At 35.5% G+C, this 285,682-nt stretch overlaps 9 protein-coding genes across 12 annotated transcripts; 6 read left to right on the forward strand and 3 right to left on the reverse strand.

Moving 5' to 3' along the window:
- Positions 1-11,560: 11,560 nt before the first annotated feature.
- On the forward strand, positions 11,561-15,719 carry LOC123524849 (uncharacterized). Its single transcript, XM_053539934.1, has 4 exons — positions 11,561-11,769; positions 12,267-12,433; positions 12,842-13,060; positions 15,184-15,719. The coding sequence occupies exons 1-4, from the start codon at positions 11,564-11,566 to the stop codon at positions 15,612-15,614; spliced, it is 1,023 nt and encodes a 340-aa protein (XP_053395909.1). The 5' UTR covers positions 11,561-11,563; the 3' UTR covers positions 15,615-15,719.
- Positions 15,720-26,551: 10,832 nt separating this feature from the next.
- Positions 26,552-26,977, forward strand: LOC128555893 (beta-taxilin-like). Its single transcript, XM_053539695.1, has one exon. The coding sequence runs from the start codon at positions 26,552-26,554 to the stop codon at positions 26,975-26,977; it is 426 nt and encodes a 141-aa protein (XP_053395670.1).
- A 332-nt stretch (positions 26,978-27,309) lies between these two features.
- Positions 27,310-27,933, forward strand: LOC128555894 (circumsporozoite protein-like). The gene has a single exon (XM_053539696.1). The coding sequence runs from the start codon at positions 27,310-27,312 to the stop codon at positions 27,931-27,933; it is 624 nt and encodes a 207-aa protein (XP_053395671.1).
- Positions 27,934-56,099: 28,166 nt separating this feature from the next.
- On the forward strand, positions 56,100-65,971 carry LOC123524851 (histone chaperone asf1b-B-like). Its single transcript, XM_045303369.2, has 4 exons — positions 56,100-56,286; positions 59,032-59,147; positions 59,916-60,092; positions 60,899-65,971. The coding sequence occupies exons 1-4, from the start codon at positions 56,178-56,180 to the stop codon at positions 61,145-61,147; spliced, it is 651 nt and encodes a 216-aa protein (XP_045159304.1). The 5' UTR covers positions 56,100-56,177; the 3' UTR covers positions 61,148-65,971.
- A 5,890-nt stretch (positions 65,972-71,861) lies between these two features.
- Positions 71,862-81,064, forward strand: LOC123524853 (uncharacterized). Its single transcript, XM_045303370.2, has 9 exons — positions 71,862-72,044; positions 73,315-73,432; positions 73,675-73,712; positions 74,203-74,320; positions 75,122-75,162; positions 76,346-76,463; positions 76,821-76,864; positions 77,104-77,221; positions 80,929-81,064. The coding sequence occupies exons 1-9, from the start codon at positions 71,972-71,974 to the stop codon at positions 80,939-80,941; spliced, it is 681 nt and encodes a 226-aa protein (XP_045159305.1). The 5' UTR covers positions 71,862-71,971; the 3' UTR covers positions 80,942-81,064.
- LOC123524854 (coiled-coil and C2 domain-containing protein 1-like) lies at positions 80,972-129,377 on the reverse strand. Of its 4 annotated transcripts, none has more exons than XM_045303372.2 (27): positions 129,231-129,377; positions 124,054-124,183; positions 123,206-123,303; positions 122,266-122,463; positions 119,906-120,158; positions 118,182-118,297; positions 117,690-117,771; positions 116,858-116,989; positions 114,674-114,822; positions 104,705-104,777; positions 104,034-104,270; positions 103,686-103,703; positions 102,539-102,681; positions 101,743-101,799; positions 101,023-101,154; positions 100,353-100,411; positions 99,462-99,578; positions 98,739-98,868; positions 98,114-98,165; positions 97,552-97,651; positions 96,301-96,391; positions 95,013-95,159; positions 94,386-94,408; positions 88,425-88,488; positions 87,532-87,661; positions 84,560-84,684; positions 80,972-83,954 (listed from the first exon to the last, which is right to left on the reverse strand). In XM_045303372.2, exons 1-27 carry the CDS (start codon positions 129,297-129,299, stop codon positions 83,919-83,921), a joined length of 2,961 nt encoding a protein of 986 aa, XP_045159307.2. In that variant the 5' UTR covers positions 129,300-129,377; the 3' UTR covers positions 80,972-83,918. The 4 variants fall into 4 exon arrangements, with proteins under 4 accessions (XP_045159307.2, XP_045159306.2, XP_045159308.2 ...); XM_045303371.2 differs by having other exon boundaries at positions 118,182-118,300; XM_045303373.2 differs by lacking the exon at positions 103,686-103,703 and having other exon boundaries at positions 118,182-118,300.
- A 12,038-nt stretch (positions 129,378-141,415) lies between these two features.
- Positions 141,416-143,318, forward strand: LOC123524855 (histone H1-delta-like). The gene is made up of 2 exons (XM_045303377.2): positions 141,416-141,897; positions 142,495-143,318. The coding sequence occupies exons 1-2, from the start codon at positions 141,510-141,512 to the stop codon at positions 142,851-142,853; spliced, it is 747 nt and encodes a 248-aa protein (XP_045159312.2). The 5' UTR covers positions 141,416-141,509; the 3' UTR covers positions 142,854-143,318.
- Positions 143,319-145,233: 1,915 nt separating this feature from the next.
- On the reverse strand, positions 145,234-185,056 carry LOC123524856 (uncharacterized). Its single transcript, XM_045303378.2, has 31 exons — positions 184,943-185,056; positions 183,690-183,777; positions 183,103-183,297; positions 181,551-181,681; positions 179,518-179,626; positions 178,910-179,067; positions 177,880-177,999; positions 176,171-176,282; positions 174,746-174,927; positions 171,258-171,350; positions 170,765-170,845; positions 169,977-170,100; positions 168,871-169,035; positions 168,148-168,384; positions 167,543-167,664; positions 166,827-166,863; positions 162,054-162,151; positions 161,370-161,454; positions 160,440-160,618; positions 156,919-157,020; positions 155,873-155,953; positions 154,570-154,693; positions 153,038-153,211; positions 152,401-152,625; positions 151,905-152,020; positions 151,646-151,712; positions 150,568-150,819; positions 149,446-149,688; positions 148,792-149,025; positions 148,543-148,626; positions 145,234-147,699 (listed from the first exon to the last, which is right to left on the reverse strand). The coding sequence occupies exons 1-31, from the start codon at positions 184,952-184,954 to the stop codon at positions 147,542-147,544; spliced, it is 4,188 nt and encodes a 1,395-aa protein (XP_045159313.2). The 5' UTR covers positions 184,955-185,056; the 3' UTR covers positions 145,234-147,541.
- Positions 185,057-214,579: 29,523 nt separating this feature from the next.
- LOC123524859 (acyl-protein thioesterase 1-like) lies at positions 214,580-273,349 on the reverse strand. Its single transcript, XM_053538442.1, has 8 exons — positions 273,126-273,349; positions 253,802-253,833; positions 239,455-239,520; positions 238,808-238,855; positions 231,995-232,065; positions 223,401-223,576; positions 220,379-220,540; positions 214,580-217,281 (listed from the first exon to the last, which is right to left on the reverse strand). Exons 1-8 carry the CDS (start codon positions 273,285-273,287, stop codon positions 217,234-217,236), a joined length of 765 nt encoding a protein of 254 aa, XP_053394417.1. The 5' UTR covers positions 273,288-273,349; the 3' UTR covers positions 214,580-217,233.
- Positions 273,350-285,682: the final 12,333 nt, after the last annotated feature.

Here is a 285,682-nt window from a genome sequence, read left to right on the forward strand (position 1 = left end):
CGATATATTTAGTACAAAAATGGCAACATAAATAGGGGGCAATCTGGCCCCATTTTCGACATGAGTAGTTGTATGGCCACAGTAAAAAGGGGTCATAAACCCAAGTTCCAAATTTAGACCAGTTAAAGGCCACGTAAATGGGTGAAAAATAACACCAAAGTTCCAATATCAAGGTTCAAATGGCCACAGAAAAAGAAGGGGCAATATAAAACCAGTTTCCAAATGACTAGTTAAAAGGGCCCAGAAAAGAAGGTGAAATGCACCAATTCCGATAGACATTGAATAGGCCACAGTAAATAAAGGGAATAAACCCAATTTCCAATAGAACAATTGAATATGGCCACAGAAATGAAGGCAATATAACACAAGTCCGATATGACGGGTTGAATAGGCCACAGTAAATAAGGTAAATATAGCACCAATTCGAAATGCTATTAAATAGGCCCGTAAATGAAGGGAAATAAAACAAAAGTTCCGAAGACATTAATAGGGCAACGAAATGAATTTTAAAAAAGCACACGTTCCGAATGACGGGTTTTGATATGGCCCATAATGAAGGTCAAAAAACACCACTTTCCGAATGACTATTAAAGGGCCACAGTAAAAGGGGTTAAAAAAAAGCACCAAGTTCCGTATGAAGTTGAATAGGCCCAGTAAAAAAGGCAATATAGCCCCAATTTCCAATGACTATTTGAATAGGGGCCCCCATAAATGAAGGTGAATATAGCACTAATCCGAATGACGGGGTTGAATAGGACAGTAAATAAAAGGGAATATACACCGTTCCTTTAGGCAGTTAATATGGCCACAGTAAATAAAGGCAATATAAAAACCAAATCCGATATGATTACTACGTAAGGCCACAAAAATAGAGGTCAATATAGCACGACGTTCCATAGACTAGTTGAAATGGCCACAGTAAATCAGGAATATAGCCGCAATTCCATAGGACTATAAATAGGCCACAGAAAAGGGATTTAAAAATACACCAAGTTCCAAGGGGACAAAATTTGGGAATACCCCACATAAATAAAGTCAATATAACACCAGGTTCCGTTTGGACTAGTTGAATGGGGCCACGAAAAATAAAGGCGAATATAGCACCAAGTTCCTATATAGGGGGTTGAAAAGGCCACAGAAAAGAAGGTGAATTAGCACAAGTTCCGATAGGACAGTTGAATAGGCCACAGTAAATAAAGGTAAAATATAACACCAATTTCCAAAGATAACAATGGCCACAGTAAATAAGGTCAATAACCCCCCCCCCACGTTCCGAAATGACAGTTGAATATGGCCGCATAAATCAAGAGAATATCACTAGTTCCGAAGACTGGTTGAATATCCCCACGTAAATAAAGGGTCAATATAACCCCAAGTTCCGATAGACATTAAATAGGGCCACGTAAATGAAGGTAATTAACCGCAATTCCGTATGATTTTAAAAATAGGCCCCACAGTAAAAAGGCAATAAACCCCAAATTTCCGACATGTCAGTGAATAGGGCCCACAGTAAATGAAGGTCAAATAACACAAAGTTCCAAGGGACTGGTTGAAAGGGCCACAGTAAATGAAGGTCAATATAGCCCCAAGTTCCGAAGACTTTAATATGCCACATAAATGAAGGTCAATTAAACCAAGTTCACTTTTCAGTGAAAAGGCCACAGAAAGAAGGAAATAAACACAAATCCAAAACGACGGTTAAATAGGGTCACGTAAATGAAGGTCAATAAGCCCCAATTTTCCGAATACATTTGAATAGGGCCACAAAAATAAGGTCAATATAAAAACCAAATTTCCGATGGGACAGTTGAATAGGCTACGTAAATGAGGTCAGTAAGCGCACGTTCCGATATCGGGTTGAATAGGGGCCCAGTAAATAAAGGTGAAATAAACCAATTTTCCGAAATGACTAGTCAAATTTGCCAAGTAAATGAAGCAATATAACACACGTTCCGAATACATTAATAGCCACAGAAAAAAAGGGGTTTAATAACACCAACTTCCGAATACTTGTTGAATATGGCCACAGTATTTGAAGGTCAATAAAACACCATTTCCAAAAGGCTATTGAATATGGCCACAGTAAAAAGGGAAATATAGCCCAAGTTCCGATATGACTGGTTAATATGGCCACAAATGAAGGTAAATAAGCACCATTCCGATGGGACTAGGAATATGGCCACAGAAAAAAAAGGTCAATATAACCCCAAATTTCCGAATGATTAGTACAGTATGGCCACAGAAATGAAGGCGAATAACCCAGTTCCTATAACGGGTTAAATTTGGGCCACAAAAATGAATAATAAAGCACCAATTCCGATGGGACTGTTAATTTGGCCAAGTAAATAAGTCAATATAACACCAATTCCAATTGTTATAACAGATGGCCACAGTAAAGAGGTCAAAAAGCCCCACGTTCCGAAAAAGGACTAGTTGAATAGGCCACAGTAAATCATGAAAAAAAGCCGCTATTTCCGAATACGGGTTGAATAGGCCAAGTAAAAAAGGTAAATATAACACCAAGTTCCAAAATTATGATTATACAGTATGCCACATAAATAAAGGCAATATGCACCAAGTTCCTAAAGACGGGTTAAATAGGCCCAGTAAATGAAGGTGAAAATGCCCAAGTTCCGATAGATATTGAATATGGCCACAGTAAATGAAGGTCAAAAAAACCCAGTTCCAAAGATTAGTAAGTAGGCCACATAAATAGAGGTAAATATAGCACCACGCCCCCCGATATACTAGTTAAAATAGGCCGAAAATCAAGATAATAAACCGCTATTTTCCGATATGACTGGTTGAATATGGCCTAAATAAGGGTCAAAAACACCAAGCCCCAAAAATGACTATTAAATATGGCCACATAAATGGGGTAAATTAACCGAAATTTTCCGATTGACTATTGATATGGCCACAGAAAATGAAGGTAAATAAACCCAATTTCCGACAGTCATTTTTAATAGGCCCATAAATGAAGGTCAAAAAACCCCAAAAAAGTTCCGATAGGACGGTAATAGGCCACAGAAAAAGAAGGCAATAAGCACCAAGTTCCGATAGACAAGTTGAATATCCACAGAAGAGGTGAATATCACCAATTTCCGAATGATTAGTACATTTGGGCCCAGTAAATAGAGGTCAATATAGCACCACTTTCCCGATATGCTATTGAAAGGCCACGTAAATCAAGGTGAATATACCGCAAGCCGAAGACTTTTTTGAATAGGCCCAAAATGAAGGAAATATAACACCAAAATCCGACTTTTCTAGTTGAATATGGCCACAGAAAATGAAGGTCAATATAACACAAATTTTCCGAAACTGGGAATAGGCCACTAAAAAAAGGGAAAAATATAGCACCAAGTTCCGATAGACGGTTTAAATATGGCCACAGTAAATAAAGGTAAAATATACCCCAACCATAAATTATACAGTAGGCCACAGAAAAAAGAGGTAATATAACCACTTCCGAATGACAGTTGAATAGGCCACTTAAATAAAGGTGAATATAGCCGAAAGTTCCGAATGACTAGTTGAATAGGCCACGTAATGAAGGCAATAACACCTTTCCATATGATTAGACAGAGGCCACAGTAAAAAAAGGTGTTTACACCAAAGTTCCGAATGACAATTAATAGGCCACATAAATGGAGGTAATAAGAAACCAAGTTCCGTAACAATTGAATAGGCCCACAAAAATAAAGGGGTCAATAAAAATCAGGTTCCATAGGCTAGTTGAAATGGCCACGAAAATAAAGGGGAATTTGACCAAGTTCCGATTGTTGGTTAAAAAAAGGCCACAGTAATAAAGGTGAATATCCCCCCAATTTCCAATAGGACTTTTGAAAGGGTCACAGTAAATAAAGGTCAATTAACCCCAAAATTCCAAATATTAGTACATAGGGCCACAGAAAAAAAGGTCAAAATGCACCCCGTTCCGAATGACTGTTAAATTTGGCCGCAGAAAAAACCAGAGAATTACCGCAGTTCCGATATGACAGTTGAAAAGGCCAAGAAAAATGAAGGCAATAAAAACCCCAAATTTCCGAAAATGACTAGTTAAATTTTTGGCCCAAAAATGAAGGTAATATAGCCGAAAGTTCCGATAGCTGGTGAAAGGCCACTAAATAATTCAAAAACCCCAAAGTTCCGATAGCATTTGAAAAAGGGCCACGTAAATGAAGGCAAAAAAACACAAAGTTCCGATATGACATTAAAATATGGCCCAAAAAATAAGTCAATATAACACCTTTCCGGTATAAAAGTAAAAGTAGGCCCATAAAAGAGGGGGGGTCAATATAGCACCATTTTCCGATATGACAGTTAATATGGCCACAGAAATGAGGGTGAAATACCCAAAGTTCCGATATGACTTTTTAATAGGCCAAGTAAATAAGGTGAATCTCCCCCAAAAGTTCCATATGACTAGTTGAATATGGCCCAGAAAATAAAAGGTCAAAAACACCAAGTTCCGATATGAGTAGTTGAATAGGGCCACATAAAGAAGGTCAATAAAACCATTTTCCGATAATTAGACAGAGCCACAAAAAGAAGGTGAATATAGCACCAATTTCCGATAGACTAGTTAAAAGGGCCACATAAAGGAGGTTAATATAGCACCCTTTTTCCATAGGCTATTGAATATGGCCACAGAAAATAAAGGTAAATAAAACACCATTCCGAAGGACATTGAATAGGCCCACAGTAAATGAAGGTAAATATCACCAATTTTCCGATATACGGGTTGAAATGGCCACAGTAAATGAAGGTGAATATAGCACCAATTCCGAACAACAGTTAAAAAAGGCCACAGTAAATGACGTGAATAAGCCGAAAGTTCCGAAGCTGGTTAAATTTTGGCCCACAGAAATGAAGGTAATCGGCCAAGGCCCCGAGGGACTATTTAAATTTGGGCCACAGAAATAAAAGGTCAATAAAACCCCAATTCCGATAGGACTGGGTTGAAATATGGCCACAGAAAGAAGGTCTAAAAACACCAAGCCGAATGATAGTTGAATATGCCACAGTAAATGAAGGTAAATATACCGAAAAGTTTTGATAGATATTGAATATGGCCACAGAAAATGAAGGGAAAATAACACCAATTCCGATAGCTAGTTGAATATGGCCCAGTAAATAAAGGTCAATGTAACACAAATTCCGATATACGGTTAAATTTGGCCATAAAATGAAGGTCAATTACACCAGGTTCCGAAGGACTATTAAAATAGGGCCACAGTAAATAAAGGTCAATATAACACCAAGTTCCGAAGGACTGGTTGAAAGGCCACAGTAAATAAAAGGACAATTACCCGCACGTTCCGATAGACGGTTGAAATGGCCACAGTAAAAAAGGGGAAAACAAACCTTTTTCCGATTACATTTGATATGGCCACAGTAAAGAAGGGAATATAACACCAAGCCGATATACAGTGAATATGGCAACAGTAAATAAAGGGAATATAGCACCAATTTCCAATATGACTATTGAATCTCGCCACAGAAAATAAAGGGTCAATATAACACCAAGTTCCAATCAAAAGTACAGTAGGCCACAGTAAAAAAGGCAAAAAGACCCAAGTTCCGTTGACTAGTTAAAGGCCACAGTAAATAAAGGGTGAATATACCCAAGATCCGATATCACGGTTCAATAGGGCCCACATAAATGAAGGGGAAACTAAACACAAGTTCCGAATGACTTTTTCAATATGGCCACAGTAAATGAAGGCAATATAACACCAATTCCGATATGACAGTTAAAATTGGCCACAGTAAATAAAGGTGAAAAACCCAATTTCCCATCTGATATTTCATATGGCCGCGAAATACTGTAAAATAGCCCATACCAATTGGACTAGTTTAAAGGGCCCGCAGAAAAAAGGGAGGTCAATTTGCACAAGTACCCATATGACTATTCTATAGGGCCACAGTAAAAACACGAAAATATTTAAAAAAACCCTTTTCTGACTAATGACTATTTTTATTAGTTCCTCTGGCCAATGTGCAAATTTTAAAAAATTAAATTTTACTGTAGCCAATGTTACTTTTGATGAAAGTAAGATTGTTATATTAAAGTTTTTTTCATTTTGGCCCAAAGGGGACACAAATAAAATAGCATCTAGTCAAAAAGGGGATTTTTGAACTGTTTTACGTGTATTTACTGTGCCTTAATGACTAGTCAGTATTTTTGTTTTTAAAGACTCTATTCACTGTATCAAAAGGGCATCGAAAATAGTTCCTCTATACAAATGTTTTCACTGCGGGCCCTAGGAACTATCAAGGCATATTTCACTATTTGGGGGCTTCACCCCCTGGGCCCTTTTCCGTCAGGAAGTATTTGATCCTATTAATAAGTGTACTTTCTGCGGCCAAAAAGGGATAGTCAGAAGCGTATTGGCTATATTGACGTCTATTTTACTGTGGCCCAAAGATGAACCCAATCTGAAGGGTATTTTTGGGATATTAATTTTAAAAAATTTTCAAAAACCCTTCAGATTGGGCATCTTGGCCACAGAAAAAAGACGTCAATATAGCACCAATACGCTTCTGAAATACTGCCCTTTTGGGGCCCAGAAAATACACTTGTTTTAAATTAAAAGGCAATACTTCCCAGACGCGCCTAAAAGGGAAAGTAAAAAGCCCCAAAACTGTAAATATGCCTCGACTATTAAACCCATGGGCCCCAGTGAAAAAAATTTGATAAGCAAAACTATTTTTTTGACTAGTCACCTATGACACAGTGAATAACTCTATTAAAAAACAAATACTGCTAGTCAAATGCCCCAGTAATACAAAAAATAGTTTAACAAAACCTCTTCTGACTAATGACAATTCTTTTTAAAAATGTCCTCTGCCAAAGGAAAACACTTAAATATAACAAAACTTTCTTCCATCACTATAACATAGGGGACAGTAAATAAATTTAATATAGCACTTTGGCCAAGGGCACTAATAAGAAAGTCAAACTACAAAGAGGGTTTTTTGAAAAATTTACGTGAAATTTTCTGTGCCATAAAGAACTAGTCAAGGGGGCTTTGTTCCCTATTTCTTCCTTTTATTTGCCATAAGAACAGTCAAATTGGTACTGGTGCTATTTTTCAGTATTTCTGCGGCCTAAAACAAACAAAGGAACTTGGGCATATTACCACATTTACCCGGGCCATATTTAACTATCATACGGAATTTGGGGGTTTATACCGGGCCATATAGAACAGTCAGATAGGAACTTGGGCTAATTCACCTTTATTTTACTGTGGCCATATTTAACTGTCAATCGGGAAATTGTGTTTTTTTCACCTTTATTTTCTGTGGGCCCAATTTAACTATCAATCGGAATTTTGGGGCTAATTTTCCTCTATTTACTTTGGGGCCCTACTGAAATCATATCGGAACTTGGGTTAAGTTTTACCCTTTAATTAAAGGGGCCATATTCAACTAGCATATCGAAAATTGGGGCTATATTTTACCTACTTTCGTGGGCCCAAAGACTAATCATAACGGAACTTGGGTTTATTGACCCTTTTTTACTGTGGCCATTGCAACTAGTCAACGGAACTTTGTGCATATTGACCTCATTTTCGGGCCAACGTACTAACATATGGAACTTGGGGTTATATTGACCCTTTTTTACGTGGCCATACGTACAAAAAATTTGGAACTTGCGTATATTGACCTTCATTCTTCGCCATATGAACTAGTCAATCGAACTTGGTGTTAAAATTCACCTTTATTTCTGTGGGCCCTATTCAAATAGTCATAACGGAACTTGGTGCTTATTGACCCAATTTCTGTGGCCTTTCAACTAATCATACGGAAATGGGACAAATTACCCATTTTTCTGGGTCTCTAACAAATCATACGGAACTTGGGATATGACCTTTATTTCGTGGCCATAAAACGCAATTTCAACTTTGGGTTAATGACCCCATTTACTGGGCCAATGAAAATACAAGGACGGGCTATTTGCCTCTAACTGGGCCAAACGAACACAACGGAACTTGGGTTTTAGTTGACCTTTATTTTTGTGGCATATTGAACTATTCAATCGGAACTTGGTGCAATGAACTTCATTTTCTGTGGCCATAAGAACTACAGAAAAGGGACTTGTGCATATTTACCTCTATTACGTGGCCGATTGAAAACTACGAACTTGGTGTTAATTTCCCCCATTTACTGGGCCAATTGAACAGTGATATCGGGAAATTGGGGGTTAATTTTACCTTCATTTACTGGGCCATATTGAACATGAAATCGGAACTTGGGTTTTTAAGACCTTTTATTTACTTGGGCCCATAAATTTTCCCCCCCAAACGGAACTTGGTTAATTGACCTTCAATTAAAGGGCCATATTGCACTATCTATCGGAACTTGATGCTATAAACCCTATTTACTGGGCCCAAAGTACAATCATATCGGAACTGGTGTTTATTAAACCCTTCATTTTCTGTGGCCATATTGAAAATAGTCAATCGGAACTTGCTGTTTAATTTACTTTTCTTTACTGTTTGGGCCATATAAACTAGTCATATCGGAACTTGATGCATATTGACCTTTTTTACTGTGGCCTATTCAACTAGCATATCGGAACTTTATGCATTTACCTCTATTTACTGTGGCCATATTTAACAGTCTATCGAACTTATTCTAAATTTACCCTAATTTTCTGTCCATTTCAACTAGTCATATCGGAACTTGGGGCTATACGTTCGTTTTAGGGGGCCAACTTTCTACCAAAATCGGAAATTTGGGGTTTAATTCACCTTTATTTACTGTGGCCAATTCACACAAACGGGGAACTTTTGGTGTTTTTTTGACCTCCCTTTACTGTGGGCCCAATTTAACAATCATACGGGAAATTGGGGCTATAACCTCATTTACTGTGGCCATACGACTAATCTATCGGAACTTGTGAATATGACCTGTATTTCTGTGGGCCTACGACAACATACGACCTTGGGTTATATTTTACCTTCATTTTCTTTTGGGCCCAATTCACTGCTATCGGAACTTGGGGCTATATTGACCTCTTTACTGTGGGCCCTACGTACTAACATACGGAACTTGGGGTTTTATTACCTCGTTTACTGTGGCCAAATTTTTCCTAGTCCCATTCGAAATTGATGCTAACTGACCCTATTTACGTGGGCCCAAAGTACAATCAATCGGAAATTGTGTTAATTGACCTTATTACTGTGGGCCCCAAAATGTACTAATCAATTGGAAATTGCTGTTTTAAATTTACCTTATTTTCTGTGGGCCCTAAAAGAACAGTCATATCGGAACTTTTTGTTATATTCACCTTCATTTACTTGGCCAATTTTAACAGCCATACGGAACTTGGTGCTAATTACCTCTATTTACTTGGGCCCTATTTAACAGCAATCGGAACTTGGGGACATAATGCCTTTATTTACTGGCAAAACTGTACTAACATTCGGAACTGGTGTTTTGACCTTCTTTACTGTGGCCAAAGAACTAGTAATATTGGGAAATTGGTGTTTATTTACCTCCATTTACTGTGGGGCCCTAAAACTATCTGATAGGTACTTGGGCTATATTGACCCTATTACTGGGCCATATTTCACTAGTCATATCGGGAAATTTGGTTTTATTTGACCTTCATTTACTGTGCCATATTGAAATATTTATTTCGGAAATTGGTTTTATATTAACTTCATTACTGTGGGCCATATAGAACTAGCAGATAGGGACTTGGTGCTATAAATTTACCTTTATTTACGTGGCCAACCCCCTCGTCAATCGGGAAATTGGGTTATATAAAATTTTATTTTCTGTGGCCAATTAACAGTCATATCGGAACTTGGTGTTATTTACCTTCATTTACTGTGGCCAAATTTAACAGCCAATCGGAACTTTTGGGGTTAATTTACCTTTATTTACGGGCCATATTCAACTAGTCATATCGGGAAATTGGGGCTAAAAATTGACCTCTATTTACTGGGGCAAAAAGTACTAATAACATCGAACTGGGGTTAAAATTGACCTTCATTTACTTTTGGGCCCTATTCAACAGTCAAAACGTAACTTGGGGAAAATTGACCTCATTACTGTGGCCATATTGAACTATCATATCGGAACTTGGTCATATTGACCTCTATTTAAATGTGGCCATACTGTACAATCATATCGGGGAAATATGTTATTTGACCTTCCTTACTGTGGCCATATTTTAAAATCCCAACGGAACTTCTGTTTAAATTTACTTTTTTCGTGGGCCATAAGAACTATCAATCGGGAAATTGAGCATATTGCCCCCTTTTCGGGGCCATATTCACTATCATATCGGAACTTGATGCTATATTGACTCTATTTACTGTGGGGGCCCAATTTAACAGCAAACGGAACTTGATGCAAAATTTACCCTATTTCTGTGGCCAATTCAACAGTCAAACGGGAAATTGGTGCTATATTTACCCTTTTTACTGTGGGCCCTGCGTACAATCATATCGGGAACTTGGTGTTAATTTGACCTTTATTTACTGGGCCAATAAAGACATATTGGAACTTGGGGTTTTATTACCTTTTTTACTGGGCCCTAAAACAAGTGAGATAGGTATTGGGCTATATTGACATCTATTTAGAACTATCCCCCTCTCCTCTTTAAAATTAAACTTCCATTAAAAATTCACCAATTCCCAAAAGGGGTTTTGAAAAAATCTTACTAAGTATATTTCTGTTAAATAACGAAAAAAAGGGAATAACACTAAAAATTTACCAACCTGAACCTAAACATAAAACCCTTGATACGAAAATTCTAAAAAGACTTTTAAAACCAACCAGGATTGGGAGGAAAATTTCTCCTAACAAGAACGTACATAGTAAACTTTGTGGGAAAACTGAAGGGGGGTAATTCGAAAAACATCAAACCGCAACTGAAATAAAAAACTGGCCTCCCTTTATAGTGAAGCTTCCAACAATTTTCACTAAACCCCCATGGTTGCTGAAAATACCAAAACAAGATTGTACTATATAACTATTGTTATTAATTAAAGGGGGAATAACCAAACATTTTAACCGGACACAAAAAAAAAAAGTTTAACACATTTTCCCCTTTATAGTAAAACTTTCCCATGAAAAGCGGCTAAAATTTCCCAAAATTTTTTGCTTGCTGAGAAAACTCTCAACGATAACATAATTTCTGTATGTACGTTTTAAAAGTCAAAGGGCAATAACTCCGTGAAAAATCATCTGACCGGAACAACAAGTCTGTGAAGTTTCGCTATAGATTACAATCATCAGTGGGTACGTAGAAATACTCCGGACAAGGAAGAATACGGGACGGACGGACGTAGTACCGGTCTTTTAGTGGTGTATAACCTTCAGTATGGAATCTTCCGTATGGAAAAGAGTGTTTCCCTAAAACAAATGTTTCACAACAGTTTTTTGTATTTTCTTTTATATTTAGATATGACAGTGGCAGTCAGAGGCAATTTTTAATAGTTTTAAATGAAATCTGTCTCACGTTAATCAAAAAATTATTATTGTCTATCCAAATCGTGAAGAAACCAAACACAGGTGATTGCAAAACTGCAAAACAAGCATGAATACTAAGGAGAATGGTAAAACATGTTGCTTTAAAAAGTGTGATGTTAAAGGATTTCTTGATGATCGTATAGAGGTTAAAACTGTTCTTCCAAAATCTGGATTTGGAAAAAATATAAAGAAGCAGTTTTTAGTGAATTGGCATCCAAATGGAGAAGCAGAATTCCATGTAGACTGTTGGGAGAAATTGTACTCATTATCAAGGTTGGTTTCTTTGTATTCAAATTGTCTGGGATACCAATTTTGGCTTATTCATTGAAATTACATATGTTTGCTAGTCAAAATAATATGACGTTTAGATTGTTTTATATTTGTGATGGGCAATCTAAACGTCAAAACTTCGAAGGACCAAAATAATGGAGGTAAATTATGCAGATTACAGTCATGTAAAGTTACTGGTTTTATATCGCTTGCGCATATAGTGTGTAGACACGGTAAACGTTAATCGTGTACTGTAAAATTCGTATTTTTGGAAATTATTTGATCATTTTTACATAAATTAATGAGGATTGAATCCCCTTTTGATACATGTAAACATATACTATTATATTTTCCTTGTTGTGTAGCATTTGACTACTTTCAGTAACATGAGACAACCAAATAAATGAATAATAATTGTAAGTGTTGGTCAACAAAATTATTTATATTATAAGCCAGTATCATCTTTATATATGCAGTCAAATTATTTTATATTTTGGAAGGTCAAAGTCCAGGAAAGAGTCACCATGTATGACAAAGGAAGAGAAGACACTGGTAAAAACTGCTGATGATGCATCTGAACAGTTTGACAATAAAAGTAAAATCTTAGAGGAGGCAAAGAAAGCTGCTGAATGGATAAAGTCTGCCAGTCACTGTGTAGCATTTACTGGTATACCATGTTATGATTTATATTAACATTCTCCTCATGTATATTTTAATACATGATCATATTTATTTGGCATTCTGAGTGCAACTTAGCATCAAGATGTAGAAAACTAACAGAGGTTGGAAAGAAATTTTGCAGCTTCAATGAAAAATATTATACCTCTCAATGTCCATCAGACTTAATGCATTCTGTGTTCATGTACATAGACATTTAATATCAATAAAAAAAATTAATGGATAGTTTCCTCTTAAGCCAGTCTTGACATCATTTGTTTATGCATTACTTTATATATTTAAAATTTTACTTGAAGTGAAAAAAACCTTTTTGAACAAAAATCAAACTATGTGTCTAAGCCCTTTTGAAGAAGTTTTAATATTGAGAGTTAAGAATTATTTTATATTGATAAACTAGGCGCAGGAATATCAACATCGGCTGGTATTGGTGATTACCGAGGAAAGGCTGGAAAATGGACAGAAGAAGACCAAAACAGAGTAATTATCAAGGCAACAGATTTAGCTGGTTCCCAGACTTGTGATGATGAGCCACCTACCAAGAAGAGGAAGCAGGAATCAAGTCAGGACACCAGTGATGATGATGTGAAGGATGGTGATGAGGATGAAGAAGATGACGGTACTTGTTTTTTCTTTCTTTTATTGTCTTATCTTTCAGTTTATATTTTAAATTCCTTTTAATGTCTGGCATATTGTTTTTAATCCCCCGCCATGGCGGAGGGATTAAAGGAATGGTCTGCGTCCGTCCTTCCGTCCGTGTGTCCGTGCCCGCGAAATGATGGTTAAGTGACTGCATAACGGTACTTTCTCTTTGATGTCATTCATTCCGTTCTGTTTATGTGACTATTTTTCTTTTTATGTGACTGTTAGAACAATAGAGAGAACAATGGGGGAGTCACATAAAGACCGTTTCGTTAGAACGTCCATCCTTCCGTCCGTCCTTCCGTCCGTAACAAAATCGTGTCCGGTCCATATCTTCTAAACCCCTTGAAGGATTTTCATGAAACTTGGGTCAAATGATCACCTCATCAAGACGATGTGCAGAACCCATGAGTCAGCCTTGTCGGTTCAAGGTCAAGGTCACAACTCAAGGTCAAAGGTTTGAGCCTGCCATTTTGTGTCCGCTCTATATCTCCTAAACCCCTTGAAGGAATTTTATAAAACTTGGGTCAAATGATCACCTCATCAAGACGATGTGCAGAACCCATGAGTCAGCCATGCCGGCTCAAGGTCAAGGTCACAACTCAAGGTCAAAGGTTTGAGCCTTCCATTTTGTGTCCGCTCTATATCTCTTAAACCCCTTGAAGGAATTTTATAAAACTTGGGTCAAATGATCACCTCATCAAGACGATGTGCAGAACCCATGAGTCAGTCATACCGGCTCAAGGTCAAGGTCACAGCTTAGGGTCAAAGGTTTGAACCTTCCATTTTGTGTCCGCTCTATATCTCCTAAACCCCTTGAAGGATTTTCATCAAACTTGGGTCAAACGATCACCTCATCAAGGCGATGTTCAGAACTTATGAGTCAGCCATGTCGGCTCAAGGTCAAGGTCACAACTGAAGGTCAAAGGTTTGAGCCTTCCATTTCGTGTCCGCTCTATATCTCCTAAACCCCTTTAAGGAATTTTATAAAACTTGGGTCAAATGATTACCTCATCAGAACGCTGTGCAGAAATTATGAGTCAACCATGCCAGCTCAAGGTCAAGGTCACAACTAAGGGTCGAAGGTTTGAGCCTTCCATTTGGTGTCTACTCTGTATCTCCTTAACCCCTTGAAGGATTTTCATCAAACTTGGGTCAAATGATCACCTTTTCAAGAACTCATGAGTCAGCCATGTCAACTCAAGGTCAAGGTCACAACTGAAGGTCAAAGGTTTCAGCTCTGTATCTCCTAAACCCCTTGAAGGATTTTCATGAAACTTTTGTCAAATGATCACTTCATCAAGACGTTTTGCAGAATTCATGAGTCAGCCATGTCAGTTCAAGGTCAAGGTCACAGCTAAAATCAAAGGTTTTACCCTTTCACTATCCATAGCAGTGGCGGGGGATTTAGCTGTCTTTCAGACTGCCTTGTCAATTATATGTTTGGAAAGTAACTTATTTGAAATTCTTTTTATTGTCCGTCTTTTTGTTCTGAGTTATATCTTTATTGTTCCTTAGTTTGTTTTAATTAAATTACATTTCAGTAAGCCTATGAAAAGTATGAAATGTAATATTGAAATCAGTGATGCGGGTATTTCTTTAGTCAAACTAATTTGACGTGATCCTAGGAAATATTGAGATAATTTTTTCATATGGGCAATATCTCCACTTGTATCAACACTTGAAAGACCTAAATAGTGGAGGAAATTTCCGGTGAAATTTTCAGCATTGCCGACGCTTTACATGCTACAGGTTTAAATGCAGATTATTTCACAAATTGGCCATAAATCAATATAAAACTTTCATGTATCAAAAGGGGATTCAATTCCTCATTGATTTATGTAAAAATTATCAAATAATTTCCAAACTTACGAATTTTCTGGTGATTTAAACCGATGTATGTACTGTACACGATTAACGTTTACCGCGTCTACACAGCATAATGTGCAAGTGATAAAACCAAAATCTTTAAATGACTGTGTACTGTGATTTATCCTCCATTACTTTGGTCCTTCGAAGTTTTGACGTTTAGATTGCCCCGTCACAAATATAAAACAATCTGAACGTCGAATTATTTTGACTAGGTATTTTTTATTACAGGTGTCCCATATGAAAAATTAAGACCAACTTACACCCATGAAGCATTGTACAAACTGATGAAAAGTGGTTATCTGAAAAGTATAATTAGCCAAAATGGTGATGGTCTACACAGCTTATCGGGAATACTAGACGATAAAATATGTGAACTTCATGGGAATGTGTTTGTGGAAGTTTGTGAAAAGTGTGAACAGCGATATCATCGCAAGTTTTATGTTCTGGATGATATAGGTAGTCAGTACTTTGAAGAGATTGAAGATTTTGGAGAATCCAGTGTTAAGAAGCCAAAATTTGCTGTAAAATGTGACCTCTGTGGTTTGAGTCACAGGACAGGACGTAAATGCGAAGTCAAGGTACAAGTTTTTTTCTTTTTATATCTCTGCCATAATCATTTAATACTTTTTACAGCAGAACATATTCATTTAACTTTCTAATAGTGGCAAGCCTTAGACTTTTTAATCCTATATAAAAAATAAACAGATAAAGCTTAGCTGCTATAATTACCAGTTCTGAAGTTTATTTTGTAAGAACTGCTTCCAGCTGTCTGCTTTCAGCTTGTCTGATTTTAAATCAGTAAGGTATTGCCACCATGTGATCAGCATTAGAACTAGTTAGCTCACCTGTAGTAGCCTTGAAACTTGTGTTTGTTTACTAAAATAGCATCATTAATATTTATGGGGGACTAACTGTCATAAACTTTGTGGTTGCATCAACCAACAATTTCATATATTGTTTACGAAAATAAAAAAATTTGTCAAAAGTTAAAATCTATGATTTCTTATCCCACAACTAATTTGTTTTGGCTGAAACCATGAAATTTCATGTCCAAGAAGTTAAATAACTTTGCAGTGTTGTTGATACATGACTGGATACAAATGTACTCAGATAAAGGCAAAAGTATTTTGTTAGGATTATGACCCTTTCTGTTTAAAACTGGTATATCATGGATAAAGTTTTTATTAGATTCATCTTTATGTGAAAATTTTGATCAAGAGCCTTGAAAATTTATAACACATTTTCATCATAAGTGAGTGTAGTCAAAGAACAGTAACTTTTGCATTTTTGACAGAATTACTACTGTTTGCAGATTAAATTGCCCTTTCGCCTTTTCCTAAATTGATAGACTTGTACCTTTACGTCACAAAAGCATCAATGCTGAAGCTATTTTTGGATCCCGTCTCCACCTTTCCTATACGAGTAAAAAAAAACTGAATGAACTTGTTTACATTGGCTGTATGACCAAGAAATGATGATTTAAATACTGTTCGAACGGGTGTTTAACCGGAATGTAACAGATGTACTAGATCTAATCTTCATTTAAAATTTAAATGAATCTTGCCACAATGCACACTTTACATTTACATAGATTTAGGTAGCGTGGATGTGAAAAAAAGACACTAGATCTACATTACAGGCCATTTTCTGCCTAAATTTCAGTACCTTTTGCTGCAGACTTTTCTTTTAAATATGTATCTCGTGTTTAGTTTTCACAATAATTATAAAACGTGACTGACTCGAGCTGTTGGATTCGCTCATCATTGAAGTTTGATTCCAGGAACCGACCATGCCTCTTTAGTTGAATAAAGTCGGCAATTTCCTACGGAATATGTGAGTCTTAGTCTAACTAATTTGGCGCGATCCTGGGAAACAGATAAATTCAGATAAAACTTACATGTATCAAACGGTAGTCCAAATAGTTGTACTCAAGAGTTGAATATCGTTATACTAGTATTTTTTGACTGGTCGATATCCCCTTTAGGTAGACAACACAAAATTTCAAAATGCAAAAATGTAAAATCGGTCTACCTGAGGTCTCATTATTTAGACTAATCAAAAGTGGGATTCAATTCCTCATAATTCCCCTTGACACGATTAACGAACGGCTACACATAAAGTGCAAGACTTAAAAACCAATAACTTTACATGACGGTGTGCTGTTATTTAACCTCATTTATTTTGGTCTTTTTAGAGTGACCGTCACAAATATATTAAAATAGAGAAAAGTGGAAACTTCACAGATCGCTCAACAAACTTAACGAATTATTTTGACTTATGTGAGTCTATAAATGGTTCTTTCCATGAACGAAGACAAGGCTTATCAACTGCCTGTATGTGAATAACTGCAATAGTGTTTAAACGACTTCAAATAAATAGTAGATAAATTCACATGTATGTAAACCCACTTAAAAGATAAAAAAAACTGGATCTATAATGGAGTTAGATTTGCGATAGTTAAGCTACGGAAGACTCTGCAAAATTTCTAATATCAAATAAATCAGTTTTTATTGGTATGACAATTAGATCTACAAGTATTATGTTGCTTGAAGGTTCAATGATACCTTTCTGTAAAACCTTGTATACCTTGCGTAGTTGGGAATTTCATCGATAATAATTGTTATAACAAACAAGAAACGCTGTTTTCATTTGAACGTAACTGAAACATTCTATAATCTACTTTTAAAAATATCCATTATCGCCTCATTGCAATTTACAATGTATGCAAGTAGGCCTACGGCAATACTTCAAAGATAGAGTCAGAGCGCGCGCTTTGTGTGATGTCAAGATCACACTGGCCATAGCTTTATCAGATCAAGTGGTTCCAACGTTGTTTGAGCGGTGAATTTTACGCCGATCAGATGGAGAAATATGGCCGATACTACAAATTTCCGGCATTGTAAGTATGATTTAAAGGAATTTCTACCCGTTAAATAACGAATCAAATGAAAACGATGGGTGCACCTGGAGCGCAAATGTGTATATGTTTTAGCACATATGTCCATTTAGCTGAGATTTGCACCGTTTATTCAAACACTTATGTACAGTCCGGCGGGGGAAGGATATTTTTGACAGTTTTTGACAATGTCGCATCAAATTTAGCGTTAATCGGGAACAAGTAACTGTTTAAAACACTTTTTTATGTAAAGGGCTACCTCTTAAAACAATGTGTGTGAATTTTCATAGAATGACTCATGGTTATTTGTGAAATATCAGCCAAAAACCTAATGCAACGCCGTTTCGAGTGGGTCGCTATGCAACGAAATCAAGTGGATACCGTTCTCTGTCTTACTTGCGAAGTCTTATCCGTCTTAAAAAAACACAGTCATTGAAGCCTAACAATGAATAAAGTTAGAGAGTTTTATATTATTATAATGATTCCGCCAATTCTAATATATTATACTTTTACATTTTTATGCTTAACATTTAACATATTTTTGCGGACATTGTCAAAAACATCAACGCAAAAACATAAAAAAAATCTCTTTAAATCAGTATAGTTACAGTTGGTTACTTTTTTAGTCCCTTAAAACCAATACATTGCGATTTCATTTCTGATTTGTTGTGCACTTGAGCTGTTCATACAAAATAAATAAAATTTGGCCCATGATAAAAGTATTGATCAGTTGTTTGTACATATTTTCGTTCGTATTCCTGTGGTAGCGTTCATTTATTTTCAGACAGATATATATCAGAGGATGTTAAAATTGGCCACTGAGGGAAAATACAAAATTTCATTTGTCCTCCATAAAACAGAAACGACGTAATAAACCTCTATGGTCGCCGTTTAAAAATGAAAATACAAATGAAATACAGACACCAAAAAACGGACCAGCAATACTAATAGAGATGTGCCACAGTTGTACTATTTAACTGTCTCTTACCAAAGAAGAAAAGCGATGTTTGCCAACGGGTACTTATTCTACTTATTCGAATTGATAAGAGTTAAAATATTGTAAAATAATGTATCTTTTGCTTCAGAAAGTTGTCTCAGGATAGCCTTGTCGCTTGCATTGTCTAAAAATCTGTCTCTTCCTCTATTAATTCTTCAAACATTTCATCACATAAAACTCTCTCTTTTAATACCTTATTGTGAACAGGTTTTTTTCTTGATATTTTGGTGCTTGAAGTTGGAATTAGCAGTATTTTCGGTTGATTTTTTAAAATTTTTATTCACTTTGAGGATATGGAGAAAACGCTCTTAATCGTTTGTTTAATGACACATCTCTATTAGCAGTGCTGGTCCCGTTTTATTTTCTTTCATTGGTGTCTGTATTTCATTTGTATTTTCATATTTGAACGGCAGCCATAGAGTTTTATTACGTCGTTTCTGTTTTATGGAGGACAAATAAAATATTGTCTTTTCCCTGGCCAATTTTAACGTTCTCTGTGATTTATCTCTCTGAAAATAAATGAACGCTACCACAGGAATATGAATGAAAATATGTACAAACAACTGATCAATACTTTTATCATGGGCCAAATTTTATTTATTTTGTATGAACAGCTTAAATGCACAATAAATCAGTAATGAACTCGAAATGTATTGGTTTTAAGGGACTTAAAAGTAACCAACTGTAACTATACTGATTTAAAGAGTCAACCCGATTTTGGTATGCTGTTTAATAACATTCGTGGAGGAGATAAATATCCGTGAACTGGTTCTAATTTTTACGAACTATTACTTTTATTTACTTGGTGATATTGTTCGATGTTCATCCTTGCTTTATGTTTTTGTGTTGATGTTTTTTGACAATGTCCGCAAAAATATGTTAAATGTTAAGCGAGCATAAAAATGTAAAAGTACAATATATTAGAAATGGCGGAATCATTATAATGATATAAAACTCTCTAAATTTATTTATTGTTAGGCTTTAATGACGGTTTTTAAGACGGATAAGACTTCGCAAGTAAGACAGAGAACGGTATCCACTTGATTGCGTTGCATTGCGACCCACTCGAAACGGCGTTGCATTAGGTTTTCGGCGATTTTTCAGAAACAACGCTGAATAATTTTATTGAAATACACACGCTTTGTTTAAAGAAGTAGCCCTTTACATAAAAAGTGTTTTAACAGTTACTTGTTCCCGATAAACACATATATTTGAGGCGATATTGTCAGAAACTGTCAAAAATCCCCTTCCCCCGCCGGAATGTACATAAGTGTTTGAATAAACGGCACAGATCTCAGCTAAATGGACATATGTACTAAAACATCGACACATTTGCCCTCCAGGTGCACCCATCGTTTTCATTTGATTCGTTATTTAACGGGTAGAAATTCCTTTAAGTCATACTTACAGTACCTGAAATTTGTAGTATCGGCCATATTTCTCCATCTGATCGGCGTAAAATTCACCGCTCAAACAACGTTGGAACCACTTGATCTGATAAAGCTATGGCCAGTGTGAAGATCATTAAAGAAAAAAAAACTTTCATGACAAGGTGAATGAATAGGCGGGGTTAACCTGTCAGGATTACTCCAAAAATAGCTTCGGCTTCAGTTTTTGTGACGTAAACGTGCAACTCTATCGATTTGAAAAAATTTAAAGGGGGGAAATTTTGATCTGAAAAAACAGTAGTAAAAACCCAATAATGAAAAGTGAAATAAAGAATGAATTAAATCATATATTTTGTTTTTTTTTTGCTGGGGTTAAAAAGGGTTTAAACTAAATGATCCCTTTTTAAAAATTTTTCCGAATTTGTTGAGGGAGGTTTTTGGAGAGAGCTCGTCCTCATTCGGCGGGTGCCCTTATGCTGTGCCTTGGTACCCCCTGCAAGTCACACCGGCACCCCAATTTAGCGGGAAGAGGAAAGATAGACGTAGACTTATCCTTTGTAATAGGTAAATATTTTCTATAAAGCATCTATATGTATGATCCGAATTTTCTTTGCTTTTGGACCAAAATGATTAAAATCCTTTGGGAAAAGGCCCCCCCTTGCCCACTCGGGCCCAAATTTGAAGCCTTTCCCTTTAAATTACCCCCCCGCCCCCGGTTTCCCTCATTTAAAAGGCAAAAAAATAAAAAAAAAAAAAAAGGGGGTTTTTCGTGTTTTTTTTAAATTGGTTGGTTTCAGGGATAATCCCCCCCCCCCTTTCTAACTTTTTTTTCCATCATTCAGCCCCGATTTTTCCCTTTTACCTGCAGACGGGAAAAAAAAAACCCCCACTGGATAATCCCCCTAAGGAAAACCCCGGAGTGTAAATAATAGATGGATTTTGGGGGGGGGACTGTGAGTATCATGAAGGAAGTTATGCAAAATATCACCCGCTAAGGATTGGGTTTTGGGAGGCGGGACAGGTAGCCGGAAGAAGTATGTATTGAAAAAAGCCTGGGTTTTTTTTGACCCTTTCATTTTTTGCCCCGGGAGCTTCTGGGGACCCTGTTAAAATGATCTCCTGTGTTTTATCCTGGGCCAAAATTCATATTTAATTTTTTATAAATTCATATTTTGTCTTTAAATTTTCTATTTTCTTTTGCTGAAAAAAACAATAATTGGGATAAAAAAGGGAAGGGTGATATATGATTTTTATTCAGACCCCTTCCCAAAAAAATTTTGCCATTTCTTATTTTTGTGATTTTTTGCCCCAGTCTTTTTTGACCTTTTTTATATTCATCATAGTTTTTTCGGGGTTTAATTAAAAAATTTTAAAAAATGTGAAATTTTTTTTCGGGTTTCTTTTGATAAACATTTACTGGATTTTTTTTCAGCCCAAACGCAAAACTACTTCCCCTTGACCCATTGTCCCCTTGGGAAAAATTAGTTTGACTTTTGACCTCAGCCCTTTTTCAGTGGGGGGTTATTATAATATTCACATCCTTGTTTGTGCTTTTTAGGGGTTTTTTTAAACTCCAAAAATTGTATAATCTCAGTTTTTTTAATATCTCAGGGGAAATTTTAATTTTTTGGGTTTTTTCGGTCCCTAAAACTTGTTACCATATTTCCATGAATTTAAATCAATGTTCAAATAGTTTTTTTTGGGGTTTTTTTTACTTGACCGTTTTTCTATCACCCTAGGAAAGGTAACTGTTGTTATTTTTTGGGATTGAGTAATCAAATTTACTTTAATGCTTATCAATTAAAAATTATAAAATGTTTTTTCTAATCCCATAACAAATTTTTCCCCCCCCCCCCCAAAAAAAAAAAACAAAAAAAAAAGGGTTTGCAGAAACGTGATATTTAAACAGATTTTTTTCACCATTAGCCCTACAAATATTTTTAAAATATAAAAAAAATAAATTTTGGGAATTCCTGGGAGGGGGATGGGAAAATGTTCACCCTTTCGAAATCAGGAATGAAATATTTATATTACTCAAATCCTATTAAAAACCCAAATCCCAGGTTTTCGGGCGTTAAAAAGGCAAGGGGGCTGCTAAATTTAAATTTTAGGACAAAGTTCTTTTGGGGAAAAAAAGTTGGGCTGGTTTTCTTAAGCCAAAGGGCTGATAAATTTACAGGCGCCGCAAAGGGGCCGGCTCAGTTTTTTAAATAGATAAACTAAAATCTGGGGGGGTGAGATAAAGATTTTATTTAAAGGGATAAAAAAAATTTGGAAATCAGATTATTATAGATTTTAACCCATGTTTTGGTATTTATCTCCCCGGGACACTGAAATTGCCACAGTCTTTTTTGATAATTTACAGCCGCCCTGAATACCAAATAAAATTAAAATTCACCACACTAGGGGTCTTTTGGGACATAGAATTTAGGAATGTCGCAAGAAATGAAAATTATTAGATTCATATTTTTGTTCACATAATGATTTATTTTAACATTTGGACACATGGAATTGTTCTATTCCAAATTTATAAGTATGTACCACAATTTATAAAAAAATATGTACAAAAAGATATTTCATATATTATTACAGAAATTATATAAAAATGAGTGCAAGTGCAATTATGTTTACACAGGTAAATATTATTTTCTAGGAGCTTTCCATAAAAAATACATAGAACATCAAAGGCGACATTTTTCTATCAAGCAAGAAGAACATTTCTTCAATAAACAGAACAAAAACAGAGACAGTCGCCAATTTACCTCAAAATAACTTCTGTAATCATGTGAAATTGTATTGACGTGAAGTTAATCTTTAGCAATGAACTGTGAAGACTGTATTGGCATCCTCGCAGGCTGAAGTTTGCTATGTTGTGCTAAGGTTTATACAAATCAAACACCATTACCATGCTTTATGTAAATGTCAATACCTGTATAGGTAACCAATGATTTCTTAATATTTTTAGAAAATTTTGCAAGTAAATCAGGGTATTTGTGCAGGTATTTTTGTTGTACCTATTCAATACACCACACATGCCACTTGTATGATGTACTTTCTGACACACATTTTAATAAACTGTTAAGTTTAATTTTTTAGGGTTTTTTAAGGTAAAGAACAGATTTGGGAGTGATTACTTGTAATTAAAACTACTGAAAATTGGCCTGCTGTGACCAGGAATCATGTATCTATTTATGTCCCTGGCTATGACACAGCATTGTTGCAAGTTTAAGGGGAGGTCATAAATATTCTACTCCATCATCTAGTAGCAAAAAAGCCCAGCCCAAACAATTTTAAAGATATGTGTGAATACTGAAATTTTTGTAAGTTTAACTTCATTGTGAAGCATTTGTTTTCAGGGAATCTTTATTATCAGGGATTATTGTACATTGTTAGCCTTTTATTTATTGTTTATTTTAAATCTGTTATTAATCATCCACCTTGTCATATCACCAAATGAAAAAAAGCATTTTGGGTTAATTTAACTTAAAATTACAGTAGCGACCATTTTTTCATGAATATGTGTGCAAGGAAATTTTCAGTATCACTGGAAAGGCTACTCTTTTGTTTATTATTTATATTAATATTTAGGTTTATCAAAGCTATGCTTGAACAGTTCATGTTTAAACTAACATTCGTTAATGTTGACACAGATGTTAAAATTACTGTAATATGTTTTATGTTAGAAAAATTATAAGGTATCTTATTAACAAACTTTTTAATAATACCAGAATTGTATACAAAATGTACTCACTGATTGGGACAATTTGATAGGAAATTATTGTTATGTTTAACGTTATTTAAGCAGGCCAGTTACTACCAGGTTGTTTGTAGTGTCAACATTAGTGTTGATTTTGATCTTTTTGATTTTATATGTGATAAATCAAATATAATTTAAATTATTATGCTAGTAATGAATATATTGAATAAAACAGTAGGACTACATCCCTTGATTTAACTTGTGCAATAAAGTCAAGAACTCAGTTGATGTCCTTCTTATATCCCCGCCCAATTATATATTTTAGAAGTCATTTTTATTGTTTAATATTTTTCAATAAATATCATTCACTTAACATGGGTATGTGTGATGCTTTATGACAAAGAAATGGAATGTTTGATTTGCATATTCGTAATCTTCTTTTGACTAACTTGTATGATAGAATAATTTTGTTTTAGTCCTGTTTATACACTTACATTTATATAGATATTTTTACAAGCATGTTTTAAGCACTTTTGTTTATAATAAATTGTCTGTACTTGAAATTGTTATCTTCCTCTGGCCTGACAAACTTTAGTTATATGTTCTAGCTATCAGGGGGCCTTCATGGCTGAGTGGTTAAGGTCGCTGACTTAAAATCACTTGCACCTCACCAATGTGGGTTTGAGCCTCACAAAGGGCGTTGAATTCTTCATGTTTAGAAGCCATCCAGCTGGCTTGCAGGTCGGTGGTTCTATACCCAGGTGCCGTCAAAGCTTGAAAGTCGCCATATGACATATAATTGTGTTGATACGATGTTAAACCAAACAAAAAAAAATCTCCTAGCTATTAACATTTGTAATGACATCTGCAGTCTGTTCTGATGCTGAAAAGTTTTCTACCATCTTTTCTTGTGGCAGCGAGATCTGACCATCTGTTTCCCTGATGACAAGATACCAACCATCTTTCTGTTGATAGCAAGTTACCAACCATCTTACTGCTGATAGCAAGTTACCAACCATCTTGTTTTGCAGGTGCTAAGTTTCAAACCATCTGGGTTTTTTTAGGAAAAATTACTGACCATCTGCTTATTTGCAATTAAGCTACCAGCCACTTGACAAAAAGTTGCACAATGAAGGCAGTTCCTCAATATTACTACATGCCGTGGCAGACCAAAGTAATTGAAAAATATATTCCTATAAGGTGTTGTTCTTGGTAAATTGCAGTTTGAACGGGAGAAAATTACAGTACTAAAACTAAAATAATCTCTTGTCCAAACTTTGGTATGCATAATGATAAAGCTGTTATATACATAAAGATGTAAATAAAAGAAAAAAGAAGAATTACAAGTTTTATTTAATTGAAGCTCCCTTTGATAAGTTGTGTCCACCATATGGGCAAAAAAGATTGTTTATATTAAAAATATCTTCCAGATAGAATGATATATGGCTTAATGCAGCAATAATGTCTGTCTGCGTATACAGAGAAAGGCTCAACATAAAATCTCTGTCATAACAATATACAAATATATAAAAACAAATTTGCCACAAGGTGTAAACTTATTTTTATAGAATACCTATTATTTGTCTGGGAAAATTTCTTTCTCAAACCTGAAGTAAATCTTGTTCAATGAAAATGGGAGTGTTTACAAACTCTGTCACAGGTCCACATGGTATGTTTTTTTCATAAAGCTACTAGTGAATACTTTATTGAAATTTTGTGTGGACAGAGAATTTGTTGTGTGTAACTTTGAATTAGATGTGCTACAGTTTAAAAACGTTTTCTTTGAATAACGAACTTGTCCACTTTCTATTCTTAGGTTTTTGAGAGACTGGACATGTAGAGGTGAAAGTAGAAAACATAAAGTGTCTACCAAGTCTAAGAATTAAACTGAAGTCTACTACAAATATATTCATGTTAGATTTACGTTTTTCATTACCAGTTTGTCTAATTCCATGAGACCTAGATTGACGTTAATATTTCCTTACTGACAAAAATTGCCAAATGATCAAAAAGAATGGCCATATTTACGAAAAGTTCACCTTGCTTCGAATTGGCTGAATATTAGAAAGGCACTTGACAATTTGTAGATCTTAAGTGAAACACATGCAATGATAATAACATACCACTACCAACTGACAACGTACCACTACCGACTGTATCAACGTACCACTGCCGTTTGACAACATACCACTGCCGAATTACAACATACCACAGCTGAATGACAACGTACCACTGCCGAATGACAATGTACTACTACCGAATGTACCACTTACCACTTCCGAATGACAACGTACCACTGCCTAGTGACAACGTACCACTGCTGAATGACAACGTACCAATGCCTAGTGACAACGTACCACTGCTGAATGACAACGTACCACTGCCTAGTGACAACATACCACTACCGAATGACAACGTACCACTGCCTAGTGACAACATACCACTACCGAATGACAACGTACCACTGCCTAGTGACAACGTATCACTGCTGAATGACAACGTACCACTGCCGAATGACAACCTACCACTTCCGAATGACAACGAACTACTACCAAATGACAACGTACCACTGCCTAGTGACAACGTACCACTGATGAATGACAACATACCACTGCCAAATGACAATGTACTACTACCCAATGTACCACTTACCACTTCCGAATGACAATGTACCACTGCCTAGTGACAACGTACCACTGCTGAATGACAACGTACCACTGCCTAGTGACAACGTACCACTGCTGAATGACAACGTACCACTGCCTAGTGACAACATACCACTACCGAATGACAACGTACCACTGCCTAGTGACAACATACCACTACCGAAAGACAACGTACCACTGCCTAGTGACAACGTACCACTGCTGAATGACAACGTACCACTGCCGAATGACAACGTACCACTTCCGAATGACAACGAACTACTACTAAATGACAACGTACCACTGCCTAGTGACAACGTACCACTGCTGAATGACAACATACCACTGCCAAATGACAATGTACTACTACCGAATGTACCACTTACCACTTCCGAATGACAACGTACCACTGCCTAGTGACAACGTACCACTGCTGAATGACAACGTACCACTGCCTAGTGACAACGTACCACTGCTGAATGACAACGTACCACTGCCTAGTGACAACATACCACTACCGAATGACAACGTACCACTGCCTAGTGACAACATACCACTACAGAATGACAACGTACCACTGCCTAGTGACAACGTACCACTGCTGAATGACAACGTACCACTGCCGAATGACAACGTACCACTTCCGAATGACAACGAACTACTACCAAATGACAACGTACCACTGCCTAGTGACCACGTACCACTGCTGAATGACAACATACCACTGCCAAATGACAATGTACTACTACCCAATGTACCACTTACCACTTCCGAATGACAACGTACCACTGCCTAGTGACAACGTACCACTGCTGAATGACAACGTACCACTGCCTAGTGACAACGTACCACTGCTGAATGACAACGTACCACTGCCTAGTGACAACATACCACTACCGAATGACAACGTACCACTGCCTAGTGACAACATACCACTACCGAATGACAACGTACCACTGCCTAGTGACAACGTACCACTGCTGAATGACAACGTACCACTGCCGAATGACAACGTACCACTTCCGAATGACAACGAACTACTACCAAATGACAACGTACCACTGCCTAGTGACAACGTACCACTGCTGAATGACAACATACCACTGCCTAGTGACAACATACCACTACCGAATGACAACGTACCACTGCCTAGTGACAACGTACCACTGCCGAATGACAACGTACCACTGCCGAATGACAACGTACCACTTCCGAATGACAACGAACTACTACCAAATGACAACGTACCACTGCCTAGTGACAACGTACCACTGCTGAATGACAACATACCACTGCCGAGTGACAACATACCACTACCGAATGTACCACGTACCACTTCCGAATGGCTATCATGAAAGTATTAAAGTCCTGTTTGGCGTTTCATAACACAAAAAATTATTTTGTGTACTTAACGGTTTTTCCAGAGCGCGTGTTATCAAACATCTTTGTAGGGATAACGCATGTTTTTTCGTGTTATAACATCTGCAGAAATCCGAGGGATGCGATTGGTTGGTACCTGAGCCCGTAATCCCACGGGATTCTGAAGATGTTATAACACGAAAGGAATATGCGCTAACGCTATTCTAGCATAAAACCCGTTAAAATGAATATATTGTTCCTCAACGTCATTGAATTTCCATGAAATGCGCGGTAAAGTCTACGTTGTTTTGTCACGTTGACATCATTTCATTTTGAATTATCCGTTTTCAGGCTTTAATCAGGTAATGCGTTTACGCTCTGCCATGGAACGTGCATATAGAAAAAGGTGTTATAACAGCACGTGAGCGCGAGAATCTCTCTGTTAACACACGTTTTCTCTCCTGTTAAAACACCCCCGAAAAGTGACAATAACAGCAGTTGTATGCTAGAATAAACGTTAAAACTCTGATATATGTTTGAAGTAAAATTTATGAAAAAAGTTATTTCCAATCTCCTTCAGTTGTGTTGAAGTGGTTTTTTTTTTATCTTGATGCATAAACAACGTTTTTCATAAACACGCAATTGAATCAGTGTCCCTAAGGTAGTTTTAAAGGGCAGTATTTGTGACAATATACTAGTAGTGTAGTGCATAGATCGTAGCCTTGGATGCTGCTCCATTGTAAATTCCACTGCTCACCTAGTTCGTGGTTAGTTGCAGCTAAAATGGTATTTATTGTAGCTTTGCGCTATACGTTTGAAACAACACAAATTACTACTACTACAGGGTTGTAGTTCAAACCACTTTTCAAGCATAAAGAAAGGGCTTCAATCCCTCGAACGAAAGTAAAGTACCTGCGGTACTACATGTAAAAAGCTGCTATTAAATTCATACCACACACATAACACATGGAGTCATTTCATCAGAGTCGCTAACCTTTTTAAGAAATAATATATCTCATCCAGTGATTTGTCGCTGAATAAATCATTGTTTGCAATTCAGATGCAAAGGAATTATATCACGAGGGCGCAGTCTTGTTAGAATGAATGTAGCGCGTCTATCGCTAAAAGTACAGCCAAATAATTTTAAAGAAACACTTAATCAATTACATTTCTTGATAATTAAAATTTCAGTTTGTGATTTTAGAAGAGTTCGTCCAAGGTCTGTTGTGAGATAATATCTGTCATAGCTTTTGTTTTTTGTGTTGGTTTTGTAAGCGCCTACATTCATTCTAACAAGACCATTGCAGAAAATAAGGCTCCAAAGAAATTATCAAACAAATTAAGAATAAAATTGTTTGTAATGAAGTGGGTGAACTGTCCAAGGAACTTCTCTTAAAATTATCTAACAGACATAATTTTACCAATATTTTGATTGTCTTCTACTTTGTTAGTGATAAAGGACGCTCCATTATATTTATCTACTGTGACCTGCCTCCTTGGGCGAGTGGTTAAGGTCGCTGACTTCAAACCACTGTAACCTCTCATTGATAGAGGACCGTAGGTTCGAGCCCCAGCTACCGACTATGTCTCATTGTGTGAGAAAGTATGCAGTTGCTTACGGAGGATGGGAGTCTAGTATACTGGTACTTCCCAGGAACGATGGTTAGGTGAACTGCCCGCCTCATATGACTCCGACTGTTGAAAAAGGGCGTTGAAATCAAACGAACAAACAAACAAACTTACTGCATCACAACATACATGTCAATCCTAATATTAGTTATATTCACAGACGATATTTTGAACATCGTTTATATACAAAATATTTTCAATAGTAAAATGGGTAAGTCAGGCAAGTAAACTCTCCATGCAATATGATTCACCTTGTTGTTTGGCACGGAAGAGTTCACCATATTGTCTTACCTTTTTACTGTTTCTGTATATAAACTTTTGTCAAAATATCATTCTTAACTATGTGTTTATATTTTCGTGTGAACAGTTAAGACGCAATACTGACGTACAGTGAGTTAATAACGACTCTGATGAAATGACTCTATGCGTTATGTGTGTGGTATTAATTTAATAACAGTTTTTTTTTACATGCACTATCGAAGGTACTTTACTTTCGTTGGAGGGATTGAAGCCCTTTCTTTATGCTTAAAAAATGTGTTTGAGCTACAACCCTGTAATAGTAGTAATTTGTGTTGTTTCAAACGTATAGCGCAAAGCTACAATAAATACGATTTTAGCTGCAACTAACCACGAACTAGGTGAGCAGTGGAATTTACAATGGAGCAGCATCCAAGGCTACGATCTATGCTCTACACTATATTGTCACAAATACTACCCTTTAAAACTACCTTAGGACACTTCAATTGCGTGTTTATGAAAAACGTTGTTTATGCATCAAGATAAAAAAAACAGCACTTTAATACAACTGAAGGAGATTGGAAATAATGTTTTCATAAATTTTATTTCAAACATATAACCGAGTGTTAACGTTTAAATAATTATGTTTGATAACACGCGCTCGTAATCAGTAATAACAATGAATCTGACGCGCTATTCTCTATAACACAGCGACTTTCTAAAAAAAAAAAAAAAAAAAGATCAGTTATGCTAGATGGATACGCATTTCTATGAACGTAACACGAGTAAGTTAAAACTCACTTAGTGCAAGTATCTCAAGCAACGGTATCATTTTTATGAGTTTACTCCCACACATAGCATAAATTTAGCGGCACCCACACATAGCATGTTTTTATTTATTTAAAAAAACGAGAGGAATACGCTATATTTCTTAACGATCATTTTGCAACTGTCAAACAAGGTAACATTACATTCTCGGTTCCATTTGCACTGTCGCTGAACGCATTTTAAAGAGTTTTATAAACGATTTTAACAGAATGCACCCACACATAGCACGTCGGCAATCTGACTGAAAAATTTGCGGTTGCACTTTTCGACAAAAATACGAATTTATTCTTCTCAAACTGATGGGCCGTGATTGTATCTTTCTTATGGCCGGATCCTCGTCTTCATTTGAATAAAATTGGTGCAGGATGAAGAAAGTTATCATGAAAAATGTTCCTTGAATCGACGGCTGTTTATGTTTTTATACCCACACATAGCCATAAAAGTCACGTGGGATAGGCACCGTGCGTATGTTTAATATGGGACTGTTGAACCGTTCAAATACAGAAAATACAGGATTTTTTGTACGCGCGTGCGTCCAAATACAGGATTTTGTACGTACGTGAATCCAAATACCGTAATATATTGTACGTTCACGTGTTGTAAATGAACGTTCCCGATTGGATAGATAAAATAGATACAGAATAAATTCATAATATATCTTTGTCAACTTTGACGATAAAAAGGAGAAAAATGTTACCAGACTGTATCCGAGACATTGACCCTTAATATGCTGTATGTTTATGTTAATAACTAATTTGCAATCTCAGGAATATTAGCAAGAAAGTTACAAAATGACGTTTTTCACAATGTTACAAGTAGCATTCATCAGAAATGCAATCATTATTTGAAAATCAAAAATGGTTCAGCACCCTTCCACTTGCCATAATTACGTCGCTATATGTACGACGTCAACGTCAGAACATGCAGACATTGTAGTCAGCCCCAGGACCATTATGATTATGGTGCTAGAGGCACACTGCGTCATTATGGATCCGTCATCGGCGGCCATGATAACCTTTTTTCAACGACCATGTTTTTTTACTATTTATAGTAAGGTATATTCTAATTATAATTGCTCAGAAAAAATTAGGGTTATCAACTTTCCCTAGGCAAGTCTGACCACTATAGTTTTTGATGAAATCAAATGGTCTATCAACAGACAGACAGATCGACCAACACTGAAGAAAACAACATACCCACTCTTCTATGAAAGGTGGATGGGAGGGAGGGAGTATAATAATAAAAGATACATATCTAAATATTTTCTATTTTATTTTTCCATGCATATAAACTTAAAAATAAACCTTTGATAAAATAAACAAACAAGAGGGCCAAGATGGCCCTAGGTCGCTCACCTGAGAAACACACCATAACAGTGTAAACATATTTGACCTAGTGATTTCATGGACAAAATTATTCTGACCACTTATCATTAAACTTGCAGCAAAAAATCTTGAGTATAAATAACTATTTTCTTTGATTTGACCTAGTGACCTAGTTTTTGACCCCAGATGACCCTTATTCGAACTTAACCTAGATTTCATTCTGACCAAATTTCATGAAGATCAGTTGAAAAATACAGCCTCTATCGCAAACACAAGGTTTTTCTTTGATTTGACCTAGCGATCTACTTTTTGACCCAAGATGACCCATTTTCGAACTCGGCCTAAATTTCATCAAGGTAATCATTCTGACCAAAATTCATGAAGATTAATTGGAAAATACAGCCTCTATCGCATACACAAGGTTTCTCTTTGATTTGACTTAGTGACCTAGTTTTTGACCCCAGATGACCCATTTTCGAACTCGGCCTAGATTTCATCAAGATAATCATTCTGACCAAAATTCATGAAGATTAACTGAAAAATACAGCCTCTATTGCAAACACAAGGTTTTTCTTTGATTTGACCTAGTGACCTAGTTTTTGACCCCAGATGACCCATTTTCAAAATCGGCCTAGATTTTATCAAGGTAATCATTCTGACTAAAATTCATGAAGATCAATTGAAAAATACAGCCTCTATCACATACACAAGGTTTTTCTTTGGTCTGACCTAGTGACCTAGTTTTTGACCCCAGATGACCCATTTTCGAACTCTGCCTAGATTTTATCAAGGTAATCATTCTGACCAAATTTCATGAAGATCAGTTGAAAAATACGGCCTCTATCGCATACACAAGCTAAATGTTGACAGACGACAGACGACAGACAGACAGACGACAGACATCGAGCGATCAGAAAACTCAATGCTCAGGTGAGCTAAAAAACATTTAGCAAAAGCTGGGTCTAAAAGAGAAATAACATTTTGATATTTGTGGATAAAACAAATGTGTCTCCCCATACCACTTTGTTTAAAAGACAGAATGAATGTATTAGCAGTATCTGGCCACAGTACAAAACACTTGTTGGGAGTTAAACAGAAATTAAAAAGGACATTGGCTATGATACAAGTTAATTTGGTTTGGGGAATAAAATGATATAGAAGATTTGGTATATCTTATATTTAATTTAATTTAACCCTTACCCTGCTAAATTTCTATAATGAACTTGTCCATCTTTCAATTTGGACAGTACCATTAGCTGTTAAAAGAGGTGTTTACCAAAAAAATACTGACTGAATGGGGAACACTGCAGATCTTGATCAGACTGCACAGATGTTACATGACTGAAATACTGTTGAAAAACGGCGTTAAACCCAAAACAAACAAACAAACAAACCAGAAATCATTCAACTGAAAAACTCAATGCCAAACTAACCTAAGTACTTACACTTCTTACAAAGTCTGGTTTAAATCTCAACTGAAAGTTTAGAGAAAAAGCGCAGACAAACTTTTGTGACAGGGGAACAAACAGACTGACAAACAAGACAAATTCAATGTATCTCCCGGTGCATGTGGGGGAGACATGATTATAGAACTCAATGATTAAAAGAAACAAAACCTTATTGCATAGCTAATTAATTCTTGTGTACAATCTATACATATTATGTTGAATTAGTTTTTCATATTATAAGTTATGCATTAACAAGTATAAAGCAACAGCTAGACCTCAACCCTTCAACAAAGCCAAAACTAAACTAGAGGACAGTGATAGCCCTATACAGCTCACCTTATATAATTGGGTACATGATTTCTTCTTAGAGGACCTCCACACAATGCTATATGCCAAATATCTAAGCTCTAGGCCTTGTGAGATATGTAAAACAAATAACCCCCACAAACAAGACAAGGGTGCCCCCAGGGACATGTCTTTAAAACATTTGGTTGAGGACCTCTATGCAATGCTACTTGTCAAATATCCAAGCTCAGGGTATTACAGTTTTAGATAAGAAGACTTAAATTTTTTCTTATGTATGTCTATGTATAACAACTGAACCCCAGGGTGGAGCTTGTTTTGACTCCAGAGGCATGATTTTAAAAATATCGGCAGAGGGCCACTACGCAATGATGCAAAACAAATATCTAAGCTCTGGCCATCTTAGAGAAGACGATTTTAAAAGATTTTCTTTTTGGTTGCCATGGCAACCAGAATTCTGCATGGAATGGAATTCTTTGAATAAATTTGTTAAATGACAATCCAAGGAACATCCAGATCAAGTTTCATAAACTTCCATCAACCGGTTTCAGAGAAGATGTGGATTGGAGAAAAGTGTAGACAGATGACGGACGGCAAGCGATCCCAACATTTCGTGCTGCGGTCAGCAAAAAAGCTGACATGATATATAAGATGTGTGCAAATATTGGTAAATAAGACCTAATTTATTATGAATAACCAAGAATCAAAGCAAGGAGCTGTAACTTGGTAATAACTGTAGTTATAGTTAATGTATATAAATATGTAACAGCCTATAATTTCAGATCTTTATACAAATTAACTTATTCACAAAATTATGCAAAAAGAAAACCCACTAAAATTGATACATACTAAGTCTTATGCACAAAACTGGTGCAAAATAAAATGATTGATATTCAAGACAGACTTGCATGGTTCCACTCTTTGCACTCAACATATCAATTTTAAGAAATATCTATTAAGCAAATACAAAGAAACAAGAGGGTCATGGTGGCCTAGACTGCTCATCTGACTTATTAACAATTTTGGTAGAGCCTGGAAACATTTCTGCAAAATTACAAATGCTTTGGTAATTTGCCTGCACATTCAGTGAAGATTTTCATAATTTTCCATAAAACAATTTAGGGAAACTAGCCCAAACTCTGAAATTATTTTGGAATCAGGGTAGCAGTTCCTGACAAGAAGATTTGTTAAGCTCCCCTAATTTTCATTTATTAAAGGCAAAGACTCCCTAGCTAGTAGTAACCTTGCCATTTTCAAACAATTTGAACAGTTTGAACAATCTTGGTTGAGGATCCAAACCTTGGAATATTCTGTGAAAATTATTTCATAATCTGACATGCTGTTTAGGGGTGCTGCTATTTGAAGATTTTCTATTTTACCTCACTTCAGTAATATTTGAATGAATCTTGTTTGGTTCATTCATTCAAAAGTTTCCTCCTTCTGTATGAATAATTTGAAATTTCATGTTTAATACTATTGGAGAAAAAACAAGCACCCCGAATCTATCAATATTACCTACATAGGGCATGTGTAGAACCCATGTTACTACATATACAGGCCAACTTAAATATTTCTACACATTCCTCTGGCAAGACTGTGGCCTTGACCTTTGAGATAGGAGCTCGAGTTAAGCGGTAAATGTCTCTGCTAATAATTTGCAAGACCGCTCCTTGCACATCAAATTTTCAAAAGAGGAAAAAATAAGACATCACATCTGACCTGTCAGTAACAATAACAAGAGGGTCATAATGACCCTGGATCGCTCACCTGAGTAATATGAGCTACATGTATCAAATGTCAAACTAATGCTAAAATATTAAGAAAGTAGGTCAGTAGGTCAAGTTCATGCTCACTGAAAGTCAGTTTTAAGATCAGTGTGCAAAACTGTACAAGTCACCCAAATTTCAAGGTTGTATCTTAAAAAACAAGAGCACCGCCTTGCGGGTGCTGACGCTCATCTGATTTTTTTTGTGTGATAGAAATATTGTCCTACCCATGATTTTCTAAGTCTAAAAAGGGCCATCATTCTTGCAAAAAGCAGGATAGAGTTATGTTTCTTGATGTTCAGTGTCCACTTATGATGGTGAAAAACTGTTGCAAGTTTTAAAGCAATAGCTTTGATAGTTTATGAGAAAGGTTGACTTAAACATAATACTCAACCAAGAAAATGATTTTCTAAGTCCAAAAGGGGCAATAATTATTGCAAAAAGCAGGATGGAGTTATGTTGCTTGCTGTACAGGGTCAGCTTATGATGGTCAACAAGTGTTGCAAGTTTCAAAGCAATAGCTTTGATAGTTTAAGAGAAAAAGTTGACCTAAACATAAAACTTAACCAAGAAATCTGATATTTTCTAAGTCTAAAAGGGGCCAAAAATCTTGCAAAAAGCAGGATGGAGTTATGTTTCTTGCTGTACAGGGTCAACTTATGATGGTGAACAAGTGTTGCAAGTTTTAAAGCAATAGCTTTGATAGTTTAGGATAAAAGCTGACCTAAACATAAAACTTAACCAAGAAAACTGATTTTCTAAGTCCAAAAGGGGCAATAAATCTTGCAAAAAGCAAGATGGAGTTATGTTTCTTGATGTACAGGGTCTGCTTATGATGGTGAACAAGTATTCCAAGTTTCAAAGCAATAGCTTTGATAGTTTAGGAGAAAAGTTGACCTAAACATAAAACTTAACCAAGAAATCTGATATTTTCTAAGTACAAAGGGGCCATAAATCTTGCAAAAAGCAAGATGGAGTTATGTTTCTTGCTATACAGGGTCAGCTTATGATGGTGAACAAGTATTCCAAGTTTCAAAGCAATAGCTTTGATAGTTTAGAAGAAAAGCTGACCTAAACATAAAACTTAACCAGGCAACGCCGACGCAGACGCCGACAACCGCTCAAGTGATGACAATAACTCATCATTTTTTTTCAAAAAATCAGATGAGCTAACAAGAAAGTTGGTCAGTATGTCACATTCATGGTCACTGAAAGTCAGTTTTAAGATCGGTGTGCAAAACTGTACATGTCATCCAAATTTCAAGGCTGTATCTTAAAAAACAAAAAAGTAGGTCAGTAGGTTAATGCCACAGTCAAGTGACCCCTAATCACTTGGGATCATCAGGTAATTATAATTAAACAGTCTAGGAAATATGATCTGATAATTTTTGAAGTATTTTTTCCTATATTACTTATATAACAAGTGACCCCCGGGGTGGGTCCTCTTTTCACCCCACGGGCATAATTCGAACATTCTTGTTAGAAATCAACTAGGCAATGATACATACCAAATATCAAAGGCCTAGGCCTAGAACTTCCAGCCAAGAAGATTTTTTGATTTTTTCCTATTTAAGTCTATGTGAAACTTGGGACCCCCTGGGTGGGGCCTCTTTTCAACTAACGGGCATAATTTGAATATTCTTGGTAGAGGACCACTAGGCAATGCAACACACTAAATATCAAAAGCCTAGGCCTTCCAGTTTCAGACAAGAAGATTTTTAAAGTTTTTCCTATATAAGTACATGTATATGTAAAACTATGGACCCCCAGGGCAGGGCCTCTTTTCACCCCAGGGTAATAATTTGAACAATCTTGGTAGAGGACCATAAGGCAATGCTACATACAACATATCAAAGGCCTAGGTCTTGTGATTTCAGACAAGAATACTTTTAAAGTTTTTTCCTATACAAGTCTATATAAACCATGTGACCCGGGCCTGGGCGGGGCAATATTTGACCCTAGGGGGATAAATTGAACAAACTTGGTAAAGGACCAATAGATGATGCTACATACCAAATATCAAAGCCCTAGGCCCTGCGGTTTTGGGCAAGAAAATTTTCAAAGTTTTTCCTTATATAAGTCTATATTAACAATGTGAACCCTGGGGTGGGGCCATATCTGACCCTAGGGCAATAATTTGAACAAACTTGGTAGAGGACTATTTGATGATGCTACATACCAAATATGAAAGCCCTAGGCCCAGTGGTTTTGGACAAGAAGATTTTCAAAGTTTTTCCCTATATAAGTCTATATAAACCATGTGAGCCCCGGGGCGGGGCCATATTTAACCCTAGGGGGATAATTTGAACAATCTTAGTAGAGGACCACTAGATGATGTTACATACAAAATATCAAAGCCCTAAGTCCTGTGGTTTTGGACAAGAAGATTTTCAAAGTTTTTCCTATATAAGTCTATGTAAACCATATGACCCCCAGGGCGGGGCCATATTTGACCCTAGGGGAATATTTGAACTAACTTGGTAGAGGACCATTAGATGATGCTACATACCAAATATCAAAGCCCTAGCTACTGTGGTTTTGGATAAGAAGATTTTTTTAAAGTTTTTCAGTTCTGCATGGATTTCAATTCTTTGGGTAATTTTGATAGGAGGCCACCCAAGGATCATTTCTGTGAAGTTTAGTGTAAATCTGCTCAGATGTTTTGAAGAAGATTTTTGAAATTTACAATATAGCCAAAAAAATAAGGGAAAATAAGCCCCATTCCCTGGCTGCCATGTTTTTTTACCAATGAATGGCTTTGGCAATTCTGGTAGAGGGTCACCAAGAGATCATTTCTACAAAATATTTTTGAAATCCGGCTAACAGTTTTTGACAAGAAGATTTTTAAAGATTTTCGTTTCGGTTGCCATGGTAACCAGAGTTCTGCATGGATTTCAATTCTTTGGGCAATTTTGAAGGGGGCCACCCAAGGATCATTCCTGAGAAGTTTGGTGTAAATCTGCCCAGTGGTTTTGAGGAAGATTTTACAAACTTTTGACACACGATGGACATCGAGCAGTCACAGAAGCTCACCTTGAGCCTTTGGCTCATGTGAGCTAAAACACACAAACAATGCTCCATGCTAGTCAAAAAAGCTGCAATCTAGACAAGATCACATAAATAAATTATGACCTTGACCCCTCAAATTTAACCTTGACCTTTGAGATAGGGGTCTGGGTCTTGTGTTTATACAATCTCATTCAACAAACATTTCAACCCATTTCTTCCAAAAATACAGTTTCAGTCTTAGCAATATAAGACACACAGATAACTAAAACATAACTGTTCAAGTTTTTTTAAATTTAAAAATCTAGTTTATCTCAGAATTTCAATATTTTGTAATTACATGCATGCAGATAGATGCTTTCATTTTTTTTTTAAATATGAATTGGAGACCTTTCTCATAAGTGTCAAACTTAAAACAAGAGCACTGCTGTGGAAAGCATAATACCCAAAGCATACATAAAATATATTGTGCTAAAATGTTCAAAAATGTAAAACAGGTATAAATGCATAAATGCCCAATAGCTGATTGTAAACATCTCAAATGGCATTATGTATAATTGTAAGATGGAATGTCTTTTATATATGTAATGGTTTTGAACAATGATAAAGAAATATTCTTTCTTCCTGGTTTTATAAATAACACTTTCAAATATCACAACAAGAGGACCATGATGGTCCTGAATCACTCACCTGTCCCCACCTTACCCAGTTTTGAACTGAGTATGACATCGTTTTTTTCTATTATTTGACATAGTGACCTAGTTTTTGAGCTCATGTGATCCAGTTTTGAACTTGACCTAGATATCATCAAGACAAAAATTCTGACCAATTTTCATGAAGATCCATTGAAAAATATGGCCTCTAGAGAGGTCACAATGTTTTTCTATTATTTGACCTAATGACCTAGTTTTTGAAAGCACGTGACCCAGTTTTGAACTTGACCTAGATATCATCAAGGTGAAAATTCTCACCAATTTTCATGAAGATCTCATGAAAAATATGGCCTATAGAGAGGGCACAAAGTTTTTCTATTATTTGACCTAATGACCTTGTTTTTGACCGCACGTGACCCAGTTTCAAACTTTATCTAGATATCATGAAGGTGAACATTCAGACCAATTTTCATGAAGATCCATTGAAAAATATGGCCTCTAGAGAGGTCAAAAGGTTTTTCTATTTTTAGACCTACTGACCTAGTTTTTGACCGCAGTTGACCCAGTTTTAAACTTCACCTAGATATCATCAAGATGAACATTCAGACCAACTTTCATACAGATCCCACGAAAAATATGGCCTCTAGAGGGGTCACAAGGTTTTGTTATTATTTAACGTACTGACCTAGTTTTTGAAGGCACATGACCCAGTTTCGAATTTTGACCTAGATATCATCAAGTTGAACATTCTGACCAATTTTCATGAAGATCCATGCAAAAGTATGGCCTCTAGAGAGGTCACAAGGTTTTTCTATTTTTAGACCTACTGACCTAGTTTTGGACCGCAGTTGACCCAGTTTCAAACCTGACCTAGATATCATCAAGATGGACATTCAGACCAACTTTCATACAGATCCCATGAAAAATATGGCCTCTAGTGAGGTCACAAGGTTTTTTATTATTTGACCTACTGACCTAGTTTTTTATGGCACGTGACCCAGTTTCGATCTTGACCTAGATATCAACAAGGTGAACATTCTGACTAACTTTCATGAAGATCCATTGAAAAGTATGGCCTCTAGAGAGGTCACAAGGTTTTTTTATTATTTGACCTACTGACCTAGTTTTTGATGGCACGTGACCCAGTTTCAAACTTGACCTAGATATCATCAAGTTGAACATTCTAACTTTCATGAAGATCCATTGAAAAGTATGGCCTCTTGGGAGGTCACAAGGTTTTTCTATTTTTAGACCTACTGACCTAGTTTTGGACCGCACGTGACCCAGTTTCGAACTTGACCTAGATATCATCAAGATGAACATTCTGACCAACTGTCATAAAGATCCCATGAAAAATGTGACCTCTAGAGTGGTCACAAGCAAAAGTTTACGCACAGACGGACGCCGCGTGATCACAAAAGCTCACCTTGTCACAAAGTGACATGTGAGCTAAAAACAATTAATTAGAGACAATCAATAAGATTAGTGAGAAAAAAAAATCAATGAAAACAAATCCCAACAAGAAAAGTACCGGTATGCCTAGTTACAATTAGTTAAGAATATAAGATTCTTTCACTGGTTGTAGGTGCAGATGGGAATTTCCGGCCTCGAGGGTAACTGTTTAGGCGGTAACGAGGTTCCTACCGAGTTACCGCCAAACAGTTACCCGAGAGCCGGATATTCCCATCTGCACCTATAACCAGTGACAGAATCTTTTTTTTGCATACCGATATCAAGATATAATAATAAAAATAAAATCAGTTGAACGGCTTTCTTTTTAGAACTATTTCTTATAGCAGCGTATTTAAACAAAGCGCGGGAAAGCAACGTCCGTAAACAGGAAAGACGTCATGACGTTTCAAAGACAAATAACAATGTTTAGTTCTGGTTTTGTTTGATCAGTTGCAGAGTAACGTTATGGATTTTTGATAAAATAACGTATTTTGAATCGAGAAATATACTATCAGGAATAAACAGGAACTGTCAAGGTACTGGATTTTTATTCCGTTTTTCGAAATAAGATATAAATAACTACATAAATCTTCTACATATATGTAGTTCGTAATACGTCATTTAAAGCACGAGAGTCATCTTACACCCCGGGGTGTAAGATGGATTTTTCCAGCACCGGTAAAAATACCGGAAATCCCCGTCTGGTATGCAAGAAAACTTAAATGTCACTGCTATAGAATATATACTGATGTAGAATATATGAAGATTTGTAGGTAACAAGCTCTCCTTATAACCCATTCAGGGAATTTCATCATTATATTAATAGAGCAAGTGAGAAGACATCTGTTGTGATGTGTTTGCTAGCAGCTAGTATATAAACCATTCAATAAAATAAAGTAGATTTGGTACTTAAACGGGTCAAACTTACATTTTTCAACTGAAGGGAAATAACTCTTGCACAAGTGTGCAAAGTTAAATTAGATTTTGCTGTAAAGCATCCTCCAGTTAATTAATATAAACATTAACAAATAATATTCACTAAAGCTTATATACCATGGCAAAGGTATCAGTAAATAATATGTTTTACCCAAATCAGGGATAAAAACTGTTGATTTCTACAAATTTTAACAAAATCAACTTGCAGAGAGAAAAAATGAGAGAAAATGCGCTACCATGGAAACACAAGCCCCGCGACATATATATTTTAAGCTTATATTAGAAAGCTAACACGCATACTAGTAAAATTATCAAGATTTCAAGATAGCTAAGTTTATCTACTTAGCGACTATCAAACGTGAATCATTAATTAATTAGTATAGATACTATTTATAAAATGTTGTAAATAACGTTGTAAATGATTACAGTAGGCAGTATGCTAGTGTGTTTGTTTGTCTGTTAAAATATGTGTTTCTTAGTCTCAGTGTGAATGGAATTAAATATTACTATATGTCAATTTTATATATGTCTCTCACACATTTGTAGTAACATACTTTTCTCATATTTTGTATATATAACCGCCATCGATTGTAGTATGGCGATAGACATTGTAAAATGTCTGAGCCAATAAAAATCTTGAAATCTTGAAAAAAGTAAATTATCAACTATACAGACTTCTACAGATAACAGTGAATCCATAATACACCGAAGTATCAAATATTCGTATTTTCTTCTACTTTCAATATAAAGTACCTTCGAAGGGTCATGTACTTCAAACCAGGATAATAATTTTACTTGAAGGGACAGAGATAGACGAACTTGAGACTGTAGCAGCTAAAACATTAAATTACATGAAATACAATTAATTGCTACGGTTCAACTAATAAGAATTTACCCTGGTAACAAGGTATACTACCTCCTTAATCAAATGGCAATGACTTTTCTGGTATTAAATTGTTAATTCTGAATGTGTATGATGAATATTGTATTTCATTTAATAAAAACAGTAAATAAAATATAAACTAATGTATATATAACAAACATTTGCATAACCTGCAAAAAGAACAACTCTTTAAAGAAAAAGTCAGGTGCAGTAACTGCAGTCATAATTTTGATTTTCAAAATAAGTAGAGAAGTTGATATGAGTATATACAAACACTCGCATCAAATATCAACTAAACACCAATAAATGGTTGCAGGGTGACTAAAGCTGCAGTTTTTAATTGTTAAAAGGGCAATTACCCTTGTTTTACTGATTATATTTTTTTAAATGCAGGGTAGCAGCTTTGACTTATTACAAATACCCATGCCGGGTAACAATTTGATGTGGCAAACAATTACTCAGATATGGCTGCAGAATCACTAATAAACATTCTTTTTTAATTAATAAGCATGACAGTCCACAATGATCTTAGATGGATGATAAAACTAAACAGAAGAAAATAAGTCCTTCTTTATTTAAATGCACTTAATATCCACTTTGTGACATATACTGAGCCAGATCTTTGCTTTTACTTTATTTTTCTCTACAGAGCTTATTACTTAACACGGAATGGAAAAAGCTTATGGCAGAAGTTTTCTTTATCACAATGCACATTTCAACAGTCATGCCAGGTTTCCCACAACCCCACCCCTCTTAAAAATACACTTCAGTCTTTCAGCTGCTTTTCAAGCTTTTGCAAAAATAGCTTGACACCTTTTTGATAACCATTTTTCAAAAAGAAATCCCCAAGTTGTAGTAAATGTGCATATTAGCCAAAACAAAATAAAACCATTTTCTAACTGCCAAATCTGCAGCATAGTTTTCAAGCATATCAGAAATAATGTTCTTTTGTTGTACTGCTACTTCTACTGATGTTCATTTCACCTTCTTCCAAATCATCCTCTGTCACTGAAAACTTTTTAGTTCCTTCTAACTGCACAAAACTTCTTGCCATCTCACCAACACTTGTTGTTCCTTCTGTGAAGTTTTCATAAACATCTGCACTTACTTTTGCGTAACTTGTCACATCACCTCCATCAGTATTATCACCCTCGTCTGATAGACTTGGACTTTCAGTTACTTCTACATAACCTTCATCTATTTCTCTAACTTTTACAGCTATAGCATCAACCCTTGAACAGTATGACTTTAAGTCTGGAATAAGATTCATTAGATCATTTAGTGCTTTACTCTTTTGCTTCAGAACAGCAACTTGTGCATCTTTAGCATTTAATTCTTTCCTAAGAGCATCAATCATTTCGTTGCTTTTACTAAGGTCTTTGTCCCTATCTTCGGCTTTATTTTTCAAGTCTTTAATAATGAGATCCTGTTGAGATAGTTCCCTGATTTTTGTTTGTATAAACGAGTCTTTGGCCGACAATGCATTCTGTTGTTCTTGCACTATGTCTTCAAGCTCGCTGACACGACTGTACAGTGCCTGTAAATGTTTGTTAGCTTCTTCTATATTTGATCTATTCAGCATCTTATAATTCCAAAGAAAAACAGGTATTTCTTCAAGCTAAATGCTGGTTAGTTAGCAGCGGTCTTTCTTTTTGCGTAACAGATCTTTTGATTAAACATCTGAAAATAATAAAATGCAAATAATGTAAACCCTTTTAAGCTGTAATGGCAATTTATTTATTTATTTTGTTGGGTTTAATGTCGCACCGACACAATTTGAGGTCATATGGTGACTTTCCAGCTTTTGATGGTGGAGGAAGTCCCTAGGTGCCCCCCGTGCATTATTTCATCACGAGCGGGCACCTGGGTAGAACCACCGACCTTCCGTAAGCCAGCTGGATTGCTTCCTCACATGAAGAATTCAACGCTCTGAGTGAGGCTCGAACCCACATCGGTGAGGGGCAAGTGATTTGAAGTCAGCGACCTTAACCACTCGGCCACGGAGGCCCCCTAGCTGTAATGGCAAATAGACTACTAAATTTTTCTGTAAATTTTCTATCTCCAAGAGGTCTGAATTAACCTGGAAACGCTAACTGGTATTTATATTACAAATATCAAATCTACTTCCAGCCCTTTTAAAACTAAGACAGATTCACCTCATCACAAACACAATTAATTTTTTTTGCACAATCAGAATAAAAATCTTTCAATCATTCAATTATTTCACAAATTTATATGATAAAGAAAATAAAAAGAAATAGAGACAAAAGTAAGCATCTCCTTCTAGTGGACCCCTAAAATACTAAGTAAGTTATGCTAAAGACTACAATATGATATGAAATTCTTAGTAAAGAGGGGACATAATTCATTAAAAAAATGGTGCAAGAGTGATGGTCCTTGTGTCATATGATGCAGGTGATGATGCAGAACAACTTTTTCATGTTTGGATCATATCCATTTCATAACAACAGAGATAGAGAGAAAGTGTATCAAAACTTTACTAAACAAGAAATGTGAAAATTCCACGAAAACCAGGTTTTCAATCGCAACATTTATTTATTATTTATTTATTTGGGTTTTATGGTGCACCAACACAGTATAGGTTACATGGCGCCAAACAGGACTACAAATTTTGGTTCCACATCTCATTTACATCGAAATAAAAACATGAAGTATGGAATCAAAATTTGCATACCTGCTGGAATCACAGAGTTACAGCAAAACCAAGTGTTAAGACCCTATTAGTCGCCTCTTACGATCATGCAAGGGTAAGGCAGTGGTTCCAATTCTTTTCATACACAGATTGTCCCAGAACCACATGGGGCCAACAGGTTCTTTAAAAAAATGGTCATATTCTATTAAACATAAATTTTTTTATTATAACTATGACCATATTTTTCTATTTTTAGTTACCCATTGGCATTAAAATGACCTTTCTATCACAAAAAAAAAACAAGAGGGTCATTTGACCCTAAAGCGCTCACCTGTGTACAAGCTTTCATGTGTGTTTGTATAAGTACAGAGTTAGGTTTCTTCTGTTAGCCTATATTATATACATGTCACACAGACTTTTCAACCTAGTGCAATAATTTGAACAATTATGGTAGACATTACAAATCTGATATCACACGCCAAATATCAAGGCTCTAGCTATTATTGATCCAGAGAAGAAATGTGACCACACCCCCTGGCAGCTACATTTTTTGACGAATCGGAAAAATTTGAACAATCTTGGTAGAGGGTCACACAAGAACCATTTGTGCAAAATTATTTTAAAATCGAGCCAGCAGTTTCACACAAAAAAAAGATTTTTAAAGTTTTCACTATATACATAATATTATAGGGAAAAGTGACCCTCTGGCGGCCATGTTTTTTGACAATCTTGGTAGAGGGTCACACAAGGACCATTTGTGTAAAATTATTTTAAAATCAGACAAGCAGTTTCATACTAGAAGATTTTTAAAGTTTCCTCTATATACATATAGGGAAAAGTGACCACGCCCTCTGGCAGCCATGTTTTTGACAAGTTGGTATAATTTAAACAATCTTGGTAGACGGTAGCATAAGGACAATTTGTGTGAAATTATTTCAAAATCGGACCATCGGTTTTGGAGGAGATGTCGTTTGAAGTTTTTTCTATTTTTACCTCTGGCAGCCCCTATGTGCAACCAAGCGGAACCGTTTGAACAACTTTTGAAGAGGACCACCTAAGGAACATCATGGCCAAGTTTCATTAAAATCCATTCATTGGTTTTGGAGGAGATGCCGTTTAAACACAAATGTTGACGAAGGACGACTTGACGCAAACACGCGCAGATGGACACAGCGTGATCACAATACCTCACCATGAGCACTTTGTGCTCAGGTGAGCTAAAAAAAAAAAAAAAAAAAAAAAAAAAAATTTGGATCTCAGTGAGATTTGAATAGACACCCTTCCATTCCAAAGCACCCCATTTTTCTACTTTTAGCTACATTGACCTTGACCCTGATCCGAGCGACCTCAAATACATTCCCAAACTTTTGTGTTTGATAAAAGCTATCTATACACCAAGTAAACTGACAATAAGTGTACACAAACTAAAGATATTGAGTGGAAACCATTATTCTATTTTTAGTAACAGTGATCCCAAATATATTCAAAGCTAATTTTTCAGATAAGCTTGCTGTACACAAAGTTTGGTGGCAGTAACTAAGTCCAAACTAAAATTATAAAGCAGAAACCACATTTTTGATGATCACACTGAGAAAAAAATCTATTTAAGTGAAAAAATCTATTTTCAGTAACTGTGACCTTGACCAAATAAAAAAAAAAAAAAAAAACACTTTTTTTTTGTTATCTCAGAAGGATCTGAACCCACGCCCTTCCATCCCATTGACTAAAAAGTAGCTTTTGGCCCAACGCTATAGACCACTGCGCCACCGTGGAATTTTCTAAGTGTGAAGGTTAAATAAGTTGTTCTAACCTTGAACTTGACCCCATATTATACAATCTCAACCTTGGTTTTTCTATAAGCTACCTATAGGCCCAGTTTAATTTCAATACATCAATGAAAACTAAAGTTATTGTGCGGAAACCAGTTTTTCTATTTTTAGCAACAGTGACCTTGACCCTAATGCAATCCCAAGCTTTGTCTCCTTATCATCTATCTACAGGCCAAGTTTGGTGTCTATAGCTTGTTTCAAACTAAGTTATTGTGCGGAAACCAAGTTTGACGCCCGCCCAACGACATACCCCAATCTAATAACTGGTTTTCTATGAAAACCTGGTTAAAAAGGGAAGACATTTCATGAAATACTGGTGCAAGAGTTATGGACTTAGTGTGATATGATGTAGGTAATGTTGAGGAACAACTAATTTGAATTTAAACAGAGATAATTTTTTTAACTTAGTGTCTGTGCATCAAAACTTTTCTAAAGGTGTGGACACAGAATGGATACCGATGCAGGGTTGAGAAGGGTAGCTCTCCATTTACTATGATAGTCAAGCTAAAACATATAAAATCTAATTTCCTTGTTTTTAAGACTTTGCCCTTTTTCATATTAAACAGGTTTGAGACTTCACACCTGGATTGGGAGACATACTTTCCATCAAAACAGTGTCTCTCATTCAAAAGAAAAAATGTCTTTTCAAGGGAAAGACTCAAATAGGCTCCAATGTTAGAAAAACATAAAATCTTTACCAAAACAATCACTTCAATCCAATTATATTATTTCTTCATTCAAACAACTTGTTATTTCAAGTTCGTCAAGACACAGACTTCGACAAATTTTTATCACGATGGCTTGTATTTGTAATATATATGTGATATGGTATTATGCTGTATGAAATATTGTAAGGTATGGAGGGGGATGCATGGTTCCCCGACCCTCACATATCAGTTTGAAGGGGAGAATAATGTTCATGTGAACCAAAAAAAAAAAAAAAAAAAAAAAAATGAAAAAAAAAACTTTTTATTTCGAATTAACTTTAGAAAAAAAAATCATAAAAGTTTGCTATTAGTTTTAACAAAATTCCCCAATAATTTGGATTTTAAAAGTTTTATAAAAGACAGATAATTTTCTATACTGGTTGGCAAGACAACCTCGCCAATTAGTAATTAAACTAATAAAACATTTTATCTCTTAAAATCAAGGTCACAATCAGTTAGAACTTTTTGAACTCTACAACTACTGAAAATGTTGTAAAATCGGTAAGTATGTATTAATAAATGTAATTACAATGACTACTTAAGTATCATTTTGTTGTTGCTGTTTCTGTTCTGTTGTTTGAAGCTACATTAAATGAGAAAGGTAATTTTATTTGATATTTTTTAAAGAAATTACGATAAAAAGCAAGATGTAAGATATTTTAAACATCTGTGTTAATATGGTTACTTTAAACGTTAAGATAAATCAATAGGGCACCATGTAAAGTGTTTGGTATTCTGCTAATAATATTACCCTAATATTTCGTGTTGGTCATAAACAGAATGTCACTGATGCCGTCAAAAAACACATTATCATACATTGTTAAGATATTGTTTGGCGTGCTGAATAATGGCAAACATTTATTAGTTGAATCCACACCCAGTAGTTATTATGACTGGGCATTCTCACCAGATATACAATGTCCGGTTTATTCTATTTTGGTCCTTTTGCATGTTTTGTACTTTCCAATATGTTTGTAAGCATAACGTCTTTTGCTTTTGCCAGCATTGTGTTCATGAAATTTAGGAATAAAGCAGAATCTTCAAAATATGTGAGCCATGCCATGAGAAAATCAACATAGTGGGTTTGCGACCAGCATGGATCCAGACCAGCCTGCGCATCCACGCAGTCTGATCAGGCTCCATGCTGTTCGCTTTTAAAGCCTATTGGAATTGGAGAAACTGTTAGCGAACAGCATGGATCCTGACCAGACTGCGCGGATGCGCAGGCTGGTCTGGATCCATGCTGGTCGCAAAGCCACTATGTTGGTTTTCTCATGGCACGGCTCAATTGTCTTGATTTTTCACTTATGTCATTGTAGCACTAGAATTATAATGTAAAATGTTTTAATCTAGTGTTCACGAGTAAAAGATAATTTTGATTTCTTTATTTCTAAAACATCAACTTCAAATATTTATGCAGCATTTATTGTTAATTTAACACATTTAAATGCACAGCAACCAAAAATTGCTTTCATAAAACATTCACCAAAACACACTATGTACAGTAAGATGTGCATAATGAAGATTAATTCCTCTAATTAAACAGGATGTTTAAAAATGTATTCCTCGTAATTTGTCGAGATCATAAAGGATGTGATAATGCTTTGCTCAGTTGATTTTGATTGGTTAGCAAAGATTTGTCACGAAACATTGCTAATGGACTATACATTTTACCTGTAATGTTACCAAACTGAAAATATCGGTGAAATGTGTCAGAGGCTCAACTGCGAAACCATGGTTAAACTGGGTTTACGACCATTCGTCGAAAGATAAATAATAGAATAAGACAATTAGTCGAATGGACAAACTAAAGAATGGAAGAACTGTCGAATACGAGAAATGGTCAAAACATATTTTAACGTACGACACTTCGCCGAATAATTGTTTGTGATATTTTCGACGTTGTGTCGCACTGCATCCTGATCTTTGGTCTATTTGATTACCTAAAACACATTCAAGAATATGTTACGTGTGATTTGACCAATTAACTAGGTGTTGCTTACAACTTTCCGTTATTTAAAAGTGATACATGTAGCACTATCAATTGTGCGCTGATAGACATTCCACGGTGTAACGGAATATACTACTGTCTAACCTCTTTTGACAAGTTGGACTGACTTATGTATTTATACTGATAATAAATCAAATACAGTCTATTTTGTTCTCTTACTTTTGTTCTTGACCATTCTTCGCATTTGATGTTTTGGACAAGTAATTTCGACAAGTTTTCAAAAACTTTCCGATGAAATTCAACACGTGTATCATTTCTATCAAATATCCATTCTATCACTTGTTGTATTCGATCACATGTCCATTATACCAATTGTCTTATTCCATCATTTGTCTTTCGACGTAATGTCATGCACCGGGTTAAACTCTGGTATGCAAGAGTGCTTGCGAACTATTCAAAATGAACAATAAGTTTGTGCATTCCAAAAAAAAAGATTCAAGTTTTTCAATTATCTTCCATTCAGTCAAACCCTTTGCGAGAAAATAGACTTTGACATGCATCAACTGACAAAGAGAGAAAAGAATAAAAGCATAAAAGAATGAGATCATACAGATTGTATTAAAATGCTTTAATGTTACGTCGGAGAAATCCTAGTGTTTGATTTGACTTTGATTCTAATTTCTTAAGTCAATTTGATTTTGATTGAAAGGAATGTTTTGTTTTTTTTTTTAAAAAGACATTGCTTAATTGAATGAACGTCTCATTATCCAGGTGAATGGTCTGACCTGTTCAAAAAGGCACAACTAATATTCTATTAAAGCCATAATTTTGAAGTTTCGCATAGAAACAGCTAGTATAAATAGATAGTTCAGTTGTTGTACTGGTTTGTGTAATTTAATGTAAAATTAGCCAATTCTGAATCTGCAAAACATGTGCTGTTGTTATAAAACATGTACTTTTATTTACATTTCATATAAAGAATGGAAATTGCACATCATGTGTCGAAAAAATCATGCTATTCTTTCAAACATCGAATTTGTAATCATAATTTTATCAACCCCACTAAAAGTGTGCTTCAAAACCTTTTGAAATGAAAATTTAGCTTGAAATTTTGAGGGCAGGGAGAGAAAAATGCATTTATTAGTGAACTGTGACAATCTGCAGTGTTTCTGACTGTTCGAAATGATGAAATAGTCATCCAACTACATCAAATCAGATGCTGTGTTGAAAATTTTTGGAAAAATCGCTAATTTTTGGTAACATTGCTTAATATCAGTTGATTACAACACATTGTTTTAAATGCAGCATTCATTTTCTAGCACCTCAAATATAGGTTTCTTCTCAAAACAGCAAAGAAATACGATGTATAAATGTAAACAGCATCAATAATTACCGTTTTCTATATAAAAACCCATATTTAATTCGTACACCACCCACATTTTTATAATTACTAGAAAGCATATCTTTGACATATTTTTAATCTTTTCGTTTTTTTTTTATTAAATTATTGTTCTAAACAATGATACATACATATACCTACAATATTTAAGCCTGGCAAGAAATGCAATGTTCTATATAGTCCAACGGGTTGTACTTTTGGATAATTTTACTAAGTTTGGTCTGGAACAACTGATACGGGGACTGGAAACCGGCATTTATCTTATCTTATGCTGTCGTCCAATCGAAGCGTATGCTGTAGGTTATTCTGCTATTACTCAAACACTTACGCCTTACAGTTTAACTCGTCCTTTCAGTGAAAATCTGGGAAAGCATTTGTTAAATTTTTTGTTGAAAACAAAAGTTCTGCCATGAAATTATTGCCTGCATCTGTTTTTAAATGGACAATATCTACATTAATGTTACTTTTCGCCCTGTGAAAATGGCTAAATCTAGACTTGTCTTACCCAGAGAGAAAGATGTCGTTTTTACATGATATTTGCCTTGTTGATTCAGAGTATTTAGAACAAAAAAATTAGGACATATTTTAATGAAAATAGCAAGTCAAAACTGTAAACTGTTGCCTGAAAATATTTGTTTATGATATTGCTCTGTTCTTCACCATTTAAATACGTGTTAAACCTAGATGATTTTCTGCAGTTTTATCTAAAAGTTTGGAATACTAAATGTAACTTCGTTGTCGGCCTTTTTAAAAAAATATTGTTATTTTAATTTAAATACATTGTATTTTTCACACATCAGTTTTAAGATTAAATTTATTAAACTAATTTTTGGAGTTTAAACATCAATTTCGTTTGAAACATTCCCTACGTTCAAGAAGAACGTTTGTTTCTGTATGTAGAAATTTGACATTATAAACAATAATTATAATTATGGCTCTACAAGATTAAGAAAAGTGTCAGCTTTCTGTTATTTTCCATTTTTTTTTATTCAAATCCAACAAAAATCGGCCCTTTGATAAAGGTTTGAAGTTACGTGATAAAATATTTCTTCAGGGAAGTGAGCTCGAGTTAATTCATAATAATTAAGCATTTCACCACAAGCAGTCGCATGCTGTTTTTGCTTCAGAATCCCTTTAGATCAATCTCTGATCATCTGATTATCGCCACTTAACATGTGACTGGTAAACCCTTTGAACAATTTAAGTGTTATATAATATAGCTCCATGATTAACATGAGGTAATATGCTAATTACACGCTAATCGATAGTGGCGAAAACAAAATATCGATCGCTAACGACTGGTCGATATTTACAGGTATGGACGACAGCATAATACAGATAAATGTATTGATTTATACAGAGTTTCTACTCCCCGTATTAGACCTTCCAGGTTTGGTGCATTTTCAGTAATATATTTTCTATATAGTGAAAAGCTTGAAGAGTGGGATAGTAGAGTAACAGATTTCACAAATGTTGATGATGACTATTCAAGCTTGATAGAAATAATTCATGAGACAGCTGATAATTGTGTACCAAAGAAAAAGATTTGTGAACACAGTAAGGGTTGGTGGAACAAAAGCTTAACAGAGTTATCTAAAGCATTCAAGAAGGCTAAAAGGAGATTTAAACAGAGAAGTGATCAGGCAAATGATAAAAAATTAGCAGATATACTACAACAGTTCAAGTTTGAAGAAGGTAAAGCAAGATCTGATTATATGAATACTTTGGTAGAGAAACTTGATATCAAAAAGCCAGAAGATTTTTGGAAAACTTTGAAAAAAGTAAGAAATAGTGGGAGTAAGGTGGCTGTCCAGCCAATATTACGTGCTGATGGAAGTGTAGCAGCAACAGATGAAGAAATATGCATTGAAATGAAAAAGAGATATGCAACAGATATATTAGATGTGAATTCTCATGATAGTGATAGGTTTAATACTGTTGAAAAAATGGTTGATGTGATTGAGCAAAATGAGAGACAGAAAATGAACACGAAGGACTGGGAGGAGGAAGGGCATGAAAATCAAGACATTCAATCAGTGAAGTGGAGCTGGCAATATCAGCAGCAGATGCAAACAGTGCACCAAGTCCAGTTGAAAATATATCAGCTATTTTATTGAAGAGAGGTGGAGCTAATTTAGCTAAGTCTTTACATATACTTCTTCAAAAATGTTGGCAAAATGGTGTGCTACCAAAGGCTTTCAAGACTGATCCTAAAATTATGTTACCGAAACCAGATAAAGATGATTACAACTCTGTAAGATCATATAGACCTATAACTTTAGAAAGTGTGATAGGTAAAGTTTTTGAAAGGATTGTTAAAGAAAGGTTAGTTTGGAAAGTAGAAATAGAGGGTGGGGTTACATTGTCTCAGAATGCTTATCGTAAACAGAAGTCATGTACTCAGTCCCTCCTCAGAATGGCTAACAGTATTACACAATCTAGGAAAGAAGGTGAACATGTTGCTCTTGTAGTTATGGATTATGAATCATGCTATGAAAAGGTCTGGAGAGCTGGGTTTTTGAAGAAGGCACATGGACTAGGAATTAATAATAGGTTATGGATGTACATCAGGAACTTTTTGGACAACAGAGTTTTCAACATCAAGGTAAATGACTTCTCATCAGAATGGATCACTTCACATGTTGGAATTCCTCAAGGATCAGTGATTAGTCCTGTCCTGTGTAATATTTATACCAGTGATGCAATGACAGGTGTATGTAGTCAGCATGCAGACTTTGCAGATGATGTAAGCTTATGGAAGGGTAGTAAAGCATCTAATGATATTGAGGTAATCATTAATAAGGACTTAGAATTGATCAGTGACTGGTGCAAAAAGTGGAACATGAGTATTGCGCCTGAAAAAACGAATCTGCTTGTATTTCATTCACAAAACCAGATTGAAGACATCAATGTACAAATGAATGGATCAAAATTGATGCCAGTTAAATCAAAAAGAGTTCTGGGTGTAACAATTGATGAAAATCTCAACTTCTTTGAACATATTGAAAGGAAAAGACAGTCAGGTCTATCAGCATTGAGAGCTATAGACATGTTGGTTGAATCAGGTAAAGGTTGTAGCCAATCAGTGTATATGAGTCTCTACAAAACAATTTCATTGCCAATTATGGAGTATGCTAGCCCAGTGTTAATAACAGCCCATGATAAATGTGTAAAAGAGTTTGGCAAGGTTCAGAGGTATGCCATGTTACAAGCCACAGGATGGATGAAGTCTACTAGTAATAGCATGCTTGAAATACTGACAAACACTACTCCAATAGATATTCATTTAAGATTGAGACAGGCGCAAGAAGTGGTAAGCATAGCTGGGAAACATGAAAATGATCCACTGTATGATGACTTTACACAATTTTTAGGAAATACTAGAGTAGCTGGAAAATTACATACACCCTTTGAACTTTTAATGTCCAGATTTAACGAGTTCAGAACAAATTTTGATTTAGAAAATATTGAAAAGGAATTCAAATATACAAGAGACCTTATTGGCTTATGCAGAACACCTGGAAAACTCAATTTAGAAGAACTGAAGAATACCAAGGAAACACAGGAGAAGAACATTAAGGAACAGTTGAACACCTATAAAGGAGACACACTTGTATTTACAGATGGATCAGCAATGGGAAATCCAGGACCAACAGGTGCAGGGGCAGTCATTTTCTTTGATGGACCAAACTGTGATCCAATTATGTTAAAAAAACCTGTTAGTAAGGCCAGCAATAACTTTCATGGAGAGCTGATGGGCTTGCAGTTAGCACTTGAATTCATCTAGAATGTAAATACATTGGAAAGAAAGCCAATCCATATATTCACAGATTGTCAAGCAGCACTTACATCAGTTTTTGGTGCAGTTATTCCAACATGCAAGATTGCTCTTACACTAAGTATAAGGGAAACAGCTTCAAACATTAGAGAGAGAGGTTATGAGCTCATTGCACACTGGATTCCTGGACATATGGGTATCAAGGGGAATGAATTGGCAGACAAAATGGCAAAAGAAGCTGCTATAGATACACAGGTGTTGGAGGAAGAAATTGGTGGGCTTATTGACAAGAATGAGGCAATTAACAACATGAAGGAAAGAGCTAAAGAGAAATGGCAGAGACAGCATGATATGGATTTAGATACCATCAGAACAAGTGACCTCTTTGAAAGAGTAGGAATGAGGAATTGTACATCAGATGTGGACAGACAGACATTCACTGCTTTTAATAGTTTGATCAGTGGTCACTGCAGGCTGAATGCTCACTTGGCTAAATTTGATGAGAAGATATCAGAAGAGTGTGATAATTGTAAATGTAGGGAAGACATTGATCACTACCTGTTCCACTGCAAGCGTTATGACTCGCAAAGAAAGATTATGGAGAAAGTTATTGAAGACTCTCTCAGATCTGAAAGCAACATAGGCGTCATAGATCAAAGTTTATTGCTAGGGGACCGAGAAGTGAGCAAAAGTGTGCGATCAGTAATAACTACAGCAGTTTTAGACTACATAAGAGACACGGGGAGATTTCAGTAGTTTGTTATACACGATCCACACCACACAATTGTCTTTAATGAACTATGAGTACAAGTGTTTTACGTACAGAAGAGTACCGTACAATGACGGAAATTAGTCAATACAGCACAGGAAGTTAATAGGCAGCAGTATAATGCCAATGACGAAACAACAACAACAATTCTATAAGCAAAATTATTACAAAATTTCGCTATTTTACAAACATTCAAAATGACATATCTCAAAAAGTATAAAAGTCAAATGAATGATCTTTACACCATTTTGTTGCTAAAGATGTGGGCTTTTACCCCAATTCAAATTCAAGAGAAAAGGAATTGAAATAAATATTCACCTGAACCCACTAGTATAAACGTTTTCTGTTAAGACTGCTGGATTGTCATGTCAGATTATCAATGCCAAAGTATCAAATAAACATATTTTCATTAATATATACCCAAAGTAACAACGAGTTTCCCGTTACATTTGAAGAATCCTTGTTAAAATATTGTACTATTTTGATAATGTGCAGCTGTCAAAATCCGGAACCGGAAATACCTCTGTACGTCGCCAATATAAACCAATCGGAGGTCATGTAAAGAACTCAATACGGAGTACTAGCCAATCATTTATCTTGTAACAAATGTAAGTTGTCGCCATTCATTCGCGCCATTCTGTTCCACAAAGCATAATATTTTTGTTAAAAAAATCCATTTTTCGAAGTTATGGCAAAAGTTAATATAGTCAATGTCGTTGTGCTCGATAATCCTTCTCCTTTTCTCAATCCCTTTCAGTTTGAAATTACATTTGAAGCACTGGAGGATCTTAGCGAAGGTAAAATAAAATTTTGAGATGTGATGCTGTTTCTTTCATAAATATATATATTGTGCAATTATCAGCTTTAAAGGGGGTACCATTATAACAATAAGCCAATAATTATTTTATGAATAGTCAGAAAGCAACAAACCTTTGGTAGCAATAAACAAACTTTGTCAGTTTGTGAGGTCTTCGCAGATAATTTAGTAACAAATTGTAGCCTGGTTTCTCATGATACCGGGGTACTTAACGTGCGCAAAACAAACGAAACTAAAGAAAACAATTCACCTCAATTTTTAGCTCGACTATTCATAGGATAGTAGAGCTATTGGACTCGTCCATAACTCTGTTTTGCTTTTTTACAGAATTATGCCCCTTTTTTGACTAAGAAATTTTTGGTTAAGATTTTGTATGTAAATCTCAGTAACCACTTGTGGGAATGGATTGAAACTTCACACACTTATTTACTGTGATAATCTGACTTACATTGCACAGGTTCCATAACTCTATTTTGCTTTTTTACAAAATTATGCCCCCTTCGACTTAGAATTTTTTGGTTAAGGTTTTGTATGTAAGCTGGTATCTCAGTACTCACTAATGGGAATGGATTGAAACTTCACACACTTGTTCACTGTCATTATCTGACATGCACAAAGCAGGTCCCATAACTTTATTTTGCTTTTTTACAAAATTATGTCCCTTTTTCAACATAGAAATTTTTGGTTAAGTTTTTGTATGTAAGCTAGTATCTCAGTACCCACTAATGGGAAAGGATTGAAACTTCACACACTAGTTCACTGTCATGATATGACATGCAGTGCAAAGGGTCAATAACTCAACTTCGCATTTTACAAAATTATGCCCCTTTTTCAACTTCGGAGTTTTTGGGTTAAATTCTTATATGTAAGCTGGTATCTCTGTACCCACTAATGGGAATGGATTGAAACTTCATACACTTGTCCACTGTCATGAGCTGATAAGCACTATGCAGGTTCCATAAACCTATTTTACTTTTTTACTAAATTATGCCCCTTTTTGACTTTCTTATTCATTCAAGCGACAAGGCTGTTAAATAGTCGAGCGTTGCTGTCCTCCGACAGCTCTTGTTTATTTCTTTGCTGCTTCCTACATCCTTCCTCAATATTATAATGAATTGAAAACTTTAATTATCTTGTTATAGTTTATTAATTCCCGATGAGTATGATGCCATGTTGAAATCTGATAAGTCAAAGTTGTTTCCCATGATACCGGTGCAGTAATCATAAAAAGGTGTAAACTATGGAAAGCCTGATATACAATGATATTAATATTTCTCAATACTTCAGGTAAGTTTACAGTCTAAGATTTCAGACAAATTTCAAAAGTTTTTTTTAAACACAAAAAGAACACGGAACAATCCTACATTTAGGTGCATATTACCAAAGACATACTTTTTCCAAGTGATATCTAGATCTATATCTTATCTTTTAGACCTAGATCTATCAAAATTTTTGGCAAGAATTTCACCAGATACCATATTATAGAGTAGCAAAGATATCTTGTGAGAATATACATTAAAATCTTTTTTAAATAACAGACCCATATATATATCAGCTTAATTGGGTATCATTATATTTTGCATATTGCTGTAATTCCATTAATTTTGCCTTAATGGCTTGCCATACTTTCATTTCTAAGAAATGGCCTAAATATAGAAACAACATGGCTTCCGGTTTTGTGACGTCATCAGCATTCTGTCAGACGATATTTTCGCTAAAAATTCCAGATGATAAACATTGTTTACACGAAATACAGATGTTTTTTGACACATGGGGTGGGGACCAAAGGTGAAAAAATCATGTTTTAGATGTTTTTTCTTAAAAGGTAAATAAAGCATCAGTAATCCTGACATTTTCACAAAAAAATGTGCGATACTGAAGAGTGGCTTCTGGTTTACTCTGCTAAGTAGGTCAACATCCAGTAGGCGGGGCTAACATAAAAGTCTCGCGAGAAAACTGTTTACACCGGTATCATGGAAGCCCCGGTACCATGAGAAAGGAGTATACACACTAGGTAGTAGGTGTGTGCGATTGTACAGTGATTATTTTTAATTAAGGCACTGCCTAGCATGGGGATCTATCTTTTATATGTCCACTTACAAAAAAATATTCAGCACTCGAAAAGAAAGTGAAACTACGCTATAACACTAACAGTGATAAATTACATTTAGTGTCATCATACCTCTTACAGCGAATATCATACTTTGCAAAATTTACGGGAAGCCGTGATGATGACATGATTCACCGCGTTCTCGCACTGGCTTTAGGATTTTTTATTTGTTTGCACTCCACGCAGAAACTTGACGGCGCAAACACTTCCTTACTGTTTTACAAGTGTTTTTCAATTGCATGTACAGTTTTCATTGCGAAAAAGAAGTAAAAGAATCATGTTGGCGCGGATTACAAATTTGTGTGACTGTTTTGGGGTGCTCGGATGTTCATGCAGACAACCAGTCTGCGACGTGTACATAAACCGGAACCGGAAAACATCGAAAAAATTGCCTCAGTATATGCAAACAGCGAAGACGAATAACTATATACGGACGTTGTCGTCGCGGGGATTTTCATCCCCGGCGCTTTGCCCCGTGGATAAATCCCCTATAAATGCCCAATTTGCGCTTCTCTGAATTAGTGTTAAACCCCAAAACAAGCGCTTCTAGATTAGGGTTTTCTTTTAAATTCTTTTTTAAAGTAGTACCTATTTGAATTTTCTGCTAATTTTCAGATCTGGAGTGGAAAATAATCTATGTTGGAGCTGCAGAAAGTGAGGAATTTGACCAGACTTTAGAAACTATACTTGTTGGCCCAGTACCTGGTGGCAGACACAAATTCGTTTTTCAGGTAATGTTAAGTATTATCAGTTCCATGTGTAATGTACAATGTGAAAAAAAATCATTGATATATTTCTATTTAAGGGGTGAAAAGTGTGATGGAAAATTAACATTGGTCGGGTTAACAGCATGTATTAGTAACAGTGTCACTATGGAATATTATATATTCACTTATCAGCTGAATATTAGAACAACAGAAAACAGAGAGTACTTTAGTTATCATATTCATAAGATACCATATGAAACAGCTGAAATATAATTATGACAGATGATTATTCACAACAGTGTTTGGTTACGATGGAAATATGTTAAGGGGGAGATGTACAATTTTATACCAAACTTATAATTTTCTTTTATTGGGACAATTCCCTTTAATCTAAGTAGTTATTTTATTAAATGTAATTGAATATATTCCTTACTGAGGAATAAGTTTAACATTCGTCCATTATTAAATAATTGCTAGATATCATTCAAATTTTTCATGAAATGGAGTTGTGTGGAGGATTTTTGTTTTATTTCTGATAATTGATAGTATCCTGTATGAAAACACAAAAAATTGACAAGCTTGGATTTACTAAAAACAAATTATACGGTAGAGTTTACGTCAGTTAAAGTTGACAAAATATGAAAAAAACGTGAAAGATCAGAGGTAGGCTGGGATGATACCAAACAATTATTATGGCCTTAGGACATGTATACCCTTAGTACAAAATTTGTAAAGATATATAATGGTAGTGAGTAAGTCAAAGTTGTTTAATTATCAACTTATTTATTGCAGGCAACTCCTCCTGATACAAGTAAAATACCACTACAGGATGCTGTAGGTGTGACAGTTGTGTTATTAACATGTTCCTATAGAAATAAGGAGTTTATACGTGTTGGTTATTACGTAAATAATGAGTATGATGAGCCAGAGATGAAGGAAGAACCTCCAACTGTACCACAATATGACAAGGTTAGTAAAAGAGAGGATACCAGTAAGTAAGTCGTGTTACCAATGTGGGCACATTACAGAACCAGACTGTCTATTCGCAAAGGAAACTTGGCTGGACAAGGCTGTATCTGAAAGATTTCTCTATGCTCTTGGGGCTTTTTCTCACTCTATCCATCTGATCAGATCCCTCTGTGCCTTTATTGGTAGAGGATGAATTTAGTGTCCTGAGTGGCTGCCACCATTGTATGTTGTACCTTTGAGCGCGTTTATCATGAAAGTGTGCTGTATAAGTCTGGTATTGTGTAATATAAAAATAGAAACACTGAAAAATCTGGTATTCATTAAAGAGTATCGAAAAAACTTTGAGAATAATAAGATTATATCATTTTTATGCCCCCGAAGGTGGGCTTATTAAAATCGCACTGTGTGTCCATGTCAGTGTAAATATTTGTCTGGACTGTAGCTTCAATTTTCATAGAGGGGTTTGAAAATAATTTGACACGAAAGTTAACCATATTGAGAATGTGTGTCGCGCTGACCCGGGTCTCTTAGGTCAAGGTCATAAAATGGTGTGATTTTTATTTCGTGTCCGGTCCATATCTTTTGGCACATGAAAGAATTTTGAAATAAGTTTGCACAAATGTTCATCTAATCCCAAGGGTGTGTCGTGTCAATGACCTGGATCTCTTAGGTCAAGGTCAAGGTCACAATTTGGCAGACAGCAGTAGCATTCTTGGGCACACTTTGGGGGCATTTGTCACTACTAGCGACAGCTTTTGTTTATATCTAAATTAATACTTTCATTAATATGAGTAACTATTTTACAGTTGATGAGAAACATACTTGCAACAAATCCTCGTGTAACAAGATTTAAAATAGACTGGGACGATAACCAGAGCACACCAGTGGAGAATGGTGAAAATATACCTCCAGCACATAATCTCGAATCAGAATCAAATCAAATGGTACCTTCAGGATCTCATGGTCTTGATGAGATCAAATCTCAACAAGTTGTACCAGAAATAAATGCAGGAGCGGGAATGGACGTAGATGAGACGAGTGTTAGTATGTCTTGAGAATATATTAACAGCAGTGTGTCTGGTTTTAAAATGAGACAGCAAGGGATAATTTATAATAAAGTTGTGTCGGCGGGGAACTTTGTGTCTTTGCTGCTGGGTTATTCAGTTCGTGCAGTTAATGGAAAGGACAGATCTCAGTGTGTTTGTCAGTGTTTGGTTTCAGAAAGACGTAACAGCTATGGAAACGGGATGGTATACATGTAGAGAAATTATTTTAATTGCAAAATAATTAGATAACAGAGATTGGTATTAAAAATGTAAAATAGATCTTGTTAAGATGGTGTTTGTTTCATTTGCATTTGATAGACTCTACCTGGAAGTATGTTGTCACATTTCTTTTGTCTGTACCAAGATTTCTGCAAAGGGTTTCAGTCAAATTAATTTGCAAGAAGTACCTTAACAAGTTAATAATTTTCAAACTTCCATTCATATTAATAAATGTTTTCATAATTTTACAGTTTTCAGTTAGGGAGTACAAGGAGTCTGATATCATCCAAGGGTTAAAGTATTTAGCATTTACTTGTATAACATCTCAGATATTTGCAAGGTAGACTTTATTCGTTGTTGTGAGGAATAACTATAAACTAGTGTAAAGTTGTACACATTTATTCTGGCGCTAAAGATATGGAAGGGGCCTCCATGGCAGAGTGGTTAAGGTCACTAATTTTGAATTACTTGCCCCTTACCGATGTTGGTTTGAGCTTCACTTGGAGCATTGAATTCTTCATGTGAGGAAGCCATCCAGCAGGCTTACGGAAGGTTAGTGGTTCTACCCAAGTGCCCGTCCGTGCTGAAATAATGCACGAAGGGTTACTTAGGGATCTTCCTCAACCATCAAAGCTGGAAAGTCGCCATATGACCTGTGATTGTGTTAAACCCAACAAAAACAAAATTAAGAGAAACTGTTGAGTGGAAGTTATGCATTCTGGGATTGGTCTCCAAATACAGTTTGTACTCTAGAAACTATGATGAGCAGCTGCAATATTATTCAATACTCTGTGGCTCCTGTTGAGTGATCTGTGTTCAGCTAAATATTTTTTTTTTGGTAGAATGTTACAAATAAAATGTTAGTTACATGTAAGAAGGTACTATCATGGGTTCTTCCAGTATGTATGTTACCTTTTGTAGGTAGCATAAGATTGATGTCTTGTATTTTAATATGTACTGTTTTCATGAACTTGCTGTTTATAACATAGCCAATACAAGGTTGCTTGTAACTATCTGTATGCATGTTTTTCAGTGGTATTTCTGGCTACCGAGACTTGGCCAAAGCTTGTTTTATTTTATGATGTTCGCTGTCAGATTAATTTATAACCATATTTGTTTACCTAACTAGTGCTGAACTGCAACATTTCACACAAATTCTTTTGAGAAACTGATGACAACACAAAGTTGGCTAGAATGTATTTCTAAATTCCAAATTTGATATCAGTTTTATTAATATTTAGGAATTATAATAAGTCATATATAAAACATTAACATTTTCAATAAAGTTGATAAAAACGTGGCATAGAAAGTCTAATATCACAGATAAAAAAATTAGTTTTATATTGCCCATTTGATTTCCGTGTGAAGAATACCTGTCACATGACAGTTGCCATGGTGGGCAAAATGTTTAAGACAGTGATACCGACATGAAATTATGTAGAATTTGTCTTCAAATCATGTTGTATGGTTTAATTAATGTTTTTCTTGTTGCTTTTTTTGTTGTTTTTTCACACAAAAAATTATTAGAAATATGTTGAAGTAAAAGATGAGTCCATAGCATTTGAATTTATGAAATTGTAGCATGACAGATTTTTGGCATTGTTCAGGTTAGGTTTCAGTATGGGGTTCAGTTTAAGCATGGAGATCTGTAACAGTTACTGTATATAAACATCTCCGAGGCTGAAATTTTTTTTAGTTTTGTAATGAATGTCACATACTTCAACTGATTAAATGTGCTCAAATTCTTCTGAGCCTGTATATAATGTAGATTTCCATATTGAGAAAGGGTCTAAAAATTTGTTGGTTTTGGGTAACACCTGAAAATTTTTAGGTAGGGTAGAAACAGAACATCAGAAATGTCATTGCTGCATAAGTCAGATTTCATTTGCATTTTTTTCCCCATTTAAAATACCTCGTCCCACTGGGGCTTTTGCTAAGTTGGGTAGGTAAACCTGAAAAAAAATTTTTTGTCCCAGTGAATAATTTATTATGGATCGAGTATTGAGTAACTTGATCTATCTCATTTGTTTAAATTTTGATGGACAGTGTCTGGATGTGCTTAAATTTATCTTGGTCCATATCATGCAAAGGTATTGGTAAAGGCATTTTTTGTCATTTGGAATAAGTTTGTTGTTGAAAAGATCATTGTTTGATTTAAGAATTACTGGTAATCTGTTTGTGCTGGATAAGTGTTACAGTTGAACAATTAATAAGAAAACAACCTTGTGTGATAAATCCTTTTTGATACATTACCGGTAATGATTACATATTTATAAAATTATAGTTCATAGCCATTTTATTAGCTCACCTGTCACATAGTGACAAGGTGAGCTTTTGTGATCACCCTTCGTCCGTCATCAGTTCGTGCGTCCGTCCAACAATTTCTTGTCTGCACGATAGTGGTTTCATTTATGATTTTATTTTAACCAAACTTGCACACAACTTGTATCACCATAAGATCACGATTCCATTGTTGAACTGGCCAGATCCCATTATGAGTTCCAGAGTTATGGCCCCTGAAAGGGCCAAAATTAGCTATTTTGACCTTGTCTGCACAATAGCAGCTTTATTTATGATTTGAATTTTACCAAACTAGCACACAACTTGAATCACCATAAGATCTTGGTTCCTTTCTTGAACTGGCCAGATTCCATTATGGGTTCCAGAGTTATGGCCCCTGAAAGGGCCAGAATTAGCTGTTTTGACCTTGTCTGCACAATAGCAGCTTCATTTATGATTTTATTTTAACCCAACTTGCATACAACTTGTATCACCATAAGATCTTGGTTCCTTTCTTGAACTGGCGAGATTCCATTGTGGGTTCCAGAGTGATGGTCCCTGAAAGGGCCAAAATTAGCTTTTTTGTCCTTGTCTGCACAATAGCAGCATCATTTATGATTTGAATTTAACCAAACTTGCACACAACTTGTATCACCACAAGATCTTGCTTCCTTTCTTCAACTGGCCAGATTCCGTCTTGGGTTCCTGAGTTATGGCCCCTTAAAGGTCCTAAATTAGCTATTTTGGCTTTTGCAGCCATATAGAGACTTCATTTATGGTTTTATTTGATACAAACTTCCAAAATATCTTCAACAACAATAAATCTTGGATTCCATGACAAATCAGATCCAATCATATGTTCCAGAGTTATTTTATATTTGATTACTTCCCCTGATTGTAATCAAAATGGATTTATATCAGTAAGTACTTAAGGACTTATTTGAAATTTCATTATTGTTATTAGTTGGACTGACACAATCAGGGTAGATAACTATGGACTGATTTTATGTCAAATTACCTCCCTTTATTTCAAATTAAATTTGTTATATCTCCATAACTAATGAAGATACTGATCTGAAATTTCATTTATGTCAACAGATTTATTTGGCAGATCCTTCTTTTGTCCACTTACAATATTTTTTTTTTTAATTACTTCCCTTTTACGTTACTATAAATAGCTTATTTTAGTAACATTTTTATTATTGGCCGTAGGGAAAACACAAGACCAGTTTTCTGTGGTACAACATGGATGGTACCTCCAATTTTTAGGTGTATTTTAACATATCTATACCTTGTAAGATTTTTTTTTCTTTTTGGTTAAATTCCTTCCCTTTGTTGTTCCTGTCCTTTGTACTTAGATATTTTTTCTGTGGACTTTCTTGTCCTCAAGTGCAGTGATAACAGGTGAGCGATATAGGGCCATCATGGCCCTCTTGTATGATAGTGTAGTTAGTAGCCGTCACTTCCCTGGTTATATGCATACTGTATCTGTGTATCTGACTCGTGTCACCAGCATTGGAGAACAGTACAAATACTGAGATACTATGAAATCTAGACTCCAATTGCATCAACATTCATTGTTTGGGCTAGAACGGGTATTGCACATCTGAAATTGTGGATTGAAAGGTTAAATGGTAGGATGAATGGGAATTATGTCTACAACACCACTGTGGTGGGAGACATATTGATTTACTCCTGTCTGTGTGTCTGTCACAAATCTTTACCGCACTCTTTAAGTTGAACATCTCTCATGCAATCTTCACCAAACTTGAACAAAATGTGTTTGCTAATTAGGCCTCGGCCAAGTTCGATAACTAGCCAAATCGGCCCAGGCACTTCAGAATTATGGCCCCTGAATTACCGATAGGCTGTTTACTCCAAAACTTATCCGATAGGCCGCTTACTTCAAAACTTACTCCAAAACTGTCAAAGGTATATTTTCTGTGAGTAAACAGTATATAAAAGACTTACTATTCAGATGATTAGGCAGTTGCGGGAGACATGCACTTTTCTCAAAAGCAGCTCTAGTTTTATTTGTGTAAGCAAACTAAAATTTATGAGCTCAAGTTGCCCTGAGTCCCCCTGACAGATCAGGATGGCCCAGACAGATAAGAGTAGAGACGTCCTGGTAGGTGTTTTGATACATTTTACCAATAATTTGATGGTTTATAAGATGCTATTTATCTTATATTTGTTTATTTTATGTCTAGTGCTAATTTTATTGTTGTAAAGTTGATGTGTCATTGAAAATTACACCGAAAAGGACTGTATTTATGAAACAAAATTTATATTTTGAATTTACTTTAGAAAATGAAGTAAATAAAGTAAATCATATTTGATGTTGTTATCATTTGCAGTGCAGGTTGAATTTCATTCTTATTCATTGTCCTGTTAAATTATCATAAAGATTGCTTTGTGTCTTGGTGCATTATTTGTCCTTATAGCACTATTTGTCACAATTTTGGTCCAATCTTGGTGCAGCTTGGTTAGATTGTTTGCCTCCTTTTAGAAAAATCCATAAAATGGGTTTAGTAGCGGGTCATCTTGGGTCAAAAATGGTTGTTAAATAAGTTACTAGATGTTAACACTCCACATTTGGGTTGATGAAAAACAGGTCAAATTTGAAACTAGGTCATCTGAGGTAAAAAAAGTAGGTCACTTGATCTTTGAAAATTCTTGTTAACTCTAAGGGCCATATTTCTTTACTTGCTCTTCATGAAACTTGAGCAGTTTTATAAGATGTAGGTCAAGTTTGTTAATGGGTCTTCTTGGCTTTAAAATTGGGGACAATAACTTGATTTAAACTGTAGAGACCCCATTTTCTAGTTTTGAAACCTAGTCACCTATTAAAATAATAATGACAATACTTCTAAATACAATTTATTAACTCATCTGAATCAAAGGTGAAGGTGAGCTGTTTTGATGGGGCTTTGTCGTCTGGCTTAAGGTGGATGATCCTTTGTCCATTGTCGATAATTCTACTTGAAACGTCTTCTCTTCTGATACTATCAGTCAGGATTACACCAGTCTTGGTCTGTAGCATGCTGGTAAGGTCTCTCTCAAGTTTGTTCCAGTAGAGGCACTTAGCCTCTTTTTAGGGGCTGCAAGAGTTAAGAAAGAAAATCCTTTCTACAACTTTTTAGCTCACCTGAGCACTTCATGCTCAGTGTGAGCTTTTGTGATCGCCCTGTGTCCGTCGTCGTCCGTCTATTGTCAACAATTTGACTGTTAACACTCTAGAGGTCACATTATTGGCCTAATTTTAATGAAACTTGGTCAGAATGTTACCCTCAATAAAATCTTGGAACAGTTCAATATTGGGTCATCTTTGGTCAAAAACTAGGTCACCAGGTCAAACCTAAGGAAAAGCTTGTTAACAGTCTAGAGGTCACATTTATGACTGTATCTTCATGAAACTTGGTCAGTGGGTTAATCTTGATGATCTTTAGGCCAAATTGGAATCTGGGTCATATGGGGTCAAAAACTAGGTCACCAGGTCAAATCAAAAGAATAGCTAGTGAACACTATGAAAGTTAATCTTAAAGATCATAAGGTTAAGTCTCAATCTGGGTCAGGTGCGGTCAAAAACTAGGTCACCAGGTCAAATCAAAAGTAAAGCTTGTTAACAATCTAGAAGCCACATTTATGACTATCTGCCCCCATGTGGTTTTGGGACGATCTGTGTATGAAAAGTAGTTGGAACCACTGCCTTACCCTTGCATGATCGTAAGAGGTGACTAATAGGTTCTTAACACTTGGTTTTGTTGTAACTCTATGATTCCAGCAGGTATGCAAATTTTGATTCCATACCTCGGGTTTTTATTTCGATGTAAATGAGATATGAAACCAAAATGTGTAGTCCTGTTTGGCGCCATATAACTTATATTGTGTTGGTGTGCCGTTAAACCCAAATAAGATTAAATAGATTATGACTGTATCTTCATCAAACTTGGTCAGAATGTTAATCTTGATGATCTTGGTCTGTAGCATCAGTGTAAGGGCATTCTCTCAATTTTACTCAAATGAGGGCACTTGAATCCTTCTAGGGGCCGCTAGAGCTAAAAATAGAAATACCTTTAAACCATTTACTTACATGAATTGCTTGATAAATCTTTATCAAACTTGGTATGTAGCATTATTTTAAGGTCTGCTTGATAAATCTTTAACAAACTTGGTCTGTAGCATTATTTTAAGGTCTTTTTTCAAATTCGTTCAAATGGGGACACTTGGCCCCTTTTTGGGGCTGCTAGAGCAAAAAGTAGAAATACCTTTTAACAACTTATTGATGGATCTTCATCAAACTTAGTCTGTAATATCAGTGTAAGGTCTTCTTTCAATTTTTTTTCAAATGGGCCTTCTTGGCCACTTTCAGAGGCAGCTAGGGCTAAAAATGTGATTACCTGCCCTGTCTCAAATTTGTTTGAATAGGGGCCACTAGAGCTAAAGCTAGAAATAAATTCAAACAACTTCTCACGAAAAGCATGATGGATTTTCATCAAACTTGTTCTGTCGCATCATTATAAGGTAGTCTCTCGTGTTTCTTCAATGGGGACACTTGACCCATGTTAGCGACGCTACTGCTAAAAAAAGAAATACCTTTAAACATCTCATGGACCACTTGATGGATCTTCATCAGACTTGGTTTGTTGCATCAGTTTAAGGTCCTCTCTCACTTTTACTCAAATGGGGACACTTTGTCCATTTTAGGGGCCACTAGAGCAAAAGAATTGGAATACCTTTAAATGACTTCTCTTGATGGACTACTACGTTGATCTTAAACTATTGTGGATAATCATTATTTTGGTTAAATGGGGACACTTTTCTCCTTTTAAGGGCTATTTTGACCTCACGAACTACTTGATGGATCATCACTAAACTGGATCTGTAGCATCTTAGTAAGCTCCTTTCAATTTTATTCAAATTGTTCCACTTGACTGACTTGGTGAGGAGTATTCTAATTAGGTTCTCTCTCACATATATTAAGCGGTTTGATCAGTTTGAGGTAAAGATAGAGAAACCCTTCAACGATTTCTTCTCACGATTTGTTTGATGGATCATCACCAAACTTGGTCTGTTGCATCGTGACATGGACCTCTCTTAGATTTGTTCTAATGGTTCTGGTCACTTTTAGAGGCTGCCATAGAAAAAAAAAGAACCCTTTCAATAACTTTTAATGAACTGCTTAATTGATCAGAAGGAATGTATAAAAGATCACGATCCTCCTCAGGTGTGGTCACAAACATTTCCCGCAGGCTTCTGTGGACGTTAAACACACAAAAAAGGTGTATTGTCCCTATACATGTATATACATGTATAAGTTAGATAATACATAAAAGTGTGTTACCGGCTGGTATCATGCGCGGGGGAATCTCAGGGAACGTAATCTGGGTAGCAAACGAACCTCGCAGAGGCGAGTTTGCTATCAAATTACGTTCCCTGAGATTCACCCAAGCATGATGATACTCGCCGGTAACACACGCGTATGTATTGTCTAACTGATTTATTGCATGATTAAAAACAGTAAACTGAACACGTTTTAAATATCTTAAATTTAAAATATTTAAAGATATTTCCCCTCTTGAGCCTCCCTTAGAAAATTTTCATGATAAACCCCTAACTGCCATATAAAAGCTAGAAGATGGAAAATTATGCATGCTTCACATCAGAGATCCCTTTTTTCAAAATTTTAAATAAACTAGGCCTACTGAAAAAAAGGTAATAAAATAAATGCATAAATACAAATTGAAACATTCTTTATCAATTGGTGTAATTATTTTTAAAACAAAAATTTGTGAAATAGAGTTTCAAAAATAATTTAAACTAACTGCTAAAATTTGAATTTGCCAGTGGGGTGGGGGGGGGGGGGCGCTAACGAGGTCACGAACCCTGGAGAAATAGATAATGTAAACAATTCCCACGTGGCTAATTTTATCAACAAACCTGATAAGCAGAAGGTTTCACGTATCAATGAAATTAACACCTAGAGCATAATTGTAAAGCTTTGTCAGAAACGTAATTTAAATTTTTAAACTGAATAGAATATCATAATCATTTTTGCAGTTATATTTTTATGTTATTTATAAAATCAAGTTTTAAATCAAGATGTAGAGAACTAAATTACAGAATTACAGTAATAAATTATTTCAAATAGCTTATCATTCTCAATACCTTATCACAGCAACACTTGCTACTAGTAATTTATGTGCATCCCAGACAGAGAAAACTGTGAGCGATACCTGTGTGCAACGGAATTTAGAGCACGGCTAACCGTGGCGATACCAGAATTTAGAAAACACAAAACTTCAAAGGAAAATGCCGCAGTCATGCAATAATTAGCAGTAAACAAATGACCAAAGACCGAGCCGATTTCTTTTTTAGTTGGAGGGGATATGACATTATGTTCTTCCCTGAAATGATTCGAACCCCACATGTACCACTGAGGGAAGCGGTCAGTTTTTATATAAAATTTGAAAATAAAAGCTGTAAAAGTATTTTTGTTGGAAATCTGAGCTGATACAGAAAAAAAGAACAATATTCAATATTCTAATATACTTTTCTCTGTTAAAACACTCTTACGCTAGAATGACGTCAAGTTACGTGCGGTGACGTCAATGTTTTTGTTGCGACCGCTACTATATTTTATCTACTGTTTTAGATTAAACTCTGGCTGCGCCCTCGTGAAATTATTGAAAACACTTTTGCTATAAATTATTTCTTAAATCATGTTAAGAACCAAAGTGGAATTCCATTAACGTTACTTAGTCATCAGATCATGTCAAAGTTGTATATAGATGAACTGTATCACGAATGATAACCCGCTTTTAAAAGCATTTATCCTGGCACTTTCGGCAGAACATTTGATACTCGCTTGATGAACCAAAGTTCAGAAAATATAGAATGTCTCGCATTGATTGAAGTTTAGTGCAAGATATGGAACGCGCAAGGTTACTGGATTTTCGCTTAGTTTCTAGTACTAACCTTCAACGCCCTTTTATCTGTTTCTGAAAACTAGAGGTTCCTCGGGGTGATCAAAGAGCTATAAAAATATACTTCTTTGGGGTGATGTAAAAATTGTAGATCTAACGTTTTTGATATTTTGGTGTGCAGTTGTACGATATTGTGATAGATCTACAAATGTTACAAAGAACCTTGGGGTCGTACGTTATTCTGACAGATCTATACACATTTCAGCGAAACTTTGGGTGCAGTAGTAGCTCTACATTATTCTGACAGATGTACACAATTTAGCTAAACTTGGGGTGCAGAAGTAAACTTTGGATGCAGAAGTACATTGTTCTGACATTTGTCATGAAGTATTTCCTGTTTCCGGACATTGGTTTCCCGCGCTTTGTTTAATACGCTGCCATAAGAAATAGTTCTAAATAGAATGCCGTTCGATTGATTTTATTCTTATTATTATTTCTTGAATATGGTATGCAAGAAAAAGATTCTATCACTGGTTGTAGCTGCAGCCCTCGGGTAACTGTTTACGCGGTAACTCGGTAGAGCCTCTTTACCGCCTAAACAGTTACCCACAAGGCCAACAATTCCCATCTGCACCACCAACCTGTGAAAGAATCTAACAGTATGTTATAACTCTATTTTCCACCTCTACTTGAGATGCATTCCTAGAATTTATTCTTTATAATATCAATCAACTTTGCATGCAGTAAACATAGCAAGTTCAACTTGTTTCACTATAACTGTGATACTTAATCAAAATTGTGTGCAAGATTGCAATGACATAACTGCTAGCGTAAAAAGAAAACCAAGTTTTTACAGTTTGCTGGTCTGGTGCTGACCCAGTGTTATATGCGCAGGTTTATTCATGACAGTTATTGGTGGTATATAACTGGGCATAGCAAGTGCCCACAACATTGGCGTCCAACTGTTTTAAATATTGGAGTATTTTTGCCTGCTCCGAGACAAAATCGTATTGCTCTGTTCTTTACAGCCTTTATGCAAGACCATGTTTGTCCCCATACTACAGCCCCATATGACTAGCCAAACCATTACGGCCTCTTCGCCTGTTCATTTAAACCTTACTTATAAATAGAGCCGTTAACTCTTTTCGTCCAAAATGTGTTTCAACAATTTTATAACTTCTTGTATGTAAATGAACAGATTCCGGGCCTCTATAATCAGGAAGAAATTTGTTTAGATTAAGGTCAAGCGACCATGCCGATAATGGCGTGACTTTAAAACAGGGATCAGTTACGACACCGACCTAATTTTCATCACGTTGAACACCACGAGGACTTCCTGAATAAAAGAGGAGCGACTGATTTAACTTAACCTTTTCAAATCGAAAGCTCTTGAACAAAACACAACATTATGTATGCGATTCTAGTCAGTGCTCTTATTGTCTGCGCCTGCGCGGCTCCATCTGTTGACTTCAAAGCTAAAGGTATGACATATTTATCACCTTTGTCTATTATTTTCGGTTTGTAGTGGAATGCTGTGAAGCCAATTTATTCTAACACGCCCCGATTTGTAAGACGACTGAATATGTGACATTATCAAACAGCAAATTCACTGTTTGTACGTCCTTATTGTCACAACGCAAAGATTGTAGCGGCGCGCTGGAAAAGAAAAACACAGAAAACAGGCATGTCGTCATTGATGCAATTATCATTCCTTAATTTCAATTCAGAATTGACCCCGAACAGTGATTTTCTCTTTGACTGAACCATTGTCGCTCAGATGCATATTATTACATCACTCTTGCTGTGTCGTGATATATTTCCTTCATTTATTCAACAAAGTCACTGTGTAGAACGTATCATTTCTTCGTCGTCAGCTTTATAGTAATTCATATTAACCGAATTCTTCCCAGCTGCAAACTTGAAAAAACTATTTCTTTCACACCTAAGGTCTTCCTCCACCACCAAAGCTAGAAAGTCGCCATATGACCTATAACTTTGTCGGTGCGACGCTGAACCCAACAATTCTTTTTCAACAAGAGCTCTTTGAACACGAAATGCCCCCTTGATGCATTCAGTAACTGCACAAGGAACAGAACTTTAGTTATTTGGCAAATAAAGTTCTACTGTTCTAGGTCAATGTGACCTTGTCCATCCTATTAAGTTTCGTGATCCTAGGCCCAAGCGTTCTCAACTTATCGTCCGGAAACAGTTTAACTGTTCCGGGTCTCTGTGACCTTGACCTTTGACCTACTGATCTCAAACTCAAAGGGGGTCATCTGCTGGTCATGATCAACCTCTCTGTAAAGTTTCGTGATCCTAGGCCCAAGCGTTCTTAAGTTATCATCCGGAAACGGATTAACTTTTCCGGGTCATTTGCTGGTCATGATCAACCTCCCTTTTAAGTTTCGTGATCCTAGGCTCAAGCGTTCTCAAGTTATCGTCCGGAAACGGTTTAATGTTCCGGGTCACCGTGACCTTGGCCTTTAACCTACTGATCTCAAAATCAATAGGGGTCATCTGCTGGTCATGACAAACCTCCCTATAAACTTTTATGATCCTAGGTCCAAGCGTTCTTTAGTTATCATCCGGAAACCGATTGGTCTACCGACCGGCCAACCGACCAGCAAAACAATATACCCGGGGTGGGGGAAGGGGGGAGAGGGGCTTAAAAATTATACACGCAGACACAATATGTCTATGGGCATTAACAAATGCAAAACAAATGTGAAAAATATTACTTTCGTGTTCCAGGGCCATGCAGGTTTGACGGACACACGTATGTGGCAGGTGAAACAATCTTAATTGCCAAGTGTCTGGCTACAATGGAGTGTCTTGGAGACAATAACTATGGAAACATGACATCACTTGGGTAAATTATGACTCCCCCATAATGTTAAGATGCAACTGTCTACACAATTATTTATTTTGGTATTTTGGCTATAATGTGATTTTTATCATTAAATGAAAACAGTTTTGCTTTTACAATTTATTAACAATCTAAGATAAAAATATTTTCAAAATGTTTGCAGGACATCATTGTCTCTGTTGTAGCATGTCCGTGTTATAGTATTGTTTCTCTTGTGGAACCAACGATATACAATTTCATTTCAGTGGTATATGCCAACAGAAAAGGGAAACTGACGGACAAAGTACGTAAAGTTATTTTTGCAATAACATTTGTATAAGATATTTATGCGATTTGTCAAATACTAGTGGTTGAAGCCAGTTGAATATAACGCGATTATAGACAAATGATCACGGTGGTGACTGAGTATTAGAAATCTTATTATTTAACATGAACCTTTGAAAAACTCGATTGTACATAATGTCTCATGATTCCGTAAGCTCAGCGGGTAGAACAAAAGCCTATGATCGCGAGTTCGAACCCCGGACCAGGCGAATATTGTCTGTCAAGATTTGACAGATGAAAGTTTGTTTCATAACATTTGTCAAGCCTAAGGCCAATGTCGGGAAGCTGTTAGTTACTTGTAGAAAACAAGTCAAGCACCGAATCCAGGACCATGATGTCTACTATAAAATTCAAATACAGTTGAATATGAACGAAACAACGCAAATCAATTAAACTTGCTGGCAATGTTGCAAAGAAACCTTTTACCATTTGTTTTTCGTGTATCACAGAAGGGTGTCTGTTCGATGGTCGTGTGTATGGAAAGGGAGACAAAATCACTATTAAGCCATGTCTTGCCCAGATGACATGTGATGGCTTCAACATATACAAAGACATGAAATCTCTAGGGTAGGTGCATTTCCTGGTCCCTTTTTCAAAGAAATTCACCAGTTTTCAGTGGTCTCAGACTAAACAGAGTTGTCATCATCGTCATTAGTATCGTGAACAGGTCCATTCTGCCTGCCCGCGAACGGGTCCATTCTACCTGCCCGCAAACGGGTCCATTCTGCCTGCCCGCGAAAGGGTCCATTCTACCTGCCCGCGAACGGGTCCATTCAGCCTTCCCGCGAACGGGTCCATTCTGCCTGCCCGCGAACGGGTCAATGCTGCCTGCCCGCGAACGGATCCATTCTGCCTGCCCGCAAACTGTTCCATTCTACCTGCCCGAGAACGGGTCCATTTTGTCTGCCTGCGAACAGGTCCATGCTGCCTGCCCGCGAACGGGTCCATTCTGCCTGCCCGCGAACCGGTCCATTCTGCCTGCCCGCGAACTGTTCCATTATGTATGCCTGCGAACGGGTCCATTCTGCCTGCCTGCAAACTGTTCCATTCTGCCTGCCTTAATTCGAACGGGTACATTCTGCCTGCCCGCGAACGGGTCCATTCTGCCTGCCCGCAAACTGTTCCATTCCGTACCTGACGCGAATGGGTCAGTTTTACGGGACAAATTTATTGACTTACGTTTTTATAAACGGTTATACCGATAGTCATGTTTATTCTGATGAATCAAGTACACTGTTACGGCTTTGTTTCATGTAATTAAATTGTAAGTGGATCTGCATTGGTTTGTAACATACTAGTATGTTTTTATGCCCTGTGTACAATATGAGACATAAATAAATAAATAACCAACTGTCACTTCCCTTGCAGAGGAGTTTGCCCATCAAAGAAACGGGAATTAAACGGACAGAGTAAGTAAGGTTCTATTATCACTGATTTTATCCACAGTTTATAGCCACTGGCTATAGCTCTAAATCAACTATCAAGTTTCAACCTCGCGTCGTTTGAGTTTTCTTTCTATTTCTATGTGACCGCTTCACACAAATATTCTGGACGTGTAAAAAAGTAAACTTATATTTATTTTTTATAACCTTGGTATTGTGTGAGTGTGTGAGCAACTGAGGACTAATGTTTAAAACAACAAAAACAAGCAGCAACGGATTCTAGAATAATTATGAACTTTATATTCACACGAAATATTCGGAATCACTCCGCTCTAAGGTTAGGGTTTAGGTTGGCCCATAGAATGTATATGGAAAACCTTTTAAAATCTTGTCTTTAACCACAATGTACAGAGCTTAGATACTTGGCATGTAGCATTGTCTATTGGACCTCTACCAACATTGTTCAAATCATAACCGGTCTATGCACAATGAAATGTTGATTCTTCAGGTCTATCGGTTGAAATATCACTCAATAAGCACTGGCTATCAGTCCTTTCAGGGCTTTGATTATTTTTTTAAAGTGTGTCACAAGTTACTCGTAAATGTTCGCAGCAGCGGCGGTTTATATTTTCGGAAGCCTGTCTTTTTTCTCTTCTTTTTAGAAAATATGGAATTTAGTTATCAATTTTTTATATCGATGAATGAACAGGGAACTTTCATCTCTGAATAGTTTCAGACGTGATCGTTGTATACATGCCCCAAAATGAAACCAAGTCTGCTATCGTACACTGATGGCCGAATTGCATAGCACTTGCGATACATTCAAAATCAATGGAAAAGGGTTTTTATGGAATGGTCTGGTGTTACCTAGATTTGCTTGTTTAATGGCTAGAAAAGTTCTTTTTAACAACGATGAAAGATTTATGGTCTTTGTTCGTTCAAAGCTTCCATGGATCTTGCCGAAGACGACGGTATGGACCCAGATTAAATCATGAAACCCTGGTAAATGGACTGGTCTATCATTCAATTTGGGCAGTACCATTTATTATTCAAAGGGGTGTTCACTGAACATTCACTGACTGAATAGCGAACAGATGCAGACCAAGACGAGCCTGCATGCACTGGTCGCAATTAAAGGCTTAATCACTTGCCACCAGAAGGCTACAGGTTAAATAGCCTTAGTCATTAAAGTATGATTGAATAATTACAGAGGATTGCCTGTTTGATGGGCGTGTGTACGCTACAGGAGAGACTATTATGATACCAAGCTGTCTAGGAGAGATGACATGTCTTGGCCGCAACAAATACTCTCCAATCACAGAGTTTGGGTAAGTATAGTAATATCAGGCGATGCTTTGTGATGAACCAGTTTGCTTTCATTGAACTTAGAAAGATCTTTAGTTGTTTCAGCAATGTTTTCATTTAAAAAACGATAAAAGGTATAACTATTGTGGTTAAATTTTGTAAGTGTTATTATTCATTTTTGTGTTTAAGTACTTAACATATTTTAGCTGAAGAGGTTTGAAATGAAGGCCGTTGTAAGATGGAGTGAATTCCTCCTTTCCTTCCTTTATTAAAAAAATCTGCTTATTAGTGCATATGTGATTCTAGAGAATATTCCTTGCTTTTAAATTATATCGATGTTAGTACAGTTTGTACATACCATTTTTGTTTAATATTATCAGTGGTGTTTGTCCAGAGAAACAGACAAGAGAAGTCGACGGACAAAGTAAGTCTAGATTTAAGTCGTAAGACAATCTGATTTCCTAGTATCATGAAATTGCAGTATCTGTGTGGAACTTATACTCGGTTATTTTTCAACCGCGTAACTACATCCAACACTGCTGTTGACTGTCATTTTCTTCCTATTTCCATACTATAAATATCAAGTGTCATCTTCCCTATCCGTGATTAGCGGAATGATTAAAATTCCCGAAGTCGACTCATTTGCCATCTGTTTTCTTGTAGCTGGATGCTTATTTGATGGCCACGTGTATGCTGCTGGTCAGACCATTACAGTACAAGAATGCCTATCAAAATTCACGTGTCTGGGTTACAACAAGCTTTCACAGATCACAATGCTAGGGTAGGTACAATAATCGAGCAGGCAAGGACTTAGCCATCTAGTTTTCTTTATAAAGTTCGATGCAATACCTCAGATTTTTGTTTTATAGGTAGGGTAGAGCTCCTGAAACAATTTAAAAACGTACCAAGTATAGGTTCACTCCACACTTTTAACTAGATTTGCCGTTTTCTTAAGCTTAAAGGGGCATGCCTGCAAGTGGGATTCGCCTAAAACTTCTTAAAAACAGCTATGTCATAATTAATCAAATACTATAAGTTAGAATTATTTCACACGGTGGGGAAACCAAGAATGCAACGTCATCAAAAAGCAGCGCAAATGAGCTGGCCACACACAAATTTACGTCGATTCAGGTAAGAAAAGTCTTGTAACTTTTTTATTACTGCAGCTTTCGACTCGAGATAAAGAGCACCGTACCCGGCCTGGAGTATACTATTCTGCGGTAGTGTTCCATGGTGTACGTATAGCTTGGTTTTTGCTCGAAAACGCGAACAGTTGGCAAAGAGGGTATGAGCTGTACCACACTTTTGTCTAAGAAAGTGAGTTTTGACCGTATTTTCGTGAAATGAGGACAGATTTGACGCTCATTTAATATCAGTGACTAGCATAATAGTGAACCGTTGTTTTATTTTGCTATTTACAAGGATATCTGATGATATTTGATTCAAAACAAACAACATTATTAAAATGAGAACATCCACACTGACGACTTTGTTGGAGAACATCCACACTCTTAATTACCATTATTGCAGTTATGCTTCTTAAAGCTCTGTCTTAGGCAGTCAAGCTACGTTGTTCAACAACAAATGTCGTCTATACATACAATTAGCAGTTTCAAAACCATTTACCGCGAGGCTATAGACCAGTTAAAATAGATCTGCCAAATCATATAGCAATGGCTGAGCACATGTTAGGCTAACATTAATCTCTGTGTATAGTGTGGCATAAGGACACTGTGTTCAGATTGATTGCATCTTAGGAAAAACATTATTTTAAGATAACAAGACAAATTTGCATAAAAGTCCTGCACACAAAGTTTAAAAGCAAATAAAGGATTGGAATAATTATTGTATTGTTATTTTGTTTATAACTATATCCATCCCAAAGTGCATAAAACACGGATAGTTAGTACTTTAACTAAATATTATAACTGTAAGATATTTTAAATCTTATTTCAGCAAATGGAAGCCTCTTTCAAATGTTAAATACAATCCAACCTTATACATAAAAAGGGCATTATCACTCAAGGTGATTATGCCCATTTGATAAACCGGCAGAAAGGCATACAATGTATTATCATTACGTAGACTAAAGCCTGGGTTCTGCATACGGAACCGAAATTCATTTATTGAATGGCAATCCCATGATAACAATATTACATTTCTAAAGATAAAACCTGATATTAAAATTGTTCGAACATTAAATAGTTCTAAATAGTGTCTTTAAATCAGCTTGAAATGCGCTGATCTCTTAAAATAAAGGCAACGTCTATAGCCTAGTGGTAGAGCGTCCGCTTCGAGTGCGCAAGGTCGTGGGTTCGATCCCCGGCCGCGTCATACCAAAGACGTGAAAAATGGTATCAGTAGCTCCCTTGCTTGGCGCTCAGCATTAAAAGGGAAACTGGCCTCTTCTCTCATACCCTTGTGGCGGTTGGCCCAATCAGGAATGAGGGGTCGAGAGTGGATAATATAAGTTGTAGAACTTCCTTCACAATCGACCTAAAATGAATTCTGTATAAACTTAAATAAAGGCACACGTAAGACCGTAGCTTATATTTCCGACTGAGAAGATTCATTAAAAGCTTCATTGGGGGGCAATTTACTTTTGAAAAGATGATTTCCTATAGGCACATATTACAAAAAGTTACTTAAGGTCAAAACATTTTGGTTAGCAGAAAAATCACATGACACTATCAAATTACATTTGCCAAAAGTTGCATGTTTATTCTATAACTTGGAAAAAAATCGGAGTTTAATCAAATTTCAAATCAGTGAAGAAAAAAATGGATCCGAACTTGTAGAACTACCCTAGGCATCGTACGGGAAAGATTTTCATGTAACGCCTTGAACTTTAGTCAGTATTTATACACATTTCCACACTCATCACATCCTTAGTTTTCTCCCTCCGCTGTGACTGTCTAAGTGTTCCCGCAGAGCAGGTTTTCCGGCTGAAACTTAGCCCCTAATATCGCACTTCAATCAAATGCTGATTTATTAAAATAAATTTCCCATAATTTGAAATGTACTGCAATGCCATTGGACAAAAAATATATTCAGACACTAAATACTGTTACAACTGTATTAATAAGTTTACTAGTTGCGGACACCTATTCACATTAGCAGATCTTAATAATTTCAAACTGTTTTATAGAGCTTGAGCCGTATTGTTCGTTAAAAGTAGTTCAGCCAGGAAAATTGTAAGGGTGTATAGGTTTGTGGTTTGGCAAAAATTTGTTATCTCGCATATGTAATTGTTGCCAAAATAATTTAAATGGAATGAGTTTTATTTTTCTAATTATTGACTAACCTGTTTAGTGTTTAAAATTATTTTTTGTTAACAAATTTAAGCTCCGCATACAGTATGTGACTTACCGGGTTAATAAATGACTGGAAGTAAATGTTGATTTACCAAAATTAATTTCCCCATAATTCCAAAAAAAAACTGCAATGACATTGGAGAAAAATAATTTCAAACACTAAAAAGGTGGAAAAAAGATTTATGTTTTCTTTTTCATTTTTATATTATATATTATATTATATATAACACGATCTTAGTCATGTAGAATCTACTCTACTAAATATTTATATAGATCAAACGCCCTACGGACTGCAACAATATTTTCAAATTGACATTATTAAATTTATGTCATAAAAAGAAACAAATACTGTCATCCGAAACAAAATAACGAATGACGCGCAGATTGAATGCTGTGAAGCTTATCACTTTAACTTTACTTTTTCACATGTCAGATTTTAAAACAAAACGGTTTTGTCTTAGATTTTTCTAAATAGTGCATTATAATAGTGTGGATGTTCTCCAACAAAGTCGTGAGTGTGGATGTTCTCATTTTAATAATGTTGTTTGTTTTGAATCAAATATCGTCAATATCCTTGAAAATAGCAAAAAAAAAACAAAAAAACAATGATTGACTATTATGCTAGTCACTGGTATTAAATGAGCGTCAAATCTGTCCTCATTTCACGAAAATACGGTCAAAACTCACTTTCTTAGACAAAAGTGCGGTACAGCTCATGCCCTCTTTGCCAACTGTTCGCGTTTTCGAGCAAAAACCAAACTATACGTACAAAATGGAACACTACCGCAGAATAGTATACTCCAGGCCGGGTACGGTGCTCTTTATCTCGAGTCGAAAGCTGCAGTAATAAAAAAAGTTACAAGACTTTTCTGACCTGAATCGACGTAAATTTTTGTGTGGTCAGCTCATTTGCGCTGGGTTTTGATGACGTTGCATTCTTGGTTTCCCCACCGTGTTTTTATTTGTCTAAATTTGTCGAAAAAAAGAAACGTACATCTGGAGATGTGCCCTTTTAAAGTTTTTCATGAATATAGTGTAAATGACACCGTGAGGACCCACTGTTATTAGTCAATCTTTACTGTAGCTGAAGCATGGTTTTACTGTCACCACTTTCCATGTAATTTGAAAATTTTGTTTTTCTCTAAATAATCAAACGGTTTGTTCTATTTTACAGGGACCAGTGTTAAAGGACAGACTAATGGAAAACCAACATACTGTTCATCTTTAAATTTTATTATTATTCATTAATTGTAATCCTATTGTAATAAATAACGCATTTTTGTACAGAAATAAAAACATACGTGCTATTTTTTCAGAGTTTTTTTTTCACAACAATATAATGTACTAATTCAGAATATAAAACAAAACAAATAGAATAATATAACAATATGGCAATATTTTCAGTGTTACTCTGGCCAAATTTATATAATTTATACAATAACAACAAAATATAGAAGTGTATGTAATTAACAGATTATTAGCTTTGTATGGAGAAATATGTACTAACTCTTTCGTGGAATAATATTGCATTCCTACAGTCAGGCAATATCTCCACTACAGAACTTGTGTACATTTCTTAGTACAAATCAAATAACCTAGCATTGTTCACATTAAGCACATGGTATACTAGAAAAAAAAAACACTTAACAAATAATTAAAATTAGCCTTTACTTCTTTTATTTTTCACCATCAGATATAATTGTTTGATCAAATTCTGTTAATGAAGATATCCAACTTTTAAAGCCCACTGCAGCAGTGAATGTTAGATTTACATACCATTATGTGTAGTTTATAACAGTCTATCTGGGTGACTAAGATTCCAACAAGTACCTACATATCTGTGTTCTCAAAGTTAGGACACTGCAAATTTAACTGAATCTAAAAGTATACAGTCATAAAACACTTGTCATAATTATTTTGCAATTCAAAACTGTCTTCATTTACCTACTGTTGTACAACCAATAAGTGACAGTGTTGCCGAATGTAAGTCAGAAAATCATGAAGTAAAAGCAAAGCATCTTTCTCTAACATTTTACAACATTTAAACTTACGATCAACAAACATTTTGCATTTTACACAATTTTGTAAACTAAATGGAATTATTTCACACTCTCAATTCGAGATAAAGTACACTTTTCTCATTATTACATGGAAAAATAACATATTCTGGAATCGCTACATGTTTTATGAACAAACAGTACAGGACATTTGAGTTTAAATCTGAACATACCCTGAATAAGGTAATAAAGTCACACTTGGTATCTAGCTTCCATTAAGTAAAATACAAGTCTAAATAAAAAAAAAAAAGCTATAGGTATATCTAGCAAGATGAATGACACTAGACTTTACTAATAGCCAGGGCTGTGGAAATTTTGAAAACTCGATCTCTCCGGAAAGAAATCATGTCCTAACACACTTCAATGCATTTATACAGTGTATTAAACTATTCTTGTAAAACATGACAGAGTAAAAAATAAGCATGTCATACATTAACAAGAGGGCCATGGTTGCCCTATATCACTCACCTGAGTACCACTGGTTTAACCAAAAACAAAAAGAAAAAATTCTTACAAGGTACAGATATGTCAAAATACGCCTAAAAACTGGAGGTACCATCCATGTTGTATGACAGAAAAGTAGTCTCAGTTTTTCCCTACGGCCAATAATGAAAAAGTTACTAAATAAGCTATTCATAGTAACATAAAAGGGAAGTAATAAAAAAAAAATATTGTAAGCGAACAAAAGAAGGATCTGCCAAATAAAAACAAGAGCACTGCAATGCAAAGCAAATGCAGAACAATATTCACATAAAACAAAGTCATATGACCTTTGACCCCTAAGTGTGACCTTGACATTGAATTCAGCCATCCGAAACATGCGCTCTGCACATCCTTTCAATGAGTGAATATTTGTGTCAGGTTTCTCTGAAATCCATCAAGGGGTTCAAGAGTTACAGAGCTGAAAGGAAATTGCTAACCAACACACAGACAGACAGACGGACACCGAGGCAATAACATAATACGTCCCTGCGGGCGTATAAAAAAGAATCGAGATCTTATGGTGATACAAGTTGTGTGCAAGTTTGGTTAAAATCAAATCATAAATGAAGCTGCTATTGTGCAGAAAAGGTCAAAATAGCCAATTTTGGCCCTTACAGGGGCCATAACTCTGGAACCCATTCTGGGATCTGGCCGGTTCAAGAATGGAACCAAGATCTTTTGGTGACACAAGTTTTGTGCAAGTCTGATTAAATTCAAATCATAAATGAAGCTGCTATTGTGCAGACAAGGTCAAAATAGCTAATTTTGACCCCTTCAGGGGCCATAACTCTGGAACCCATCATGGGATCTGGCCGGTTCAAGAAAGGAACCAAGATCTTATGGTGACACAAGTTGTGTGCAAGTTTGATAAAAATAAAATCATAAATGAAGCTGCTATTGTGCAGACAAGGTCAAAATAGCTAATTTTGACCCCTTCAGGAGCCATAACTCTGGAACCCATAATGGAAGCTTGCCAGTTCCAGAAAGGAACCAAGATCTTATGGTGATACAAGTTGTGTGCAAGTTTGGTAAAAATCAAATCATAAATAAAGCTGCTATTGTGCAGACAAGGTCAAAATAGCTAATTTTCGGCCTTTCAGGGGCCATAACTGGAACACATAATGGAATCTGGCCAGTTTCAGGAAGGAACCAAGATCTTATGGTAATACAAGTTGTGTGCAAGTTTGGTAAAAATCAAATCATAAATAAAGCTGCTATTGTGCAGACAAGCTCAAAATAGCAAATTTTGGCCCTTTCAGGGGTCATAACTCTGGAACCCATAACGGGATCTGGCCAGTTCAAGAAAGGAACCGAGATCTTATGGTGATACAAGTTGTGTGCAAGTTTGGTTAAAATAAAATCATAAATGAAACCACTATCGTGCAGACAAGAAACTGTTGACGGACGGACGGACGGACGGATGGACTGACGATGGATGAAGGGTGATCACAAAAGCTCACCTTGTCACTATGTGACAGGTGAGCTAAAAATGATTTGAAATAGCAAAGCACTGTAGCCACTATTGTATTCAACAGTTGTCCGTATAATTTGTGTACAGACAGGCACATTGTCAGAAGACACTTCTCCGTCCTTGCTCCTAACAATACGTCAAGTTTTTGTCCACTCATATATTTGGTATTTTTGTTCTAATTGCTGCTACCTGAAATGTACAGAAATACACATGTACTTCAAACTAGGATTATTCATGCCAAGGAAAATGTTTTATATATAATTTGATAAACCAAAACTTTTTATGGACTATGATGTTGTTACATGTCTTTCAGTAAATTACTGAAATATCAAGAGTGAAATGCATCTCGTACATGAAAAATACCCGGTAATATTAACCACTAAATGGTAAAATTTTATTAATACCATTGAAAACACAAAAAATATAAAGAAAATTCTTTAACATTGCAAGTCAAAATATCTTTCCCTCAAAAACACCAGACTATACCATTTCATTTGTAATTTTTTTCTCGTAAAATTTAATATCTGGTGTTTACTTGGTGAAAGTTATTTCCATCTAACACAAAAACAAACACATACCCCATTCATATTTTATGTGAAATCATTCAACTTGATACACAATTTTCTGGTTCTGCCGAAATGGCTAGCAGCAACAAGACTTTGTTGATTGAAAGTTGAGATATTTTTCATTATCACTGGATTACAAATAACAATAAATTCACAAAGTATTTACTTCTACTGCGGAAAGAACTTGAGTGCTTATTGACACTGAAGATTCTATTTCATTTTATTTACCTCTTTTTCTGCCAGTTTTTTCTTAGTGAGCATAAGTTGTGCTTTCTGCATGTCTCCCTGTTGAGCAAACTGTTTACCTTCGTCAGTGTATGCTAAAATATCTTCTTCCACAACTTTCACATACTCTGTAATCATCAAACATAATGCCATAAACAGGTTTTAAAAGTAGATTTTTTTTTCAGTTAATGTAAAACCTGATACTTTTGTGTAACTAAAAATCGCTGTATTTGATCTAGAAATTGGTTTTCATGATAGAATATTTGTGAAATATAGCAATCTTGTTAACCCTTACCCTGCTAAATTTCTATAATGAACTTGTCCATCTTTCAATTTGGACAGTACCATTAACTATTAAAATTGGTGTTAACCAAAAAGATACTGACTGAATGGCGATCAGTGTAGATCTTGATCAGACTGCATGAATGTGCAGGCTATTCATGATCCACACTGGTCGCAAAGGCAGAATCAATCCTGGACAGCATGATAAGGGTTAAAATTATTTATAATGAAAATTTCATTTTCAGTAGACCACAATTTCGCAGTCAGATGCTGAGTGAATATAAATCCCTGATGATCATGAAAATTTATGATTTTACAGCACATAACTGTGCAAGTAAACCAAAGACTATCCCCCTTCTTTCAAAGTTAAAGAAAGAAATATTGCATCTGACTTGTTTAAAGGCACAAAGACAGCCAAGGCCATTTAGTGATAGCTTTCAAGCTTTACTGGCAAGACGACATCAGAAGTGCCCTTCCAGGTAATATTTAAACTACCATCCATAAGAAACTGGACGGGACCATCTACCTGTCTATCAAAAAGAGATGAATTTCTCACAGGAGGAAATAAATCCTGGTGAAGCTCAAACAAGAGGACCATGATGGTCCTGAATCACTCACCTCTTCCCACATGACCCAGTTTTGAGTATGACGTCGTTTTTTCTATTATTTGACATAGTGACCTAGTTTTGAACTTGACCTAGGTATTATCAAGATAAAAATTCTGACCAATTTTCATGAAGATCCATTGAAAAATATGGTCTCTAGAGAGGTAACAAGGTTTTTCTATTATTTGACCTATTGACCTAGTTTTCGAAGGTACGTGACCCTGTTTTGAACTTTATCTAGATATCATCAAGGTGAACATTCTCACTAATTTTCATGAAGATCTCATGAAAAATATGGCCTCTAGAGAGGTCATAAGGTTTTTCTATTTTTATACCTACTGGCCTAGTTTTTGACCGCACGTGACCCGGTTTCGAAACTGACCTAGATATCATCAAGGTGAACATTCTCACCAATTTTCATGAAGATCCATTGAAAAATATGGCCTCTAGAGAGGTCAAAAGATTTTAATAATTTTAGACCTACTGACCTAGTTTTTTACCGCAGTTGACAAAGTTTCAAACTTGACCTAGATATCATCAAGATGAACATTCAGACCAACTTTCATACAGATCCCATGAAAAGTATGGCCTCTACAGAGGTCACAATTTTTTTTTTATTATTTGATCTACTGACCTAGTTTTTTAAGGCAAGTGACCCAGTTTCAAACTTGACCTAGACATCATCAAGGTGAACATTCTGACCAATTTTCATGAAGATCCATTCTCAAGTATGGCCTCTAGAGAGGTCACAAAGTTTTTCTATTTTTAGACCTACTAACCTAGTTTTTGATCACAGTTGACCCAGTTTCGAACTTGACCTAGATATCATTAAGATGAACATTCAGACCAATTTTCATACAGATCCCATGAAAAATATGGCCTTTAGAGAGGTCACAAGGTTTTTCTATTATTTGACCTACTGACCTAGTTTTTAAAGGCACGTGACCCACTTTTGAACTTGACCTAGATATTATCAAGATAAACATTCTGACCAATTTTCATGAAGATCTCTTGAAATATTTGGCCTTTAGAGAGGTCACAAGGTTTTTCTATTTTTAGACCTACTGACCTAGTTTTTGATCGCACGTGACCCAGTTTCGAATCTGATCTAGATATCATCAAGATGAACACTCAGACCAACTTTCATACAGATCCCATGAAAAATATGGCCTTTAGAGAGGTCACAAGGTTTTTCTATTATCTGACTTACTGACCTAGTTTTTGATGGCACGTGACCCAGTTTCGAACTTGATCTAGATATCATCAAGATGAACACTCAGACCAACTTTCATACAGATCCCATGAAAAATATGGCCTTTAGAGAGGTCACAAGGTTTTTCTATTATCTGATTTACTGACCTAGTTTTTGATGGCACGTGACCCAGTTTCGAACTTGATCTAGATATCATCAAGGTTAACGTTCTGACCAATTTTCATGAAGATCTTGTGAAATATATGGCCTCTAGAGAGGTCACAAGGTTTTTCTATTTTTAGACCTACTGACCTAGTTTTTGATGACACGTGACCCAGTTTCAAACTTGACCTATATATCATCAAGGTGAACATTCTGACCAATTTTCATGAAGATCTTGTGAAATATATGGCCTCTAGAGAGGTCACAAGGTTTTTCTATTTTTAGACCTACTGACCTAGTTTTTGATGGCACGTGACCCAGTTTCGAACTTGACCTAGATATCATCAAGAGGAACATTCTGACAAACTTTCATAAAGATCGCATGAAAAATGTGACCTCTAGAGTGGTCACAAGCAAAAGTTTACGGACGGACGCATGGACGGACGCACTGACGGACGACGGATACTGCGCGATCACAAAAGCTCACCTTGTCACTTTGTGACAGGTGAGCTACAAAATATAGCAGGCAATGGAAACTGATTTTGAGTCAGTAGTCTCAACTGCTGTCTCTGAAATTAAAACAAATATATGGGGAATAACAATGTAATAAACAAGGTGAACCTAGGTTGAAATGTTTATTAATTTAACATAGGTGTAAGGCAAGTCCTACTTTTGACTTTTTTGTCAAAAATCACGCAGCCATTATTGAACTAATGTATAAAGTACAAGAATACCTTTCCATGCCTCTACTCCACCAGCTTTAAGTGATGCTGCTTGTTGTTCTATCTTCTGCTGCAGTAGTTTACTTTTAGCATTAAGGGCATTCAACTGGGTGGCACTTAAACTGTCTCGTAATCCAGATATCTGTAAAGCAGACCAAGAAAATCTGTCATATTAACAATTTCTAAACTAAACAGACACAATTGAATAGCGACACCTTTTATTTTTCACCTACATAATTATAGGTCATATGGCGACTTTCCAGTTTTTGATGGTACAGGCAGACCCCAGGTGCCCCTCGCATTATTTCATCAACGGTGCACACCCAAGTAGTACCACAAACTTCAGTAAGCCACCTGGATGGCTTCCTCACATGAAGAATTTAATGCCTCAAGCAAGGCTAGAACGCACATTGGTGAAGGGCAAGTGATTTGAAGTCAGCGACTTTGTAAAGTTTATGTATGCTTGGGATATAGTGTCACGAGTGCAGAAGATGCGAGCAAATGTGAAAAGTCAAAAAATGTTCTAATGAAACTATTCCATTAAACCATTGTGTGGATAAAATGTAAATTGAGTATGGAAGCAGGTTTAATGTGTGGCAAATTTTCACAGACTTGGCCAAAGTATTCTATTTCGTTTAGGCTCAAATTCACGGATTTCAGAATAATTGGGATGTTTCCTAATTTATCTGGATTTAATTTAGTGGTTTGACCCAACTACAGACTCATCTAAAGTTGTCCCTCCACCAGTATTATCGACGATAATGATTTCATGACACATGAAACACATTTTATGTTATCTGAATATGCCACTTTAAAAGTGTTGACATCATTAATTATACAAATAGTTATTTCATATGAGATACAACTTTATTTGCATATCATATAAATGATATTTTTACACTTACCTGTTTATCCAGCTGTTGTCTCTCATATTTCAATACTTCCATACAAGTTGATCCTGCTGCTGGTCTGTGGGGAAACAAGCAAGACAAACACTTTTAATTTCAATTTAGATCATCTGAATTATCTGTTGCATGGGCATATGTTTGTTTGTTTGTTCATTAAAAAAAAGTATTATGACATTTTACAACAGTATTTCCAACATATAATGAAAGTAAGTTAATCTAACCAGAGCTCCTGGATTTTCAACCAGTACTACTGTGAAATCATTTAATTACGTGGGCATGAAATTTCGTGGTTTTGGTCAAAACTGTAATTTCGTGGGGATATGAATTGGTGGATTTCAACTTTTGAACACAAAATGAATGGGAATTTTACTTGTCCGTTGGGATTAAATTTCGTGGATTAACTGAACCACGAAATCCACGAAAATTAGTCCCCCACGAATATTAATGATTTCACAGTAACTTGTTTTCTCTTCAAGTGATATACAACTTCCCAACACAAATCACAGTGGGACAAAATGATTTCAGACATACTGTGTACAGTGAAATAAACATTGTGAATGTTCAACTCACATGGAGATTGAGCCTGCAACCTTTGGATTCAAGATCATTAGCTCTACTTTAAACATACATAATGTAAAATCAACAATAGTAAAATAACCCTTTAGCCCATTCTCTGACATGACCTGGTCCAGTTTTTGAAGCTTTAAAAAAGCTTCATGCACATAATCTTTGAAATGTGTGCAACTCTAGAAAATACTCACAGATGATGGTAAAGTTCCACAAGGCAGTTGTACAATAGTGTAAAGCCAAATTTAAGCTTACACAGCAATTTTACCCATAGACTTAAACATAATTTTCCATATTTTTATGAACTGTACTTTACTATTTATATTTAATCAGCATTATTAAGAAACATAATACTATGTTAATATACACATGTTTTCATCCTGATCATGAAGCAGAACCAAGCCATTAAGAAAAAAAAATAGTGACAATTTTACAACAGGATCACTTCTAAATTAAACCACTTTTTGTCTGATGCTACTGCAAATCTCCTGTCAGTAGTGGGAAACTGACTTGCAGCCCTTAATTTCATATGTAATTTACATATAAATTGTAAATTTATTTCCAATGAGTAACTGATAAAAGTCTCATCAAAGAAACAATAAACATCAGATCAGAAACTTGGCATCTTCTTGTGAAATTAAGCATCAAAGTGATCATAAAATCAAATGCCTAGATGCTTGTAAAGAATACATGAAGCATCTATATTGGTAAACAAGATCTTATTTGGCTGTCACAAGATTTAAAGGTTGTTTAATTCTATATATTTCTGTGAGAATTTCAGCTCTTTTTTTTATTTTCATACATCTCTGGTCTCTTCAACTGTTAAGAAACAGACTCAAAATAATTTTCTTTGATTTCCATTTTATTTATATGAAATGGAATAAAAATCAACATGTAAATTTAATCACTGTTGTATATCATATAACATGTATAATTTACTAACAGATAAATTAAAAACAAAATTAGGCAAATAAGGCACAGAAAAAATTACATGAGTAAAAAATCTTGACAATATTAAATATGGAATTCTTTGAACACACTAGAACAGAAATGTGAGATAATATTTAGTGTTAACAAATAACTTTCAAAATTATGAATATCTTAAAATACCTTTGTTTGTTTTGGGTTTAATGCCATTTTTCAACAGTATTTTATTTACGTAACAGTGAGCAGTGAACCTAACCAGTGTTCCTGTACCAGTACAAACCCCTACTGCCACACATCTGCGTGTGGCGGTGAACAATATTGAAATTCACAGAGATTTTGATTGACAAGGGGCAGAACATTCGAACTTGAGAAAGTAACTGCCAACTTGCCCACATGAATCAGAGGTGGAGGACAAATGATTAGAAACACAATGCCTTCTATCAAATCATCATGGACAACATACGCGCCCCCTGGAAATCGTACTCGCGACCATGTGATCCGAAGATCTGTGCTCTCCCTATTGAGCTAAGTGAGCCGGCTTGAAATACATGTACCTTTATTATCTGGAACTCTGACCAGTCTACAAAATGTATCAAATCTATGCTTTGTCTATATATAACATGTCACATGCATTGATGTCAAATCTTACAAAATTTAATCAGAATCAATTGGCAATGATAGAGCTTCTGATATCATACTAAACTGCCAAGAGGAAAGACTTGGACTGACTGAACCTTAGACTACTGTTGTACTTGTGATACTTTTTTGCAGTTTTCAGTTATGTTAAACCAAAATGATGCTTAGCAAATAAATGGAAATGTATTAATACTTAAATCTATTTCTCCAAAATTAAAAGAATCCCAAAAATATCTGGACAAAATTACATCTTTGACTGAAATTAAGAGTGAGTGAGTTGGGTTTTACGGCGAATTGACAGAAAATGGTCATATATCGCCAAATGGAGCTGTCACTATTAGTGACAAATGCCTCCAAAGCATGCCCAAGAATGCTACAGTTGTCTGCGCAAAATATGCCTGAAAAGTTTAGGTATGAATCATTTTGTGACCTTGACCCGAGACACCCAGGTCATAAGTGTGACACATCTCAATATGGTTAACATTTGTGTCAAATTATTTTCAAATCCCTTGATAAATGGCGTGGTCATGGACCAGACAAGAAACAGACCATGTTAACCTTTGACTTCTAAGTGTGACCTTGACCTTGGAGCTAGGGGGCTGGGTCTTTTCATGACATATCGTCTCATTATGGGGAACATTTATGCTAAGTTATTTCAAAATTCATTGATGACTGGCAGAGTTATAGACTGGACAAGAAACAGACCATGTTAACCTTTAACCTCTAAGTGTGACCTTGACTGTTGAGCTAGAGGTCTGGGCCTTGTGCAAGACATGCCGTCTTATTGTGGTAAACATTTATGCCAAGTTATTTCAAAATCCCTTCATGGATGGCAGAGTTATAGACCGGACACAAAACAGACCATGTTAACTTTTGTCCTCTAAGTGTTTCCTTGACCTTGGAGCTAGGGGTCTGAGTCTTGTTCATGACACGTCGTCTCATTATGGTTAACATTTATGCCAAGTTATTTCAAAATCCCTTTATGGATGGCAGAGTTATAGCCCGGAAGAGAATTTACATGGACGCACACATGGACGGACGGATGGTGCAATTTTAATATGCCCGGCTTCGAAAAAACAAAGAAGAAAAACTGAAAGATTCTAAACATTATCAAAATGACAAATTATTCATTTTTGTAAACAAAAATTGAAAAAGAAGAAGATATTCAGGTTGCATTATCATAGGTTTCCCAATATCAAAAGGTACAGAGTATGTAAATATCAATACAATTTTACTTAATACTTACACTGAATGATATGTATGTATTTCAACATTATGACAGATAACATATAAAAATATCATTCTTTAATTGCAAAATTAAATGAGCCGTGCTATGGGAAAACCAACATAGTGGGTGTGCGACCAGCATGGATCCAGACCAGCCTGCGCATCCGGGCAGTCTGGTCAGGATCCATGCTGTTCGCTAACAGTTTCTCCAATTCCAATAGGCTTTTAAAGCGAACAGCATGGAGCCTGACCAGACTGCGCAGATGCGCAGGCTGGTCTGGATCCATGCTGGTCGCACACCCACTATGTTGGTTTTCTCATGGCATGGCTCAAATGTAAAACAATCAGTTTAAAATTTCAGCAATGAACTATAAAATGGATAAAAACTTTAAATGTAAACACTAATAAATACTGTTCTACATGTAAATATATAAACTGGGTAGTTGAAGAACAAACTTCACTGAACAGAATCAAGTTAAGGACGGAATACATAAAATACATAGACTAAAAATTTCATCACATGAAAAGTCCTATTCAAAATATACTGTTTTTATTGTAATTATTTTATAAATAACAAAAAATATACAGAGAGAGAATTCATACCAAAAAATAACAGCTACAAATGCACTATGACTAGAAAAGAAAAGTTTTACCATTTCACACAAAGAAGAAAGAATAAATTTTACAGTACATTTATAACTTGTTTTCGTATGTGTGCAATTTTTGAAATTATCAACAAAATATTTTTCAATTGCAGCCAAAAGATCAGTTTTTGATGCTTATGATACTTTTTTTATCTTAGAGTTAATTTCAACTGACACTGTCACACTCTGATTTTTACCTTTCACAGACAAAAACCAATGCACATTTATGCATACCACTTTAATAAGACACATTTGTTGAGGATTCTTGTTTATGGTAATATAAGAAAATATACTGGTATCAATTGCAGGAGAATACCCTGTCTGAAATAACTTTCTTCTTATCACCACAGATCTATCATAGACCTACCACAGACAATACTTCATCATTTTCTTTTATTCATGTTATAGTTAGACTATTTTGATATTTTATTAACACATTTATCACAGTTTGAAATTCTTGTAAAATTGTTGAATACACCAATGTCAATACATAAAGTAGAAACATGAGCAAGTTAATTTCCCTGTCTTCTTGGTAATGATTGTTTACATGTCCTTTAGCCTGTCTGTATGTACATGTAGAACTGCTTGTCACATGAGTGTGCACGCACGAGACTTCTGGTTCCTGTGAATGACACAGAAAGAAACAGTTAGCACGTGTCTGCACACTTACAATAACAACCAGTCCAACACATAAAAGTCTGTCAACAAATGAGCCGTGCCATGAGAAAACCAACATAGTGGGTTTGCGACCAGCATGGATCCAGACCAGCCTGCGCATCCGCGCAGTCTGGTCAGGATCCATGCTGTTTGCTAACAGTTTCTCCAATTCCAATAGGCTTTAAAAGCGAACAGCATGGAGCCTGACCAGACTGCGCGGATGCGCAGGCTGGTCTGGATCCATGCTGGTCGCACATCCACTATGTTGGTTTTCCCATGGCATGGCTCAAATTATGATTTTATAATAAAAGTGATGATTCTGGCTGAATCTGTTATAGTCTCTCCTTTAATGAAATACAACTTATAGGCACTTTACATAGACATAAACTTCTGGTAACTCTGATAAAACATTTGAAACAATATGTATTCATTTAACTTTATGGGAATGAAATTCCATGGCTTGTACCAAAAAAGACAATTTTGTGGGAATATGAATTCATGGATTTCAATTTTTGAAGATCAAGTGGAGTTTTATCATTTCTTTCATGTGTTTGTTTGGATATAATGTCATGGATTGATGCAACCGTGGTATTAGAGAACATTAGTTACTTACAAATATTAATGATTTCACAGTATATCTATGTCAGTTATTTTGATTTAAGAAACGTAGTATTTTCTTTTCAAGAAAGTCTAACAATAATCATAACTTAAAGTCTGTACCCATACCAGTTACTATTCATTGGTATTAATGAAACTACATGTACTAAAACTTTTCCACCATACACATACTGTTATTACGTATCATGTCTTCATTCTCATGTCAGTTGTAACCAAATTCCAACAGCCTTACTGTTAAGCTAACTCTTACGTGACATACATGTAGTTCTTCCACATACAGACACATACTGTCTTCTGCTAAACTGCCAAGGAGAACACTTGCTTCATTGAGGATCAAACTCAAGACCGCTGGACTCATAGCCTCATGTTCTACCTAAATAGCTCATAATCATATCCCATTTAACTTGTAACCACAGTACACTAAAATACAACTTCTTTCAACACTAGACATGGTTCTATATATCACAACCATTTCTATTCTATGTTCTCTACCAAGTACTCTTTTAACATCACCTTTTTTCTATCTTATATCCAGTGTACTTCATTTTTGACTTGTAGCAACCAAAGGACTAAAATATTCTGTTTGCTACCAAGTTTTAACATCAATAATACTAGTAACTAAATCTGTATTCATCACACAATTAGGGGGATGAAAAGGTTAAATAAGCAAAATATTACTCACCCCTTTCTGCCTCCACCTTGAACCTTTAAATATAATAAACAAAATTTATAAGCAAACCATACATGCAGTTTTACCTCGTATACCTGTTTAATCTCAAACTTAGTTAACCTAACCTTTAGCAGTCAGTCAGTTTACTTCTAAAATTGACTTTTTGTTCTAATTTCAACTTGTCTTAAGCAGACACCTGCCTTAACCAGCCAGATAAAGTTGTTCCTTTGGCTAGTTGCATAATACAGGTTTGTCTGTATTCTTGATTTTGTATCTGCATGATAACTTATTTTATGAATTATTATCATGTTTTGAAATATTTGTAAGTAAAACAACGAAAGAATAACTGTCACACAACGTCACTAATGGTGACAAATGCCCCCACAGCACCTTGACCTTTGACCTGGTGACCCCAAAATCAGTTGGGGTCGTATACTCAGTAAGTACTATCAGCATGTGAAGTTTGAAGGTCCTGGGTGCAGTGGTTTGCCAGTAAAGTGCCTTCATGCAAAAAGTTAACGTTGTGACGAACGAACGAACAAAATAACAAATGGACGGACAGTTGAAAACTAATATGCCTCCCTTCGGGGGCATAAAAATAGTCAGTCTGATTTCAAAAGTAAAAAAATTAGTATTTACAGGTTGTGGTGTATCAAGGGTTTTGATAAACTGGTCAATCACGAGCCATTTCTCCTTTACTTCTTCTACTTGTTTGCTTTTGAAAGGGTCCCTGATACGAACTTTGACCTCTAATTTCCCGCCTACAGATTTACGTCCATCTGTTAACTGAAAATAGGTAGAAAAATACATATATAGTTATATACATGTATATAGTACATAAATATGTAAGTACCTGCTAGGTAAAATCAAAGGGGCTACAAACATTAATTATATTACCTTTCATTTCTTATCTTTAATTTAATGTGTAATCATTTATTTTCAGGAGTATGAAAGTTTATGGCTTTGGACAAAACCTCCATTTTGTGGGGATATTAATTTTTGGACTTTGACGTTTGAACACAAAATAAAAAGGAATTTTACTGCTTCATCAGGATTAAGTTTTGCTGAATGACTAAATCAAGAAAATTATTAATAATTCCCTGTACTTCGGACAACTTTAAACACTTCTATATATTTCCCAACTTGATGGACATTAAGAGATAATCCTGTTGTCAAGAATTAGCACATTAGACATGGTTGTACCTTGATTATAACGTGTGTTTATTCACAAGTGTTTTTAATTAGCATTTCACTCCGTTGGAAACTGTTAACAAAATTATAACCGTCACGATACTTCCCAGTCTACTGACTGATTTCATCTCATACAGATGAAAATTTTTGATCTTCCTGGAACAAACTACGGTAGTACAGGTGTGTGTCATTTTAGGAAGAAAATGATGACTCTAGTCAAATTCAAACCTGCATTCTCCGATACAAATGTCAGGAATGTAACACCATAATTAAGAATGCCATCCTGTTTCCTACCTTGGTAACGATTATTTGTGAAACTGAAGACTGTTCAGTTTATAAAAATTTATTTAAGCACCACTGTGACTATAGTTTGAAGCTTACTAGAATCACTCTCTACTTCCTGGAATAACCTGTACTTGTATCACATGAACAGTGACCACAGCAAGGCTTAGAACCACAACTACCAAGTGACACCATCTGACACAGACATTAAAATTATTATACAGTGCATTCATTGTATTCCTTGTTATTACCTCCCTTAGCATTAACAGTTTTGATAGTATTTCAAACATTTTCTCAGGATGTGAAATCTGACACTCTCCTATCATCCTTCACTAAAATTTGCAAGAATGTACTGTAGTTCTTGACAGGTTGAAAACAAACCAGTATTAGAAGTGCACCTTTCAAACAGAGTTACTGTGTAAATGAATTATATACTTTGAGTTGTTAAACTTACATCATAGCTGTCATGTACTGTGCACTGTGTTTCTAGTGGTAGTAACTTCACATTTACTGTACCTAATGGCTTATCACTCTTTAAAAACCCTCTGAAAAACAAAATACATGTGAAATAAGTAGCCCTACTTGATACTAAAAGAGAACAATAGTCTACTTCATATGTGTATGAACACACAAAAATATTAAAGCATTTCAATAAATGTTTTTAAAATATTTTGTATAAGATTCCTTAAATACATACATAGGATTTTGTCATTTATTCTCATATACCATGAACAACCAGTGTTTTTCTTTTATTTCAAGATAGAAGCTGTGATCTACACTTGGACTGCTCAATAATCAATCATTTGGTAATGCAAGCAACTTAAAGTTCTGAGCATTACGGAGTATACCCGCAGAACATATGTCTTAACATTGTGTAGCACAACTATTTGTGCAAATCACTGATGTGTTGGATCACGTGATCAGTGATTTGTCAGTTGGTACGTGGTGGGAATTTGTATGGGTAACGCAGTTGTTAAGTCAGTTCTACGCTCGGCTTCGATTGTTTTACATCCACTTTATTCAAATTCGAATTTTTGTTAGGTTATAATAAAAAATTTGGTTTTGTAAGCTCCATTAGTTTATAAACTGTTTAGGCAAAGTTGATATATACTTGTTGTATTACAATGCAGAACACACTTAAGACAATATAAGTCCTTTGTCTAGCTTTACGAAAGGCTATCACTTTTTGTTATTTTAATAATACCAAGATACAGTAGGTACAGCTTTCTAGAGTTTTTTTTACATTCCAAAGTCGGGAATGACTTTTTAATATCTGTTTTTTAATCTGGCCTATTGTATCTAGGTTGACGACTGTACAGTACAGTCACTGTGTGTATGATGTGTTTTTCATAAAAGATAATTATCTGATAATGTTATTTGTATGAAGTTGATATGCGTAGTGTATGCTAATTAGTAATTGTTTACCAGTATAAAGAATTTGACTATATATTCATGTACTTGTACATAAAATGCTCAAAATAAAACATTGCCCATTGCAAAACAGAGTTTGTGTTTTGTGCGTAGTTATGTTAAGACCTGGTGTTTCAATGCATGTTTTTGTCCATGAAAACAAAATTTCTTAAACTCTTATTTAATCATCTTTGTTTTTGATCATCACCTTAAAATGCATGAGCAAAATGTCAGAAAAAGATACTAATGGTTGTTATATGTAAAATTTCAAAATTATATAAATAAATGTATGTACCTTTTATAATAAACTTCTAACTTAAGTGTTTTTCTTTCTATAACTCGCACTAAGGCTCTAGATTTTCTATTCATGTTGAACTTGACAGGTTCCTGATATTCTGTAAAGAGAAAGTTAGCAAAAATGCAAAAAGGAATTCTTCTATTATTATCAGATTCTTAATCCAATAAGATCTGACAGCTTGAAGGTACTGAGGCTATTGCAAGTTGAAAAGAACTACGGAAAATTCTGTTTGCTTTTTTGTTTAATATCAATTAACACCATTTGCAAAGCAAATGTACTATAAGTAATTATTTATGTTTCATCACTTCTAACCTACTCAAAAAAGTTTTTTTTTTTTTGGGAAAATGTAAACCTTACACACAAGAAGTGGTAAAATATGACACTTGTCATATCACCATGTTAGCACAGGCATTTAATAAGGATTTAACTGTCTTCTCCAAAATTTAAATAGCAAAGGTATTCTAACAGAACATACAAACTGCATAGGACATGTTGACAATTTGTGAAATTCAACAATGCAGATATTCGGTCCAGACTAGACTCTGAGTATTCTACATACCTGGATTTAATGAACTTTTAACTGTTTCGGTTTGTCCAGTCTGTGGATCATCCTAAAATATGTAACACCTTAGATGAGTTGTCTAATATGCAAATCAATACACTTTAATTATCTTATATAACATCCAATTTGTCAACAGTTTTTAATCTTACATGGAATGTTAGTTTAATGTTATAAAATAACTTCCCTCCTTTTTTACAACTTTACAAGAACAACTTGAATTTACATCATGTCACGTCTCTTACTTTGAATCAATTCTATTTCTGTCTTAATGCAGTTGAAAGTTACTATTATAAACTGACGTCCCTTTCAAGGCTTTGATCAGGAATTTAATTTTGCTATACTGTGTGGCGAGATAACTTGACACTTAATCATTCTTTTCTGTCAATGTTTTACTCATCTGTGTAAATATTCCACAGTTCAGCACATCAAAACAAACTTCAGTCAGTCACTTTTCCATTGATACCCTTAAACTAAGAAAAAGGATATGAAGTACTAATAGGCCCTGAAATTCATACTTCTGAGTAATGTTGGGGTTACCTATGCAGCGAGGTCATGTTGCCAACCTACAGGAATCAGTGACCTTAAGCAAGAAAAAATGATTATAAAAAAGGCTAATACATACTGTAGGAAAAGGGAACTCATATTTGATATATGTGTCTAAATCTTTCTCTGCATATCCTGATGGAGGGTTATATTGCACACCACGAACTACTGTCATCTCTAAATCATTGTCCCCTAAATCTGTGTTACATCTGAAACAGTAATGACGTTGTTAAGTACAAAAATAGAATATTACATATTCATTTTTTGGCTTTTAAGTTATGTAAGTCATTTGGCAACTTTCTACTTTTAAAAGTTGCAGAAGACCTAAGGGCATTTAAGCACAAACTTTCCACAAACCAGCTGGACAGCTTTCTCATATGGTTTATTTCTACAGAAGAAGCTGGTTTTATCCTACATCGAGGCTGATTTGATTCTACACAAGCTGATTTAGTTCTATATAAGAAGTTGGTTTACCTCTACATCAGCCGGTTTAATTCTACGTAATTATGAAGCTGGTCTAAAATCTACATTATGGAATTGGTTTTGAGATAATTTAATTCTACATAAGTTGGTTCAATTCTACAAATGAAGCTGGTTTAAGCTGGTTTAAACTAATAGCAATGACAAGTCTATCTGCCTAATTCCTCAACCATGATGGTGCCTTTAAAATATTAATAATTTAAATGTTAATAAAAATATCATCAATCTGAATTTGCAAGTACTAGAACACATATAAACATACTCGGGCTACCGGTAACAGTTTACTATTACTGAAACATAGATACTTCATAAGGAAACTTACTGCACCATAGAAAATGTTCTATTTTCATAATGAAATTTTGGTACTGGATCTTTATGCCGTAAAGCATTCTTTAAAGCATCTAAGTCTTTCCGTAAACCACTTTCCATTTTCTGGAATCTAAACAAAACAAGCAGTAAGTTATGTGGATATAATATACTTTAAGACTCATCCCTAAGTATCATGCACATTTTTAGATGAAACAAAACCTTTAATAAAGAAACTTAATTACAGATACAGTTTATACACTGTGCTTTATTGACTAATCTAACATTTATAGCTGCAAAACATAGCATTCTCATGCACTATACTTTTGAATGACTAATAAAATCTGATTTTCTAAGTGTTGAGAAAGAACTGTGAAAAGCATTGCTTATTTAATGAACCATGCCTCATGTGCCAAAGATATATATTTTTTGTTGGCTTTAGAGTCACACTGCCACAATTTAGGTCATATGGAGACTTTTCCAAGTTTTCCTGGTGGAGGAAGCCTCCAGAAATTGTTTCAGGTATAGGCTAGGACCTTGGCTGAACCAGTGATCTTCCATAAGTCAGCTGAATGGCTCCCTATCATGAAGAATGCTGTGCCCCAAGTGAGGTTCCTAACCCATACTATTACATGGCTACAGAGGCCCCTACATGTCAAGGTATCTCTTTTTTTAAGATAGTTTAAAAACATTGAAAGAAAAAGAAGAAAGTTTTGTTGGGCTACAATATGTCTAGCCTTTTGCAAGCAAATTATTTCAGTTTGGTATCAACTTTATCCTGTTTCTCCTCTAAGCAAGTTTAAATCCTGACCTATAAACAGCCCTATGAGCACTGATTAAGCAAAGGGGCATGTGAATAGTGAATTCATTCGCCAAAAGAATGTAAAATAAAGTTTAAAATCCTTACTTGTTAGCACTCATAATATCTCCTAATTTCGAAAAGTGTGTATTATTTGCTGTGCAAGTCTGAAAGAAAACAATTACATCTTTGTAATAAACTACAAACTGCAGAGAAAGAACACAAATAAAGATGGAAGCATATCTTTTTCTGATGCTGTATCTTGCAGAAAAACACAACCAGTCAGCTCTTTTGAGACAGCAAAAGACTACCACTGTAGAAGATGCAAGTTCAATTCCTGGTGAGGGGAAATCATCTGATGATTTGACAGATGACATTGAGTCATTCATTCTTCAGCTCTGATTTCTCTGGGGAAGTTGTCAGGTACTTGCAAGGAAGAAGTAAGAATAAGAATGGAATCCAGAGACACTGGGTAGGCTGACTGACAACAAAGAATAACTGAAATAATTCTGTATGAAACTAAGAAATTATGTAAGAAAAGAACACAAAATCACAGATTTAATTGGTTTAAAAAATACTGAAGATGATATTATCCAGACAAAACATGTTATTTATCAATACAAGCAAAACTTACTTAACAAAAGGTATCAACCAGAACTGACTGAAAAGGCATAAGATATGGACCTATACCAGACATGACTTGAAAGATATAAACTTAGATTTATTTTTTTATCCATTTACTTTCTATCACAGACTAAGCTATATTGTCAACATTTACCCTAATTTGTGCTATCAGATCCTGCTTCAGTTTTTCAAAGACTTCCTCTCTGTCCCCAGACAGTTCACATTCTTCTTTGGAAACCATAACAAAACTAGGGTTGTCTTCTTCAGTATCTAATGATGGTGGTACCTGTATATAGATATCATGTGATCAAATAACAGTGTTTTCATCATCTATGATTGACTTAATCATAAAGATTTGTTTGTTTTGGGTTTAACGCCGTTTTTCAACAGTATTTCAGTCATGTAACGACGGGAAGTTAACCTAACCAGGATTCTGTACCAGTACAAACATGTTCTCCACAAGTAACTGCCAACTTCCCCACATGAATCAGAGTTGGAGGACTAATGATTTCAGACACAATGTTGTTTATCAAATAGTCACGGAGAACATACACCTGGCCCGAGGACCGAACTCACGACCCCGTGATCCATAGACCGACGCTCTACCTACTGAGCTAAGCGGGCAGGTTTAGTCATAAAGAAATCTGTACAGAATTATCTATAATACAAAATTAAGCATTAATCATCTCAAAAAGTTTAAAATGTATGTTCTTTAATAAGAAATTTTACAGTACACTATCTCGTATAAAGAAATAAGATCAAGATCAAGTGGCAAATAAGCTGTCAGATGAAACTGATGTGACACATATTGTCCTTTACTAAATAACACAGATGATGTGTGTTAATGGTAACAACACACAGTAAAATAACTAACCTGTGTTAGATCTACAGGTAGACCACTTTCTGAGGCATCTATCATTGGTTCAAAGCCCTGAAAGTTAAAAATACAATATACAAAAAATTAATCAAAGGATTGTTTGCACTGCAAAAGTTACTTGTTCACAGCTTTGCTGAAACTTCTGAACATCATTATTTACAAAAAATAATGATATAATAAATTGTTTGTACACATGACCTTTAAAAATAAAAATGATGCCGACATTGTTTGACATGTGCCCTCTGAAACTGCTTGATAGAATAAATTATTAAGTCAAAATAAAGGGCGAACTTTTAATAAAAACGTATCTGAAATGGAAGTCCCAATAATATGTGCATCTCCACTTCATGTTAATGATGTTTACAAATTTTTATTTACATTGGATGGAAACTGTAAGAGAAGTTGAGTTTACAAGGTACATATGTAGTTGTAATATGTTGAAGACCAAAAAGGGATGTAACTTTAGAAAAAAACTTTGAATTGGATGTAAACTGTACAAGAAGTTGAGCACACAAGATACAGATTTAGTCGTAATATGGCAAAGTAAAAAGTCTGAAATAACATAATAATAATCTCACATTAAAGTCCTGAAAATATGTGCACCTTCGATTTTTGCTTTTGATGTACATCAAATTTCATTTAATTTGGATGAAAGCTGATGTTGAGTACACAAGACAGTGTGAAGAACAGAATCATGGTTGAATGGACAGTTCAAACACTATGTCTCCTGGCTGTTCAACATCGGAAGCATAAACAGAAGGGCATTATTGTTGATTTATATGAACAGACAAACCTTTGCCATTCTGAGATATTGTTTAGCTAGTGCTATATCATTGTTCTTCTTCGCATTAATGGCCGCATTTTTGTATTCCTGCATCCTCTCTTTCAAAAACTGCGTCTGCTGATCTGCTCTCAATGACATTGTTCTTTTCATAACTGAAATGATTGTACAAGTACTATAAGGGAGCAACACAATCTGGCTGCTGAAAGCAGGTGGTTTCTTAAGACAAGTTGAATATTGAACAAAAAGTCAATTTTGGAAGCTGACTGACTGGCTGCATAAGACCAGTGGATGTTAATTAAAGGTGGCTGCTAAGCCAAGTTCAACTGTATTTTTTAAATTTCTGAGTTGCTTAAAACTCTGGAAAACCCCATATTTTGCTCATGCCCTTGTGACCTCGCGTGATCAGTGTTTTACAGATCAGAAAAACTTTACAGATTTGCACTGAGTATGGTATCAAAACACTGACAAGCTTACAACTGTGTTTACTAACAAAACATGTTAAGAAAATGCAACAACTATTATCATACATGTAGGATTTTTAAAAGTAAAACAGCCCTGTTGGTTGTTGCTTATCATAAAGTCCAGGTAACTACACAAATGGTCAACATGACAGAAACTTCAATGAAAATCTTTTAACAAATTTGAACTTGTAAAATAAAGAATGACATGTGAAAGAGAAGTGATCTATGCATTTATTCTTTTATTAGTTTTTCTTCATGGATTTAATGAGGAAGACCTATGGTGCCCCTCCAGGCGTCACTTTAGGTATGGCAGGCACCTGGGTAGAACCAACAACCTTCTGTAAGCCAACTGGATGGTTTCCCTACATGAAAGAATTCTACATCCTAAATGAAGTTTTTAGCCCCCAGTTGTAAGAAGCAAGTGATTAAATACCAGCCATCTATGGAGGTCCCTGATCCCAATGTTTAAAACACTAACTTTCCCCAATGAGTGATCTGTTTATCAGATCAAACCATGAGTGAGCTATCTTATGCTTTTAATTATCCATAACCAGGTATGGAGTAAAATATCTTTAAATTTGTAACTGCGACATTAGCCTGAATAATGAATTCAGATTCTGATTAGGTGCACATACAGAAACAATTCACACACAACACGTAGAGACTGTTACATACAGTTTGTGTTTTATACTTACACCTTTGCTTCTGTGAGGCTACATCACAGAAAAAATTCATGTTTAACCATTTACAAATGAACGTACATGAAGTTGTCATAGTTAAAAGAAATCATACTACATTATTCCGGTAGATTAGCATGCTATGATTTGACATGCGTTTTCTCTAATGCTTTGAGACCTTAAAGCCTTTTTAATTGTTCATCACGTTTTTAATGACAAAATGTTAGTATGAAGGATTTTCAAAATAAGTTAATCCCTACAAATTTAAATTAGTGTGAAATGAATTAAAATTCTGAAAGATACTACAACAGTAAGATTTTTATAAAAAAAATACTACTTCTCTAACCATCTCAACCAACAGCATACCTTTTTGGCTCCCGTGAGCTTGTTTCCCTGGTGATTCTTGATTATGAGCTGGCCCAGGTGACCTCTGTGGTTGAGGTGACCTCTGTGGCTGTGGCAATCTCTGACTTGCTTGTGGTGAAGCCTGCTGACCCCTGCCTGCAGGAGCCTGTAGGGAGTTGCTACTGGAGCTGGGACTAGGAGCAGGTCTAGCTTGTGGAGATGGGGCAGGAGCTGGCCCAGTTGGGATTGGTGCATATCCTGAAAAGTATATTATCAAGTGCCAGTGAACAGTTTCCTTACACAAGAATCAAACAACCAAATTTGTTGTATGGAACTCTCCTGTTCAGGAAGTCAAGGCTGAAGTTAAAATAATGAGTTTTAGACCCGCCTAAAATCTCAAAAATTTGATTGGCTGTGTCTGAGCTCAAAACTAAAATTGACCAATGGCTACGCTGCATGCTGAAACTAGTCTCCAACCAGAGGTTCAATATCTGAGCCAATATTTCACCAAAATAGAACAGAAGTGCGGAACAATTCACTATTACAATGATATATTCAGTCCAATAGTCACCGAGAGCTCTTTCTGTGCTCAGTGATCAAACATAAAATCTCTAAATTGATAAATAGTCCTACGCTCTTCCTACTCAGATATTATGTGGAAGTGACAATGTATGTGATAACAATCAACTAACCTGGAGGGGTAGGTAACTCATCAAAATCTACAGGTTTCCCAGCTTTATATAACTTAATGGCCTCTTGGTATTGCTGAAATAAAACAAATACCTTTTTGTAACTTGCTATTAAAAGACAGTTTTAATATTTGATTCAATAATCTTACCATAATATGGGTATGAAATAGGAATTTTATAATTTCATTCATACATGAAATATTAAACAAGTTTGTCACTTTTTAAAACTGTCCTTATGCACGTAAAAAATCTAACAAACACAAGAAGGATTTGACATTGGAACATACTACTGTCAAATCATATATCAATTTTCCATTAGGGACTAATTTTCACAGATTTCAGGGTGGTGTCAAAACTCAAAAGTAAATCATAAGGCCTAAAAAAAAAAATTCTTTGGTTCTTGTAACACGCTAAAAATAAATTAGGGTAGGTAGGTCGGAAAAACTTTTTTTTTGGATTTTTTTTTTAGTAAGGGAGACTTTTCAGAAATTATTTTTGTGTCAAAAATTGAATACAAACAAGGGGGTTATGCCTTTAGAGCATCAGTAAGTTTATTTCTAACATCATTGAGCATGTTTAAAGCATAAAAAGTGCAGTTTTGCAACTTTCTGTCAAAAAGTTGAAAAAAAATTTCTCCAAGGCCATAAAAACATTTAGGGTCGGGCCAAAAATTTAGGGTAGGTCGGGATACCGTAAACGAACAATTTTTTTTTTACGCCTAAGGAACAAATGAATTTCCCATTCATTTTATTTTCAAAAATTGAAATCCAAATATTCATCACCTTCGCGCTAGGAGTCTGAGTTTTGTAGGCAGTGCTAGCCCTGGCCATCATAAATTAATAGCCACATTTTTTTCCGGGAAAAAATTAACAGACTAATTTGGCACGAGCGTAATTCGCATGCGCTTTCGCATTTCAATAAAGCTAGGCTAAGATTCTCCCTCAGCTAATATTAGGGAGAAGTGACAAGATTTTAGGGAAAATGTAAAATAGTTTAATGCCATGACATGCAAGTTGAAAAAGGAACTAAATATGCTTAATATAATGTTACTATTTTTATTATTTTCTGTCTTTGTTTAAGTCTATTGATTTAAAGTAAATAACAAATTCACTCAAAATGTCAGTGGTTCTGTTTGTTTTCTTATCCTTGTTAACCTTGTGAATTTAATGTGATTAAACTGCAAATTAAAGTGTTTTTTTTTTTCACTCTTGCAATGATTGCCCAAACCAAGAAAACCCTTGGAATACAAATACAATTTAAGAAAAGTTAATTCCATATCAGCAAAAAAAAAATCAACTCCCAGTGCTTAATGCACTCAAAGTCACAGTCACTTTAAATAACAGGTGTTATGCTGGTTCTGAACTAAATTAAACATGTCAATAGCAGTGACATCACTATGACATCACATGGAATACATGTCTTCTTTGATCTGCTGGTGTCTTCTTTGATCTGTTGATGTCGGCACACATTAAAAGAAACAGTTGTCAAACAAGTTAAACCCAGTTTCTGATGGCAGGTGTCAAAAATTTTGGCAAATTTAAGTTACGTTATTTAAGTCACAGAAAGTGTCAGTGATAATATTATGTTTTTAAAGTCTTGGTTTTGAAAACTACAAGTTAAATTAAGTGGATTTAAGGAAATTACTGAGGCAGTCAAGGTAAGATCTTTCTTAAGGTCAAAAAAGAATGTGTAAGCTAAAATCCCTACTGTTAATTTGGGCTTGCCCGTGGAAAAACGGAATGCAAAAACGCACTTGTCCGCCGTCTGAAAGTCTCCAGTCGGACATAGGAATTTCACATCTGAAGGAATTATGTTTGATTAATTTGTTTGTTTGGTAATTAATGGCGTTTAAATGATCAAGGATAAAGTGATGATAATTGTTGCTTTAAACTTCCATACATGCGGATCAATTAGTGAAGTATACCTCGTTGGCGATAAACGAATGTGTCACCGTTTAGAAGGGGTAATTATGCCTCTGGGCAAATACACTTCTTGCTACCGACTTCGCACGTTTTTGTCGATAAAACTACGTATGTTCCAACAGTTTACCATGTTTACGGACATATTTTTGCAATATTTTTTTTGTAGTATTTTTATAAATTAATCGCCATTTTCTATCGCCAAGAATTGCGTTTTAATCGACACTTTTATAAAATAATAAAGATTAATTTTACATATTAATCTCATTTATTATGGCTAAATTGAACTGGTCAACTATTTATTATTAAGCTTGTCCTAATTTGTCGTCTGCTGTTCATAAACCTTGACGATGCATGCAAGTCACGTGACATATAGGTATAAATGTAAGCAACACCGTCTTCTGTCCTCTTTCAATACCGGTAAATCGAAGTGGATAAACATTGTATTAGTTATGTCTGCACATGGTCGAGGATCACGGAGAGGAAGGCGGAGAAGGGACGACCCCTCAGCAGGAGAGAAACAAAGGCCAGAGATAGTTATTTGACAAATATAATTCGGCCGATGATAGAGGTATGAACGCTTCGATTATTGATTTTGACGAAATTTTACGGGTGTTCGATATAATGCCACGTAGTGCTCACGTGGTTGGTCACGAATATATGTCGTGCTGGAAACATGGAAAGTGTAGATAGCGTCTAGGATAATAGACACAAATAACGAAAATGTAGATGGCGGGTTGAATCTGGCGACTTCTGTAGCTAATTCTACTAGCAATAGCAATAATTTTAGCGAAAACGAGTTGATTTTTACCATATATTGATAATCTGCTTAGGCAGACAAGTTATGACATAACCATGCATGTACCATTCTCTTTAAAGCAACGGATTTGTACAGTTTTGTTGTAAAAGGGTGCGGTGGAACTGACCGATTATGATAACGGTAGTGTTTTGTCCCTGTTTAGTAACAGTAAAAATGAGTGCCGTCGAAGTGTGTAAAGATGATATAGGCTCTACAGAAAAATGGTCTAATGCTTTTATAATATGTCGAACTTCACGAACTACGGAATTATCTTTTTTATTATTAGAAAGGATGCAGTAATTCACGGGGGTACATTTCGGAAAAATTATGACCAACAATTTAGGTGAAAGCAAGCTTAATTCCCTCGTCGTGGTCGGCAATCAATCAGGATTGGTGGCTACGTTGCATGCCTTTGCGTTATGAATACATTTACAAGCGTGTCAAAACCAAAAAAATGTCTGTATTGACTTTAACAAAGGCTAATTTTTAGTTTATCGTGCCATCGCAAAGTTTAGGCGTCACATAAAAAAGAGGTAGTGCATTTATTATTTAATATTATTACCCCAAACTTCCAGCACCGCTAGACAATACATATAACCTGATATCTATACCAATCCTAGTAAGATACTGGAAGAATGTTAAGCAAAATTATACAAAAATAGCCGCTTGTTTTATAAATTACCTGTAAATTTTTATACAGCGCGATCATAAATAGCTATTTCGTTTTTATCATAAATACATTTAAAACACTACAGGCACAAAATTCAGACTTTCGGCCAGAAAATACAAAAAACATAATAGAAAAATATATATTAATAAAAAGACGGCAGCAATTTAAAAATATAAAGTTAAATTACTGTCAGGAAATTCTTAGTGACCTGTCTGGTTTATAAATAGAATGTGTGTATTGATAATGGAATGGTCCGTTATTTGGGTAGAAGTGTTATTCAGTTTAATGCGGTTTTTACATTAAAAGGGCAAGGTAAATCATGCTGTTTTCCCTAATCGGTGGACCAGTCTATATATTGGAAATCAAACTACACGTGGCATACGCACGTACATGGTTTATGCGGATTTTAAAAATAAACATGTTGTTGCGATGTTTTAGTAAGTTTTAAAGGATTCTTTGTTCTAAATTTTTATTAATATGTTACTGAATTTATTAACAAAGATAGGTACAGTACACTGGCAGTTCTTGACTTTTTGGATGATTTTGGTTAGAAATAACTTCGGTCAACAACTGTTACATCAAACATTTTGTAATATTTACTTCATTTAAACTTTCGGAACTTTCGACAAATTTGATAGGAAAGCAACAAAAACAAAATAATAATATGCCTCCACCCAGACATATTCTAAAATGTATCTTTCGCCAGTTTCGGGCTTTGAAATTAAAATGAATTAAAGACCTGCTCCTGTCCTACCTTTTAACCTTAAATTGTCACTGAAAAAAGCATAAAAATCCTAAGTATGAACATTGAAGCCTGTCAAATAGAGTCTGTTTTATATAAAATTCTATATAAAATACATGCGTTTTTGCGTGCTAAAGTGTGGCGCGTGGCCGTTAAAGAGGCACCACAAAATAACTGTATTTTGTATTTCCATGATGGTAATTATACATGCTTTGCATGAAGCAAAATGAGAAATAACAAGTCTCTAGTTACAAATTGACAGTGACATAATATAAGGCCAAGACAATGTGTGTGATGGCTTAACATTTTATTGAATTACTGTAGCAATATGTACAGAAATCAGTGTATTTAAATTTCAATCACATTTTGTTTCTACAAAGTAAGATAGCAATTCATCTATAGTTTTGAAACTATGCCGAAAAGAGATTGACCGAATAAGTTTGCAGATGAAGTTGTCAGTATACATTTGTTCAGGAAAGGCCTAAATTGTCCACCTGAAAACTTGTAGTATAGTTATATACATGTATTACCTGTATTCTAAGAATGACTTTCATAAAGTTTTTGTGGTGGAAAAAAGTATGTTACCAGGTCGTGGTTGGTCTTTATCTGTTACCTGTTGTGCTCTTGGGTTGCGTGCATACAATAGAATTCGAATAGTTGCGGAGCAGGGCTTTAAGGTTCCCTTTTATATATAGTATACCACATACAATTCGTTTTCGTAAACATTAAAGATTGCGTTTTGTTACCTTAACTCAGAGTTCCATATTTTAGTGAGTCTTGTATAAGAAAAACGTGAACTCGGACTCAAACAAAACATAATAAAAAAGTAGAAAGGTCATTTTGCAAGTAGAGAAATTTCGGTTTGAAAACGTGTAAACAGGTATGACCTAGTAATCGAACTGTACGATTTGGAAATATCCATGCACTGGCCCGTTCCGCTGGACCTACTACGATTGATTAACGGCACAATTATTATAGTAACGTAATCAAATAAGAATGAATAAAATAAAAACAACCCCTATCATTATTAAAATGCCATGTGAAAATAACACGTATGTGTCCAGAGTTACCCCCGCTGTCGCCAAAACGTCGGTGGGCAGCTTCTTTATCCATTTTTAAAAAATACAGTTTGCTGCGTGACAGTTAGCTATGATGGTTGGTCCGATTTGGATATCATGATTATTTGAAAATAGACAGGTTGAAATCTATAGTCTTTACTTCATAGACACAAGTTGCTCAAATTCCCGTGGTTTCTTTAATGGCATGGTGTACACCTCTTTAGTTTCAACATATTTATTTCATAATGCACATTTATGCATGACTACTGACAAGACTACACACATAAGGAAAGGGATTGGAAAGATAGAATTAACTAAAATAGTTCCGCTTCTTAGAGATGATTTACATACAATAATGGCAGGCATTGAATATATTATCGTAAAATACATTACATTGAAATAAGCTGTTTTATTAAACTTTGAAGTTTTAGAAAATGGCGAACAAGGAAATTTGAAAAGTTGCGAGACGAGAACGTAAAAAATTATCAAGCAATAATCTTAGATTTGCTTTTAATAGCTTCATTTTGAGCAGTAGTAATTCAAAATAGTAACTGTGTTTGGTTAAAATGTCGCTAGTTGTTTCACCTATGCAACTACGTAATGGAGTATGATTGCTAACTACCAGAAGATAATAATAAATATTGAAAATTGGCGCATATGTTTAGTATTAAAGAGCGGTGATTTTGAAAAAGTAGAGAAGATCTGACGCAGAACTTGGAATGCTCTTCGCGATATATGCTTTTGAATATCTTAAAATCATAAGAATTTTGGGGAAATAAAAATTTTTAAAGAAAAGAAGTGCATTAAAAATTTATATTTTGTGGCGGAAAATTCTTACGCATAGGGCGGCCAGGATTTCACATAATAGATACATTTGTTTTACCCCCTATAAATCTAATTTGCCTAGAGTGTCGTCTGTAGGTGGATAACAGTTTATAGGGTTCAAAAAATTATTTTCTGGGTTCTAAAATTATCTTTGGGTTAAATGAGCTGTAAAGTACTTGCTAGATTAGCTTTGACTAAAGCGGTCTTTAATAGCTCCTATTTTGTTAGGCCATTCTGTAGCAAAGCAGTATAGTTTCATGTTGCACTGGTGATTCGATTAATAGGTTGGCCCTACTGCGGTGTACCTTGCGGTTATATCAATCGCCGAGCGGCGGCGAAAGTAGCATTAGTAATGCTTTGCGGTTCTATCTAGCGCCATGTCAATGAGTAGCAAAGCAGTATAGCAGCATGATTGCACTGGTTGTTGGATAAACAGGGTTATATCAGCGAGAGTAGCATAGTAATGCTTTGTATCTGGCGGTGCCTATGCGGTGCAGATTTATTACAGATCTATATGACGCCGAGCGGCGTTATTGGTGCAACAGGGGTGGGGGCTTCCCAGGGTTTCTTGTAAAGTCCGCTCTTGGTCGCTCCTATGCGTATGTCTTTCCATAGCTATAATCTATGGATCGAACAAACTTCATTAGTGTCGTCTGATGAGGTTTATTTCACGTCCGTCATGACCATATCCGCCATTCATATTTTCAATTATATTCTTGGAAATACTTTTAAAAAGTAAACTTGATGGAATTATTTATATGTGGCAATGCAATAATCGTCAATAAAAATATGAACTATCACATGTCGTTGTGTTATTGGTATTTATCAATTGAGTCCTAGAATAATAAAGATTAATTTTACATATTAATCTCATTTATTATGGCTAAATTGAACTGGTCAACTATTTATTATTAAGCTTGTCCTAATTTGTCGTCTGCTGTTCATAAACCTTGACGATGCATGCAAGTCACGTGACATATAGGTATAAATGTAAGCAACACCGTCTTCTGTCCTCTTTCAATACCGGTAAATCGAAGCCCACCCACCGCACCCAAAATCTTTTATGTTATTAGTCATACTAGTTTGTAACTGTATAAGGGAAATGAAGTTCAATTTTTCTGCCGTTGAGTTTTGTATATTTCAGTTTTGTTTTCTTCACAATGTATGGCAAACCCGGCATCGCTTGGCACTGTCGTTGGTATACAAAAAGACGGATGAGTTGATTTTGCTGGACCTCACTGAGAACATAACCTACATGCCGAGCCGACCATAGTTGAGCAGTAAGACTCGTGGAATTAAGATAGCCGAATGTTCAAGTGAAAAAGGAATTGTAATATATTTAAATACTTAACAGTCGTTTTGTTCAGAGTTCGGAGGAACCGAGTCAACGGGACACTAATATACCATTCTTATTCTAGGAGAGTAGGTTTAACAGTTGCTGAACTGAAGCGGAAACATTTTATAATTTAAGTTTGTGACGTGTTTGATAACAGAGTGACTTTAATATTCATAAAGTTCCAATTATGAGGAGATGATGACTATAAACGAAGCATGAAAGAAGTTTAAATAGTGCTGGGATATTTACAAATAAATGTTACTTTGTATTTTAACGCGTACTATATACAATGTCGTTATTTCTTTTAACTATAAGAGTATATTGCTAATGATTCATGTTTCATTCAGATGTCTATATATTTAACAACGTGCGATTAACATAGATATACATTATATAAAATATTTTCTGTCATGACGGCGGAAAATTCTTACGCATAGGGGCGGCCAGGATTTCACATAATAGATACATTTGTTTTACCCCCTATAAATCTAATTTGCCTAGAGTGTCGTCTGTAGGTGGATAACAGTTTATAGGGTTCAAAAAATTATTTTCTGGGTTCTAAAATTATCTTTGGGTTAAATGAGCTGTAAAGTACTTGCTAGATTAGCTTTGACTAAAGCGTCTTTAATAGCTCCTATTTTGTTAGGCCATTCTGTAGCAAAGCAGTATAGTTTCATGTTGCACTGGTGATTCGATTAATAGGTTGGCCCTACTGCGGTGTACCTTGCGGTTATATCAATCGCCGAGCGGCGGCGAAAGTAGCATTAGTAATGCTTTGCGGTTCTATCTAGCGCCATGTCAATGAGTAGCAAAGCAGTATAGCAGCATGATTGCACTGGTTGTTGGATAAACAGGGTTATATCAGCGAGAGTAGCATTAGTAATGCTTTGTATCTGGCGGTGCCTATGCGGTGCAGATTTATTACAGATCTATATGACGCCGAGCGGCGTTATTGGTGCAACAGGGGTGGGGGCTTCCCAGGGTTTCTTGTAAAGTCCGCTCTTGGTCGCTCCTATGCGTATGTCTTTCCATAGCTATAATCTATGGATCGAACAAACTTCATTAGTGTCGTCTGATGAGGTTTATTTCACGTCCGTCATGACCATATCCGCCATTCATATTTTCAATTATATTCTTGGAAATACTTTTAAAAAGTAAACTTGATGGAATTATTTATATGTGGCAATGCAATAATCGTCAATAAAAATATGAACTATCACATGTCGTTGTGTTATTGGTATTTATCAATTGAGTCCTAGAATAATCGCCATTTGGCGATAATGTCGATTGGCAGCGCGAGCACTGTTGTAGGCAACCTATTGTCTGATTACAGGGAACATCTGTGCCAATTAAATTCAACTGGACAACAGGGTTATGAACCAGACATGGTGTGACCAATGGACGGACAAACATAATTATATTATGTACAGATGTAGATGCAGCCCATTTCTTTGTCCACCCTTTTTTTCTCCAAGAAAGGTGGGGAACCATAAACAAGAGGGCCATGATGGCCCTAAATCGCTCACCTGTTATCATTGCACTTGAGGACAAGAAGGTCCTCAGAAAAAATATCTAAGTCCAAAGGACAGGAACAACAAAGGAAAGAAATTTAACCAAAAAGAAAAAAAAAATCTTACAAGGTACAGATATGTCAAAATACTCCTAAAAATTGGAGGTACCATCCATGTTGTACAACAGAAAATCGCTAATTTTGGCCCTTTCAGGGTCCATAACTCTGGAACCCATTATGGGATCTGGCCGGTTCAACAAAGGAACTGAGATCTTATGGCAGCACAAGTTTTGTGCAAGTTTGATTAAATTCAAATCATAAATGAAGCTGTTCTTGTGCAGACAAGGTCGAAATAGCTAATTCTGGCCCTTTCAGGGGCCATAACTCTGGAACCCATAATGGAATCTAGCCAGTTCAATAAAGAAACCAAGATCTTATAGTGATACAAGTTGTACACAAGTTTGGTTAAAATCAAATCATAAATGAAGCTGCTATTGTGCAGACAAGTTCAAAAAAGCTAATTCTGGTCCTTTCAGGGGCCATAACTCTGGAACCCATAATGGGATCTGGCCAGTTCAAGAAAGGAATCGAGATCTTATGGTGATACAAGTTGTGTGCAAGTTTGATTAAATTTAAATCATAAATGAAGCTGCTATTGTTCAGACAAGGTCAAAATAGCTAATTTTGGCCCTTTCAGGGGGCATAACTCTGGAACCCAAAATGGAATCTGGCCAGTTCAAGAAAGGAACCAAGATCTTATAGTGATACAAATTGTGTGCAAGTTTGGTAAATATCAAATCATAAATAAAGTTGCTATTGTGCAGACAAGGTCAAAATAGCTAATTTTGGCCCTTTCAGGGGCCATAACTCTGGAACCCATGATGGGATCTGGCCAGTTCAAGAAAGGAACCGAGATCTTATGGTGATACAAGTTGTGTGCAAGTTTGGTTAAAATAAAATCATAAATGAAACCACTATCGTGCAGACAAGAAACTGAGGACAGACAACGGATGAAGGGCGATCACTGTGACACAAAAGCTCACCCTGTCACTATGTGACAGGTGAGCTAAAAATACAAAATAAGCGTCAAACGTGACAGTAATAATAACTTACTTTAGTAATTCTACCCATTCTCCTGGATTTACTGTTATTTCCCTCTTCCTTCGCTTGTTGTTCAGCATTCTTATATTTATCCAATCTCTGTGTTAGTGCCTCCATTGTTGTCTTAGGTGCATTGGGGGCTTGAAATATTGCCCTCTCATCTGTAATAATAATTCAGTCAAAGTTTATTTTTACAACACATTCTTAACAAATATGAACTATCTACTTGGAATCATTCAGGATTTAATCATTCAAATGTAACTAGAAAATGCTTTTGTAAAAAAGCGCATGTCTCCCCCAATGCAAAGTCCTATAGGCAAGAAGTCAATAGGGGTCAGGAGCGAAAGTCAAAGAGACACTGATGGTTGGCTGCAATAGGGATCATCTACTTGGCATGTCCAGTCATCCAGCTAAATTTCAACACTCTTGGCCTAGTGGTTCTCAAGTCACTGTTCAGGCTCCTGTGACCTTGACCTTTGATCAAGTGACCTCAAAATAAATAGGGGTCATCTACCCTGCATGTGCAATCATCCTATTAAGTTTCAACATTGTAGGTCAAGTGGTTCTCAAGTTATTTCCAAAAAATGATTTTACATGAACAGGCCACTGTGACCTTGACCTTTAATTGACTGACTCCAAAATCAATAGGGGTCATCTACTCTGCATGTTCAATCATCCTATGAAGTTTCAACATTCTTGGTCAAGTGGTTCTCAAGTCAATGATCGGAACTGGTTATCAATGTTCAGGCCCCTGTGACCTTGACCTTTAATGGATTGACCCCAAAAACAATAGGGGTCATTTACTCTGTATGAACAATCATCCTATGAAGTTTCAACATTCTGGGTCGAGAGGTTCTCAAGTTATTGATTGGAAATGGTTTCCATGTTCAGGCCCCTGTGGCCTTGACCTTTAACAGAGTGACCCCAGAATGGTAGGGGTCATCTACTCTGCATGACCAATCATCCTATGAAGTTTCAACATTCTGGGTCAAGTGGTTCTCAAGTTACTGACCGGAAATCGTTTTCAATGTTCAGGCCCCTGTGACCTTGACCTTTAATGGAGTGACCCAAAAATCGATAGGGGTCATCTACTTTGCATGTACAATCATCCTATGAAGTTTCAACATTCTGGGTGAAGTGGTTCTCCAGTTATTGATCGGAAATGGTTTTCCATGTTCAGGCCCCTGTGACCTTGACCTTTGATGGAGTGACCCCAAAATCAATAAGGGCCAGCTACTCTTCATGATCAATCATCCTATGAAGTTTCAACATTCTGGGTCAAGTGGTTCTCTAGTTATTGATCGGAAATGGTTTTCCATGTTCAGGCCCCTGTGACCTTGACCTTTGACGGAGTGACCCCAAAATCAATAGGGGTCATCTACTCTTCATGAACAATCATCCTATGAAGTTTCAACATTCTGGGTCAAGTGGTTCTCTAGTTATTGATCGGAAATGGTTTTCAATGTTCAGGCCCCTGTGACCTTGACCTTTGACAGAGTGACCCCAAAATCAATAGGGGTCATCTACTCTTCATGATCAATCATCCTATGAAGTTTCAACATTCTGGGTCAAGTGGTTCTCTAGTTATTGATCGGAAATGGTTTTCAATGTTCAGGCCCCTGTGACCTTGACCTTTGACAGAGTGACCCCAAAAACAATAGGGGTCGTCTACTCCAGCAGTCCTACAACCCTATAAAGGTTGAAGGTTCTAGGTCAAATGGTTCTCCAGTTATTGCTCGGAAATGAAGTGTGACGTACGGACGGACGGACGGACGGACGGACAGGGCAAAAACAATATGTCTCCTGGGGAGACATAATTATTACATCATATACTGTATGGTGTTTTCAAAGACATATTAAAGTTGTTTTCAAATGAAGCATACAGTTCAAAGAGCATTCTTCTACCAGATACAGTAGAAACAGTTTACAGTCAGTCTAACTGCTTAAATGATAAGATTACAAACAACAAATGACAAGCCTACAAACTTTAATAAGGGAGAGAAAGACCCATGGCTGCTCTAAAGCTATGCATAATTTCAGATACAAGTCTGGATAGAACCAGTTCAATTACTTTCTCTCCTGTAAGAGTTCAATCCCAGCAAGTCCAGAACAGTCAGCAGTGAGCAGCAAACTACTGAAAGTCAGCTATATCACATGGTAGGCAATACTGTTGGTCTTACATGCACAACTTCCTACCTTCTTCTGATGGAGGTGGCGGTACATGTACTGGTTCTGCTGGTCCATCTCTTCCTCGTTGAAGGGACTCCTGCTGGACTCTCGACCCAGATGGACCTGCTACTGCCTCAGCATGGGACTTTGGTATTGAACCTAGTGAAAGATTTTTGTAGAATTTATTAAATTTATTATATAAAAGCAATGTTTTTGAACTATATGCCAAAAATCTGTTTTAATCAGCACAATTTTCTCCTGACTCTAAAATACAATGTTGAGATTAGTGGTGTTGAGAACTGACAGAAAATATCGAACATGAGAATAACTGTAACTTCTGTTCCAATAGGAGGTACTGAGCATACAAAAGATATTTCAGTGACATTTTAAGTAAACATACAGTTTCCTATCAATTCATTTCACTGAAAATTGTCCCAAGAGGCAAATTTACCAGAGACCCCTGTATAAGCTCATTGACCTCAGAAAGAAGGAAAATTTATATGAAGAAATACTAGTTTATTACATTCGATTCCAAGAGAAGGCAGCAAATGAACTACTACTGTGTATAATACCTGTCTATCTCGGTGGTTGTGGCATATGAAGAATAACTAGTGTGTATACTACCTGCTTGTCCCAGATGTGGTGTATGAACAACTAATAGTGTGTATACTACCTACCTGTCCTAGAGGTGGAAGCATCTGAAGAAATATTAGTTAGTAAATTACCTGCTTGTCCCAGAGGTAGTGGCATATGAAGAAATATTAGTTATTCACCTAACGATCCCGGAGCTACCAATGTCTATATCACCTGCCTGTGTGGGAGGTGGGATTATATCAAGAACTACCAATGTGAATATTACCTGCCTGTCCTGGGGGTGGGGGCATCTGTGTTAGATCTACAGGCTGACCAGCGTCCAGTGCATGTATCACATTATCAAATTGCTGAAATTAACAGATGAAAACTATTCACTTCTTTCATATAAAAAAAGCATATATGCTACACAACATGATAATCACTTGTAACTAAAATGTCTATTAATGTAAGAGTGTCAATTTTGATGCAAGTGTTAATACCTGACCCAAAACAATGTAGACTAAATCCATTACACATGCCCATAAATTCTTGGGAAGATGGAAACAATGTTAGTTATAATTGTTTCAGCAATAGCTGTTTAAATAGTAAACTACTGAGTAAAGCATTCCTCTTTGTTCTGAGAATTATCTGAAATTTTCATTTTTCCTTTAAATGTGAATCAATACTTGGTACCTCAGAATTCCATTTATTAACCGATACAGCAGTATCAGGCCAGATCAGTGACATTCTTTTAATAAATCTAGAGCTTAACTCTTACCTTTGATATTTTGACAAAGTTCCTGGCTGTGGCCATATCACCACTGTGTTTCGCTGCCAACGCTGCCTTCTTATACTGATCACGTCTTTCTACCAACATCCTGTGGTCTGACGATTCTGCTACAAGAAGTCATATATGTTTTACATGAAAGCTTGAGAATTCTTTCATTAATACATCCATCAAGATAAGCATTTTTTACCAGTCTTTATTCAATATTTGGGCTTAAAAGGAATAGTCCATGAAGAAATAAAAACTGCCATAAGAAAGAGCATAATTCTATTTAATGCATCAGATTTCTATTCACTTTTGCAAAATTTGATCTTTTTGTGAAGTCTCAAATTGGCAATATATTTTAAAAGTGGATTTGAAGTGTTTTCGTATTTATTTTTAACAACTGATTTTTTTTATCTTTATAACATGCAAAATCTAGAAAAGAACCTATGTCCATACAAAACATCCTTGGATAAAATGTGTTTTAACATTAAACATCAGTTGGTTTCATGACTGTAAAAAAAACAAGACCTGTCCGTAAGACATCATGCTGGACATTTGTCTGTGCTTGACTCTGAATTAGAGCTTTGCCAGTAAAACCTTTATAAAACTTCAACAAAAACATTCGAAGTTAAAAAAGGGCATAACTCTGTTAAAAGTTCAAATCAGAGTTATGGGGATTGTTTCTCCTGGTGTAGACTTTGATAGTTAATAACTATTTTAAGTTTCCAGAGCTCCAGATAAGCTGCGTATTTGCGTATTTACGCAATTAAAATTGCAGAAAACCCAATTGAATTCATACAGTGTGCGTAATGAAACGCAATTAAAATTCCTAATACCCAATTCGTAAAAAATAGCTTGCGTATCGCATTTTCCTTATAACTAGAACAGGTACGAGACTTTAACGCTAGATTTGACTGACTGGTTATATGTTACTGCAGAACAGGTTGCAATTATCGGAAAAATAACAGGACCATTCAGTCGGCTGATCGGTGTTATTTGGACGCTTTGTAAACAATTTTACGCCAATAAAATGTAAAGAGGTTGCAGGAAAAAACATTGCTGCAGCACAAACAAACAAATTAGTGGGATATTTTGCTGTTCAACAATGACAGTTATCTGTTTGTGACGATGTAGTGTCACCAATACTGGATGATATCTTTTGGGAGAATGCATATTGCGGTGACCACATCGTTCGGGATATTGTGGATGAACTGATCTCAGACTGCATTAAAAGTGAAAAAGAAAACAACAGTATGAAACATTCATTACAATTTTAAATACATTTTTGTATTAAACATTGAAGGGCGCCATTAAAATACTTAGTCAGTCCTGTTTAATGATATATACCATGTATACTGTAAGCAAAAAAATACTCAATTGTTTGTGCGAGATTGGTAAAATACCCAATTGGTTTTAGCAAATACCCAATTACTTCTGAAACGGCTGGGTAATGATATTATTTTTACCCAATTCAAATTTCCAATACCCAATTCGGACAAAAAGTGATGGGTAAATACCCAATTGCACCAAAAGCTTATCTGGAGCTCTGAGTTTCAAGTCAAAATCTTTGATAGAAACAGAGATATTTGACTTTATCAAAAACTTTAACCAACACTGACGCCGGGGCAAGTGCAATAGCTCTACTTTTCTTCATAAAGTCAAGCTAAAAATTCTATGTTTTTTACATTTCTAACAGTATTTTTCAAAAGGCATTTTAGACAAAATTTTACCTTGTGAAGACGCTCCTGAAGTACTGGGCTCCTGTACTTGCACTGGAGGGGGTGGTGCTGCTTTTCTTGGGGCAGGTGTTGGTTTGGGCGCCTCGTCTGGTATAGTTGGCCTGAACATGGGTACGGGTGTTGGATCTGTAGCCGGGGGTGGAGGTTGGGCACGTTTCGCCACTGAGACAGCTACCTGCGGAGGAATATCATCCTCATCTACAGGTTTACCCTGCTTGGCTTTCTTCAGTAAATCTTGTATAGTCTGAAACACGGTCAAGTGGCAATTTATAAACAAGAGGACCATGATGGTCCTGAATCGCTCACCTCTTCCCACATGACCAAGTTTTGAGTATGACGTCGTTTTTTCTATTATTTGACATAGTGACCTAGTTTTTGAGCTCATGTGACCCAGTTTTGACCTAGATATTATCAAGATAAAAGCTCTGACCAATTTTCAAGAAGATCCATTGAAAAATATGGTCTCTAGAGAGGTCACAAGGTTTTTCTATCATTTGACCTATTGACCTAGTTTTCGAAGGTACGTGACCCTGTTTTGAATTTTACCTAGATATCATCAAGGTGAACATTCTCACTAATTTTCATGAAGATCTCATGAAAAATATGGCCTCTAGAGAGGTCACAATGTTTTTCTATTTTTATACCTACTGGCCTAGTTTTTGACCGCATGTGACCCTGTTTCGAAACTGACCTAGATATCTTCAAGGTGAACATTCAGATCAATTTTCATGAAGATCCATTGAAAAATATGGCCTCTAGAGAGGTCAAAGATTTTAATAATTTTAGACCTACTGACCTAGTTTTTGACCGCAGTTGACCCAGTTTCAAAACTTGACCTAGATATCATCAAGATGAACATTCAGACCAACTTTCATACAGATCCCATGAAAAGTATAGCCTCTAGAGAGGTCACAAGGTTTTTTTATTATTTGACCTACTGACCTAGTTGTTTAAGGTACGTGACCCAGTTTCAAACTTGACCTAGATATCATCAAGGTGAACATTCTGACCAATTTTTATGGAGTTCCATTCACAAGTATGGCCTCTAGAGTGGTCACATGGTTTTTCTATTTTTAGACCTACTGACCTAGTTTTTGACCGCACTTGACCCAGTTTCGAACTTGACCTAGATATCATCAAGATAAACATTCAGACCAACTTTCATACAGATCCCATGAAAAATATGGCCTTTAGAGAGGTCACAAGGTTTTTCTATTATTTGACCTACTGACCTAGTTTTTGATGGCACGTGACCCACTTTCGAAACTGACCTAGATATCATCAAGATGAACATTCAGACCAACTTTCATACAGATCCCATGAAAAATATGGCCTCTAGAGAGGTCACAAGGTTTTTCTATTATTTGACCTACTGACCTAGTTTTTGACGGCACGTGACCCACTTTCAAATTTGACCTAGATATCATCAAGGTGAACATTCTGACCAATTTTCATGAAGATCTCATGAAATATATGGCCTCTAGAGAGGTCACAAGGTTTTTCTATTTTTAGACCTACTGACCTAGTTTTTGACCGCATGGGCCCAGTTTCGAACTTGACCTAGATATCATCAAGATGAACATTCAGACCAACTTTCATACAGATCCCATGAAAAATGTGGCCTTTAGAGAGGTCACAAGGTTTTTCTATTATTTGACCTACTGACCTAGTTTTTGATGGCACGTGACCCACTTTCAAACCTGACCTAGATATCATCAAGATGAACGTTCTGACCAATTTTCATGAAGATCTCATGAAATATATGGCCTCTAGAGAGGTCACAAGGTTTTTCTATTTTTAGACCTACTGACCTAGTTTTTGAAGGCACGTGACCCAGTTTCAAACTTGACCTAGATATCATCAAGATGAACACTCTGACCAACTTTCATAAAGATCCCATGAAAAAAATGTGACCTCTAGAGTGGTCACAAGCAAAAGTTTACGGACGGACGGACGGACGCACGGACGGACACCGCACGATCACAAAAGCTCACCTTGTCACTTTGTGACAGGTGAGCTAATAAAACATGACATATATAAGTAATGTAAATGCACTTGATAAATACATAGCAATAATTTTCACACTAACACTTCTTCTAGAGTTGTTTGCAATGACACCAGTAAGGGTATGATGGTACTTAACATATGTCTATAATATCTGTTAATACATTTTGACATCTTATCTACTTTAGACACAACACATTAAACATTCTGAACTTCATTTAAAGCACTTTCTTTAGGTAACATCTGAAAAAGAGCTTTAGGGTTACAAATTTAATGGAAATATTGTTATTGTGGAAGACTTCTGAAGTATTTTGCATACTGTCATATCATTTTATTCCAGAAATTACCTTAATTCCTCTATCAGTTCTCCTCTGTTTTGAAGTATCTCCCACAGATTTAGCTGCTTCTACAGCATCCTTGTAGTTCTGTAATCTGTCCTCTAGCAAGGCTACCATACCCGTACCACTACCTGACGAGGTCGGAGCACTGGCTGGCTCTGGAATATCTTCATCTGCTCCGCCACCTTCAAGCTCTTGCAATTCACTCTGATAGACAGGGAAATAGTCTTTATGTTTAAGCTGCAGTTCTTAACCAACTAAAATTGCAGGCTATGTGGCATTTTATGCTAGACTTTCAGAAAAATTTGAGAAAATACAATTATAGTTAATTTACAGCAAGTCAAAAACTTAACTCTGATAAATGGTGTAATTGATTTCTGATTTCCACTTGATATTTGAAATATTTAACTTTGCTATAAATCTTTTTCTACCATACCATTCCTCAAACTTTGCGGGTAGGTTAACAACAGCTCTTACCAAGTTTCAGCAGAAACCATGAAATCTAAGTGAAAAAATTGCTAACTGAAAAGTCTACAGCTTTAATAACAAGAGCTGTCCGTAAGACGGCACGCTCGACTTTTCTCAGTGCTTGACTCTGAATTAGAGCTTTGCAAGTTAAAACTTGATAAAACTTTAACCAAAAAATTCCAAGTTAAAAAGAGGCATAACTCTGTCAAAATTGAAATAAGAGTTATGGGGATTGTTTCTCCTTGTGCAGACTTTGATGGTAAATAACTATTTTAAGTTTCAAGTCAATACCGGTAGCTTTGATAGTAACAGAGATATTTGACTTGATCAAAAACTTTAACAATGGCGACGGCAACGCTGGGGTGAGTGCAATGGTTCTACTTTTTCTTTGAAAAGTCGAGCTACAAACCACTTCAAATACTGATAATTACTGGGTTATAATTTGCAGACTACCAAAAAAGGAAGACATATTATGGAATACCAGCAGTTCAGGATCTTCAGTATCTGACAATTCTTCATCATCAAGATCTTTCATACTGGCTGCAATCATCTGATCAAAGTCTGCAGCACCCACTGGACCTATTAAACAGTTCCATGTTATGTTAACCTAATTTGTAAGTGATACTTTTAATAATTTTATGAAAAATCTTTTGGTAAGCAGGTAGGTATGGTATAAAACAGTTACATTTAAGTTCAGTACAATCTTATGATTAAAACCTAAATAAACTGTCCTACCCTTACAATTTAATACGAAATCCAATCCAGATTAATCACTGCCTGAAAGAAAAGTAGTGCCTTGAGCTGTACAAATATATTCATACATCTTGGCCCCTGTGACAGGATGAAGAAACAGAAAATCATGACTTGTCTGTGGAGAAGCTTTAATATCTGAAACTTACTTTAAGGTACAGCTTACAAGTATCTTTTTAATCTAGTTACCCAGTTATGTAATTGTTCAGAGATCTGATTCCTTGTTGTAAAATGAAATCCTCCAAAAACTTGTTACTTTTGAACAGGCATGAAATAACTAATATATGAATTTTTGCAAAATATATATGAAAAGTATAAAAGCAGTGATTTAAAAGGAGTTAAACATTCTGAGCAATGTTTAGAAATGAAAAAGAAATTACCATCCTACAGTGGACTCGACAAAAATGTAAAAGGTACCAGTTTCCTTCTCTTATTTCTCCCTTTCAATTTAAATATGCATTTTTACCTCAAATTCAGGGAAACAAGAAAAGCAGACTCAGCTCAACTACAGACTTGATTGCTTTTTTTTTTTTATGTTCCTCATCAAGATTAAAGAAAACATGAACATCTGTCCCTTACCTCTTGGTCTAGCTTTCTTTGCTGGCTGTGGTTTTCCCTGTAAAGCCATTAACTCTGCCTCTAGATCTTCATCATTATCTATGTCCCCATACAGTTGAGCTTCAAAATCTCCTAAACCACCCATTCCCATCTACAAATACAGAGCATCAGTTTCTGCAGTATGTGGAAAGGGGATTTCGTTTTTTTTTTCAAGCAAATGAGCATTTAAATTTGCAAAATTTTAATCTAAAAACAGAAGGTAGGGAGATATAGAAACCTCTATCGGTTGAATAATTTATCTCCCCACAGCAAACGATACTGTTTGTTTGGTGTTGTGTTGAATTTCTAAATGCATAATTAACATTTTCTTGAGAAATCTGGAAAATGGGTTCATACAGGAATACCAAAGATCAATTAAGTTTTAAATTTATCTGTAAGGTCACAGTATGAGTCATATATATGCACATACATATGAGTATGAGTAACATATAAGGGACGGATCATACCCCATGTACCCCAAGACACTTCCTCCTAGAATACCCAAAGTCGCATAGCTTTGCTTCCGGTTATCATTAACAAAAAACTGTTGATAACAGCATTTTAGTCTGACAAATTTGACGCGATCCTAGGAAACATTGAATTATTTTTCTTATAAATGGGCAATATCTCCACTCGCGTCAAATACTCAAATTCTGTAGTGGAGGAAATTGTCAGCATTGCCGATTTGGGTTTAAATGCTGATTTTGTTGAGAATATGAGATAAATTAAAATAAAACTTACGTGTCAAAAGGGGATTAAATTCCTCATTGATTTATGTAAAAATTATGGAATTGTCTACGGATCTGATTCTAGAGGTATGGGTCTGTACCTCTAGACAATCCTATTAGGGGTTGTCTAAGGGTATGGACCTCCATTTCCAACATGTTTAGGATTATGTATATTTTAAATTTTGTTGAGAATAAAATATCTGATATGATTTAACAAATATTCACCTAAAACAAATCTAAATGGTTCACGGATACCAGCATCCACCCAATTGTTAACATTTTCTTTCGAAACGTAAATAACCGAGGAATACCAAACTTTGATAAATCACAAGGAATCAAACTGGCACAAAATAAGGTTAAGTTACGTTTTGACCAATCTTTTTTTTTAAAAAGATAATAATGTATTCATTTTTTTCCGCATATTAATTTGATAACCATTAGAAGATACACTGAAAATTTTCCTTCACTTGTGAAACAAATTGTCTGTGCCAATTATTTATTGTGAAATAATAACAAAAATAGCAGGGCTTTCGGTAGGTTCTGAAACTCAAGAGTCATTGACTCTTCAGCCTAAATTTTCAAGGGTCAAAATCAGATTTTCAAGGGTCAAGATCAGCTTTCCAGGCTATATGTATTCTGTTATTAATGCAGCTCCCACAGACTTTATCTAAAGGTATGATGGTAGTAATGCGCCAGTATTCCTCCGTGGTCCACTCGAATGTAGTCCCTGACACTATTATACATGTACTACAGTTCAAAAATTTTTGGGGATAAAAAAGGCATTTTTATGCTAGGTATTGCTTTAATTTTCAATTTAATCAGTAATAATATCCTTCTAGAGTATTTTAGAAGAGGTCAGATATATGGAAGATAGTTATATGTAGTTTTGTGATTTTGCTTAGCGACAGCTGAGGATGCTGGGAAAGTTTGCGGAAGAATACATTGTTTACAATAGTGATGTCATTCGAAGTTAGCCGGTGCTCTTGCATTATGGTCGACATATTGTTTTTTCTGTGCTTTCAATAGGATTTGGATTATTTTAAACAAGGAACATGGTCTGGCAACAAGTGAAAGAAAGGAAAAGTAAAATAAAACACTGTAGACTTTGACAATTTAATATGACTCAAAGAACTTCTTAGAGTCATATTAAATTGTCAAAGTCTACAGTGTAGAAATGTTTTTAATACCGTCATACCTAAAACAAGTACATTAGTCAGACTCATAACAGATTTTCTTAAGCAATTCATATTTTAGTTGTCTTATTTTGCACATTGCCTAAAAGTGGGTGGGGTTTGGTGCTTTGCATGATTTTTATTCTCGGCAAATTCTTCTAAATAAGAGCTGCTTTGGCAAAAGTAATCATATTTTTTTTAAATGCAGACTTTTTATTAGCTTTTTATTCAGATTGTACTAGAAAAATCTTGTAAGAAATAATAAAAATGTCCAAAAATGGCGGTCACGAAAACGAGTGACAAATATGGAAAACGAAAGTAAACATTTAAAATTCTTGAAAAAATAACTGTTTTAAATTTCATTTTTTCATCATACCATGTATAATTTCTGCTTATTTAAAGCATTTAATTTGTTTTGGTCTAAACAAAGCCTCGTCAATGATAATAAATTTGCTATAGACCGTGATGGTCGATCGGCTCATATAATCGTATCAAGCACACAAAATAATTAACAAGTGGTACAAACACAATAATCTAAGGCTGCATTGATTATCAATTAACTTTTACACATTGATCAATAAACATCTTTGATAATGACAAGGCATTATTGTACTAAATACAAACCGCAAGATGATCAACGTGTCAGTCGGCGCGTGGCGTGACTGAAGTGTCAGTCGGCGCATGGCGTGACTGACATCTGTCAGTAGCTAATTAATATACGACGCTCTGCCTACTGCCATATTTCCGCTTGTGCCGGCGAACAATATTGAAATTTTGATTGACAAGGGACAGAACTTTCGAACATGAGACGCATCAAAGTAAATTTCCGCGAGTCAAGCCGACGCACAAGGCATATTTTATGCGGGTCAAATACGAGTTTTTCTCGATTTTCGCGGGTCAAAACCTGGGACCTCAGGTCAACCGAACGCCCTGAATAGGTTCATATGCCTTGTCATGTCATAAAGTTTTTTTAACAGTTTTTTCTTTCTGCTGAATGTCCAATATAAGTCATTTACATTTGTTAATCTGTTATCAACAGTTTATTTTGATATAAATTAATCGGCAAGTAACATACTTATTTTCATTTGGAGTTCCTCAGTCATTTACATTCGGAAGAAAATGTAAACAATAGGGTATCTGTATAGGGTTTTTTTTTTACTAAGAAAGTGACACCAATAGTCGGCGTCTTCCCCTTTGGAAAATTTTTCCACAAAAGATCAATTTTCCCCAAAAAAATCAATTTTCCCCAATCTCCAATTCTTATGTTTCAGGGATCGAATTAAGCGGTCACTAACTCTTGAAATTCGAGTGAGAATAAAAAAATCCGAGTAGGAAATCATGGCACTTGAATATTTTCGCAATCATGTTTGATAATCGGCGAATTCGCTCAAACTGTCCTTTGCTCTTTGAAAGCTCCTTTGGGGTAGTTATTTTACCAATAAACATGTGACCGCTTGAAGACGCCTGTCGCTATTAAAAATGAAATTATCGGATATCTAAGTAAGCGTCTAGACGAAATTTAGTTTCGTTTTGGTCGGTGATTCGAAAACGCGAAAATGGAGAGGAAAATCACAGGTTTATTTAGGCGAAAAAGGACAAGGGATACTTAAAATTCTAGCGACACCATGGGCAGTGACCTGAAAGAACTTAAAACTTCTGTGTCCAGCCAAAAGTCCAAAGAATCATCGAGCACTTTGGTTTGTTCTTCTGAAACTAGAAAGTCCTGGCCTGCCTGAACCGTGAAAACGTTGGAAACGGAGCTGAACATTAATTATGAAACCAGATAACCAAGTGGAACCAACCATGTTGCTAGTGGAAAAAATGGCACTGCATTGTTAGTGGGAGAAAAATTAAATTTGATCCCTGAAATAGGATAACTTAAAATCTGAATTGCTGTAAAAAATCTAATGACTAATGTAAGTGTCTAGACGAAATTTAGTTTCGTTTTGGTCGGTGATTTGAAAACGCGAAAATGGAGAGGAAAATCACAGGTTTCTTTACACTGTATATACACTGTAAAAGCAGTATCACATGATGGATATAATATTGTGAGTTTTCCCCAATTTGGCCTCTTTCGCGTGATTTTTCACCATTTGACCAGCACCCAGCGTCTTCCCCAACTCCTTAAAAAAAGCCCTGCTGTATACCATTTAGATTTAAGTTGAAGGTGACTAATCAGAATACTGATTACATCTTATTTGATATTTCATTTTCAACAAAATGTAGTATGTAAACAATCCCACATATCAGAGATAATGAGGTCCGTACCTCTAGTAGTCAGCCCCTAACAGTCTTGTCTAGAGGTATGGATCAGAATGTGATTCTAGAGGTACAGATCCATACTCCCGACTTCCAGTTATGATCAGAAATTGATTGTTGGGAGTATCTCCGTAGATGTAAATGTACTCCTAGACACTTCCAAAATAATAAAAATTTAAAATAAACAAAAATAACAATTTCCAAAATTACGAATTTTCTGGGGATTTAAACTTATGTATATACTGTACAAGAGTAACGTTTAAAAAGGTCTACATGCAATATGCGCAAGCGATAAAACCAGTAAGTTTACATGACTGTGTACTGTGGTTCATCCTCCATTATTTTGGTCCTTCGAAGTTTTGATAGTAAGATTGCCTGTCACGGATGCGACACCTTATTTACCAGTCACTTTATGTACCAGACACTTTATGTACCACTTTGACACTTAGTGTACCACCTATATATTATAATTATAGTAATTGTATCTCATTGTGTAGCACTGTCAATATGTGATAATTACCTGTGAAAACAACTTTGATTTAATCAGCTTAAGACCATAGAATGTTGTTAACATTTTTACTGTATGTGCATATAATTTTACCTTATTAATTATGACAATTAACATTTATATTTAGTAAAAAACATTTCAAGTAACATAAAATAAAACATTTTCATCAAATCAAAACAAAAATGATCATCCAATATATATCGTATATGTGGTACATAAAGTGTCTGGTAGTGGTACATAAAGTGACACATTCGCCTGTCACAAATATTAAAACAATCTGACCATCAAATTATTTTGACTAACAGCATTTATGCCAAACATGTTCGAACAGGAAACACCTAACACGTATTATTCAACGATCTGAAGAATTTAATTCCAAGATTTTCATTCATTTTTGGAAAATCCCAGACTGCTACCTACCCCACCCAACTCAGTCAAATTAGCCACATGAAAATGAGTCAGCGCAGGACATATGTAGAAAATGACAGTTACCTGAGACATTAGTTCAGCACCTTTTCTTCTGGGTGGAGGAGGTGCTTCTCCTTTTTTCTTTCCAAACATTATTGAAAGCTATCAAACAATAATTTTGTTTTATTTATTTTTTCTCTCAGAAAGTCGCCATCTTGAGAAAAGATGGTACCCAACGCAATTTAAACACCGCAAAGTAAGTCTGGAAAGCACACGGAGCGTTTCTTAATAGATCGCAGGAAAAGTGTTATATTTTCTTATGATGCTTTCCTGATTTACCTAAATAGTTTAAGAATGTAAGATAATCAAAACTTTACTTCTCATTCATTCCAAACATAGTTCAGAACGTTACTGAACAGGGGGTATCCTGACGTCATGTGTTCTCGACATACATATATTCTCGAGCTATTATCATATAAGAAAATATGTTCACTTTTTAGTTACCACGGAAAATTGCTATTAAGTGGTGTTCCCTATAAACAAACGCCAATGAGATTTAAAATGATCAATCTTATATTTATTGTGTTCAGTGATTTAAAATTTGACATATTAATAATAATATTAATAATAGTATTGTAGTGCGGATTTCATCTGGTACTCACATTTATATGAATTTTATTAGATAATATAAAGTCCTTACAATTAACGATCAAAATGCTAAAAAATAGACATGTACATAAATAGCTTCAGCACATTACAACATGTTTTTATATCTTCAGTACTTATTCTACATATATGTTTGTGCACATTGACGTCATATTCTTTTCATGTATCTTTATAGCCATTACCATTTATTGTTAAATTGCAATAAATGTAATTGCATGTGGACCTTTCATTCAATGTATACACTTTATCATTGCCACATTGATAATTATACCATGGCCTACCAAAAGATAATTATCCTGTAGTTGTTACAATCTGGCAATGTCCATATAAGGGAAGAACAATATATAAAGTCGCTGTGACAAAATAAATGCTGTTTATTTATATTTAGTACAAAAAAGAACAAGGACAAGATCCCAACAGGAGAAGTCGAAGCCACCATCAAGTTTATCTGATGATATTTTAATGCTCAGGAATCAATAAATGCGTTTCAATAATATTATAACTTGTTGTGTATATTTAAGAATGTCTTAGCCATCTTTTAAATTGGGTATGAATGTAGAAATTCTTAATATTTACAGTTCGATTTGGAATAAATAACTATATTTAAGGCCATTGCAAACTGATTAATAATCCATTGGAAAATATTCAAAAAGATGAAGCAATGAGAGGGCTTTTTCACAGTTTTGACTTTTTGAGAGGCGGGTGCATTCTTCACGAAGCGAGTGGGATATTTTCTTTTCATTTTATTCGTTTAAAAATCTTTAAACACTTCATTTTGTAATAACATATTCATTCGTAAAGATTTCCTTACTAATTTTCAACCATTTATTAATTTTCTTATTTTACATATATTTATCTTTAGGTCACCATGTATACTGTGTGACCCTATACATGTTTGGAAACGTGTATTGTGCTCGAGCAAATCGTGCATGTTTCAGTTAGTCAGCAAGTTTATACCAGGTAAGAATTTATATCAGAAAAATACAACTTGGCTACACTTTCTGTTAAAAAGGGCGCATTTTGGAATTGCCGGGGCAGTATGTCATTTTGGTAGGTACGGTCTGGTTCTCATCTTATTTATTTATTTATTTATTTATTTATTTATTGAAACAATATTAGTTAAAATAAGGAAAAGGTATTTAGCAGCCAGCTTCAAGTAAAGCATTTTTCACTAAAATCATCCTTTCTATCTCGCTGAGGACAAACCTTAATATCAGGCAAAAAGCTTGCAAACAGACAATAAAAGTCTGCAACTGACGCATGATGGAACACTGTAAGTATCCGCTGTCAAGCCATATTATTTTCGCGGCTAAGCTGTAAATACTAAATATAAACATGAACATTGCCATTATAATTGATTTTATTGCGTTTGGTAGAATAACGATTTTTTTCTGTTTTTGTTAAGATTTTTTATTCTTGCTTTGCAATTCGCTCGTTTAAAAAGTGCGATAAATGAGTGTCTACTTCAAACGAATGGAGATCGTGAATTGCTTATAATTAAATAATTGCGAGTTTTGATTTTACAAAATTTTGACATGTCAGTAACAGCACATTTTTTTCTAAACGTATGCTAAATATTTTAATTAGTTTTTATCACTCCTTTTAAAGATTATCGCAATGTATCAAGTGTTGCATTAGGACATTTGTTAAGTGTAGTTATTTTCCTTATTTCATATTGTGTTTCAAAATAATACCATTGTGGATCATATTATGGCATGTCAATGTTACAATAATCAATATAACTTATTCATTCAGTCTTTGATAAAGTTATTAAAAAGCCGAAACATGTTTATCCATAATTTAGAATATTTTTCTTTCTATTTGAAACATATCTTATTATGTAGATGTTATGTTTTATATATACCATAGTAACCATTATATATTCATCGGATATTTATTCAATATTTTTTTTTTGTAAAATATAATTGATATTGTTAGGTTTGAGTTATAGTTTGTTGTAAGAAGAAAAAATAGACTGTGAGTAGTTAGCATCAATAGATACTTGTTTCATGCAACATGAATATGACTGCTCCTTTTCCGAGGCTATACACACGGAAATATGCCTGACTCTGAAATCTGCCTTGACAGGGATGATTGACCGATGTCTAAGTTTGTACCTTTTATGTAAAAATACCTTATCGCCTCACAGGCCTTAATCGTATTAATATACCACTAGCGTGCAAACCAATCACTTCTTTATAAGCACTCCGACCTCTTCTATTATGCGTAACCCTTTACGTGGGAATTTAAGCTTACTAAATGGAACAATGGCGGATCATAAATTACACAAGGAAACTGTACCTGTCGAAAAAGATCGGATGCGTCAGTCAATGCAAGGGGATGTCAAGAGTTAATTCATTAAGCTTCCTGAATTATTTTGAACCAAAAGAGACAAAGTTCGGTGTCTGCGGCCAATATATACTAAGAACTGGTCGAGGGCTGCTGCGTTTCGCCAGTATGGCATTCTCCATGAACTAAGATAAGATGGCGGACAAGGAGGGAACATTCAAGGGAATTCAGCATTTATTTATTAATATTAGAATCAAGAATAGTTATTTAGATTGCATATAATTTCTAGCATAGACAAAAGGAGAAAGAATTAGGGTAAAATTTTAATGGTAATTTCCTAGACTTTAAGTTTATGGGCTCAGACATGGCCGTTTCAATATAACTGGCAATAGTTATTTAGACTTGTTTTAAAATTAAATGGTACTTTAAAGACACTTCTGTGAGAAGGTATGTCAAAACCTTATTTCTATGGAGATGCTGTTTACAAAACTGTGTAAAATTCCAGGTCATGGCAATTTGGTAGAATAACAATACGCTTTGTTTAAAAGAGGTTATGACCAGAAAAATCGGAGACACATGTTTGGTTGTAGCCATTTAACAATTAAACGCTACGCTTTCTCTGATTGTGTCTAACGGATAGGCTGCTCTTAAAGCACATTAGGACTGAGTGCCTTCTGGCCTGCTTGTGAAAATTTCAATTATTAACAGATGCTTTCATATACCGCTGCATGGTTTATGGTTTCAAGGAGAGGCCTAACTATTCTTACTGATCTTTGGCATTGTTTTCGTTTTTTACTGGACATTCCTATACAGTTTTATTCAAAGCTAGCAAGTAGTATAGGAGTAAAGCAAAAGTCCTGTCCTAAGTAACATTATGCAAAAACGACTTTTAAGGGATCTTAGCTCATGCTTGTATCACCATTTTCACTACTTTGACAGCAAACTCTTATTTGTTTTTGTTGGTCTCATGCGGTATCAGTTCGATTCACGCATGTATTACAGATAATACATCCAAAGTAGCCAGAACGTATATGTTTTCAGTGAGACAGAAGAAACATAGTTAACTTAAAGACGACTGCCTTTAGAATTACTGAGTTCTTCTTCCATTTGATTTATCAACTTCTGATCAGTCTACCCTTTTTGGTATTCTTAAAACGTTAAGATATTAGTAGAATGTACAGCTTGCATATAGCATGCACATTTCTAACAGAAAAACATGGATTTCTTGCTAAACGTTGTACTTGCTGTTTAAATTTGGTAACGAGAAAACTAAACCATCATGGCGGCATTTACTATGACTTTTCCTGCAGCTCAAGGGATGTTTCTGATGGTATAATAATTAATTTTTTATTATATACTATAATTACTAATAGAAATGACAGAAAATGAACTTTTTTCTACATATTCAATGTGCTTAAAAGTGACAGGAGTATCTCCAAGACGAAGAGGAACTGAAAGTAGACACACATTAACTGTGCATTAAGTTTTGGATATATCAACCTAAACTGCCGTATGCAAGTTACTCGTATAAACAGAAATCGGAACTTATGTGGAAAAACTAGAAAAGTATGTTAAAAGTTTGAATTATTGCAAATTTTAAATAGAAAGAAAATTACATGTTTTTTTTCTAAGACATTTTTCTCCCAATGCATTTGTGTTGTCTGCAACAGAAATATGTAAAGTTTATTTGAATACTTTGTTGAAAATATTAGAAAATGGAAGAGCTTTCTTCAAGAAAAAAAATAGAAAAGGTAAGAAGTCAGCCAACCATATATATTCATGAACATGGGCAATGTACGATGTAGATGGGTAGTTTTGGTATCGTGACTCAAGAGACCCACTGTGAGTTTAGCTCCGAACTTGTGGTGTACAACGTATGACCCTTATCATAGCAACGAGACATATTGATCACGGCTTCAAGTAAGTCAGAAAGTTGTGGGTGAATGTAGTACATATGAACTTTGACAACAGTTATACGAAATGTTACAGGAGATTCATTTTGATAGGGATGAATGCAGAGGACAACTAGATACAGCTAAATTGCCTTGTTTTTTTTAAATTAACTTGAGTGTTTGGGCTTGTATTGACTACTTGTATGTATTACAACATTTACGTGTGGCTTTATCTTTTGTGACCGTCGTCCGTCGTGTGTCGTATGTCCGTCAACATTTTCTAAAAAATCGTCTTCTTGAAAACCACTGGGCAGAATTATACCAAACTTCACAGGAATGATCCTTGGGTGGTCCCCTTTCAAAATTGTTCAACCGAAAGGAAAAACTTTAAAAATCTTGTCCAAAACCGCAAGACTTAGAGCCTTGATATTTGGCATGTGACATCACCTTATGGTCCTCTATCAAGATTGTTCAAATTTTGCCCCTTGGTTGAAAAGAAGCCCTGTCCCGGGGGCCACAAGTTTTACATAGACTTAAATAGGAAAAAACCCTTTAAAATCTTATTGTCTAAAACCACAAGACCTAGACCTTTGATATTTGGTATGTAGCATTGCTTTGTTGTCCTGCATTGCTTTGTGGTCCTCTATCAAAATTGTTCAAATTATTACCCTGGTTGAAAAGAGGCTCCGCCCCGGGGGCCTCAAGTTTTACATAGACTTATATAGGAAAAAACTTTAAAAATCTTCCTGTCTGAAACAACAAGACCTAGGTTTTTGATATTTTGTATGTAGCATTGCCTTGTGGTCCTCTATGAAGACTGTTCAAATTGTGCCCCTGGGGTGAAAAGAGGCCCAGCCTCGGGGGTCCCAAGTTTTACAAAGACTTATGTAGGGAAAAAAATAAAAATCTTCTTGTCTGAAAGTTCAAGGCCTAGGCCTTTGATATTTGGTATGTATCGTTGCCTAGTGGACCTCTAACAGGATTGTTCAAATTATGCCCCTGGGGTGAAAAGAGGCCCCGCTCTGGTGGTCACTTGTTATATGAGTTATATAGGAAAAATACTTCAAAAATTATCAGATCATATTTCCTAGACTGTTTAATTATATTTACCTGATTTACCAAGTGATTACGTGTCACCTTAGTGTGACCTTGACCTACTGACCCACTTTCTTGTTTCTTTTAGATACAACCTTGAAATTTGGATGACATGTACAGTTTTGCATACCGATCTTAAAAATGACTTTCAGTGACCATGAATGTGACCTACTGACCTACTTTCTAATATTTTAGCATCAGTTTGCCATTTGAAACATGTGGCTCATATTACTCAGATGAGCGATTTATATTATAATTAGGGTCATCATGACCCTCTTGTTTATATTAGGATAGGGACAATTTCGGTAGTTTTATTTACTGTGTTTTTTTTTTTAATTTCGGATCAGAACCCTGGAGTTGGGGACTCTTTCTGCAACTGATAAGCAACTTGTTCTGATTTTTATTATATACATTATGTTTCGGATAACACCAAGCCGTCATTATTAGCACTGCTTTGCACTAGACAGAGCTATTCTTTTCTTGCGAAGTAGTGTTTTGGTGGCCGGACCTTTAGCGGCGATTTTTGAGCTATGTCAAAGCATCTGCAGTACTTGAGCTACATATGAATGCATGCTGTCGTCTAGGATTCTCATTTTGTAGTCTGGCTTTTGGACTTGTTTTTTTTTCTACAAATCAAGCACTTTTCATTTGAAGAACAACTTCATATATATATATTTGTCTTTATCATCAATTTATAGGTACCTCAGTCTTGATAGACTTTGGACTTCGTACCTATACCTCCAGCACCCAACACCATCATCGGAACAGACCAGAAACTCTGGGCAGAAACTCGTAGTAGCATTCTATGTCAGATATTAGGTATCTTGTAAAGCTTTTTTGTTAGATCTATAAGCTATACGAGACAATTTTTGTAACATATTTGAACTGTTTAGCGAAGCTTGTAAATACTTTTCACATTCCGTTCGTCAATGTTAAATACGTCTCAATAGCTCCTAGTGCGAATGTCGAAGGAGTACAAGTACAATCAGTTAATACAACCAAATACTGTTCCGGAGGTATAAAGCACCAATAACTTGCGCAAGAAAGGTTGTCAGATGTTATCTTAATATTTGATAAAAGACAATTTATTAAAACGTTGTGTATTTTCCACTATTTAGACATCCTGCAATACACTTTCTATTACATGTTTTTCAGTGAATTGTCGAAATATATATGAGTGGACTGTATTTTCAAATAATATATTTTTAACTGGTAAGAAACTATAAAATGGTTAAATTTAGTCAAACGTGAAATAAGGCCTTAAAAACTCTTTGTTTCCAGTAACATGCTAAAACAAATAAGGGTAGTTAGGTCGGAATTATTTTTTGAATTTTCTTTTATTAAGAGAAACTTTTCGGAAATTATTTTTGTGTCAAAAAAATAATACAAATAATGGGGTTATGCCTTTAGAGCATCAGTAAGTTGATTTATAACATCACTGACCATGTTTAAAGCATAGAAAGTGCAGTTTTGCAACTTCTTGTTAAAAAGTTGATAAAGATATTCTCCAAGGCCATAAAACATTTAGGGTCGGGCGAAAATTTTGGGTAGGTCGGGATACCGGAAACAAACAATATTTTTACGCCTAAGAAGAAAATTTGTTTGCATTACATACAAGAGCAAACTATGATAATCTTTCACCCATGAACACCATAGCTTTCATTTTCACTCGTGGCTACGCCAGTCATGAGAATATTACATCTGGTGTTCAGTCGTTAAATATATTTCATTTCTACGCTGAAACAAACAAAGCATTATTCTCTATATATTTCTCGTTTTGTTTTTAAAGCTCTGTGCACCCCTTTAAGGATGCGAACTTACAATACCTGCTTTATTTTAGGTAATGAAAAATATATTTTAACAGAAATGACCACAACTATATCACAGGTCTACAAAAGTGTATAAAAGTTCTGAAAAGAAAAACAAATAGTGTGACTACTTACATTTCATACATTTATTTCTGTTTCCTGACTTATATCATTTTGTGAAAAAATCAGATTTATTCTCATTTAACTTCCTGATACCTATTACTGTAAAACTGTTGTCTACAGATCTGATATTCATTTTCAAATATTTTCATATCATTTTACTGTTGTCTATCTACTTTCTTTGTCGTTAAAATTTAGAATTGCAGCTCAAAATACCATTTCAACTCTAAAGGCAACACCTGCAACAGAAACTGCGAACTATAGTTCGGTAAAGATTTATTTTTTTACACTTGTTTTATAAAATACTTTTTATCAAATTAACAAACGGTGTGAATTCATTTTTTTCTCTCTCTCAATATTTTCGAGGAACACGTATTTGCAGTATGAATCTATGTTAATAACATTTTAGTTTTAACTCTGCGACACTTTTAAATTATGGCACTTAAATACAATTGAATAATTTGATCTTCATAACAATCGTGTATATCAACGGTTGAAATGTGATACTAAACATTTGTAGGATCATTTACCATCTTTCTGACATGTTAGACACTACAAATTCAATACATTTCCCCTAAATTATTGTATATTCAGCTGATATAATTATAATGTTATCTGGTGGTCTTGATTTTGGTGTCAGTTATGGCCTTGTAACATTCCGCACCTTTCTCTGCTGTAGTAAAACCAATTCACGTTTGTCATTAATAAAGTTCCCTTTCTGAGTATCTAAGACAAACCATTACAGTACGTTTCCTTTCTGTGTATCTAAGACAAACCATTGACAAACGATTACAAAGTATTTCTGAAACATTATTAACAGCCAAATTTTGTATGAGGCGATATTCGTCGTTAAAGAAAATACGGTTCCATTATTTTGTAGCTTCTTTGTATTTCTGTTGTTCTCTGATCCATGTCATCAGGCACAACATGGTTTTTCTCTTGTTAATCTGCCCTTTAAAAAGGCAATGCGTACACGCATAAAATCCGCTAGGTTAACTTTTTTATAAATACACTTGAATTGTTTGTATTTTACATTTCATGTCCTTTGTTAACAGTCCTTATTACACAATAGGAAGCAGCTGACATCAGTCTAGTAACAAGGAAACAAATTATTCCTCCAGCTGCTGCATACCGCGTAACGACAGGTGCAGATGTTAACTTAGCTATATTCCATCCCAATATTCATTGTCATGCAGCATGTTCAATGTCGAATGAATTCCCTTACCAACAATACACATACTGACGGCTTTATCAAATAAATCGTAAAAATGTAAAGCTTGTTCCGCACATTTTAATACAGATAATCTGAGCATAGACGGACAATTAAAAGCAGATCAAGATGAAATTATCATAGATTCAGAACACAACTGAAGATTTACAACAGTGGCAGTGTCAACAAAAAAGATAAAAACTGAGTAATTTTGTTGTGCATCGTCAGATTTCATAATACATGTAGTTTGACACAAATAACGACCATATTAACATTTACAACATCCAGATCACCAGCTTAAAGATCAAGATCACATTTAGACTGGCTCCCGTCCCTATATTTGTTCTGTCATATTTCTCATATATAGGTTTCCTTCAGTAACAGTGGAAGAAACTCCCGCAGGTTCTTTCTATATTGACATTTTTTATTTCTCCTCGCTCCTAACATAGGTATGGTTTAGCCATCAGATAAAAATGTAGTATCTTAGACATTTAAAATTTACTTATAAAATCTTAGCAGTATTTATAAAAAAAATACCGTGCCAGGGAGCCAGGCTAGGTCACACTTAAAGGTAAAAGATTTAAAGTTTATTTTTTCTTGTTCGTTTAGTAATGCATGGGTATTCAAATAATTTGACACAAACATTAACCAGAACAAGACCGTTCCCGTTTGGAAATCATACCTCTACCTTAAGGTCACACTTGAGAGTAAACGACATTACATCATGTTTCTTACGTTGTCTATAACTTTTGTATGAATTGATGGATATCAACGTAACTAGACACAAACACTCAACAAGACAATGAGATTGTGTTGTTTGCAAGACCTACCGGTAGACCCCAAACAAAAAGGTCAATATAAGACCCAGACCTCTAGCTCAAAGGTCAAGGTCACATTTAGAGGTCAAATATTTGATCTAATTTCTCTTGTTTGATCTATACCTTTTGTATTGTTTGTACACATAGATAAATACCCAAAGAATTTAGACCCCTAAATCAAAGGCAAAGATCACACAAGGCAATTATTCACAGAACTTTCACATAGCTGAGGTAACCGTGTCCTATGGACACATTTCTAGTCTACAGTAATCATGGAACGTTACAATTACTATGGTCTGTTTTTTCCACTGTGAAAAAAATTGTCAATTTGCCAAATTATTCTGAGAAATAACTGATACAAGTTGGCGTTTCGTCTCAAACGTTACAGCAGTAAGTGTAACCGCATCGATCCGTCTGCTCTAATAGAACAAATAGATCTTATATTTGTAGGTACATACAAATCATGCACATGATATAAATTGATTCATTAATCATATTCGATCTGTTTTTATTCTGTGAAATTGTAGCGAACTTGAAATTGGTCGTAAACTAAATATACTTGTTTGCAATAATCAGGGGAAGTTAAATAAATTTGTGTGGACAGGGGAAGCTATATATATTTGTACAAACATGAGAAAACCAGAAATGTAGATGTACCATCTATATATCTTACTTTAACTGCGTGTAAATTCTTGATAGTAAATAACGTTTTAATGATTGTAAAACAAGGACATCACAATGTAGACAGGATAAAAACTGTAAGATTGGAAGCAATTTAAAGAATGCAACCAAAGCAAAGTAAAAGCAGACTTGGTTTGACTCAGTCTGTTCATGAGATAGTAATGTAATGTGCCACACCCCTCACACCCTCTAGCACCGGTGTGTGTGTGTGTTTGGGTTTAACGTCTTTTTCAACAATTTTTCAGTCATATAAACGACGGTGTCTACTTGTAGCAGTGAGCACAATGCCCAACTTTATAGTGCTGCCTCACTGGAATATCCCGCTGTAGACACGTGGCATGATACCCCACCCAGTCACATTATACTGACACCGGGCTGACCAGTCCTAGCACTATCCTCTTAATGCTGAGCGCCAAGCGAGGAAGCTACTAGTACTTTTTACGATTTTTACTACGTCCAAATTGTGTATGAACGCGAGCTCAGAATCGAACCCACGACTCTGCAATATCGAACGCGTGCATTCTATTCCCACTAGGTACGAAAAGTCGCGGGACGCTCACCCACTGGCTGACGCTGGAAATTATATTATAGTAAAGTTGATTGGAAACCATGGTCCTAACGGACCAAAAATAACAATACCGAGACAAGTTTAAGTTTAACAATATAATTATGATAGCATATTTTATAATGAAATGAACAGCTTTTGGAACATTTCATAAACGTTGTTTTATGTCATAAAGTTAAGAACTTAAGATAGAGGTGTATCTATTAAGCTTTAATTTACATAACACTGCTCACTATTTACAGTAATTAAGATGCTAGGAAATAGTCTTGTTAAAATAGATGTTGTTTTGTAATTACCATTGAGTCACTCTTTAGTTAAAAAATATATGCTAGGCCAAATCAACATGCAATCTCCCATCAAAACATCATGGTTTATCCCCTTAATAATAAATTTTGATAAATCGAAAGTTTAATATAAAAGAAATCACAAACTGATAAAATAAAATCATTGCATCAACTCGTACATAATTTTGAGTGGTGATCATAATCTTATAGTCTTACTCCGCCCAAGCTTCATAGTACAACAAAATAATGTTCGATGTAGAGTTAACTAGCTTCTAAGACACATATCTCGTTAAAAGTGAACGGTTTTATCAATGGTGTGCATCTTAATGCATGCTACTGCGCACTACCGACATGTACACAATTGTACATGCAAAAAACATACTGTGCTATGGGTCGTCATTCTAAACTGATATTTCTGCAGGAAAATGCAGATAAAAGCAATGTTTGACAATTGAAACCTTTTGCTCAAAGGTATGTCTACATTCAGACAAGACTAAACAACGCGACATTTTGTACTTAATTGTAAATTTACATTTAATTGCCAAATCTGGACAGATTTTAACAAGAGAGTGTGTTACTTTAACTGGTCTAAATGCAGAAAATAAACTATGTCATGTTGTAAAATCTATGGCTTGAGGTAGACAAGGCATTGGGTAATCAATGTGCATCAAAAGAATTTTGTTAACGTAACACGCAGGTAAAGTATTTTGAATAATATGTTATTTTGAAAGCACACTTACAAGAAAATTTGTACCGATTTATCAGCGAGCGACCTTCCTGGTATAATGATCTCTATCACGTTCGCGCGCTGAGCTATAAATAACTAAAGCGGTTTAAACTGAAAGTAACTTATCGTAGCTCTATATAACCAGACGTGATTTTCTCATAGGCATAATATTCATTGTGTTTATTCTGAAGTCAGACCGGATTTAGATATGGCTGATACCGCTGTGGAAAGTCCAGTTGTAGCGGACAACACTGATAATGCAAAACCTGAGGAGGTAAAATCTCCGGCGAAGAAGACAAGTAAAGCGAAAACACCGAAAACGAAGGCGACTCCCAAGGCAAAAGCTGGGAGTCAGAACAAAAAACAGAAGAAAACAGTGTCGGACTTGCATCCAAAATATAGTCAGATGATCAATGAAGCTATCGCCTCACTGAAAGAAAGAAATGGGTCATCAAGACAAGCAATTCTTAAATACATTATGGCGAATTACAACGTGCTTCCGGATGAAAAACTTGTAAACAACCATATTAAAATGTCTCTCAGAGCTGGAATTAAAAGTGGAAAACTGAAACAAATGAAAGGATCCGGCGCATGTGGTAAGTAGGATGTGTTAATTTTTTTTTTGGGAGGGTGGGGTGGGGGGAGGGAACTTGAACGTACTTAGTTTAAATATTATATGGAAATACATTATGCTCAAGTAATTTGAACATGAAATTTAACGTCATGTCAATAAATTCAAAGAATTTATGTATACATTGAATGTATATTAAATGGCAATGTTTGTTAGGTTTGAATTATAACACATTAATAAATGTATAGATAAACACAATATGGCTATGTAATGTCACAAAAACAGTTGTTAACTAGAAGTGTTATTAACAAATGTTACTAGGTATGACATGTAATTTTGATTTAACTCATCATAAACATACTTTGTTTTTCATGTATCCTCAGTAGCGTTGCTCCTAAAGTACTTTGTTTAGACCTCAAAGATGATGTTACTGTTACTGCAATTGTTAAGATTAAACTTTTAGTGGGATATTAAAGAAAAGAAATTGCATGTTAAAAGTAAAAAATAAATACCGTTACAGAATTCAAAAAGGCAAAACTACTTTTCTTTCTTTGTAATCTAAAATGTAGCTAATTTCATTATAGTAACTATATATTCATAATCAAATACATTTTCGTTTCAGGATCATACAAGCTTGGGGAAAAGGTTACTGAGAAACAGTCAAAGCCTAAAGCAGTAAAGTCGGCCTCCCCGGCCAAGAAAGCCAGTTTGACAAAAGTAAAGAAACCAAAAGCGGCGTCGAAGAAAACGAAATCTCCGGCCAAAAAGTCGTCTGGTGGAAAAGCTAGTCCAAAAACAACACCACAAAAAGCCAAATCTTCACCAAAAAAGACCACAAAGAAAACAAAGAGCCCCAAAAAGACAAAAGCGAAGAAAGAGAAAGCGGCGAAATCTCCAAAGAAATCAAAGAAAACAGCTGAACCCGAAGCAGAAGCTGTCACCGAAGCACCTGCTGCAGAGACGAGTGAAAGTGATCAGTGAATGGGAGGAGTATGGGCTCATGAACATAAACTCTAGTCGGTACAGCACGTGATGTAAAATTGCTGGAATATTTGGCAGTATTTACGTCTGTAAGGAGCAGACTTTAATTTGGGAACATTTCTGTAAATTTCTTTCATTAACGTACTTTCATTATTCATTTCATTCTGTTTCATTCAACTTCGTGTTAAGATTAATATTGAAAATGACTTTACTTCATATAGTAATGAGCATATTCACCCCATTTAAAACCTACACATAATTTCATTCTTTCATTTTCATGCAGCATTTTTATTTGTATACTTTTTATAAAACATTTCTTTGCTTCTTCTGAAGATTTCAATGTACATATTCATGGTTTAGATGCATTTTTGCATATTAGTGTATTTTCTCAGTTGTGTTCCTTTTCCCAATTGTTAATATTATTTTATTATAAAAATGGTAGCTACATTAAATGTGGATAAAAGATATTCTGTTATGTTTCCAATAATGGTATTTTCTCCCAGACGGAAGTTATTTTACCCGCTGACATCAGAAAAATACCCAGACGGAAAATGAGCTTTTCCGTTAATCCCTATTGGTCATATGACTCTAAACTATACTGGTGTGACTTCATTTCAAAATAGGCTGCTTGAAAAACGAAAACAATTACTCCTGTGCACCAGATTAGCGTTTCCGGTAAATGGCATCCCCATGTCAGGTGACGCTCGTGCTGTTAATACATTGCTTATGTATTATTATGTCAAATATCTTGATAGTTGCTCTTCCATTTTATAGTATATAACTTGAAAAAAAAGAAAAACAAAAAAAACTTTACGTTACAGATGATGAAACTTAACTGTAACTTTATAGTTTGGCGTCTTTGAAACAGCGTGTCATCATTTCTGTTCACGGACGTTAATTTAATGCGCTTCGTTTAAATTTCGTTTAAATACAGCGGAGTGCAAAGAGAGTGTTTCGTTTTGCTTTCCTTATTCTACAGTCTGTAAAATCTCAGGAAAATAATCTACCACTGGTTTGAAGAGCCTCCTTACCACCGAAACAGTTACTTTCAAAACGGTTATTCCCATCTACATATACAAACAGTAAACGATTATAATATTCCTTTATTTTTAGCTCACCTGTCACAAAGTGACAAGGTGAGCTTTTGTGATCGCGCAGCGTCCGTCGTCCGTCCGTCTGTGCGTCCGTGCGTACACTTTTGCTTGTGACCACTCTAGAGGTCACATTTTTCATGGGGTCTTTATGAAAATTGGTCAGAATGTTTACCTTGATGATATCTAGGTCAAGTTCGAAACTGGGTCACGTGCCGTCTAAAACTAGGTCTGTAGGTCAAATAATAGAAAAACCTTGTGACCACTCTAGAGGTCACATTTTTCATGGGGTCTTTATGAAAATTGGTCAGAATATTCACCATAATCAAATCTAGGTCAAGCTCGAAACTGGGTCACATGCCGTCAAAAACTAGGTCAGTAGGTCAAATAATAAAAAAACCTTGTGACCTCTCTAGAGGCCATATTTTTCAAGGGATCTGTATGAAAGTTGGTCTGAATGTTTATCTTGATGATATATAGGTCAAGTTTGAAACTGGGTCAACTGCGATTAAAAACTAGGTCAGTAGGTCTTAAAATAGAAAAACCTTGTGACCTCTCTAGAGGCCATACCATTGAATGGATCTTCATGAAAATTGGTCAGAATGTTCACCTTGATGATATCTAGGTCAAGTTTGAAACTGTGTCACGTGCCTTCAAAATCTAGGTCAGTAGGTCAAATAATAAAAAACCTTGTGACCTTTCATTGGATCTGTATGAAAGTTGGTCTGAATGTTCATCTTGATGATATCTAGGTCAAGTTTGAAACTGAGTCAACTGCGGTCAAAAACTAGGTCAGTAGGTCTTAAATTAGAACCTAAATTAAAACCTTGTGACCTCTCTAGAGGCCCTTTTTTCAATGGATCTTCATGAAAATTGGTCAGAATTTTTATCTTGATGATATCTAGGTCAAGTTCAAAACTGGGTCACATGAGCTCAAAAACTAGGTCACTATGTCAAATAATAGAAAAAACGACGTCATACTCAAAACTGGGTCATGTGGGAACAGGTGAGCGATTCAGGACCATCATGGTCCTCTTGTATTTATTAGATACAACATTCGCAACACGCCATGAATGGATCACATATATCTCTCGCTTTGCATTACATGACTGCTACAGGTTTTAGACACGACAAAGACGCACTTCTGCGAGACGAAGGAAATAATATACAAGCGCACTTCTTAAATTTACTGACATATAGGGTTAGGACAATGCTCACATTATTCTAAGATAGTATTATTTTAATAATGACTATAGTCTGGGAATATCAACACCTGAGAAAACAGAACAGAACAGAACATAATTTTATTTCAGTAACTTATACAGTTATAGTATCTCATTACATACATACAATTTTATTTATAATTAGTTCATGGTCACATGATAAACTCAAACAATGTTTAAGTAGAAAGGAAACATATAGACAATTGTAATCACATTTTGTGAATGGAGAATAGACGTTATACAACCACCATTCGCAGTTACAAACGCGAAGATTTTCTTTATACATAAAAGGGAGAAGCCACATTCAAGAACGCAGCTTTCTGAAACAGAAAGCTTATGACAGCGTGTGTATGGATGTGTACATACTTGTACACAAAATACACTGATGAAATAAATATATAGACAAAGAGGACAAAACGAACAAGTAAAGTACCGCCCCGAAACAGTGGCAAAACACGACTTAAAACTTCAAACCGGTTTATGGATTGTTATACATTCACTCTTAATCCCCGCTATTTTCCGCTAAGGAAAGTGTAATTACAAGTTATCCTCAGTTGGCGAATCCCTTACACACGTAATGGTAAAGGAAATAATTGCACGTAAAACACAAATATATAAGAAACAAGCCTGCAAAGCCATAATTACATATAAAACTGTCTTAAAAGCAGATGCAGTCAGCAAGATATAGCTATAGGTCACTTGGAAGACACAAACTCCTTTCAAAGTAAGACATTTAATCGTATGGTCGCACGGTCGCCGACGTGGAAATAGCATATCCGTCGAATCGAAAGCTCATTTCGAATATTTAATTCGAGTATATAATGCAACAACCATACTTAAAAACGAGGATAAATATAAAACAGGGATCTTGTACGCAGCACATGACACCGTTTTCATGTGAACATATTTCAAATACTCAAACTGTGACACTCGTATATAGACCTCTCTGATATACAAATAGATTATATTTCTGTTAAGTACATTAAATATTTCGACAGGACTGAGGTTTTGAAAAGATTGATAAAACCAAAATTATGCACGGGATGTACAGATTTGTAATTATTTAAGACAATTTAAGACAATAACATATTTTGTAATTTCTCAAGATAGGTTTATATCAAACTCTGCTAAAATGAAGATATTTCTTTGTAAAATATCAAAAATGATGAAGTGTAAACGTTTTTGTACAAGTCTGGTCACATTTGTAACAGCCAGTCAGTCAATACACACATGTTACCCGTAGAGTAATTATTTATACAATACAAGGATAATGGTAATCCCCATAGATATTTGGGAAAATATTTTTAGGATGTGTTTTGCAGTATGATTGCTTATTTGAAAACTTTTTTGGAGGATTTCTCCGTGTTTGTCTAATGGGAAAAAGTAGTGCCAAGCGGACTGTAACGGAATGAAAGAAAGACCTGTCTTAGTAACATTTTCTAATGAGCAAATATATTTATGCAGAGTACGGTTATGTTTGTATTATTTTTGTTTAGTAGAATTCGTTGAATTGAGACACCCCAGTCTTTACGAAATTGTTAGAATACCATTTCGTTTAAGTTTCTTCTTACACATTGATCATCCCACAGTCTGTATATGAATGTAGTACATCATGATGCGCCCTTTGAAACGATACGACGTCATTTCTGTTTACGGACATTTTCTAGCGATTTTTTTCTTATTTTCTCCTGTGCATAACTGAACGAGTTGCATTTTATATTGATCGACAAAACCTATGTAATAACCTAACACTAACCTCTAAATATTGCCCACCTACACTTTGATATTGAAAGTATGGCAGTGCATAATTTCTAAAAATAAGCATTTAATTTGACAAATGGGTGAGTATGACGCTGAAAGTTACTGAAAACCCGAACAAAATAATGATATTGCACAGCTACCAAACCACCACATCAAACTTGCCATTTACAATTGATATAAATATCTTTACTTCGTATGGTTTTATCAACTGTAATCTGCACCAGGAAAACATACATCCAATTCGACCAATATTAATTTTCCTAGTGTATAAGTCATAATTATAAATATTTAAAAATCATAATTGCATTAAAATACTTTTTTTTCCAAAACTATCACTGCGTTCAAAACCATATAAAAATTTTAGGCTATATATTCTTCAAGTCGTCAAAAAAGACTCATAAAGACACCAATATTGATTGTCCAATAGTTCCTTACATATTGTAGATACACAATTGACATTGAACAGAAACGATTATATAACCTATATCCACAAATTTCAATCTGAAAGTAAAAATTTAGTATATGGTCATTTATATGCGTCGATTCTCCATGAATTTATTCACGTTTTGATTTGACGAATGTAGATCTTTATAAATATTTCAAAAGAGGTTTTCTAGGTATCTTCACCGATTGGTTGTTCATTTTCAACTATTTTCATTTCATGTTCATGTTGTCTATCTACTAATTTCTTTGTCTTTGTAAAGTACAATATTGCCGCTCCTAAAACCATCCCGGGAATCAAAGTTCCAAACGCAACAGCTGCCATTGAACCTGCAATAAAACTTGATTGAAAAGTGTTTTGACAGCACAGTTAATAATCTTTCAAAATAGCAGTTCATTGAGATAAGTTACAATAATTTGATTTAGGTCGTTTGGGAAACATGTTGCACAGCTTACAAATTAATCAATTTCGAAACCTCATTCCTAGTGGCATTCACCGTTGCCAGGATTGGGAGCAGCGAAGCCGGGAAAGGAGCTACTTGTACTGTTTTAGGTCCTTGGTCCTTCCGTCTAGAAAGCAAACCCACGACCTCATTGTGATGTAAATCTTTATTAAGTATCTTCTAATAGTAAGTATCAATAATTTTATTGGCTCGAAAGCTTTGTGATGCTTTAAATTATGAACAGAACTACCATTATGTATGTTTTGTTCACAAGCACTTAATACTGGTTTCATTGATTTCGTTATTTCTCTATATTAAATAGATTATGTATTCAAAACTTTTTTTCTGAGATTTAATCTACAAACATCATAAAAACATACCATGTAAACGCAATGATAAGTTTAATGTTATTTGCACGGCAACAGTCATGTACGATAATTTCTCTATTCTTTCATATATTAGATACTCTTCAGAATTCTTGTACATTTTGTTAATTCGAGTGACATTTAAGTATAACCAATGGATATATTGCCGGTGTGTGTGTGTGTGTGTGTGTGTGTGTGTGTGTGTGTGTGAGAGAGAGAGAAAATCAGACAATACTTATTTTTGAACAAAATGGGTTACATGTTTTTGACAGAAAGATAAGTCACCTAATTTTCAGAAGACCTCATATTTAATTTATGTCTCATGGTCTGACAGATATAGAAACAAAAGAAACGATCAAACATACCTGCGCTATATCCATTCTTTGATGGTAGTGTTGTTAAAGAGTCTGTATGTGACTGTAGAAACATATCTGTAGCCGACAAATGTCCTATGAAATAGTTAATTGTAGTTACTTTACTGAGTTACATTCTAATTTAAGTTCTTGTTTCTGAATTAATATCAAACGAACAGTGCTTAGGACAACTCTACACAATTTCATTTAAATTTAATGCTTTTGGAAACAAAATGTCGGAATGCTAAACAATTTACTTACTTGTGTATAAATCACAAACAGCAGCGGAGCCTATCTGAGATTTCACATTTCTGGTGTTAACAGAGAATATATTGCACGTTGTATGCCCACAAAACATGAATGATTTACAAGTAAATCCATAGTTCTCTACACAAAGTTGTGCACAATTTTCTACAGTGGAGTTAGTAAAGGAAACGCTTAGTCCACTAGATAAATGTTTATCAGGTGTCATTGTAAAATCAAACAAATACTTTCCTGGAAATATAAAAAATACATTAGTGAAATTATTACAGAAGCACAAGTAACATTTATACGTGAATTTAATGAACAGCAAAACAAAAAAAAAAAAAAAAGAGAAAAAGCGGTTACGCATCCGATCACGTCCAAGTATGGGAATACTTCTTACAGCTGCCATACGGCACTTAAAGACTACTGTTGTGATAGTTAATAACTCGGTTTGATTGAGTCTGTTCATAAGAGGTAAATGAAATGTACGACATCCCAAACGCCCAATGATCAGATAGGACCAGATAATACTACAACACTGAGTCCGAAGGCCATCGAAGTTAACAAAACATACGTTACAAACTACAACAAATTAATTAACAAACCATTCAAGACTGAAACTGCTTAGTTAAAAAGGGGGTTATGTTCGTCGTTACAAAAGATACTCACGTGAATAGTGCAAGCAAACAGAATTGTCTGAAGGTGGGCTAGAAGAAAGATTTAACGCTCGTCCCTGAGATAAATAACATGTTTTAGTATTTGCGCAGAAATCAAATGATTTGCAGGTCTTATTTAGACTATTGTAACACTGTTTAGCGCAGGTATCCACGGTTCCAACATTCGTCAGTTTCTGGGCGTTCCCGTGCTTTTCGAATGTGCCTTGTTGTAAGTTATACCTGTCGGAGTACTTTCCTGAAATGTATTGTATTGAACTAGTGTGCTTATTTCAGTTTTTAAGTCAGTGGTCGGCGGGGATCTTTAAGACTTTATAACAGTGTTCTATTCAATACGTTACGATTTGGCTGCATGTGAGATCGGCTAAGAATATATTGATTTTATTTCCTTCATGGTCTCCGTATTGTCCATCTCCCTCCCTATATTTAACGGATAAATTGTACATATTGCGCCGCTATTTGTGAACCTCATAAATGTTGCTTAGTTTTGCTTTTTAATAACAAAACTGATATAACATTTACAGCGCTGAAGGGTAGACCGAAAACCTCTTTGTTGTCTATGGTCGATGAGTCATTTGCCAGACTCGAAATCTTGCTTTGGGATGCTGAATTGCTTTTAATTACTTGTGAGGAAGGTATAAAGCTGGTTTGTTGGCGGTCATTAGATTCTATTAGATGCCCATACCATGTCCAAAATATATCCAACTGGGCATATAGGATCTAGTTTGGCAACTAAAGCTTACGTGTTGCTACCTGACCTATAGCATGCCTTTATAACGTGCCGATGTGATAAACAAGTATCGAAACTTCAATACGGTATATCTGGTGACATTTGCTTGAGAGGCATCTAGGTCCTACGTGGATTCGTCATTGAAGGCGAAAAAATCGCCATATTATCTAAAATGTTTTTGTTTGACTAAAACCCTAATACTTTTACGAAATGTCATCGTAAAACCTCTGTTATTAAAAATGTATTGTCTGACCAAAACTATATATTCATATAAGACTGAATAAAGTTTTCTCAAGAATAACTCTTCTCAGCACGGAATTTATCACATCAATCATTAAACGTAATGAAACACTCTTTTGAGTATATATAGTAAAACAGAATACTCACTAGAATAAAGGTTACATATAGGACTGTCTTCAAAAGCAGATGCATTCTCAGCTGGATATATATCACTAATTAGACACAGACCCATTTCAGAACAATACGAGAATGATTCACATTCGTACGCGGCATGCGTGAGGCATTTCGTCGCACAGTCGTCCACACTGACCGGTAAATATCGTATCCATCGAGCCGAAGGATTATTTCGAATATGAAGAGCTCTTTTGCTGATGCGATTAAAATGTGCAGGAGTATCACCTAGAAAATTGAAAAATAATCACTAGCAAGAATCACACGTGGTCAAAGTAAATGATTTCGGAAAATTATCATGCCTTTTAAAGCTTGATATCAGTTTTTACACACCATTATAATAAAATACTTAAAGGTGACAAATGTTTATGAAACATGAAACAATTATAAGATAAACAAATCGATTGCAAATACAATGACTGAATTTAAAATAAAGAACATCTATTCTCGAGATATTCCCGAAAAGTACAACATGATAAGAACACAAAACATACATTAAACTGAAGTGAAACAACTATACCTCAGAAGGTAATTATCATAACTTTCATAGTATTCAGTTTAAATCAGTTAGTCAAATCATGTTTTACATTTCTTACACTTAACGTGTGTCTGTTCTACCTTCTCCAACGTTTTCAGTTGTATTGAAAAACGCCATCTCATAATATGTAGCAGTCCTTTATTATTATAATGATTATTATGTTGTTTGTACAGAATGTAAGAACAAGGAATATGATAAGTTCACTTGACAACAACTACTAAACGGTATATAGCCTGGATTTACATAAATCAGTTTGTTAAGCTGAAAGACGTCACTTAAACTTAACCCTGCTAAATTTCTAATATGGACTGGTCCATCTTTCAATTTTGGCGGTACCACTTATGATTCAAAGGGGTGTTCACTGGAAAGTTACTGACTGAATGGTCTGCACTGTCTGCAAAAGCAAATATCACTTGCCGCAAGCAGGCTAAAGGTTAAACATCACACAGAGTTTACTAGGATAAGTAAAATTCGATTTTGAATTTATTTCACATAATATGAAAGTTTTTCACTTACTGCTTTCTTTTCCGTCGTCGTAACGTAAAATATTTCTTGAGAAATACAGTGCCGGGTATGTTACCGTCTAAAAAGAAATACACACATCTTTGTCCGTCATAAAAAGTGGAAAATAATAAATTGATAAAATACGTTCTCTCCATGTCTCATCTTTACGTTAAAATGTATTTATTCAGACTATTTTCTGACAACAAAACATTGCCAGGCATACCTTTGATAAGGAATGACTCAACGTATAAATATATATGGGTATTTTTACCGTATGTGCATTAACTTGAATGTTGACAACAATATCTCCATGTGCAATCCTGTCCTGTAGCATTGTTATAGCTTGGTCTGTTGTGGGCTCGGGGCGTGATGTTGTTTGTACGGTCTCTGCAAATTACAAAAGAATACCTTACATTTAGGCTGTAACTAATAAATACGACACCTGACCTATGATAATGTTTCTCTTTAAATAACTAAATAACGTACATGCAGTTTCAAAAGTGTGTGCGTTTTTACCAGGTGTATCTACCTGCAGTGATGGCGCGTCTATGTCAGGTTCGAGTCTTATTTTCATTATGTTACTGCGTAAACCATAACACATAAATATAAAGCCCATCGTTCAATATTGTTTGAACCATAATAAACGATGAAGTGCAGAACAGTTTAATATAAAACACATTACCTTCATAAAGATATCGACATGGCAATGACGTTTTCATTTTGTTTTAGTATGACATAAAGAGAAATATCTTGTAAAATACGCTTACTAGAATAGTGATCACAGTTGATGTTTCTCTTTAGCAGACGTCCATCTGGAGTGTGCCGCTTGCTCAGCTGACAAGCTTTCGTGGAAGGACAGTAATCAAAACTCAGACAGATGATCCCGGTAATGTTTCTACACATATCAGCACATTCATAATCGCTCTTTACATCCACATAAGTAGCATCCATACTATATACACCAACAGTCTGACTTATCTTTGTGAAGTCCACTAAAACAAACATAAGGTAATTTATTACACCTGTAAACATACGTAAGTCACAAATGTTAGCACAGCTGTAGAGAGCTTCAGGAAACAATTCGTTTTCCAAGTTATTAATGAACTGCTGAGTAGGGACATTTTGGGGTTATTGTCTGAACTGTTTAAAGAATTTAACTATTAAAAGTAATAATTACTGACAGTTTCACAGTATCAAAAGGTATTTGATATACCGACTAGTAATACATTCTCCGTTGAACGATATTTTCTAAAAATAATTGATCATATTTTTTTAAAAACTAGCTTATATCGAAACCAAATATATAAATCTACCTTGCTTTTATTCTACAAAGTATTAAATCACATTAAGGTCTCACAAGTGCCGTAAACAAAGTAACTGACAAAACTGTAGACATAAACTCACACAAAGATGGTGACTGCTCAACCATTGTTGCGATATAGAAAGTATTTGGACCATCATAGGAAACCTGTGGATTCTGGAACCTCAGTGGTGAGATACCGGTCAGCACTGACAGCTGCATTTGTACATCCTTGATAAACATGGCAAGATGTGTGTCCAGTGTTGGATGGTAAGTTTCTAAAAGATTCCATGAAGTATTGTTTTATATTATTATTATTATTATACCAGATTTATTAAAGGTTTATTTTCTTGTATGTTTAACGACCACGCACGCACTTTATATATTGTATAAGGTGGTAACGGATGCTACAATAGTTTAGAGAACTACCCTAAAAGTGCTAAGATATGAAAGGCTGTCATGTATATACCACCTTACGATTTACATTTGTGCAGGACTACCTCTTCGAAGTCCATTGAAACTGTTTTAGTCATTGAGAGCTATTAAATTGTTTTCAAACATTTTTTTATCAATTAATTATTTTAAAAATGATATATGTCTATATCATTATATGAATTCTTATTTTGTTTTAATGTGTTGACCATTCTGACATTATAATAATACTCATTTCTTCGGGACCTTGTACGGACTTCTTTTAAATATAATTAGTATGCCTATGTACATAACGAAACAGCTTAATGTGCGTTTCAACAATTTTGTTTCGTATGATCAAATGTGCATAATGTTGGAAAAAAGGTAACAATTGCGACCACATTTGAAAGGTCGTTTGACTGAGAGAAGGGTCTGTTGTCGCAAACGTTCGTAAGAACCGGTTTTGACGTGTTCCCGTTGCCTTTAACAAGAATTAAACATCACTGGAAACAGATTCAATCACCGGGTGTTGTGGTCCACCGTTTTAAGACTGTTTAACACAGAAGATTTAAATACATATTTCTCAACATCTGCGACGTAGGTACTCAAAAATATATTTGTTTAAAACTATCTACATTTTATATAAACATATTACTAACATTTATGTTTTAGAGACAAATATTAATCTGTCCACCTGTAATCTTGTAAGAAGTTGGAACCATTTTCAATATAGCCTATAGTGCCGTTGGTCGTCAATGTTGAACAATTGGAAACTTTGGTTTTACGTAAATTTTAGACATAGCCATCATTATGTATATATAAATGATTATATCGAACCTTTCAAATTTTATACATTTAGATCAGTTGTTGTATAATACCTAAAACAATACACAAGCTCATTAAAATTGTAACATTAAATGACATATTATTTTTATCTTAGCAATCGTGCAGATGACATATGCAGTGTGTTACAATGACGATACTGAAATATTATAATAAATGTTGTTCATATGGATCTATCTGGAATAACGTTATTTACAGTTTACAAAATAACAGACCTATGTAGAATATCCTTGGCCTCTTTAAAGAATATATGCCGGTCGGTTGTTAAATACGCGTTGACCGTTTTGCACATTTAACCGTAGTGTAATTATTTTTAAACAATACCATATACGGATAGACTAATAGTGATAGGTCAACATGATTGATTGAGAGAATTACTTACGGTTGAACTCGAGAAGAACGTGTCTTTGTTGGTCTGATGAGAAACAAGGTCGAATGTTGAAATTTGTCAAGTCTGGATGTTGTTCATTAAAGTCAATAATGTCATAATGAATTGTTGACTTAGACTGCAAGTGTTGGATAAACAAAAAGATTAAAGATTTATTTTTGGGGGGTAATTACGTTTCGAATATAAAATCATATATCTTCTTTGTATGCATCACAATAAAAACAAGAGCTGTCTCCATAGGATGACACATGCCCCCGGTGGCACGTTGAATGAATAGTTATGGCCGATGTTAGAATTTAGGACCTTTGACCTACGGAGCTGGGTCTTGCGCGCGACACGTCGTCTTACTGTGTCACACATTCATGCTTAGTTATTTTAAAATCCATGCATGAATGACAAAGATATGGACCGGACATGCCCACCAATGCACTATCATGAAAAATGACCTTTAACGTCTAAGTGTGACCTTGACCTTTGAGCTACGGACCTGGGTCTTGCGCGTGACACGTCGTCTTGCTGTGGTACACATTCATGCCAAGTTATTTGAAAATCCATCCATGGATGACAAAGATATGGACCGGACAAGCCCATCAATGCACTATCCTTTAAAGTCTAAGTGTGACCTTGACCTTTGAGTTACGGACCTGGGTCTTGCGCGCGACACGTCGTCTTACTGTGGTACACATCCATGCCAAGTTATTTGAAAATCCATCCATCGATGACAAAGATATGGACCGGACAGGCCCATCAATGCAGTATCCTTTAATGTCTAAGTGTGACCTTGACCTTTGAGCTACGAACCTGGGTCTTGCGCGCGACACGTCGTCTTACTGTGGTACACATTCATGCCAAGTAATTTGAAAATCCATCCATCGATGACAAAGATATGGACCGGACACGCCCATCAATGCACTATCCTTTAATGTCTAAGTGTGACCTTGACCTTTTAGCTACGGACCTAGGTCTTGCGCGCGACACGTCGTCTTACTGTGGTACACATTAATACCGAGTTATTTGAAAATCCATCCATCGATGACAAAGATATGGACCGGACACGAAAATTGCGGACAGACTGACAGACCGACAGACCGACAGACGGTTCAAAAACTATATGCCTCCCTTCGGGGGCATAAAAATTGTCTTGAGTACTCATACAATAATGTTATCGTGTTGCTAGTATTTGAATAAAAACAAAACAAAAAAAAAACACCTATTAAAAGAGAACAAATGTTACCAAAACGCTCAAACATTAAATCATACATGTAAAACAAAATAGCACGTGCTGACTTGCACTTACGTCGGCTGATGTAACCACGAGACCAACAGGTTGCGTAGAGACAACCTGACCTGAATTTTCAGACTGTTCCTTCCAGGTTTGCTGAAAGAACGTTAAACAAGATAGAACGGTACGACCAAAACATAACTTACTCAGATACTAACTAAAATGAAAGGTTGGGAGTTCTGCACTAAAATGGCGTACTGTATGGAACCAGGAACTGTGTGATACTGAAGTTATTAGTATCTGAATGTCTCTCCAAATGAAAAGAAAATCTACTGGAAGTTTATTAGTCGTGAACAAACGTTGTTTACAAGCCATTTAAATGCTCTAGGATAGACTGGTCACAGTCCTTACATTTGCCAGTCATAGTCTCTTCTTCTATTTTGTGTTAAAATTCTTCCCTTCATAGTTATAACATGGTTACCTTTTCCTGCTGCCGAATGTAAGATATTCAACAGGGAGCAATCTATAAATGAAAGATCTCTGACTACGAAATACGAGTATATAAAAAATAAACTTATTACCAGACTAGTAGCTAGTCTAGCTCGAGGAGTAATGTTAAAAGAGTCTTGATTTTGTCCATATACACGTCTATGTTTACAGTGATGTGAAACGGAAACATGAATAATTCATCAGGCGTGCGGAACTTATCGAACTTCCGTGTAAATGTCATTGGGGAGCACTAAGTCTCTTGTAAAAAGAAGTAAAAAACAGTTTAATTTAGTGAACAATTAAAGACACTTGCTGCAGTTTCTTGTATGAGAGATGGGGCAAAAATTTCCCAATACTAGACTTCGTTCAAACTTTGTTTATGAACACAGTTTCATGTTAGAAACAGAAAAATGCAAAAACAACCATAGGTCATCGTGCTTGTTTCGGAGTTATCTGTCCTTAAAACTGGATTTTTCTTCAAATTTGCATATTCAAGGGCAGATAACTCATGAACAAGCATGGTGACCTAATTCTGTTTCTAACATGACACTGTGTTCATATACAAAGTTTGAACAAATTCTATTATTGAGAATTTTTTTTACCCAAAACTGCAGCATACGTCCTTAACTTACCGCCATGAAGTAGAACTGGAGAACAGCTTGTTTCTTGCCGTTCCCGAAGTTGAACTGCCCAACGTTTTCATACGCATCACACAGAATACCTCTAACTGTTTTCTAAGAAAATATAAGTGCTATTTATGGACATATAAAATATGACTGCTGTTAGTGGACAAATAGTATATTAGCGCTATTCATGGACATGTAATCTATTTTAAACTTCGGCTATCAATCAGGAATTTTTCAATCAATTATAAATTTTCAAAATATACAAATATGTTGTCAAAAAGCTCAACAATGTTACAGATTGCATGCTGTAATTCATGTATAAAAACGGTGAATATAAAAAGGAAATTTTAGGTCAAAGTCTTGTTCAAAAATTAAATCCTTTTCACTATAAAAGAATTGTTAGACATCAGCTTTGCTTACATACATAGATAAAAATATTACTTCTTACTGCGACCATAGTTTCCTTCTACTTGAAATTTTTTACACCAGTCATATTGTGTTCAATTAAACACTTTCTTTATACGTTAATTAGCTGAATATGGTAGTACCACGGGGGAGGAACAGTTACACGAGACTCGGTTGTGGAGGATATCATGTTACAGATTTAGGATGCTTCTGTTACAGTATTCCTGGATAACGTTACAGCATTCGGAGGATAATAATAGCTGTCGGTATTTTGTTTGCCAAAGATGTGGTAAAGATTTATCTCTTTTTTCCAAAAATAAAAATTGTGTTTCTAGATCAGTGATATGCACGTCTGTTGAGACATGGCTTAACCTGCGAAACGCAGTATATTGATGTCAATCAAGCGTTTTATGAAAAAAATGAAATTTTGACAGAAAAATATCTAAAGAAATTGATTAAAAGATATTCCAACCGTATTTCATGCTAATTTGCATTGATTAAAACCCTCTTCAGGCATGGACTTATAAAACGAGGTAGAAAAATTATGGTTGATCTAATATTTCGTGGTTTTATAGAATGTTGCAGTTTAGCCAGATATGTTACAGTTGTGGGGTGCTGCTTTTGAATGTGTTACAGATTTAGGATGATACCTTTTCCTTCTTCAGGATTCTGTTGTTAGATGTAAATACTGCTAAACAGATATGTCAGTCAGATATGTATCAGAGTGGCGTTGCTGTAACGACGTTTAAAAACACAGGAAAATCCACCTAACGGGAGAAGATGTCGGTTGCGATATGTCAAGAATCACATATGATGAAAAGTTGATGATACAAGTTATGCAGAGCAAATCTCCCATCCATTTTCCATGCAAATTGACCGATCGTTTGAACAATCTCTAAATACATCGGTTGTTAAATGTTTTTCCATAACCTCTAAATAAATCACCAAAGATATCGCGGAGCGAAATCGAAAAATGTTTTAAGTGTGTATTTAGATTAATTACTTTCGTTCAAATCTAAAAAGAGAGTGAGTTGCTATGTTTATAAGGTAACTCCTTATTTTTGAACAACCCGAATTTAATGTGCTCGTGCTCGCGTTTACGCAATGCCTACAGTCCTGAGACCTGCCTTCTAATGACGCACAGTCCTGAAAAGCCCTTGTCACCGTCATACACACAAAGACAAAGACGCATATACCTTTAGATGAAAATCCTGAAACAATATTCATTTTAGCTATGAATTGCGTATAAAATCCTCTGTTAAATGATTCAATGCTTCAGATTAGCATATTTGATTGTGCATGCTTGCCAAATCTTCATTGCGCAGATGCTACGCGCCTGCAAGCATACTATGATTCAATGGTTGTTCCAACAGTAAACACGTATACATGTTTAACAAAAAAGAATCTTTTGTTATTTGAAATGAAGTTTTATTGCACATGTGCGAGTTGTCGTGAGAAAAGCCAATTAATTTCTTAAGTTCACTATTACCGATTCCGAGAGGATATTTTCTTTCAAGCTTATTAGTAATTGAAATCGTTGATAAAGACACGCATTGCCAAACTCTTCCGAAGCTAGGACACATCGTTTGCTAGCTTAATACATGTAGCATAAACAGGTACTATTTATGAAAGCTTATTAAAGTGCAAACGACGATTCAATGCGAATTGGTGATTATGGTATCATATACATTAGATATAGAACACTAGCTTTCCATTGAAAATGTTTATATATCATTTTATTATATATAGCTGTTGAATCAGATTTAGAATTTCGAAATTAGAAAAAATGGACTTGGTATAATATATTTGTTACATCTTACAAAAAAATCCCGCATAATTCATGATATCTAAATTTTATTTGCTATCCTGGTATTGTATATTGTCAAAATGTATTCTAAAAAGTATCATCCTAAATCTGTAACACATCCAGAAGAAACACCCCACAACTGTAACATTCTATAAAACCATGGAAAATTAGACCCACGTTGATTTTTCTACCTCGTATTATAACTGCATGCCTAAAGAGGGTCTTTATCGATGCAAATGAGCATAAAATATGGTTGAAACATATTTTAATCAACTTCTTTTAGATAATTTTCTATCAAAATTCCGGATTTTGTCATTAAACGCTTGATAGACATCAATATACTGTGTTTCACGTGTTAAACCATGTCTCAGCAGACGTACATACCATTGATCTAGAGAAACAATTTTTACTTTTGCAAAAAAGAGATAAATATTTACTATTTTTTTGGCAAACAAAACACCGACAGTGATTTTTATCCTCCGAATGCTGTAACGTTATCCAGGAATACTGTAACAGTAGCATCCTAAATCTGTAACATGATATCCTCCACAACCGAGTCTCGTGTAACAGTTCCTCCCCCGTGAGTACAATTTTCATGAGTTTTCGTGATAAATTACTAGACTAAGTTACCTTTTAAGTAAATGACTGACCTTGTCAAATATTATTATTTTTATATGTTTTTAACTCTTTTTTTTCATTTTAAACGTTATTTTTCACAAGAAAGATGGAATAGGTAAAAATCTGGCTCTTAGATTAATTTCTAGGAGTAGAAAATGTTACACATTTCGAAAATATATGTAAGTATACTAAAAATTAATTCTTAAGGAAAACAGAGCGCCGAAGAATCTTGCGATTGACCATGCTCTTCAAGATCTCCCACAACTTAGTGGACATCCCAGAGGCAGCACAGATTGTCAGAGGCAGCGACAGCAGAACCAGGGGTTCCAGGAGGCTATTTCTTCCATACATGAACGTCACTGTGTATAAGCAGTCCTTCTTTCCCAGGATGATACAGGACTGGAACCGCTTGCCAACCACGGTCACGGACATCACAGATATCGAGGCCTTCAAGGCTACTCTTCACGCCTCGGTAGCAGCCCCGCCTCTGTACTCAGTGTAGACAGCTCACGTATGTACCATAGTTTTAATTGTATTTAGAGATGTATTGACTGTCTTGCCCCAACCCGACCGTGGACAAAGTACAGTCCAGTTCTTGGAGTCCTGTCCTGTACACGGAAGAAGAAGAAGAAGAAGAAGAAGAACATTATATAATATGTCCACTTATTGATAATTGAACAGAAAATCTAATTAATACCTGTCCCGTGTAAACGAAGTTCTGAGAAAGATCGAACAACTGAAGAGGGTTTTTAATCTGTAGAACATATCCAGTACGATTCAGTTGTGTAGATGTTGGTGCCTGAACGTCAAATGAGCTGTTGGTGATCGGAGACAATTGACACTTGAGCGTGTTCCGGTTTATGATGTAGGCTAAACCTGAAAGAAATATGTTCATTCTATTCAAATTTTATCCCTTATCATAGTAACATTTCGATTTTGGACATTTATCAAATTCAATACCCATGCTTAGTCCGAACATGTCTTCATTTCAGATCTTTTAGAATTCCAAAAATGGTACATTTTCGTACTCCTGACATCCTGTACACTTCTGCAGTGTCTTTTTATTGCGCTATCACAAACTGACAATATCATGTTGGATGACTGATTTTTGGTTTTACAGTGACTTTTTAAACACATAACATTTAAATAACTAAATTCATAGCACCATTCTTTTTCTTGGATGTTATCCCGAAATATTTTTACCAAAAATATTCTTATTGGCCCACTGAAAAAACAACAGAATGGCATTTCTTTTAAATTGTTGGTAATAGAGTCGTTTTCATACCAACAGCAAAATGTGATTTTACAAGAAAATATTCTGCAAGAAAGTTCTAAATGGGATTTTTCTATTTTTATATTAATCTCTTACTTTTATGCTAGTTCATATGTCTAAAAATTGCCTGAAATATATAATGAATTGTTTTATTATTGATTCGTGTATATAAAAAAATACCAAAAAAACGTTTTAGGAATAACTGAATTTAGCGTTATTGCTCAAATTTATCTAGGTACGACCAGTCTGAACCTAAGCATATTAAACCAGTTGAATTCATATATCATATAAGAAGGACATACTTAAAGAAATATTAAAGAAAAGTAAAATTGCAAAAAAAGAGAGTAAATTTACCTGAATTATAATCATGTATTTTTGAAACTGGTCCATTGTCCAAAACATCATACCGGACTAGTTTATATTCGTAGTCATACCATATCTGAAATAATGTATTATATATTTGTTGTTTAACTGAGCTTTATATGGACTAAACTTGAATAATTACTTGCATACATAAATCGGTAAAAACAATCATAAAACAGTCCTGATTTTGAGCTGTCATTTTCTTACATATTCCTGTAAATTATTAATAGACAGGCAGGCTTAAAATCTTACAAAGACGGTTGAATTGTTATATAATGTAATTAATCAAATGATTTCACACTGACCTTGATATTCAGCTACGCCAAAACGATTGTCAGGGAACAAAGAACGCCAATATGAAATCATTCAATTAATGGCAATTTTATCATCCAACTCCGTATTGCTCACTCAATTTGATCAGTCAAAATGCTTGAATATCAATATCAGAATTGATCGAGCTTTTCGCATACGCCTTGATTTTCTCTGAACGTCTCACCATATTTTGGATCTAGCTCAATCTGTGTCATTTCATATGTACAATTTGTCTAATATCGTGTGCACTTTCACATGGATGAATCTAATAACGATTATTGTTTGTACCAAACCGTTTTACAGTTGTGTTTCATTAGCTTTTCTGGCCTCTTTTCGCAAATACACGTTTGTTAAAACTCTTACATGCGAATTGAAAACTGTTTGCGATGCAGATATTGTAGATTCCAGGTGATAGGAAAACTGGCCTGTAAACTGTGGAACACCCTGATAGTATAACCGCCCTGTTGTAATAATAACGAAACAGATTAAATTTAATTGGGTTTGTACGAGCACATGACACACATATTTTAGGTTCTGTGAGATTTAAGCCTTGCTTTAAGGTAGTGGACAACTAATGGCTGTCGTTATTTTCCGTGTGATTACGTATTCTTGTAAAGTGTTTTCGGTATTCTTCGCTCATACCTGGTTTTCCATGCATACCAGAGAATATCAAAATCGCACAGGGAATACGTAATGAAACGGAAATTGCCGATTGTTATCGCGGGTCCACTACCTTAAGTGTAAAAATATATACCTTGACATGTAATCCTACCTTAAATTATATAAAAATATTTGACAACGACAATGTCAGTTAAGGTGGGTCGATACCTTATTCGTCAAATATGACATTCCTTCCGATTTTGATGAAACTTGGTCCAACTATAGCACTATGGTTCCTTTTCTGTTTTTCAGTCATCTAGGCAACAATAAATAATCAGTGATGACGTCACGAACGTCGCAACGTAGGGCGCCAAAAATGCCCAAAATCCGCCGTAATAGGTCTTCTAAAATATCTAATCAAGATTTAAAATAAGCGAAACTTCACAATATGATACTTTATTTAATTCACATATGGACTAATGTGTTTTTAAGTGGTATAGCACCACATTACAACGGACATCTAAAATTTTATTGAGCAACCCATTTCCTTCTGATATAAAAATTTTGACAAAAAATCGGCAAATATATGCAAAAATTACATCTTTAAAAAACTTCAAGCCCATTAAAAGTCTGATTTTCAGCACAAGCGATCAATTTGCAAATGAAATGTCAAATAAAAAAGGGAACTTTACGTTTTCAGGTTTTCACAATATTGTGTTTAAGACAAACTGTCCTTCCGATTTTTGGACGTAAAACGCAACGTTTTATCGACGTTGCTTATTGTTTACATCGTTGCGCATTATATCTTAGGTCCATTTCAACTGTATTCATGAGACAACAACTTTTATAAATTATTATGCATCAGTCTTTCTAATACTGACGCACTACCAGCTATCTGGGTTTCACGCAAGGACATTTTCCTTCCTTTTAACTACAATTCGCTACTTAACTGACCGCGATACACGGAACGTAGTTTTGACATCACCGATCTAAGAAATATGATCTTTCCTTTTATTTATGTTCATTTAATATTTTGTTGTTTTTTTTTTGTTTGTTTTTTTTTTGTCTCGTTCCCGCTGAATATGCAGTCAGCGTCCTTAATCCCGCCCTTCATTCGCACGTGTATTCTGTCTGGCACGTTGCGCGTATGAGTATCTTAGTAATGGCTGTTTCGCATACGCACCAAAAACTGAACCGGGGAAAAAGAAATAGAATGTAGCTAAATGACATCAAGGCAGGCCGAAACGAAAACATGTGTGAATTGAGTATTTTTTTTTCTTGCATGTAAATCACTTTTCCCTAATATTAGTCGAATTTTTACATGCTGCACGACTACTTAAAACAGGCGTACAGATTCATCGTGCAATTCCACACAAAATCATATGTTGATAAATCAATGCTACCGATTTCATTATCCAATGCCGACGGCATTGTTATATCGTCATCATCCATATTAAGGACATATCTGCCTCAGGTATTTTGATATATTTGTGAAGCATTAGCCGATTCGGAAACCTTTTTTCCACAGCAAAATGTGTAAATCTCTAAGAAAACCAACAGTATAATATTCCCAGTAGTCATTCTCGTCTACAATTATGTGAAGTCACTAATGTTGCATACAATTATATTTACTACAGAGTTACGCAAATGTTTTCTATTCTAATACGTGGCTTAACATGTATTTGAACTATATTTTTTCAGTTAAATCGCTTATGCATCACTGCAAAGTTAAACTGTAAAAAATCGCGAACATCGGTTTCTTTAAAATACCTGCATGCGTATCTGATTTGCAAGATGAACTTATCTTCTGTTAGTTTCCAATCATATGTTGCCCCCCTCCCCCCACCCAGATTAATGTAAATAATAGACAGACCTATCATAAATAAGTGCATTTTTGCAGTTAGAAGTATTAATGACAAAGTCATCATCGTAAAAAGAAAACTTTTTAAAAACCTATATTACGCTGAAGTAAAACAAAAATGTGACATGCGAAATATTTCATATCTTTTCCTAAATATGACCAGTCTTACATTATTTCTATTATAGGTTAAACAGTATGTAGACAAAAATCACAAGATTCTTTCACGTTTAGCCATTTAAAGGCACTGGCCTCCAGATTTTCACTTGAAGTTCATTCATGTTTTGACCATTAGAACACGATTTTTTGTTTCTAATCTGTCTTAAACTAACAAATCAAGAGAGTAGTTTTAAAACCTTAAGAAACATAGCAATAATTTTTGATATCTATGTTGTTTTCTTTTTTGTTGTCGTAAGATCTAGAGGTCAATGCCTTTAAAAGAAGTTAACTAAAACATGTACTGCGTGAAATCATTAAAAAAAGTTAAAGTTTCTTATTTAACGTGGGTAGCCGACGAAAGTCCCCATCTGGAATGGATGGAACAACTTATTTCCAGCCGAGCCCACGGCAGGTGTCATATTTACCTCCCCAGCATCCATTCTAGGCCGATACTGCTGGAAACAGTACCAATTTAAGCATATCACCCAGCACTGAACACTAGTCGGGATATCAGCCGCGACCGGGAATCGAAACCGGACCGCTGGCGTTGTAGTCCAACCTGCTAACCACTGCGCCACTGACTCTATTATTTGAAAAAACGGATGACTGAATTTCCATAAATAATGACTGTTTAAATAAATCACAAGTCTTGTCGGCGTCAGGGCATGAAGACATGATACATGTATGTTTTAATGACACAACATGATTCTTCCGATACATGTACCATATTTCAGTAGAAACTGTGCTAGATCACTATATACATTTTCGTACATTGTTAATTGAAATTCGGCTTGAATATGCGTAAATATCGGGTCTTCTTAACAGATCGGGAAGCAGACGTTTCTTTTTTGTATTTTGGCGGGAAAACAGCATGTGCGTTCCAGGATGTTCCTTCGGTAATGACCGAATGCTTATAGAAATTTACGTTTTGGTGTTATATTTCTGCGTCAACTTTTATGTTATTGTTAACAAAATGCTCTACAACCAAATAAAAATGCATGCTTAAGAGCTTGAATTTATATCGTGTCTGTTTGTCCGTCACAGGCTCTTATGATTTTTTTTTATTCGAGTATTTAATATTATATTCATGGTTTCAAAAATAAGAAAGGATGTTAACGTTTAAACACTAACAGGTATGTAATGACAATTGTTTCACTTGTTCTGGTGACTCACTTCTTGAAGTGCTGAGTTGGAAGCTGTAAACGAACATGTTTTACGGGTGAGCTTATAATAAATCGGATGGGTGGGGTTTAGACATTTTTCCATTCTAACGGCAAATTTTCAAAGCGGAATGAAGCAGTTTGGGACTCTTAGACGTTTTTGAGATGTAGAAAGGGAAAACGGTAAATTCCACAGACTCTCTCCATGTTTCGATTTTTGTACATTTAGTAGTTGTAGGTAGTGGGAGTTAGTAGAAAATTCATAATTATAGGTAGTGGGGGTGGAGGAAAATAGAAAAATCATGGGAAGTGGGGTTGGAGGATAATAAAAAAGTATGGGTGGTGTTTTTTCTTCTTCTTTTCTTCAAAAAGTGCCTTCCGACCCTCCCATACAATTAATTCTGGAACTGTCCTTATAGCATTCACTTACTTTTATCAACTACGCACGATATGATATCAAAGTTTACAATTAATTTACCCTTAGTTCTATTTGCTTATTATGTAATATCCTTGTAGAACAAAGAACAAACACGTGTATAGATATCAAATTGCTACGGCGCGCTTTACGTACATGGCATCTAACGTCAAAACGTTGAGTTGTACGTCCAAAAATCGGAAGGACAGTTTGTCTTCAACAAAGTATTGCGAAAAACTGAAAACGTAAAGTTCCCTTTTTTATTTGACATTTTACTTGCAAATTGTTCACTTGTGCCGAAATTCAGACTTTTAATGGGTCTGTAGATTTTTAAAGATGTAATTTTTGCATATATTTGCCGATTTTTTGTCAAAATTTTATTTCAGAAGGAACATGGTTTGCTTTATCAAATGATAAATGTTCGTTGTAATATGGTGCGATACCACTTCCACACACGCTAGTCCTAATATAAATTAAAGAAAGTGTCAAAATGTACAGTTTCGCTGATTTTAAATCATAATTAGGCATTTTAGAGGACTCAAAACGGCAGTATTTAGACATTTTGGCACCCTTAATTGTGACGTTCGTGACGTCATCACTGATAACGCATTGTTGCCAAGACGACGGAAAAATAGTTTAGAACCATAGTGCTACAGCTGGACAAAGTTTCATAAAAGTCGGAGGGAATGCCATATTTGACGAATAAGGTATCGACTCACCTTAAGAATGACGACATCAACGTGCCGAACGTTTCATTAAACTAATATTATTAGAATGGATTTGTTTTCATATTCAATTGTAGTCAGATTTTCATTTTTAAAAGATGCCAGTAAGCTGTATCTATGTAATATTGCATGATTATTCCCTTTTTAGGGTTGAGCAATATTCTAGGTTAACATTTTAAAAGCAAATGGTATTTACCAGACATAATTAGAAAGACTTACCGTAGGAAATTGTTAAATCAACTGCACTGAAGAAAACCTGAAAAGGTAGCAAAGTTATATGAAATTAATGTACGTAATTAACCTCACCACAATGGTTACAAATGTATTCTCGTACAAGGATTGTGTGCAGGAATGCAATCATTTTCTTTATCCGTTTTTAATGTATAAAATTCTTGAAATATTGCATTTGTTTCATTCTTACAATCTATTAAGATATTCGGTCTAACTGGCTTTCACAGTACATGACTTGTTTAAATAAAATGTTGTAGACGTGTCCATATCTATACGTATATTAAAATAAAGTCGGCGATATATGACTTCTTGTGTCTGCGTGAACACCGAAATATTTTTATCAATAGCGTGAATATAACAAAGTATATTATTTATCATTTTCGTTAGAAGGGAGCCTCCGTGGCCGAGTGGTTACGTGGTTACGATCGCTGACTCCAAATCACTTGCCACTCACCGATGTGGTTACAAGCCTCACTCGGGGCGTTGAATTCTTCGTGAGGAAGCCATCCAGTTGGTTTACGGAAGATCTGTGGTTCTACCCAGGTGCCCGCCCGTGATGAAATAATGCACGGAGGGGCACTCATAGGGTCTTCTCCACCATCAAAAGCTGCAAAGTCGCCATATGACCTATCAAAAACAAATGGTCATTTGAAAGGAAAAATATATCAGAAGCATTTACATATGTGGTAGCAAGCATTACTTACAGGAGTGGGCATGTACGGCAGAAATGTCTGTAACTGTAACTGACCACTGTATACAGCAGCTTTCAAACTTCCATAGGCTGCTTCAAAATTTACCTCTGAATTATTCTTACCATCAATTGTTCCTATGAAAACGAATATTATAAAATAGTAAAATCCTCACAAGCACCAGTATATTGTCCAAACATTTTGTTATCTTTTACAAATAAATCTTTAATCGATTAACTTCTTATCTACCTACTACATAATAAAGAGTGATTTCAATACTTATGTCATATATGCTCCCTGGAAATGCTTGACAAAATGACATTAAAAGCCCAAACAGGCTGTAGTTCCCGACAACAGGAGGATATTCAATTCATGTTAATGATGTATACTTGGAGTGAATGGAAATTGTAGAAGGATCTAAAGGCGGTTCATCAGATTCTGACAAAGTAATGGATTTGTCCCAAACCATTACGAACTGATCATTTACACATGGCTGCGTTCACCGAGTGCTTGATACATGTTAGATTTTCACTGGAGGTATATTAAAAATTTGGTTTTTCTATCCAGGACGAATATATACGTAAGAAATTTCCAAGTTAAATTTATCACAAAGAGCGTACTTGAATAACGACTACATGAAACACCCTGTGTTTCGGTTCTTTTTCCTACAGTATGCGTTTTACTCAGTCGGCAAGTGTGTGTCGGATCAGCACAAAAATCAAAACTGTTACACGCGAAATTCGTGTTTGAAAGACAATATGCAGCACACAAAGTCGGAGACGACACTGTAGTGGAGGCGTAGGTTAGGTCGTTCAATGTATATGAAGTGTAGTTCTTCTTATATAGTGTAAACTGTTCTGAAATATGAATATTTGGATTGGATACATACTATATAAAAACCTTGGAGATTTCATATATACAGTTATATTATTTACGTGCTTTAAAATAGAACTAAAATCGAAATCTTCATGTTGCAATAAAACAACAAATACTATTAAACGTAAGATTGGGTTTATAAACATTTACAGTGGCTTTAGTCAGTCTAAGAATATGTCTCGTCAACTTTTTAATAGCATTTCACTAACATTATTATATCCAAAAGGAGATATGATCTATGCATTTTAAAAATATCCTTACTGTGACTAGAAAAAGAGTGTATTGTAGCCCTTGGTTCATATTTTAGTAAAATGTTTTGAAAACCTTGACAAGATATATTTTGGAAACAGATCATCTTGACTCACAAAACGTGACCCAAAGCGTCAGTGGTGGGTGAAATTGTTATTCGCTTACATACTTAGACTAAGTCGTTTGCATTTACAGTTAATGACTTATCTAAATCTTACTCAGAACTGGAGCAACGTCCATTAATTTAGCCGAGATGTAAACAAACGAATTATCATAGTTGATAAGCACATTCTGAACTCTTAGTGGTGATACGTTCATTACAGCCGCCATCTTGCTGTGGGCTTCTCGTATAATCTCGTCTCGCAGTCCCGTCTTGTAATCTCCTGTTACAATTCAGTATATTCGTTTAATAAAATTTTGGAAGCATAGAATGCAAGCATGCAACCAAGCAAAATAATAGCAGGATTGGTTTGACTGAGTCTATTCATGAGTATGAGAAGTAGTGAAAATTGCAACACCCCTCACGCACCCCTAGCACCGACTTTCGATTACCCATGAACACTGAGTGCCCTCAGTAATCCCAAAAGGACCTGACTGTGCCTTGAACGATTCACCTAAAAATTGTTGTAGATGTTCTTTATGTTTTCTTATGTGATTTTACAATTTCAAGATTCTCTTGCAAGTGTTTATTACACATTCTTGTGTAGATGTTTATCACTAAACTAACTGTACGACATAATATCTTACAAGTGTTAATCATCAAACCAAACAATATTACAGATTCTTCAAGAGGTGTTTATCATTAATTGAACCTATTCATGTTACAGATTGTGAAACAAATGTTAATCATCAGTTTAAACATTAGTATATTATAGACTCCGAGACTTGCGAACACTCGAAATTAAATCAAACTACGTCAACTATGTTCTATTCAAGATACTTGGTTACTGGTTATAAAAAATAAATGGTAAAGAATTCAATTGATTGATTACACCATAGCGACATTGAATGGTGAAAACAGCAAAGCAACATTAGGTTGTAAATTAGGCATTTTATTTTTGAGTGAGCCGCATTATTGTTGAGATATGCAGCTGATATAAGGATGTGCTGATAATGAAGTGCGAGAATCAAAGCCTCGTATAATTATAAGCTGTGGGATGACAGTAATTGCTCGATTTTATCCTATTATAATATTCTATTTTTTGTAGGGAGAGTTTTAAAGCATAGCATGGTGGCACTATATGCTTCAAACGTGCACCACAATGCAATGAAAATAATTACGATTTGTTTACAAAACCGTGAGCGTTATATAGAACTAGTTTACCCTGAAATTTCACGCTGAACGAAACACTTGCATTCTCCGGATAGCATGAGCTGATATCAAACAGTGACAGATCAGGGTGAGCCTCACTGAATGTTGTGATGGTCTGGGTAATGTGTATTCCTAGCTGTAACGAGATTTCTTACTGTTCAGATGCTACACAATGTGAGTAAATTTTGATACTTTATACACCTCATTGTCCATCCTCAAGAGGTTTTCTTCATTTTCATGTGATATTACCATGATTATTTGACTTTTTTTCTCTCATGAGGTGTTAACTTGTCAAAACAGTCTTATTATGTTAAAAAATCTATGTTATCACGTTAAAGTGTGATGTTAACCTGTCCAATAGTGTCTTAATATGCTAACTGGCCAATTTATCAAGTCAGTAATCTACAAGTGTAATCTTGTCTACAAAGCCTATTAATATTATGACCCGGTGGTCTAGTGATAATACGTTTGACTGTTACTCCAGGCGTCCGGGGTTCGAATCCCAATTCAGGCAATATTTTGTATTGTATCTTACGACTATTTCATCAGAGTATTAACAAGTTTCTTCACTCATAGTAGATAACATAGAATTCAAATTTATGTTTATTATCCAAAGTCCAAATCGTATGACCAAAATATTTACTATCAGCTATTTTTATACTAACATCTGTTCAAATATTAATATTTTGTAATGTATTTAATGATTATTTTATCAGAGTATTAAGATATTTCTTTACTCATAGTAGATAACATAGAATTCAAATTTATGTTTATGACAACCATTCGACCATGGTACTTACCGTGTCGTTTGAGATGGTCAGCTGTACTGGTACATTCTGAGAAACATCCGGATCGTCGTCTGGATAAACATTGTAACCATCCTGTTAAAGTTTCCAAAAATCGGCTTGCAAATTAATTTATTCAACATGTCGAATACATAGGCAAAGCTTATGTAGCTTTCCAGGGTTGACAACATGCTTACAAATATTTCGCAATCTAAATGTTCATATTTACTTATCAAATTTTCATTGTCTCTGAACGTTTTGTAAAACAAGGAAAAAGAAAAAAAATATTTATTTTGACATCAGTTGTTGTCATATCTGGGTATGTTACAGAAAATTACACATGGCTTTAACCCATTTCAACCAATAATCTATTTTTCCTTGTTGAAGTCCGAAGAAATTGCGGGAAGGAAATACTCGTAGTCACGGCCAAATTAACTATTTCAGTTTGTAAGTAAAGAAAATGGACTTAGAAGTATTTATGTGTTTACTGTTTTCAAATGAAACTTACGGCAAGGACGAAGTATTCATATGTTGCAAATGTACCAGCGCCCATTGGTCTGATGCCTGTAAACACGTTACAAGACAGCCCTCGCACAGTTCTCTGCACAATGAAGACAATTATTAAACACTGACAGTGTAACAACAGAGCCCTTGCACAGTTCTCTGCACAAAGAAAAAGATATAATAAACACTGACAATGTTACAAGAGAGCCCTCGCACAGTTCATACATATATTAAACACTAAAAATGCAAGAATGCATTGATCTGATGTATGTAAACAAGTTACAAGCGAGCCCTCGCACAGTTCTCTGCACAATGAAAAAACCTATATTAAACACTGACAATGTAACAAGAGAGCCCTCGCACAATGAAAGACGTATCGTCGTGTCATTATTACGATGCTCTAACTCCATTTTGGTAATTTGTGGGAAATTGACTTTGAAAATTTGGTCTCTTATTTTCTGTGATAAAAATGGAAAAATATCTAATATTCTGGCTGGACATTGCTTTGGTAACAATTTCAGGTGCCCCATTTTCATGATATCTACCGGTATCTCGATTTTTTTGAAAATTAAACTTTTCATTTGGAGATAGAACTTTTTCCAAATTCCAGCATTTCAAACGTTCAGTATTATATTGCTTTTGAATATAGGACATTTTAAGATGACAAATGATGCAACAGGACTTAGCACTATGTAAGAGAGAAAACTAAGTGGATAATGTTACAGTATTTTTCAAGAATATTGTAAAAGATTTTAACGTGATCTCCACTGAAATGCAATATTTCTTATTATAACACTGCTCTATCTCCACTATAATTTAACATTTCTTAGCATTACATTGGTCTATGTCCATGTAATAATAGACATAAGACATTGTAATACTAAGTTCAACTTCAATTTTAGAAAACAAAGAAGGAATTCCATGCTATTATGTCAAGTAGAATTGTCAGATCAATGAATGGAATAGAGCTGGAGATAGAACTTGAAATCCCTAATCCAGCGGTATATCATACTCAATTTTCATAAAAATGGAGTTAGCGCATTGTAATAATGACACGACGATATACTGAACAGTAACAATGTTCCAAGACGGCCCTCGCACGCACAGTTCTTTGCACAATGAAAGACATATATTAAACACTGACAATGTCAGAAGAGAGCCCTCGCACAGTTCCCTGCACAATGAAAAACATATACAAAACATTAAAAATGCAAGAATCCATTAAACTGATACCCTCGCACAGTTCTCTGCACAATCTTAGACATATATTAAACATTATTCCAAGATGGATGGCTTTCGCACAGTTCTCTGCACAATGAAAAACATATTTTAAACCCTGACAATATTACAAGAGAGCCCTCGTACAGTTCAAAATCTGAACACTGACAATACCAAAGAAAATTCTAGCCAGGAACTCTTTCTGTAAAAATATTGATCGAGTTGAGAATGCAACAATGTTGAGAATATTAATTTTGTTTACATACTTTAGATGTTATCTTTGACAAACTCCCAGAAACTATAAATACCCAAAAGCGTACAACTGGGTATTTAAAACCGTGGCATTAATTAATTGGAATTATCAGCCACACACACCCTTTTATAAAACAGCTGATAATGACTCAGTTATTGTGTGTCTAGGTTTGAAATGGAACATACTGTTTTCACACACACTATCAGTTAATGGCTTATCATAAATATGCTCATACACGTATGAGCAGACCTATTGAACACATACATTTTTACATAGCTTGATATAAAAACAATCTCTTATGTGTGAATTGCGAGAGAACAAAACGTGTGAAAAACAGCATCAACTTAATGGAGTGTGAATTAAACAGCGGTTCATTTCAATGTATCAATTCAGTTGGTACTTGACAAACTAGAACTGTCACAGGAGTGACTCATACCCCCACCATACGGTCTTGTCACAGAAGAATGGCAACCATAAGGAATCTTAAAAATACTTTGGAGTACTTCATCCTGGGCTTCCACATATAAGTAATACTAGTATAATACTAGTATAGTAATACTAGTAAATATATTAAATCTCTAATATTAGAGATACACTAAAAGTGAATACAAAAAAGAGTCTTACCGACCCATGTTACCACGGAAAAATGTTTTTACTTTTTACATAGGACTTATAATAAAAAAGTTAGAAAAATACCTAAAATATTGAAAATCTAAAAATAGGATTTCTAAAAATAGACTAATTCCTGGAAATTAAGGGGAAGAAACTCAGTACAAAGGTTAAAAAAAGGTTACTTCCCTTTGGCTCTAAGCCAATCAGAATGAGATATAGTGAAAATACATCAAAATTAACCTTAAATTCTAGGTAAAAGGGGACACAATTCAAGAAAAATAGTGTCAGAGTTATGCACCTTGTGTCACATGATGTGAGTGATGAGGTGGAACATCTATTTTAAGTCTGAATCAAATCCATTCAGTAGTAATTGAGATATAGTGAAAATACATCATAAATAACCTTAAATTCAAAGTAAAAAGGGACATAATTCATGAAAAATTGGTGTCAGAGTTATGCACCTTGTGTCACATGATGTGGGTGATGAGGTGGAACATCTATTTTAAGTTTGAATCAAAACCATTTTGTAATAATTGAGATATAGTGAAAATACATCAAAATCAACCTTAAATTTAAAGTAAAAGGGGACATAATTCATAAAAAATTTATGTCAGAGTTAAGCACCTTATGTCACATCATCTGAGTGAAGAGGTGGAACAACTATTTTAAGTTTGAATCAAATCCATTTAGTAATAACTGAGATATAGTGAAAATACAACAAAATTAACCTTAAATTCTAAGTAAAAGGGGACATAATTCATGAAAACTTGGTGTCAGAGTTATGCACCTTGTGTCACATGATGTGGGCACATGATGTGGGTGATGAGGTGGAACATCTATTTTAAGTTTGAATCAAATCCATTCAGTAGCAACTGAGATAAAGTGAAAATACATCAAAATCAACCTTAAATTCTAAGTAAAAGGGGCATAATTCATAAAAACAAATGGTGTCAGAGTTATGCACCTTATGTCACATGATGTGGGTGATGAGGTGGAACATCTGTTTTAAGTTTGAATCAAATCCATTTAGTAATAACTGAGATATAGTGAAAATACAACAAAATTAACCTTAAATTCTAAGTAAAAGGGGACATAATTCATGAAAACTTGGTGTCAAGAGTTATGCACCTTGTGTCACATGATGTGGGTGATAAGGTGGAACATGTATTTTAAGTTTGAATCAAATCCATTTGGTAATAACTGAGATAATAGATTCGGGACGCGACGGGACGGGACGCGACGGGACGCGACAAAACTGACTCCTATATACCCCCCTCAAACATGTGTGGTGGGGGTATAAAAATCACATAACAGCTGAGTGATTCCAAATGTTATTATAAAATGTTTTTGAAGGACTTTTCCTCCCAAAGTGTAAACAAATCATTTTAAGACAGAGAGTAGCTACCCACCTTTCCAGTGTAAGTAAAGTTACCATCTAAATCAAGAAGTTCTCTTGGTCCTTTTATTGTTAACTTATACCAAAGGTAGTCTATACTAGAAGCGGTTTGGTTGATATTAGCCGTCATATCTGTCTCAGGTATAGGCATCATTTGACAATTGCCAGTCACCTTGTCCTGTATGTATAATATTCCTGCAAAAATATAACAATCCATATCAAAATTCACTTTACGCATATACGAGATTTTTCATAACATATGTAAACGTCTGTGTTATATATAAGAATGGTCAAGTGATATCGAGTCTGTTAGAAGATCCCTTGAAAGCATGAAAGGAAACGAGTCTTATAGATTTTATTGATTTAATCTGTCCATGTGACGTAATGACGAGTGAAACAACTCCAAAGGAAATAAAAGAATCTATCTGCCCATAGCACCCAAATAAGCAGAAAAGATCGGATGGACTCCATGATCCCAAAGGGTCAGCTGAGTCCAGGCTCGTGGAAATACTTTTACAACTGCCACTTGACATTAAGGATCATGTAAAGTTTCTGAGACCACCCCTCGGGTAAATTTTCATTTTGGAAATTATACCTGATAGACCCGTAATATTCATACCATAGATATATATATCGAATTGTTCAGAAGAAGTTGAAATACGTATTTTGTCTTACAACACATGTACTTCGACTTTCCACGTTTTATTTTTAGGAAATATCAAACTTCTTTTTCAAACATATTTTTCTCTAAATTTGTTTTGTTGTGTGTTGAACATACTTATCTGGGTACTCCGGGAAACGAAAAATAGTTAACTTTAATATGTTTTTAAACATCGCAGTTTTTTGTCATTTTGACAGCTCTACTTTCACTTTCATTTTGCAATTTTTGCATTTGTTTGAAATGTACATGGTTTGTCACACTTTCAACTCCCAGAGTACCTGGAGAAATATGCTAGACACACAATAATTATAAAAGTAATGACAAGATACGTTTGAAAAAAAGAAGCTTGATATCTTCTACAAAATAGAACGTGAATAGTCCAAGAACATGTAATATAGGACAAAATGTATTGTTTAAAACTTTCTCCTACTTATTATGAACAATTTGATATATTCTTTATAATAAACCAAGGCCTATGAGGCGTAGAAAACTAAAACAAAATTCACCCAAGGGGAGGTTTCAAAAGGCTTTACAAGAACCTTAAAAGACTGTTGCGAAAGTTAAAATAACTTAGAATGTCATTTGCAAAGAAAATCTAGATTATATTATTATCGACAATGACAGGAAAAATGCCAGGAATGCAAGCTAAAAAAAGCTTATGATTTCGAACAGATTAAGTCTGAATCATGAAAGCCTGCAATATGTCTTCTCTGAAACTCTAAAGAAGAGGTTTACAGACATCATGTACGATTAATCAAAACTGTACACATGCCTTACCATAGTTGTAGTCGTCTATAAGAGTAACAAGTGTGTCTTTTGCTATACCAGCTACTTGTGCTGGGAGTCTAACATCACGTCGAGCAATGTTCTTTGTTCTGTCGTACCAAAACTATACATTTCAATGATTTGTTGATATGAAAATAAAAGAAAGAAAGACGATTTGCAGCTATCTACTGAAGGAATACAGATCAAAATGATTTTTCGAAATAAAGACATATACAGTATTGCATTAGAGGACTTTAAGACCTAGTTGATATTGCGTCACTGATTTTCGATATTGATTAAATTCATTATACTCGTATTTTTGTCCATTTTAGCATTGTAACACACGTAAAACACCCAAAACCATCTCACATCCGAATAAAATGGTTGGCTAGAGCTTCCGAATGAAAACTTCGATATATCTGTTCCCATGTTCACAAAACAGTCTCAGCTGAATTTGAAAATGAAAATTTAGTTGTCGTATATACATATATATATCAAACGTGCACTGTTAAAAATATGTGTTAAATTAATGATTATTGTCAAGTGACTCTCCAGTAGTGATGATAGTCTCATCTGGAATTTAATCTTGAAGTCCTTGTAAAATTTGCAAACCAATTTTCAATCTCAAACTCAGCCGAGACTGAAAACTGCCTTGTGAAGATAGGGCCAGGTCATAATTAGATGTAACATTAGAAGAACATTCTGAGTTTCAGAACTTTGAGTGTATTACCCTATTTATCATCTGGCGTGTACGTACAAATAGATATCAGATAGTCAAGATTATCACTGTGTACAATAGAGACATAATTTACATAACATATAGTCTATAACATTTTTCATGGTGTACCTTATAGATCTACATCCTCAAAGCGTATAACATAATATATATTTTTGATAAACAGTCATCGATTTTACTTTAGTTTTTGCTTGGGTTTAACGTCGCACCGACACAATTAAAGGTCATATGGCGACTTTCCAGCTGTGATGGTGTAGGAAGACCCTAGGTGCCCCTCCTTGCATTATTTCACTCACGGGCGGGCACCTTGGTAGAACCACCGACCTTCCGTAAGCCAGCTGGATGGCTTCCCCACATGAAGAATTCATCGCCTCAAGTGAGGCTCAAACCCACATCGATGAGGGGCGTGTGATTTGAAGTTAGTGACCTTAACCACTCTCGGCCACGGAGGCCCCTCATCGATTTGGTGACTATGAAAAAAAAACCGCATCTAACATTTTATAACAGAATATGAAACATTCACAAAAAATGAAAGACGAAAAAATTAAAACAATGACATATGAAAAACAAAGATAAAAGTGATTAAAATTAAAGAAAATACAAAAAAAGTTTTGAAAAATCCTTTCTTTTGCAAAAGGAAAAAGCATTCTTTTTATTTTTCATAATTCGAGAAAATAAGCAAATATCTTAAACTGTCCGTTTTACTGAAAACACATCTTTCGTAAAAAATACTTTTTTTTTCTTTCAGCAAATCTATGATAATGGTAACATTTGCAACATATTCTTTAGGCCTGTTCATACAGATCATACAAAGAGATTTCGTATGTTTGACTATTTCAGCACAAGCAACGCAAGTTCGAAAAGTGAAAGAAATCTTATATCGAAGCAATATACGCTATGGATATACCTGACTTGTATTTTCTTACATTTTCTTATTCTTCATGTTACCTTTTCTAAATATGATTCATTATGTCGTGTAACTCACATCGGTTTCGTATATAGTAGTGGTTGCAGCATCAACTGTTTCTATTTTTGCATGAAAATAGTTCTTTACTTCCGGTGTTGGTTTATTTACGCGTCCTGGACACACTACTCCAAGGGGCGGCTGAAAGAGTAAACATACTTTGTTAGTGTTTACAAGTCATTGTCATTATATCCATGTGTATTCAATGTATTTCGTTCCGCATGTCGCATACTTGCAAACTTTAAATTTTAAAGAAATATCCGAATGACAGGGAAAGACACGAGTGCTAAACAACTTAAATACAAACACAGTCTTTTACATATTCAAAGCTTTGTACGCTTATTCTTAACCTTTACCCTGCTAAATTTCTAAAATGGACTGGTCCATCATTCAATTTGGCCAATACCAATTCTTATTCAAAGGGGTGTTCACTGAAAATTTACTGACTGAATAGCGAACAGTGCAGACCATGATCAGCCTGCACGGACGTGCAGGCTGATCTTGGTCTGCACTAGTCGCAAAGGCAAAACTACTTGCCGCCAGCAGGCTAAAGGTTAAAAATAGTTTAGAAAAAACTGGAACAAAATACCGTACATCTTATTACAAAAACAATAAGGAATTTTATAAAACACTTGTACTTAGTTACATAATTATAAATGATTTGAATTCAGTATTATTTTAGTGGCTATTTCTTGAGTATGATGTAAAGTACAGATATACTCCATCTGTTATATGTCACATTTCTACTGCTTGACAAACGATTTCAGAAGAACAGAACAGAACAGACCAGAACTGAACAGAACATATATTTTATTAACGTATACAATACATGTATCTTGTTAAAACAACATGAGATTATATATCTGATACAATTTTAGCTATGAAAGGACTACATATGACGCCAGTCAATTAACACGTTAATCAAGAACGGTTGCTACATATATATCACAGTTTGTAGGAAAAAAATTGCGAGGCAAGAGACTGATTTAAAATTTAGTTATATAACACAAAATGAATAATTCGACTTATCTATATGGTATGTTTGCTTTACCTCAAACACTGTCGGATCATCAACACTTGTTCTAAAGTCAATGTAATCATAGTAATGTTCAACATTTGACACGACTCCTGTGAAATCAGTCTGTACTCCTTTAACATATGCTCGGACGGGAATCCTCGGATAAGCCACCGGATCTTTCCAGTTTTCCACTAAAAGACAAAAATATATTAGAATGCAGAATTAATTATATTTTGAAAAAATCTGAACTTGTCGGCAAAGACTGTTTCGCATATACACCGAAACCAAACTAAATAAAAGCATCCATTAAAGTTAGCGTGTGTTTTAACATATACACTGAAATCGAAACGGGCACAAAAATAAAACTTCACATCACATGACAAAATGTGGTCTGATAAATCGTCCTTGCTCACACCAAAATAGGCATAGAAATCTTCCGTGAAACGGCTGTATTATATTCGGTTGAAACTCCTATTTCAAGTCGCATGAAACCGATTTTGTTCGGTTTGAATTTTGATATTTTTACTACTTCTTATAAATTTCATTTACATGTATTTGTAATAAACAAAATGTAAATAATATAGTATTCAGCGAATTGATATCGCTTCAGAAATTTTCCTTTAAATCAAGAAATGACTAACCAGAAAAGTAGTAGTCAAGAGTAAAGTTTGCTCGAAGTTGCGGCCAGTACAGACAAGATTGCCAGTGGTCAACCGTAATGCCCCGAACCTTATCTCTTCCATGATATTGCTGAAATACAAGGAATTATGAAATAACAATATAGCCAAGATGTTCCATTTTGTTTTATCATTAAGTTTTCTTAAGACGGCTACAGCTGATCATACATTATTTCTACTGAACTTCTATGAATTAGGGCATTCCAAAAATATTTACACATATCTCTCTCTCTGATGCCTCAGAGTGGTTAAAGTCGCAGACTTCGAATCACTTACTCCTCACCACTGCGGGTTCGAAACCTGTAGATTTCTTTCATGTGAGGAACTGGCTTACGGAATGTCTGTAATTCTACGAATGTCCGGATAGGCCACCATCAAAAGCTAAAAAGTCACGACATGTCCTGTAATTGTGTCGGTGTGACGTTAAGCCCAGCAAATTCTATTATTTAAAGTCACTCAATGTTTAAAGGCATTGATACAAAAGGTCGGCATTGAGTGTACGCTCACATTGAATGCACACTATTAAACCTACTAATGTAATTATATCAATAAAATACTGTTTAAACCAAAAAGGCAAAAAGCATATGAAGAGGGACGTGACTACGCCTTTAAGTCGCTTATTTAAATAAGCTAAGACCTTCTCCGCGTGAGAAAGCGAACTAGTGAGGAAAACACAGGATGTTTCGACACCATGTTTTGTACTTTCTCTGGCTTGTTTAAATATAAATTTCAATACTCAATAGCTGTATGACGTGTAACTTGTATCTGCATATATATTATGTGAATGCCTAGTTGCAGCGTTTAGTATATAGTAACTTTATATGTTTCTACTGTTCGATACTGTTGTGATGTATGCCACTATGGGCTTATCAGCCTAAATGGAACGAAATACAATGTCTTTATAGCTTTGCATCGACACTATTCCAATCTCTGACTCTAGCAACAATGTATTCAATGCCCTTTGTTACACTTAAATAATTTTCCTCCGGGTACCTTGCCTGCGAGCTCAAAACAATTTAGGGATCAGACAAATTACGGATAGACCAAACTATTTGATGTTCAGACAGAAAACTTATATCTCTTGTACATATTACACAAATATGTCTGTTCTATATTATGTCTCTCTCAGGACAAACTTCACTCGAAAGACTCAGAGCACATGCACTTCCAAGTATCAATTAAGTTTCTGCGGTTATATACAAACCCACATCAGGAATAAATTCTGGTAAGAAGTTACTATGCATCGATATAGAGACATATTGTGTTGTTTTTAAGTATGCGGAGACTGAAGGCTTTCCCATGAACTGTGTATTTTATCCATATAGTATATGCATATGGTCACAATTTATTCCTTATACTTGTGTTTCAGTTGTTACGTCTTATCGTAATTTTTTTTTTTTTTTACTTAAAATACTTTAGATAAGAGAAAAAACAAACCAGCAACTAGTACAACAGCAAAAACTATTATAAAAAGTAACAAATGAAATACCTTAAAAATGTTAATTAGCCATAAAATCCAATCTAATATGCAAGAATAGTCCAGATTCTACCCCGGTCAAATTTAAATCCAATCAGCATAAATTCCAAAGTATTTCACAACCGGAGTTCAAACTGAATTTAATATTTCCAAATAATATGAATCCTCTCTTCAAGGATAAATTTTTAATGTAAATCCTTCAAATGTTAAATGTTCAAACCGATAATATTTCACTATTAAGAAATACGGGAAAGTTTTTAAAAAGAAAATTCTGGAAAAACCAAGAACAATCCAGACTTCGAAAATAACTGTAACGTCCTGTTTATCAGTATTGTGGTAGAACATTCTGGTACACCATATAATATAAACAACATATTAACATACCAGGCCAGTATACAATGAGTTATCAACAAAGCCTAAGGGGAAATGACATGTACATAACATAGTGTTGATTACAGATCGCTGAAACGACAAAATAGTCCCAAACGGCGGCTCTTGGTTCAGCAAAAATTTATTTTACCTGCCCGGATGATTTCAAAATATGTAGCGCGCCTTGTGTGTTTAGGATGTGAGGAATACCATTCTTGGAGAGGTTTCCGAAAAATACATCCGTCTGGTCCTTCGTGAGAATCTTCACTTTGCATGTTTTACCTGCAGATAGAGATCAAACGTCACGTGAACAACGTGCTTCGACTAAATGGCATTGTTTTTGCATGGTAGTGAAATTTTAAGAAATGTTTGTACCATCTTGGTAGATTGTGTTTCCATGATAGTCGGAAAAGAACGGATCACGTTTATAGGAAAATACGATGTTGTTCTAATGTACATTCTGTCTGCTAGGTCTTCTAAAATTATTTCAGACAGTGAAGGAATTTTCAAAGTCAGTTTTAAAATGAGAACTCTGTGACCATTCCATTTTGATAGTTTGATCAAAATGACAGCCCAAGGTAGAATTACATTTATTAATTTTTTTTTAACTGCATTTAATTAATTAGGAGAAAAAATATCTCCCTTTTCAACAATAACGAAAGAAATTATCGTGCTTTATATCTTCAGTCAAGAAGCTATAGAAACTCTTTATGGACCAAACATTGACGCTGGCATTTTCCTATAAAAGTAAAGTACTTTGCCTTTAAAATTAAAATATGTCAATTTATTATATACCTATATAAATTCTGTAAATAATCGGCTTGTATTTCACAAGTAAATATGAACAGGCAGAAGAAATTCCGTATTGTACCTTTTGTATTGTATGTTACCGGACTACTTTCATTAATATGCATGATCTGACACAGTTCTGTAAATAGCGCACATAAAAACTTCACTTATTCTATTTTAACATCGATAACATCGATAACATTGAAGATTTCGTTCAAAAACAAATCAACAAACAAAAAATTGGAGGTATATTATAAAAGGGTCATTATTACAGTAGCTAGATCTGGGATTTTGTATTCGGCTCTTGCGCGCCTCGTGAGATACGATCTGGCGAAATCCACACGAGCCGAACGCAGATCGAGCTACTATTATAATAACCCTATTATATTAACAAATTGTTCTAAATACAACTTCTGGAAACTGTATGATAATATATATCTGGTTCAGAATAAAAGAAAGTAAAAAACTCGGACTTGATGGATCAAACGGTAATCGTTAACTTACGGAGAGGTAGGCTTTTGCATTGCTGTATTAATGGAATTAATTTTATCAACCCTTAGCCTGCTGGCCCTTTGCTACCAGTGCTGACCAAGATCAGTTTTCACGTCCGTGATCTCACCGTTCGCAATTTAGCCAGTATAACAGTGGTATTGTCCAAATTGAAAGATGGGCAAGTTCATTATAGAAATTTAGCAGGGTAAGGGTTAAAGCAAAACGCTTAACAGCAATGACCTAATTGTTTAGATTATAAGATGTAAGCATCTGTTTAATTGGATATATACGAGTGTTGTTTTTGTTGTTTTTAATCCGGCATTAAAAATGTGCTATGTTAATACGACAAAGACATGTTTTTCTTTCCTTTTTCCATGCTATTATTTATGGCAGAAAGAACATTTAAATTAGTAACAGCTTACCATATATATAGGTAACTTGGTTGTTTGTGTAATCGAAAAGTGAAATATTGTCTGTGTTGTTTTTCTTTGCTCGTATTGCTGCACGGTTTCCGGGGTTGTCAAAATATTCATACGCTGTAATGGTGTAGTTTTTGTTGACAAAATTTGCCTCTATTGTTGCTTGAAACTGGTCCGGTAGATCTGGCAGTGTAGGATCTAGAAATTAGAAAAAAATGGTGAAAAAACATTACGTGTAAATTAATACAAATGAATTTGAAGTGAAAACGTCTTTCAGAATTACAAGATAGTTTGTATTGCAAGAATTTCTGTAAAATAACCATGCAAGAATCGTAAGCTCAACCATACAGCTCAACAATAATGATGAAGGGTTTTCGTTTTTCGCTGGACAAGTAGTTGAAATAATTTGAGCTTCAAAATTACAGTATACTTAACCCTGTATGAAAGGCAAATCAGAATTTGTAACAATCCTGCACGAGTTATGTCATGCACAACACATACTTTTTTTATAAATACAAAGGATTGCATTTTAAATTTAAAGTATAAAATTGAGATGCTTTGGTGCTGTAACATGAAAATGAATCACTTACCGTTTGGACTTGCTGTGCCCGTAAATTTCGTGCAGTAGGGAGTCTTTCCTTGCACCGAACAAATTAGGTAGAAAATTATTCCGCACCACTGAAATAAGTAAAATATGTGCTATAGACAACTTTATCTACATATCTAAAAGCTGGTGAAGTTGGATGTTAGCACAAGAGAAAGAGCTGCACGTGTAGTTGGTTTATCAGTACTTCGGCTGTAAATTGACATCGATCTACATTTGCCTCGCTAGGAGCGGACGCAGTGGTTCAGTGATAACACTGTCTGACAATTAAATCAGGGGTCGCAAGTTCGAATGATAAGAGTCCCGTGTTTACGTGCTTTACACGTGGCGCGCTAACAGACTAGGAAAGCTTCCAGAATTGGAGCGTCTTCTTTATCTTGCACTATTCTTCAACTGAAAAATATATAACAGTTAAATAAATTCTGAAGGAGCCGCCCATATGGTCTACTGGTGGCGACTATAAATAAGCTTTATATCAGTCTTTATTCGTTAGTCAATTTGTGATGAGAAAACGAATGATATACGTCTAAAAAAATTTAAATTCAACAAATTTAAAGCACATAACATAAAATTACTTCGAGAAAATCAACGTCTAACCGACTTTTCGTCCTAAAATAAATTTGAATGACTGTTTTGAAAATAGAAGAGAAACAATAGACAGGTATATGAAAGAAATGTAAGACATGGACGTGCACAAAAGGGAGAAAAGAGTTTGCTAAAACATGTTTTAGCTATTTATCGAACAGAATTAATGTAAACAAAAGTAATATATACACTTTATCTAGTGTTAAAACGTTTGAGATCTACATAAAAATTAAAATTGTATTATGTTGAGATACGTACATGTAGATAAAATGTATACATCTGTCCATGCACGTACGGAATAGCAATTACAATTTCATGTTTTATACCACATCTACTGGTAAGGCAGTACAGAAGTAAGTGTGGATCAATAGGCCGCGAGGTCGATCCAGGCCGAGTTAATTGCTAATAATGACGATTTGTCAAACAACAGTACACTGGTGTCCTTAGTCTCCCATGTCTAACTAATGCTTTTATTTGTTTTATTTAATTCATTTACTTGTGGAGAAAATGTTATGTTTTAGCACAGAATCCATGAACATGAACATGACTGAAGCCACTAAACCTATATCGCGCAAACTTCGTAACATCAGAACTGAATTGTGTACAAGTGACTTGCGAAAATACATGTATATGTATAAAACAAAAGTATCTTACAAATGGAAACATTCTTGATCCTTATATCCTGTAGAAATATTATAATTCCAGAAAATTGAATCCCAAATTGCAATATTAACCTAAAATATGTTACACGTGATGGATACAGTCATATATCATGATACTGTTCGTGTATACTGCTTGCAATTCTTTGCGCTTCATCTTTTTACTTTAAAATGATTGCGATCGATCATCCTCAAATGCTTAACAGCACTGGTTCGAATCAAAGACCCACCACAACCTAGCTACTTACTTCTTCCTCCCGCATGAAATTTGTGAAAATCCTTCAAGGCATACAGCTATTCTACAAGATAACAGGTGGACAATTTATGTCCTCCCTGAATACATATGTCTACAAACTTATTCAGTCAATCTCTTTTAAGTATAGTTTCAAAAACATATAGTCTAAACGCCTCAACTTAATGCATTAAGTACCGCACATAATGCTACATTTATCCAAAAAATGTTTAGACATTAAAGACTTTGTCTTGGCCTTATATATGTCACTGTCTGTGTGCAACCAGATACATGTACGTGTATTTCCAGTTGTTTCTACACAAATCATGTATAATCACCGTTCATAGAAATACAAAACAATACATTCATTCTGTGGCGCGTCTTTAAGACGGGGGACATAAGTATATCAGTATCTGATTGGCTTTTTAAAGAGACTAGCCCATGCATTTTAGGCGAAAAATTATTTTCTCTCTAAACAACCAAAAAGTAAGTACTTTGAAAGTGACTAGTGTTACAAACTTATTGACATAAGATTTTTGCAAGATATTCGTATAAATAATCAAAAATATTGTGCAGAAGGTAGTAAACCGTTGCAACGCTTTTGAAATAATGCAGAAAAATTTAGATTCTTCTCGCATTTTTACCAACATCTAACTTTAATTTTAATCAACTTTATCATTTTTCAGTGCAATATATAATGCTATGCCAAACTTAGTGGAAATGAACACGTTGAAAAATTTCACCCAATCTGTGGGCGAGTAGCTTTAAGTGCAATTTTGAAATCTTCCAAAGGCAGGGCTGTAGTCTAACCAGCCACGCTTCAATGTGTTTGTCGTTTTTTTTCGACAATTAAAGAAATAACATGCTTTTATTATTAAGTGGAAATAAAAGTTAGGCCACTGAAAATGGTTCAATGAAATCCAAGTTTTATCTCTTTTAGAAACTGTGGGCAAAGTCTCTAATTTGTAAGTTTAAAGGAATTAAGCTGATTATATAAATATATATATTAAAAAAGTCAGTAAAATCCTTGTGCAGATATAATAAAATTATTCAAATAATTGAAAAAAACACAGAAGTCTACTGCTGTTAATTCCTTGCAAATTGAACTTATATATATATATAAACTTTAGTAATTTTATCTTTTTGGTAAAATTCGTTAGTTTTGTTCAGCAGTATACATCACATCTCTATCAATTTAATCAGTGTATGCGACACTCGAGCTTGGTATCTTTATCAGTTGTGAGGTATGACAACATCAATATTGAAACATATCTATTGAACAGTGTTTATTTTAATTTATCATTTTCATACCTTTTTATAAGAAGCAGAGCCGGTGAATCAAGGTGCAGTCCCCCCCCCCCCCCCCCCCCCCCCCCCCCCCCCTCGCAGTTGTTTCCCACCACCTTCATTATTGTACAAAAAGGGAGAAAAATACAACCAGTCGGTATTTTCTCCCCATCTGCTTACTCCCCGGCCCCAGTTAATATTTCCCTCACAAAAATTAGAAAAAATGGCCGTTATGATTTTTTCTCTCTCTGCCCCCCCCCCCCCCCCCCCCCCGGTTTATTCCTCCCACCCCCTCGTTAGTGTTTCTCCTTTCTTTTTTGTACACGAAAAGGGAGGAAAAACTAACTGGTTGTTGTTTTTCTCCCCTCTGGTTATTTTTTCCCATCTAGTTAAAGGGAGAAAAAACCGTTGATTCTCTCTCTCTCTCCCTCTCTCTCCCCCCCCCCCCCCACACACACGCACACGCAAAATAGCCCCACCCCACGCAAGATAACTTTTCACCTGTACCTTTCTGTGCACAAAAAAGCAAAAAAAAAGGAGAAAAATAGAAGAATAGTTTTTTTTCTCTCCACCCTTTTATCCCACCCCCTCAACAGGTAAAGAGAGAAAAAGACTTACGAGTTGGTTTTTTCTCGCCAAACCCACGCAGTTCGAAAAATGAAGAAAAAACAACCAGTTCTTTTTTTCTCCCCCCTGGTTATTTGTCTTCCTTACTTTTTGTACACAAAAACAAAGGAATGTTAGCTGTAACAATGTCACCAGACAGACCAGTCAACAGTGTCATCCCTCTTCACTGTGTATCATTCAGACATGCAGATACATATGTACTGTGAGTTTTTACCGTCGTGATTTCGACATCGTGTTTTCGACTTACATAATCTTAGTTTCGCGATTTCGACTTTCGAAACCTGGTGTTTCAGAAATAAAAAATATCGATGGTCCAAACGGAACATCGTACTTAAGAGATTCTGAGTCATTTCCAAGCTTTACTGTGATCACCTCGGTCTTTAAGCAGAGGATTCGGAAAATTTATTTTTTGTTTCACGATTGTCAATGTCTATGTGTAGATGGATCAACATGACACTTTCTAAGCATTGAAACATCGTCTATAAGATGTTTTGAGTCCTCAGCACTTAATACAGGGAATTTGCTATGAAACTTTCATTTTTCCTGAAATGGTTAGTTTAAACATATTTATTTCATAATGTACATCTACGCATGATTAATAGTTGATAAATTTATATTCGGACACCCATTCCTGATGGAATCCATCGCCAAGAGAGTATGACAGAAGAGAACCCAGTTTTCCTTTAATGCTGATCGCCAAGCAAGGGAGCTACTGGTACCATTTTTCACGTCTTTGATACGACTCGGTCGGTTAGTATCAAACCTAGACCTCCCACATTTGAAGCGAACGCTCTGCCACTAGGCTATCGAGGCAGTACCAGGAAAATGATTGGAACGGTGAACTAACTAAAATAGCTCCCCTCCTTGCAGAAAATTATATACAATAATGGCAAGCATTGAATATACGACCATGGATAGAAATAGATAAATATATTATATAAATAATAAATATATCACATTGAAAAAAAGCTGTTGTGAACAAAATAATTTTGAAATGTTGCAATAACGGATGACCCCATGAATGTCTGATTTTTTCAGACGCTGAACTGATTCAAAATTCATCTGTATTCATTCGGTATCATTTATTGTAATGTTGGGAAATGTGTTCGTCAAATGTCCGTTTGATAAGTTGTTATAATTTACGTTCACAAGCATCAAACATGACTGACAAAAATCATTCGAAATATAAAAACGCAGTATGTCATATTAGGAAAATCGCTTGAAAATGTCAAATGACAAGCTGCGTTATAGAACTAACATGTGTATTATGTTTGTTCTGGAACTGAGAAAAAAACAGTGCAATTTTCATGAAGAACGGCTGTTGGTTATTCAAATATTAAAAATTAAGCAAGTTGTAGGGAAAAGTAATTTTACTTGCATTTTGTTCTGATCCTAGTCGTGTCCCTTCTGTGCCACCGTAATCGTGGTTTACACAGGAAAACGAGTTTGTTGAGAATACCGTTATCAAAAGGGTTTGCATTTCATAATATATTATTATCTGCTACGCGAAATATAAAATGATTGTGCGTCTGCATTCAAGCAAAACATTACCCTATTTCTTGTTATACATGTTTTGCTGTTTAATATCATATGACATATATTAAGACGATATTGATATATTAGGGGAGGTACTGATTCGAGGACTTTAGCTGCTTGCCCAGACAAAATCAGACTAATTGTTCAAACACTCAGGCTTTCAATTGAACTATGTGCTATTCTGAAAATTCTCGTCCAAAAAGAACTCGACACTGTAGATGCAAATCATTAATGTGTCTCCAGTCTACAAGAAAGGTGATCGGCCAAACCATACAAATTACAGATCAATACTGCTGGAATAAGTCGTTGTTTCTATTATTAAACTTTTTTTTTATTAGAACATCTTCTGTGAAGAACAATTAATATACTTTATATAAGCGACAGCGCGCCTAAACTGGTCCATCTCAGGGCAGTGCCAATTAAATTAATAGTTCATATGGCTTAGCAATCAGTGCAGATCTTGATCTGACTGCATAGTGGACTGGTATCAATTATTAGTATCAGTACATTTCTGACAGACTCTCTGGAAGAATTTTCACAAAAAATTGGTACATATCTCGTACTGTGTGAGTCTCACAAAATAGGAATATTATTCTGTAATGGTGATGCATGAATATAACTGGTGAAAATGTTCAATATCAACATACTTTTAAATATGTAACGGCTGGTGTTCATATGCAATGGTTTCAAAAGTGGAAATATTTGGCTCCAGCATCATGAGGGTTGAATTATAATTTTTAATATTGTACCACACCATGTATAAGACAAAAAGTTTAAACATAGTTTTTTCTTGCCAACCCAGGCCCCAGTAGAAAATGAGGCAGCATCTGTTTGTAGGAAGGGGTTTCATGCCATAAATATGCAAGCTGTTGTTGACAGTAATACGAAGTATTTGTATTATATTTGTTTCATTTACATTTCATTTCCTGTAAACGAATGTTAAAATCCTCCTGTGTTGATTGTTTGTTCCACCTTTCCCACTTTTTATAGAACATTTCATTTTGTTAAGTTACATTCAAAGATGTTTCTATTAACAATGATTAATACCCTTTTCAAAGTTACAACAATTTCTATTAAATGCTGTAACTGTTTGATTGGTTGGGTATATTAAATGTATTAATAGTAATATTCAGTCGCTCTATGCATAAGAAGCCCCTTCTCCCAGTTTTGTTAGACATATTGACATATCACTATCATTGCATGGTATATAAAGTCAAATGTGCTTTGTTACCTGCAACCACCGTTACATGTATCATTTTCAGATTTCTGGATATTGTTGCAAGGTGGCATGGATCCCAACATGACTCTTTCATCTTCAACAATTGTGTATTGAAGGTATTTTCAAAGTCATCCTTATTTGTCAGTAAGGCAAATTATACCTTTTTGTATGGGTATATAAGCAATTGAATTCTCCACAAGACTGTTGTACCCAGGCAGTCATTACCACAAATGGATCAGTTGGTCCATTTATAAAGTTAAATTTTTGAGAGAATAGATATCTATGACGTGTCAAATATATTGTATATTACTTTTTATAGACTTTCATTTGTTTTTAAATATACACAACTCATCAATACATTTAGTAACATAACAATCACTTTATTTAACTCTGGTTGCATGTTACAGTAACATAAGAGAATACATATACAAGTTCGGATGAAATGACATGGTACTTTATTACAAGTAAATAAGTAACAGCATTTTGTTTTGTAATAGTGGCATTAAATCAGATACAGAACTTTTTCTAGCAAGTTTTTATGAAAAAAGATTATTAATTTCATGTGTGCATCCTGAATGCTTGTGCGATACTAAACCTCAGAAAAATGGATTGTTAATACGAAACTTTGTGTTTTGCCAGATGAAAACTGTCAACTTGAATGGAGCCCTGAAGTGATTTGATCACGAGATGAACTATGCAGCTGTTTGTTGTATGTTTGATCTTATGCGTCACGGGCAGAAAATTTAAAACTAGGTTATTTCAGGATTGGGTGCGTAATCTCCTGCAGAAATGTAATTCATAGTGAATAATTAAATTTATTCGTATCAGTGCAAGATGTATATTAAATAGTTTTGTCAAATTATACCATTTTTACCCAAACAACGTCACGCGCTAAAGTGCAATTAACGTGGGATGCATAATAACGTTATAATGTTAATATTGCAAAAAAGGGTTAAATATAGCTTTGAGATTTTAAGATTTCTTTTTTTTTCACTAGTGCGTAACTTGAAGGTATTTATATTCTTTCTGTATATTTTTCGGAAAGAATTTCCGTTTATTTTAATGGTTATTATTATTTCGCGTCAAAGTGAAGTTGATTATAAACTGTTGGAAACAGCGAAAGCTAAAAACACAATCCACTTGTATATATTAATAACTGAAAACATGGACAAATCACGTATTTACAGAAACAGAATCTGAGTGGCATGGATATGTGTTCAGCTTTGTACAATGGCAAATGTAATCAATTTAAGCGTATGTAATTCATTAAGACAGCTGTAAAAATTGATGTGTAAAGTTAACAAAATATATGAGAACAATGATGTGACAATTTCATGTAATTTCTTGGTTGTGATGAGAAGGAAGCAATCCTATGACTTCACATGTTTATATATTTCATACGTGCGGAACAAGTTTATTCTGTTTCATTTTCATTTGATTGCTCTTCCAATATGAATGCAAATGCGAAGACCCGCTAATACTAGAAGATCAGGGTTCGGATTTGTAACTTTTTTTTAGAACTGCATAATGAAATATGCATCACTCTGCATCAGCTGTTTATGGGTATACTGTGTCTCGGTTTAATATTGCAGTCCTTGCCTAGCAGATAACGAATAGTGTTAAAAAATTTTGCAGCGGGCGTCGCTGGTGCGAGAAAGTGTAAATCACGTGACACAGCTTTTTCACGACTACTGTTAAGTCAAAACACAACAGTTCATGGACAAAGAAGGTAACAGGGACAAAGAAGGAAAACAAAGAAGGAAGGTAACAAAATTGATAAAATTAAAGTTTATTTAAACGTTTGTTTTTTAAGATTGAATTTGATGTTTAATTTTCTAAAGTGAATATGAATAGATAACTAAGGTAAATTTGAAGAAGTTGAGGAAATGCTGCGATTTTCAAGACTTGACCTCCCGAACTATTTTCCGATGGTAATTTGGCAACAAGTACGTATTTATTTTTACTGTGACCAAACATTTGTCATGAATTGCTGGGCTCCCAAGCAGTTTCCTGTAGAATTCATGTGAACCTCACTATCCCTAGAATATTACTGTTTTGGTTGGGGCCAGATGCTATTGTTAGGTCTGACCCATTATTGATTGTTAGGAATGGTCAAATCATTACCTTGATTTTGGAACCTACAACTAGGTATGATAACAGTATCATTTAAAAAAAACTGTTGTCTTGATAACACCCTAATTTTTCAATAAAATATTATTGTGTTGATCCAGGGAATGATAATATAAGTACCATCAAAAATCAATTGTCTTGGTTAAAATAGCAATATTATTGAAAATCCATAGTCTTTATTGTGAACATAATGTAATTTCTGATCCAGTATCCCTATAAATCCTTTGAAAATGTTAGTTCTGATCCAATATTCCATTAAATCCTTTGAAAATGTTAGGCCTGATAAAGTATCCCCTTAAATTCTTTGAAAATGTTAGGCCAGGTCCAGTATCCCCTTAAATTCTTTGAAAATGTAAGGCTTCAACTTCAACTTCAACGACGTACTCTCCAACGCTTCTGTGGACATCGCCAGATCCAGTGTCCCCTTAAATCCTTTGATGATATTAGATCTCATCCAGTGTCTCCTTAAATCCTTTGAAAATGTTAGGTCTGATTCAGTATCACCTAAAATCCATTTTTATTGGGAACATAATGTTAGGTATGATACAGTATCCCATTAAATCTATTTATAATGTTAGCCTTGATCCAGTATTTAATAAAATCGTTTGATAATGTCTTGGCTGGGAACATTTTGTATGCTAAGTATCCCCTTATACCTATTGATCGCAATCGTAGTGTTTGGTCTGAACTTGTTTTTTATACACCCGAAGGGACGTATTATGCTATACTCCAGGTGTTCGTCTATCTGTCTGTCTGTCTGTCCGTCTGTCCGTCCGTTAGCAATTTCGTGTCCGCTTTGTAACTCTTGAACCCCTTGAAGGATTTCAAAGAAATTTGACACAAATGTTCACCAAACGGAGACGACGTGCAGAGCGCTTGTTTTGGATGACTAGCTTCAAGGTCAAGGTCACACTTAGGGGTCAAATGTCATATAAGTGTGTTTCGTGTCCGCTCTGTCACTCTTGAATTGCTTGAAGGATTTTAAAGAAACTTGGCACAAATGTTCACCACCCTGAGGCAAGGTGCAGAGCACATGTTTTGGATGACTCGCTTCAAGGTCAAGGTCACACTTAGGGGTTAAAGGTCATATATGACTTTGCTTTGTGTATATTGCTCTGCATTGCAGTGCTCTTATTTTTATTTGGCAGATCCCTTTTTCGTTCTCTTACAATAACTTTTTTGTATTACTTCCCTTTTTATTACTATAAATAGCTTATTTTGACACTTTTTTATTATTGGCCGTAGGGAAAAACCGAGACCACTTTTCTGTGGTACAACATGGATGGTACATCCAAATTTTAGATGTATTTTGACATAACTTTACCTGGTAAGAATTATTTTGTGGACTCAAATTTTTTTTGGGAATTTCTTCTTTTTGTTGTTCCTGTCCTTTGGGCTTCAACAGTCACGTTCTTTAGCTCCCATCCTGTGATGTACCCCTTAGGGCGTATATTGCCCGCTTGGCGGCGCTCTTGTTTTATGGCTGCATCCATTGATATTCTCGTGTATAATAATTACAAAATTATATTTTTGTTTATTTATACAAGCTGTATTGGATAGAAACATGATTCTTTGGCAGTGTTGGCCATTTATTTCTTAGGTTACAAAGTCAAGCTTGCTAATTTTAAGTTAAAGATGATGTATCGAAATATCAGTGCCATTAAAATATACTTTTTAAGATATTTGCAGTGTTTTATTAATGCATTTTCAAATGAGTTAAAGCTGAATAAATTGTGTTTTGGAATATTTTAGTAATGTCTCTTGAATGATTTATCTAAAACAACCCTAGTTGCAATGTCTGTTTAAGGAAATATTTTTTTAAATATATAGTGGCAAGGTTTTATGATAAAGTTAGCAGCAGTAATTGAATTAAAGGTCTAAAAGGAAATATAATTGCAAAGCTTAAGTAGCAGTTACAAATTAACCTTCTTATTCCTGGAACCTCTTCTTTTGTTGTTACCTTTACCTGATTTATAGAACGTATGTATCGCCCTTATAATTCAGGCCAATTTCAATGTAAAGTTCACTATTCCTTGAGGTTAAGTCAGTTTTTGACCACTATTTCTACAGTTCAATATTAAGTCGATTCAGAGCACTGTTTATAGATTTCAATATTAAGCAAGTTAGGACCACTGTTTATAGATTTCAATGTTAAGCCAGTTAAGACCACTGTTTATAGATTTCAGTATTAAGCAAGTTAAGACCACTGTTTACAGATTTCAATATTAAGCAAGTTAGGACCACTGTTTATAGATTTCAATGTTAAGCCAGTTAAGACCACTGTTTATAGATTTCAGTATTAAGCAAGTTAAGGCCACTGTTTATAGAATTCAGTAATAAGCCAGTTATTACCACTATCCCTAAAGTTTTGGTTCAAAGTGGTAAAAATATTGGCTGATATCTGGCAGGAGCGGAGAGGGGAGGAGGCTTGACCTCCCAAGTGTCTGTGTTGTTACTTTGGACATTGGTCAAAACATAGAAAAGTCTTGTTAACTTTTCAGAGGCTATATTTTCAACATTAATACAAAAATGTATGGCGAAATTGATAGACTTTTATCTAACTCGGGAAAAATTAACAACCTTGTCATATTGGATTCATATTAAGGTTTCTATGTCAAATTATATGAACATTGTTAACCATATAGAGGAGACATTTACTTATTTATTTATGTTTCTTATATAAAACCTGACCAGAATGTCCTGTTTTTATGAAATCACGGGTCAAGAAAGAAACTGGATCATCTTAGGTCAAAAAACTAGGTCACATGTGTTAAATAATAGAAAAAGGTCAAATGGTTTACCTAACCTTAACAAAATGTTAGGATCTCTATGACAATAAGGTGAAGTCTAAGACTGGATCGCCTGAGAACTGTTGTTGCTAGGTCAAACAATAGAAAAAACTTGTAAATGCTCCAGGTTTATTCAGATCTCCTGGCAAGTTTCTTTCCAATTTCGGAACAAAAAAAAAGGCATTTTTGTTTTGCAAGTTCACTTCAGCTAACATGATTTTACCCTGCCTGTTGCCAAGCATTTTTAGAAATTATTTTAATTGTCAAGAAGCCGGAGTGCAAGTATTTCCATTTTAAGTTAAAAAGTATATAAGATAGTTCTTATTAGGACCACACTTAATTATCATGTTGCCAGTACAGTCAAGATTTTTTGCAAGTATTAAGCAATCTGCAGTGCATTTTGCTACATTTTATGTATAGGGTTAACTTTTCATTTGATTAAGTCAGTGTAGGGTTTTCTATTATTGTAGTTATTGTTAAGCTACAAATTAACTGCGTATTAAAGTTTAGGTTGGTAAATTTGAAGTAAGACTCGATGTCATAACTATTTTTTAATCCTTTTTTCTTTTTTTTGAGGCCCCAGCTGGATAACATTATGGTGGCTGATTTCTGCCATTTCGCGTTTTCGCCCCGCGACCCCGCCGAGCGAAAATACGAGAATTTACAAGTTAAAATGGCGGGGGCGCGGGGCGAAAACTCGCTATTTAGCGGGGGCACGGAGCGAAAACACGATAATTAGCGGGGTCGCGGGGCGAGAGTTAGTAACTGGTATGTCGGGGGCGCGTGGCAAAAACACGATAATTAGCGCTGCTTAAACGCCGAGTTTTCGCACCGCGCCCTAGACATTCCAGTTCCTAAATCTCGCCCCTCGACCCCGCTAATTATCGTGTTTTCGCTTCGCGCCCCTACTAAATAGCGAGTTTTCGCCCCGCGACCCCGCCGAGCGAAAACACGAAAATTAACAAGATAAAATGGCGGGGGCGCCAGGCGAAAACTCGCTATTTAGCGGGGGCGCGAAGCGAAAACACGATAATTAGCGGGGGCGCGGGGCGAGATTTAGTAACTAGTATGTCGGGGCGCGGTGCGAAAACTCGACGTTTAAGCAGCGCTATTTATCGTGTTTTCGTCTCGCGCCCCCGACATACCAGTTACTAAATCTCGCCCTGCGACCCCGCTAAACAGTGAGTTTTCGCTCTGCGCCCACGCTAAATAGCGAGTTTTCGCCCTGCGCCCCCGCCATTTTAACTTGTTAATTCTCGTGTTTTCGCTCGGCGGGGTCGCGGGGCGAAAAAGCGAAATGGCAGAAATCAGCCACCATATACAATTTTATATACAATGTCAATGATATATATAGTCAAAAACAAAACATGAACTTAACATGTTTCGAATCAAAATCACGTCAGATTCAATACGAATATTATGCAAAGGGTTTTGGAAGGTAAGAAAAAAGGAAGGAAGGAAGGAGAAGGAAGTAGAGAAGAAAGAAAAGAGCTATGTCGCTTGGGAGTTCTAACTTTTGATTAATGAAAAAGTATATCAAAAATGAGGAATAAGGGATGATCGTTTCCTGGTTTCAGTAGTAAGTACTCAATACTAATTTGTGTACGAGAGTTTTAGGGGTTGTAAAGTTTTTAATACTATTAATTACAGCTTTACAGCATTAAAATAACTAGGTTAGATACCTTTTTTTCATACGGATATGAGTTTGAGTGAGCAATTGTTTTTTCAGCCAATCTTTCAGGTTGCTAAGGAGAAGATGCTGCTTCAAAAGATTGGCAGAGTTGCATTTTGTTTCAGCTGTCAAGGCCTGACAGATCCCTTAACTGTTGATCAAGATTACCATCGGTACCATCAAAGATTCCGGTGTCAATATATCCGCAAGATAGAGTCGTTTTGGAGTAACTGATCTACAATTCTGCGCCGGCAGTATTGAGAAGAAGGTTGCTCCTTAGTTAAGAGATATGGGAATCAGGGATTGTGAGGATTTTTTTCATTTCAGGTCCACACCCTGTCAGTGACAACTGATTGTATGTCCCGCCCATACATACAGTCGGCAGGATTTTCTTTCAGCTTCAGGACCTGTTTATGACAACCTCTGTTTGAGGTAGGCAGGATTTCTTCTATTTCAGTTTCAAGGTCTACCTAAGACAGCAACGGTATGTTCACATCCAACTGAACATACAAATGGCAGAATCTTTCTTGCAGGTTTCAAGGCCTGTCAGATCCCTTTACTGTTGATCAAGACTGAATCGTGACCATCGAGGGCTCCTGTGAGAATATGTCCGCAAAATGGAATCGTGTGGGGGTAATAACTGTTCTACAATTCTGCGCCGGCGGGTTGCTAGATGATAGTTGTTCCTTTGTTGCGAGAGATGAGAATCAGGGATTTTGAGGATTTTTTCTTTTCTTCAGGTTCATGTCCTGCCTGTCAACTAATGTGTATTTAATGTGTATTTAATGTTAGGGCGGAATATACATTGGGCAGGATTTGCATTTCTTTCAGATTCAAGACCTGCCGGGAATAACCAAATGCTGGAGTTTTCTTTTTATCAGATTTCCTGTGAATGTTTGCCTCCGTTACCAGGACAGGCAAAGTTGGTAGACTTTTTTTATACCCCCATGAAACGAAGTTTGGTGGGGGTGTATATAGGTTGGTCGGTCGGTCCGTTGGTTTTGCATGGTTTCCGGATGATAACTCATGAAAGGCGTGTCCAATTTAAATAATTTTTGGTACACAGGTGTAACATCATGAAATGCAGGTCAAGTTCGACTTTGAGGTCTGTAGGTCAAAGGTCAAAGTCACAGTGACTCGGAACAGTTAAATGGTTTCCAGATGATAACTTGAGAACGCTTGGGCCTAGGATCATAAATTTTGGTACACATGTGTAACATCATGAAATACAGGTCATGTTCGACTTTGAGGTCTGTAGATCAAAGGTCAAAGTCACAGTGACTCGGAACAGTTAAACGGTTTCCAGATGATAACTTGAGAACGCTTGGGCCTAGGATCATAAATTTTGGTACACAGGTGTAACAATCATGAAATACAGGATCATGAAAATTGATAGGGAGGTTGGTTATGACTAGCAGATGACCCCTAATGATTTTGAGGTCAGTAGGTCACAGGTCAAGGTCACAGTGATCCGGAACATTTAAACTGTTTTCGGACAATAACTTGAGAATGCTTGAGACTAGGATCAGGAAACTTAATCTGGAGGTTGGTCATGTCAAGCAGATGACCCATATTGATTTTGAGTTCCAAATGTCAAAGGTCATTTAAACCTTTTACGGACAATAACTTGAGAACGCTTGGGCGGATGGTCGTGAATCTTCATAGGGAGGTTGATCATGAGTAGCAGATGACCTCTATTGATTTTGTGGTCAGTAGGTCAAAGGTCAAGCAAGTTCGGCTTTGACATTGGCTTAGTTCTGTGACAAATTCTAGCTTTAAAGATATCTGATGCTCATCTTTCACTAAAAATATTTCGATGTTTACTTCGAATTTAGAAATATTTATCTTTAGTAAATGTATAAATTGTGTATGTAGAGCTAAATGCATAACTAAATGTTGTTCAAAACCTTTCAGACTTTTAGTGGAAGTACACATTTTTAAACTCTGTACTATTTTGAACTACGGTTAATACATTGTACACAGAAACGTTAATTTAATTGATGTTTACATAAACTATTTAAAGTAACTGCTCATATTTACAAATCTAATATACATTTGATATTTAAAGCAAACTTTATTAGCATAAAAAATTCCCTTTTTTGGCTCTTTTTTTCAGGCTTGGGAACTTACAGACTTCAAGACCCATGGAAGTGTGAACTGGTGCCCACCATTACGTATTACCTGCAGTCAATTACCTGTATCTTACATTAGTAAGTTTTTCATACATTATGTCCTCTTTTCATATTCAATGTAAAGCTTAATTCAATTATATGTCAATTAAGTTAAAGTTCACAAAACAAGTTTATGCATTTAAACTATTCTAAAGTAGTCAAATGTAAGTTTGTCTGTTGTTTTTTTTTGGGTTTAACGACGTTTTCAACAGTATTTCAGTCATGTAACGGCGGACAGTTAACCTAACCAGTGTTCCTGGATTCTGTACCAGTACAAACCTGTTCTCCGCAAGTAACTGCCAACTTCCCCACATGATTTCAGACACAATGTCGTTTATCAAATAGTCACAGAGAACATACGCCCCGCCCGAGGATCGAACACACGACCCCACGATCCGTAGAACAACGCTCTACCTACTGAGCTTAGCGGGCTTTGTCAAATGTAAGAGCATTGTGATATCTATGTCTGGAAACTGTACACTGTTAATTTCTAACATATGCTAAAAATGATAAAAACTTGAAATATACCTCCGAAGTTTGCATTAAAGCTTCATATAAGCTTACAATCTGCATTTAAACATATCAAAATTTTCCTCCGGTTTTAGAACATTAGAAATTTCAAAATTTGTTTCGTTTTTATCTTGTAAGATTTTTGAAAAAAAAATCTTCAAGGTATCACTTGACTGTCCGCGTCTGCGTCGGCATTATTGAAAATATTTGTTTAGGTCCACCTTTTCTCAAAAACTATAATAACTACAGCTTTGAAATTTGGCAAACTTGTTTATCAACATTAGGTGACCATCTAGACCAAAAACTAGAACTCTAGCCTGCATTTTGGCAGAATATTGGCCCTTTTTGTACTTAGAAAATCTGTACTATTGACTCTGTTCATACAAATTGTCCAACACTTGCAGACAAGTGATGGTATCCTTGTTACAGAATTACAGAATTAAAGTCATTTACCTATTATTGTGCAACATATTAAAGCATGTATGTAGGTTATTGTAATAACTATTATCCTTATTTTGGCTTAATTTTATGAAAGCTGGTCGAATAAAGAATTTGAAGTAGTGTTTTAAAAAGTATGAAATTTTGTTGGAAATATTGTTTTGTAAACTGTGATTTGGCAGGTAACTTAACCTCCACCCACTAAATTTTTAAAATGGACTGGACTATCATTCAATTTGGGCAGTACCATTTATTATTTGAAGGGGTGTTAAATAAAAATTTACTGACTGAATAGCGAACAGTGCAGACCATGATCAGACTGCAAGGTCACAAACGCAGAATCACTTGCCGCAAGCAGGCTAAAGATTGATATATGGTTTAGACAGAAATGTTTTAAATGTAGTATATCCTTTATGCAGAAATGTTGTCAAGTGTTGTAAAATTTCTGGTTTTATTTCAGCGATTATGAAACATGACATTGGCAGACTTACATGAAGATGTGAAAACGGTGCTGACTTGATACCATTTTGGGATGAAAGAAGAGAACCTATAAAATGCTGAAATTTCTTGATATACAGGAAACTTAAAACAAGTTTCTAAATCTGTGGATAAAAAAGAATAAACATACTAGTTGAGATTGAAGAAAAGAAGTGAACATGAACAAAAGAGCTGAAATTCCTAGATGTCTAGGGAATCTTAAACTCATTTTACCCAGGAGTCGAGGCTTTGGGGCTTGTTATGATAAATTAAACAAGCATACATGAGAGAAGACAATAACCAAGAAGTATGACAGAGTATCTGATAGTGTTTCAAGAGCATCAAACAGTGAATTTTTCAAGAAATCAGGAGCTTCCCCTTCTAGCATGTATAAATCAAGCACAAGTTGCTTAAAATATGAAGGACACTAATCCAAAACAGTAAAAGCATGAATGGATCAGCTGATAAGTCAGTTGATATGTCATTTGAAGAGAATTCAGAAACAGTACCTCAGCTGATTAAAGGTGCCAATTTCCTCCACATTCAAACAACTCTTTAAGATTGCAGTAGTTCAAAATGTTAGCTTCTATTGAAGAAATTTGGACACCAGTGACACTACAAATTTTGAAGATCTATATTTTGTTTTCTTTGCCATATTTGTTGGCAAAACAAAAAATATTAAGTATGTCCAATAACATATTTATAGCATTGTTATATTACAGAGAAGGGACACTTTTATTTGTTATTTCATTCTTTGCTGTGTTAATTGTATCAATAAGTTACATTTTAATAAAAACTTGATTTAAATATTTTTATTCCGCTTCCATTTTTAGCTTGGCTGTACAAAGTATAAGAAGAGCTACCCAACTCATTCATGTGGCAACCATTAGAGTCCAAGATTTGATAAATTCACTGTATCTGTGTTATATGATTTGATTTAAATGTAAAAGTAGTTGTTCTTCATCATCACCCACATATTATGACACAAGGGCATAACTCTGGTACCACTATTTTATAAATGTTACCGCTTTTACATAGAATTTCAAGCACTTTCACTTTATCTCTGTTTTCACTTAATGGAGATGATTCAGGTTTGAAAAAGTTGTTTCACAGCTTCACTCCTATTAAATATGAGCCGTGCCATGAGAAAACCAACATAGTGGGTTTGCGACCAGCATGGATCCAGACCAGCCTGCGCATCCGCGCAGTCTGGTCAGGCTCCATGCTGTTCGCTAACAGTTTCTCCAATTCCAATAGGCTTTAAAAGCGAACAGCATGGAGCCTGACCAGACTGCGCGGATGCGCAGGCTGGTCTGGATCCATGCTGGTCGCAAACCCACTATGTTGGTTTTCTCATGGCGCGGCTCATATAATACATGCTCTGTGAAGAGTGAATGGTCTTGTCATTTTATCTCAGGACGATTAACCTACTTCATATTTTTTTAAAAAAAGATCACTTATTTAAATTAGAAACTTCATACATGGAAGTTTGTCCCTCTAACGAAGAAGTATACCAGGGTATTGATCAATCTCTACGGAGAATCTAATTTCCTCACATACATTTTTAGCTCACCAGAGCACAAAGTGCTCAAGGTGAGCTATTGTGAACGGTCATTGTCCGGCGTTCGTCGTGCGTCATGCGTCAACATTTGCCTTGTGAACACTCTAGAGGCCACATTTGTGACCCAATCTTTATGAATCTTGGTCCAAATGTTAGTTTTGATGATCTCTAGGTCAAGTTTGAAATTGGGTCATGTATGATCAAAAACTAGGTCAGTAGGTCAGATCGAAGGAAAAGCTTGTGAACACTCTAGAGGCCACATTTGTGACCAAATCTTTATGAAACGTGGTCATGATAATTAGTCTTGATGATCTGTAGATCAAGTTCGAAACTGGGTCATGTGGGGGCAAAACCTAGGTCAGTAGGTCAGATCAAAGGAAAAGCTTGTGAACACTCTAGAGACCACAATTTGTTTGAAACTCATGAGAATTAGTCAGAATGTTTGTTTTGATAATCCATAGGTCAAGTTCGAATCTGGGTCATGTGGGGTCAAAAACTAGGTCTCCCGGTCAAATCAAAGGAAAAGCTTGTGAACAGTCTATAGGCCACAGTTGTAACCAGATCTTTATGAAATTTAGTAAGAATGTTTGTCTTGATGATCTTTAGGTCAAGTTCAACTCTTGGTCATGTGGGGTCAAAAACTAGGTCAGTAGGCCAGATCAACTCTGGTGAGAGATAAATAGGGCAATCATGGCCCTCTTGTTAGAATGATATTGCTTTAAGAAATGAAGAAATATTTTGAAAAATAGGAAATGTTTTTTTAGTTCACCTGTCACGTGGTGACAAGGTGAGCTTTTGTGATCGCCCGTCGTCCGTTCACAATTTCTTGTAAACACGATAGAGACCACAGTTTGCAATCAATTTTAATCAAACTTGTACACAACTTGTATTGACAAAATATCTCGGTTCTTTTCGAAAACCGGCCAGATCCCATCATGGATTCCTTAAAGGTTAAAGGGCCAAAATTTACTATTTTTGGCTTGTGAACCAATAGAGACCACATTTTGCAATCAACCTTAATCAAAATTGCACACAAGTTGTATTGGCATAATATCTCGGTTCCTTTCGAAAACTGGCCAGATCCCATCATGGGTTCAAGAGTAATGGCCCCTTAAAAGACCAAAACTTGCTATGTTTTGGCTTGTGAACACGATAGATACAACATTTTGCAATCAACTTTAATCAAACTTGCACACAACTTGTATAGGCATAATATCTCGGTTCCTTTCGAAAACTGGCCTGATCCCATTATGGGTGTCAGAGTTATGGCCCCTTAAAGGGCCAAAATTTGCTATTTTTTGCTTGTGAACACGGTAGGAACAACATTTTGCAATCAACCTTAATCAAACTTGCACACAACTTGTATTGGCATAATATCTCTGTTCTTTTCGGAAACTGGCCAGATCCCATCATGGGTTCCAGAGTTATGGCCCCATAAATGTCCAAAATTTGCTATTTTGGCTTTTGCAACCATATAGAGACTTCATTTATGGTTTGATTTGAAACAAACTTGCAAAATATCTTCAACAACAATAAATCTTGGATTCCATGATGAATCTGTCAGATTCAGTCATAGGTTCTGGAGTTATTTTATATCTGATTACCTCCCCTGATTGTAATGAAAATGGATTTATATTAGTAAGTACTTATAGGACTCATCTGCATTATTGTCATTAGTCAGACTGAGACAATCAGGGCAGATGACTATGGACTGATTTTATGTCAATTTTACAATTTTATGTCACCCCCCCCCCCACTTGTTTCAAATTAAAATGGGAATATCTTTGTAACTAATGAAGATGCTGATCTGAAATTTCATTTATGCCATCATATCAGTTTAGATACATATTGACTGAATTTATGACAAATTACCTCCCTTTATTTTTTATGTAAATGAATATACATTAGCAGCTTCTAATGAGATTGGTTTTAAATGTTATTTAAGCCTTCCAGGGTAAGGAATAGTCATTCTAGTACAAAAATACAGCATTTGAGCCTAGGACCCTCAAACTTGGTATGGAGATTGGCCCTGACTAGTGCGTGACCAATAGGTCAAAAGGGACTGCTAGAAGAAAATATTTATCCTGATGATATTTAATGTGTATGCCTATGTGATCTATGTCAAATGTTGATCTTATCATTAAGAGCAATGGTATTCAGGTGAGCGATATAGGGCCATCATGGGCCTCTTGTTTTCACTATCCAGCATAAAAAAATAAGCTAACTGTTATTATATAAAGAGTGAGAACTATAGAGTCTTTTGTTATTATATAATATTTTGTCAATGCACACATAAATTTATGTGAACCATAAAGCAGCAAATTTCACTATAACATTAATTTCTTTTTAAGTCAACACATTATGCTATAGCTATATTATATTTACAAAGGTAATAGTGCTGTGTTAGAATATTTCTTAAAAGTGTACTTACAGTATTAGAGATCCTTACAGCATAATATTGTACCAACATATTCATTTTAAACCCACCACCAACTAATAAATGATTATGATGCATCAGACAGCAGCAATATTGTTCTTGACCGATTTTTAGATGAACCATGGAAACCCCAGAACTGGATTTCATGCCTTTGATATATTTCATACAAAGTTGAGAGAAAAAAGAAAATTGGTTTATTATAAACAGTATCTTGCTCTGCAATGCTGTATTTGGTTTGAGTGGATTTAGCGCTGATTGTGATCCGGGTTGGCAAAATCCACAAGAACTGAATGTATCATTGTAGATCAAGGTACTGCTTTAACCCTTACCGTGCTAAATTTCTGTTATGAACTAGTCAATCTTTCAAATTGGACAGTACCATTAACTGTTAAAAGGGGCACTTAACAAAAAGATACTGACTGAATAGTGAACAGTTCCGATCTTGATCAGACTGCATGGATGTGCATGCTGATCATGATCTACACTGCTCGCAAAGGCAGAATCAATCATGTCCAGCATGATAAGGGTTAACAACAATATAATTTTTGAAACTTCTGAGAATTTTTACTAAGAATATTTTCATATTCAGTATGTAATGCTAACATCATTTCCTTCTTTAAGCAGAGATAATCCTCTTGAAAAGGTTGGCTATTCTTTTTAGAATTCTGTCTGTTTTGTTAAAATATCTTCAACCCTTACCCTGCTAAATTTCTATTATGAACTTGTCCAATTTGGACAGTACCTTTTTATCATATATATATTAGGACTGACCTCCATATTGTACCAAAACAATAAAAAAAATTTTTTCTAAATATATATCAGGAAATTATTGCTATATTTCTTAAAACAGGGTACCAAAGGAAAACTCCTAAATAATAAAACTTTATATTTAACGGTCATTAGTAACATTTCCTCCATGGCGTAGGAAAGCTTTTATTGCTGAGGTGGCATTGGTTCTATTCCCTACTCGGGCATATTTGTTTTCTCGAGTTCACATTTTTAATATAGCTTAGAAACAAAAACTCCTGTTTAAATGTTCATAATAGGACCAACCTTCAACTTTAAAAACAGATCATTTTAGCTAAACAATCCCTTTAAAAACATTTTAGTATTTGTTCATAAAAGTATAACTCCTGAAAGAGTGAAAATACTCAGTGTATATAAAAAAATGCCTTGTGCTTTCTGATAAATAAAAATATTGCCAGCCTTCATCATACCTTTTAATGTATTAGTAACAGAATTTCACATTTTATAGAAAATCCAAAATAGTCACTGGAAGAGATAGAATAAAGGGGGCATGTGAATATAATAACTGGATATATTTAGTGTGTGTGTAAGATTTTAATTTGGTGATTCACAAATTGTGATATTTCAGTATTGCTCTGTCCATCCATCCTTCTGATGAATATAAACAGGACTGCATGCATCCTGCCACACTTTATGTACTGAATCAAAATATGAATGTCTAAGTATTTTGTACACAACTGCTGTTGCTACTCTGGGCTGTATCTCGATTTTTTCTAAGTCTTAAGCCGTAGTGGAATAAAAAAGAACAGCAGTATATGACAAGTTTCCTTATTTTTATTACTTCCTATTTATTTAACATAAACCTTGAGTTACCTACAAAGCTACTATTACTACACTTCTACGGAGCTGACTAGCCCTCTGGAATGAATGTCTGTCAAAAATCCTCACCACCATTAAAGTGAACCTGGAGAAAAAACTATCAAAGTCAATTCCAGCTAGGAGTCAAACTTGGATACTCACATTATGTTGCTATAGGGTTAACCCATCAGCACAACTGTTCCCCATAGAAAGTTTCTTTCCAGCATGCAGTTTTCCCCTAAAACTAACATCAGATACCACGCTATTGTTTCTCTAGGTAACTTTCTCTTCAGTATAAAAACCCTGGACATACTGATAAAAAGGCACCCTTGATATACTGAAAAAGGAAACAGGAGATAAATATATGGTTTAAGCATATATCCTGAAAAACTGACTAAATTATTTTGACAAAAAACCAAAACAGATGGAATAAATCCTACAGAAAACAAGAGGGCCCATGGCCCTATATCGCTCCCAATAGTTGATCTGGGCTACTGACCTAATTTTTGATCCCACATGACCCAGTTCTGAATTTCACCTAGAGATCATAAAGACAAACATTCTGACCAAGTTTCATAAAGATTGGGTCACAATTGCAACCTCTAGAGTGTTCACAAGCTTTTCCTTTGATTTGACCAGTGACCTAGTTTTTGACCCCACATGACCCAGTTTCAAACTTGACCTAGAAATCATCAAGACAAACATTCTAATTAAATTTCATAAAGATAGAGTCACAACTGTTGCCTTTACAGTGTTCAAAAACTTTTCCTTTGATTTGATCATGTGACCTAGTTTTTGACCTCACATGACCCAGTTTCAAACTTTATCTGGATATCATCAAGACAAACATTCTGACCAAGTTTTTATAAAGATTGAGTCACAACTGTGGCCTGTAGAGTGTTCACAAGCTTTTCCTTTGATCTGGCATACTGACCTAGTTTTCATCCCAACATCACCTAGTTTCAAACGTGACCTAGACATTATCATGACAAACATTCTGACCAAGTTTCATAAATTTTGAGTCACAACTGTGGCCAGTAGAGTGTTCACAAGCTTTTCCTTTGATCTGGCCTACTGACCTAGTTTTTGACCCCAAATGACCCAGTTTCAAAATTGACCTAAAGATCATTCTGTCCAAGTTTCATAAAGATTGGGTCACAACTGTGGCCTCTAGAGTGTTCATAAGCTTTTCCTTTGATCTGGCGTAGTGACCTACTTTTTGACCCCACATGACCCAGTTTCCAATCTGACCTAGAAAGCATCAGGATAAACATTCTGACCAAGTTTTATAAGGATTGGGTCACAACTGTGGCCTCTAGAGTGTTCACAAGATTTCCTTTGATTTGACCGGGTGACCTAGTTTTTGACCCCACATGACCAAGATTCAAACTTATCACCTATAGATTATCCAGACAAACGTTCTGACTAATTCTCATGAGTTTCAAACTTAAATTGTGGTCTCTAGAGTGTTGATAATATTTTCCTTTGATCTAGCCTAGTGAACAAGTTTTTGACCCCACATGACCCAGTTTTAAATTTGACCTAGAAATCATCAAGACAAACATTCTGACCAAGTTTCATAAAGATTGAGTCACAACTGTGGCCTCCAAAGTGTTCACAAGCTTTTCCTTTGATTTTACCGGGTGACCTAATTTTTGACCCCACATGACCCAGATTCAAACTTGCCCTAGAAATCATCAAGACAAACATTCTGACCAAGTTTCATAAATATTGGGTCACAACTAACTGTGGCCTCTTAGAGTGTTCACAAGTTTTTCCTTTGATCTGGCCTATAACCTACTTTTTGACTCTACATGACCCAGTTTCAAACTTGAACTAGAGATCATCAAGACTAACATTCTGACTAAGTTTCATAAAGATTGGGTCACAAATGTGGCCTCTAGAGTGTTCAATATTGATGGACAACACACGACCGACAATGACCGGTCACAATAGCTCACCTTTAGCACTTCGTGCTCTGGTGAGCTAAAAAATACAAACATTTTCTTACAGTAAATGTATACTCATAAAGGAGGTAATAAGAGATTCTGTCCCCATTTTAATGTTATGGTACGAAGGTACTAATTCGCCGGATATGGCTCCGTAGTCCACTCGCTGGAATGTAGTCCGTATCAATATATAGTGCTATCATTCTGCCTGGTAAAGGCCATTTTCATGCCGGATATAAGCTTTATTGCTGCTTGATTGTAAAGAAGAATGTCTGTAGATGATTTTTAAGCTACGTTATATGCTTCAAAAGTTATGTCAAAGCTGTTTGGTAAAATGAAAGTGAAGGTAGGTGTTTATTTATGTCTACCTACGCAATAACTAGCGTTTTCATCACGTCACGTGACCATGGTTTCATTGCATTATGGTCAACCCCATATTGTTTTGGTATATTTTGATTGCCTAAAGACGGACCTTCAAGACAAAGGTAGTCTCGCAAGTAGTGAAAGGCTAAAAATGCTGAGTAAAACATGTTATAATTTGTTATTTTTACATAGAAAACAGGCGTGGAGGCATTTGATACCTTCTAACCTTACTAATACATGAGAGCAAAGGTCATGTGCTAATCAGTTATTTGAGGTTTGGTGATTCTAATTAAAATACTCTTTGAATTGCAAGCATTTTCACCTTTTTTGCAAAATCAAGGGCAAGAACTCTGCTTTTACTGGGTAAAGGGAGATAATACTATGTGTGCACAAGGGTCATGTGCTAATTATGTCACATGTTCTTGTGAACCAAGACAGTATTAAACATATCTTGAAATCTGATGATTATGTGAGGTTTGGTGATTCTAGCTGAAATACTTTTTGAATTATTATAGCATTTTCAATTTGTTTGAACAAATCACGGAGAAAAACTGCTTTTACTGGGTCAAGAGGGACAATACTATGTGTGAGCACAGGTCATCTGCTAATCAACAATTCTGTGAGAGTTGGTGATTCTAGCTTAATTTGTTTTTTTGAATTATAAGCATTCTCAATTTCAAACTATACGGACAGATGACGCCAGAACAATATCCCCGAGTGGGGACGGGATAACTTAAGTGGGGGCATAAATCACCTTTTCTATAAGCTTTAGTTAAGGTATGCTCTGGGCAAGCAAAATGGGATCGATGGACACACTGAATAAACTAGAAGATGCTTTTGTAGAAAAGCGCAGGTCTCCCCCAATGCATAGTCATCTAGGCAAGAAGTCCATAGGGGACAGGAGCAAAAGTCAAAGAGACAATGATGGTTGGCTGCAATAGGCATCATCTACTTGGCATGCCCAATCATCCAACTAAGTTTCAACATTCTGGGCCTAGAGGTTCTCAAGTTATGAACTGGAAATTGTTTTCCATATTCAGGCCCTTGTGACCTTGTTTTGTTTGTTTGTTTGTTTTGGGTTTAACGCCGTTTTTCAACAGTATTTCAGTCATGTAACGGCGGGCAGTTAACCTAACCAGTGTTCCTGGATTCTGTACCAGTACAAACCTGTTCTCCGCAAGTAACTGCCAACTTCCCCACATGAATCAGAGGTGGAGGACTAATGATTTCAGACACAATGTCGTTTATCAAATAGTCACGGAGAACATACGCCCCGCCCGAGGATCGAACTCGCGACCCCGCGATCCGTAGACCAACGCTCTTACCTACTGAGCTAAGCGGGCGGGCCTGTGACCTTGACCTTTGATCGAGTGACCCAAAAGTAAGTAGGGGTCATCTACTCTGCATGTCTAATCATCCTACAAAGTATCAACATTCAGGGTCAAGTGGTTCTCAAGATACTGACCGGAAATGGTTTTCCATGTTTAGGCCCCTGTGACCTTGACCTTTGTTAGAGTGACGCCAAAATCAATAGGGGTAATCTACTCTGCATGTCCAATCATCCTATGAAGTTTCAACATTCTTGGTAAAGTGGTTCTCAAGGTACTGACCGGAAATGGTTTTCCATGTTCAAGCCCCTTGACCTTTGTTAGAGTGACCCAAAAATCAATAGGAGTCATCTACTCTGCATGTCCAATCATCCTATGAAGTTTCAACATTCTGGGTCAAGTGGTTCTCAAATTATTGATCGGAAATGGCTTTCCGTGTTCAGGCCCCTGTGACCTTGACCTTTAATAGAGTGACCCAAAAATCAATTGGGGTCATCTACTCTGCATGATAAATCATCCTATGAAGTTTCAACATTCTGGGTCAAGTGGTTCTCAAGTTATTGATTGGAAATGGTTTTCATGTTCAGGCCCCTGTGACCTTGACCTTTGATGGAGTGACCTAAAAAACTCTAGGGGTCATCCACTCCATAAGCTCTGTCACCCTATGAAGTTTCTAGGTCGAATGGTTCTCCAGTTATTGATCGGTAATATAGTGTGACGGAAGGATGGACGGACGGGCAGGGCAAAAACAGTATGTCTCCAACATAGTTAATAACTATAAGCTGCCCTTTGTGAGCATTAATGACACAGAGCAATCAATTTTGTTATATTTTTTATTCATACATGACCATCTATTGTAAATGGTTAGAATCGTACAAACAATAAGCATTCAATCTGTATAAAACAAAATGACTAAATGTACTCTTAAATGGCAATCAAGAAAGACGAAAATCAATTACTAAAAGATCTGCCAGAGTATGGTGCAATGGTAATCAACTATACATATCTAATTAAAGCTGAAACAGATAACTCGAGTTTGCTTGGTTTTAGTAATACTGGCAGCTAAAGTCAAACGGAGATTTTTCAGATTTAATTGTGGTTGAAATCATTTTGTTTTACAGATACACTACAGCAAATACACACACGAAACGTATGAAATTTTGAATAAAACAACAACAAAAAAGCAATTCTTCTCTTGAATGAGTACTTCTAATAACTGTAATTAAACAAGCTGACTTAACAAAAAGTCTAACATTTGATTTAGAATGAAATTTTGAATTTTATTTTTCATATAAAACTTTAAATTCTGTGCCCATAACCCTATGCTTTACTGATGCTTACTTTGTATTCAAATGTTAAACAGGAAACAATTTAAACAACTAGCGTAGCAGAATTAGTACAGACCTGATAATATTTCTATCAGAAAGATGCTATGGCAAGTACGCAAGCCTTATTTGAAAATAGTCCAAAATAATGTTTCTCACCAAATATACTCTTAAAAGGCCTATGCTCATGTTACATAACTAAAATACTGTTGAAAAACAACAATAAACCCAAAACAAACAAAACTTAAAGACCTATCAAACAAATATCATTACCTTCACACAAAAAGATCTCACATGGAAGTGTCCTGGTGTACCTTAAATTCATATCACCAGTAAATTTCAGTCATCAATAACATTTCAATTAACACTTACACTATTTTATAGCAAGAAACTGCCAGAGTGGAAAAAAAACAACAGAACTCTATACTTTGTGGATAGTGCAGAATACAAGCTTTGAGACAACATCAAAGATATGTAATGTGATACAGAAATTGTGGTAAAAGTTTATATGATTAGAAGCAAATACTATAACATAAAACTGGAACTGTAGATGCTTATTACCATCCTCTCTCTTACATTTACATATGAGCCGTGTCATAAGAAAACCAACATAATGGGTTTGTGACCAGCATGGATCCAGACCAGCCTGCGCATCCGCGCAGTCTGGTCAGGATCCATGCTGTTCGCTAACAGTTTCCCTAATTCCAATAGGCTTTGATAGCGAACAGCATGGATCCTGACCAGACTGCGCGGATGCGCAGGCTGGTCTGGATCCATGCTGGTCGCAAACCCATTATGTTGGTTTTCTCATGGCATGGCTCATATACACTTTTACATATATGCACATAGCACATTCATTGTTTTCAAATTTACAGGTAGATATTCCCTAAAATTAACTTTTTTTTCAACGAGGCATCAGTGAAATGCCCATCTTCATCATCTAATACACCTCTCAAATCTTTAACACAGTATCACTATTTATAGCTTTATAAATTTCACTGTCAAAATACAGTTAGTATGTTTTGAGCTAACCTTGAAGAAAGAAAAGACTTTCAGTTTGAAAGATCATTATTCAGAGGTATATGTATCCAAGGTGATACTTGCATATAAACAAGAGGACCATGATGGTCCTGAATCGCTCACCTCTTCCCAAATGATCCAGTTTTGAGTATGACGTCATTTTTTCTATTATTTGACATAGTGACCTAGTTTTTGAGCTCATGTGACCCAGTTTTGAACTTGCATAGATATTAGAAAGATAAAAATTCTGACCAATTTTCATGAAGATCCATAGAAAAATATGGTCTCTAGAGAGGTCACAAGGTTTTCCTATTATTTGACCTACTGACCTAGTTTTTTAAGGCACGTGACCCAGTTTCAAACTTGACCTAGATATCATCAAGCTGAACATTCTGACCAATTTTCATGAAGATCCATTCAAGGGTATGGCCTCTAGAGAGGTCACAAGGTTTTTCTATTTCAAGACCTACTGACCTAGTTTTTGATCGCAGTTGACCCAGTTTCAAACTTGACCTAGATATCATCAAGATAAACATTCAGACCAACTTTCATACAGATCCCATGAAAAATATGGCCTTTAGAGAGGTCACAACGTTTTTTCATTATTTGACCTACTGACCTACTTTTTGAAGGCACGTGACCCACTTTCGAACTTGACTTAGATATCATCAAGGTGAACATTCTGACCAATTTTTATGAATATCCATTCACAAGTATGGCCTCTAGAGAGGTCACAAGGTTTTTCTTTTTTTAGACCTACTGACCTAGTTTTTGACCGCACATGACCCTGTTTCGAATTTGACCTAGATATCATCAAGATGAACATTCAGACCAACTTTCATGAAGATCCATTGAAAAATATGGCCTTTAGAGAGGTCACAAGGTTTTTCTATTATTTGACCTACTGACCTAGTTTTTAAAGGCATGTGACCCACTTTCAAATTTGACCTAGATATCATCAAGGTGAACATTCTGACAAATTTTCATGAAATATATGGCCTCTAGAGAGGTCACAAGGTTTTTCTATTTTTAGACCTACTGACCTAGTTTTTGACGGCACGTGACCCAGTTTCGAACTTGACCTAGATATCATCAAGATGACCATTCAGACCAACTTTCACACAGATCCCATGGAAAATATGGCCTTTAGAGAGGTCACAAGGTTTTTCTATTATTTGACCTACTGACCTAGTTTTTGATGGCATGCGACCCAGTTTCGAACCTGACCTAGATATCATCAAGGTGAACGTTCTGACCAATTTTCATGAAGATCTTGTGAAATATATGGCCTCTAGAAAGGTCACAAGGTTTTTCTATTTTTAGACCTACTGACCTAGTTTTTGACGGCACGTGACCCAGTTTCGAACTTGACCTAGAAATCATCAAGATGAACATTCAGACCAACTTTCATACAGATCCCATGAAAAATATGGCCTTTAGAGATTTCACAAGGTTTTTCTATTATTTGACCTACTGACCTAGTTTTTGAAGGCACGTGACCCAGTTTCGAACTTGACCTAGATATCATCAAGGTGAACGTTCTGACCAACTTTCATGAAGATCTTGTGAAATATATGGCCTCTAGAGAGGTCACAAGGTTTTTCTATTTTTAGACCTACTGACCTAGTTTTTGACCGCACGTGGCCCAGTTTCGAACTTGACCTAGATATCATCAAGATGAACATTCTGACCAATTTTCATGAAGATCCATTGAAAATTATGGCCTCTAGAGAGGTCACAAGGTTTTTCTATTTTTAGACCTACTGACCTAGTTTTTGACGGCACGTGACCCAGTTTCGAACTTGACCTAGATATCATCAAGATGAATATTCTGACCAACTTCCATAAAGATCCCATGAAAAATGTGACCTCTAGAGTGGTCACAAGCGAAAGTTTACGGACGAACGGACGGACGACGGACACCGCGCGATCACAAAAGCTCACCTTGTCACTTTGTGACAGGTGAGCTAAAAAGTAATTCGAAATAAGTGAAAAAAACCAACAAAAAAAAGAAACAAGTTTTAAACAGAGGTATGCCAAGTAGCTATCCAATCAAGACTAATAAAAACTCCCTTGTGCAAAATATACAACATAAAATACAGCCACCTGAAGATTCAAATCTTAAAAATTATTTAATTTATGATTTAAATTTTGTATTAAAAGTAAATGTGAATTAATCCCAAAACCAAAGTGTGGGACAAGTTTCTAGGCAGTATTTATTAATCAAAATGCTCTCCCAGTCTCACAATATGAAGAAAAGCTATTGTGTTAATCACACAGCAAAAACAACAAGAGCTGTCGGAGGACAGCAACGCTCGACTATTCAACAGCCTTGTCAATTGGTATTGAACCTCTGTACTGCATGTCATATCATGACAGTGAGCAAGTGTGTGAAGTTTCAATCCTTTCCAATGTGTGGATACTGAAATACCAGCTTATAGAGACCGTACCATAGCTCTTCGCATACTTTGATTTTTCAAACTAAAGTGATTTTTACAAGTGCACCGGTTACGATAAAAATGTAAACAACAGACTCTGTCTATGAAACTTTGAAATGAATGAATGACAGTCGATCTTAGTCATAATACTGATTGACAGTGAATGCTAATGACTCCATGTGTTGCAGAAAGGTATTTAGTTTGTAACTGTAATTTCCCATTAACTGAAATTCTCTCAAAACTGGTAAAATAATTATTTATATTTGGACAAATCTTATCGTCTTTGCCGTTCGGCAGCTGCAAAAAGGGTAAATATAAAATATTCAGTGTAAGTAATATTTCACTGGTACTGCCAGTTAGTAAGTTCATACTCTGAACAACACGTCAGAGAAATTTGGGCAGATTTGACCAATTATTACGTTGGCAGCATTAGATTATATTTTTTCTTTACACAAAAAATGCCGTTAGGTAACAAAGCGAATACGCCGATAATCCGGAGTTCACCGATTATTTTCCAGTTCACGCAATGTAATCCAGCAATTAAACTGCATAGCTATTAGCTACTGCTGTTATAGGGAAGTGGTAGAGTGTCTGCCCTAGGTGTGAGAGGTCCTGGGTTCGAGTCCCAGTTAGAGCTTAACTATTTAGATTCTGCTAAAGCATAGTTTTTCTGTTAATAGACTGTTCCAGATGTTCTAAATTTTTAGCACACAATATCATGGATCAGTATTTAGCAATCCAGATCAAAGTTGAATGTTAAATCAAATGCACCCAATTAGAAAATATTGACTATATTATGTCCCTTTGATGTTTATGCTCTCCATGTTCAAGAAGAGTTACATGTCCTTGATCACAAAATTTTCGTTATCATGAAAATATTAAATGCTCATAACTCCGCACTTCTGGTTAAAATATTGTCTATATTTCTGTTTTTGAGAAATATATGGACATTTGTCTTCATTTCAAAGCTTTTTAACTTCAAACCTATGATTTGAAAAACTTAGGTACTATCTCTACAGCTTACATACAAAATCTTAACAAAAAACTGCTAAGTCAAAGGGGCATAATTTTGTAAAAATGCCAAGTAGAGTTATGGGATCTTCACAGTGCATGTTAGATCATGACAGTGAACAAGTGTGTGAAGTTTCAATCCATTCCAATTAGTGGATACTGAGATATCAGATTACATACAAAAATTTAACCAAAAACTGCTTAGTCGAAAAAGGGGCATAATTTTGAAAAAAAAAGAGAGTAGAGTTATGGGACTTGCTTAGTGCATGTCAGATCATGATAGTGAACAAGTATGTGAAGTTTCAATCCATTCCCATTAGTAAGTACTGAGATACCAGCTTACATACAAAACCTTAACCAAAATTTCTAAGTCGAAAAAGGGGCATAATTTTGTAAAAAAGCAAAATAGAGTTATGGAACCTGTGCAATGTAGATCAGTTCATCACAGTGAATAAGTGTGTGAAGTTTCAATCCATTCCCACAAGTGGTTACTGAGTTACCAGCTTACATACAAAACCTTAACCAAAAATTTCTAAATCGAAAAAGGGGCATAATTTTGTAAAAAAGCAAAATAGAGTTATGGAACCTGTGCAATGTAAGTCAGTTTGTCACAGTGAATAAGTGTGTGAAGTTTCAATCCATTCCCACAAGTGGTTACTGAGATACCAGCTTACATACAAAACCTTAACCAAAATCGGGACGCGGACGCCGGCGCCGACGCCAACGCATGGGCGAGTGCAATAGCTCACTATTCTATGAATAGTCGAGCTAAAAATGTCTACAGTATTCCTCATACAGTAAAAATTCATATCATAGTCCAAACAATTTCAACTGTTATAATACTGATATACGATTTATGATAAAAGATTATATTAGATGTTCAAAAGGTGACAAGCCCCTTTAATGGGAAACAAAATCACAAGTAGAAAAAATGACAGTTTCATCAGAATCTAAGCAATCTAAAAGTTTCGTCTTTCTGTCTTTAGTCAAAGCTATTGCTAAAACGCAACATGTAACACAATAATACAGCTCAAAACAGCAGGTCCAAGGTAATCGTAGAAGTATCAAATTTTCCAATCATACACTTTTCATTACAAAAGAGGAATGCTAAAAAATAGCACAGAACATGTTTGAACAGATCCAGATCTGTAATTGTTTCAATATGGTAGAAAGTATAGCGACACTATAAATCAAAGTAAAATTTTGTACAAGGCTCATTTTCTCCATCAATTTAAGTACTTTAAAAAAAATTCTTTTGTTCAAATTCCAACATTAACAAATGGTTGCCATAACAACTTACTGCTTTAAAAATAAATTAGGTTTGTCATTTTTCAATATGATTAATTCTTTGTTCAAACTGGGTTTTTAATAAAGTGAAAATTTTATTTTATACTACACTGCTTCCTGAATACAACATATAACAATTATTGGTTATAAAATTGCTATCAGATTGTTAAAAACAGTATTGTATGAGCAGAATGATCCAGCTAATCTTACCTGCAGAGTTAACTGCTCTTACCAGAGTAAATTGTCTCCCTTGGTGCATAAAGTGATTATTTGCTTGTGTATGTAAATGCAAACCTCTTTTTGCACTATGGTGACAAAACCATCACATCCCTATCCTGTTACGTGAATACATTATTACAGAGATACTAACAGACAGTTTCTCCTACTCATGCTCAGAGCTCTTGTGTGACATATCATAGCAGAAAAAATCTCTATCTTGTTTCATGCAGTTCGATATTTTAACTAAATTCACTGTGACATATCAATTAAATCCTGTTACATATAAAAAACATTAACTAAATGTCTTTCAGAATTGCAGTAATTCACTTTCGGACTTCAAGGTCATATGAATACATTTATTTCTCTTTTTTTTCCAAACAAAACATCGCAAACCCCAAACTACAGTAGTAAATGACAGTGAATTATGATTTAACAATGACCACATCAGACCTCTTGTATATAATAATAACAAAAGTAAATCTAGACCCACTCTTGCAAAAGTAACAAGTGTAAAACATATCATTTCCTCAGTGTGAAATTACGTTATCTGTCCCTTTATTTATATACAGTTTGGTGTTCAGCTGACAATTTTCTTATTTCTGTGCGTATTGTTTCCTTCATGCTAAAAACTATCTATCTATAACTTGGCAAAGGGTCAATCCTTTGCCAGTGAGTTAAGAAAATTTCTCACCTCCTCCATCTCCTGAAAGTATAAAGTGGAACAATAAATTTTCATAACTCTAGCTAAATGAAAATTATTATACTCAGTTATGTTAACTCCAATCAAAATGTAGTTCTAAAACCATTTCACTTCCTTGTGAGGCTTTTTTAAACCTGTATGTAAATTTTTTATCACCTGTTACCTGGACATGTTTGCAACAAGTGTAAAAGGTCATGGAGGCAGACACTAGAGTAGTTCAAATAAATTCAAGCTTTCATCACAATTGAGCTAAATTAGAATAAACTAAACATTTTGGAGTGGAATTCAGAGGTATACATTCGTTTTTTTGTTTTTTTTTTGTCAGATTGGTATGAACAGCACTAGATCTATATGGTTTTGTTTGTTTGTTTTGGGTTTAACACCGCTTTTTCAACAGTATTTCAGTTATCTAACGGCGGGTAGTTGACCTAACCAGTGTTCCTGGATTCTCTGCCAGTACAAACCTGTTCTCCGCAAGTAGCTGCCAACTTCCCCACATGAATCTGAGGTGGAGGACGAATGATTTCAGACCCGATGTCTTTTATCAAATCGTCACGGGGAACATACGAACCGCCTGAGGATTGAACTCGCCATCTGCGCCCTCCCTAATGAGCTAAGCGGGCGGACGTAGATCTATATGGTATACTAGATGCTAAACCTCTGTTTTAAGTCTTGAAGTTCCTGTTTCATAGTTCCTATTGCAACAAGGCAACTTTCCAATTTGGATCTTCCCCAATTTCAACTTCTTTTACAAAGACACTGTGTCTACCATCTATGCTGCATATATGGCTACTATGCCCATACACAAAACAGAATCTGAGAAACTGGAACTGAATGCGCATCTTCAAATTCTAGGATGCCTTATTTAATTAAATATAATACTTTCTACTACAATGTACACTGTTTAAGACAATACAACAGAGCTGGAAGTATAAACTTCTACTAAATATAACATGGTAATAAACCAGTCTGTTCAAGAACACTAATTGCAGGTCTTGTCATTTCCAGCCATTTAAATCAACAGAAGATCTGTCAGTCTCTAACGACAATCTGCGGACAATTAAGGTAAAACTTAATGTATTTGTCTTAGTACCATATTACGACAGTCTTTTATTTAAATACTGGCAGTCAATTAACCTAACTAGTGTTCCTGGATTGTCAAACAGTCCTGACTTACCCTCTGCAAGTAAATGATTGGAAAGATATTCAGGACTTCAGATACACTGCGTCAAGGGATCAAGCTTGCAACCTGTTTTTAGGAGCAGTATTTGACAAGAAATATATAGCAGCAAAAAATATAATTATCGAACTAGAAAATGCTTTTGTAAAAAAGCGCATGTCTCCCCCAAAGCAAAGTCCTATAGGCAAGAAGTCAATAGGGGTCAGGAGCGAAAGTCAAAGAGACACTGATGGTTGGCTGCAATAGGGATCATCTACTTGGCATGTCCAGTCATCCCGCTAAATTTCAACACTCTTGGCTTAGTGGTTCTCAAGTCACTGTTCAGGCTCCTGTGACCTTGACCTTTGATCAAGTGACATCAAAATAAAAAGGGGTCATCTACTCTGCATGTCCAATCATCCTATTAAGTTTCAAAATTGTAGGTCAAGTGGTTCTCAAGTTATTTCCAAAAAATGATTTTACATGAACAGGCCACGTGACCTTGACCTTTAATAGACTGACCCCAAAATCAATAGGGGTCATCTACTCTGCATGTTCAATCATCCTATGAAGTTTCAACATTCTGGGTCAAGTGGTTCTCAAGTTATTGATCGGAAATGGTTTTCAATGTTTTAGGCCCCTGTGACCTTGACCTTTAACGGAGTGACCCCAAAAAAAATAGGGGTCATTTACTCTGCATGAACAAAACATCCTATGAAGTTTCAACATTCTGGGTCGAGAGGTTCTCAAGTTATTGATTGGAAATGGTTTTCCATTTTTCAGGCCCTGCGGCCTTGACCTTTAACAGAGTGACCCTAAAATCGTTAGGGGTCATCTACTCTGCATGACCAATCATCCTATGAAGTTTCATCATTCTGGGTCAAGTGGTTCTCAAGTTACTGACCGGAAATGGTTTTCAATGTTCGGGCCCCTGTGACCTTGACCTTTCACAGAGTGACCCCAAAATCGTTAGGGGTCATCTACTCTGCATGATCAATCATCCTCTAAGTTTCAACATTCTGGGTCAAGTGGTTCTCAAGTTATTGACCGGAAATGGTTTTCAACGTTCAGGCCCCTGTGACCTTGACCTTTAATGGATAAAACCCCAAAATCGATAGGGGTCATCTACTTTGCATGTACAATCATCCTATGAAGTTTCAACATTCTGGGTCAAGTGGTTCTCTAGTTATTGATCGGAAATGGTTTTCCAGGTTCAGGCCCCTGTGACCTTGACCTTTGATGGAGTGACCCCAAAATCAATAGGGGTCAATTACTCTTTATGACCAATCATCCTATGAAGTTTCAACATTCTGGGTCAAGTGGTTCTCTAGTTATTGATCGGAAATGGTTTTCAATGTTCAGGCCTCTGTGACCTTGACCTTTGATGGAGTGACCCCAAAATCAATAGGGGTCATCTACTCTTCATGACCAATCATCCTATGAAGTTTCATCATTCTGGGTCAAGTGGTTCTCTAGTTATTGATCGGAAATGGTTTTCAATGTTCAGGCCCCTGTGACCTTGACCTTTGACGGAGTGACCCCAAAATCAATAGGGGTCATCTACTCTTCATGACCAATCATCCTATGAAGTTTCAACATTCTGGGTCAAGTGGTTCTCTAGTTATTGATCAGAAATGGTTTTCAATGTTCAGGCCCCTGTGACCTTGACCTTTGACGGAGTGACCCCAAAAACAATAGGGGTCGTCTACTCCAGCACCCCTACAACCCTATGAAGTTTGAAGGTTCTAGGTCAAATGGTTCTCCAGTTATTGCTCGGAAATGAAGTGTGACGTACGGACGGATGGACGGAAGGACGGTCGGACAGACAGGGCAAAAACAATATGTCTCCTGGGGGAGACATAATTAGTATCCCTGTAAATCTTAAGTTGAGAAAACTGTCAAACAAACAGCATCTGAAAAAGCAGTAGGTGCATACTATACCTCCGGGCACGATGTGTGCATCATTGGATATGCTTTGAAAGTATGTTTAGTTGTCATCTGCTTCACAAGGGCCCCTGTCAAGTTTCCCCATTTTATTGGAACTAACGGATCATGTTCACCATGAGCTTGAAACACAGGAATGTCTCTATTCACTTTAAGGCCCTAAAACAAAATATTTGATTTGTTTTGTTGAATATCCATTTAACAACATTAAGCCAATTGTAATTCAGATATGCAATTTATGTTAGTAAATCTTCTTTCCCATGATCATGGGTTCTGTATCAGTACTGACTAATCATCAACACGAATCAAATTTGGAGCCTTCAAGTGCATTGCCTTCAGGGAAGTTGTCACCAAGGACATCTGGCTCAACTTGTGTTCAGACTCACAGCTAATAGTCTAGTGCTCTCATTGAAGAATTTCCTAGTGAACTCTGATCCTTCTAGAGAAAATGCCTAACAAAACAGTTTAACACATAAAAAAATCATGATTAGCTTGGACATATGACTCAGTGCTTCATAGTTATAAGCTTTTGCATTTCATTCAATAGTTAATTTTACAAGTTCTAAGCACATCAGCCCTGCATCAGGGGTACACAGGTACATATAACAAGAGCTGTCACAAGAGACAGCATGCTCACTATTTCAATACTGGATAGTGAAACAGAGCAAATCTGAGGGATCTGGAGCTGTCACTAGAGTGTTTAATGACTCCAATAAGAATGAAGATATTGGACAACAGCTTGAGTTTGTGTCAAAAGTATTAAGTAATAAGAGATATAAAGAACTTTAAATCAGTATAATTCTAAGCAAAAAGGGGGAAAATTCATAAAATATTGGTGCAAGAGTGATTTTTGCACCTTGTGTCATATGATGTGGGTGATGACATGGAATAACAACTTCAAGTTTGAATCAAATCCATTTAGTAATAACTGAGATATAGTGAAAATGCATCAAAATTAACATGAAAGTCCAAGTAAAAGGGGGCATAATTCAAGAAATATTGGTACCAGAGTTATGGACCTTTAGTCATATGATGTGGGTGATAAGGTGGAACAACTATTTTAAGTTTGAATCAAATCTACTTAGTAAAAACTGAGATAGAATGAAAGTGCATCAAAACTTAAACCTGAAATTCTTAGTAAACAAGAGGGCCATGAAGGCCCTGTATCGCTCACCTGACCTATTGACCTAAAGATCATCAAGATCAACATTCTGACCAAGTTTCAATAAGATATGGTCACAAATGTAGCCTCTAAAGTGTTAACTAGCTTTTCCTTTCATTTGACCTGGTGACCTAGTTTCTGCCCCCACATGACCCAGATTCAAAAATGACCTAAAGATCATCAAGATTAACATACTGATTAACTTTCATGAAGATACAGTCATAAATGTGGCCTCTAGAGTGTTAACAAGCTTTTCCTTTGATTTGACCTAGTGACCTAGGTTTTTGACCCCACCTGACCCAGGTTTAAACTTGACCTAAAGATCATAAAGATTAAAATTCTGACCAAGTTTCATTAAGATATGGTCATAAATGTGGCCACTACAGTGTTAACAAGCTTTTCCTTTGATTTAACCTGGTGACCTAGTTTTTGACCCCAGATGACCCAATATCGAACTTGTCAAAGATTTTATTGAGGGTAACATTCTGACCAAGTTTCATTAAGATTGGGTAAAAATTGTGACCTTTAGAGTGTTAACTAGCTTTTCCATTGATTTGACCTGGTGACCTAGTTTCTGATCCCAGATGACCCGATATCGAACTTGTCAAAGATTTTATTGAGGGTAACATTCTGACCAAGTTTCATTAAGATTGGGCCAAAATTGTGACCTCTAGAGTGTGAAGAAGCTTTTCCTTTGATTTGACCTAGTGACCTAGTTTTTGATCCCAGATGACACAGTATTGAACTCGTCCAAGATTATATTGAAGGTAACATTCTAAAACCAAGATTCATTAAGATTGGGCCAAAATTGTGACCTCTAGAGTGTTAACAAGCTTTTCATTTGACTTGACCTAGTTTTTGACCCCAGATGACCCAATATCGAACTCGTCCAAGATTTTATTGAGGGTGACATTCTGACCAAGTTAAGATTGGGCAAAAACTGTGACCTCCAGAGTGTTAACAAGCTTTTCCTTTGATTTGACCTGGTGACCTAGTTTTTGACCCCAGATGACCCAATATTGAACTAAAATTGTGACCTGTACGAGTCTTAACAAGTTTTTCTTTTGATTTGACCTGGTGACCTAGTTTTTGACCCCAGATGACCCAATACCGACCTTGTCCAAGATTTTATTGAGGGTAATATTCTGTCAAAGATTCATTTAGATTAGGTCAAATTTGTGACCTCTTTAGTGTTAACAGTCAAATTGTTGACGACGGACGGACGACTAGGGACACAGGGCGATCACAAAAGCTCACCTTGAGCAGGTGAGCTAAAAAGGGGGGATAATTCATGAAATATTGGGGCAAGTTTTACAGCCCATGTGTCGTATGATGTGAGTGATGATGTTCAAGAACTACTTTAAGTTTGAGTCAAATCCATATAGTAAGAACTGAGATAAGAGTGAAAGTGCATGAAAACTTTAACCTGAAATTCCAAGTAAAAGGGGGGGGGGGGGGGGGGGCATAATTTACGAAATATTGGTCCCAGAGCTACGAACCTTGTGTTATATGATGTGGGTGTTAAGTTTTATTCAAATCCATTTAGTAATAACTGAGATAGAGTGAAAGTGCATCAAAATTTTAACCTGAAATTCTAAGTAAAAAGGGGGGATAATTCATGAAATATTGGTGTGAGAGTTATGAACCTTGTGCCATATGATGTGGGTGATGATGAGCAATAACTATTTTAAGTTTGAAACAAATGTATCAAGTAATTACAGAGATAAAGTGAAAGTGCATCAAAACTTCAACCGAAGTGTGGACGCGGAAGGACGCCGACACCAGGTCGAGTAGGACAGCTCCATACTTCGTACAGTTGAGCTATAAACTTCTGATAACATTAACAAACATACAAACCTGAGGAAATTCCTTATTCAATGGTAACCATGTACTCAGTCCCACAACTCCTGCTAGAGGTTTTTCATGGGTTAAAGCTGTGTAAAGAGCAATCGCTCCACCTTGAGAAAACCCCCCAACAATAACATTGTCTGATGATATTCCATTCTCCTCCTCCGTAACTATCAATTTTCGTACTGAAATTATTTAATACAAAATGTACAGTTTAAGAATAATGATAACAAGGTGAAGTGCCATGACAAATATTTTAAGAAGTAAAATGAGTGCGAATTGACTTGTTCCTAAGAAATTATTATTTTTTGACTGATCCAACCATTAGTATAATTACACCTACATATTGTATACATAAACAGACGCGAAAATGTATACATGTGTATGTTGAAGTCACCACTTAATGTCTTAACTGTCACAAGCCATTTGCTATATCGTTCACAAGTTTTAAAGCTCCAACAGGTATAACAAGGAATCGGTGAAACCGAATGATGCTCCCCAATTCATGTACTTGTCCCATATGGGAAATAACGTATAAGAAACAAAAACAAGAGGACCATGGTGGTTCTGAATCGCTAACCTCTTCCCACATGACCCAGTTTTGAGTATGACGTCGTTTTTTCTATTATTTGAAATAGTGACCTAGTTTTTGAGCTCATGTGACCCAGTTTTGAACTTGACCTAGATATTATCAAGGTAAACATTCTGACCAATTTTCATGAAGATCCATTGAAAAATATGGTCTCTACGAGGTCACAAGGTTTTTCTATTATTTGACCTATTGACCTAGTTTTCGAAGGTACGTGACCCTGTTTTGAACTTTACCTAGATATCATCAAGGTGAACATTCTCACTAATTTTCATGAAGATCTCATGAAAAATATGGCCTCTAGAGAGGTCACAAGGTTTTTTCTATTTTTATACCTACTGGCCTAGTTTTTGACCGCACGTGACCCAGTTTCGAAACTGACCTAGATATCATCAAGGTGAACATTCAGATCAATTTTCTTGAATAATTAATAATTTTAGACCTACTGACCTAGTTTTTGACCGCAGTTGACCCAGTTCCCATGAAGAATATGGCCTTTAGAGAGGTCACAAGGTTTTTCTATTATCTGACCTACTGACCTAGTTTTTGATGGCACATGACCCACTTTCGAACTTGAACTAGATATCATCAAGATGAACATTCAGACCAACTTTCATACATATCCCATGAAAAATATGGCCTCTAGAGAGGTCACAAGGATTTTCTATTATTTGACCTACTGACCTAGTTTTTGAGGGGACGTGACCCACTTTCGAACTTGACCTAGATATCATCAAGGTGAACATTATGACCAATTTTCATGAAGATCTCATGAAATATATGGCCTCTTGAGAGGTCATAAGGTTTTTCTATTTTTAGACCTACTGACCTAGTTTTTGACCGCACGTGACCCAGTTTTGAACTTGACCTAGATATCATCAAGACGAACATTCAGACCAACTTTCATACAGATCCCATGAAAAATATGGCCTTTAGAGAGGTCACAAGGTTTTTCTATTATTTGACCTACTGACCTAGTTTTTGAAGGCACGTGACCCAGTTTCGAACTTGACCTAGATATCATCAAGATGAACGTTCTGACCAATTTTCATGAAGATCTTGTGAAATATATGGCCTCTAGAGAGGTCAGAAGGTTTTTCTATTTTTAGACCTACTGACCTAATTATTGACCGCATGTGACCCAGTTTCGAACTTGACCTAGATATCATCAAGGTGAACATTCTGACCAATTTTCATGAAGATCTTGTAAAATATATGGCCTCTAGAGAGGTCACAAGGTTTTTCTATTTTTAGACCTACTGACCTAGTTTTTGAGGGCACGTGACCCAGTTTCGAACTTGACCTAGATATCATCAAGATGAACATTCTGACCAACTTTCATAAAGATCCCAAGAAAAATGTGACCTCTAGAGTGGTCACAAGCAAAAGTTTACGGACACCGCGCGATCACAAAAGCTCACCTTGTCACTTTGTGACAGGTGAGCTAAAAAATAGTGACAATAAAAAGAAGAAAATTGAATAAAGGGATATAATTCAAAAACTAGAGTAGGTAGAGTTATGGTTCTTTCTTTGACATTGCACTTCCCATTAATTGCCTCATCATTTTGTTAAGTTCAATGAAATGCCAATAATACTTTTAGGTAAAGTAGAGTTATGTTTCTTTGACACTGCACTTCCCGTCAACAGTCTCTATCATTTTGTGAAGTTTCAATGAAATGCAATAAATACTTTTCAAATAATGCTCCGGACAAGCCTTATTTTGAATAATAAAGGGGGATAATTCAAAAACAAGGGAAGGTAGAAATATGATTCTTTGACATTGCAATTTGTCTCACTGGCCTCTCAATTCTGTGAAAATTTAGTCAAATGTCATCAATTCTTTTCAAGTAATGCTCCGGACAAGCCTTATTTTGTATAATAAAGGGAGATGATTAAAAAAACTAGGTAAAGTAGAGTTATGGTTCTATGGTTTTATAATAAAGGGAGATAATTAAATCAAAGGCCTGAATGGCCTGAGTCGGCTAATGATTGATGTACTGACAGTATAGTCTACCAGTTTCAGTTTGTTTTTAGTTTTTTTCTTAAAATTTCATAACACAGCTCGATATTTACCCAAAATATATCCGGATACGATTACACTTTTCTCCAGTTTGAACAATATATTTTACAAATTGTGTTGATACGAAGACATTTAGCAGCAGTTGGCAGTATCTGACATTGAAGTTTACGGTTAAATTACCTCTTATTTAAATCTTTTCATAAAAAAGTTGTTTCGTTTCATCAAAGCAGCCAAACATAGACGATCTACTTTCGATTTCAAAAACTACAAGAAAATACAATTTAATGTTTCGCCGATTTGTTTATTTCTCGAAAAATAAGAATTAAAATCATTTTTAATATCAGTAGTAACTAAACAAACCAGTAAGAGCTTCTTCTTCCGATAATTTATCCGTTTACTGACTGCAAAATTCAACCCACGCAAAGTTTATAGAAATCATACGATGCGTGTTTACATTCAATGTGGGAGAATTAAGGCTGATCGGCTATGTTACCTATCGCATCCAGACGATTCAGATTTTGTTTTTAAAAAAGCATTGTGTGCGTTTCTGTAATTCTGTATACGTTTTTATACGCTTAGAAATTATTAGACATGCGTATTTGCATTATTTCTATACGTAATTTACGCTAATACGCATCTTATCTGGAGCCCTGTGGAACTATTTTTTGTCTTTCGCTGGATGTTACCCAAGCTTTGTAAGCCTGCGCAATTCTTAAAATGCACATTTATGCTTAATGAGTTACATTCGAGTATTGCACAATTACAAGTCATAAATATGACAGATTACATCGTATATTGGTCATAGCAAAGGGAATTGACACAACTTAACTTCATTCATGCAGTGAACTGTTTGAAGTTTGAGAAATCTAATGGAACTACATCCCTTCACTGTGTTATTTGGTCCATTTAGAGAATCGTTGGATAGCAAGGACTCGTCAAAAGGCTTTCAGCCTTTAACCACCTCAAAAACTAGGTGAGGCAGAGTTATGATTCGTTCACTTTGTCTCAATAGCCTCTATGATTATGTAAAGTTTCAATCAAATGCCATCAATACTTTTCAAGTTATACTCCGGACAAGCCTTATTTTGTATAATAAAGGGAGATGATTTAAAAAACTAGGTAAAGTAGAGTTATGGTTCTTTGACACTGCACTTCCCGTCAATGGCCTCTATCATTTTGTGAAGTTTCAATGAAATGCCGTTAATACTTTTCAAGTAATGCTCCGGACAATCCTTATTTGATTAAGGGAGATAATTAAACAAGAGGACCATGATGGTCCTGAATCCCTCCCCTGTCCCCACTTGACCCAGTTTTGAACTGAGTATGAGGTCATTTTTTCTATTATTTGACATAGTGACCTAGTTTTTGAGCTCATGTGACCCAGTTTTGAACCTGACCTAGATATCATCAAGATAAAAATTCTGACCAATTTTCATGAAGATCCATTGAAAAATATGGTCTCTAGAGAGGTCACAAGGTTTTTTATTATTTGACCTACTGACCTAGTTATTGATGGCACGTGACCCAGTTTTCGAATTTGACCTAGATATCATTAAGGTGAACATTCTGATCAATTTTCATGAGCAGGGATATAAATTAGCAGGGGCCCAGTAGCCCATGGCCCCTAGATTTTGGGCTGGGCCCCTAAATTATTGGAGAAAATGCCCATATATCTAATGTTAAACATTCACTTTTGACAGTCTGGGCCCCTAAATAAAAATAGCTAGTTTATATCCCTGATGAAGATCCATTCAAAAGTATGGCCTCTAGAGAGGTCACAAGGTTTTTCTATTTTAAGACCTACTGACCTAGTTTTTGACTGCAGTTGACCCAGTTTCAAACCTGACTTAGATATCATCAAGATGAACATTCTGACTAATTTTCATGAAGATCCATTCCAAATTATGGCCTCTAGAGAGGTCACATGGTTTTTCTATTTTTAGACCTACTGACCTAGTTTTTGATCATAGTTGACCCAGTTTCAAACTTGATCTAGATATCATCAAGATGAACATTCAGACCAACTTTCATACAGATCCCATGAAAAATATGGCCTCTAGAGAGGTCACAAGGTTTTTCTATTATTTGACCTACTGACCTAGTTATTGATGGCATGTGATCCAGTTTTAAACTTGACCTAGATATCATCAAGGTAAACATTCTGACCAATTTTCATGAAGATCCATTCACAAGTATGGCTTCTAGAGAGATCACAAGGTTTTCCTATTTTTAGACCTACTGACCTAGTTTTTGACCGCACGTGACCCAGTTTCGAACTTGACCTAGATATGATCAAGATGAACATTCAGACCAACTTACATACAGATCCCATGAAAAATATGGCCTTTAGAGAGGTCACAAGGTTTTTTATTATTTGACCTACTGACCTAGTTTTTGATGGCACATGACCCAGTTTCAAATTTGACCTAGATATCATCAAGTTGAACATACTGACCAACTTTCATGAAGATCCATTGAAAAATATGGCCTCTAGAGAGGTCACAAGGTTTTTCTATTTTTAGACCTACTGACCTAGTTTTGGAATGCATGTGACTCAGTTTCAAACTTGACCTAGATATCATCAAGATAAATATTCAGACCAACTTTCATACAGATCCCATGAAAAATATGGCCTCTAGAGAGGTCACAAGGTTTTTTTATTATTTGACCTACTGACCTAGTTTTTGAAGGCACATGACCCAGTTTCGAACTTGACCTAGATATCATCAAGGTGAACATTCTGACCAACTTTCATGAAGATCCATTGAAAAGTATGGCCTCTAGAGAGGTCACAAGGTTTTTCTATTTTTAGACCTACTGACCTAGTTTTGGACCGCATGTGACCCAGTTTCGAACTTGACCTAGATATCATCAAGATGAACATTCAGACCATCTTTCATAAAGATCCCATGAAAAATGTGACCTCTAGAGTGGTCACAAGCAAAAGTTTACGGACGACAGACGCTGCGCAATCACAAAAGCTCACCTTGTCACAAAGTGACATGTGAGCTAAAAACTAGGTAAGGTCTCTAAGGTAGAGTTATGATTCTTTGACACTGCACTTTTGAAGTTTCAATCAAATGCTATTAATACTTTTCAAGTAATGCTCTGGACAAGCCTTATTTGATTAAGGGAGATAATTAAACAAGAGGACCATGATGGTCCTGAATCGCTCACCTGTTCCCACATGACCCAGTTTTGAACTGAGTATGACGTTGTTTTTTCTATTATTTGACAAAGTGACCTAGTTTTTCAGCTCATGTGACCCAGTTTTGAACCTGACCTAGATATCATCAAGATAAAAATTCTGACCAATTTTCATGAAGATCCATTGAAAAATATTGCCTCTAGAGAGGTCAAAAGGTTTTTTTATTATCTGACCTACTGACCTAGTTATTGACCGCACGTGACCCAGTTTCGAACTTGACGTAGATATCATCAAGGTGAACATACTGACCAATTTTCATGAAGATTCATTTGAAAGTATGGCCTCTAGAGAGGTCACAAGGATTTTCTATTTTTAAACCTACTGACCTAGTTTTTGACCGCAGCTGACCCAGTTTCAAACTTGAACTAGATATCATCAAGATAAACTATCAGACCAACTTTCATACAGATCCCATGAAAAATATGGCCTCTAGAGAGGTCACAAGGTTTTGTTTATTTGACCAACTGACCTAGTTATTGACTGCATGTGACCCAGTTTCGAACTTGACCTAAATATTATCAAGGTGAACATTCTGAACAATTTTCATGAAGATCCATTTGAAAGTAGGGCCTCTAGAGAGGTCACAAAGTTTTTCTATTTTCAGACCTACTGACCTAGATTTTGACCACAGTTGACCCAGTTTCGAACCTGACCTAGATATCATCAAGATGAACATTCTGACCAACTTTCATACAGATCCCATGAAAAATACAGCCTCTAGAGAGGTCACAAGGTTTTTATATTATTGACCTACTGACCTAGTTATTGACCGCACGTGTCCCAGTTTCAAACCTGATCTAGATATCATCAAGGTGAACATTCTGACCAATTTTCATAAAGATCCATTCAAAAGTATGGCCTCTAGAGAGGTCACAAGGTTTTTCTATTTTTAGACCTACTGACGTAGTTTTTGACCGCACGTGACCCAGTTTCAAACTTGATCTAGATATCATCAAGGTGAACATCCAGACCAACTTTCATACATATATCTTGAAAAATATGGCCTCTAGAGAGGTCACAATGTTTTTCTATTATTTGACCTACTGACCTAGTTTTTGATGGCACATGACCCAGTTTCGAACTTGACCTAGATATTATCAAGTTGAACATTCTGACCAATTTTCATGAAGATCTTGTGAAAAATGTGGCCTCTAGAGAGGTCACAAGGATTTTCTATTTTTAGACCTACTGACCTAGTTTTTGACCGCAGTTGACCCAGTTTCAAACTTGAACTAGATATCATCAAGATAAACTATCAGACCAACTTTCTTACAGATCCCATGAAAAATATGGCCTCTAGAGAGGTCACAAGGTTTTTTTATTATTTGACCTACTGACCTAGTTATTGACCGCACGTGTCCCAGTTTCGAACCTGACCTAGATATCATCAAGGTGTACATTCTGAACAATTTTCATGAAGATCCATTTGAAAGTATGGCCTCTAGAGAGGTCACAAGGTTTTTCTATTTTTAGACCTACTGACCTAGATTTTGATCACAGTTGACCCAGTTTCGAACCTGACCTAGATATCATCAAGATGAACATTCAGACCAACTTTCATACAGATCCCACGAAAAATACAGCCTCTAGAGAGGTCACAAGGTTTTTTTATTATTTGACCTACTGACCTAGTTATTGACCGCACGTGTCCCAGTTTCGAACCTGACCTAGATATCATCAAGGTGTACATTCTGACCAATTTTCATGAAGATCCATTCAAAAGTATGGCCTCTAGAGAGGTCACAAGGTCTTTCTATTTTTAGACATACTGACCTAGTTTTTGACCGCACGTGACCCAGTTTCAAACCTGATCTAGATATCATCAAGGTGAACATCCAGACCAACTTTCATACATATATCTTGAAAAATATGGCCTCTAGAGAGGTCACAATGTTTTTCTATTATTTGACCTACTGACCTAGTTTTTGATGGCACATAATCCAGTTTCGAACTTGACCTAGATATCATCAAGTTGAACATTCTGACTAATTTTCATGAAGATCCATTGAAAAATGTGGCCTCCAGAGAGGTCACAAGATTTTTCTATTTTTAGACCTACTGACCTAGTTTTTGATCGCACGTGATCCAGTTTCGAACTTGACCTAGATATCATCAAGGTGAACATTCTGACCAATTTTCATAAAGACCCCATGAAAAATGTGACCTCTAGAGTGGTCACAAGCAAAAGTTTACGGACGGACGGACGGCGGACGCTGCGTGATCACAAAAGCTCACCTTGTCACTTCGTGACAGGTGAGCTAAAAACAAGGTAAGGTAGAGTTATTATTCTTTGACACTGCACTTTTGAAGTGACAATTAAATGCCATTTAATTTATTACTTTTCAAGTTATACTCTGGACAAAAGTGTGACGGACGGAGGGACGGACGGACAAACGGAGCATAACAAGAAACAGCTACCAAACACAGGTCAGCAGATATCTATATCTGTGTTAAAGACCATCATATTATATAGATCTGGTAGCCCCTTTGACCAACTAAGCAAATCTGCTTGAACACCTTTCAAGGAGGACCACCTAAGAAACATCCTGGCCAAATGTTATCAATTTCCAACAGTTTCAGATATGTAAGATGAACAAAATTATGATGGAAAGGTCAGACAGCCCACAGACAGTGAGTGACCACAATAGCTCATGGTTAGCTAAAAATGAAAAAACAACAACAAACAAACAGATTAATTTCACTCAACATATTTTTAAGTAATACAGAAAGCTACCGCAGTTGTAGTTCTTGTATCAGTACAAACAGAATTTAGATGTCCAACTTACAAGAATTTGCAGCCGCATTTATACCCGCATCGTCCTCTGGCCCTTGTGGCTCCAGTGACAAAATGTCATACCTACAATAAAACACATAAAATGATAAACTCCGAAATTCACATTAAGACCTATGAACCAAAGGCTGCAGAATATATTTTAATGGTCTGGCCACCGGTTCCAAATTAACAATTTAATAGGTTCATACTTTTTTTTATAAATTCACCAAATCATAAAAGCACTTCTATATCCTTGGTTTACCAATTATCGGTGTATTAATGATTGATATTCCACTATACACAACATTTAATTTATATGCTTACCAAAATTTATCTCATTTTAAAGAAAAATTATCTTATTTTCATTAAAAGTTAATTTTATTCACCTGGGAACGCATTTATCGGAAATATTAGGTCACATATTGACCGACCATGGTCGCCATCTTGGATGTTTACAGATATCAATTATCGGTGGAATTGTGGGAAATAATGCTACTGCACTAAACTTCCATCCAGATACATAAAAATAACAAGTAAACAAAGCTGGAAGTTCTGGCTACTGGATTATTTAATCTGCTGTGGAAAAGAAAAGTATATTCTAGCATACAAAATGAATAAAATAAATAAATGATATCACAAACAGCAATTTATCACATTTTTGTCAAAAATCACAGTTACACCAGACATATCACATTCAGTTAAACACAGTGGTGGTACAAAAACTCATCATGCCTCCTTAAAAACTTCACATCACAGCAGTATTTAAGGTGTGTCCAGTGGCCACACTTGTCACACTGTCCCCACTGCACAAGTTCCAGCGTGTACTTCAGGTTCATGGGCTCTGGCGTGAACTTTCCACAAACACAACAAAGATCTTCCTCAGCAATCTCACTGTGGGAGTCTTCCTCTGAGTCAAAAGTGTTACTGTCACCAGATGGACCAGGGATTGGTGACAATGGTGCTTTATTGACTCTCTTTTGTGTTTTTCTTCGGCACAACCTTCTCCCCAGATGGACCAGGTAATTCTGATGATGTTCCCTTCTTGTCTTTCTTGTTGACTTCAATTTTCTTTGGATGATCAACTGGAGTCATCAGCAACTTCTTTGATGGAGATGATATATCACCCATGATGGTAGGCTTCCTCTTTCTGGTACCTTTGTTTTCTCAAGCACTTTCAAGTTTTTTTTTCTTTCAAGGAATGATATAGACTCAGCAGGTTCACTGATTGGCTGTTCCTTGTTTTCAATGTAAATGGTGGATGGAGTAGTCTTTGCAGCTCCTATGGATGTCCGCTGTAGAGGATACACACCAGTCTTCTTGAAAGCACTTATGAGATTTTCTGCACAAACTCCTTTGTTGTATGCCTTGCTGGAGATTTCTGCTATATTGCAGCGGTTTATCTGCATCCCTGGGTTCCTGCGCATGTAAGCCTGGCACTCACTATGGTAGATGTTCTTAAGCGGTCCAAAGCAACCTACATCAAGGGGTTGTGTTACATGCGAGGTGTGCGGTGGCAACACAAAGAATACCACATTGTTTGCCTCTCCCCATGCAGAAAGTGTGAGGTTGACATGGGACTTGTGGCCGTCGAACAAAATCATGACAGGATGATCCTTGGTTGAAACGTGCTTAAGGAAGTGCTGTTCTAGGTATTCCATAAACACAGCAGAATTAGACCATCCGCTCTCTGTAACTGTACCGACTGATCCTGGAGAAGCCCCTGTCAAAAGGTCCTGGTTCCATCTCATCCCTGGGAATACATAGTATGGCGGTAATCTAATGCCTGCTGCACTTCCACTAGCAATGATTGTCACTGTTTTCCCCCTGTTTGAGGTTATGGCCTGAGGTGTTGTTCCCTTCATACATATAACATGGCGGGGGTTGTGCTCCATCATTAAACCCGTTTCATCAACATTCCAGATGAACTCTGGGTGGTTCTCAAGGTCATGCTTCTTCAACACTTTCGCCAGTTCACAAAAATACTTGTCCATGGTCTCATCTGAGGTACACTTTGCTCTAAGCACAGACAATTTCTGGGGTTTGGCTAAAGTTACATCTGGGTTCCGTCTTTTGAATCCCTTGTACCATGATGCTGCAAAATCTGGATCACTGTTTCTTCCTTCCTAAAGTAACAGCCCAATCAAATGCCAAGCAGAGAAATTCAGCACGGGTATAGCCATACCCTATGCTTGCCATGTAGCTTATATGTTCTACTAGTTTCTGCTCCTCCTGGGCAGTAAATGTTGGAGGCGGACCACTGCTGGGTAGATTTTCTTTCTCTCCTGTCACTGGCTGGAGCCCAAGGGTTCTATCACGCAGAGTGGACTCTGGTATACCATATAACCTGGCTGCCTTGTACACAGACATCCCAGAAGAGACTACATCTTTGTATGCCCTTGCTATCAGCCCAGTATCATACAGTCGCCTTCTCTTGGTAGCCTTGCCAATGGTTGGTAGCTGTAATGAAATAATAAAAAAAACTTACCACATGTACACAAAATTGAATGCATCTTTATTTCTCAGTTCTTAACAATGAAATGTCAGAAGTTTAGTTCAGTAGCATTGTTTATCAAAAAGGGCGCCAAAAAGCGTGTGCGCGAGGCAGTGCTCGATGACGTCATTTAGGCAGGGGGAATCCTTCTGTCAAATTTTTTTCTGAGGAATTATTCTTTATTCATCGACAGATATTGAAGTTTATCAGTAAAACAAATTAAAATAAACAAGAGCCATGTCAGACATGGCTAATCCCCCCACCGGGCATATCATAATTGAAGGATGTGGTCCGCATCAGGGGTTTTAAGATGTGGAAGAAAGAATAAGTCAGTAGTGAGGTGGTTTACTGCTAAATTTTATTAATTTTCATGAAGAGTATAACTATGATGTTTTTCTATATGGCTACTGTAAAAAGAAGGAATGGAAAGCTAACAGGGAACAAGAGTGCCAGAATGTCACAATATATGCCCGTCAAAGCAAATTTCTTTACTCTAGCAGCTGTATTTGCAACTGGAATGTTAATTTTGTGGTTGTTTAGTAACCATTGTAAGTCTTTTGTTTTTTAAAGTCCACAAAAAAACTCCTTACTAGGTAGAGATACCTTATATATAATAAAATTAATAAAATACACCTAAAACTGGAGAGTAAGTGTGACCTTGACCTTAGGCCTAGTGACCTGGATCTTGCGCATGACACTCCGTCTCGTGGTGGTAAACATTTGTGCCAAGTTATATCAAAATCCCTCAATGCATGAAGAAGAAATGCTCCGGACAAGGTTTTTATTCTTGTATCCTTTGACCTCTAAGTGTGACCTTGACCTTAGACCTAGGGACCTAGTTCTTGCATATGACACTCCGCATCGTGGTGGTAAACATTTGTGCCAAGATATATCAAAATCCCTCCATGCATGAAGAAGATATGCTCCGGACAAATTTCTTTAAGAAAATATGATAAAGGGGAATAACTCAAAAAATAGGCAAGGTAGAGTTATTGTTCTTGCACACTGCACTTCCTCCCAATGTGTTCTATCAGTGTATGAAGTTTGAAGAAAATCCCTCCAGTACTTTTGGGGTTATGCTCCGGACAAAATGTTTTAAGAAAATATGATAAAGGAGAATAACTCAAAAAATAGGCAAGGTAGAGTTATTGTTTTTGCACACTGCACTTCCTCCCAATGTGTTCTATCAGTGTATGAAGTTTGAAGAAAATCCCTCTAGTACTTTTGGAGTTATGCTCCGGACAAATTTTTTTTTGAAAATATGATAAAGGGGAATAACTCAAAAAATAGGCAAGGTAGAGTTATTGTTCTTGCACACTGCACTTCCTCCCAATGTGTTCTATCAGTGTATGAAGTTTGAAGAAAATCCCTCAAGTACTTTTGGAGTTGTGCTCCGGACAAATATCGTTGCGGACGCACGGACGGACGGACGCACGGACGGAGAGCATTTCTAATATCCCCTTCACCTTTGGTGGGGGGATAAACAAGAGGACCATGATGGTCCTGAATTGCTCACCTGTTCCAACATAACCCAGTTTTGAGTATGACGTCGTTTTTTCTATTATTTGACATAGTGATCTAGTTTTTGAGCTCATGTGACCCAGTTTTGAACTTGACCTAGATATTATCAAGATAAAAATTCTGACCAATTTTCATGAAGATCCATTGAAAAATATGGTCACTAGAGAGGTCACAAGGTTTTTCTATTATTTGAACTATTGACCTAGTTTTCGAAGGTACGTGACCCTGTTTTGAACTTTACCTAGATATCATCAAGGTGAACATTCTCACTAATTTTCATGAAGATCTCATGAAAAATATGGCCTCCAGAGAGGTCACAAGGGTTTTCTATTTTATATCTACTGGCCTAGTTTTTGACCGCACGTGACCCAGTTTCGAAAGTGACCTAGATATCATCAAGGTGAACATTCAGATCAATTTTCATGAAGATCCATTGAAAAATATGGCCTCTAGAGAGGTCAAAAGATTTTTCTAATTTTAGACCTACTGACCTAGTTTTTGTCCGCAGTTGACCCAGTTTCAAACTTGACCTAGATATCATCAAGATGAACATTCAGACCAACTTTTATACAGATCCCATGAAAAGTATGGCCTCTAGAGAGGTCACAAGGTTTTTTTATTATTTGACCTACTGACCTAGTTTTTTAAGGCACGTGACCCAGTTTCAAACTTGACATAGATATCATCAAGGTGAACATTCTGACCAATTTTCATGAAGATCCATTCAAGGGTATGGCCTCTAGAGAGGTCACAAGGTTTTTCTATTTTAAAACCTACTGACCTAGTTTTTGAGTGCAGTTGACCCAGTTTCAAACTTGACCTATATATCATCAAGATAAACATTCAGACCAACTTCCATACAGATCCCATGATAAATATGGCCTCTAGAGAGGTCACAACTTCTTTTCATTATTTGACCTTCTGACCTACTTTTTGACGGCACGTGATCCACTTTCAAAATTTACCTAGATATCATCAAGACAAACATTCTGACAAATTTTTATGGAGATCCATTCACAAGTATGGCCTCTAGAAAGGTCACAAGGTTTTTCAATTTTTAGACCTACTGACCTAGTTTTTGACCGCACATGACCCTGTTTCGAACTTGACCTAGATATCATCAAGATGAACATTCAGACTAACTTTCATACAGATCCCATGAAAAATATGGCCTTAAGAGAGGTCACAAGGTTTTTCTATTATTTGACCTACTGACCTAGTTTTTGAGGGCACATGACCCACTTTCGAACCTGACCTAGCTATCATCAAGATGAACATTCAGACCAACTTTCATACAGATCCCATGAAAAATATGGCCTCTAGAGAGGTCACAAGGTTTTTCTATTGTTGACCTACTGACCTAGTTTTTGATGGCACGTGACCCAGTTTCGAACTTGACCTAGATATCATCAAGATGAACATTCAGACCAACTTTCATACAGATCCCATGAAAATATGGCCTCTAGAGAGGTCAAAAGGTTTTTCTATTATTTCACCTACCGACCTAGTTTTTGATGGCACGTGACCCAGTTTCGAACTTGACCTTGATATCATCAAGATGAACATTCAGACCAACTTTCATGAAGATCTTGTGAAATATATGGCCTCTAGAGAGGTCACAAGGTTTTTCTATTTTTAGACCTACTGACCTAGTTTTTGATGGCACGTGACCCAGTTTTGAACTTGACCTAGATATCATCAAGGTGAACACTCTGACCAATTTTCACGAAGTTCTTGTGAAACATATGGCCTCTAGAGAGGTCACAAGGTTTTTCTATTTTTAGACCTACTGACCTAGTTTTTGAAGGCATGTGACCCAGTTTCGAACTTGACCTAGATATCATCAAGATGAACATTCTGACCAACTTTCATAAAGATCCCACAAAAAATGTGACCTCTAGAGTGGTCACAAGCAAAAGTTTACGGACGGACGGACTGACGGACGCACGTACGACGGACGACGGACGCCGCGCGATCACAAAAGCTCACCTTGTCACTTTGTGACAGGTGAGCTAAAAATACATTTTCAATCAATTCATATACAATAAATATGTAACTTACCCTTAGGAAGGACATATTTCACGGAAGAATCACGTTGAGGAATATCCTGTAACTTTGTAAACAAAGAATTCCGGAAGTGCTCTTCAGGAAGTAAATATTCGGGATTTTCGAATTGCACCGTTAATCGGTAACCACCGATAATAAGTAAAGTGGGGATACATTGATGCTGCCCCACTTAAATTGTTAAAAAATGCTTCTGTGACTCCAAATTACTTGGTACAGCATTTTTAACCAAACTTTTAAGCCATCATTCTGCTTGCCATTCAAGCCCTACCACCATTGACTACCATCAAAACAGTCATGAGCCTGATATCATCACCGTGGCAAGCAGGTACTTTTCTAGACGTCTGATTACAAGAACACATCATGTGTAACACAAGCACTTACTCTTTTATTTGCAAAGGTTATTTTTTTTTCACTTACGAAGGACCAGTGTTAGTAAGAAGTGGGGAATGTAAACTGACTACCATCAAATAACTTTGATTTTCAACTTCATTTACATGAATTATATTACAAGCAAAGCTAACTGAAAATATTTTCTAAATGTGTTGTGATGTCTCAATTTTGGGCTTTCTACAATTTATGCTCAACAGACTTTGGGGTTTATGCTGGATACCCATATACAATCCCCTAAACCGATTCACCCGCAGTGAATTCTCTACTTACTGATTCAACTATAGATACTGTTTTTTTTTTCTAAAATCAGAAACAATTAGTTTTCCTGTTTTCTGAACTTTCTGAACATTTTTCTTACATGAAGGCATTTGCATCCCACCATTCAATGTCACTGGTATTACTGGCCTAGAAAATAAAATGTTATCATACAGGAAAAGAAATGAATTTTTCTAACTTAGATCATTTATTTGTATTCAGTTTCCATAGCATCCAAAACCAGTCAGTCAGTCGGTCTCTTGCTATATATCAACTTATCCACTCGTGCCAAGTAATATCATAATCCCTTGATGGATGACAGAGTTATGGACCAGGCACAAAAAAGCGGCAGGATGGACAGATGGAAAAGTGCAATCCTGTAGTTGCCAAAACTGGTTTTCAATCACTATGGGACTAATAATGAGCTCAGTGGTAATAGTTGTAAATTCTTGTTACCACATCAAAGTAGGAAAGATTTACCTGCACATTCACCCTTGATTATATGCATGCAACACATTATATATTTAGTGAGCTTAAAATTATAATTATAGAAAATCTCTATTTTTGCTACATATTCAATAACGTTAATCGATGGAATAACTTTTCTGTATTACTTGAAAAGAGCACTGAATAACGGATATCAGTGTCAATATCACATATTCAAATGTTTTAAATTATTTAAAATGAATTAATTAAATACCTTTTAAGATAAACCTAATCTGCTGTAAAATCAAAGAGAAATAACTTACGCTGTAGGACATATACATTTTATATTCTTCAATTTCAACTGCCTAAATATTTGTGACCATCCTTCCCTGTAATCAAAACAACAAAAAATATGAGCCGCGCCATGAGAAAACCAACATTAATGCTTTTGCAACCAGCATGGATCCAGACCAGCCTCGCACATCTGTGCAGTCTGGTTAGGATCCATGCTGTTCGCTTTCAAAGCCTATTGAAATTATAGAAAACCGTTAGCAAACAGCATGGATCCTGACTGCGTGGATGTGCAGGCTGGTCTGGATCCATGCTGGTCGCAAATGCACTATGTTTGTTTTCTCAAGGTGCGGCTCATAATTATAGGCTATAGACAACATTAAAAGCAGGACAGCTAAATCACTTTTAAAGTCTCAAAAATATATATAAAACATGGGGTTTTGAACTACATTGAAATTCAAAGTTAATGGAATTATCACTATAATGATAGTGTATACTGCAAGGATATCATTATCAAAGGAAGACAGTTTATTTAATCAACAAACAAGAGCTGTCTCCATAGGATGACATATGCCCCCGATGGCACTCTGAATGAGAAGTTATGGCCGATGTTAGAGTTTAGGACCTTTGACCTACGGAGCTGGGTCTTGCGCGCGACACGTCGTCTTACTGTGTCACACATTCATGCGTAGTTATTTTAAAATCCATGCATGAATGACAAAGATATGGACCGGACACGCCCATCAATGCACTATCATGAAAAATGACCTTTAACTTCTAAGTGTGACCTTGACCTTTGAGCCACGGACCTGGGTCTTGCGCGCGACACGTCGTCTTACTGTGGTACACATTCATGCCAAGTAATTTGAAAATCCATCCATGGTTGACAAAGATATGGACCGGACACGCCCATCAATGCACAATCCTTTAAAGTCTAAGTGTGACCATGACCTTTGAGCTACGGACCTGGGTCTTGCGCGCGACACGTCATCTTACTGTGGTACACATTCAAGCCAAGTTATTTGAAAATCTATCCATTGATGACAAAGATATGGACCGGACACGCCCATCAATGCACTATCCTTTAATGTCTAAGTGTGACCTTGACCTTTGAGCTACGGACCTGGGTCTTGCGCGTGACACGTTGTCTTACTGTGGTACACATTCATGCCAAGTTATTTGAAAATCCATCCATCGATGACAAAGATATGGACCGGACACGCCCATCAATGCACTATCCTTTAATGTCTAAGTGTGACCTTGACCTTTGAGCTACGGACCTGGGTCTTGCGCGCGACATGTCGTCTTACTGTGGTACACATTCATGCCAAGTTATTTGAAAATCCATCCATCGATGACAAAGATATGGACCGGACACGAAAATTGCGGACAGACTGACAGACCGACAGACTGACAGACGGTTCAAAAACTATATGCCTCCCTTCGGGGGCATAAAAATTCATGAAGTATACTTAAATAAAGTATAATTAGTATATCAATGGTCTCCAATCATTCAAATATGCCCAAACTAGTGAATTTGTTTCTTTTTTGTTGGGTTTAACATTGCACTGACACAATATAGCAAAACTAGTGAAAGTTATTCTGGAAAAGGAAATTAAATTTTCTTAAAATGATGCCGAAATCTAAAGTACAAATTGTCATTTCATCTCCTTATTCTAGTTTAAATGAGAGATGTCAAAGCTAGATTCACATTTTGCACATTTTTCATTCACTAATGGCCACCGGTTCCAAATTAACAATTTAATAGGTCCATACTTTTTTTTAAAAATTCACCAAATCATTAAAGAAGAGGGCCTCAGTGGTCCAAGGTTACTCATCTGAGTTCCACAGATTTTGGTATTGGGTCACACATGGAAAATATCTATGAAATTATTTTGAAATTTTTCTAACAAAAATATTTTTTAAGTTTGCACTATCTGCATAATAGGAAATACATGTACTACATATAACTGGATCTATCACTATACATGATCATTACCCTCAGAAATCACTCTGATACTGGGAAATTAAAATGTTGTGATCATGACACTTGACATTCAAGTGTGACATTGATAATGAACTCTGTGAACTCGATTGTGAACTATGCACGTTGTCTTGATGAGGCTAACAATTAATATTCGAGCTATTTGATCTTTAGCCTCTAAGTCTGACCTTGACCTTTGTCCAAGTGACTTGGCTTGTGAACTCTGCATGCCCTCTTGATGAGATTAAATAAGTGATTATAGTTTTATGAAAATCCTTCCAATGGTTAAGAAGAGATGGAGCAGACACAAATTTGAGTTATTTGACCTTTGACCTTTCGGTGTGAACTTGACCTTGATCCTAGTGTTCTGGAATTTTTACTCAGTCTCTACAAGTCATTTGGGATGTAAATATTTAATGTTAGTTTTACAAAAAATCTTCTAAGCAGTTAAGAAGAATTCATTAGACCTTTGGCCTCCAAATGTTACCTTGACCTTGGACCAAGTAACCTGGTATATGTACTTTGCACACTATCTTGATAAGGTAAACAACTCGGCCGGTGCTAGTTTTATGAAAACTTCAATGTGGTTTTGACAATATGGAGCAGACATGAAGTTAAGCTATTCGACTTAAACCTAAAAGTATGACCTTGACCTTTGACTGAGTGACCTGGGTTGTGCGGTCTGCAAACTGTTTTGATGAGTTAAAGAAGAGATGCTAGTTAAATTTATTTATTTATTTGGGTTTTAACGGTGCACCAACACAGTATAGTTTATATGGCACCAAACAGGACTACAAATTTTGGTTCCACATCTCATTTACATCGAAATAAAAACATGAGGTATGGAATCAAAATTTGCATACCTGCTGGAGTCACAGAGTTACTGCAAAACCAAGTGTTAAGACCCTTTTAGTCGCCTCTTACAATCATGCAAGGGTAAGGCAGTGGTTCCAATTCTTTTCATACACAGATCGTCCCAGAACCACATGGGGCGCTGCTAGTTAAATGCAAATGCAAATCTTCCAAGCAGTTTAGACAATTTTAGCTATTTGACCTTTGATTTCAGTGAGACCTTGACCTTGGATGGAGGGCCCTAATGACCTTGATTGTGCACTCTGCACCTTGTTTTGACGAGGTTAACAACATATGCTAGTTTTATGAAAATCTTCAAAGCAGTTCAGAGAATAAGGAGCTGACACAAGGTTCAGCTATTTGACCTTTGACCTTGGCCCATGACCTAGAGACCTGGGTTGTGTGCTTGCCCTGCTGTCTTGATGAGGTTAATTACTGATGCAAGTTTTATGAAAACCTTCCAACTAAGAGCAGACACAAATTACAAATAAAATGACCAATGGATGGACAGATGACAGATGCCACCACATAATATGACTGTATTCTAAAATCTGCCAATAAAAAAGCTAAATACAGCTGCAAATATACTCTAAGTAATATTTTGGGATGTGCACAGTCACTACAGCACTTTTCTTTGTATGACGACATCACAAAAACAAAAAGTAAATGTTTTTAAAACAAGAGATCTGCCAAGCCCGAAGGGTTACATCAGAGGATGGGAGCAAAATTTTAAGAACTTGACTGTTGAAGCCCAAAGGACAGGAACAACAAAGGGAAGAAATTAAAAAAAATAATTCTAAGTCCTTCTTTAGAATTACTTCCCTCTGATGTTACTATAAATAGCTTATATTGTTACTTTTTCATTACTAGTAGTACAGAAAAATCGAGACCACTTTTCTGTAGTACAACTACAACATGCATGTTACATCCAATTTTGCGGTGTTTTTTAACCTAAGGGATCTGCCAAACAAGAGGACCATGATGGTCCTGAATCGCTCACCTCTTCCCACATGATCTAGTTTTGAGTATGACGTCGTTTTTTCTATTATTTGACATAGTGACCTAGTTTTTGAGCTCATGTGACCCAGTTTTGAACTTGACCTAGATATTATCAAGATAAAAATTCTGACCAATTTTCATGAAGATCCATTGAGAAATATGGTCTCTAGAGAGGTCACAAGGTTTTTCAATTATTTGACCTATTGACCTAGTTTTTAAGGCACGTGACCCAGTTTAAAACTTGACCTAGATATCATCAAGGTGAACATTCTGACCAATTTTCATGAAGATCCATTCAAGGGTATGGCCTCTAGAGAGGTCACAAGGTTTTTCTATTTCAAGACCTACTGACCTAGTTTTTGATCGCAGTTGACCCAGTTTCAAACTTAACCTAGATATCATCAAGATAAACATTCAGACCAACTTTCATACAGATCCCATGAAAAATATGGCCTCTAGAGAGGTAACAACATTTTTTCATTATTTGACCTACTGACCTACTTTTTGAGGGCATGTGACCCACTTTCAAACTTGACCTAGATATCATCAAGATGAACATTCTGACCAATTTTTATGGAGATCCATTCACAAGTATGGCCTCTAGACAGGTCACAAGGTTTTTCTATTTTTAGACCTACTGACCTAGTTTTTGACCGCACATGACCCTGTTTCGAACTTGACCTAGATATCATCAAGATGAACATTCAGACCAACTTTCATGAAGATCCATTGAAAAATATGGCCTTTAGAGAGGTCACAAGGTTTTTCTATTATTTGACCTACTGACCTAGTTTTTGATGGCACGTGACCCACTTTTAAACCTGACCTAGATATCATCAAGATGAACATTCAGACCAGCTTTCATACAGATCCCATGGAAAATATGGCCTCTAGAGAGGTCACAAGGTTTTTCTATTATTTGCCCTACTGACCTAGTTTTTGACAGCACGTGACCCACTTTCAAAATTGACTTAGATATCATCAAGGTGAACATTCTGACCAATTTTCATGAAGATTTCATGAAATATATGGCCTCTAGAGAGGTCACAAGGTTTTTCTATTTTTAGACCTACTGACCTAGTTTTTGACCGCACGTGACCCAGTTTTGAACTTGACCTAGATATCATCAAGATGAACATTCAGACCAACTTTCATACAGATCCCTTGAAAAATATGGCCTTTAGAGAGGTCACAAGGTTTTTTTATTATTTGACCTACTGACCTAGTTTTTGATGGCACGTGAATCAGTTTCGAACTTGACCTAGATATCATCAAGGTGAACGTTCTGACCAATTTTCATGAAGATCTTGTGAAATATATGGCCTCTAGAAAGGTCACAAGGTTTTTCTATTTTTAGACCTACTGACCTAGTTTTTGACCGCAGTTGACCCAGTTTCGAACTTGACCTAGATATCATCAAGATGAACATTCAGACCAGCTTTCATACAGATCCCATGAAAATATGGCCTCTAGAGAGGTCACAAGGTTTTTCTATTATTTGACCTACTGACCTAGTTTTTGACGGCACGTGACCCAGTTTTGAACTTGACCTAGATATCATCAAGGTGAACGTTCTGACCAACTTTCATGCAGATCTTGTAAAATATATGGCCTCTAGAGAGGTCACAAGGTTTTTCTATTTTTAGACCTACTGACCTAGTTTTTGAAGGCACGTGACCCAGTTTCGAACTTGATCTAGATATCATCAAGGTGAACATTCTGACTAATTTTCATGAAGATCCATTGAAAAATATGGCCTCTAGAGAGGTCACAAGGTTTTTCTATTTTTAGACCTACTGACCTAGTTTTTGATGGCACGTGACCCAGTTTCGAACTTGACCTAGAATTTACCAAGATGAACATTTTGACCAACTTTCATAAAGATCCCATGAAAACTGTGACCTCTAGAGTGGTCACAAGCAAAAGTTTACGGACGACTGACGCTGCGCGATCACAAAAGCTCACCTTGTCACTATGTGACAGGTGAGCTAATAAAAACAAGAGCGCTGCAATGCAAAGCAATATACACAAAGCAAAGTCATATATGACCTTTGACCCCTAAGTGTGACCTTGACCTTGAAGCGAGTCATCCGAAACATGCGCTCTGCACATTGTCTCGATGTGGTGAACATTCGTGCCAAGTTTCTTTGAAATCCTTAAAGGGGTTCAAGAGTTACAGAGCGGACAAAAAATTGCTAATGGACGGACACCGGGGGTATAACATAATCGACCCTTTGGGCGTATAAATATGAATTCTTCCTATAACAGTAATATAAAACAAAGGTATTTCTCATCTTACTTTCAAAATAAAACCAATGCCAATACGGCATTAAGGCTAGTCAAAAATTTTTGTTTTTGATGATCTCAAATGAACAAATATTCAATTTTTTTTCCTTGGTGTAGTGAGATATGCTATAAACATATTGCAAAAGATGCAACATTATCCAAACAATTGAAACATCAACGTAAACCATTTTTGTTCCCTTTTTTAATGCTAATGATTATACTTGATATTACAACCAATGAACCTAACTCATTCTGCGTCAGAAAATGCTAGGTTGTACTATCAAAGCATTCAACATTTGCATAATCTGTTTATAAATGTTCACATAACAGTGGCAACACAGACACAGTTTAATGTTAAGCTACTTGTGTTGTTCAAATCAATCATTTCAGCAGCATGAGGATTCCATGTACAGAGAGTCTCTAGGGAGGCTGGTTCATTATCTTCCTGTTCATACTTAAATTGCACAACAGATTTACAATTGCCACAATCTGAATGTTTAGGACATCCCAATATGAGAAGCTGGGTCCATGGAGCAATACTTAACAAATGTATAAATCCATACTGCTTCGAATGTAAGAAACACTAAAATTCAAAGTCGACAGATTGTGAAATCCATAATTCTTTTTTGATAATTAGGGGGAAAAAATCAAACATTTCAACAGTTTAGCCATTAACCCTTTACCCCATATAGATACAACAGTATTGGTTATTGATATTGATAACCAATACACTAAGTAGCATTATCTGTACACCATCCCAGGTTATTGGAGAAAAAATGTAAAATTTATACCTGTGTTACTCAGTTCAAAATTAGTCTATGAATACTTTTTTTAACCATTTAGTATCCAATATACTTCATTTTCAGAATTAAATTTTCTTTCTGATGGTATATTTTTCATGGAAGTGTCTAGGGGTACGGATCCGTACCTCTAGAATCTGATTCTAGAGGTACGGATCCGTACCTCTAGGCAAGCCTGCTAGGGGTTTTCTAGGGGTACGGACCTCCTTTTTCTAGAGATTTAAAGGTTATTTATAACTTAAATTTTGTTGAAAATGAAATAACAAATAATACTTAACCAGTCTTCACTTTAAACTTGGATCCAATTGGTTTACAGATACCAGCATTCACCCCGATTGTTTACCTTCTCTTTCAAAACCTAAATAACCGAGGAACTCCAAATGAATACACTGTTCGTGCCGATTAGTTTGTTGTAAAGTAAACTGTTGATAACAGCTAGATTAAATGAATCTATCCCTTAAAACAAGAGGGCCATGAAGGCCCTGTATCGCTCACCTGACCTATTGACCTAAAGATCATCAAGATCAACATTCTGACCAAGTTTCATTAAGATATGGTCATAAATGTAGCCTCTAAAGTGTTAACTAGCTTTTCCTTTGATTTGACCAGGTGACCTAGTTTTTGCCCCCACATGACCCAGATTTAAACTTGACCTAAAGATCACCAAGATTAACATTCTGATTAAGTTTCAAGAAGATACAGTCATAAATGTGGCCTCTAGAGTGTTAACAAGCTTTTCCTTTGATTTGACCTAGTGACCTAGTTTTTTAACACACCTGACCCAGATTTAAACTTGACCTATAGATCATCAAGATTAACATTCTGACCAAGTTTCATTAAGATATGGTCATAAATGTGACCTCTAAAGTGTTAACTAGCTATTCCTTTTATTTGACCCCCGTGACCTAGTTTTTGACCCGACATGACCCAGATTCGAACTTGACCTAAAGACCATCAAGTTTAACATTCTGACTAAGTTTCATGAAGATAGAGTCATAAATGTGGCCTCTAGAGTGTTAACAAGCTTTTCCTTTGATATGACCTAGTGACCTAGTTTTTGACTCCATCTGACCCAGATTTAAACTTGACCTAAAGATCATCAAGATTAACATTCTGACCAAGTTTCATTAAGATATGGTCATAAATGTGGCCTCTACAGTGTTAATTAGCTTTTCCTTTGATTTGACCTGGTGACCTAGTTTTTGACCCGACATGACGCAGATTCAAATTTGTCCTAAAGATCATCAAGTTTAACATTCTGACTAAGTTTCATGAAGATATAGTCATAAATGTGGCCTCTAGAGTGTTAACAAGCTTTTCCTTTGATATGACCTAGTGACCTAGTTTTTGACCCCACCTGACCCAGATTTGAAATTGAGCTATAGATCATCAAGATTAACATTTTGACCAAGTTTCATTAAGATATGGTCATAAATGTGGCCTCTACAGTGTAAACTAGCTTTTCATTTGATTTGGCTTGGTGACCTAGTTTTTTATCCTACATGACCCAGATTCAAACTGGACTTTAAGATCATCAATATTAACAATCTGACCAAGTTTCATGAAGATACAGTCATAAATGCGGCTTCTACAGTGTTAACAAGCTTTCCTTTGATTTGACCTGGTGACCTAGTTTATGAACCCAGATAACCAAATATCGAACTCGTCCAAGATTTTATTAAGGGTAACATTCTGACCAAGTTTCATTAAGACTGGGCCAAAAATGTGACCTCTAGAGTGTTAACAAGCTTTTTCCTTTTATTTGACCTGGTGACCTAGTTTTTTGACCCCAGATGACCCAATATCCACTCGTCCAAAATTTATTGAGGGTACACATCCTGACCAAGTTTCATTAAGATTGGGCCAAAATTGTGACCTCTAGAGTGTTAACAAGCTTTTCCATTGATTTGACCTTATGACCTAGTTTTTGACCCCAGATGACCCAATATCGAACTCGTCCAAGATTTTATTGAGGGTAACATTCTGACCAAGTTTCATTAAGATTGGGCCAAAAATGTGACCTCTAGAGTGTTAACAAGCTTTTCCTTTGATCTGACCTGATGACCTAGTTTTTGATCCCAGATGATCCAATATCGAACTCGTCCAAGATTTTATTGAGGGTAACATTCTGACCAAGTTTCATTAAGATTGGGCCAAAAATGTGACCTCTAGAGTGTTAACAAGCTTTTCCTTTGATTTGACCTGATGACCTAGTTTTTGATCCCAGATGACCCAATATCGAACTCGTCCAAAATTTTATTGAGGGTAACATTCTGATCAAGTTTCATTAAGATTGGGTCAAAAATGTGACCTCTAGAGTGTTAACAGTCAAATTGTTGACGACGGACGGACGGACGGACGACGGACGACGACGGACACAGGGTGATCACTAAAGCTCACCTTTGAGCACTTTGTGCTCAGGTGAGCTAAAAACAAGAGGGCCATGAAGGCCCTGTATCGCTCACCTGACCTATTGACCTAAAGATCATCAAGATTAACATTCTGACCAAGTTTCATCAAGATATGTTCATAAATGTGGCCTCTACAGTGTTAACTAGCTTTTCTTTTGATTTGACCCCGTGACCTAGTTTTTGACCCAACATGACCCAGATTTGAACTTGACCTAAAGATCATCAAGTTTAACATTCTAAGTTTCATGAAGTTACAGTCATAAATGTGGCCTCTAGAGTGTTAACAAGCTTTTCCTTTGATTTGCCCCCATGACCTTATTCTTGACCCAACATGACCCAGATTCAAACCTGACCTAAAGATCATCAAGTTTAATATTCTGACTAAGTTTCATGAAGATATAGTCATAAATGTGGCCTCTACAGTGTTAACAAGCTTTTCCTTTGATTTAACCTAGTGACCTAGTTTTTGACCGAAGCTGACCCAGGTTTAAATTTGACCTAAAGAGCATCAAGATAAACATTCTGACCAAGTTTCTTTAAGATATGGTCATAAATGTGGCCTCTACAGTGTTAACTAGCTTTTCCTTTGATTTGACCAGGTGACCTAGTTTTTAATCCTACATGACCCATGATTCAAACTGGACCTTAAGATCATCAATATTAACATTCTGACCAAGTTTCATGAAGATATATCATAAATGCGGCCTCTACAGTGTTAACAAGCTTTTCCTTTGATTTGACCTGGTGACCTAGTTTTTGACCCCAGATGACCCAATATCGAACTCATCCAAGATTTTATGGAGGGTAACATTCTGACCAAGTTTCATTAAGAATGGGCCAAAAATGTGACCTCTAGAGTGTTAACAAGCTTTTCCTTTGATTTGACCTGGTGACCTAGTTTTTGACCCCAGATGACCGAATATCGAACTCGTCCAAGACTTTATGGAGGGTAACATTCATGGCCAAGTTTCATTAAGATTGGGTCAAAATTGTGACCTCTAGAGTGTTAACAAGCTTTTCCATTGATTTGACCTGGTGACCTAGTTTTTGAACCCAGATGACCCAATATCGAACTCGTCCAAGATTTTATGGAGGGTAACATTCTGACCAAGTTTCATTAAGATTGGGCCAAAAATGTGACCTCTAGAGTGTTAACAGTCAAATTGTTGACGACGGACGGACGGACGGACGACGACGGACACAGGGTGATCACTAAAGCTCACCTTTGAGCACTTCGTGCTCAGGTGAGCTAAAAAAAAAAAAAAAAATAGGCATAATAATATGCACCTATTTATTTTGTTATTTAACAAGGTATAATGATAATTGGCACGGATTGTTTAATAATCAATTAATCGACATAGAGTAAAAGAAACTGTTTGTGAAAACGTCCCTTGTATCTCGTAACGGCTACCAAATGTGTGAAAAACATAAATACACTTGGGGTTAATTATCAATTAAAAATAGTTTTTTCCCCAACATATTTAACATTATTTTGTTTAATCTTTATATCTTTTTTTCTGCCAGTATGAATCCTCGTGATTTATTTGGTGTTCCTCTGTTATTTACATTCCGAAAGAAAATGTAACAAATCGGAGGAACGCTGTTATCTGTAAACCATCTAGATCCAAGTTTTAGGTGAATACTGATGAAGTCTTATTTGTTATTTCATTTTCAACAAAATTTGACACATAGATGACCCTTAATCTCTAGAAAAACAGAGGTCCGTACCCCTAGAAAACCTCTAACAGGCTTGTCTAAAGGTACGGATCCGTACCTCTGGAATCAGATTCTAGAGGTACAGATCCGTTCCCCTAGACACTTCCATTTTTCATACTTTTGTGATAAACAGTTTTCAAGATAGAAAGCTACAAACCGAAATCTAAGACCTTAGAAAATTATTATAATTTAGCTGTTTTCAGCATGTGATACTACAGAAAAGAAATATTTTTACTGTTATTAATGCACAATTTTATTAATTGAAGGTAAAATTAAGTCTAGAAAGGATTATATAAAGTGATTTTCAAAATCAACAAACTCATCTAATCAGTCATTAAAATCTACACTTGGACCAAACTTACAAAACTTCATAGGTCATAGATCATAAAATTAATTGATTACATAATGTTTTGATAAGAAGCATTGATCAAAGACACTTTCTATAAAACTTTTTTTGGTTAATATATTCAATAATGATGCAAACAACACTTTAAATGCTTTGTTTTGACAGCTGTGCCCAATAAACAGACTTCCTAGGTCCAGGCCAATTAGCATTAATTCCACAAGTGACCTATGGATTTTAATGGTTGTTATGGTAATTTGTTTTATGTTGACAAAAGAATATAATCATTACTCTAGTTAAAAAAAAATACCTTGTACCGGAACGACTGTATTATATGTTTACATTGTTTCTTTATCCCCATGTTGTATTTTGAATACTTGGGTGAATAAAAGTAATGTTGTTGTTGTTGTTGTTGTTGGTAACCACACCTTTTATTACACTGACCTAAACTCCAATCTAATGTCTCAGTTTAACATAATTTGCCATAATTGAATGTTAACTAGAATGCAAACAATAACATGCTTTTTGGTCACCTGTGTACTTGCCAACTTATTATATATATAAAGTCATGTGATTTTCCAAAAATGCCACCTGAATTTAAACTGAAAATTACCAATAAATTCTAATTATAAGTTTTTCTGAAATTTATCTTTTATTAATAGTTTAAACTTCACAAATATACTTTTGTTGGCTTCATTGCTGATATATTTTATTGGTATTTTGCATTTAAACTATCAGTGTATATAAGTGTGTTAAAACGAGTATATATGAGGTAATGGATAGATGTGTTAAAACGAATATCTATGGGGTAATGGATAGATGTGTTAAAATGAGTATGTATGGGGGAAAGGGTTGTACAATTTTGCCAAACATTTACAACATGGCTCATCCTGCAGAGGGCCTGAAGTTACATTTATATGTTTCATTTAACCAAACGTATTTGACCGGCCGCAATGCATTACCAAAATTCACTGTATTATCATAAACAAGAGGGCCAAGATGGCCCTAGGTCGCTCACCTAAGAAACACTCCATAACAGTGTAAAACATGTTTGACCTAGGATTTCAAGGAAACAAATTTTTCTGACCAATTTTAAATTAAGATTGGACCAAAAAATTGGTCTCTTGCGATAAAACAAGCATTTTCTTAGATATGACCTAGTTTTTGCCCCTAATACCCATGTTCAAACTCAACCTAGATTTATCAAGGCAATCATTCTGACCAAAATTCATGAAGATCAACTGAAAAATACAGCCTTCTATCACATACAGAAGTTTTTTCTTTGATTTGACCAAGTGACCTAGTTTTTGACCTCAAAATGACCCATATTCAAATTCGACCTAGATTTCATTAAGGCAATCAACCGACCAAATTTCATAAAAATTTTATTGAAAAAAAACAGTCTCTATCGCATACACAAATTTTTCTTTAATTTGACCTAGTGACCTAGTTTTTGACCAAAATAACCCATTTTCCCAAAATCGACCTAGATTTCATCAAGCAATCATTCTGACCAAATTCATACAGATCAATTGAAAAATACATCCTCTATTGCATACACAATGTTTTTTCTCGATTTGACCTAGTGACCTAGTTTTTGACCCGAGATGCCCCATTTTCAAACACGGCCTAGATTTTATCAAGGTAATCATTCTGGCTAAATTTCATGAAGATCATTTTGAAAAATACAGCCTCTACTGCATACACAAGGTTTTTCTTGATTTGACCCTAGTGACCTATTTTTGACCCAGATGACCTATTTTCGAAATTGGTCTAAATTTCATCAAGGTAATCATTCTGACCAAAATTCATGAAGATCAATTGAAAAATACAGCCTCTATCGCTACAAAAGGGTTTTTTACGTGATATGACCTAGTGACCTAGTTTTTGACCCAATGACCCATTTTCGAACTCGCCTAGATTCTCAAGGTAATCATCAGACCAAAATTCATGAAGATCAACTGAAAAATACCGCCCTATCGCTTACACAAGTTTTTCTTTTATTTGACCTAGTGACCTAGTTTTTGACCCGAGATGACCCTTTTTCGAACTCGGCCTAGATTTCATCAAGGCAATCATTCTGCCCAAAATTCATGAAGATCAATTGAAAAATACAGCCTCTATCGCATACACAAGGTTTTTCCTTGGATTGACCTAGTGACCTAGTTTTGATTCGAGATGACCCATTTCGAACCGGCCTAGATTCATCAAGGTTATCATTCTGACCAATATTCATGAAGAAAAATTTGAAAAATACAGCCTCTATCGCATACACAAGGTTTTTCTTTGATTTGACCTAGTGACCTAGTTTTTTGACTCCGAGATGACCCATTTTCGAACTCGGCCTAGATTTCATCAAGGTTATCATTGACCAATATTCATGAAGATTAATTGAAAAAACCGCCTCTATCGCATACACAAGGTTTTTCTTTGATTTGACCTAGTGACCTAGTTTTGACCCGAGATGACCCATTTTTTTGAACTCGGCCTAGATTTCATCAAAGTTATCATTCTGACCAATATTCATGAAGTTTAAAATTTGAAAAATACAGCCTCAAATCGCATACACAAGGTTTTTCTTTGATTTGACCTAGTGACCTAGTTTTTGACCCGAGATGACCCATTTTCGAACTCGGCCTAGATTTCATCAAGGTTATCATCTAAACCAATTTTCATGAAGATTAATTGAAAAATACAGCCTCTATCGCATACACAACTAAATGTTGACAGACGGACGACGGACGACAGACGACAAAACGACAGACGAGGGACGCCGGACACCGAGCGATCAGAAAAACTCACCTGAGCATTGCTCAGGTGAGCTAAAAATACTGTATCACTTTTGTAAAAATAATCTATTTCTACTTGTGAAGTTATAGCTCCCAGAAAATAGCTGGAGTATCAGTAAGTTAATAAATTAACATAATGCATGCCCGGCATTTTAAATGGAGACCATAGAATTGTATGAAACATTCATGAAGTTCTTACCCAGTGTCTCCTAGACCATGCAGGAATATCAACTGAAAATATAAAATTGAACACTGATTATACTAAAATGTAAAACTACTGCAAAAATAAATTTTGTAGATGAATCTTTTTTTTTTTTTTTGCATCAGTTTATCTTAGCAGTTTGATAGTATACAGCAATATTTGCATTTTTCATGTTCTCTTAGTTAGCTGAAACTTTTGAAGATAATGTTGGTTAATATTCACTAGGCCTAAAAAAATTCTTTGTTTCCGGTAACATGCTCAAAAAAATTGGGGTAGATAGGTCAGAATTATTTTTTTTTTTTGATTTTTTTTATTAAGTGAGACTTTTTGAAAATTATTTATGTGTCAAAAACTGAATACTGAATACAAATAAGGGGGTTATGCCTTTAGAGCATCAGTATGCTGATTTCTAACATCATTGGCCATGTTTAAAGCATAAAAAGTGCAGTTTTGCAACTTTTTGTTAGAAAGTTGAAAAACATTTAGGGCCGGGCCAAAAATTTTGGGATACCAGAAACAAACAATTTTTTTTTACGCCTTAGTATTTGCAAATATCTGCAAAATGGAATGATCGCAATATGCACCAGTACCAATAAGAGTCTAAATTTATACAGTAGGGAGGAAAATGTTAAATAATATTTATTCCATACTCATTTTTCTGAACAATTCAGATACACAGAATCCAAGGGATGGAAGTTACTTACATTGAATTTTTATTTTCACCACTGACAAATTCCGACGTTCTAATAATGCTTCCCTCAACCCCACCCCCCCCCCCTCCCCCTCCCACCCACTCCCCTCATCCATCCCTATAAACCTAGGCTAAATCTAGTAAAATTTCCATTTTTAACTACTGGTTCATGTTGAATGATTTCTAATAAGACAAAATTATGCCAATCATTGAGTTAAAAATTACTAAAAATTATTGGAATTACATACATGTATGCTACTGCCCAACATCAAAAAGTTTATATTTTTTATCTTATTTTGGCCAGAACTGACGAATCTGACCTTCCTAATGACTAATCAACGATCAGACTTTTTTATACTGATTAATCAATACTGGAACTTTGTCTGAAATTTAGATACTTTTATCAGTCAATGGCTTTTATCTTTTATTTAACATGGGAATTCAGACCAAAGTATTTAACAGGCTCCATCCAATATAAAATAAATTGTATCCAATATGAAAATAAAATGTACAATTCAGTCATATGGTATAAAAGGGAATGAATAATTGGATTATACAAAATTATTTCTTGAGCTCAAAGTCATAAAAAGACATCTAAATATACTTTACATGCTGCAGATGATCATGTTGTTTAGACATAGAAATGACTGCGGCAGAACTTACAAGCATGTAAAAGTGGAGATGAATATATTATTTCCATTCCTTTCCCCTAGAGATTCAAGTTCATTCAATCATTCAAAGTAGCTTTACCATTTATTTACAGCATTTTATCAAGATGTTTATGTCATTCTTAGAGGCCGCTATGCAAAAGGAGAGACTCTTAGAGAAGCAGTATCATAGAGACAGATAAAAGCTCTTTCCAATGGAGACTTCAATAAGGCTACAGAAAAGCTACTCATAATTTAACTAATTAAGTAAGCAAATTCAGTGAATTTATATCTCAAGCCAAATAAGTTGTTTTGTAAATGATTGGGAGTATATTTTGAAAGATACATTTTTGTATTTTTTTATACACAAGTTATGTACAAAAGGATGGTGCAACAGTTTGTTTGTTCCTATTTTTTTACAAAATCAAAGAGAAAACCCTGCTCTATAGTGATCTATAAGTTTAATGAAGATCCATAAGGGGTTCTTTGTTTTGTTGGAATTTATTAATTTTAAAACAAAGGGCAATAACCCTGTAGTTACTGAAGAAATTTTGATGAAAATAAGCATGCATCACCGCCCTGTAGTTATCGATTTTTGTATTAAATTCCATGAAGATCCATCATCGGATTACTTTGTTTATGTGGGAATTTACGTATTGTAAAATAATAAACAAGAGGGCCATGAAGGCCCTGTATCGCTCACCTGACCTACTGACCTAAAGATCATCAAGATAGTTTCATTAAGATATGGTCATAAATGTGGCCTCTAAAGTGTTAACTAACTTTTCCTTTGATTTGACCTGGTGACCTAGTTTTTGACCCCATATGACTTAGATTCGAACTTGACCTAAAGATCATCAAGATTCTGACTAAGTTTCATGAAGATATAGTCATAAATGTGGCCTCTAGAGTGTTAACAAGCTTTTCCTTTGATTTGACCCAGTGACCTAGTTTTTGACCCTACATGACCTAGATTCGAACTTGACCTATGATCATCAAAATTAACATTCTGACTTAGTTTCATGAAGATACAGTCATAAATGTAGCCTCTAGAGTGTTAACAAGCTTTTCCTTTGATCTGACCCAGTGACCCAGTTTTTGACCCCACCTGACCCAGATTTGAACATGACCTATAGATCATCAAGATTAACATTCTGCCAAGTTTCATTAAGATTGGGCCAAAATTGTGACCTCTAGAGTGTTAACAAGCTTTTCCTTTGATTTGACCTGGTGACCTAGTTTTTGACCCCAGATGACCCAATATAGAACTCGTCCAAGATTTTTATGAGGGTAACAATCTGACCAAGTTTCATTAAGATTAAGCCAAAATTGTGACCTCTAGTGTGTTAACAGTCAAATTGTTGACGACTGCAGACAGACACAGGGCGATCACAAAGATTCACCTTGAGCACTTCGTGCTTAGGTGAGCTAAAAAGCAACAAGGGGGGTATTCGATCTACTCCTTACCACCGAAACAAAATGGCGGCCAAAACTGAAAATGTGAGTTTTTCTTACTTTTTATCTTTTTTAAGGATTTTTAGACCATTACACATGGCTATCAACCTGCTCCACTGTTTTTTCTATCAACCGGTACCTTTCACTTTGGAAACAGTGCTGTAATTTGTCTGGAATGCTGGTCATTGAATTTGAATCGATAGAAAATCCTCCGTTAAACACGGGATAAGGAATAGTGCGATTAGCAAAAATGGTCTTTTTTCCTAATTATTCAAATAGCTGTGAGCTATTTTTCTGATTAGAAGTAAAATTTCAATATATATTTCCTTCATGGTTAGTCTGGAGCTGATTAAAAGTCGTAATTTTAAATTACACAGTTTTTTGTCTGATGGTAAGGAACAGTGTACGAAAATAAGAGGATAAGGTGCAGCTCACTTCTTTAAGTGACCTTTTTCTTCGCTCTTTTCAGAGACAATCAAGTAAAATTCTGATAAAATAATATTTTGGTGATCATTTATAACCATCTCTTGCTCAATGTAGTAAGATTTAAAAGGTATCCGCCTGTCTATCAGACACGTGATGTACTGAAAGCCAAAAGTTTAGCAAGTATTTAATATAGTATCCCTTGCCAACATTTAACTATCTGTAAATTTCTTTTTGGTATAGGAGGGTTTACACTATGTGCTTTTACATTTGTGTTTTGACAAGTGGTGCCTATGCTTCTAATGTTTTTGGAGTTCCCACTATGTGTTCAAGCATACATGTTAATTTCAGGGGTGAAAGCAGTATCATAAAATACGTTTATCAACACATCTAGTTCCATAAGTTTTATAAATAAACGAATCTAAATCTTAACATTATGATTTGAAAACACTACTGCTAACATCTTTTTATAAAAGGACTACACCTTATTTTCCAGAAGCCTTTCTCCTAATGGTATATAATAATTCAAACATTTTAAAAGCTTTTTTGGGGAAGTAATACACCCAAAATCACTAATTAGGCGCAAATAGGTCGTAAAAATTCTGAAAAAAAAAGATTTTGAGGTATACAAGTAAGGTGCTTTCATTTCCAAAATAAAACATACCTAGATTAAACACACACAAAAAAAAAACAACCATGAAAATTTTCACTGAAGAAAGTTATGATACATTAAAAAACATCACCACTTTTTCCTTGAGGGTTTTCAAATACATACGTGACTACACCAGTGATTAAAAAACAAAATGTTTTCGGGAACAGTAACGCGGTTAACTGTGTCGGTATGTTTAGTAGAACAGCTGAAAATATACCAGCATTTTAACAACATACTGATTATACAAACTGCATTTATTTTTCCGGCTTCGTATATCAAACTAACAAGATGAATTGAAATCAAATTTTATTTAAACATTCAGAGTTAACTAAACCAGTTTTTTTTTCTTTTCTTTTTTTCTATGTAATTTAAACGTAATACAAACAATACTTTTGTCTGAAGGAAAAGTCCTGGAATATTTACAGTCATTCTAACAGCTTTGAGAAGATTCTATCATATTTTCATCATACATAACACAAAATCGATGAGTATGCTCAAGGTAACGTATGAACCAGTTAAGTAAATTATGCATGTACAATGTATTTACCGATACCACTTTTCGTTAATTTAACAAAATCTTTTATATGCCCTTTGAATATGTTTCAATAACATTAAATTTTGTATTACTGTTAATGGGCAATAGTGTAATCTCATATGAATTTAATCATCTATGATACTGCCCTGAAATTTATGTACGTCCTAAATTTCTAGTATATTGGTCCAAAACTATAATAAAGAAAATGTTTCAAGATGTTTAATCACTATCGAGGCAGTTATGCATATCATGTGAACTGCAGAAAAGAAGAATAAACAATATCGCGACAACAAATAGCTTTTTTTGAAAGCAAATACATACGTTACTGCACAATTACACTGGCATTTAACCTCCTGCTGTACAAAAATAAGAATCTGCGTTATGTAATCGTCAAAATTCTACGAAACGATATAAAATCCATCTTGTACGAATGAATTGAAGCATTAGGATTGATGTAAATGAATTACAGGTCAAATGGAACTTGAATTACATTGTCAAATCAACTTTGGAGATAAATAATGGCACCCGTTCAAAATTAAACATAATGCGAAAATACTTTTCTATCTATTCATATCCTGTATATTCCGAACATGATATTCAAATTATCTTATTACTACATTACGAATGCCACAAAAAATGTTTTTTTATTTGAAATTATACATACGTTACTTTTGGTTACGTATGTATCACTCGTACACACTGTATCTTTACTTTTATATACATTAATATTATATGTAATGATTTCATTTGAAAATAATAAGCATATTCTATGTTTAAAAATTATTAGATATGAAAATTTATTACGACGTGATATTATTCTCTTATATCTATAGCATACAATTCTCAAAACTGAATTTGTTTATAATGTGTACGTGATAAAAGGTTATCAAAACCAAAAGTTGGCGGCCTAAAAGCTTGTAAACATGAAACCCTGCATCGCTGTTGACGTATGCTGACGTAGGAGTTAGTTTTAAATATTTCAGTAACGTATGTATCGATCACGTATGTACCATTTCCTTCTTTGATGCTCATAAAGAATATTCATAGATAGATATTTGTTGCCTAAAGGGTAATCAGCTCTCAGATATGACAATGAACTTCGTCTTTAAGAGCATTAAAAAAATGAATTGAATTGTGATATTTCTACAATACGGTAACGGATGTATCAATCTGTTATATACGCTTTTGGGCAAGGTTTTCCACGCTGATATGGTATAAAATGTAACCCGAATTAACAGCATGAATGAGCAAGCATAATAGTTATATAATTTACAAACAGACATGTGTGAATGTTTATTCTACCCAGAAACGGCAGAAACATTATCATATTCTTTGGCATAACGTATGTATCATTATGGTTTAGACATCATTTTAAATGATGACTGATACCAAAGGAGTCCGGAAAAATTTGTATCTATGTTTGATTATAAAATATCTTGCTATGTTACTTCATAAAAAATATGTGATTTCGTTGACTACTGATGAATTTTAACTACAAGAACATTCATTAAACATATAAAATGAGCTGGCGACAGTAACGTATGTATTGTTTACGGTAGTTTGAAGCTTCATAAATTACTAACAGACAAAGGTAACAGTCAAAGATTCGGTATACAAATCAAACAAGCTTAGTGCTATATGACATGGAGACGAATTACTCTTCTATTGATTTGTGAATAAGATAGTAAACAGTAACATACACATGCGCCTCACTAGTGATTTTGGGTGAATAATTCCTTTTGCATTTTTAAATGAAGACTGAATCCGAGTCCCCGTAATTATAGCCATGTTTATGAAAATGTTTACATTTTTCACTTTTTACATGCAGGCTGATGAGACATCCTACTTGGAAGTCTTTCAAATGAGATTGATTACCGTATATTTTTGCATACAGAATAGAGCATTGTCCTGTTCAGAATGCCTGGTTTATATATTTCAAAAGCACGACAACCAAATACTTGTGCTGAAATATTATTCATTTTACATATGGAAATGCCCAGCAACTGAAAATTGCTACTAGTATTATACTACACGAATTACAGCAAAATGATCAGAGTTTCACTTTAAATATGCAAATGAGATTGTGAAATATAAAAAGCAACGGTTCTTGGCCGTCATGAATAATCATAAAAGTCTACCAAGAGACCTAACCGATTTGTAATTTCCAGAAGAATCGTTGTTGTTCATATTTCGTGAAAAGCTTCTGAAGTGGAAATCAAATTTTTGTAGTATATCTTCTGAAGAGGAAATTGGTTGCTTTGTATATTTAACCAATGGAAAAATCGGTTACATTTGCTTCCTACCTATTTAGCATTTGAATGGCCAAATATAAGTTCCTATAAAATGTTTGACTGGCCAAATATCTGGTCAAAAGTGATATAAGACACCACGTAGAACAGAGGACAACAGTTTTGTTTAATCGACAATCACTGAAAAAGGCAAGTGTGCTTACCTACTGACATATCTTGTCTGGTAATATGTTCATTCGGGGATTATGTTTCTGTTCTACTCCTCAATCCGACCCTTCAATTTATTACATGGTAGAGAAATGTCAACTGGTTATCTCAGAAACGATGAAAGAAAACTGTAAAATCCGTTTGAAAAATATTGCACTGCACCTTATCCTCTAATTTTCGCACACTGTTCCTTACCATCGGACAAAAATTGTGTTTTTGTGAAAATACGAACTGTGATCAGTACAAAACGAACAGTATTAGATAAGTATGTGGAAATATTCCATCCAATCAGAAAAATAGCTTACAACCTGCGATATATTAGGTAAAAAAGACCATTTTTGCAAGTCGCACTATTCCTTATCCCGTGTTTAACGGAGGATTTTTCATCGATTCGAATCTCATGACCAGCATTCCAGACAAATTACAGCACTGTTTCCAAAATGAAAGGTACCGGTTGATAGAGAAAACAGTGGAGCAGGTTGATAGACATGTGCTTTTGTCTAGATATCCTTGAAAAAGAAAAAAAGTAAGAAAAACTCACATTTTCAGTTTTGGCCGCCATTTTGTTTCGGTGGTAAGGAGTAGATCGAATACCCCCCTTGAAGCAATAACTATGGTTAATTGTATGCTCTGTATGCTAGGTCTTAAGACTTATAAAATCATTTTAAAAGTTAATTTTTCAGATCTGCTTAAATATGATAATGAGCAAGTTATGAACATTTCAATACTTGCTCAAACTGGCAGCCATTCTTCTTCTTAGGCTATGAAACAAAACGCTTAATCCAACTTATTTCTGAATATCCGCCTAAACCTGACTTCTTTTACACTCACAATGTAGGTGGAAGAAAAGAAATTTCCACGCTTGAAATCTTAAAGTTTAAACTCTGAACTTGATCTACTTAAAGGGTTTTTGCTTAAATAAATAATTCAGCAGTTTGTGTATGACTAAACACTACCAAAGACGCCTAAAAAGACAATGAGGGAACACGTCAGAAGTGGATGTTTATTAATGGTGACAGGGTGTTTATTAGAGGTAATGTTGTACCGGTAATATGGAAATTAAAAACTGGAATTCAGCTGAAAGAAGCAGTATGCTAATTCATCTGATTTGTTTTAACATTCCATAAAACAAGAGGGCCAAGATGGCCCTAGGTCGCTCACCTAAGAAACACTCCATAACAGTGTAAAACATGTTTGACCTAGTGATTTCATGGAAACAAATATTCTGACCAATATTCATTAAGATTGGACCAAAAAATTGGTCTCTTGCGATAAAACAAGCATTTTCTTAGATATGACCTAGTTTTTGACCCTAGATGACCCATGTTCAAACTCGACCTAGATTTTATCAAGGCAATCATTCTGACCAAAATTCATGAAGATCAAATGAAAAATACAGCCTCTATCACATACAGAAGTTTTGTCTTTGATTTGACCAAGTGACCTAGTTTTTGACCTCAGATGACCCATATTCAAATTCGACCTAGATTTCATTAAGGCAATCAACCTGACCAAATTTCATAAACATCAACTGAAAAAAACAGTCTCTATTGCATACACAAGATTTTTCTTTAATTTGTCCTAGTGACCTAGTTTTTGACCTCAGATAACCCATTTTCAAAACCGACCTAGTTTTCATGAAGGCAATCACTCTGACCAAATTTCATGAAGATCAATTGAAAAATACATCCTCTATTGCATACACAAGGTTTTTCTTTGATTTGACCTAGTGACCTAGTTTTTGACCCGAGATGACCCATTTTCGAACTCGGCCTAGATTTCATCAAGGCAATCATTCTGACCAAAATTCATGAAGATCAATTGAAAAATACAGCCTCTATCGCATACACAAGGTTTTTCTTTGATTTGACCTAGTGACTAGTTTTTGACCCGAGATGACCCATTTTCGAACTCGGCCTAGATTTCATCAAGGTTATCATTCTGACCAATATTCATGAAGAAGAATTGAAAAATACAGCCTCTATCGCATACACAAGGTTTTTCTTTGATTTGACCTAGTGACCTAGTTTTTGACCCGAGATGACCCATTTTCGAACTCCGCTTAGATTTCATCAAGGTTATCATTCTGACCAATATTCATGAAGATTAATTGAAAAATACCACCTCTATCGCATACACAAGGTTTTTCTTTGATTTGACCTAGTGACCTAGTTTTTGACCCGAGATGACCCATTTTCGAACTCGGCCTAGATTTCATCAAAGTTATCATTCTGACCAATATTCATGAAGATTAAATGAAAAATACAGCCTCTATCGCATACACAAGGTTTTTCTTTGATTTGACCTAGTGACCTAGTTTTTGACCAGAGATGACCCATTTTCGAACTCGGCCTAGATTTCATCAAGGTTATCATTCTGACCAATATTCATGAAGATTAATTGAAAAATACAGCCTCTATCGCATACACAAGCTAAATGTTGACAGACGACAGACGACGGACGACAGACGCCGGACATCGAGCGATCAGAAAAACTCACCTGAGCATTGCTCAGGTGAGCTAAAAAGTCTGTGTACTAATTGAGATAATGCAAAAGGAAGTTGGTTGTCACAATGACCAGAAATTATCCAAAAGTAACCAAATTACAATGCCAGCAATTCAATTAATTGTCCACAGAGAGACATCTTTTCCTGAAGATAGTAGTAAAATTCTGATGATACTCGAAGTTGTTCATTGCTTTTCAGGAAAGAAAATAAGGAAACAACTAACAACTTGAAGAGAAACACATCCTAAAATCGAGACTCAGCTTGTTCACAGCAGGAACTTAACATTAATGGTTATGTGAGAATTTCTGAATACTCTTCATTAGGCGCCTCAGCAATAACAGCACAGTAAAGTAGCAGGTCAGCATGTACAGATTTTTTAAGCTTGACCCTGCTAAATTTCTAAAATGGACTAGCTGGTCTTTCATTTAATTTCGGCAGTACCATTTATTATTTGAAGGGATGTTCACTGAAAATTTACTGACTGCGTAGCGTACAGTGCAGACCATGAATTTTTCACTGGTCTGCACTGGTTGCAAAGGCAGAATCACTTGCTACCAGCAGGCTTCTGTGATGACTAAAGTTATGAAAGGACGGATGGATACCAAACAAAATATTTTGTGGCGACTTTTGATAAAATCTGGTTTTTAAATTCATGAATATTATTTAGGCCAAACCTTTAACCATGTTAACAATAACCAAAGGTGAAAACATATGCTTCAAGTCTTGGCATTCTGTTCGTGGCTGAATATCTTACTAGGTAATGATTAATCAATGACCATCCAGTGACCAAGGTCAGGAAGAGTAGCAACCACATCTGATTTTAAACTTTCATTTTATAACTATAACAAGAGCTGTCGGAGGACAGCAACGCTCGACTATTTAACAGCCTTGTCGCTTGAATGAATAAGAAAGTCGAAAAAGGGGCATAATTTAGTAAAAAAGTAAAATAGGGTTATGGAACCTGCGTAGTGCTTATCAGCTCATGACAGTGGACAAGTGTATGAAGTTTCAATCCATTCCCATTAGTGGGTACTGAGATACCAGCTTACATATAAGAATTTAACCCAAAAACTCCTAATTTCAAAAAGGGGCATAATTTTGTAAAATGCAAAGTTGAGTTATTGACCCTTTGCACTGCATGTCATATCATGACAGTGAACTAGTGTGTGAAGTTTCAATCCTTTCCCATTAGTGGATACTGAGATACCAGCTTACATACAAAAACTTAACCAAAAATTTCTATGCTGAAAAAGGGGCATAATTTTGTAAAAAAGCAAAGTAAAGTTATGGGACCTGCTTTGTGCATGTCAGATCATGACAGTGAACAAGTGTGTGAAGTTTCAATCCATTCCCATTAGTGAGTACTGAGATACCAGCTTACATACAAAACCTTAACCAAAAAATTCTAAGTCAAAAAAGGGGCATAATTTTGTAAAAAAGCAAAATAGAGTTATGGACCCTGTGCAGTGTAAGTCAGTTTATCACAGTAAATAAGTGTGTGAAGTTTCAATCCATTCCCACAAGTGGTTACTGAGATACCAGCTTACATACAAAACCTTAACCAAAAATTTTTAAGTCAAAAAAGGGGCATAATTTTGTAAAAAAGCAAAACAGAGTTATGGAACCTGTGCAGTGTAAGTCAGTTTATCACAGTGAATAAGTGTGTGAAGTTTTAATCCATTCCCACAAGTGGTTGCTGAGATACCAGCTTACATACAAAAACTTAACCAAATCGGGACGCGGACGCCGACGCGGACGCATGGGCGAGTCCAATCGCTCTACTATTCTATGAATAGTCGAGCTAAAAACCAAATCATATTGTAAATCTCTTCATTTGCTGCACAGCACACTTTAAATTTTGAAGATATCTCTACTAGAAGTAAAGTTATGAATATTTTAGTTTCTCAAATTTTAGTCGTTTTGTAGAATTTTTCCTTAAGAAATATGTAAGAATACGCGTGAAACGGACGGCACCGAAAATCGAGCAAAATTCAGTAAAATGCCTGTCCGAAGAGCTGTCATTTACATAATTGCATCCATTAACTACAGCTATCACTGAAGGTGATGAATGTACCCCACCCCCCCACCCTCCCCGCATTCACTGACATGTAGTACATTGCAATTTGACGCACACAAGACTGCATAATTATGTGGACTGTAAGTATAAAGACTCTATGTAAACAGTATAGTAACAAAAAACAAAGTCCCATAACTCTGCAGAATATTTATCTAAAAGAACGTAACAAGCACCATGCACAAGCAGGGTTGGCACAAGACTGCATATGCAGACTGTATGTATATAGTATATTAACAAAAAACAAAATCCCATAACTGTGCAGAATTTTTTTCTGAAAGAACCTAACATGCACCATGCACAACTAGGGTTACTACTGATCACTTGTGTGAAGTTTCAGTAAATTGTGTGCATGGGTTCAGGAGATTATGCGCACACAAGATTGCATAATTATGTAGACTGTATGTATATAGCATAGTAACAAAAATCAAAGTCCCGTAACTCTGCAAATTTATTTTCTGAAAGAACCTAACGTGCACCATGCACAACTACTGTTGTTACTGATCACTTGTGTGAAGTTTCATTAAATTGTGTCAAGGGGATGAGGAGAGTTGGTGTGCACAAGACTGTGTCTATGTATATAGTATAGTAACAAAAAACAAAGTCCCATAACTCTGCAAACTTTTTTTCTGCAAGAACCTAACATGCACCATGCACAACTACTGTTGTTACTGAACACTTGTGTGAAGTTTCATTAAATTGTGTCAAGGGGATGAGGAGAGTTGGTGCGCACAAGATTGTGTCTATGTACATATAGTATAGTAACAAAAAAACAAAGTCCCATAACTCTGCAAAAAAAATTTCTGAAAGAACCTAACATGCATCATGCACAACTACTGTTGTTATTGATCACTTTTGTGAAGTTCCATTAAATTGTGTCAAGGGGATAAGGAGAGTTGATGCGCACAAGATGGTGTCTACGGACAGATGGACAGACAGACGGATGGAAGGACAGACAGACAGACAACCTGAAACCAGTATAACCCCTCTTACAACTTTGTCTGCAAGGGCTGGACAATATGTAAGAAAAGAGTTATAGTTCAGATTTTCTAAGTACAAATCACATACAAAAAGGGCCTTAAATATCAGTGATTCTGTTTTCTTATCCTTGTAAATCTAATTTCTTATCCTTGTGAATCTAATGTGATTTAATTGCAAATTAAAGTTTTTTTCACTCTTGCCTAATGATTGTCCAAACCAAGAAAACACTTTAAATATGAATACAACTAAAAAAAGTTAATTCCATATCAGCAAAAAATAAATCAAGCTCCCAGTGCTAATGTACTCAAAGTCAAAACACGAAAACCCATAAAAGCATTTCACAGTCCCTTTAAAATAACAAGTGTGCATTATGCTGGTCCTGAATTAAATACTTGTCAACAGCAGTGACATCACTATGACATCACACAGAATACACATCTTCTTTTCATCGGCTAGTGTCGGCACACATTAAAAGAAAAAGTTGTCAAACAAATTTAACACTGTTTCGGATGGCAGGTGTCAAAAATTCGTGTGAATTTCAGTCACAGAACATGTCAGTAATAATATTATGTTTCTAAAGTCTGGGTTTTGAAAAATACAAGTAAAATTTTTAAAAGTCAAAAAAGAATGTATAATCTAATGTAATATAAATTCCTACTGCTTTGTTTCTCAACAATCAGTTTACTAAAACAAGTGTCAAAGACTATAATCGCCTTCACACTTCTCAGTATCTGAAGTAGGCGGAGCTTAAATTTTACCATGTGTATTCCAGTCAAATGTCAACAGACCGATAGTTGATAACTGTAGGAGTGTGGATAAAAAATTGGGCAACTTGAATTTTGCTTTGATGTTAGATTAGAGCAAGTGGGGAGCTACAAAGCGACTATTTTGCTTAAGTCGCCCCCTAGCTCAAGCCCTGTTGTTCCCGAATACGGATGTAAGGTTACGGTACGAGAATTAGGAACAACCACTGTGTTATCACACCTTACGCCAAAAATAGAAATGCTACAGAGACATCCTTCATGTGGATAAGGATACTAATCTCACAACCCTTGTGTGAATAAGAAAATAATCGGCATGACAGTTGCGCCGATAGACACTTCCTTAAAAATAATCTAATTTTCGATAGATAAATTACAGCCTACGCCGTTACAAATTGTGAGTATTCATGTTTATTACCAGCGCTTCTGACAGCCCAATCTGGAAATTAAACCTCTAGACTCATGGTCAAGAGATCTGGAAATCTTGAAACCAGACACTTAGCTTATACTTCCTTTGCGCATCTGTTGGGATACCTGCACATTACCAGTACACACTTTCAATAAATATTCTATCTTTATTTTTATGGGGGCCCCCATTTTTCTTTTTACTTATTGAAAAGATTACAATTGTAACAAACACACCCAGCTGCATGCCTTTTGAAAATCCTAGCAGTTAGTGCATACCGGTAAAGTGTATTCTAGCCCATCCAGCAGTGGCTGGAAATAGAAGTATTTGTAATTCTTTAATCCTGGGAAAAATATGGTAACCAGACCCCTAGTCCAAATAATAGGACGTTTATGAACAGCATGATAACTTTTGACTGTCGCTGTCCCGACTCCCATCACATCCAAACTTATTCTCCATATTTCTGTTAGGAAATCCCCAATGAAACCTGTTGGGAACAATGTATTTGTAATAATAACATCTCTGATAATGAATTTATAGTCCAATCAACCTAACCAGCTGTGTTGGAAAGACCATGGAGAGAATTGTAAATGCACGCCTGAAGTGGTACATGGAGACTAACAACCTACTCGCAACGCAACAAGCTGGCTTCAGACAATTCCGCTCCACTGAGGACCAGACCACTTACCTATCACAAGAGATAGAGGACGCCTTTCAAGAGCAGAATGTCGTGCTTACAGCATGGATTGATCAGCAGCAAGTGTTTGACAAAGTCTGGACTGATGGACTCCTCGTTAACATGATGTGGAGTGGAGTAGGAGGTCACATGCTGAGGTGGATGAAGTCATACCTCTACAACAGGAGAGCAAGACTCGGCTTAAAACATGCCAGCAGTAGGAAGTTCCTGTTGTGTTGTGGTGTCTCGCAAGGCGGAGTCTTTTCCCCTACACTCTTCCTGCTTTTCATCAATGATCTGGTGTCTGAACTACCAAAAGGAGTTAAGGCTGCACTCTACACTGACGACCTGGTGTTATGGTGTAAGGAAGTACAAATTCAACATGCCACAACAGCCACACACAGGATGCAAGAAGCCATCAACAAGCTGTCAGTTTGGGCTGAAGATTGGTGTGTCTAGATTAATACAGAGAAATCGTCCTCCACACTATTCTACCTGTCGTCAAAGCAGAGGGCGGGTAAAATCAAGATGGGAAATACTTCGCTGACTGAAGCAGACGAGGCAAAATACCTTGGAGTGACCTTTGACAAACGGCGCTAACCTGGAGACCCCACATCAGTCAAGCAGATGGAAAGGCCCGTAGGAAGCTTGCCTTGATGCGCAAACCTGCTGAAACAACGTGGAGAGCAAATACTCAAGACAGTATATCAGGGAACAGTGAGACCCCAATTAGAGAATAGCTCAACTGCCTGGTCCACTACTGCCAAAACTAACCAACAGGCTCTAGACAAGGTTCAAAACCAAGCATTGCGGATCATGACAGGTGCTACAAAGTCTACACCAATCTCCTTCATGGAGAAGCTAACCGGTACACAGCCGTTACAAGACAGGACAGATGCAAAGGTCCTGCTTGAAGTAGAGAAGTTCAGGTCTTTTCAAGACCATCCTATGAAAGCCAAGTTGGATGGCTACACCAAAACGTAGCAGCTTCTTTCACAAGGCAAAGAAACTCAATCAAGAGTTCAAAACTGAGCTGAACATACCAACGACTCCCCTAGGCAGTGAAGACATTATAAACCCACTAGCGAATGATCTGTCTTCAGTGACTGTGAGACTTGCTGTTCCTCTGACCTCATTTTGACAGCGGGAAGCAAGAGGATGAAGGTATTCGGGAGAGCCTCACACTGGCTATGATCAATGAAGACTATCCTCCAGAAACATGAACTCATGTCTATACAGATGGATCAGCCACATGCGCCATCAACATGATCAAAGATGGAGGAACAAGAGTTTTCATTCAATACCCATCTGGCAAGAGAGAAACACTACATGCAGCCACAGGAAAACACTGCAGCAATTACAAGGTATAGACTGAAGCACGCATGAAGGCCGTCTGAATGGTTGAAGACTTGGCAGAAGAAAGCTCCTCAGTCGTCTTTCTCACAGATGCACTGTCTGTCTTGGAAGCTCTGATCATCAATAAAGCTCCGCAGCTGGCCAGGATAATGATGAGCCTGAGTATAACCTGCAAAGTAGCAATTCAGTGGATTCCATCCCATTGTGGACTTGCAGGAAATGAAGAGGCAGACCAACTGGCTAAGCTAGCTAGGAGCTCAGTCAGAACAACCACAGGGCCCTCACTCTACTTTGGGGGAAGGGGTCCGCAGCCCTCAGGCGGAATTTTCATTGCCTTCAAAGATAACATATTATGTAAGAACAGTTACTATCACATGTATAACTTTCATTCAAGCTGTAAGTGTTTCTTTTTCTCAACATACTACTGGTAACTGCAATTAGTTCATGTCAAGATCAGCTTTTCAGGGGTCAAGCTCCACTGTTATTTATGCAACTTCCACGAACTTTATCTAAAACAAGTACATTTATCATTACAGATTTTTTTAATCAATTTATATTTTAGTTGTCTTAAAGTGGGTGGGGTTTGGTGCCTTTGCATGATTTTATTATCGAAAAATACTTCAAAATGAGGGCTGCTTTTACAACAGTGATCATATCTTTTATTAAATGCAGAGTTTTAAATGGCTTTTTATTTAGATTGTACTAGAAAAATCTTGTAAGAAATGATAAAAATGTCCGAAAATCACGGCCGCGAAAATGGGTGACAAATGTGGAAAACGAAAGTAAATATTTAAAATTCTTGATGAAATACCTGTTTTAAATTTCCTTTTTTCCACCATCCCTATTCAATACTTATAATTTTTGCTTATTTAAAGCATTAAATTTTTTTTTGACCAAACAAAGCCTCGGCAATGATATTAAATTTTCTATAGACCATAACGGTTGACCGGCTCATGTAATCGTATCAAGCAAACAAAATAATGATTTAAATTATCCAATTTGTTGTTTTATTTAGTAATAAGATAAGATAATCTTTATATTAAAGTAGGCAAGACATGTAACAATACAACATAAGTTGCATACCGCTAATTAACAAGTGGTGCAAGCACAATAACCTAAAGCTGCATTGTTTATCAATTAACTTTTACACATTGATCAAAAAACACCTTTGCTAATGACAGCGATTATTGTACTGAATACAAACCGCTTGATGACCATGTGCCAATCGGCACGTGGCATGATTGACATCTGTTAGTAGCTAATTAACATACGACACACCGCCTACTGCCATACGTCCGCTTACGACAGCGAACAATATTGAAATTGACTGGGATTTTGATTGACAAGGGGCAGAACTTTCGAACTCGGGACAAATCAAAGAAAATTTCACAGGGCAAATTCTGTGCTGGTCAAATCAAGTTTTTCTCGATGTTCGAACCTCGCGTCAACCGAATGCCTTGTAAGGGGGAATTTTTTTCTCTGGAGGGGGAAAACTATTTGGCAGGGGAAGCAGCCGATATTCGGCGGTAAAAACGGCCGATCGAGGGCCCTGAACCAACAGCACCTGTGAGCTACAAGGAGGAAGTCACCATCATCAAGGCACTAACAAGACCAAGGATAGAGGAAGATGCTTTTCATCTCCTTGATCATCTGAACAAGTGATGCTGGTCAAGGTTTCACTCTGGGCACAACAAGCTCAATGCTCACATGTATAAGAAATACAGACTGGCACCATCACCAAATTGTCCATGTGGTGAGGAAGATCAGACTACGGAGCATATACTTCAGAGATGTAAAAGACATGACCAGGAGCGAGCTGTGACTTGGCCGATGGATACCTCAATCCACCAGAAACTGTATGGAGGCATTGAGGATCTGCGGCAAACCACAACTTTCATCGAGGCCACTGGTCTGACAGTGTAGTTGCGAACGAAGAAAAAGAATTCAAGACATCTGAAGTTTCTACATGAATATTAATGTTTCGTTTAAATTGGAGCAAGTGCGTCTGACCAGAATATTTTTTTAATGTCTTCATATTCCTAACAGGAAAGATCACCTGACGTCACACATTATAACATCTGTTTATATGGTGGTGGGCAAAACAAATGTTTTTATATCCTTTGTGTATGGGATCGGAATTTTTAATTCTTAATAACTTTTTCGCTTATTTATCATGGCTCCAGGTAATTTTTTTGGCCTATGAGTATTCACTTATCATGTTTTTTGCGAATAAGTGAAATGGTAAAATCTGAAATTTACTAGGAGTAATTTTACTCCTGAAAATTTGTAAATGTGAAAAAAAAAACAGAAATCAGTTTTGTAACATATTTATTGGATGTAACACCCATGAATTTGTTTGCAATTCAGTTTCAATGCAACATTAAAGTTTTTGCTTCTTTTTTCTGCCTTGGCTTGCTTTGGCTTCACACTCACTACCAAATCCAATAGAATATTCAATATACCTTTAGCTATGTTTTGGGGCTCATTTTTGTTGGTTTAAAGAATGCGTAGTTTTTGTTCACTTTTATACATTCTTAGAAAGTTTATACCGCACCGGAAGTTGATATTTTAAATCGACACCGCTTTAAAATACACTACCGTACCATCAATATTAATTCCCAACTATTTTATTTACGCACGCATTGAATGTATAATAAAGTTTAACCTAGGTTTGCAGAGTACCATTCAATGCATGTGTACGTTCAGTGTGGGAGAATTAATGCCGACCACGCATTGTTACATAAAATGATAAAGCATCCAGACAATTCAGATTTTGTTTACACTAGTAAAAAGTGATTGTGTGCGTTTCTGTAATTTCATATACGTTTTTATATGCTTAAAAATTATCAGACATGCGTATATGCATATAAATTTTAAAGCGTAATTTATGCTAATACGCATCTTATCTGGAGCCCGGATTTATGGATTTTCAAAGTTCAAAAAGTTTTGCAATACTTAAAATTTTCATATTCAAATATCTTTTCCATAGCTTTAGATACATGTGCTTAATTTGTGTGCTTTTAGATATATATATATATATATATACAGATAATATTTTCTTTTACAGCTATATATATTCTTGTTGACCTCATATATATATGTTAATGGTCGGTTAAAAAGCTCATCAGAGCTTATGTTTCATATGTTTGTGTCTTGCCGACTTGAAATAAAACTTATTGTATTGTATCTTTTTCAAATGAATAAGCATTTTAAAATTAAATGACATATAATTTTAATAGCAGCGTAGTGATGTTCAAAACTTTTAGAAAAACAGTGTAAGTTAAGTGTTCATAATTAATCCATTTTATTTCGAAATAATAGTTAAAAGTAATTAATTAATAAATTGCTTGTTTTATAACCTTTCCATAGATGAAAAAATATTTGATATTATTTGTGATTTAAGAAAGTTTAGGCCGTTAGAAAAATACCACTGGTTACAAAAAAACAGGGACGTTAGGTGTCTGCCCACACGATCTCTCCTATATTGGTAAGGCTTAGAGGGATGACAAATATATCAGATCATAAAACAAGTCATCCCAATAAACCAAATGAGTAAGGCTACCGGACCCCTAGCCGCTTCCATCTGTTAATGCTACATGACAGAGAAGTTGAACAATATTGTCAGTAATCAAAGATAGAAATATGGTGCTAAAATGAATGACTATTATGAATATTTGACATAAATACAGTTTATCAGCTTACAGTAGCAGTGTGCCTTGCCTGCGCAGCGACCACGTACGGTTTACTCATGTTCTTCGATGAACTACCACCCATGCATGAGAACAAATAAATAACTATAGCTAACACTAGTGTGCCTGTAAAAATAATATATTTTTTCGCAGTAAGTTCACCACAAAGTGACATATAATAACACAGATAATTAATTCAGAAATTCCGTGATGCTGATATTCACCGGATATTGCAGAAAACGTCACCAAATTGTGTGTGAACAAATACCACAAAGAGACAAAAACAACAGCAAGAAATTGAGCAATCAATTTCACGACTGTTTTGTAAACAAAAGGCATCGCTAATTACTGGTACTGATGATAAACCCGGACAGAAAATGAGTTTTCTTTTACCTGTAACTTTTTTATTTCTGCAAATTATTATCAATGATTGGTATAAAAATAAAGCTTAATATTTGCTGAGAACTTTACATAATTCAAATTTATATTTAGTAAGCAAACTCACAGGAACTGAGGGTCCTAAAACGGGTATGTAAAATGGGGACTTACGAACGTTGACTGATAATAACTACTTTGTCATTTACAAAATTTTAGTATCATATTGAAACTTTCCTAAAAATGCTGCAACAGTCATTCCGGATCAAATAATGAAAGGTGACCCAATGTCAGGCCTTCATGTGTTGACAGTAAGCATGCGCAAAATACATCCTCACCTGTACGACGAAAAAAGGACCTGTTTTACAGCTGTAAAATGTCTGTAAAAGACCTGTATTTTGAAATTACAACTGTAAAAGACCTGTAAGTGGAAAAATGATCAGAAATACAGTTGAAATTTTCAGGTGTAAAATATGAAGGTCTCAATTTACAGCTGTAAAAATTCTACTGTTGAAAGTTACAGCTGTAAAATGGTCATGTCTCAAAATTACAGCTGTAACATTTTTGGAGGAAAACATGAGTATAATATGTCAGCCGTCTTTAATGCATTTTGGCGGGATATAACTGAAATTCACCCAGACATCACATCTTGTAAAATTTTGGAATTTAAAGCGGTATAGAGTAAGTACAGATGTTTAATTGTTTATTATAGTTTTAAAAGGACTTGTATAAGTACATACATTAACAATTTACTCTATACTTGAAGCCGATAAGTTTAAAAGAATCAATTACAAGATTGTCCTATGTTTTCGTGACTGACAAAGAAAGTTTTATAAACAAGATCTGCATATGTCCTACTTTGTATCTTACCCTTGAATTTTGCTGTTGCTATACTGTAATCATACCACATATACTTTACGTACTAGATCATTTATTTTGCCATTTTCATAGTAATTGCTACCTTATCTAGAGAATTGCAATTCATCCTAAAACTTTTCGCACCTCTATTTTCTTCCTTTAAAATAATGCTCTCTTTTTCAACACCTATAATATTTCTACAGCTGTAACTTTTGGGCATTTTTACAGCTGTAACTTTTTTAATTTTTACAGCTGTAACTTTTTGTAGCTCATTTGCATATTTTGAACTGTTTTACAGTCGTTTGACAGCTGTAAATTGAAATCTACAACTGTAAAATCAATGTTGTTATATAAAATCTACAGGTGTAAATTTGGAATAAGCATGACTGTTATTTTGAACAAAAATACAGGTCTTTTACAGCTGTAAAATTTCGTACAGGCTTCCCCAGTAATTTTTGATTTTTTTTTTATACAGATAAAACTAAGTCATTTATTTATACAGAATATTTACCAATTTTGTTTTTGTTTACACCAGCTGGTGTTGTAAGTGGTTGCTATTAGACGGTGTGTTCAGTTATATAAATAACCGATTGCAATCAAATAATTCCAAGGTGGTCGACTTTATCATCTGTCCGGGTTTATCATCAGTACCAGTATAAGTTTGCAGCTAACGTGCCCATTAACTGTATTATTACTCTGTTGCAATAATGTATATGATAATGTATGTAAGTATATACATGTATGGATATAGTGTAATTTTATTCATGAGTGTATCGGCAAGAAAAATGTCATATGGAATTAAATGCATGTTAACAATAGTTCTGATATAAAAATAAAATAATTTCTATTCTGAGTATTAAGAACTCAGTGAACATAAATAAATGTAAATGGTTAGTTGTTAAAGTTTTAAAACAAATACATTATTAATTAGTTGACCAAAATCTGATTAACTATATTTAGCCTATCTGCAAAATGTTTGCACGAGTTCAATACATATACTCCACCTTTATATGATATACACCATAGTCCTCACACTGACAGTCTAAACAACCAGATATTGAAAAGTCTATGTTTACCTAAGGAGCACCTAGATCATACCTCACATGAATCCTGCAGATATTATAGTCACACCATCCAAGGTTATTAGCGTGAACAAATTCTGAGATAAAAAGACATTGTCCAGTTATAAACAAAGTAAATATAGACATTTGTCAGTAATCAGTCTTCATTTTGTTTCCTAAAAAGTGGCACGCTATTGCATTCTAATGCCTAAACTCAAATATCTAAAATTACTTGATGCCATTTTCCATTAGGTATTTGGTAATTTTGTATACAGAACATATTTTTTCCATTTTCATTGGTATTTTTGGTATTCATATACTTATAACTATGCAAAAAAATGTTCATGTTTCAGTGTAAAATATTGATATCGAGAACTAAATTAATGTTACAGTGAAAACCAACCAAGCGCCTATATATCTAACTAAAACATTAAAAGGTTTTGAAACGTTTTGGAACACGACTTTTCCTGATTTGATAGTCTGCTCATATATTACTCTAATATTTAATTTAGGCTCTGGAGAAAATGGCAGTGAATCCGTTGATTTGATTGTCAGTTAAGCAAGGAAGAGTGTTAAGGTCTGTATATAATGTGATGAATAAAGGTTGATGCGCTGACTGCTAAGAGAGCCTTATGATGTCAATTATGACGTCAAATTGCCGTAAGATGTCAGGTTCATTACTCCTCAGGTAAATGAAATAGAGAAAAGTAGAAACTTCACAGGCCGCCCAACACGACAAAAACGAAAATGTTGCAGGCTCGGTTTGATTGAGCCTGTTCATGGACGGTAGTGGAAATGCATGCCACCGTCCACGCCCTCTAGCCCCGGGTTGAGCAGAACTCAACATTTACACATGCTAAAGTACAAAAAGCAATTTAGAGACATCCGCAGATGTATTCAAACGGTGGTGAACATGGAACCTTCAATGATACACGTGTTGAGGCGTGTAATTCCATGAAGAGCGGCGTTTGGTCCCCAGAAAAAGTAAAGGGTTTGCCCTAAACGAGAAAACAATGGGCAGAACTAAACAAACTGGAATTTAGGAAGGTAATCTGAGGTTATGGAGCCTGCGTATCACAGGAACTGTCAAAAGACAAAATTAAAAAGCAGGCACCATATCCAAGGGGTGATTAAACAACACCCAAGGCTATGAAAGCGGGAGTATTGGAACCACCCAGGCCGAAATGGTCATGTTGAGAAACTAAACAGTACCAATAACACGACATAAAAGTCGTGCTGAACGATCTGAGAAGATCGAAATATAACAGCCCTGATTGAATGTACGGGGAGACTTTTTACGGCCGCCACACGGCACAAACAACGTCAAGCATTACATTTATCAAAATATTGTAATGAGCATATTAGAATGAAAACAATCAATTAAGGCATTCTTGTGGTTTATCATCTATTTTACCACGGTTCAACATTCATTTAACCACTAATGCTAACACACTCGTGGTTCAGTTCCTGCAATTCTGAACTCTGAACCGTGATAAATTAGATAACAAACCACTCAAAGACCTTGATTATTTGATAAATACAACATGACACAACTCAACATAACACAACACAGTACACTATTTTTGTTTGTTTCGTCAGGTTAATTTAATTGTATCTAATTTCATATTAATCTCGAAGAGAGTAAGACAATATGAACAGACAGGTATAGATTGGCTATGGATGAACAGACATGACACATGTCCCTTTCCCAAAAGAATAAAATATCGACATGTTATTAATGATTTACAGGATGAAAACATGACAACCTCTTATTCATCCCGTAGTACATGTCTTAGTAGACGTAATTTGATCTTTATACATTCTGCTTCTCTACTGCTTTAGCACAGTTCCTTGGGATACAGCTGAAGTGCATTTGTTATTTTTTTGATGTTGCTCATTGCAGAGCTGGAGCGGTCTTCTGCGCATGCCTGGAAGTGATACTAAGTTAGAGCACAAGTCAAAAATACGCGAATTATTGCATGTCATCATGCATTTAGTTTATATACATTAAAGATATTTTTTGTTCAAATTGTTTGAATCCGGTTTATTGATCACGATCGTATTGAATAGGACAAGTATTTGCACGCTGGGGAAAATATTTCATGATGGACCTGTCAATTCTTTACTTATGGGTGAAACAGGTCTCATAAGCGTAAATACGACTAGCTTCTACTGATTATAAAAACATACCGTACGATTTGTTGTGAATTAACTGTTGTTGTACTTTTAGTAGTTCAACCGCCACCCTTGTTTAAGAGCAACATTTAAAAAACACGTTTTTTTCATCCTCAAGTAATAAGTAAGTAGACTCGCCCAGTTTAATCAATCCAGACGCATAATCTAACTATACGAGCGTCTATTTCACCCGATTTACATTCGGAACATTTTCACGCGTTTCGGGCTTTATCGTATGTTTAACATGGGATTTTTGAACCGTCCAAAGATGTTGGAAATGTTTGTCTCATTGTTTATTCTTTTAAATAAAACTGTTACTGCTTTCATTGTTTACCACTTTTTTTCCACCCTTGCCCGAAAAAACAGTAATGAGTTTGTACACTGTTCAGACAACTGTGCTCTGTTGAAATTTAACCAAACACAAGTTTACCTGCATAAACAGAAAGCATGATATGTCGCCATGCGCGGATCAAGAGGGGGGGGGGGGGGGGGTACCGGGGGTCCGGACCCCCGCTGGAAAATCTTTAAAAAAGGAAAGAAGACAACAAGGAAAGAAAATGTTTTTCGAAAAAGGCAGCATTAGGACTCATGTAAACTGGAACAACTGATACGGGGACTGGAAACCGGCATTTATCTTATCTTATGCTGTCGTCCAATCGAAGCGTATGCCGTAGGTTATTTTGGTATTACTCAAACACTTACGCCTTACAGTTTAACTCGTCCTTTCAGTGAAAATCTGGGAAAGCATTTGTTGATTTTTTTGTTGAAAACAAAAGTTCTGCCATGAAATTATTGCCTGCATCTGTTTTTAAATGGAAAATATCTACATTAATGTTACTTTTCGCCCTGTGAAAATGGCTAAATCTAGACTTGTCTTACCCAGAGAGAAAGATGTCGTTTTTTACATGATATTTGCCTTGTTGATTCAGAGTATTTAGAACAAAAAAATTAGGACATATTTTAATGAAAATAGCAAGTCAAAACTGTAAACTGTTGCCTGAAAATATTTGTTTATGATATTGCTCTGTTCTTCACCATTTAAATGCGTGTTAAACCTAGATAATTTTCTGCATTCGGAATACTAAATGTAACTTCGTTGTCGGCCTTTTTTAAAAAAAAATATTGTTATTTTAATTTAAATACATTGTATTTTTCACACATCAGTTTTAAAATTAAATTTATTAAACTAATTTTTGGAGTTTAAACAACAATTTCGTTTGAAACATTCCCTACGTTCAAGAAGAATGTTTGTTTCTGTATGTAGAAATCTGACATTATAAACAATAATTATAATTATATTATAATTATGGCTCTACAAGATTAAGAAAAGTGTCAGCTTTCTGTTATTTTCCAATTTTTTTATTCAAATCCAACAAAAATCGGCCCTTTGATAAAGGTTTGAAGTTACGTGGTAAAATATTTCTTCAGGGAAGTGAGCTCGAGTTAATTCGTAATAATTAAGCATATCACCACATGCAGTCGCATGCTGTTTTTGCTTCAGAATCCCTTTAGATCAATCTCTGATCATCTAATTATCGCCACTTAACATGTGACTGGTAAACCCTTTGAACAATAAGTGTTATAGCTCCATGATTAACATGAGGTAATATGCTAATTACACGCATATCGATAGTGGCGAAAACAAAATATCGATCGCTAATGACTGGTCGATATAGTCTGGTGGTTTTAGCCCCTGAAAAAAGTTTATGAGGGCCAGAATGTTAATGCTTGGAGACAAAGACTATATTAAAGTTTAAACAACCCTGGTTCATCTGGGTGCTGTCTTCAAAAAATATATGACCATTATATGCAAATTGTAGAGGTCAAAAGGTCATGCATTAAAACTAATATTTTCACATTATTTTCGGCACTATTGCAATGATTCATGAATAATTTCACATTATGCAGGATTAGATTTACAATTATAGGTTTAAATAAACCATACACTTGTAATCAATTAACAGATTATGACTCGCACTCGAAAACGCATTGTATGCTCATATATAAAGGTTAAAGGTCATAGGGTATATATACAGAACAAAACAACTAACCGCATTTAATAATTTTCCAATATCTTTGCAAATTCTGTAAATACATTTTTGAAATTTAGCATACTTTTAGAACAAAGTGTTGTTAATAGCATAATAAAATTTCAAAAATATTAAGTGACGCAAACATATAATTTTATTCATTTTACTAACTCACCCCATTTGTAAAAAAGTCACAAAAACACATAAAAGCTGTGTTTTAGTTAACAAGTGAATACCATTTGTAAGAATAAGAACTGTTCATACTGATATTTTTTTTTCTAGCGAATGGTTAAATATAACACGAATGATGCTGTTTTTAGGGAAAAAAAAAAACAAGTTAAGGAAGTTATTTCATTATCTTCCTTAAATACGTTTTTATTTTAGTATGTACATGCACATTGTAAACATTTTTATTTACTTCTTGTGAACTTGGTTGAAATCGTAAAATGAATGGATATTATATCTGAAGACGTGCTTTGGTTTTGTTGAAAGTTCAGCATTTTATCAATAACGTATTGTTCCGAGTGAGTGTACACTACGTTTCAATTAGTATTTTATGTTATTTTATTTGAAGATATTGGCAAACAAATATGGGGGGGGGGGGGGGGGGCACTTAACTATTTTGTACAGTATTAATTAGTTATATACAGTTTTAGAAAAGCTTTTATTTTACAGATTAAAAACGACCCAGTAAATCTTTATGTAATACTTGCATACATATTATCATGAAATACTGTTGAAGTTCACCTTCTGGCAGGCCATGTTGTTAAGTTTTAAATGTTTCTTTTCGTTGCTTTATTAGCTCGACTTTTCGAAGAAAAAGTAGTTATTGCACTCGCCCCAGCAGCGGAGTCAGCGTCGCCGTTGGTTAAAGTTATGATAAAGTCAAATATCTCTGTTACTATCAAAGCTATTGACTTGAAACTTAAAACAGTTATTGACTATCAAAGTCTTCACCATGAGAAATAATCCCCACAACTTTGATTTGAATTTTGATAAAGTTATGCCCCTTTTTGACTAAGAATTTTGGTCAAAGATTTTGATAAAGTCAAATATCTCTGTTACTATGAAATATATTGACTTGAAACTTTGAATAGTTATTGACTAACAAAGTCTACACCAGGAGAAACAATCCCCATAACTCTGATTTGAATTTTCATAAAGTTATGCCCCCTTTTGACTAAGAATTTTGGTCAAAGTTTTTGATAAGGTCAAATATCTCTGTTACTATCAAATATATTGACTTGAAACTTTGAATATTGTTGACTATCAAAGTCTACACCAGGAGAAACAATGCCCATAACTCCGATTTGAATTTTGATGGAGTTATGCCCCTTTTTGACTAAGAATTTTGGTTAAAGTTTTTGATGAAGTAAAATATCTCTGTTACTTTCAAAGCTATTGACTTGAAACTTTAAATAGTTATTTACTATCAAAATCTACACCGGGGGAAATAAACTCCCCAACTCTGGTTTGAATTTTTACAGAGTTATGCCCCTTGTTAGCTTAGATATTTTGGTTAAAGTTTTATAAAGTTTTTACTGGCAAAGCTCTTATTCAGAGTCAAGCAATGAGAAAAGTCGGGCGCGCTGTCTTACGGACATCTCTGGCTTGTTTTAATTCGGGGTGAGACTACCTAACCAAATATTCCTGATTTCTTATTAAGATATTATCCTTTACCTAACTAATGCAATCAATTTGACCATGCAGATCAGTTTAAATGTCACAAATATATGTTCAGGACAAGCATAATTTAATATGATAAATGAATGTGATTTGTAGGTGTTGTTCTCTTAAGAAACAATCTCTTAAATCATTTCTTGGAAAATCTTTTAAAATGTATTAAAAGGGGATAATTAAAAAGTAACTATCAGAACCAATCGTAATGTCATATTTGAATTGGTTTTAAAACTGATGAAAAACACATTTATTATACTATATCATATAAAAGGGAAGAAATTTCATCTAAAAACTAAAAGGAAACTAAAGTTGGGTGCATGTGACCTTTACCTTTGCACATGTCATATTGTTTATAATAGAATATTTAAGTGGTGTCTGTTGAATATACCAACAAAAATTGCAAGCCAATATACATGTATGTATTATGTAAGGATGATGTCGGCTGTAGGTGGGAGTCACTAAAACATGTACCTGTACTTGTAAACTCATGATTACAGAACAATATTCAGTATTGTCAAATAATTCGATTATGTGAAGTTAGCAGAATAGCAGCAGAGGGCAATGAGCTCATATAAACTTTCAGAACTATTTAACTGCGTTCCTATATGAAAACGTATCTAGGTTATCGGTATATAACACAACACTTACTTATTTTGATATTTAAAAGTTTTAAAAAAGGTAAAGTTTCTTATTTGAAGTGGGTAATGGACGAAGTCCCCACCTGTAATGAATGGAACAACTTATTTCCAGCGGAACCCATTGCATGTGTGATATTTACCTTCCCAGCATCCAGTCTAGGCCGGTAGTGCTGGAAACAGTACCAGTACTGAACAGTAGTCGGGATATCAGCAGCGACCTTGAATCAAACCAAGACCGTTGTAGCCAAGCAAGCTGCATCTGGTGAAAGAATGCACATTAAAGTAATTTACAAAAAGAATTATTCAAAAGTCATTTAGATATGCTTGTTAACTAAGCACTGAAACTTAATGCTCATTGTGTAACTTTTAAAAGTTTGTCAATCATAAGTGTTATAATGTAACGTAGATTTTGGTGAAATAAATGGTACGCTAAACAAAGCATGTTATAATAGTACTCAGTGGTAGACAGTCTTTGCTCAAAGTGTAGTAAATTGTGGGAGAGGGCATTTTATTCATAAAAATTATGTAAAAGCGACTTGTAATAAGAACTCACAAATATAAAAAGAAATCGAATTATACAGGTCTGTGTTATGCAGTACATTTTTTTTCAAAAGTAACTTTAAGTAACAGTACATACTTTACCATGAAAGCATGCTGAAATAATACAACAGAACCGCTTTGCGGGTGCAGATGCTCATCTGATTTTTTTTTGTCTCCGTATAATAGAAATATTGTCATACCCATGATATTTTAAGTCCAAAAGGGGTCTTAAGTTTTGCAAAAATATGTAGAGTTACTGTACTTACTGTGCAGAGTGAGTTTTAAATGGCGTATAACTGTTCCAAATTTTAAAGCAATAGCTTTGACCGTTTCTGTGAAAAGTTGACCTAAACACAAAATTTAAGCAAGAAATCTGATATTTTCTAAGTTCAAAAGGGGTCATAATTCTTGCAAAAATCAAGATGGAGTTATGTTCCCGCTTTACAGAGTCAGCTATTGATGGTTAACAAGTGTTGCAAGCTATAAGTAATAGCTTTGATAGTTTAGGATAAAAACTAACCTAAACACAAAACTTGAACAAGAAATCTGATATTTCTATGTCCAAAAGGGGTGACAATTGTTGCAAAAAGCAGGGTGGAGTTACGTTTCTTGTTATACAGAGTCAGCTTTTTTAAAATGGTTAACAAGTGTTACAAGATTTTAAGCAATAGCTTCAGTCTAGAAGAAAATTGACCTAAATATAAGACTTAAATAAGAAATCTGATATTTCTTTAGTCCAAAAGGGGCCATAATTCTTACAAAAAGCAGAATGGAGTTATGATTCTTGCTGTGCAGAGTTAGCTATTGATGGTGAACAAGTGTTGCAAGTTTAAAAGAAATAGCTTTGATAGTTTAGGAGAAAAGCTGACCTAAACATAAAACTTAATCAATCAACGACGACGCAGACGACGACGCCGATGACGATCAAGTGTTGACAAAACAGATTAGCTATAAAGGAACCTCATATTCTATAACAATGATTAAGATATCTTTGTTAAATTATATACAAAATATGCAGATAAAGGGAATATACAACGAACAAAGATCATATGTTGCGCTGTACATGATATATATCAATGATAACGTAAGTGTCAAAAAGCTGAGGTCTGATTAAACAAGTACATAATACGGTAAATATTGATATTTATGTCTATTGTATTGATTGTGACCATCTTCCGATATGTTTTCTATATAACTGAACAATCCTTTAAGCATGTAGGGTACCACAGACCTTTTGACAAAAGCTTTGTAACGATCAACTGACGCCAGTAACGTAAATACTATTTAGACCACTGAATAGAAAGTAATGTCATTTAGTGTTTAATAATATGGTTCAGACAACCAAAATTCTATAAAGGGAAATAATTTAAAACATGAGCGATATAGACTTATGATATTTTATACTTTTCTTTTACTGGTCTTTATCGTTGTGTGAAATTTCAACAAAAATGATTAGTTCAGTTTAGATTCTTTGGAAAAGAAATGTTTTATGTAAGTTAAATAAAGGGAGATAATTCAAAAAGTAAGCTAGATAAATTTATTGTATTTGTACAAAGCACTTTTCCTTAATGTCCTTAATCTTTGTATGAAATTTGAATAAATTCCATTCATCACTTTTGGATAACATATTAATAGTATCTATAGATGACGTAGTCTCAACGTAAATAGATAAAGTGCATGACCTTTGGCCCTAATTTCAGACATTGTTTCTATTTGTCATGTTCTGTTTTAGCTTTGCATCAATTCTAAATGACTAAGAATAGTTCCGTAATACATTTAGGGTACAATTTTCCAGAAAAATTTGCCAGTACATAATCATTGAAATAAAAGCTACACAAAAAAGAGCACAAAATCAGATTTCATAGCATGACCTTTTGACCCCTCTAATTTACATAAAACATTGTTATATTTTTTGGAGACAGCTATCAAAGTAACTGGTAAGGTTCAAGATTCAACAAATATGTTGTTTTCGAGCATTAATATGCCGACCCTCATAAAATGATTTATAGAGCACTTTAAATTTGTCACTAAAACCACCTGACTAATATTTACAGGTATGGACGACAGCATAATACAGATAAATGTATTGATTTATACGGAGTTTCTACTCCCCGTATTAGACCTTCCTGATGTAAAGTATATGCGGCTGCTGCTACATACAACCCCGACATAATTCATATTATTTATCTAAAAGAAACTAAGAATTTTACCTTCAAGAAAGCTTGATTTTATCATTTTCCCAAATTTAACAAGTTAGTCCATCAAGTGACGCCAACAGACCAATTATTTGTAAGTTTGTGTCTCGTTTCACAAAACACGATGTCATTAAGGCGCGAAGACATTTGAAAAACTCAGCTATAGTTATTAGAGAGGATCTGACCCACCAGAACGCAAAACTACTTGAACATACAAGTTCTCAGGACAAAGTGAAAACGGCATGGTCAGACGAGGGTAAAATAATAGCCCTTCTCAAAAACAACAAAAAGATTGTCGTTGATGGGAAGACTGACTTCAGTAAAATAGTAGTTTCTGAATAATGTACATGTAGAAGTGGGTGCAAAGGTTCACAGGTTAAGACCGATCTTTCCATGTTTTAAACTATTACCATTTTCCTGTTTGAAACTTTCGATGCGTGTGAGCATGTTCATACATTTGAAACTATTATAATTTATAATTTGCACATTTAAAAACAGTTTTGCATAACAAAACATTTAAAGTTTTAGTACTCATCATAGAGACCATCTTTATGTATTTTCTTCTCTTTTTTTTACAGCCATACTAACTAAATTGCTGTACTCGTATCTACATTTACTTTTTACTTTTTTTCTAGGATTCAGCCAGTTTCTGAAATGATTTTACTATCAATACATTATTATTATTTTTTATTATTTTCCACGTTTAAAAATAAAGCTTAGTAATATTTGTTATAACGAGTATAGAGTATTATGTGTGACACGTAATAATTTTATTGCCGAGTCATAATAGATTTGTCAATTTACAGTCTTGATTTACTATTTTCTGTTTTGATTTTTGAGCATGTGCGTTTGTTTATATTTACTGTGTATTACGCACCGGGCATTGGGGAAATCCGAAAATTAGAGTGTTTTGATTGGCCGCCAAGTTATGCTTCACCGAAAATAGCTACCGCGCTTCTGTGACGAGCGGTGGCTCCACCTGCCAAAACAGGTTTTGCAGGTACCCGTCTCTAGTTTA

Source organism: Mercenaria mercenaria, chromosome 3 (genome assembly GCF_021730395.1).
Source record: "Mercenaria mercenaria strain notata chromosome 3, MADL_Memer_1, whole genome shotgun sequence".
NCBI lineage: Eukaryota > Metazoa > Mollusca > Bivalvia > Venerida > Veneridae > Mercenaria > Mercenaria mercenaria.

Excerpts from the sequence above, each read along its gene's own strand:
- LOC123524854 (XM_045303371.2), bottom strand. The coding sequence starts at position 129,299 with ATGTTTGGAAAGAAAAAAGGAGAAGCACCTCCTCCACCCAGAAGAAAA. Across the intron at positions 122,464-123,205 it reads CTGAAGATCCTGAACTGCTG|AGTGAATTGCAAGAGCTTGA; the intron begins GTATTCCATAAT and ends CCTGTCTATCAG. Across the intron at positions 88,489-94,385 it reads CAAGGTGGAGGCAGAAAGGG|ACCAGCAGCAGGATCAACTT; the intron begins GTGAGTAATATT and ends GTTTCCCCACAG.
- LOC123524849 (XM_053539934.1), top strand. The coding sequence starts at position 11,564 with ATGAATACTAAGGAGAATGGTAAAACATGTTGCTTTAAAAAGTGTGAT. Across the intron at positions 11,770-12,266 it reads AAATTGTACTCATTATCAAG|GTCAAAGTCCAGGAAAGAGT; the intron begins GTTGGTTTCTTT and ends ATATTTTGGAAG. Across the intron at positions 12,434-12,841 it reads TCACTGTGTAGCATTTACTG|GCGCAGGAATATCAACATCG; the intron begins GTATACCATGTT and ends TTGATAAACTAG.
- LOC123524855 (XM_045303377.2), top strand. The coding sequence starts at position 141,510 with ATGGCTGATACCGCTGTGGAAAGTCCAGTTGTAGCGGACAACACTGAT. Across the intron at positions 141,898-142,494 it reads GAAAGGATCCGGCGCATGTG|GATCATACAAGCTTGGGGAA; the intron begins GTAAGTAGGATG and ends TTTTCGTTTCAG.
- LOC123524853 (XM_045303370.2), top strand. The coding sequence starts at position 71,972 with ATGTATGCGATTCTAGTCAGTGCTCTTATTGTCTGCGCCTGCGCGGCT. Across the intron at positions 73,433-73,674 it reads GGAAACATGACATCACTTGG|TGGTATATGCCAACAGAAAA; the intron begins GTAAATTATGAC and ends ATTTCATTTCAG. Across the intron at positions 76,865-77,103 it reads AAGAGAAGTCGACGGACAAA|CTGGATGCTTATTTGATGGC; the intron begins GTAAGTCTAGAT and ends GTTTTCTTGTAG.
- LOC128555894 (XM_053539696.1), top strand. The coding sequence starts at position 27,310 with ATGACAATGTACTACTACCCAATGTACCACTTACCACTTCCGAATGAC.
- LOC123524851 (XM_045303369.2), top strand. The coding sequence starts at position 56,178 with ATGGCAAAAGTTAATATAGTCAATGTCGTTGTGCTCGATAATCCTTCT. Across the intron at positions 59,148-59,915 it reads GACACAAATTCGTTTTTCAG|GCAACTCCTCCTGATACAAG; the intron begins GTAATGTTAAGT and ends TATTTATTGCAG. Across the intron at positions 60,093-60,898 it reads CTGTACCACAATATGACAAG|TTGATGAGAAACATACTTGC; the intron begins GTTAGTAAAAGA and ends ACTATTTTACAG.
- LOC128555893 (XM_053539695.1), top strand. The coding sequence starts at position 26,552 with ATGACAATGTACTACTACCCAATGTACCACTTACCACTTCCGAATGAC.
- LOC123524856 (XM_045303378.2), bottom strand. Across the intron at positions 176,283-177,879 it reads CTACTATATACGAAACCGAT|TTTTGGTACGACAGAACAAA; the intron begins GTGAGTTACACG and ends TGAAATGTATAG. Across the intron at positions 154,694-155,872 it reads TCGTGGTTACATCAGCCGAC|TCTAAGTCAACAATTCATTA; the intron begins GTAAGTGCAAGT and ends CAACACTTGCAG.
- LOC123524859 (XM_053538442.1), bottom strand. The coding sequence starts at position 273,287 with ATGTCACTTTGTGGTGAACTTACTGCGAAAAAATATATTATTTTTACA. Across the intron at positions 238,856-239,454 it reads AAATGTATATGTCCTACAGC|GCCAGTAATACCAGTGACAT; the intron begins GTAAGTTATTTC and ends TTTATTTTCTAG. Across the intron at positions 220,541-223,400 it reads TGAATAAGGAATTTCCTCAG|GGCCTTAAAGTGAATAGAGA; the intron begins GTTTGTATGTTT and ends ATTTTGTTTTAG.